At 37.2% G+C, this 265,279-nt stretch overlaps 36 protein-coding genes, 2 long non-coding RNA genes, 3 other non-coding genes and 2 pseudogenes across 66 annotated transcripts in view; 25 read left to right on the forward strand and 18 right to left on the reverse strand.

The window, feature by feature from the left end:
- Positions 1–1,874, reverse strand: part of LOC137736521 (dynamin-related protein 3A) — a 7,328-nt gene extending 5,454 nt beyond the window's left edge. The window contains exons 1-7 of the mRNA XM_068475783.2: positions 1,199–1,874; positions 834–1,116; positions 731–759; positions 550–651; positions 346–414; positions 206–265; positions 1–66 (exon numbers count right to left, since the gene is read on the reverse strand). The exon at positions 1–66 is cut by the window's left edge and continues 48 nt beyond it. Coding sequence (XP_068331884.2) covers positions 1–66; positions 206–265; positions 346–414; positions 550–651; positions 731–759; positions 834–1,116; positions 1,199–1,576 — 987 coding nt within the window. The 5' untranslated portion in view covers positions 1,577–1,874. The remainder of the gene's footprint in view (positions 67–205; positions 266–345; positions 415–549; positions 652–730; positions 760–833; positions 1,117–1,198) is intronic.
- Positions 1,875–3,195: 1,321 nt separating this feature from the next.
- On the forward strand, positions 3,196–4,934 carry LOC137744427 (uncharacterized). Its single transcript, XM_068484245.2, has 4 exons — positions 3,196–3,472; positions 3,551–3,676; positions 4,153–4,192; positions 4,789–4,934. The coding sequence occupies exons 1-4, from the start codon at positions 3,248–3,250 to the stop codon at positions 4,851–4,853; spliced, it is 456 nt and encodes a 151-aa protein (XP_068340346.2). The 5' UTR covers positions 3,196–3,247; the 3' UTR covers positions 4,854–4,934.
- A 49-nt stretch (positions 4,935–4,983) lies between these two features.
- On the reverse strand, positions 4,984–6,324 carry LOC137744433 (uncharacterized). Of its 2 annotated transcripts, XM_068484253.2 has the most exons (4): positions 6,021–6,324; positions 5,441–5,590; positions 5,236–5,326; positions 4,984–5,123 (listed from the first exon to the last, which is right to left on the reverse strand). In XM_068484253.2, exons 1-3 carry the CDS (start codon positions 6,246–6,248, stop codon positions 5,249–5,251), a joined length of 456 nt encoding a protein of 151 aa, XP_068340354.2. In that variant the 5' UTR covers positions 6,249–6,324; the 3' UTR covers positions 4,984–5,123; positions 5,236–5,248. The 2 variants fall into 2 exon arrangements, with proteins under 2 accessions (XP_068340354.2, XP_068340351.2); XM_068484250.2 differs by having other exon boundaries at positions 4,984–5,326; positions 6,021–6,323.
- Positions 6,325–10,231: 3,907 nt separating this feature from the next.
- LOC137728490 (VQ motif-containing protein 4-like) lies at positions 10,232–11,042 on the forward strand. The gene has a single exon (XM_068467267.2). It carries the CDS (start codon positions 10,356–10,358, stop codon positions 10,899–10,901), a length of 546 nt encoding a protein of 181 aa, XP_068323368.2. The 5' UTR covers positions 10,232–10,355; the 3' UTR covers positions 10,902–11,042.
- Positions 11,043–17,537: 6,495 nt separating this feature from the next.
- LOC137735928 (putative monogalactosyldiacylglycerol synthase, chloroplastic) lies at positions 17,538–21,225 on the forward strand. The gene is made up of 8 exons (XM_068475283.2): positions 17,538–18,531; positions 18,801–18,973; positions 19,507–19,668; positions 19,752–19,893; positions 20,183–20,407; positions 20,493–20,555; positions 20,634–20,708; positions 20,804–21,225. Exons 1-8 carry the CDS (start codon positions 17,980–17,982, stop codon positions 21,035–21,037), a joined length of 1,626 nt encoding a protein of 541 aa, XP_068331384.2. The 5' UTR covers positions 17,538–17,979; the 3' UTR covers positions 21,038–21,225.
- A 102-nt stretch (positions 21,226–21,327) lies between these two features.
- Positions 21,328–22,067, forward strand: LOC148691020 (B3 domain-containing protein At2g33720-like). The gene has a single exon (XM_088685948.1). It carries the CDS (start codon positions 21,328–21,330, stop codon positions 21,940–21,942), a length of 615 nt encoding a protein of 204 aa, XP_088542074.1. The 3' UTR covers positions 21,943–22,067.
- Positions 22,068–22,434: 367 nt separating this feature from the next.
- On the forward strand, positions 22,435–31,883 carry LOC137714840 (putative transporter C405.03c). Its single transcript, XR_015956800.1, has 8 exons — positions 22,435–22,888; positions 23,369–23,779; positions 29,315–29,540; positions 29,611–29,794; positions 30,170–30,287; positions 30,579–30,702; positions 30,854–30,954; positions 31,777–31,883. It is a non-coding gene; the product is annotated as a putative transporter C405.03c (transcript).
- Positions 31,884–32,667: 784 nt separating this feature from the next.
- Positions 32,668–35,534, forward strand: LOC137730410 (uncharacterized). Its single transcript, XM_068469422.2, has 6 exons — positions 32,668–33,008; positions 33,104–33,160; positions 33,442–33,595; positions 34,068–34,165; positions 34,258–34,323; positions 35,201–35,534. The coding sequence occupies exons 1-6, from the start codon at positions 32,880–32,882 to the stop codon at positions 35,237–35,239; spliced, it is 543 nt and encodes a 180-aa protein (XP_068325523.1). The 5' UTR covers positions 32,668–32,879; the 3' UTR covers positions 35,240–35,534.
- A 511-nt stretch (positions 35,535–36,045) lies between these two features.
- Positions 36,046–36,721, forward strand: LOC137730426 (putative steroid-binding protein 3). Its single transcript, XM_068469423.2, has one exon. The coding sequence runs from the start codon at positions 36,229–36,231 to the stop codon at positions 36,529–36,531; it is 303 nt and encodes a 100-aa protein (XP_068325524.1). The 5' UTR covers positions 36,046–36,228; the 3' UTR covers positions 36,532–36,721.
- Positions 36,722–38,874: 2,153 nt separating this feature from the next.
- Positions 38,875–41,995, forward strand: LOC137709667 (ubiquitin C-terminal hydrolase 22-like). Its single transcript, XM_068448657.2, has 3 exons — positions 38,875–40,227; positions 40,578–40,696; positions 40,804–41,995. Exons 1-3 carry the CDS (start codon positions 39,461–39,463, stop codon positions 41,499–41,501), a joined length of 1,584 nt encoding a protein of 527 aa, XP_068304758.2. The 5' UTR covers positions 38,875–39,460; the 3' UTR covers positions 41,502–41,995.
- Positions 41,996–42,474: 479 nt separating this feature from the next.
- Positions 42,475–44,432, reverse strand: LOC137731884 (L-type lectin-domain containing receptor kinase IX.1 pseudogene; annotated as a pseudogene).
- Positions 44,433–52,037: 7,605 nt separating this feature from the next.
- Positions 52,038–53,828, reverse strand: LOC137749377 (L-type lectin-domain containing receptor kinase IX.1 pseudogene; annotated as a pseudogene).
- A 1,626-nt stretch (positions 53,829–55,454) lies between these two features.
- On the forward strand, positions 55,455–60,213 carry LOC137730191 (Myb/SANT-like DNA-binding domain protein). Of its 3 annotated transcripts, none has more exons than XM_068469251.2 (9): positions 55,455–55,648; positions 56,289–56,648; positions 56,732–56,882; positions 57,283–57,623; positions 57,725–57,872; positions 58,386–58,726; positions 58,796–58,946; positions 59,146–59,486; positions 59,576–60,213. In XM_068469251.2, the coding sequence occupies exons 2-9, from the start codon at positions 56,313–56,315 to the stop codon at positions 60,098–60,100; spliced, it is 2,334 nt and encodes a 777-aa protein (XP_068325352.2). In that variant the 5' UTR covers positions 55,455–55,648; positions 56,289–56,312; the 3' UTR covers positions 60,101–60,213. The 3 variants fall into 3 exon arrangements, with proteins under 3 accessions (XP_068325352.2, XP_088541252.1, XP_088541253.1); XM_088685126.1 differs by lacking the exon at positions 55,455–55,648 and adding an exon at positions 55,653–55,897; XM_088685127.1 differs by lacking the exons at positions 55,455–55,648; positions 56,289–56,648; positions 56,732–56,882 and adding an exon at positions 57,095–57,212.
- Positions 60,214–60,357: 144 nt separating this feature from the next.
- LOC137730180 (protein RRC1) lies at positions 60,358–67,553 on the reverse strand. Of its 4 annotated transcripts, none has more exons than XM_068469242.2 (18): positions 67,283–67,533; positions 67,019–67,106; positions 66,772–66,907; positions 66,549–66,594; positions 65,428–65,485; positions 65,196–65,348; positions 64,694–64,813; positions 64,419–64,584; positions 64,051–64,163; positions 63,786–63,866; positions 63,476–63,697; positions 63,235–63,293; positions 63,024–63,108; positions 62,800–62,937; positions 62,417–62,641; positions 61,517–62,319; positions 61,263–61,429; positions 60,358–61,100 (listed from the first exon to the last, which is right to left on the reverse strand). In XM_068469242.2, exons 2-18 carry the CDS (start codon positions 67,091–67,093, stop codon positions 60,787–60,789), a joined length of 2,961 nt encoding a protein of 986 aa, XP_068325343.2. In that variant the 5' UTR covers positions 67,094–67,106; positions 67,283–67,533; the 3' UTR covers positions 60,358–60,786. The 4 variants fall into 4 exon arrangements, with proteins under 4 accessions (XP_068325343.2, XP_088541249.1, XP_088541251.1 ...); XM_088685123.1 differs by having other exon boundaries at positions 66,549–66,642; positions 67,283–67,501; XM_088685124.1 differs by having other exon boundaries at positions 60,961–61,100; positions 61,194–61,429; positions 66,549–66,642; positions 67,283–67,501.
- A 774-nt stretch (positions 67,554–68,327) lies between these two features.
- On the reverse strand, positions 68,328–70,873 carry LOC148691021 (enhancer of rudimentary homolog). Its single transcript, XM_088685092.1, has 4 exons — positions 70,554–70,873; positions 69,863–69,956; positions 68,848–68,968; positions 68,328–68,614 (listed from the first exon to the last, which is right to left on the reverse strand). Exons 1-4 carry the CDS (start codon positions 70,554–70,556, stop codon positions 68,524–68,526), a joined length of 309 nt encoding a protein of 102 aa, XP_088541218.1. The 5' UTR covers positions 70,557–70,873; the 3' UTR covers positions 68,328–68,523.
- Positions 70,874–71,346: 473 nt separating this feature from the next.
- On the reverse strand, positions 71,347–74,215 carry LOC137730167 (phospholipid hydroperoxide glutathione peroxidase, chloroplastic). The gene is made up of 6 exons (XM_068469235.2): positions 73,738–74,215; positions 73,421–73,497; positions 73,231–73,292; positions 72,736–72,854; positions 72,470–72,637; positions 71,347–71,785 (listed from the first exon to the last, which is right to left on the reverse strand). Exons 1-6 carry the CDS (start codon positions 74,005–74,007, stop codon positions 71,756–71,758), a joined length of 726 nt encoding a protein of 241 aa, XP_068325336.2. The 5' UTR covers positions 74,008–74,215; the 3' UTR covers positions 71,347–71,755.
- A 2,423-nt stretch (positions 74,216–76,638) lies between these two features.
- Positions 76,639–81,429, forward strand: LOC137730132 (eukaryotic translation initiation factor). 2 transcript variants are annotated; one of them, XM_068469198.2, is made up of 9 exons: positions 76,639–77,054; positions 77,804–77,875; positions 78,027–78,128; positions 78,325–78,483; positions 78,757–78,854; positions 79,018–79,105; positions 79,200–79,550; positions 79,657–79,896; positions 80,018–81,429. In XM_068469198.2, the coding sequence occupies exons 1-9, from the start codon at positions 76,908–76,910 to the stop codon at positions 81,050–81,052; spliced, it is 2,292 nt and encodes a 763-aa protein (XP_068325299.2). In that variant the 5' UTR covers positions 76,639–76,907; the 3' UTR covers positions 81,053–81,429. The 2 variants fall into 2 exon arrangements, with proteins under 2 accessions (XP_068325299.2, XP_068325307.2); XM_068469206.2 differs by having other exon boundaries at positions 76,684–77,054; positions 78,325–78,472; positions 78,761–78,854.
- Positions 77,452–77,558, forward strand: LOC137720432 (small nucleolar RNA snoR103). Its single transcript, XR_011066515.1, has one exon. It is a non-coding gene; the product is annotated as a small nucleolar RNA snoR103 (small nucleolar RNA).
- Positions 81,430–81,448: 19 nt separating the features above from the next.
- LOC137730148 (pentatricopeptide repeat-containing protein At3g29230-like) lies at positions 81,449–83,197 on the forward strand. Its single transcript, XM_068469216.2, has one exon. It carries the CDS (start codon positions 81,476–81,478, stop codon positions 83,006–83,008), a length of 1,533 nt encoding a protein of 510 aa, XP_068325317.2. The 5' UTR covers positions 81,449–81,475; the 3' UTR covers positions 83,009–83,197.
- A 2,474-nt stretch (positions 83,198–85,671) lies between these two features.
- LOC137730158 (putative protein phosphatase 2C 60) lies at positions 85,672–90,347 on the forward strand. The gene is made up of 11 exons (XM_068469224.2): positions 85,672–85,999; positions 86,672–86,794; positions 87,462–87,525; positions 87,734–87,842; positions 88,113–88,266; positions 88,589–88,714; positions 88,936–89,059; positions 89,254–89,330; positions 89,511–89,563; positions 89,729–89,783; positions 89,960–90,347. Exons 2-11 carry the CDS (start codon positions 86,678–86,680, stop codon positions 90,167–90,169), a joined length of 1,089 nt encoding a protein of 362 aa, XP_068325325.1. The 5' UTR covers positions 85,672–85,999; positions 86,672–86,677; the 3' UTR covers positions 90,170–90,347.
- Positions 90,348–90,895: 548 nt separating this feature from the next.
- On the forward strand, positions 90,896–93,032 carry LOC137715390 (uncharacterized). Its single transcript, XR_015956356.1, has 3 exons — positions 90,896–91,918; positions 92,470–92,540; positions 92,630–93,032. It is a non-coding gene; the product is annotated as an uncharacterized LOC137715390 (transcript).
- Positions 93,033–96,791: 3,759 nt separating this feature from the next.
- Positions 96,792–99,353, forward strand: LOC137715225 (uncharacterized). Of its 5 annotated transcripts, XM_088685136.1 has the most exons (7): positions 96,792–96,899; positions 97,064–97,405; positions 97,503–97,766; positions 97,843–98,134; positions 98,214–98,331; positions 98,417–98,471; positions 99,094–99,353. In XM_088685136.1, the coding sequence occupies exons 3-6, from the start codon at positions 97,612–97,614 to the stop codon at positions 98,419–98,421; spliced, it is 570 nt and encodes a 189-aa protein (XP_088541262.1). In that variant the 5' UTR covers positions 96,792–96,899; positions 97,064–97,405; positions 97,503–97,611; the 3' UTR covers positions 98,422–98,471; positions 99,094–99,353. The 5 variants fall into 5 exon arrangements, with proteins under 5 accessions (XP_088541262.1, XP_088541260.1, XP_068310575.1 ...); XM_088685134.1 differs by having other exon boundaries at positions 98,214–98,471; XM_068454474.2 differs by lacking the exon at positions 98,417–98,471 and having other exon boundaries at positions 98,214–98,291.
- Positions 99,354–100,835: 1,482 nt separating this feature from the next.
- On the forward strand, positions 100,836–102,147 carry LOC137730125 (uncharacterized). The gene is made up of 2 exons (XR_011068085.2): positions 100,836–101,005; positions 101,701–102,147. It is a non-coding gene; the product is annotated as an uncharacterized LOC137730125 (long non-coding RNA).
- A 504-nt stretch (positions 102,148–102,651) lies between these two features.
- Positions 102,652–125,633, reverse strand: LOC137712140 (uncharacterized). 4 transcript variants are annotated; one of them, XM_088685288.1, is made up of 5 exons: positions 121,284–125,633; positions 105,377–105,540; positions 103,553–104,432; positions 103,384–103,459; positions 102,652–103,129 (listed from the first exon to the last, which is right to left on the reverse strand). In XM_088685288.1, exons 3-5 carry the CDS (start codon positions 104,418–104,420, stop codon positions 103,060–103,062), a joined length of 1,014 nt encoding a protein of 337 aa, XP_088541414.1. In that variant the 5' UTR covers positions 104,421–104,432; positions 105,377–105,540; positions 121,284–125,633; the 3' UTR covers positions 102,652–103,059. The 4 variants fall into 4 exon arrangements, with proteins under 4 accessions (XP_088541414.1, XP_068307378.1, XP_088541412.1 ...); XM_068451277.2 differs by lacking the exon at positions 121,284–125,633 and having other exon boundaries at positions 103,384–104,432; XM_088685286.1 differs by lacking the exon at positions 121,284–125,633 and having other exon boundaries at positions 103,384–104,432; positions 105,381–105,508.
- LOC137728642 (mitochondrial Rho GTPase 2-like) lies at positions 105,952–116,803 on the forward strand. Of its 4 annotated transcripts, XM_088685292.1 has the most exons (19): positions 105,954–106,198; positions 106,308–106,373; positions 106,581–106,770; positions 106,900–106,985; positions 107,055–107,244; positions 107,359–107,440; positions 107,612–107,820; positions 108,158–108,227; positions 108,762–108,845; positions 108,972–109,028; positions 109,645–109,725; positions 109,865–109,935; positions 110,345–110,412; positions 110,675–110,830; positions 111,877–111,927; positions 114,376–115,201; positions 115,327–115,396; positions 115,490–115,564; positions 116,140–116,803. In XM_088685292.1, the coding sequence occupies exons 5-12, from the start codon at positions 107,195–107,197 to the stop codon at positions 109,904–109,906; spliced, it is 675 nt and encodes a 224-aa protein (XP_088541418.1). In that variant the 5' UTR covers positions 105,954–106,198; positions 106,308–106,373; positions 106,581–106,770; positions 106,900–106,985; positions 107,055–107,194; the 3' UTR covers positions 109,907–109,935; positions 110,345–110,412; positions 110,675–110,830; positions 111,877–111,927; positions 114,376–115,201; positions 115,327–115,396; positions 115,490–115,564; positions 116,140–116,803. The 4 variants fall into 4 exon arrangements, with proteins under 4 accessions (XP_088541415.1, XP_088541417.1, XP_088541416.1 ...); XM_088685289.1 differs by lacking the exons at positions 109,865–109,935; positions 110,345–110,412; positions 110,675–110,830; ... (3 more) ...; positions 115,490–115,564; positions 116,140–116,803 and having other exon boundaries at positions 105,952–106,198; positions 109,645–109,858; XM_088685291.1 differs by lacking the exons at positions 109,865–109,935; positions 110,345–110,412; positions 110,675–110,830; ... (3 more) ...; positions 115,490–115,564; positions 116,140–116,803 and having other exon boundaries at positions 105,952–106,198; positions 106,900–106,965; positions 109,645–109,858.
- Positions 125,634–128,462: 2,829 nt separating the features above from the next.
- On the reverse strand, positions 128,463–131,540 carry LOC148691022 (uncharacterized). Of its 2 annotated transcripts, XM_088685464.1 has the most exons (5): positions 131,446–131,540; positions 131,171–131,286; positions 129,455–129,890; positions 129,084–129,204; positions 128,463–128,709 (listed from the first exon to the last, which is right to left on the reverse strand). In XM_088685464.1, exons 3-5 carry the CDS (start codon positions 129,841–129,843, stop codon positions 128,701–128,703), a joined length of 519 nt encoding a protein of 172 aa, XP_088541590.1. In that variant the 5' UTR covers positions 129,844–129,890; positions 131,171–131,286; positions 131,446–131,540; the 3' UTR covers positions 128,463–128,700. The 2 variants fall into 2 exon arrangements, with proteins under 2 accessions (XP_088541590.1, XP_088541589.1); XM_088685463.1 differs by lacking the exons at positions 131,171–131,286; positions 131,446–131,540 and having other exon boundaries at positions 129,455–131,082.
- A 2,524-nt stretch (positions 131,541–134,064) lies between these two features.
- Positions 134,065–136,781, forward strand: LOC137738336 (nucleoid-associated protein At4g30620, chloroplastic). Its single transcript, XM_068477977.2, has 7 exons — positions 134,065–134,279; positions 134,747–134,883; positions 135,683–135,780; positions 135,889–135,928; positions 136,254–136,325; positions 136,431–136,487; positions 136,576–136,781. The coding sequence occupies exons 1-7, from the start codon at positions 134,201–134,203 to the stop codon at positions 136,645–136,647; spliced, it is 555 nt and encodes a 184-aa protein (XP_068334078.1). The 5' UTR covers positions 134,065–134,200; the 3' UTR covers positions 136,648–136,781.
- Positions 136,753–137,708, reverse strand: LOC137738347 (early nodulin-like protein 15). The gene is made up of 2 exons (XM_068477988.2): positions 137,423–137,708; positions 136,753–137,311 (listed from the first exon to the last, which is right to left on the reverse strand). Exons 1-2 carry the CDS (start codon positions 137,613–137,615, stop codon positions 136,962–136,964), a joined length of 543 nt encoding a protein of 180 aa, XP_068334089.1. The 5' UTR covers positions 137,616–137,708; the 3' UTR covers positions 136,753–136,961.
- A 2,161-nt stretch (positions 137,709–139,869) lies between these two features.
- LOC137733085 (uncharacterized) lies at positions 139,870–140,431 on the forward strand. Its single transcript, XM_068472273.2, has one exon. It carries the CDS (start codon positions 139,916–139,918, stop codon positions 140,216–140,218), a length of 303 nt encoding a protein of 100 aa, XP_068328374.1. The 5' UTR covers positions 139,870–139,915; the 3' UTR covers positions 140,219–140,431.
- A 536-nt stretch (positions 140,432–140,967) lies between these two features.
- On the reverse strand, positions 140,968–144,570 carry LOC137733246 (transmembrane 9 superfamily member 8). Its single transcript, XM_068472397.2, has 7 exons — positions 144,231–144,570; positions 143,440–143,604; positions 143,249–143,358; positions 143,041–143,149; positions 142,842–142,954; positions 142,584–142,737; positions 140,968–142,357 (listed from the first exon to the last, which is right to left on the reverse strand). The coding sequence occupies exons 1-7, from the start codon at positions 144,342–144,344 to the stop codon at positions 141,200–141,202; spliced, it is 1,923 nt and encodes a 640-aa protein (XP_068328498.1). The 5' UTR covers positions 144,345–144,570; the 3' UTR covers positions 140,968–141,199.
- A 13,808-nt stretch (positions 144,571–158,378) lies between these two features.
- Positions 158,379–163,483, forward strand: LOC137744001 (phototropic-responsive NPH3 family protein NPY1). Its single transcript, XM_068483872.2, has 4 exons — positions 158,379–159,472; positions 160,633–160,702; positions 160,958–162,133; positions 162,630–163,483. Exons 1-4 carry the CDS (start codon positions 159,411–159,413, stop codon positions 163,161–163,163), a joined length of 1,842 nt encoding a protein of 613 aa, XP_068339973.1. The 5' UTR covers positions 158,379–159,410; the 3' UTR covers positions 163,164–163,483.
- A 919-nt stretch (positions 163,484–164,402) lies between these two features.
- LOC137734922 (uncharacterized) lies at positions 164,403–167,919 on the forward strand. Its single transcript, XM_068474254.2, has 7 exons — positions 164,403–164,780; positions 165,062–165,266; positions 165,782–165,983; positions 166,080–166,273; positions 166,567–166,720; positions 166,815–166,979; positions 167,211–167,919. Exons 1-7 carry the CDS (start codon positions 164,600–164,602, stop codon positions 167,667–167,669), a joined length of 1,560 nt encoding a protein of 519 aa, XP_068330355.1. The 5' UTR covers positions 164,403–164,599; the 3' UTR covers positions 167,670–167,919.
- LOC137749034 (uncharacterized) lies at positions 167,864–170,071 on the forward strand. Its single transcript, XM_068489221.2, has 8 exons — positions 167,864–167,872; positions 168,061–168,234; positions 168,328–168,408; positions 168,527–168,595; positions 168,735–168,798; positions 169,196–169,275; positions 169,474–169,557; positions 169,706–170,071. Exons 1-8 carry the CDS (start codon positions 167,864–167,866, stop codon positions 169,943–169,945), a joined length of 801 nt encoding a protein of 266 aa, XP_068345322.2. The 3' UTR covers positions 169,946–170,071.
- A 197-nt stretch (positions 170,072–170,268) lies between these two features.
- On the reverse strand, positions 170,269–176,942 carry LOC137734910 (DNA-directed RNA polymerases IV and V subunit 2). 2 transcript variants are annotated; one of them, XM_068474233.2, is made up of 8 exons: positions 176,663–176,942; positions 175,905–176,406; positions 175,339–175,551; positions 174,211–175,106; positions 173,514–173,805; positions 171,869–172,819; positions 171,498–171,769; positions 170,269–171,024 (listed from the first exon to the last, which is right to left on the reverse strand). In XM_068474233.2, the coding sequence occupies exons 2-8, from the start codon at positions 176,388–176,390 to the stop codon at positions 170,523–170,525; spliced, it is 3,612 nt and encodes a 1,203-aa protein (XP_068330334.1). In that variant the 5' UTR covers positions 176,391–176,406; positions 176,663–176,942; the 3' UTR covers positions 170,269–170,522. The 2 variants fall into 2 exon arrangements, with proteins under 2 accessions (XP_068330334.1, XP_068330342.1); XM_068474241.2 differs by having other exon boundaries at positions 176,667–176,940.
- A 321-nt stretch (positions 176,943–177,263) lies between these two features.
- On the reverse strand, positions 177,264–179,500 carry LOC137743824 (chorismate mutase 2). The gene is made up of 5 exons (XM_068483761.2): positions 179,154–179,500; positions 178,758–178,844; positions 178,529–178,672; positions 177,829–177,921; positions 177,264–177,692 (listed from the first exon to the last, which is right to left on the reverse strand). The coding sequence occupies exons 1-5, from the start codon at positions 179,364–179,366 to the stop codon at positions 177,438–177,440; spliced, it is 792 nt and encodes a 263-aa protein (XP_068339862.1). The 5' UTR covers positions 179,367–179,500; the 3' UTR covers positions 177,264–177,437.
- A 2,012-nt stretch (positions 179,501–181,512) lies between these two features.
- Positions 181,513–183,877, reverse strand: LOC137719787 (protein POLAR-like 1). 2 transcript variants are annotated; one of them, XM_088685384.1, is made up of 4 exons: positions 183,208–183,877; positions 182,651–183,120; positions 182,207–182,562; positions 181,513–181,815 (listed from the first exon to the last, which is right to left on the reverse strand). In XM_088685384.1, exons 1-4 carry the CDS (start codon positions 183,641–183,643, stop codon positions 181,713–181,715), a joined length of 1,365 nt encoding a protein of 454 aa, XP_088541510.1. In that variant the 5' UTR covers positions 183,644–183,877; the 3' UTR covers positions 181,513–181,712. The 2 variants fall into 2 exon arrangements, with proteins under 2 accessions (XP_088541510.1, XP_068314910.1); XM_068458809.2 differs by lacking the exon at positions 181,513–181,815 and having other exon boundaries at positions 182,067–182,562; positions 183,208–183,873.
- A 4,381-nt stretch (positions 183,878–188,258) lies between these two features.
- Positions 188,259–197,149, forward strand: LOC137712178 (formin-like protein 18). Of its 2 annotated transcripts, XM_088686731.1 has the most exons (18): positions 188,259–188,468; positions 189,191–189,891; positions 190,189–190,410; positions 190,527–192,838; positions 192,924–193,053; positions 193,500–193,571; positions 193,853–193,951; positions 194,097–194,138; positions 194,490–194,570; positions 194,668–194,718; positions 194,808–194,889; positions 195,087–195,181; positions 195,380–195,451; positions 195,543–195,659; positions 195,923–195,991; positions 196,081–196,147; positions 196,412–196,811; positions 196,912–197,149. In XM_088686731.1, exons 1-17 carry the CDS (start codon positions 188,396–188,398, stop codon positions 196,603–196,605), a joined length of 4,479 nt encoding a protein of 1,492 aa, XP_088542857.1. In that variant the 5' UTR covers positions 188,259–188,395; the 3' UTR covers positions 196,606–196,811; positions 196,912–197,149. The 2 variants fall into 2 exon arrangements, with proteins under 2 accessions (XP_088542857.1, XP_088542858.1); XM_088686732.1 differs by lacking the exon at positions 188,259–188,468 and having other exon boundaries at positions 189,765–189,891; positions 190,193–190,410.
- Positions 197,150–197,942: 793 nt separating this feature from the next.
- On the forward strand, positions 197,943–199,507 carry LOC137729497 (formin-like protein 17). 2 transcript variants are annotated; one of them, XM_068468462.2, is made up of 5 exons: positions 197,943–198,577; positions 198,675–198,725; positions 198,815–198,896; positions 199,101–199,169; positions 199,270–199,507. In XM_068468462.2, the coding sequence occupies exons 1-5, from the start codon at positions 198,512–198,514 to the stop codon at positions 199,356–199,358; spliced, it is 357 nt and encodes a 118-aa protein (XP_068324563.1). In that variant the 5' UTR covers positions 197,943–198,511; the 3' UTR covers positions 199,359–199,507. The 2 variants fall into 2 exon arrangements, 1 of the variants encoding a protein (XP_068324563.1); XR_011068002.2 differs by having other exon boundaries at positions 197,944–198,577; positions 199,052–199,169.
- Positions 199,508–200,530: 1,023 nt separating this feature from the next.
- On the reverse strand, positions 200,531–202,376 carry LOC137718620 (WRKY transcription factor WRKY76). Its single transcript, XM_068458171.2, has 4 exons — positions 202,214–202,376; positions 201,578–201,862; positions 201,340–201,459; positions 200,531–201,159 (listed from the first exon to the last, which is right to left on the reverse strand). Exons 1-4 carry the CDS (start codon positions 202,241–202,243, stop codon positions 200,749–200,751), a joined length of 846 nt encoding a protein of 281 aa, XP_068314272.1. The 5' UTR covers positions 202,244–202,376; the 3' UTR covers positions 200,531–200,748.
- A 3,265-nt stretch (positions 202,377–205,641) lies between these two features.
- On the reverse strand, positions 205,642–207,928 carry LOC137747168 (putative WRKY transcription factor 40). Of its 2 annotated transcripts, none has more exons than XM_068487214.2 (5): positions 207,626–207,928; positions 207,375–207,440; positions 206,746–207,099; positions 206,502–206,618; positions 205,642–206,234 (listed from the first exon to the last, which is right to left on the reverse strand). In XM_068487214.2, the coding sequence occupies exons 1-5, from the start codon at positions 207,707–207,709 to the stop codon at positions 205,866–205,868; spliced, it is 990 nt and encodes a 329-aa protein (XP_068343315.1). In that variant the 5' UTR covers positions 207,710–207,928; the 3' UTR covers positions 205,642–205,865. The 2 variants fall into 2 exon arrangements, with proteins under 2 accessions (XP_068343315.1, XP_068343306.1); XM_068487205.2 differs by having other exon boundaries at positions 206,746–207,102; positions 207,626–207,838.
- A 13,118-nt stretch (positions 207,929–221,046) lies between these two features.
- Positions 221,047–223,024, reverse strand: LOC137733663 (CBL-interacting serine/threonine-protein kinase 25-like). The gene has a single exon (XM_068472814.2). The coding sequence runs from the start codon at positions 222,675–222,677 to the stop codon at positions 221,343–221,345; it is 1,335 nt and encodes a 444-aa protein (XP_068328915.1). The 5' UTR covers positions 222,678–223,024; the 3' UTR covers positions 221,047–221,342.
- A 10,751-nt stretch (positions 223,025–233,775) lies between these two features.
- LOC137719497 (transcription initiation factor TFIID subunit 5-like) lies at positions 233,776–239,497 on the forward strand. Of its 3 annotated transcripts, none has more exons than XM_088686684.1 (19): positions 233,776–234,055; positions 234,794–234,875; positions 234,955–235,032; positions 235,167–235,265; positions 235,360–235,416; positions 235,542–235,605; positions 235,689–235,797; positions 236,167–236,269; positions 236,394–236,542; positions 236,960–237,070; positions 237,159–237,228; positions 237,308–237,347; positions 237,441–237,605; positions 237,706–237,782; positions 237,943–238,059; positions 238,187–238,452; positions 238,530–238,625; positions 238,705–238,780; positions 238,868–239,497. In XM_088686684.1, the coding sequence occupies exons 1-19, from the start codon at positions 233,865–233,867 to the stop codon at positions 238,919–238,921; spliced, it is 2,004 nt and encodes a 667-aa protein (XP_088542810.1). In that variant the 5' UTR covers positions 233,776–233,864; the 3' UTR covers positions 238,922–239,497. The 3 variants fall into 3 exon arrangements, with proteins under 3 accessions (XP_088542810.1, XP_088542809.1, XP_088542811.1); XM_088686683.1 differs by having other exon boundaries at positions 233,777–234,055; positions 235,360–235,415; positions 235,517–235,605; XM_088686685.1 differs by lacking the exon at positions 233,776–234,055 and having other exon boundaries at positions 234,813–234,875; positions 234,955–235,033; positions 235,187–235,265; positions 235,360–235,415; positions 235,517–235,605.
- Positions 239,498–246,599: 7,102 nt separating this feature from the next.
- LOC148691023 (uncharacterized) lies at positions 246,600–251,981 on the reverse strand. The gene is made up of 2 exons (XR_015956296.1): positions 249,995–251,981; positions 246,600–249,899 (listed from the first exon to the last, which is right to left on the reverse strand). It is a non-coding gene; the product is annotated as an uncharacterized LOC148691023 (long non-coding RNA).
- Positions 251,982–265,279: the final 13,298 nt, after the last annotated feature.

Consider the following 265,279-nt stretch of genomic DNA (forward strand, 5'->3'; position numbering starts at 1 on the left):
AACCATTTGAGAATTCAACCGAGCCTTCAAATCGGGGAGAACCCTTCTGATATGCTGCTCCAGAATCTAACACAGAAATCGACCATGACAACAGTGCAAAAACAAATACAGTACGCAATAATATAAAATAAAAAATGATACATAACCACCTAAGAATTTCATTTCCCTTCAGTATAACTTTGTTATGCCTTTGGTTCATACCAACCTGATTCAACTTCCTTGCTAACTGGGGCATGCCGCAATGATCCAAGAGATTACTATATACCTTTAACATGTAATAAAGATGTTAAGTGCCAAGACAAACAATTATCATTTTTCTCTAAATACAAAGAAAGCAAACAGTACAGGGTGCCTATTGAAGAATTTCTCCTCGTAAGCAAGGGCAGCAGCAATCCCACGGTTTTTATTGATGTCCTGTGTCACAAGAATAACACTTCAGTAATAGAGCCTGAACCTTGCACCCACATTTTCTTTTGTAAGAGTAAAACTTAGCAATGTACTAAACAAAACAAATGGATGCTACAAAGAAGCTATTTGAACAATTCATACCTCCTGGCTACGATTCACAACACCAACATAACCGAGCTGCAGCGGAATAGTTTTCCCAAGCAAAAAGTCACAAGCATCGGTGCCCCTGTCCATTATATCAAGCTACAGATAGAACAACATTGTCATATTATACAACAACTGAGGCATCTAATAAACCGGAGTCTAAGAGGAGATCACAAACCTTGGTGATCACACCGATTGTTCGAAAACCTGTTAATACATTTGCGTCAGTACCCTATGTATTCGATGTAAAAGTCGAATTCATAAGTAAAATGTGCAGGTACCAGTCGGGTCGGCTTCTCTAGCCATCTGTAGCGCATCGGAGTTTGCCAAATCCGAATTCGCAGGACTAACCGCCAATATAATACAGTTTTGCTGGATAATATAGTGCGTAATCATCTTCCTAACCATTCCTTCTATGTCTCTTGGTTGATCTCCCACCGGAACTTTCGTGACTCCAGGCAAATCAACCAGAGTCATATTAAGCACATTCGGAGAGGTAATCTTCAGCCGGATTTGCTTATCCGAAACCCCTTTGTTCAATCCGGCCTCCCTATCCGTCTCCGCCTGCGCTGACAAAACAATGGTCAATTTATCACAAACCAGTAAACTAGAAGCAGCATTGATGAAGAAGAAGCTCAATCCGTACCTGAATTTCGCGGCGGATTGCGGAGAAGTCGTAGAAGTGTTTACCGGGCAAGTGGCGGAACTCGCCCCATTCTGTGTGTTCATCACCGGGCATCGCCGTGCGATTCTCGAGCATCAGCACGAGCGGCCGCCGAGTGCAGATGTCGCGGCCGCGGGGGAGGAAGTCGCGGCCAACGAGGGCTTCGAGGACGCTCGATTTCCCGCTGCTCTGGCTTCCCACGACCGCCACTTGAGGCAGCGAAATCTGCGGCATATCGCTGCCCACCGGCGCGAGAATGTCCTGGAGCTTGTTGATCATCGGAATTAGCGACGAGCCAATCGTCACTGAAGGTCTTGGAGCGGTCGCCGAGGAGTGGACTTCCATAGCTTTTTCTCCCATAGTGTGATTTTAGAGAGAGAAAACTTACACTGTGATTACTGAGAGTAAGGTAGAGAGAGTGAGAGAGAGAGAGAGAGGGAGAGAGGGTTTTGAAGGTGGAGGTTTAAAGCGTCTGCCACAGTTTAGCTGGTGTTTCTTGGAGAAGAAGGAAGCAGAAAGTGGAGGGGTGTCTGTTTCTGTTTCTTCAAGAAAAAAGGTGGGAATCTTTTTGGTTGTTTAGACTTAGATGAGCATGTGACCGTTGAATTTTGATCCGATCTTTAAAAATAACGGATCGTTACATCGAACAAATTCCACTGGTTATTCCCTTGCACAGTAAGATTTTCAAGCATCTAATACCACGCGTAGTGAAGTAAAGCTTTTCGATATATTTCATATATTTGTGTTGCTTTTGTTATGTTCATGGTATAATTTCATTTGTATCCTTAAAAAACTATTGTAGGCTTTGAATTTGAATGGAAGTGGTGAGCACTGGAGATGAAGAGAGGAAACCAACTTATTATTATTGCAGAAGTAGCTATGCCATACATAGAGATTGCAGAAAGGCAACTTATAGTTATCTTGGACATTCTTCACGCTGCATTACCAAAGGCTTGATTGAAAATTTTGCTTCTATTGTAAAGTACAAGAGGTTGTAGGCAAAGTTATTGAGTTAGATAGTTGTGGATCCTGTTAGTTTCTGCAAAACAAATTTTTTGTGTGTAATTTTGAATCTACATATTCTGTGCTTATTAATTTTGAATTTGCAGAAAAGTTGTGCTTGTAATGTAAGCATGTATTGGCATGAAATCTCATTTCCAACCAAGGCTCTCTTACTTTTGTCTTAACATCAAAACATGATATAAAACAGAGCAATGTAAAATGCTTATCAGAAACAAAGGCATCTTAAAAGCAGTTAGGAAGGGGCGGGAAAGGTAACAGAAAAAGTTTGGAAAATTGGGCTTTAAAGATGCTTTGGAGCTGTTGGTGAGGCGACAGAATCTAGAGCATTAAATTAACTTGTCATAAAATCAATAGCTGAAAAAATAGGAGGGGATGGAAGGAATGAAAAGTAGGAGACGAGACAATCTTGGTCCTTTTTACTCTTGTTTGAATGAAGTCCAAGCCCAACCGCATCAAGTTCAAGTGTCAAATGGCTTGAGGTAACTTGTTTGGTTTTTTACAAGTGATACCAAACACTTGTGGTTAAAAGTGTTTTCAGATAATAACAAGTTGTTTTTTTGACCGCATATGTAGAAATGTTAAAATCAGTTTTAGATGAAAAGCACTTTGATGTGAAAAATACTTTGGAAGTTCTTCTTGGAGAAGCATCTGCCTCTTCAAGAAACACATGTAAAGCTTTTTGAATGAACCGATAAAAGGTGGTCAAAGCACTTATAGTAATATTTGTCCTTAAAGGTTAACGGTCATTCTAGGAAAGCAAATAGCATCTACGTTTCCGAAAGTTCTACGCGGGTTTTGCTAAAATCAGACTTTAGATGATCAAGAGATTGCTTCAAGGTAACCCACCCGTGTCGGCCATCATCCTGGAAGCAATTGGGCCTCTAATGTACAGTTATTTATAAATGGGCCTGAAATTCGGCCCATTTCTGCAAAAGCAAAATTCAAAACCGCCCATTATTACAGAGCGAGCAGAAAACCCTGGGAGAGTGAAAGTGAAGCTCTGAGGAGATGGGACACGTAGGCGAACACCACGAAGCGACGGACGGCTTGGTGAAGCTGCTGACGAAAGCGAACCACGATCTGACGGTGGTTCATCACCGGCTCGAGAGGGAGTTCCAGCAAATCTACCCGGACAATGCCAACCCGATGAAGCTGGTTTCGAGGATAAAGAAGATTCAAGAAGAATTGTCGACCTTGGAAGATCACTGCCGCCAACTTCTCTCTGCCAAACAGGTCATTTTCAAAAAATTTCGGCTGAAATTGGGAAATTTTTATATTTCGATTTTGATTTTTGGGTTTTGGGTTTTGAAGGATTTGATTGATAAGGCGAGGACGACTCTGGTTGGGAACAGAAATCAGTTGCAGCGGATGGAGACGTCGATGGGAGTTTTCGCCGACGCTGATTCGGATGATTCTGCTTTTGCTAACTTCAATCAGGTTAGTTTCTTTTGTATACATTTCATTTTCATTACCATGTGTGTAAATGTTGGAGCCAGCCGATTGATAGACTGGTAGTCAGAGTGAATCCAAATTTTATGCATCGGTTGCGTTAATATGCCGAAATGCTGGTGAATGCTTGATTTGATTTCGACGAAATGAATGCTGGTAATCGAATTTTTTAGTATTTGTGTTGTTTGTTGTTGTTAGCGGTACCTATGTGAACGGTTGTCTAGTTTTCCAGATGGTGTTCGAGTATTTGCACCATTTTCCAGCAAGCAACCAAGATTAAACACTATTGCTAGGCAATGTTTCTAAAGAAATGCCCGTCCACAGATATCCCGTGGCGGGTAGCTCTGTTCTTCGGATAAAGCAGCAGAATTATGCCTTGCTACATTCTCAGCCACTTCACCTTTCTTAATTTTTTCGGTCTTATTTAGAACATAAGCTTATCACCACATTGATCTTTTATGCAGGTCATTGATGAGTGGACGGCTCAAGTCAGATCAAAAACAGGTAAACTCTTACCGTTAACACTGTAATTACCGTTGTCGTTCAATACTATGGTCTGGTGATATTCTTCTTCATTTGAAAATGAGAGATCTTAGGTTCGAATCTTATGGATGGCAAATTCGATACCAAATTAGGCTACTCATTGTGTGGCTTGGCCGAACTCCCTATTCCCTTAGTGTAAAAATATTGATGTACTAAAGAAAAATACTGCCGGGTGTAGATATTAGTACTTCGCCGGTAAATTAGGGAAGGGGTATCAAAATTGGTCCTATTTGTTTCTATAGAATAAGGAACAGAAGGAAATTCTCCACGTCCTGTGTTGCTGTTCAACTTTTTCGAACTATGGATTTGTCAATTATGTTGGTAGTTATTGGCCAGTTTTAGGCTTTGTTTCGATTTTATTTCCTTCTTTTGGTGCAAGAGCATGTCATGCTCGGGCTTGCTATTGCGATGAAACATTATTTCTTAGAGATGCAAAAACTCGAGATGGAATGCTCTTCGTTGATGGTGACTCCATGGTTTACGGTTTAGAATGTAAAGTCAGCAGTAGGTTTATATGGAGTTTTTTAAAGTATCTTGACAAAGCTTTGTTTGTGCAGGGGATGAGAATCGCGATTCGGATTCGGAGGATATCAATCAGTTGCTCTTTTCGGCTATAGTCTAAGGCAACTGGTCTTGTTCAGTGATGTTCATGTGTATATCTGAATACGTTCGGTTTGAATATGAATATGCATTGTATTGGATACCCGATACTGCAACAGTAAATCAGTATTATACACAGAATCAACGATGGCTTGCAAAACTTCGTATCAATATTTCTAACAATAAATCAATTTGATAACAGAACCAGCCGAGGCAACGATAGTTTTACATTCCAAAAACTAAGATGAATGAGGCGAACTGGTTAAGGGTGATGCTCTGTGGGTTGATTTAACTACACAATTTAAAGAATAAGCAACTATCAAAACTTGAGAAACGAAGAACTGTTACTACATGATTAAGATGTTACTACAATTTGTGTAGTAGCTCCGACGGTTGAAGCTTACCGACAGTAGGCGGCTACTTGGAAATAGGTGGCTGTCCTAACCACTTGGCACGAAAGCCCGTTCCTTTACAGTCGGAACAACGAATTGAACCCTGGAGAAACATGAGGCGGGTTTTTGTCATGTACTATTTATAGCAGAAAATCCAAATGCATATCGGAAATTGAAGACGGTAGTAAGAATCACTGACGGTGGCGAGATGACTTACCTTTCCAGTACAAATAACGCAAGTTGTACTTTTCGGAGAGACTTGGCAAAGCATGTTATCGCCGAGAATAAAGAAGCCTGTACCGGCACACCATTTGCACTCAGTATGTCCATTCGAGTTGCAAGAAGAACAAGCAATAGGCCTCGGTTGCTGCAAGTACCAAAAACATGGAGGATTTAGACAACAACCAATAGATTTGTGTGGGTGATTTTGAATGGTGTTCTCGTAGCACGTAAACTAAACCAAATTATATCCATGTTCTATCCTTCTATTACACCAAGCACAGCTAAATTTCATCTGAAATGATTTCCGCACTCGCCTTTTCTCCCCCTTTTTTCCTAGTCGTTGGATTGAATAAATCAAATGAGAATCGAACGACAAAACAAACGGAAAAATGCATAAGGTACGTTTCATCAAGATTCAATCTGAAATTTTCACTCCATTAGGGTTTTGGTCAGACCTAATTATCGAATTCAATCTCATTAAACATCATTTCTAAATAAAACCAGACCCAATTTACGGAAGACAGAGTCATTTAATACGAATTACCTCAGAGATTAACTCAGTTGATAAGAATTACCTTAGAGATTAACCAAGCTTTTTCCATGCGATTAGCGAAATTCGATGAACTTTCATACGAGTCCACAGCGGAAGCTCGCACGCCGCAAACCCTTCTGAAGGACCTCGTGCTTGTACCGTAAGGTACGACAACCCCAACGCGATTTAGAGCTCCCAACGACGTTGGAAAGCCGTCGTTTTGAATGGGTCTGGCCACAATCGACGGCCTGCAGCACACACAGCTCGCCATTTTCCTCCTCGTCTTTTTCAAGTCTGGAATCTAGAGAGAGAGAGAGAGAGAGAGAGAGAGAGAGAGTCTTTTGCTTCTTTTTTTTCTTGGTTTGCGTGGCGGTTTTTTTTAATGGTTTTCTTGTGGCCCAAACTGACCAAAACCTTCCGTCATTTTTGAGATGGAAAACAAGGATAGCCCACTTTTTTGAATTGGTCTGTGGACTTTGCAAACGGCTTTGGAATGGGTCGGAATCAAATTTACGTTTTCTAGCGCCAGACTTTGTATTTCCTTAATACAACATTTCAATTTTAAACACAACATTTAAATTTGTCATAAACTTAGCTTACTAAGAGCATTGCAAAGGAGATGTTAAATTTTAAATATAACATTTAAATTTGATGGTTTATGTGGACGTTATATTGAAAACTGATAGCCACTCATATTCTTACAGCAAAACCTAATTTTAATATTGAATGAGAGCTCATCTATTAAAACTCAAAAGCTCAATTTAACAGCAACGTCAAATTAGGCAGCAAGAGCCAAGAGGCTATTCCATGTGAGAAATGAAGCATTGGTTGGAGAAAGTTTTGTTGCTTTTTTTTACCGTTGAATGTCTACTTGGCACATTTGAAATCTTTTTCGGATACGCTCTAACTTGTTCTTTATTTTTTCAAATATTATGTCTATAGTTTCATTATTAATCCCAAACTTTTCCTTTCTAATGGTTATTATACTTAAATATTTGTTTTCTGGTTGACAACAGGGTATCAAGCCCAAAAAAAAAAAAAAAAAAAAAAAAAAAAGATTACATTAGAATATCACGAGGCACGAGATTCTAGCTATATCTACAACAAGAAGGAACTTGCTCAAAAAAGACAAGACCCAAATTGCATGATAAACTCAAATGAACCAAATCATTAATAGCAAAACTCTTTTATGCTAATTATATCGAATTTCACAAGCTCAACTTTTGTAGTATCCCACATCGCCCGTGAGGGCGTGGTCTTTGGGCCTTATATGTACATGCCTGGTGGTACCCTTTGAGGAGGCCTTTTGGGGTTGCGGCCTGCAAAAACAAAACCGTGCGGTAGCCTGGTGTCTGCGACCTAGTCCAGGCCAGGAATGCCAAAGCGGACAATATCCTCAAGGCGGGAGACCGGGATGTGACAATTTGGTATCAGAGCCAGACTCACGGCCGTAGTGTGCCGACGAGGACGTCGGGCTCCCTAAGGGGGGTGGATTGTAGTATCCCACATCGCCCGTGAGGGCGTGGTCTTTGGGCCTTATATGTACATGCCTGGTGGTACCCTTTGAGGAGGCCTTTTGGGGTTGCGGCCTGCAAAAACAAAACCGTGCAGTAGCCTGGTGTCTGCGACCTAGTCCAGGCCAGGAATGCCAAAGCGGACAATATCCTCAAGGCGGGAGACCGGGATGTGACAACTTTACTGCATAAGAGTACGAAAATTCAACACTAAAAATATAGTTTTTGTTGGAAAATTTAATAATATTATTATAATATTAAATTTATTAATTGAATGGAAATTAGAAGTTGAGCCTTTTGGTAGAAAGATATGTCTACTTAAATGAAATGTTGCAACTTTTGACTATTCATGAATAGTCACATACTTTCCAAAGAGATGTCTCACATTCTATAAATAGGGAAGCCCCTATAATCACTAAGAGAACTTTTCATTGTTTTACATAATCATACCTATAGTGCATGAAATATTAGAGAGTCTCATTAAGTCCATATGAAAGAGTTTTTAACACAATCGTGGTTCATGGAGCCCTGTGATTTGGAGTGCTACTATTACAAGGACGTGGTCGTTGTATCTTGGAAGACATGCGCCGATCAACCATAAGCACCGTAGTGGGGCATAAACTTGTCTTAATGACAAAGTGTCGAACACTTGCCTCGACCGTATTTTCTAGGTTTTTCTAATCCATTATGTCATGTTCATTTAAAATGGGTTATTCATGTGCATGCATTATTGTGATATACAATCGCATGAATTATTTCTTGATTTTATATGTGATTTAATATAGCAAGTAGACCCTAATTTTTCTAACAGTTTTTACTAAACCATTCATGCGTACGTTGAGACAGAATACGGTTCGTGTGCCTTTTTGTCTAATCAAATAAAATGCTCAATACAATTTAGAAATTAGAATCAGAGCTTACTAATTGTGTCTGCCGGCGGCTTAATTTAAAATTTAAAACGACACAAATTGCGTCTAATGGATTGAAGCATATCCATCACTGCGCACAAAAAAGAGACGTCACAAAAAGGGGAAGAACGAGTTGGGAGGGTGAGTGTCTAGGTACAATATTAATAAAAAAAACAATAATTTGTACCACATTTAATTAAACAAAGGAGGCAATTAGCTAGAAGAACATATATTTGGACTTTGGAGTGTCATTAAGTATATATGCATCTGTCACTCGTAAGATTATAGACATGGTTCCATGCACTCACTCACTTTTATGTAAAGAATGATAAACGAATAACAAAGCTTCGCTGTTTATTAACGAGAATAAGATATTTGTTATGAATAAGGCGATATTCTAATTTATTTTAACATGTAAAAAGAGTTGAATTCAAGTGGACACATCCTGTAAACTCGCCTAACCCCAATGTGAGTGTGGGATGAAATGCTTAATTTATAACTAGAGGTATTTGAATCTCTCTCTTATTGACAAATGAAAAATAAGATGGAGAAGTACCAAGAAATTGTTTATGTGCGGGGAGTGACATAGATGCTAAAGTCCTCAAATGTTATATATATCTTCCCACCAATTGAAATTGCAAAGACTCCGATCTCCATTAGAAGTACTTTTAAAATAATTGAAAACGTTCTTGATGAGATTGATTTTGAACCAATTTTTAGTAAAAATACAACTAAATATTGGAAAAAACACTTAAAGTTATTTCTTAACACATAATTGGTGCTTCTTGCAAAAAACACTTCAAGTATTTTTGGAACTCAAAACACTTTAAAAAGCGTTTTTGATTATTTTAAAAGTATTATCGAACGAGGCAATCATTGTAAAGCTATATGATATATTTTTAGGGTGCAAACGGTGGTGAATAATTCTCGAGACTTTGAAACAAAATCCTAGCAAGAGATAAGGTTTGATGTAAGTCTAAATCTACTGTGTCTATTTTCCTCCCCCCTTTTATAATTTATTTCCTTTATCTTTCCTGTGTGTGTTTGATTGAATATTCCAAACCAGCGGTCTGAACGTAAAGGAAATTCAGGCAAAGCCCATTATTTAGTTAATTAATTAGTAACCTAAATTTACACCACACCCAAGACGTACTCATCCAGTGAATCCTGTATCATTTTTGCAAGAAGCTCGAGTCTGTTTTTTTTTTTTACTTTCTAGAAAGCCTCTTGATTCTTTCTCACGCAACAAATTATGTTTCAGATAAGTAAGAATTAGATGACTAATTAAAAACACGTTGCATGCAAGTTCTTCTATAGATGATGACTTGATTTGTTATCTTTCTAACATAAGTAAAATACTGTTAATTAAGATGATATAAATAATAAAATTTATAGTTTTAACCATTTTTTTCATGAAATGAGTTATGTACACATTTTTTTCGTTTTGAACACTCATTTTTTATTTTTGATATTTAAACTGAATGTCAAAGAGGATTAATAACAAAAATAAAACAAAACGGCGTAAGAAAACAAGCGTGCAGAAATCATTTTTCATTTTTAAAATACGTATATATGTCCATAACAACAAGAGATTTTTCAATGTGATCGGAACACGGGATGATACACCATGTGTCATTATACAAATAGTGAGATATGTGTATAAAAAAATTTAACTTACAAAATAAAATTTTTCGCCACTGATATAAAAACACGTAATGTATCATCCGTGTTCAGGTTAGAATGAAAAATTTCTTCATAACAACATTCACCCAAAGTCACCATTATAAAAGATCACGCTCTTTTCAACACTAGTCTCTCATTCTGTCATTCATATCACACATACGTTCCCTCTCTCCCAAACTCCCAACAAAAGCATAAACCATGAATTACATAACTTTAGTTTAGTAAATCTCTCTCTCTCTCTCTCTCTCTGTGTCTATCTCTCTCACTCTAAAAATGGAAAGACATCATCACTCACTACAAGGCAACAGCAACCTCTGTTCACCAACATCGTCACCCACAACCTTCGTTCAGGCAGACACAAACAATTTCAGAGACCTCGTTCAGAAGCTCACCGGCTTATCCGGCAACTCGGAAAAGCTCCCGGTCACCCACCCAGCAAGGCACTACCCTAAAGCACCCACCACTCCCGGTGACCTAACAAGCCCCCGCCGGTCACCGTTCAAGCTCCAAGAGCGGAGACATACCATGAGAAAGCTGGAGATCAAGCTCAGCCTCGCCACCCTACACGGCTCTCAGCTGATTCCGAGTCCCATCACACCACTCGGGTTCGACTCGTTTTCATTCCCGAGTTCAGGGTCCGAGTCGCCGTCGTCTCCCGCGGCGGTGGCGGAGGAGGACAAGGCAATTGCGGAGAAGGGTTTTTATTTGCACCCTTCGCCGCTCAGTACGCCCAGAGGGGCCGAGCCGCCCGAGCTGCTGACTCTGTTTCCACTGAGTTCACCCAGTCATCCTAATCACGAGTCTCTGCGGTCCTCCTAAATATTAAATAATTTAAATTACATATCAAATTTCTGTCGACCAAAATATAATGTATTTTCTTTTTTCTGATAGATTTTTTAGATTTCTGTAATACCAGTATATAATTATATATGTGTTTGAGACTTTTCTGTTTGTATGGAATTGCTGGATTTAAAAGCTGTGACTGTCATGACTGAGTTGATCAACTGAAACTGCGAATTATATATCGACGTTTTTTGACTGAGTTATTAATTATTAATACATTATTGGGAAATAATTTATGTTTGTCATATTTTTTTTTTCACACACAAATTAATTTTTGTTCTTCTTTTTATTTTTTGAGAAAATATTAATTTTTGTCTTAAAATTCTATTTTTAGTGTAAATATTTGTTTTTGATAAGACGATAACATTAGTGATTAGTTGTTAGATTAAGAAATCAATAGGGTTCAAACCAACTTCGAAATGTAAAGAAACAACTCATTTCCACTACTGTGGTAAAATATCATTTGCATTTTTAGTGTAAATATTAAAAATAAACAAAAATGTACATAAGCCGGAAATAAAAATGAATATTATTTCCCTTAGCATTTCATTTACGGCAGGATATTTATTAGATCACATCTTTTATTACCATAAACAAATATTTTAGCAAATTAAGCCGCCATTGAATCGAGACTTTTAAAATATGTCAAGTATGGAATACGAATGTGCTGTGTAAGACCACTCTCTTGTCACTCATTGCTGCCACTGTTTATAGAAAACTTGTGTGGTAATTGCCAAGAGTGGTTGATGATTTATTTTCGTTCGTTGAAGTTTTGTATTCAATTTTCTCATCTTACAATATTTATAATTAAAAAAAAAGTATTCAATTTTCTCATCTTATAAATTCATACAAATCTGACAAATTTATAACACTAAATAATAAACTATCAGATTTTGCTTGCAACATGCAATTTATGTTTTATCGTTCTGTTTTGTTTCAATCGTTACCTACTACGAAACCGGTGCAATGAAAAATATTATAAACTGGTCGATCAAATAATCTGTAAGGAAATTCTAATGATGCAGACCCATTTTATTTTGTTAATAGTTTGGAAAAACGAAATCCAGCCCGAATCATTGCCACATATCTTAGCAAAACTTCGAGCTTTAGTAATCATGGCCGTCCGAAGCCTGGGAATGGGATACTCAACGGCGGCTATCTTTTCCCGCAGTAGGCTTTTCTGGTAGGTTTCCGGTACGAAAACGATCAATGCATGGTTTCTTCAGTTCACACGAACAAGTCTTTGGTGGACTTGTCGACAGATTAAGGCCACACCCGTCCAATCATTATTTCTGGTTGCTTTAATTTTGGTACAATTGGTCTTATTAAGGTAAAAGCAAATGAATTTTGAGTTGAAAAAAATGCTAAAAAGACAAAATAATTAACTCTGTATAGTTAAAAAGATTATTTATTTTCTTTTATATAAAACGATATTATATAAGTGGATGGAAGGCGAGTTTGCCCACACAATGTGCTAGCAATAATATGGTTTAAATTTTCTTTTGGCGAGAATCCAACCTAAAATCTTTCACTTACAAGTGAAGATAAATATCACTAGATCGTAGTACTAAATGACTATATAAAAACGATATTAAACACTCAATTTTTTAAGAGCTCGTTTGGAAAGTGTTTTTAAATGATTGAAAACGTTTTTTTTTTTTTTTTTTTTAACAAATTATATTATCTATGCTAAGTGGATGGGAGAGTAGGCTGAGCCTCACACTGGGTTAGCAATAATATGGTTCAAATTCGCATTTGACAAAAATCGAACCTAAGACCTCTCACTTACAAGTAAATAGTAATGCCACTATACCCTAATATTAAGCAGCTGATTGAAACCATTTTTAGAGAAAATATTTTTGGGTCCCAAAAGAAAAGTGTTTAATTCTTCAGAATTAACTTGTATTTTTACTAATGACTGATTTCAAAATCAAAATGTTTTTTCATTTATTTAAAAGTATTTCTCAAACGAACATTAAAAATATCTAAGGTATTCGAACTTACGCACAAAGGAAAGTTAGACGCGGCATTGGACAAGAGCATGCAGTGTGGTATAATTTGTATTCTTAATCGTTGAATTTTGTTTGAGTCTAAGTAGTAAGTACATCACTGAAATCAAGGTCTAAAATGATTGGGAATTTTCACATCCCTGTCTGTTCACTGCTTTCTGCCAATTTCTCCACTTCTCCCAGTCTTTAATTCTTGTACGTTTTTGCCATTGGATTGGTTTCGGACGCTTCTGCGTTCCTTTCACATGCATTTTTCCAAGAGATGAACTTTGTTGTTGACGATTTGATTCTCCCTCACAAGTCATAAACCAAGTGGTCAATGAATCATTATCCTCTCTTTTTGAAATTAGGTCGTTTCTTTTGCTCATTAGTCAATGAATCATCATAAGCCTGTCTAAAATGATTGGCACTACATTTTCTTCCGCACCCTATAACTAAGCTTCATGGAACTACTTAATAGAAGTCGTATACGTGACATGTTTACTTATTTAAAACGAGGAAAGCTATATGAATTCTTGAAGTCACGGACATAAAAGAACATCGATTACTAGATCTCCTAATCAATTTACTTCATGACTTACCAAGTATTAAATTACGAACTGTGTTTATTGTGTAATTGTCATTTAATGCAAGAGAAGTTAAAAATTAGAATACTTTTAAGTAAGAGATATTAGATTTAAATCTCGAGATTAGTGAGTTCACAACTAATTTATTGTCTCACTCGCTCAATGTAAATAATATAACTGTATAAAAAAAAGACATATATATATATTAACAAACGAACAAAAAACAATTGTAACAATTTAAAATGCATTTTATGTAAGTAAGCGTGTTATTAGTGTAAAAGAAACAAAAATATGCATGTTGGTTTGTCACATCCCGGTCTCCCGCCTTGAGGATATTGTCCGCTTTGGCATTCCTGGCCTGGACTAGGTCGCAAACACCAGGCTACCGCACGGTTTTGTTTTTGCAGGCCGCAGCCCCAAAAGGCCTCCTCAAAGGGTACCACCAGGCATGTACATATAAGGCCCAAAGACCACGCCCTCACGGGCGATGTGGGATACTACAATCCACCCCCCTTAGGGAGCCCGACGTCCTCGTCGGCACACCACGGGCGTGAGTCTGGCTCTGATACCAAATTGTCACATCCCGGTCTCCCGCCTTGAGGATATTGTCCGCTTTGGCATTCCTGGCCTGAACTAGGTCGCAGACACCAGGCTACCGCATGGTTTTGTTTTTGCAGGCCGCAGCCCCAAAAGGCCTCCTCAAAGGGTACCACCAGGCATGTACATATAAGGCCCAAAGACCACGCCCTCACGGGCGATGTGGGATACTACATGGTTAATAACGTAGTAAATAGGGCGTTAGATTTCTATCCATGCGTTCCGAATTCGAAACTTTCATCTTTCGTATTTAATATAATAATTTTGAACTCTTCCTTCTCATAATAATAGTAAAATTAAAATAAAATAAAAAAACAAAAAATGAGAAAAACTATAAGATTCATGATGGAATATGGGGTTGAAAATAGAACGACAGGAGGGTAGCGAGTCAAGCGTGTCGTATGGAGGAGATATGAGATTGTCAATATCACACTTATTTCTTCATGTCTAAAAGTTAAAGCTTCATGGTCCAGCAAAGAAGGAAAAGCAAGGATTAAGTTGGTACATTACTATTGGTTACTTATAAAAATATAAATTAAGTAACTGGTTGCGAAATGATAATATGGGGACAGTTGCCATGAACAAAGTTTTGAAACCTATGCAAAAAAGCACAGTAAAAATAAAGAAAAACTAATGAAAATAATTTGAAAATTTTGAGTTAACGATAAGGACAAAATAAGGGTAAAGTGAATAGTACCATAATTGATTTTTTAGTGTAAAAATGTGGTTTTTCGTTAAAATGAACAGTACCGAGAGCTTTTCGTTAAAGTTCTTTAAAAATTATGTCATTTCTTACCAAAATTGTTACCACTTTGAATTTTGGGGAAGCATAATATTGAGGAATTTGGATCATCCAGAGTGATTTGTCCTTAGTTAGTTATCCTTAATAAAGAAATTAATAATTTATTGTAATTTGGCTGAGTTGCATTGCATGTTGTTCTTAGTTAAAGTGCATAAGAGCATCTTCAACGAATATGCTAAATTTTAAACATAAAATTTAAATTTGACAGCCTATGTCACATTTTGACATCTTTAAAAATTCGCTCTCCACATGGTATGTTTTTATTACCTAAAACTATTATAATAAATGTTTAAAACAAAAAACAATAATAAAATGTATTTAATAATAAATTAAAAAAATATTTGAAGCTACTGTCAATCTATGTCATGCCACATCAGATTTGGCTTTTCGGTTAGAAAATATTGTTGCTGTCTTTTTTACTATTAGTGTTGATTTTGACATTTTTACATCTCTTTTTGAGATGCTCTAAAGTGCTAGGAGTATGGATCTAATTATCTCAAATTTTCAAATTATCATGAAGATAATTAGTCACAAATTAAACACTGGAAATAAAATAATTATCAACTATATAAAACCTTAATAAAAAATTCGTCGGATATGAAATATCCTCAAGATAATACCCAATTAACTAATCTCTCCATATAATAGAAAAGCTTTTACTTTAAGACACATAAAGTCAAGCAATTCTCAAACCAAGCCACATGAGGAAAAAATGCAGCCATGATTGAGAGAGTTGAATTCTCTGTGGTTGGGGTTTGCACATATTCTCTGATATAATAAAGCTTTTGAAATTTGTTAGTGGATTGGATCATGTGGGATGGATGAGAAGTAGTGTGATTAGATGAAAGCATTTTCTGCAAAAAGCAATAAGCACTTCTTGGCCTAGTAGCTGCTTCTACTTTTTTGTGATTGAAAAGTTCTAAATCCCTTGCAGAAAAAGGCATTGCCTTGCCCCCATAAAATCATTGCCAATGTGAGAGAAAAGAATTTGTTGCCTTTTGATATGTCAAAGTGCATTATGTGATGTCATGACCAATTTTGGGTGCATAGATCGTTTTATTTTCTTCTCAACATGAAAGATGTTTGATACTTTAATCAAATATACATTACAGGAATGAAGATTCAAACTCAAACGCAGAAAGAATAACATTTGCTCTAGTCAATATGGTTGTGCCTACATTTGCATTGTTTGGATTTTGTTAGAGAAATATTTCGTATTATCTGCACATATGGTTCAATAACAAAACTCGTGCCATGTGTGCGTAATCTCATATGCCCTAAGTTCAAATGAAATAGATGAACATATCTCAAGTTCAACCGGTGCCCTTGTAACTTGTTGGTTGTGTTACTTTTCAAGCTCAACGTGTCTTAAGTTCGATTACCCTCAGTCAACTGAAAAACACTAAAATTAAAGATACTATAATTTACTTAACGCGTGTAATTTGCAGACCAATATGAAGTCATTCTATTTCGGGGTGGTTTAGGGCTTATGGATTTGGGCTTTCTCTCACAAGAATGGGCCTACCTACCTTTGATAACTGTCTCCGACCCAAATCTTTTTATATAAATCCCGGCCCAAACTTTGGTCACCACGAGCCCAATTTCAGCAGCAAGGACACAAGTTGGTCGGTGAATCAGAAATCCAAAAGACCGGTGGTTCTGGACGGTCTGTCCATTCGAGTCAAATGGCATATAAATCACATGGGTTGCTTACAATTTACAAACACCAAAATTTAATAAGAACGAAAATCACATGGTGATTGTGCTTTTTCTACTTTTTGCTCTAACAAAAGTTGAAGGATGTGTGGATGACATTTTTATTGCAATGTTAGAAAATTATTATGTTTATGTATCATGATACGAGTTTGATGTTCATTAATCTTTCTTTTCTTAACAATTAACAAATTAAGTATTAACGCTATCGTTTATCAAGAAAAAAACGAAAATGTGCAAAATTCAATCAAAATACGCACATAATTTAATCTCCCGTACCTTTCATGTACGATTTCACACCATTAATGTAAAGTTTATATGGTGTAGGCAAATGTGTTCATTGATTTGTTCTGGCCTTCACACCTTAACTAATATTTACAAAATAACACAAACATAATTGACTAATTAGTGGAGGGACTATTGACTAATCTCGAGGCCAACACTTTTTTTTTTTTGGTCATTCATTATGTTCTAACCTTAACTAGATTCTCATTTATGATTAAATTTTTTGAAAGGTGACAACATGCATTTTTGGGTTGTTGACCTAACAAGAATAAAGTTGTGTTAAGATCAGTCGTCAAGTACGATCATTGATGCATTGTGGTCAAATTGCATGAGTATTTGCTAGAGTCAATTGGCTGTTTGGGGCGATTAATGCAGTGTGTATTTACAAAACTTCAATAGCAAAATAATTATTTACCAGGTGGGGATTGTTAGACGTAGAGAACACGAGACAATGGCAGAGATACAAGTGACTTGTTAAAGTTGTCAGAACAAAAAAAAATTATGTCATTAGAAATTTTGAGTGTTGACAGTTAATTATAGCACTCTTCAAGATTGAAAAGCGGTGCAGAAGGTTCAATACACCTTGTTAGGGTCTTTCGTAGAGATATGACTTAAACCAATTAGTCAAAACAATGAACTCGTCTCTTTACACCCAATTCGAATCTTTCTCCATGTAAGTTACAACAGTATATAGAGAGATTATAGACCAACTTGAGTTGGGATAAAGCTAACCAACCCAACCCAACCCAATATAGTTAAAGACAACCCACTCTCTTCTTACCAATTTTGTGCCTAATATACCAAGAATCTCCTCCGATCACTCGCGCGCGCACAAGCACTTGGTAGTCTTGTACGCACCAAAATCCTCTGTGTGTGGCCGCTAACCCCCTCGAAGATTTCCACTTCGCTAACTTCACTGTCTCTCCAAAACCCACCCACGTCCCCTTCCCTCTCTCTCTCTCTCCCTTCGAAGCTTTCACACCTTGTTCTCTTCTGGCGTTTCATTTTCCAGCCTTTTTACCCAAAACCCAATTCGCTGCTCGTCCGCCATGGTTTAATCTCCCCAACCCAGAAATCCCACCATGTATAACTCTTCTGTCGCAACCCAGGAACCCAGCCCGGTCTATGACCTCGTTTCCCGATTGGGTCGGTTCGCCTTCAGCTCTGGGCCTCACAGCAGCTCCGGTTCAGATGGGCACTCCTCGTTTTTGTCGAATTTCTTGTATTTCGACGCCTTTGGGGGTGCTTCAGGTGCCGGGACGAATCCCAAGGTCGGTGTTTCAGCTTCACTAAGTTTGAGCAGTCGCGGCGGTTCGGGCATTCGGAGGGTTGTGACGGAGTTTAATCGGGCTATTCGGTTCCACTGTGACAGATTCCCAATTGGGTTCGCTTCTGTTCGCGTCGGGTCTGGGGACGGAAATGGAAATGGGTCGGATAACGGCGTTGGGGACAATAACAATGTGTTGATAGAAGATGGCGGCGGCGTTAACGATAATGGGATTGCGTTGAATGGTGTGGAGGCGGAGAGCCCCAAGAAAGTGTTGATTTTGATGAGTGACACCGGCGGCGGCCACCGCGCTTCTGCGGAGGCGATTAAGGCAGCGTTTAATGAGGAGTTTGGGGACGAATATCAGGTCAGTTATTCTGAATTGTGCTAAAAATTTCAACTTTGTTATGAAACTTGTATTTGGTTGTTTGACTAAGGTAGAGAGAAATGGGAATTACATGAAAAAAGCAATGTAATAGCATAACACCATAGGGAATAAGATCGAAAAGTATAACTTTTATCTTCTTTCCCTCAAAATTTCATTAATTAACGAGAATACTTGGGGGAGAAACAAAAATGGATGTGTGAGTGTGCATATTTGTTGATCATGTTTTCAATTAAGAGTGCATATCGCAGGTGTTTGTTACTGACTTATGGTCGGATCATACGCCTTGGCCATTTAATCAACTTCCCAGGAGCTATAATTTCTTGGTGAAACACGGGCCGCTATGGAAAATGACATACTATGGAACCTCTCCGCGTCTGGTGCATCAGTCTAATTTTGCAGCAACTTCTACATTTATAGCTCGGTAAGACTTTGTTTTTGTTATAGGTTAATGCTTGTAAATTTTTAATCATTTCGACTGTTTTTGTTGTTGTTGTTGTAGTCTGTTTTCCAAGGTAGTTGTACATTCTTTTTCTTCATGTAATAGTTGACCACCATATATTAAATTAACATATAACACGCCTTTCAATTTTCGAATGGTTATATATTGCAGTAGCTGTTGACCATAAGTTTTAGTGATTAGAATAGCATGCAGGAATTTACAACTTTTTTAATCATGTATCTTATGCACTATAAGCTCATAAATTTCGATGGAAATGTCATTTTTGAGGACGAGATTGTATGCTGTTCTGGCAGATTTTTAAACCCTGTGAGGAAAACGTCAGATAGGATTACAGATACAGAAATGAGCAAATTTGTCCTACTATTCATGAGTTTATCATATTCCGTCAAACCTCTCTCTTTTTTCACAAATATGACCGTGTCAAATTATGGCTCAAAGATGGCATTTCGGCAGTATGCCTTGTTGATATCCTCTAATTCTGTTTTGTTTTGTAGGGAGGTTGCCAAAGGACTGATGAAATACCAGCCGGATATTATTATCAGTGTGCATCCGCTGATGCAGCATGTACCACTTCGTGTCTTGAGGGGAAAGGGTCTATTGAAGAAGATAGTTTTTACCACAGTTGTCACGGATTTAAGTACTTGCCATCCTACATGGTTAGTTTTGCACAGAGCTCCTATTAGGAAACATAGCCTCCTTTTCCAAGCATACCTTTGATATTTTATGTTTTCATTTCCAGGTTTCATAAGCTTGTAACGAGATGCTATTGCCCAACAACTGAGGTTGCGAAGAGGGCATTGAAAGCTGGACTCCAGACTTCCCAAATCAAGGTTTATGGCCTCCCTGTGCGGCCTAACTTTGTTAAGCCCGTGCGACCAAAGGTTGGTTACTGATCAACATACTCTTTAACCTTGATGTAATTGTTGTACGATTAAAAGAAATCAGCAAGTGGTGTGATAATAAAAGGGCTCATGAATGTTGATTGGAAATTTGAAATCGGTAATTGTAAGCTGTCAATTGGATTTTGATGATTTATAGATAATACTCTTCTATAAGTTACGGTAAAAGCATTTGTAGACAGTGGTTTTAGATTGCACATTCCATGATTGCAGACGGTGCTTTTAAATAAATGTTGACTACCTTTGTCATGTTTTGTTTATTTCAATGCAGGCTGAACTTCGGAGAGAACTAGGAATGGAGGAGGATCTTCCTGCTGTGTTGCTAATGGGAGGAGGAGAAGGAATGGGTCCTATCGAGGCTACAGCTCGGGCACTTGGGGATGCATTATATGACGAGAATCTTGGGGAGCCTGTAGGCCAGGTCCTTGTCATATGTGGTCGCAACAAAAAGCTTGCGAACAAGTTGCTTTCAATCAAATGGAAGATCCCTGTCCAGGTATTTTTATACCCTTTGAATGCATAGTCCGAAACACAGCATTAAATAAACAGAAGTTAGTAGCTAAAATTGATTGAAATTATAGGTGAAGGGGTTTGTGACTAAAATGGAGGAATGCATGGGAGCTTGCGACTGCATAATTACAAAGGTAAGTTTGTCAACAACCATAAAAGCCATTAGAGTCTTGTATATTTTGTTACCAACCAATTTGTCTACTTTTTAATAGGCCGGTCCAGGAACTATTGCAGAAGCCATGATAAGAGGCCTCCCAATTATTCTGAACGATTACATTGCCGGACAGGTAATGGTGATATAATCTATTTTCCCTTGTGCTGCTCTGTTTTGAGAATCCCCTCACTGGAAAATGTTGCAAATGACCGTTTCTTCACATTGTAGGAAGTTGGGAATGTACCATATGTCGTTGAAAATGGGTGCGGGAAATACTCTAAATCGCCGAAAAAGATAGCAAGGATCGTTGCTGATTGGTTTGGTCCGAAAGCCAATGAGCTAAAGGCCATGTCGGAAAATGCATTGAAGTTGGCAAAGCCTGATTCTGTGTTCAAGATTGTTCATGATCTTCACGAGCTCGTTAGACAACGAAGCCTTGTACCGCAGTTATGTACAACATAACCATATTTTTCCCCATCCATTTTTGTTTACAAGTCCTCTAATTGATCAAAACTAGGCCCTTCTTCCCTTCCCAGGCCATTACCTTGTTATAATTTCACATTTAATACAATCTATCAGGCTGTCAGCATGATTGTCTTAATTTCTTAAGAACTCGTGCATCGAGATTAAATATGATTAATTTGCAGTAATTGTGATTAGACCGTGAACTCTTATATATACTTCAGAAAATGGAGTTGCCTTGGACAACAAGTCTTCTGCTCACTCATCCCCCATAGCTTTTCATTGCTTCAATGGCGCAAGAAGATTATCACAGCAAGTGGAAGATCAAGAAGGAGCTGACGGCTGCCGAGGCCGGAGGATGTTGCCTCTATTTAGACATGAACGACGTCGAGATGCATATATTTAGGTATTGGGACCGGAACAAAATCATAAGAGTAAACATAGATTCAACACCCATCCGGGTAAAGGATGTCGACACCAATACCGTACACATACTACATTTTCGCATTTACAGGGAAAGGCGCCCGGTGTTTAGGGATGGGCAATGGGTTCACCCGCCCCCGTCGACGCCATCGCCATCACCACTATCGCCACCGTCAAAGGAAGTCATATTAGGCCCAACGGATACCCAATGTCCAACCTTATTGGCTGTGTTTGAAGGCCACTGGCGTCTTAATTTTATTGAGCGTAGGTCACTTGGTCCTGGTGATCAAGTCGGGATATATTACGACAAAACAGACTCATATGAATTATGTTTTAGTGTCTTGAGTCGGAGAGAGAGTTACAAAGAGCTTGTGACTCGGCTTGATAAAAACATCCCCCCATACACCCGAGGTCGCGATTTCGATTCCTCCACTCCATCAGAAGTATCAATAAACAAAAAAAGAAAAGGAGATATCAAGTAAAAGAAGGGAGAGCTAGATGAACTTTAAGATGTCGGATTATATGACTTGGTTTATCCATGCTCCAATTTGCTTACTCATGCTGTTTATTTAAGTAATACATACAATCTTAAATCTTTCTCACATTATTTTTTACCAATCAAGTGAAATGAACATTGTATAACTATCTATGAATCTTAAAAGGACGATATTATTTATCATGTCAAATTGTTACTATTAGCTTTAACAAAATAGCAAATACGATAAAATAATCAAAATTATCTGCGTACGAACAAAAATAGAATATCATTCAAATTATACTGAAAATGTAATTTAGTCTAAACAATTTTTTTTTGTCCTTTTGACTTAACCGATACGAGGAAGATAAGTTCAAACCGAGAATTTTAAATGTAAATTAAACGTTTTCAACCGTCGGAACTATAATACGTTTTCGGACAACCATTTGTCTTAAATAAAGTAAGCATTGCATTGAATGCATTCATGGATTACCACCTTGAAGGAAGCTTAGTTGAAACGGCACCACCTGTCACTCTCATGAACTGACTGCTGATCAGCGCTCGGCAAGAAAACTTGAATCTTTAATGCAAATCCACTTTCTTTAACGCCACAAAAATAAAAGTTAATAATCTTTCTTGTTTTCTACGATTTCAAACTTCCGTGGTCACGGTTTTACCTAAAGAACCAAAATTTGGTACCAAAACGAAACGAAAAATCCAAAACCCTCGAGCAAGTTTCACAATATCGGATTGTCCTGCTGCGTGTGGAGCATTTCTGAAGATGTTGATGTTTTAGCCGATTTTGAGATTAACCCGGTTCCTAATTTGGGTGGAATTTGCAAAATCTTGGGGTTTTGGTGGTGTTTTTGATCATGGGTTGGAAGTACAACGCCGGTTTGGGGTTGATTGGCACGGTTGTGTTCATCTGGGTCGCTTCTGCAGAGGTTACTCAGGTTTGTGTTCATCCATTCTTTTTCCAAGTTGATTCTTTGTTTGTTTATTTAAAGTTTGATTCTTTGGTTAGGGCAGTGTGTCTGCTGTCTTGCAACCGAGTTTGAATCTCCGCTCCATTGATTAGAGTAGTTTAGAATGTCGCCTTATTAGTCCTCACTATTCCGTTCTGTATTTCTTTGGGGACAAATGAGATGGACGGTATGGTATCTTGAGCCGATCACGCACGTGCGCGTTGACTCTCCCCAAGTGGCAGTGATTGAGTGATTGAATTGAGATACCGCTACAATGACATCCTCGTGTTCTTTCCCTTTTTTATTGGGGTGATGTTTCTTTGAGGATTTATTGTGGTTAGAGAAGATTGTGTTTTAGTTTCTCTCTTATTTTCGTCGAAACAAATGGAGGCGTAGTTACATTATCATGGTATTCTCTCATTAAACTAGATATTTGGAATGATGTGTTTTCTATTGCTGTGATTTGAGCTTATCTATGTTGTTAAACTTGTACTGTGCAAGTACACACAGCCATTTTCGCTCACTTATCTCGGTGTGTCTCTAATGGTGGTTTATCTGCCTATATCAGCTTTGAAAGATTGGCTCTGCAACTTATTGGAACGAAATTTAGTTAAGAACTTTTGCAATGGCAGTGTTCTGTGCACCTCAGTCGGGCTTGATATTCCTCTTAGAATAAATGAAATGCCCCACGTTCCAGAAACAGATGTTAGAAGCTGCCTAATAACCGACAAAGATCTTAGTAACACGGAAGAAGGGCGACCTCTAATGGATAAGAGTGAAGAAGATGAACCTCGCTTGCTTGAACATAGTCGTCAACTTCGTCCATGCGAAGTTGCAAAATTTGGCTTGCTTCTTACTCCATTGTGGTTTATCACAGAGGTAACATGAGTCATTTTGGCACCCCTGTTACTCATATCAACCTTTTGGAATTCTATTCACATTTTAAGTTACGTTGCGTTAAAAGAAACGGAAATCCGCATGGTGCTCTTGGTTCTTTTGATATGCATGGATTCCTTTTATGCTTTAAAAAAGTACTGCCAAAATAGAGTTAATTTCTTGATATTTTCATCTCCCAATCGGAGGATTTATATAGGAATACAAGCAATGATGATCAGGTATGAAACCAGTACAAGAAGTCATAAAAACACTGCTATGAAACTACTGCCTATACCTAACTTTACTGCTTACAACTACTTTATTAATTACAATGGAATTCATGTCTGATTTCCTAATTCTTTAGTCAACAATGGTTGCTTCAGTTAACAAGTCTACAATGGCTGCTTCAGTTAACACTCCCCCTCAAGTTGGTGCATAAATATCTCGAATGCCCAACTTGCTAAGTGAAAGATGGAAAATCCTACTTGACACTGCCTTTGTTAAAATATCTGCTAGCTGGTCATCACTCTTCACATAAGGCAAGTTAATGGTACCATCAACCAACCTTTCCTTAATAAAGTGCCTATCCACTAAATGAGCAATGCTAATGGCGGCTTTGTTATCACAATAAAGATTTGATGGCTTTGTAGAATTGAAACCCAATTCTCTCAACAAAATCTTGAGCCATAACAATTCTTGCACGCCGTGTGCCATACCTCTAAATTCAGCTTCAGTACTGGATCTAGCCACTACATGTTGCTTCTTACTGCGCCAAGTAACTAGATTTCCTCCAACAAATGTAAAGTATCCAGAAGTCGATCTGCGATCAGTTACTGACCCAGCCCAATCTGCATCAGTGTATCCTTCAACTTCTTGATGTCCATGATTGGAAAACATCAAGCCTTTTCCAGGAGCAGACTTCAAATACCTGAGAATGCGTTGTACATCATCCATGTGGGCTTCACTTGGCCTATGCATAAATTGACTCACCACACTTACAGCATAGGCTATGTCAGGTCGTGTATGAGACAAATAAATCAACCTCCCAACTAATCTTTGGTATCTTTCCTTGTTAGCCGAAACTTGATCAGGATAGTCTCCTAATCTATGGTTTTGCTCAATTGGTGTGTCTGCAGGTTTACAAGCTAACATCCCAGTCTCAGTTAATAAGTCTATAACATATTTCTTTTGAGAAAGAAAAATGCCATGCTTTGATCTTGCAACTTCAATACCCAAGAAATATTTCAAAGTACCCAAGTCCTTCATTTCAAATTCCTTGGCTAGATACATTTGAAGTTTTTGAATTCCCTCGACGTCATCACCTGTAACCACCATATCATCCACATAAACAATTAAGGCTGTAAGTTTACCTTTATCATGCTTAAGAAATAAGGTATGGTCAGCCTGAGTTTGCTTGAACCCATAATTTCTCATCGATTGAGTGAACCTGCCAAACCATGCCCTTGGTGATTGCTTCAATCCATACAAGGACTTTCTCAACCTGCATACTTTGCCAATATCACAAGTGGTAGTGAATCCAGGAGGAAGATCCATGTATACTTCTTCATCCAAGTTTCCATGTAAAAATGCGTTTTTCACATCAAACTGTTGTGGAGGCCACCCCAGATTTGCTGCCAATGACATAAGAACCCTAATAGTGTTGATCTTTGCTACCGGCGCAAAAGTCTCTTGATAATCAATGCCATAGGTTTGAGTATAACCTTTGGCTACCAATCTGGCCTTGTACCTCTCCACTGAACCATCAGCTTTATGCTTTACTGTGAACACCCATCTACACCCAACAGGTTTCTTGCCTTCAGGAAGTTTAACCAGTTCCCAAGTGGAGTTTTTTCGAAGAGCGTCCATCTCTTCAATCATAGCTTTTTTCCATTTTGGATTTTTAAGAGCATCCTGTAACTTATTAGGAATTGAGACTGATGACAATTGGTTTGCAAAAGCTATATAAGAGTCTGACAAGCGATGAGATGAAACAAAATTAGATATAGGATATTGAATACCCTTTGTAGAAGAATAACCATAACGAACAGGGGGTATCCCTCGATTTTCTCGAATAGGATAACGAGAACCAGACTCATGATGTGGTTCATTTGGATCAGCACTTAATGAAATCTCATGATTAGACTCATCAAATATAGTAGGCTGAAGAGAAGGAGAATGAGTGGTTACCTCAGGATAATTCGTATGAGTAGCAGCTGATTGGTCAGAGAGTTGGTCAATGAGGGGATCTATATGTGGGTGGTCTATCTCATCAGCCACTTTTTCTTTTTCTTTTCCTTTATCTCCCCTTTTTCTTGTCCTCTCATATACCTTCAATATTTTTCCACTCTTTGCCTCATCATTAGGCAAATTTGGACCATCACCGGCATCAGACAAGTGTTCATCCGAAAAATGCATACCACCAATGTCAAGTGGCCACTGCTCTTCCTCCTTACTCCCCATCTCCCCCTGAAGAGAAGTGACCGAATCTCCCTCTGAAAAATAAGCCTCTTGTTCCTGAAAGGTAACATCCATAGAGACAAAAATTTTCCCATTGGGAGGATAGTAACATCGATACCCTTTCTGAGTAGCAGAATAGCCAATAAATATACATTTGATGGCTCGAGGATCCAACTTATCACGATTTTGCATGTGGACATGAACATAGCAGACACAACCAAACACTTTTGGAGGAATATGAAGGAGTGAAGGAAGAGAATGATACTGGGAAAGGGTTTGGATATGTTCACTCAATCGATGAGAAATTATGGGTTCAAGCAAACTCAGGCGTTTGAAATTGGAGAACACGTGATGACATGCGATTGATAAGAAAAACAGCTGTGTGAATGGCATCACCCCAAAAACGTTTAGGAACATGCATAGCAAAACATAAAGATTGAGCCACATCCAAGAGGTGACGATTTTTACGTTCTGCTATACCGTTTTGTTGAGGAGTATGTGGACAAGATGTTTGATGAATGATACCTTCTTGTTGAAAAAATGTTCCAAGTCCATAATTCAAATACTCTTTCCCATTGTCAGATCGAACAACTTGAATTTTAGCATTAAATTGGGTTTGAATCATTTGATGAAATATTGGAAAAACAGACATAACCTCACTCTTACTTTTTAGTAAGTATACCCAAGAAACTCGAGTGCAGTCATCAATGAAAGAGACAAAGTATTTAGCACCAGTATAAGTAGGAATATGAAATGGTCCCCAAACATCAGAATGAATAAGAGAGAAAGGAACATCACTTTTATTGGAGCTTAAAGGAAATGAGACACGATGATTTTTAGAAAAGATGCAAGTTTCACAATGGAAATTAGAAACCTTGACTTTAGAAAATAAAAAAGGGAATAGATATTGCAGGTACTGAAAGGAAGGATGTCCCAATCTTTTGTGCCATAACCAAATTTTTTCAGAAGCTTCAAATTGTTTAGCTTCCACTTGACAACTGTAACTTGTCTTCTCACAATCTGGTGGTAAGTCCAAGTAGTATAGACCTCCCCTCTCTCTACCATGACCAATCAACGCTTTCGTTCGAATATCCTGAAACCAACAATGAGTAGGAGAAAAGATGGCAAGACAGTTTAGTTGATTTGTAAGTTTACCAATGGAAAGCAAATTGTGAGAAAGATTAGGAACATGTAAAACAGATGAGAGAGATAGGCATGGTGTTAATGAGATGGAGCCTGCTCCAAGCACTGGAGTGGAAATACCATTAGCAACTTTAACGGTATTTAAAGGTGGAGTAGTGTGAGAAGCAAACCATGAAGAGTTATTTGTCATATGGTCAGAAGCCCCCGAATCAATGATCCAAGGTTTATTTGGAGCACCAAATGTGGTGTTCAAGGCAAAACCAAAGTTACCTGCGTCGACTAAGGAAGTGGAAGCAGTGGTAGGAGAAACTGAGTGAGCAGATTGATCTACTCGAGGCACGGAAGGCGTTGGTGTAGACAGGTGTGCTTGTGATCCAACAATGCTTTTCTTTTGATTTTCCTTCTTTTGAACCCACCAATCAGGATATCCATGCAACTTAAAACAAGTGTCTCTAGTATGCTTATCCTTGTCACAATAAGTACACTTCCTTGTATCAGTAACTTTAGATCCACCTGATCGAGAATTCGAGACTCCACGGGGAAATCGAGACGGAGCAGCTACCATGGCTGATCCTTCCACTTGTGGGCCAACCAACATAATGGTTTGCCTACTTGCTTCAGCATTCACAATAGCATAAGCAGCACGAACAGATGGCAAAGGTGTTTGAGTCAAAACTTGACTGCGAACATGATCTAAATGAGGATCAAGGCCAGCCAGAAAATCATACAATCTTTCTTCTGAAATTTCTGTCTCTCGAGCAGCAACATCATCAACACATTTCAATTTTCCAGGACGTAAGAAATCTATTTCTTGCCATGTTTGCAGAAGTTTACCATAATATGCAGATAAAGACTCACCATTCTGGCGAGTCGCCAGTGCTTGACGGCGAAGTTCATATAATTTTGATGCATCTTTTTCAATTGAGTAAGTTTGGGTAACAGCATCCCAAACATCTTTTGCAGTAGAGAGTTAGAGAAAAATGGCCCGCAAATCTCTAGTCATGGAGTTGAGAAGCCAAGATTGAACCATGGCATTCTCTTCCTCCCATATAGCATACAATGCATCGGCTTCTGCTGGTGCCTTCTTTTTTTCACTGACATAAGACCATTTGCCTCTGCCAGTGATGTAGATGCGGACACTTTGGGACCACGAGGAATAGTTGGACCCATCCAACTTGTCTGGGGTGATATGCAGAGACATATCATTTTGTGTAACAGCAGCTGAAACAGTGGTCTTGGAGTCACCCATTACTACTGCAACGAATTCTCTTTATTGAAACAATAAAGAGTCAGTCTCACTGAGAGAGATGCAGGAACAAAATGCAAGGAGGAAGAGGCAATGGCACGGGTTTGTTGGGTGATTCCAACGGGTATGGTTTATAGGGTATGGGGTAGTATTTAAAATTTTTTTTTTTTGTTTTTTGGAAAGTTTTATGGGTTCGTGGAGATATTACAAATGGACAGAAGATGGGTAGAGATGCAGCGGAATGTATATGGTTAACAAGCTCAATATGGGTAGTGATGTTGGTAGATATGGCCAAAGAGAGATTGGATTCGTATGAAAGTAGAAGGCCTGCTATTCTGCAGGTCTTATGGGGTAGATGGCAGTAGTGCCAGTAGGTTAATCAGAATAGAAACTCCTTTTGGATCAGAATGGCTCTGATACCATGCCAAAATAGAGTTAATTTCTTGATATTTTCATCTCCCAATCGGAGGATTTATATAGGAATACAAGCAATGATGATCAGGTATGAAACCAGTACAAAAGTCATAAAAAGACTGCTATGAAACTACTGCCTATACCTAATTTTACTACTTACAACTACTTTATTAATTACAATGGAATTCATGTCTGATTTCCTAATTCTTTAGTCAACAATGGCTGCTTCAGTTAACAAGTACCAAGTGACATATTGATATATCTTTGTTCTAATGCAGTATCTGTCGAACTCTGCACTGGCAAATACCAGTGTTGCAAGTACAACTGTCCTAACTTCTTCGTCGGGGCTCTTTACACTTTTCTTTGGAGCTCTTCTTCATCAGGATTCCATAACTATTGCAAAGATGGTTGCTGTTTGTGTCACCATGGCTGGTGTTGCCATGACCACAGTTGGAAAAACTTGGGCACCTGATGAACTGCTGAGCATATCTGAGTAAGTTTCTAGCCAGTAGGAATTACTTTTTATTCATGTTTTACCATCGTTTCACTGTATCTTGTTCTTTGTTGCGTAAAGGATTAGAAAGCAAAATGGGAGATATTTTTGGTCTTCTCTCAGCTGCGTCATATGGATTGTTTACGGGTAAGACATTACATTTCAGGAATCCGGTGGTACTTGAACTCTTTCACAAATATATATCTGAGACAGAAGCTTTTTGGATACATTGGTCTCTTCACTCTGTTTGGTCTGTGGTGGCTCGGTGAGTAGAGTAATTATTCCATTATCTATTTATCGCCTCCGTCTTCCCTGAGGTTAAATTACATTATGTCCACATACGGTCATGAATTTTAGGCAAAAGTTGATAGCTAGATCATTTGTTGCCACAAAGAGAATATTAGTCGGACTATATCTCAACCATTGGTTATGATTTTCACTCTAGAATACGACTGACCTGATTGCACACAATGCTTTTTGTTGAAAGTTCGGAAAGAAAAGTGAATACATATTGAAGTCTCTTCGTGGTTTGAAATGGAGAGGCCTCACAATGAAAAGACAGCACTTGCTCTCGGGTATATCATTTGGTTCTCTTTGAGTTGCATCGCTCACAGGCTCACAGCAATGGTTTGTCATGCAGTGTGGCCGCTCAATGCCATCGGGATTGAACCTTCATTTGAGTTTCCACATTCAAAATGTATTGCCGAAGCTGTGCTGATAAATGGCTTTGTCGGGAGTGTTCTTTCGGATTATTTTTGGTATGTAAAACTGCTTTCACATACATTGGGGGTCATTTGGGCACTACAAGGACATGTAACGATTTCAGACTGATTTATTTTCATGTAAAAAATTTTCTTTTTCTAATCTCTACAAGAGGTGCACGACTACCTTTTCATAAATAAACTGTAAGAGGTTGGTTCGAGTATGTTGTTTGGCGGCCAAATCTACGCTTGAATTCTCTATACTTCCTGCTTCTGTTTTTTCATCTATCTATGAGGCTACAAAATGCTGATGCCCAATGCTTTTAACATGAAATGAAACTTTGACAGGGCTCTTTCCGTGGTTTGGACATCTCCATTAGTTGCAACGCTGGGCATGTCCTTGACAATTCCACTTGCAATGGTAGCCGACTATGTATACATTCAAGTTTTTAACATCATTGGTTCCATTCAGGTACGCCACACTATGTATACATTCAAGTTTTTAACATCTAATCTCATGTCAGTTGGGGAAGCCTATCAAGTAGCTTTGAGACGGAGCTCCTAACTGTATAGTCAGTTTTTGTGAAGGTAAGTATTACGCTAACTGCGTTTCTTGAACTCAGGTTTTTTCAGGATTTGTGATGGCAAACGTTTCGGACAAGTTCTCGAGCAAGCAAGAGTTGCAGTAGTGATGCATAACAATCTCGATGAAGTTGTAGTTTGTACTAGTAAATTTTACCCGCAACATGTTGTTGCGGAAGCGAAAATATAACTATAGACTATATTTTTAACATATAAATAACCAAAAACTAAGATAAACATTAAGTTGAAAATGGAGCAAATATTTTTACAAAGCTGTCTAAGTTTATGTAACTTATAGAAAAGACATTGTCAAATGCCTTGCCATTGATATACAAAAATGGCTAGTCTGGTATTCCCATTGATAGTCATCCTAGTGCTTCATTTGTATATTTACTTGAGCATAGAATATCCCATAAGAGCACATTTTCCTAGAAACAGTCACTGCAAATAAAACAATTTGGATCGTCAGGAAAAAAAAAGAAAGAAAAAAAAGTTACAACTGAAACAAAATTAAATGTACATTTAACCCCAAAAACCAAATTAAATGTACATTTAACCGACTTAACACGATGGAAGGCATAAATCAAATCTAGGAAATTATACTCAACCTGCATTGCAGAAACAAACACTGTAGCATATATATGCATTCTCAATGTCCTCAGCAAGTTCTCTCTCCAATGGCTTTGCAATCTATAAAAGGTTTTTAGAAGATTATAATTTAGGGGTGTGATATCCACACACCTCTTTTTACTTCTCCTATACCTTTTTAGTTTTTGACCATCAGATCGGATGAATTGAAGAAAATCAACAGACATAAATTAATAAATGATGTGTGAGAAGTAAAAAGAAATGTGTGGATAGCACACCCCACCAAAGCCCAAAAACCATAAATAAAATGAGGGGTAAAACCGGATGGGCACTGTTAATGAACAGTATCCATCCCCTGAGCTTTAGTATATATAGAATGTTTAATGAATACGTCTATCACATTTGTAAAGATATACGGGAAGATCAGCTGCCCCCTACATTGTATACAACATACAAACTTGTATGGATCTCTCTCTCTCTCTCTCTCCCCCCTTCCCTCCCCTAGTCATCACAGAAGCTTGATAAACAAATTTTAGCAGAGTTTGACAAAGTTTTGGTAATTCATTTCTTGTTGAAATTTAATAATTGCAAGTTTTGAATGAACTATCATCTAAACAAACTTGGGATGTTTTAAGTGCTGTTTAGATAATTAAAAGAAATTCTTCTGACAATTGTATGCTCGAAAAAATTACAAGTGTCTATAGTTAGAATTACGTTTTAGCATTTTATAGAAGGAATTAACTTGGTTCAGCAGCCATTCCTACTTACAATCAATCCTGTGTGGACACGTGTCCAAGTTTTGATTAAAAAAATCAAAATTTGGATACGTGTTTACACGGGATTGGGTGTAAGTAGGAATGGTTGCTGAAATTTCAGCAAACAAGTCTTGTTCTTTATAGAATTTGTTTCCCTGAAAAGAACTTTTATTTTGTGGAAAAGCACTTCTAGTTCCACTTGGCAAGTGCTTCAACAAAGTACTTATTTACGAGGGAGAAGTTTTTGTGTCGAACTTAATAAAAAATGTTTTTGTAAAAATGATTTAAATTGTCGGTGTTTATTTTGTTTGATTTAACAAATCTAAAAATAATTTTTTTTTATAGAATTACATCTTGAGCCTAATAATGATTAATATTGAACTCACAGTTCATAAGACTTGAATGTAAAATTTTCGGTTACACAATATGACAAAATTTCGACCTATTAAAAGGGCTAGCATAAATAAATAAAATCAAAGTTTATCTTTTAATTAACAAAATAAAAGTCGATCGAAGATTGAATCCGTCACCAACTTTACTTTTAATCCGAAAAAAAAAAAAAACAAGTAAAAAACAAAAAGAAGCAGCGGAGATTGGAGAGTGCCGGCCCGAGGCATTGAGAGTTGAGCGCGTATTCAAATTTATATAGTCGGATCAAATCGAAGAGTGGCGCTGCGACTCTACTGCTGTAACTGCGTCGGAGAAGAAGAAGAGGACGGCGACGATGGATAAGGGAAAAGGAGTGATGGGAGCAGGTCGGAGATGGGCCGTTGACTTGACTGACAACTCAACCTCCCCTTCTTCCCGCGACTTCCCCGACCCCCCTGGCTTCTCTCGCGCCTCCCTCGAACAGGTTCCCTCTCTCTCTATCTTGCCTCTTCGTTCGATTTGGATTTGGATTGGATTTGTTCCCAATTGATTGGATTTGGGGTTTTTGTTTTTCTGTAGGATGATTCGACTGTGAGTCGCCAGAAGAAGGATGCCGAATCTACTTGGAAAGCTCAGGTACTGATTCCCCTCCCTAAATTCGAATTTATTTTAGCAATTAGATTTAGGGTTTTTTAGACTTTGGATTTCAGGCCATTTTATGGGTGAAATTGAAACATTGTACCTTTACCTTTAACTTGATAATAATCACTTGATCGCAAATTGGGCATGATTTAAATTGCTGATGGATTACAATTGTACCTGTTTTTCAGCTGAATTTTCTTGATCCCTGTTAATATTCACGAGAATGCGGATGGTTTGAATTTATGTGATCTCATGGTTTCTTTGTGCTTCTGCAGAAAGCTTGGGAAGTTGCACAGGCCCCATTCAAGAATTTGATGATGATGGGTTTCATGATGTGGATGGCTGGGAATACAGTGCATTTGTTTAGCATTGGAATCACATTTTCCGCTCTTTGGCAACCCATAAGTGCCTTACAGGGTGTAGGGAAGGGTAAGATGATTCTTCTTCTGTTAGTCGGTCTGTATGTGTGGAATTTTCAGTTGTAGGGGAAGAATACGATTGAAAGCAATATAGAACTTGAAATCTTGTATTGTTCTTGCTTGTCTATATTGCTGTCTGATCATATGAATGGTTTCCGATAACCAGCAGTCATGGCCTTTGGGTGTTAATGTATTGTTCCATTTTCTTGTCTCGCACAATATTTACAAACCAAATTTTAAAAAACGACCTTGTTTGGTATGATTCATTGTTTGTGCCTAATGGTGCATATAAACCCTTCTTTCTTGTTTGGCATGATTCATGCTGTCTAGTGTATTTTTCGGTTTGCTATGACTTCTTACCATGTTCATATGTTTATGCAATTTTTTTTTTCATGACATATGCTGTACATCTTTGTCTGTTAATTCATGCTTATATCCATTTCCTTGTTTTGGTTCATGCTTATTTTAATGTGGTTATGCAGTTTTTGAGCCCTATAAGGACGGCAAAGTAGATCTTATTGCCCCAAAGTTGCTCTTCATTGCCCTTAATTTAGGGGGTTTAGCATTGGGTGTTTGGAAGGTGAACTACATTTGTTATCCTTTAAATTCTTCACCCCACTATGATTATCTTGACGAAATCCAGTTTATTAAATTTGTTATTTTCCTTGGCAGCTTAACACCTTGGGGTTGCTTCCTACACATGCATCAGATTGGGTTTCATCGTTACCCCCTGCTCAGGTAAAACTCTTCCTCCTTAGCTACTGAATTACATCTGGCATGTGGTATTTTCTCATTTTATTTTGAACCATCCCATTTGTTCTAGAAATTTCAGCACCACTACATTTTCCCTAAGCAGTTGAAATCACGGAACCATTGATTGACTTAAGCTGCTTCATCCAAAACTTTCTTTGATACTGAAGTTGATTTAGTAAATGGTTCCTTGCGAAAGAAAGTTTCTTGTAGTGGAGAACTTTCCCTTGCTTCCTCTTCTTGTAGGGAGGGAAAATATTATAGGCTGTCCATAAGATTAAGTTAGTCACCAAAAGTTTCTAAAGCAATTCTCCAGCGTATGATAAATAAAGAACCAGGCAGCCGTGTGAGCTTTTGAGTCGGTTAGCAACATAGCAGCTAGGTGAAGGTAGTTAGAGAGGATAATTTGAGATACATCAAGGAAGTAGATGAGGTAGATCTTGCAAGTTTTGTAAGCTGTATGAGTAACAAAGAACTGTATTGGAAATGTTTCGATGAAAGTTTACGAGGAAATTCAGTCCCCTGTTGGGAAGATTATGTTTCTTTTTCTCTCTACATGCACACCCGTGGCCCGTATACACCCAAACATATCATATCAAACACTTTTGTGCACTTGGTAGTCTGGAGCTTGTTGATAGCTACAAACTCCTCATATAAAACCGTGGAAAAACTTGTTTATTGCACAAATCATACATGTCCTTTTGGTAATTGTCATTTTCTTTTTAACGTGTAATTCGCAGTTGCACTCCATTTTGGCCCTAATTCCATTGGTGTCATGGTTATCTTTCTTGGCGGCTTCCGCATGCTGTTTTCTAGCTGTAACCTTAGGGCGCTTTTGAACATTTTCTGTTTCCCCGAATTTCAGGAGGTTGAGTATTCAGGTGGTGGCATTCCTCTATATTGACAAAAATGTTCGGTCGGGATGGCTGTCAATCTCGAGAAAAGGTGAACGGCAACTTGCAGAAGCAGGATGAGAATTTGTTGCTCTTTACTGGCCGATGGCGCATGGCCAAGCCTGGATAATGTGATTTTTCCGACTTCTGAATGATATTACTTAGTTTTGTTGGCAATAGAAACTCAGTTTGTAGTTCTTTTTTAAGCGACTCAATGAATTCTCATACCATCTATAATTTTAACGCTTCCATTTGGGCTAGCAGTTTACGAGGTAATCTTAATTAAATTATGCTTTTATTGGTAAATCAGTGATAATTATTACTTAATTTAAAGATTTTAAATTACAGAAAGAGAGAGAGATGCAAACTTGATCGTCTATCCATCAGTACCATTTTGATATAGACTGAAGCAGACCCTTTGTCCAAAGGCCCTTTATTTTTCCATAAAAATGAGGATTAATTGTAGAGTCTATCGAACTTCAATGGTCTGAACTATTTGTTTTTTTAGTCTCTATTCATAGATTATTTTTTATAAATAATTGATTCGAATTGATTGACTCATTTAATTTTTATGAAGAATTGTTTTTTAAAATGCAATGTTTGTCAATTTTTTTGATCCTGATTTGGTTAATATTTTGTAAGCGTGATCTATGAAGTATAACTTGAAAAATAAACGATTCTGATTGCTAAAGTTTGAGAATTATCCATGAAGAGCCTGTTGAATGAAGTAAAGTTGCATCCAAAATCATTGACTTATAAATAAATAAAAAGGAAAAATATAATCAGAAAAACAAATAAAATGTTCTAACTTTCAATATCCACCTTTCCTTTTTCCCTAATAAAAAAAATCTGGAAATAAATAATTTTAATTTTGGTTGGCGAAGAACTTAAAAGAACAGACGATCGACAAATCGAGCATTCATCTACTCCGATACCCAACAACCTCCAAATTCTCCACATTTACCATCGTCGCCCTCGCCAACAGTAATCCAACACAACGATGGAGTTCACGGCCCAGCAGCTGATTCAGTACAACGGCACCGACCCATCGAAGCCCATATACGTGGCGCTCAAAGGCCGCGTCTTCGACGTCACGGACGGCAAGTCGTTTTACGGTCCCGGAGGGCCGTACGAGATGTTCGCCGGCAAGGACGCCAGCAGAGCTCTGGCGAAGATGAGCAAGAACGACGAGGACATCACCGCCTCCCTCGACGGCCTCACGGAGAAGGAGATCGGCGTCCTCGCCGACTGGGAGAAGAAGTTCGAAGCTAAGTACCCAGTTGTCGGCCGCGTCGCTTCTTGAAAAAGTCTCTGCCTTTGGTCAAATTTAAGGGTTAATTGTATGTCGTTCGACGCAAAATAAGTGCTTTTGGGAAAATCTGCTTCTGGGTATGTGTGATTGTTATCGTTGTATGTGATCTTGGATGTTGTTGTTTATGTTTAGTTGCCATGGATGGATATGAATAAATAATTAAATATTATGATTGTGTGAATTTGGATTCATCGATAATAAGTTGTGTTCTTGGATGAATTTTGACTTAAAGGTTGAGTATTAGGCAGATTTGTGCAGTTTTATCCAGCTGAACTATTTGTATCCCTAGTGTTGTATGGATTATCTGTGTTTTTCCTGTATTGGTATTTGGTAGTGAGGGAGGTCGGACTTCCCCTCGGATTCCATTGAGGCGGTGTCCCAAGTCAATCATGTGCCGCCGTTGCCATATGAGCAAGTTAAACACATAACAAATTGGCTTGAGATACTACCACTGTTTCTCTCGTAATGAGTGTTGTACTACTGTGTATGGTGTTATTGTAAGTAGGCATGAAATATAAATAGTGTATGAACAAGATTGTAGTTTGTTGATCTCGGTTGATGTATGCTGGTTTCGATTTCTAGGGTAATGGTTTTGTTTCTAAATTTTACCAAGTCTGTTGCTGGAATTCAGCTGCAGAAGACTTATTTAGCTAACTCGTCGAAAAAGTGGACAATTAGAGCTTCAACATGTTGGCAATTACTGGTTTTGGTCCTTCAACTTGCCATATCAATCAATCTCTGCAGGTCCTTTTCTTTTGGTGTTCCTCACCTGCAGCAGTTGAAAGGTACTGCTGTTGATAGGCTTAGACATTGTAAAAGTGTAAACTGAATGTATAAACTTGTATTATATGCTTGGTTACTTCTTGTCACTGCCTTTTGTTTTCTTTCTATCAGATAAATAGATTTTAGATGGATCAAAAGTGGACTTCTGCCAGCTCGTTTAGCTGTTTATGGAGATTGATTAAGGCTAGATTTATTTTGCGCGTGGTCTTCTATGTTTTTGGGACGAAAATCTTACGCAACATCTGCCAACACACAAGTTCTTAGTGTGGAATTGGTTCATCTATGCAGATTGCAGTGCTTAGTGCATTCGAGGGTAGTTTTACAGAGTTTATGCTTGTGATTGCAGTCACTCTAAATGTGTTGTGAGGAATGTGCTCAAGATGCCCATTTTGCGGCAAAATCTTGGGCAACCGGGTGTATATTTTCTTGTGCCCATCTCTCTCGGCACATGACATCACTCGAGGAGAGAATTAAGCTTAACAGATATAATCTGAAAAGGAATTGGCTGAAATAATCATTTTCCAAATCTTTGTTGCTTGAGAGGATAAGATTTCGGTACGTTGTTAATATCTTGTTATGTCGCTGATATGTGATAATAAGGGATAATTGGTCATGATCAAATTCAATGTGTGGCTGGTCTGGGTTCGGTTGTTTCTAAGGTTGAGAGAAGCAACCACTTCTTTGCAGGAATTTTTTACCATGTGTAAGGTAGTTTACTCGCTTAGTGTTTCACGGGATGGATTTCATTAACACGGATAGACCAGAAATGGTCTTCGCAAGCATCCGCTTTCTGTTCAAGAATCGCCAACTCGACGTCGTCGTCACCTGCTACATAAGGCCAAAAACTTGTGTTGATATTTAATTTTGATTAGTTAATTGATTGAAATTTGATTTCTGAAAACTTAGGAAAAGGTTTAATCAAACTAAATCCAGGATAAAATCCACTTCAATAACTACAACATTATCATGAAATTCCCATTATCTTTTTTAGGTCAACACGAAATTCCGGTTCTAGTAAGGCCAAAAGGCCCGAAACCCTACCATAATGGTGGCATCAGCACCCGACCACTTTGATCAAGTTTTTAACCACTCTGATCTGTCTTCACTATTTGTACATTTGATTGAATAAATGCTCCCTGATTAGTGATTATAATAATTTTGTGATCTCATATTGTAGAGGTGATTTTCAAATGAAGATTAAGAAATTGAACGCTTCTTATTACAAAACTTTTTCGATCAAAATACTTTATTCGAAACAAAAAATAAGCACATTCCAAGAAGGAATGCAAGTATTATCCATGTTTGCCTTGAATGTGCAAGTGTCCATTCTTTTTGTTAAGGTTTCCAAGTATTTTCTTGTGAACATATACTTTGCGTGAATAGTCACTTAGTACTACCGTTTAGTGATATTCATTTTCATTTGTAAGTGAGAGGTTTTAAGTTTGATTATTGCCAAAGCGAAATTGAACCATATTATTACGAGTTCATAGTGAAGCTAAGTCCACTCCTTCCCTTATTCCTTATCGTTTGTTAATAATAAAAAAAATTGTAACAAGTTAACAGTTGAGTCATGTTTGCACGACTTGACAACTTTAAGAGTTTGAAATCAAATTGAAAAGTAAGGGGCGAAGTGAAAAGGTATTTTTCATTGTGCCCTGGTGAAGTAAAAAATCTCTCCAAAGTGAAACACTATCCAAAGTTTAAAGAGCATTCTTAAATTTAATCCTATATTTTATTTAACACAAATTGAACTTTTAAAATTTCTTATTTTCTAAATAATGTTCCTTTCCTTTTTTCTTTTCAATATTCTGAGTAGAATTCATAGTATACAGTATACTGCATGATGAGTCGGTCGACAAAATCATAATTTTATGCCCAAAAAGCACCTTCTTCATCCTCCCTCTTCCTTCAAGTCATCCCCAAACAGATTGCAGAAAAGTCCCTGCCTCTCTCTCTCTCAGCTGATCCAAATTTCTTCTCATCTCTTAACTGCAATATTGGATCTGCTTTCCCAAATCTTATTACTATTGGGTTTATTAATCTATTAATTTTACCAATTTTTTTTTTAGTAAAGTTTTAATCTTTCTGCGATTTCTAACAAATCCAACCTTCACTTTCCCAAAATCTCCATCAAAACATGTCGACGAGGAAGCTTTCATACACAAACCCAAAACCCTGCAACCACCTCTCAGCTTACAAGCTCAAACATGGCTGCAACGGCTACAAATCCCTCCAGAAATCCCTCAAATCCGCGCCGAACGGAAGAACAAGCGTTCGGATTCACGAAACAAAGATACCCAGATGCAGTTTCTGTAATGGGTTCGAAGGTAGACTCTATATTTGCTTGATTTGCTCTTCGGTTTCGTGTTCGAATCACGCAGTTATGCATACCCAGCTGGAAATCGGCCACGAGTTGGCCGTCGATGTCGAAAGGGCCGAGCTTTTTTGCTGTGCGTGCACCGATCAGGTCTACGATCCCGATTTCGATAAGTCTGTCATGGCTAAGCGCATGCTGGACTTGCCTTGCAGCACAAACAATGCGGATAGTATAGGGGAGAGACTGTGTGAGAGGAAGAGGCTGGGGGGTTCGGGTGTCGAATTATCAGAGTTTAAAAAGCCGGAAAAATCGTGTTTGGTGAGGGATCACAGAGCGAAATCGTGTTATCCGTTGGGTTTGAGGGGGTTGAATAATTTGGGGAATACTTGCTTTATGAACTCTGTGTTGCAAGCACTGCTACATGCGCCTCCTTTGAGGAATTACTTCTTGAGTGATCGGCATAGCAGGAGAACGTGCCGGAAAAGGATGGCAAACCTGCTTTGTTTGCCTTGTGAGCTTCACGGTGTTTATTCGGCTGTGTATTCGGGCGATCAGACTCCTTACAGCCCGGCTGGATTGCTTTACAGGTCTGCCATTGCTCTGTGTTTGTGATCTTTTGTTACAGAGTATCGTGCCGAGTTTATAATGCTTAATTTTTGGTTTGTGGATTGATATATATTCGAGTCTTTGTGTCTGCAATCTGTTGCAAAGTTCAAGAAGTATCATAGTGGTATTTAGCAGTGAAATCGCTTTCCTGCAAAATGCATAATTTTTATGTCTAATTAGAAATCACATGGATTCGCTGCAAATGATAGCACCATTTTTGCTTTGTGGGATCAATTCCCTATATATGTGATTTGTCGCTAGATTCGTTGTTAGTTCTTCTATGCTGAAGTATAATTGCTTTTGGACTGATTAAAATTTTCTCTACTTCAAGTTGGTGGCAGCATTCGGAGAATCTGGCAAGTTACGAGCAGCAGGATGCTCATGAGTTCTTCATTTCCGTGTTGGATGGGATCCATGAGAAAGAAACCAAAGCAAGAAACCATACAAAAGGTAATCATAGGCAATCAGATGAGTTTTAGATCGTACATGTGAAATCGTTTGTTTTTACGGTGGTCAAGAGTTCGCTTTTCCTTACGAAGTTATCCTTTGTTTCACAGATAGTGGAGACTGCCAGTGTATTGCGCATAGGGTATTCTCAGGACTGTTGAGGTCGGATGTCACTTGTATGACTTGTGGATTCACCTCGACAACTTATGACCCGTGTTTGGACATATCACTCAACTTAGACACAAGCCACTGTTCTTGGTCAGACGCATCTAACAAGCCTGCCAAAGCGAATGGCAGCAGCAGTTCATCCACTCTTTTGGGTTGTTTAGACTTGTTTACAAAACCAGAAAAGTTGGGGTCAGACCAGAAACTGTACTGTCAGAACTGTCAAGAACTCCGAGACTCTTCGAAGCAAATGTCCATCAGAAAGCTTCCAATGGTGTTGTGTTTGCATATAAAACGGTTTGAGCACTCCCTGGTCAGAAAGATGATGAGGAAAATCGACAGCTATTTGCATTTTCCATTCTCGCTAGACATGACTCCCTATCTGTCTTCTTCGATTGTGAGGAACAGATTTGGAAATAGAATCTTTGCTTTCGAGGGGGATGAGTCTGGGATGTCTGCTGAGTTTGAGATTTTTGCAGTAATTACTCATTCTGGGACACTAGATTCCGGCCATTATGTGACGTATTTACGCATACAAGACCAATGGTACAAATGTGACAATGCTTGGATTAATGAGGTCGACGAGGGGTTTGTAAGAGCTTCACAGTGTTATATGATGTTCTATGTGCACAAGACGCTTTAGTATAAAGCAAACATAGATTTGCGTCACTTGCTGGTTTCCACACAGAAGGAGGCATTTCAGAGGATGGCTGGTTGATGGTAATAGAAATGTTCCAATATACAATCGAGGCAGGGTATGCAGTTGTGAACCCAGTGAGAAGGAGACTCCGTCTGCCGAAGCAACCTCGTCATCAGATCCCTTCGGCCTAAGGAGAGCACACGATCACGTGTTGGACGGTCGCTGAAAGGCATCATCAAATTGCAGATTTCTAAAGATGACCATGGTTTGAAGCAGAGATACATAAATACAAACTCCATATCTACTGGTAGTGATATGTTACTGGGTATTTTGTGAGTGGATTTTGGGAAAACTGATGGGACCAATTTGAAAAATTTGTTCATGTTGGGTTTTTTTACAAGATTTTCTTGCTCAACATTCTTTTGACTGCAGGGTCAGTCATGTACATAACTGAACTGATATTTGGAACTAATATTTATTTTTTGGAGTCCCACTAATTAATGCTTGTTCACTTTGTAAATGTTAATATGATCTGTTAGTTGTTAGCATATAAGCACTCGTCATTTAACCACATTTTGTATTATGTGCAAAAGAGGGGGAGTTCTCTTGAAAAAATGCAAAAGAGGGATATAAGCACTGGTAGAAAGTTGCTGCATTACATACAGCGTAAAATTGAGCTGGGAAAGAACAATGATATGTATCCAAAAAGTCAGCCGACCATGACCAAGGATCTGCTGCATTGTGCTGCAGGATTGCGGATGTATTGACGTGCTTTCTCACGGATCCAATGTTGGAGCAAATGCATAAAGGATACCAAAAAATACTAGCATCCGAAAACGAAGATGGTAATAATTCTGACATTATTGGATTTGAAATCATACAACCATGAACCAAGTAGCTTGAAAATACAACATTTTGTGGTTGTACATTGAAAAAGTTAAAAGAAGAAGAAAAACTATTTTCAATCGTGCTGTAATCATACATGATCATGAGGCAGATGATGATCATACTCGTGCATGTCATGTGGAAGTTCCGGCAATGGCGCTTCGAGCTGAAGAACCTTCATCACTTGTCCGGCTTTTGGCCTACTCTTGCTGTTGGGATGAGTGCACCATAATCCGATGACCAACAAGCATTCCATTTCACTTGTATCAAATTTTTTATCCAATCTCTCATCGGCTGCAAAGAGAACATTTCCTGCAAGGTAGAGTTGCCAAACCCAACTGACAAGTGGCACGTGAAGTTCCCCGTCCTGGTAAGTCATCCTTCCACAAGCAATTTCCAACGCCACAACTCCGAAACTAAACATGTCAGATTCCCTACTGGCCTTCCCTCCATTTGCATATTCCGGGGCAATGTAGCCAAAAGTCCCTATAGCCCCTAGTGTCTGAGTCTGGGAACATGGATCGACAAGCTTAGCAATCCCAAAATCCCCAAGCTTAGTTCCGAAGTCTTTGTTCAACAATACATTGGCCGATTTGATATCCCTATGAAGAACGCATTGCTCTGCATCTTTGTGTAGATAATGAAGCGCCGAGGCCAAGCCTAAAGCTATCTTATACCGAGAATCCCACTGCAGGGTTGTTTTAGATCCAAACAGATGCGTGTGAGACTGCCGTTAGGCATGTATGCATAAACAAGTAAGCATTCGCCTTCTTCGTGACACCATTCAATGAACTGCACCAGGTTCCTGCGTATTAACCGGCTTATAATCTTGACTTCGTTGATGAATATCTTCTCATAGTAATCAGATTTTGCAAAGATTCTCTTGACGGCAATAGCGCAGCCTAGATCTTGCAACATACCTTTGTAAACATGTCCTGACCCTCCTTGGCCTAGCCTTCCTTCGCTGGCAAAGCCATTTGTGGCTGCAACCAATTCCTTATAAGCAAATCGCCTAGGGAAAGCACGTTTCTCGAGATCCTTATTTATGGAGGTGATCACATCCTTGGAACAACTCTCAAGCCCGTCAATCCTGCGCATTCGCTTCTTTACAACAAACCAATACAAACCCACACCAAGCATCAAAACTAACAAAGTAATACCAGCAGTTGCTGCAATTAACAATTTCTTCATCTTCATATCCTTGGTTTTCGCACTGATCTTATCAGAATCCAGATGCGAATTGAATTCCCATGAACTTATGACATGTTGCTCGGGGGCTCGTCCTGTAGCAGCTGAAAAACCAATTGTAACCCATTCAGGGAGAACCTCTCGTAAGTCAATAGGGTGTGAAAGAGAAAAAGTACTGTCGATAAAAGCAGGATTCGGGTTCTCCTTGTATGTCCAAAACACACTGAGGTTTTTTGTGGTAGCATTGTAAGTTATCCATGCATTAGCCACCTTCCTTCCGTTGCTGCTAAAATCCCAACTGGTACTCACAGTTGAGGAGATCTTATTCACATTGATCCCGACATGAAGCCCGGTGGGATCCCACTCGTTCGGGAAGGAATCAAACTCAACCGTTACAATTTGGTTTTTCGATGCCAACAAATTTGTGCTGCTGTTAAACAACCCTAGATTACCACCAGCAGAATTAGGTGGAATTTGAAAGCCAACAGGAGCAAGGAAAAAGGCAAATCCGTCACTCCACCTGCTGTTGTTGTGAGTGTCAATCATGAAAGTGAAATGAGTAGTGAAGTCTGCTACCGACCCGCTAGCAGACTCCCATAAGTGCAAAGGTTGTGAATAAGTACACCGCCCTACGCGGAACAGTTGAGAGATTGTGTTGTGTTCTACCATTCCTGATGAAGGTGTGGCATCACCTTCATAGAGTATGTTTTCAGCATTGAAGTTGAATTGAGGTATAGTGAACGAAAGAGGAGGTTTGAAATTAGTTCGACGAGCGAAAATTGGTAGAAAATTGACGAAAATGAAGAGACAGACAAAGCAAATGTTATAAAATGTCACCTGCCTGCAGCTTATAAGAAACATGGTGACCTTTTTATGCAGAAATGCACGTAAAATTCTGCAAAATGCGAAGAATCGAAGAAATTATTCTGAAAGCTGAAGTCAAAGGTTGTAGCAATGAATGTTCATGAGTTGAGAACCAAATGAGGACAAATGAAGGATCTCTGGTTTTTTTTTTCCTTAATATTTACTTGCATAAAAACGACATGCGGATTAGTACAGAGGGAAAGGAACCAATGACGTACATCAGAAAGGGTTGGCCGGCCTGTGGATTTAACGGCTTGTGAATTGGCAGTACTACCGGGGACGGCCGGCTTTGACATGGTCAAGCATTAATGTGTTTCGAAATAGATATCTACAATTATATTGTTAGTGAAGGAATATTATGCATATGTATATTGTACTCTTCACATATCAATAAATCATGAAGTTTAAACTTTCGACATGGTATCAATCATTTAGGTCTTTCCTCCCCTTTGTTCTTGGCTCTCCCTAACCCTAATTTTTCCTTGTCTGTTTTCGCCGTCCTCCATGGCTACAGATAGACCTGACAATTTCTTACACGACCCGTTAACACGACACGTAAACGACACGAAAATAATGGGTTTCGGATCAACACGATAACTAATCGGATCATTATTGGGTCACACGATAATAACCCGTTAATAACGGGTCCTTAACAGGTTTACACGAGAGTGACACGCGGGTAACCTGTTTCGACACGATAAGAAAAATGCTATTTTGATGATTTTAATTTTTTAAACTACTAAAAAAAACTTACTATAAAATGCAATAGATATAATGAATATATATATATATATTGTATATTAATTATTATTCTATTATTATCCTATATAAATTTTAAAATTTAAGTTTTATTTATTTATTTATTTTTATAGTATATTAAAAAGAAATTTGTCATAATTTTCTTTTTTCTAACTATTAAATACCGTTATAAGTACGTTTAACATGTATTTTTATATTAACGGCAATATTATTTATGAATATATGCTATGTCTCCCAATTATTTGACGGTTAATCTATTATAAGAATCATGCATGGTTGTAGATTAATTAATATTCTTGTATACATACATACATATATATATATATATATATAAGTACGCATTGGTCTGCTAAAAGGCTAATTTAATAAATATTTGGATTTTTATTTAGAAACATATGTTCATCGGTCCAAGCTATTTAATCGATTTCTAATTTTTGGGTCAAATATTTTTTGAAAACTCGAGGCCAATTAAATATATATATATATATATATATAGGTACGCATCATCTAATAATAACATGTTTCTAAACGCTCAAAGTAATCATTATCTTGAATTGGTCAAAGCTCCAAAAGATTCCAAAACAAAATTGTCGAACACTAATGTTTTAGCTCATTCAATCACATATATTAAATATTAGCCCGTTCTATCAACTATATTTTTCTCTCAAGTAAGGCATAAATAAATAAATATATATATATATATATATATATATATATTATGGCCCTTTATAACCAAATATATCTCAGGATACTAAACCTAGTTAGAAACTTTTTTTTTTTATTTTTATAGTTTTACATATATTAAAATAAACGGTTAAATGGGTATCCGTTTATAACAGCAGGTAATACCCATAACCGCTCATTTAAATTTCACGGGTAAACGGTTATACCCATAATCATTTATTTATCTAAATGGTTATTCATAACCATAACCGTCAAATTTAAATGGGTAGATAACCACGGTTACCCATAACCAATGGGTATTTGCCCATCCCTAGTGAGGATTCTCCTGACCAAACCTATCGAGCTGTTGAAATTTTATCCAACGGCTACAATTATTATAACTTTTAGAGGGGACCCTTTTTGTAGCCGTTGGATAAAATTTCAACGGCATGATGAGCTTGGTCAGGAGGATCCTCACCATTTGCTCAATAGAGGATCCTGATTCGCATGTTTTGATACGGGTCTAATGTATTGCACAGTCATAGGTAGGTCTAATAAGTAGAGCAACTAAAGTGTCCATAATTTGAAAACAAAATTGCACCGACTGTCATTGAATGTTTTATCATGACTCTTCCAAAATTAACATGAAACTTTAAGTTACACATCAAATCTCATCTTTTTTTTAGTGTAAAATATATCATTGTATTAAAAAAAAAAAAAAAAAAAAAGTTACTCATCAAATCTCGTCGTTTTATCAAAAATTATATCCGACTCCTGTTTTGAATTTTCCTCGCGATTCCTGCAATCCAAATTTGAATTCGCATGAAGCTATGAGAACTACAAATAGTTTTACATGTTTTCGTTGAGTCGTTTACAACAGTAAGCTTTATTTTTGCTGGTATTTGTTATATGATTCTAGTCTACATGATTCGGGAGCATTATACATTGATTGTCTTATGTAAGTAATTGCTCAAGAGGCTTTTGACATTGATTGTGTTAGCTTCGGGGCTTTTAACATTACCAAGATGGAGGACTACATCTTACTGTTAGAATGATGTAAAATTACTTATTCCACCATGATAGGTAGTTACAATACGATAGGTAGTTTAGCTTGTACAAGTACTTATATGGCATGTAGTTCAGACTGTAAAAGTACTTATATAATAGGTAGTTTAGATTATAAAAGATCAGTTGAAATCTAAGTTTATGCCGACTAATATTATAATGTGATAGGTAGTTTAGCTTTTACAAGTACTTATATGACATGTAGTTTAGACTGTAAAAGTACTTATATGATAGGTAATTTAGATTGTAAAAATATCAGTTGAAATCTGGATTTATGCCGACTAATAGGGTACCTGAGTTGAAAAAAAAAAATAGAAAAAAAATATAACTAATAGCGAGGCCCCCAAAAGATTTATAGGTGTCCAAAATTTTGAAAATGTCCAAAATTAATTTTAGGAAATATGTGGTGTGAATAGAATAACTTTAACTTTGGCTTATATTATAGCACACAGTTTTTTGTGAAAAAAAAAAAATTGAAATTTTTAGCTTTAAGAAATATTTTACGCTGGAGTTAAGGAAAATATTGCAAAACCTTTGGATGTGATCCTACCGATTATTAGGTCTTGAAACTATTTTTTATTGATTTTTAAAGTGAGAAAATAGAAAAATATCTTTGAATTTGGGTTTCAAATCATTGATTACAAGTGTTTAAAAATGAATTATAATATATTTTGTACGGAAAATATATATTTTGAAAAACACGAATATGATAGTTTGTTGTTATGGTAAGAGAAATAAAAGAAACATTAACAAAAAAAAAAAATAATAATAACAAACGAGGAAAAAAAATGAAAAGGGAAGGATCGGTATGAAGATAGCGACTCTTAATGGGACTAGTCGTTATTTTTGTAGCGATTATCCTCAAAGAGAGTAGCTACCAATATACCGATCGTATCATTTACTATTTTTTTTCTTTTTTTTCTTTTTTCCATTGAATAGCTATAGTAGAGTAAAATAGTAATCACAATGCAAAATATCAACCTAACAACAAAAAGTGCTGACACATGGAATCATATGCATGGACCTAAATAAAAAAATAACTAAAAATTGGACTAATCTAATTGTTAGGCCATAAAATTGGGAAATTGATCATTTCCGGATTTCTTCTACCAAATCTACCCAATCACCTAATTTGGACTCTTGAAATTTTGTAACATCCCACTTCGTCCTGGGGAGTAAATCTTATAAGCCTTACATGTATATTCTCATCTTTACCTAGCACGAGGCCTTTTGGGAACTCACTGACTTTGGGTTCCGTAGGAACTCCGAAGTTAAGCGAGTTTGCGTGAAATCAATTCCAGGATGGGTGACCCACTGGGAAGTTCTTATGTGAGTTCCCATAAACAAAACCGTGAGGGAGTGGACGGGGCCCAAAGAGGACAATATCGTGCTACGGTGGAGTCGAGCCCGGGATGTGACAAATTTAGTCCAACGGCTAAAGTTATTATAACTTTTAAAGGGTCCCCCTGTTTGTAACCGTTGGATCAAATTTCAAGGGCCTGGATTGATTGATTGATTTGGTGGATTTGGTGGAAGGGATTCGAAGATGATATTTTTCCATAAAATTGGACCTATTTCAAGTTAGTTTATATACACATAACAGATTTGTAAGGAAGAAGTTAATTTAAACCACATATTAATGAAATTCTTTTTGTCAACTATAAGAGGGTGAAAAAACATTTTTGTCTTCTATCACAAAATAAAATTATGGACAATAAAGTAATTTGCACAAACTAAATTTTACAGTTGTTTTTAAAAGCATCATCTACATGTAATCCTAACAAATCACCTATAAAAACTCTGGATTTTTACGGGTGTATTGTTTTATGAAACTTCAAATTTTCATGGCATTTATTTTCAAAACTTCAAGTTCGAGTTTACGTACGAACTCTATGTTCATGATACCTGCAAACAAACACAATATACTTGCTAAAATTTTGTTTATTTTTAAACGAATTCATGAATTTACTTGGAAATGTTATATGAATTTGGTATAAACTTTGTTTGTACCATACTCGATCAATCCCGAAACTACCAAGCACCAGACATTGTCATACCTTCAAGGACCCACTGAGGGGTTCATGCTGAGACACCCTTGTCGAAGCACAAGAATTTCCCTCCAACTAGGACACCAATCACAGCACAACACATGTCAACATCAGAATAAGGCTCATAGAGTCCCACATTGGTCGCGAACAAAAGCTGGAGACTTTCCTCAACTATAAAAGAAGACCATTCTCCTACAATGAGGGGCGAATGTCATTATTGTACTTAAACTAATCATTAGAACCCACTAATGATAATTATACTTAAACTTATGTATTTGTGTAAACCCTTTACTATTAATGAGAACTCCTCTACTCCATGGACATAGCCAGATTTAGGGCGAACCACGTACATTTTGTGTTTGCTTCCCTATCTCTACCTCTTTACACATCATCATCACTAGGAGACCGGAGCAACCAAGCGAAGGTCACAAACTTGACACTTTCTGTTGTACCAAAATCCTCGCTGATTTTGTGCATCAACAAACTTGAATAAAACTTATATCTGCAGGTTGAATGTGTCCCTTGCCAACTATTTTTTGGTATAAGAAAAAGATTACATTATACACACACAATGCAATATGTTACCTATCTGTTTATATACATGTTATATTAATACATATAATGTTACATGTTAAACAGAGCAATTGATGCCAAGCCAACAGTGAGAATGGGAACGAAGAATCCATGCCAAAATCTCGCATTTGTTCAGAGTGGTCTTGATGGAACATGGAATCCATATCACCAAGTGTACTAATTCAAGGTTCATTGTTCAAATTCTTAAATTAAAATTAATTTTGTCTTGACTCCAGTTTCTTCACGCCTTTCTTAACTTCACATGCATAGATATTGATAAAGAGCTTCAAGAGGGTCATTACTAAACATCTACAAATTTGTTAAGCCTCAGGCTTCCAGTTATCAAACTACTGGTAACTACGGATTAGTAGATGTTTAGTAATGACCCTTTTGAAATGATGGATATATTGTCGATATTATTGATCAATTGAGTATGCATGAGAACTTGAAGTAATCATTGCCATGAAAAGTAGAAGTGATGACTCACACCAGGAATCAGTTATCTAATCAGCAGCTTTATTTTTATCTAAGATTGAATTTGATATATGTAGGTGTATATAGGTTAAATCGATTGTTAAGATGGCAATTTAATCACTTTTCAACGTCCGATATCTCCATCTCCCTGTTCTGGATTTTTACTTACTTGAAATGAATAAATTCTAGGCGTTTCATTTAGCAATGAGCAGTGGATAGTGCTAACTCATTTTTCTTACATTCACAGCAATATAGGCACTTTTTTTTGGCAATATAGTGCTTAGCTTAAAATTAGAATGTGATTAAGTTGTATTGAATTTGTTCGATTAACCATTGGTCCATTTATAGTTCATTTAATCTTTTGAATTAGTAAGATACCGTGTTGTGTCCTTTACATTTCTTGGTATGCTATTGATATGGAAAACATCATCTATCTGTTCTATTTATCACATGTCATAAGAATCAAAGTAGACTTGGCATCCCTTTTGTGGCATTTTTTGTGTTGGCAAATGCCATCAGATATGCAAAATCATATCAGCTACAAAGTGTAATGAAGGCTACAGATTACTAAGTTTTGCCATATGCCTTCATTGTGGCATTGCCCTCTCTACAACAAGTAAGCATTCTAATTTCACTTTGTGGAATGATATTAAGTTGACTTACGGAATAATATAGAGTTGTGTCATGCATGAAAACTATGAATCCATTTCATCATGCATTTTTTAGTTAAACTACTATGTTTTTGTTCAATTGACTGCAACTCATGCCGCATTATGCTTCACAAACCTCTACGATTAGCTTCCATACAGTATGTTGCAAGTTTGAGGATATACATCTTAATTTCTGCTCTCTCTCTGGTTGCTTCAAGTTTGTAATTTTATGTGCTACACTGCCACTTGATTTGATTATAAAAATGTAAAACAAAATCCGTCCATGATTTACAAATTTGTATTTGATTTTTGATGTTTTTCCAGTGTAAGGCATATGTAGCACAAGTGAGGTATGTAGGTTGTAGGGCATATATTTTGTCATCTTAGCTGCAGGGGCAAAATATGTGTAAATTGCAGCTTGCTTATGTTTCTTCAGTTTCGTATGGAAACAAACCTTCTGCTCATTTTTGCCTTTGAACAATTGTGGTTACAAAATTAGCTACTTGAACAAGTCCTCAACACTTTCTATTTTTATTTACCTGTTGAAATGGCTGCCTAAACTGCAGGACACATTATATGTGTGAACTAAATGTTTCTTTTGTTTCTTAAGGAAACAGAACTTTTTGGGAAACCATCTCTTTCTAATCAAAGACGTTCAGTTTCTTCTCACTCATTGTACAATGTGTTTATATGCCAACTCACTTAAATGTATATAAAAATAAAATTGCTTATCTTATCGACCTTATTCACTCATGTATCCCTTTGTTTGTTCATAATTGTGTTGAATTTATTCAACTTAAATGTGTATTATTCATCTGATTACGTCTGAAATAGCTGGTTCCCGTAGCAATGCGCGAGCCTAATTTATAGTATATACTATAAAGAAGTGTGTAAAAATATTTTTGTAAGCAATATATGATCATCCATCATATATACTACAAAGAACATTAGTTCGATAAAATATGGTAATTCAAAATATTCTCAAAAGCATAATATCTCATAAAATGTTTCACAAAATGTATATATTAAATTATGTTATTCATGTATGCAATTCTATTATTAAAACATGCATTTTAGAAAGGATGCACTAAAATGAATGAAAATCGATATTTCTATTGTTGAATTGATCAAAATTAAATATCGACAACATTTGTAGTAAGTTTTGGTAACACCACATTGATACCACATTTTTGGTGTCCCAAATCTCATAATACTCAACTCCAAACACCCAATCTAAAACAATTTCTAACTAAAATTATCAAAAATCAAAATCAACAAAGAAATCTAAATTGGAAAAATAAAAACACGTACATGAGAAAATTCACCTATCTTAAGAAAATATAATCTTAATTTATATGGAAAATGTACAATCATACAAGTCTTTCCGAAAATTCAGGCAGTAGGCGTCGAGCTGAAGGACTTAAATCATTGCCTTGAGGCAATGGATCATCGCACCACCGCTGGTCATATGGAAGTTCCAGTAATGGCGCTTCGAAAAGAAGGACCTTCATCACTTGCCCTGCTTTTGGCCTTCCCTTATTGCTGGGGTTAGTGCACCATAATCCCACCATTAACAAGCATTCCATTTCTTTTTCATCAAACTTCTTATCCAACCTCTCATCTGCTGCATAGAGAAGATTTCCGGCTAGGTACAGCTGCCAAACCCACCTGACAAGCGGCACATGAAGTTCCCCATCCTGGTAAGTCCTCCGTCCACAAGCGATTTCCAAGGCCACAACTCCAAAGCTAAACATGTCTGATTCTTTACTAGCCCTCCCTCCGCTTGCGTACTCTGGTGCCATGTATCCATATGTCCCTACAACTCCTGTTGTCTGAGTCCTGAACCGCGGATCCACGAGCTTCGCAATCCCAAAGTCACCAAGCTTGCTGCTGAAATCGGTGTCCAACAACACGTTAGCTGATTTGATATCCCTGTGAAGGACACACTGCTCTACATCTTCGTGTAGATAATTAAGCGCCGACGCCAAGCCTAACGCTATCTTGTACCGAAAGTCCCATTGCAAGGTTGCTCTACAGCCAAATAAATGTTGGTCGAGGCTGCTGTTAGGCATGTATGCATAAACAAGTAAGCATTCGCCCTGCTCGTGACACCATCCAATGAATTGCACCAGGTTTCTATGTATTAACCGGCTTATTATCTTCACTTCGTTAATGAAGACTTTCTCGTAGTGCTCAGATTCCGCAAAGATTCTCTTCACAGCAACCGTGCAGCCTAGATCTTGTAACATCCCTTTATAAACTTGTCCTGACCCTCCATGGCCTAGCCTTCTATCGTTCCCGAAGCCATTGGTGACCGCAACTAGTTCTTTGTAAGTAAATCGCTTCGGGAAGGCTAGTCTCTCGAGATCCACATTTAAAGGGGGCGTGACATTGAAGGAACTGTTTCTGTTCTTCCTTATCAGTACCACCAACCAAGCACACATTGCCACGCCAAGCATCACAACGAAGGCGGAAACTGCTACAAAAATTATTAGCCTCTTCCTCCCTTGATTTTGTATCCTCCTACCATAGTGCATACTTGAAGTGAATTCCCATGAATTTATAACGTGCCGCTCTGGATATAATCCGGTTGCAGCTGAAAAACCAATTGTGACCTGTTCGGGTAGAACCTCACTCAAGTCGATAGGAAAAGAAAAGGAAGTGTTTGCAAAAGAGGCAGAACTTGGGTCCTCGTCGTATCTCCAGGACACACTAAGGTTCTTGGTGACAGCATTGTAAGTTATCAACACATGAGTGTTCTTCCTAGTTTTGTTGCCGAACTCCCAGACGCGAGTAATAGCTGAGGAGATTTTGTTAACATTGATCCCGACGTGCTGCCCCGGCGGGTCCCATTCCGTGTTAGAGTACGTGTCAAACTCAACCATTACAATTTGGTTTTGGGGTACTCCATATTGAGTGGTGGTGTTGAATAACCCTAGGCCACCGCCGGCTCCGTTAGGAGGGATTGGATAGCCAACAGGAGCAAGGAAAAAGGCAAGTCCGTCGCTCATGTATTGCGTAGTTTTTCGCGTGTCGATCATGAAAGTGAAGTGGGTGCTGAAGTCAACCATTGATCCAGTAGTATAGTCCCATAGATGCAAAGGCTGCGCATACGTACACCGTCCTGCGCGGAAATATTGAGTCATTGTGTTGAGCTCAACCATTCCAAGCGAAGGCGTTGCGTCGCCTTCGTAGATTATGTTTTTGTTGTCATTGTTGAATTGAGATATGGTGAATGAAAGTGGACTTGCCAATTTTGAATGAGCAAAAGGTGACACAAAATTGATGAAGAAGAAAACACAGAAGGTTACCTGACTGCTGCAGATTACAGGCATCGTAAGAAAATAGAGATGTAAAAAGCTATTAGAAAAAATAAAACAAAGACAACTCCTAAGAGAAACGAAAACTTGGAAGCCCCGCAAGAATATAATGAGCAAAAACTGCTGTTGACACAACGCACAAGATTCTCATCAATGAACCACCAAAAAATAGAGAATTAAACCAACAAAACTACACGCTTAGGCAAGTCATACGAAACGATCATTTTCCTCGCATAACGCGAGGTTGCAGATGTTGTAAGATGTTGCATGAGTTGAGAAATATATAAGGACTACTAGAGTTTAAAATTAATTTTTAAGATCTCATTGGCCAGCAATATCGAATATGGGCGATGATAATGATGCATAACTAAAGAAGTATGGCAATCCCTAAGTTAAGAGTGCCAGTTAATACACAAGCTGTTTTGTTAGAGTAGATATGCTGGCTATGAGTTTGGGTGAAGATTTTATGAATGCGAATGGAACTAACAAAGAAACTAGCACGGTTTATTAGGTGGAATCCCTCTTCTAGAAGAGATTTTTCAGCCATCATACGGGATGGTACATTATATGTCGCTATATAAATGGTGGGATATATGTGTTAAAAAGTTAATAATTTAAAAAATAAAATTTCTCATCACTTACATAAAAACATATGATGTACTACCCATATTTCCGTCACAACTAAAAATTTCTCCTCTCCTAGAAGCTTCTTTTAAAACTTAACTTGGATGGTTCAGTGGTGAATTGAAAGGCACCAGCTGGATTCATTATCATAAATGAGGATGGAAATCCAATTGTACTCGGGAATTAAAACTATGCATAATTGCTGAAATTATATTGGACTTCTCTGTTTATTGTCAATTCATTTTGAATTATCATAAATGAGGATGGAAATCCAATTGTACTCGGGAATTAAAACTATGCATAATTGCTGAAATTATATTGGACTTCTCTGTTTATTGTCAATTCATTTTGAATTATCATAAATGAGGATGGAAATCCAATTGTACTCGGGAATTAAAACTATGCATAATTGCTGAAATTATATTGGACTTCTCTGTTTATTGTCAATTCATTTTGAATTATACGCTTACATTTTAATATGGTATTAGGGTAGATTATTGCATGCTCGGCTAACTTCAGAACATCCACGTCTTTAATATACAATAATCAGTTTGTGCCTTATTATTTACGAACTGATTTTTACACACAATTTTTAGTCTATAACTCGGGAAATCTCCTATAACACATTTTCTTTTTCTTTTTATTTATCAAATTGAATAGATTAAACAAAAACGACGGACCAAATTAAAAAAGAAAAAGAAAAGAAAAGAGAGGTGTATGTACTTGTCATTACCGTTAATATAAGTATTAAGAACCAATTTCCCAATACTCTGTGGGCTTAACACGAAGTCCGCATAGATAGATCCGCTCCACTCTAATTCACCGCACCCGAAAAATAAAAGTAAATATAAAAACAAAAAAAATTGAAAGGGCTGCCTCCGCGACCAAACACCTCGGGTACTCCTTCCCTTATTCCGGATTAGGGTTAACTCTTTTGGCAATCACAGATCTTCCCAAGGCGCCAACCAACCCCCTCGGAAATCAGCCCCTCTCTCTCTCTCTCTCTCTCTCTCTTGCGCTCGGTAGAAACATCACAGGTATAAAGCACCGAACTTTTTCACCATCTGCTCAAACCTTTGAATATATATGCTTCTAGCCTTCGTCTCTGTATCAATATCGCACACTTTTTTCTCTGGGTTCTCGAAATTTTAGCTGCCCTATATTAGTATTGGTAGTTTTGGATAGCGGACATTGTCAGTGTAAAAATCCCAATTCGAATTGGGAATTTCACCTTCAACTACTGTGCTGCATTGTCATAAAATGGAAAGAAAAATGAAGCTTTTAAGGTTTGCAGAGATAAAGATTTCAGCTTTCAAGCTTTTGCTCATTTTTTCTTTGTTGGGTTCAATGGATTTTCCAAAAATGTGGCAAATTGATTGTAGATTTCATGAGATTTTTAGCGGTGTAGCCGAAATGCCTCTACGCGGTAGTATGATTCCAACAAAGTTATAACACTTATATTTGTTTTTCATTAATATAAGCGTATCAATCTTGTCGCCCATTCATATTATGACGCGTGGAGTGGTAGTAAGCGTTTCGGGTACACATAAGAATTTCTTGTTGCTTATCTGGTTGAAATTCTGCTGAATGTGCCAATGTTGCCAGTTTGGTTTTAATATATTTAACATTTTCATTAAAAGAAATGGTATCAACTCTGTGTTGTGCTATGTATGTCAGTGTTGATTGGAGGAGGAGGAGGAAATGGGTTGCCAAACTGCGGCAGCGAATAGTGATCGGTCAAGGACGTATTGGACTCCAACGATGGAACGATACTTTATTGATCTTATGTTGGAGCAATTGCATAGAGGAGCTCGTGTTGGCCATACTTTCAACAAGCAGGCCTGGACCGAAATGCTCAGCGTGTTTAATGCACAATTTGGCTCTCATTATGACAAGGATGTCTTGAAAAGCCGGTATACGACTTTGTGGATGCAGTTCAATGATGTGAAAAATATTCTTGGTCAGAATGGGTTTTCTTGGGACGAAAGTCGTCAGATGGTGGTAGCTGATGATTACATATGGGATGCTTACATCAAGGTGCAGTTCTTTCCCTACTCTTGGTTATTTGTAAAACTATCTGTTTTGTTCTGTAACTGTGAAATAACATTTAATGCATGTAGGTTCACCCGGATGCACGGCCTTACAAAACTAAACCGGTGTTGAATTTCAATGAATTATGCCTCATTTATGGCTATACAACTGCTGATGGAAGATACAGTCGATCAAGCCATGACGTAGATTTTGATGATGAAGTTCAAGGAGTAACCACGGGTTTGTATCCTTTCCTTGTCATAAACCTAAGACCAAGGAGTGTACAGTGTACGATTGATGTTTCAGTTTAAGAGACTAGTTTCAGGTGGTTAGTGTTTGGTAGTGTGCTGTTCTTGTGCTTGATGAGCCGATCAGCAAGCATATAGGAGTCATTTTTTGTATCTTGAGAGGAAGTTCTGGGTCAATCTTCAAAATGGTAGACATTGTTACAAGTAGGTGATCTGCTTATTGTTAGTCATAAGATAAGCAAAACAAGTATCGATGGCCTGATCATTGGAATTTTGTAACATGACTGGCTTAACGTGATGATAGTTGGCTTCCAAAAATTACGTATGTTACTACATAAGTTGACTTTTTGCTCTAATGTGACACATTGACTTAAACATTCCTTAATATGTAGGTGATGGAATGGGCAGCCTTGCTCCTTCAAGTAGCGAGCGCCCAAGGACAGAATGGTCACTAGAAATGGACCGGTATTTCGTTGACATTATGCTGGAACAAGTATCAATTGGCAATAAGCCTGATAATGCATTCAACAAACAAGCATGGACAGTTATGCTTGCCAAATTTAATGAAGAATTTGGACCTCAACATAGCTTACGAGTTTTAAGGCATCGATACAAGAAACTGTTGAAGTATTATAGTGATGCAACAATTTTGTTAAGACAGAAGGACTTTTCCTGGGATGAAACGCGACATATGATTGTAGCTGATGATGAGGTTTGGGATGCATATACAAAGGTACACTGATGACAGTTTCATCATTGAGTTATATATTCTTGGTAGGTTTTTCTTTTCTAATTCTTTTTGTTATCAACGACTGATTGATGTAGTTATGATAGGTACACCCTCATGCACGGACATATAAAACAAAAGCCTTGCCAAACTTATTTAGCATGTCCCTGTTATTTGGAACTGAATGCGATCTTGGCACCGACAATCATTTGCATCTACAGAAAAACCTTGATGATACATCACACATCAAAGCTGGTGAGTTACAACTTACGACACGATGGTCATAAAGATAAAGAAATCCCCAGAAAGAGAAATGGGAATCACATACTGTTATTTGTTTCTTTATAGATTATGATATGTTAACCAACGACATATGAAAGTTGCTGAGTTTCCTTATCACCAACAGACAGGCGTTTTTAGAGTTTATCGATCATGAAAAAATTCTTCATTCATTCATTCTTTTTTTTTTTAAGGGAAATGATAAACACGCACCCTTTTTAGGCTCTTACACACCCCTATTTAATAATGGCCTTTGATTCTGTTTGATTTATTCAATCCATGGTTAGAAATAAAAGGGGTGTGTGAGAAGCTAAAAAGGGTGTGTGAAACACATCCCATTTTTTTATAGCTTTTTATATTGTTAAATGACTGATTCGAAAACTTTCTGTCGCATGAAATGTCTGCTTCTTTTTCTTTTCATTTTCTTTCTGGTCTCTAAATCTTGTCAAGAATGAAGGGATTGCTTCAAGTAGATCTTTATTTCTGTAGGGGAAGGAAAGGGGAGCCAGACTCCAAATGTCAGTGAGCGTTCAAGGACATATTGGACACCAATAATGGATCGTTACCTCCTTGAGTTGTTACAAGACCAGGTGCAGAGAGGAAATAAACTAGGACAAACTTTCATAACTCAGGCTTGGAATGACATGGTTGTATCTTTCAATGCACGATTCAAATCTCACCATGATAAAGATGTTTTGAAGAATCGTTTCAAACATTGGCGAAAGCAGTACAATGACATCAAGATTCTTCTTAAGCACGGTGGATTTTCATGGGATGAATCACGAGAAATGGTAACAGCTGAGGATAGTGTTTGGGATGGTTATATTAAGGTAAGCTTCTCCTTCTTGATTAACACAAAAGTTTGTTGGTTTCTTGCTACTTACATATAATCCATGCAGAACCATCCTGATGCTCGATCATATAGAGTTAAAACTATACCAGGCTACAACAAATTGCGTGTTATTTTTGAAGAAGAAACTTATGATGGAAGATACAGTCGTTTGGCGTTCAATTCAGATCCATCTGGTGAATTAGCAGATTTGATGACTGGTATGCTATCATTACTCTCTCATAATAGTCTGATTTTTAAGTAGTGTGCAAGGCAATTTCGAAAAAAAAAAAACAAAAAAAAAACAAGAAGAAAAAGAAGAATAAGTTTTGTATTTGAATGCCACTTCTAGAAGTGTACTTATTGCACTGTGTTTCAAACTCAAAAGACAATTTAAATGATCTTTGCATCCTCGTGTAGGTGCGGAGAAGAATAACACGCCCTACATTCCCGTTGTTCCTTTGCCGATAGATTGGACACCAACAATGGACCGTTATTTTATTGATCTTATGATAGATCAGCTGCATAGTGGGAATAAGATTAATCACACATTCAATGAGCAAGCATGGGCTCAAATGCTTGAATCATTTAATATGAAATTTGGAATTCAGTGTGATATACACGCTCTAGAAGATCGATATGCATGCTTGGTGAAGCAGCATGACTGCATCAGCAGTATTCTCACTCATACTGGATTTATGTGGGATGAAACTCAGCAAATGATAACCGCTGAAGATGACATTTGGGAAGCTTACATTAAGGTACGTAATGCGTTCTGTTGTTTTTATCTTGACAACTTGTTTATGAGTAGAATGAACCGACCAAGGTGTGATGTATGATATGTTTGTAGGAACACCCAGATGCTATCTCCTATAGAAATGCATTCTTAGGTGGTTATAGCGATTTGAGCAAGATTTGTGTAAATAGAGAATTAGACGGAAAATTCAGTGGGCAGGGTGTAGGAATGGAAGCTGGCCCTATTGTGTTTGAAATAGAGATGAATGGAGCATCTGGAGATCTGCAAATGTTAGCCGAGGACGTTGGAATATCTGTTCAACAGAGAAAGCGACCAACTTTGACGCCACCAAACTCAGGACGCTCCAAGAAAGCACAGAAAACAGGCAAGGATACGCAAAAGGCTCCAGCTGAGATGGTAGGCGGGGTTACAAAACTCACAGACAATAAGGAGAAAAATAACCGCACATCAATAGAAAAAGCAATCGATGCACTTCAAGCTTTACCAGGTATGGATGATGAGCTTATGTTGGATGCTTGTGATCTATTAGAAGATGAGAGAAAGGCAAAGACATTCCTGGCCTTGGATGGGACGCTGCGCAAGAAGTGGTTACTGAGGAAGCTCCGTCCGCAGTCATAAGCTTTAGGGTTTTTCGGTGTAACCTTGTTTCACATTCTGGTTAGGGTTCCGGTCGTTTGCACTGTAAATTAACTTAATTATTTTCCCTCAAAGCTTTGAGCGCCAATAACAAATCCGAGTCCAATAACAGAATGACCAAAAGCATTGAGCAACAGCGTATCAGTTGGAAGCCAAGACGAAGCTTTGAACTCGAAACTAAAAGATCATATACATTTCAACAGTTGGGTAACAGAAAACTGTGATCGAACGCGGTAAAATTGAACTTCAAAAAACAAAGGGAAGATTCTGATGGCTTCATTTCCAGATACTAACCACTCTCTCCTGGTGGATTACCAAACCAGTACCAAAGTATGGCATTACAAAAAGCAATGAAGATGTGACACCTTCGAAGCGAAATCGTTATATAATTGCCAAGAAATATAGGTTAACAAGAACTAAATTTCCTGTTACAGGATGTAACCGTAGACATCTGTTTACAGTAACTATCACTAGAAAACACACAACACGTTCTCACCAAATAATTCTTCTTCCAAAGCAGTCTCCAGCTTGACTTCCATCTTGGCCCCAACATCATCTAGAAACACTGCATCACGGTTCCAAAAAAGCGACCCACGGGCCTCAATTTTGGAAACTATCGATTAGATTCCCAACTCTTTTCAAGGAGGAGTGCTTCAGGATAGATAGACTCATTTCATTCTTCTCCTCCGGTCCCTGTCTCTTTCTCTGCTTCTCTCTCTCTCATGGTCATCCCTGTCTCTACTTCCACTTTTCTCACGATCCCGATCCCGGCCTCTCCCCCTATCACCTTCAAAATCACGGGGTCTATCTCTGTCTCTGTCCCGCTGCCTTTCCCGGTCTCTGTCTAAATCATGTTCCCTTTCCCGATCTCTGTTTGATGATCTTTGTACTGGACTATCACCTTGGCTTCCACTGCGGTGCCGCTTTCTTGAAGCATCATGAGTATCGGCATCCCGTCTGTTCCTCTCTGAGGATGTTCTCTCTGAAGAATACATAGGGGGGAAATTATAAGATACAATTCAAGCGTTTAAAATTTAGAAAAGAAAAAAAAAAAAAAGGACAAGAGAAACAGTACTTCAAATGAATGTCACAAATCTCAGCCCAATGTCGTACGTATTAAGTTATTAACTACAGGAGAACTTACTACTCCCAGAAGCATCTTCGCTGGAATCTAATAACCCATATTCTGATTCCAGCCGTTTCCGATGAAATGCAACCTTCCTTTCAATTTCTTCAGGATTTTTTATTCCCCGCTCCTCAAGAGATTCACGATATTCTATCAAAGCAACTTCCAAACGTCTCAACTTTTGCCTGCAGTAAAACAGTCAAGCAAAATGTAAGTACAATTTTGTTAGGTTCCTTAAAGCATTGGCTCCAAACAAATGAAACTGCACATACCTCTGCTCCTCACTAATTCCACTGTCAGGTTGTGCTGGAATGCTTGCATCATTTGCAACCTCCATCTCATCAGCTTTACTGGGACCATCACCAGCATTTTCACTTCCAGAAGATGAGTAGCTTAACCCAAGACCCCGAGCACTCTGCTTTTGCTCATCATCGCTATCATCATCCTCTCGCGCCCATTTAGAAGCTGGTAGAATAGGATCACTCTTCTCTTTCTTGGTAAAAGCTTTTAGTTCAGGCTGCGGAATCGGAAAGGTCTGGGCCAAGGGTAGGGACCCCTTCGCTTGAGACTGTCTCTCATCCTCTGCATAACGATTCCATCCAGACATTTCTACTGGGTCTGGTTCAATATTTGTTTCTCTGCAGCTACTTGAATTTCTGGCTGAACTTGAATGCTTCTGAGCATATTTCAAGTCATCATCTAGTTCGTAGCCCCTTTGTTTTTCTGCTTCTTCAAGACTAAGCAATCGTGCAACCATTGTTTTGCGACCACCAACAAGAGACAATCCATTATGTCTGCAGCGTCTTTCCAACTCAGCTAGGGGAAGACTCAATAACTCCCTCATAGCTGCTCCTTTGCCCATTGCCAGAGCAGCATCTTGATTGGTTTTAATAGCATCACCTGTATCTTCGGAAGTGGTCTTTTTGTCTATTTCAGGTTCATCGCCAGATATGGAGTGAAAGGGGACCACACCAGCGTTCCCAGACCGAAGAAAAGTAGCCCGTAATCCATTCACGTAAGCATCTGAAAAAAGAAACCAGTCCGACCATACTTGCAATACTTTCAGAACTCTTTCCTGAAGATTTTCAAGTAAAGTTCAACAAATGTCAGAAAAAGAAAAAAAAAATATGATGGGCTGTCACTACAGCAGAATGAAACTACCATTATCATACCTTAAGGGCCTCAGCAGTAATCCTTCCTGTTATACTACGATACAAATCATTAAAGCTCTCCATTATGTCTGGTAATGAAGCTTCAAATTTGGTGCGGTATGCAGATGCATTCTTTACAGGAGCACTGCTATTGTGAAGCACATCAGAGACAAGCATAAGTCTTGCTACTTTGGTTGGGATAGGGGTCTCCTTAAGAGTCAAAGACTCTGTAAGAACTTCAACTATCTGCAACACAAAACAGTCTGAGAAATGTGTACACGCAGAACTGCTCTTTCTTTCTTCCTTTTCTTTTCTTTTGATACTCCCCACTGGTTAATAGATCTCTGGTAATATCTGTAAAGTTGAATAAGAAACTGACAAGTGACTCTATTATCTGCATTTACCTCCCCAGCTGCATCAGCATTGTCCAATGCAAACCCCATAGCATCCTTAATCTGACTCCTCTCTAACGTTAATGCACGTAACATATCTTCAAATTCATCCCTCTGTGAATCAGTAAGTGTTCTTTCTGGCTCTACACGCTGCAATATTAATGAAAAGAAAGTTACACCATGAGAAAACATATGAAATAAATTCATCCTGCTAGTGCATGTGACAAGACAGTTACCCTGCTTCTTCCTGCAGCATATGTTGTACCTGCCTCTTTTTCATGTTCTGGGCTTTTTACTATTGGCAGAGGTGGTGGAATCCATCTAGAAAAATATAAAGTAAATATACAGACGGATCAGTATTATGGTCCAATGCACCAACTTACTTCTCACACCTATGGTCTTAAAATAACTCAATCATAGAAAGAGGAAAAAGTAGGTTTGGTTTACCTTCCACTACCAGTAATCATAATGAAAGGTTCTGTTCGCCACCTTTGTAGAGTATCACCCTGCATTCACAACATTAATATAAATCTTCAGTCCCTTAGGCTACAGATATTTTATACTAAGAAGCTTCAAGAAGCAATAGCTAAGATCACTCAGCAACCAGTAACAGACAAGCATAAGTCTTTTTACTGAACTTCCTAGGAATATGATGCGTGTGTGCATACACATAAGACAAAGGATTTACCTGAGCAAACGAATAGAGCCTCCAAACATAGTAAGTATGCTCCTTTGAGCCAAGCTCAAACAAGAAGTTGAAAAGAGGATTCCCTCTACCTCTTTCCATAATAGCTTGTTCAAAGGCACATCCACCATCCAGAACATACAAAGCCATTGTATCAATCACGTGGCGGAGGTGATCATCCTCTGGTGGAACGACCGTTATATCAGGAACATTTGGAGTAAGAACCTATTCGTCAAAAAGATATCCAAAGATTGGCAAGATTGCAATATTGGATAAATAAAAGTAGTGACCACAAAAGAACTAGGTAGTGTACCAGTTCAGAATTCTGACTAGAAACAGAAGTGACAGGTGGGCCTGAGGGACCTGATGGACCAGACAAGATTACAGTGGCACCCTGTCAACAATAAAGAATGTTAGCTCCAACAATCCATCTGAAGCGTCAAGTGATGCTGAGAATGTCAAATCCTTGCTGCCCAAACAATTAGCTAGGATGCTTCAAACTTTAGGAGAAACAAACAGGCAAACAATTTACGGCTGCAAATTAATTTCAAAGCATTTAAGATGAAAATGAAACAAACCTCCTTGCTCCTGATGGCCATATGTCCTGGAGGGGGAGCAGGTAGAGCTTGTGATGGTAGAGCAACAGACTTGCCCCACCCAATCTTCAACTCATACTCATAAACCACCACTCCTGCACAACAATGTTTTTTGTTAATTGGTAATTACTTTACTATCCTTCATTCCCCAGTACACAAAAGTTTATAGGATGAGAAAATAACATCAACTAGCAATTTGTTCTTCAAAGTTAATTTAGTGTGATTAGTATAAACCGAGTAACATGAGATCCAAATAGGATAACTTTATCTTCGCAGAGAGAGCACAGATACATATTTAAAACATCTACCAAGAGGAAGCCTCAATTGTACGGTAACTGGAAGTAACCAACCTTGCATTTCATCCTTCGCCGCCTGACCATCAGCTCTGTTCATGAAAGCTACAAAGCCACAATTTCTTTGGCGCCTTCGCTCCTCTTCTGTCCTAGGCCACATTATTTTCACACTAGCAATAGGCCCAAATCTTCCAAAAGTTCGCAAAAGAAAATTTTCGTCAACCTAGCCATATGAGAAACATATGCTCAGATTGGCAAGTTCTTTGTATCATACGCAAGAGAGTACAAAGTCAAAACAAACCCTACAAAAAAATGGAGAAGAAGAAGCAAACCTTTGGTGACAGATTTCCAACGTATAGATTAGTAGTTTGTGGATCACCATCATCAAATGATCCAAGAAGCTTTCCACTTGGATCAAATTCGTCTGGAAGTTCATCAAAGCGACTGGATGGCTGAAAAGGTATGGCTTAATGAACATATGTTTTTCAAAAGGAACTAGAAAACATATGATGTGCAAGATAAAAGATCTGTATGACACAGCGATAAAGTAAAGACATAAAACAGAAATTTTAATAGGAACCGCTAAATATTAACACTAAACAAAACAAACAAAAAAGATGTAATTCAACAATGCCAAAGTGTATTTGCATGTTTTCATTAAATAAAAAACCTATTCTAATAACGAGGCTCAAATGCTAGAACAACAAAAAAATGCATTGAGAACTGGAAAGTCATTTACCCAACTTAAAACAACCCATGCTAAAGTGAAGATATATCATCCAAATCACCATTCCTACAAAATTCAAAACTAGAATTAATTAGGGAAATACGTACTGTAGAATTCTCCATCTGCCGCCCATCATGGCAATTTTCACGCTCTTGATTTCGCCTCTCCCTCATCTCCTGCTCACGCTTCAACTCTTCCATAAAATGATCGATGTTTCGAGACTTTCCTTTTTCTTTCTCCCTCGGCCTCTCCTCCTCCCTCTACAATGTGTATGAGCAATATTTAGAGTCAATACACAATTCACTCTGATACTATAAATAAAAGCTATTACCTACTGACCTTCTCAGGTTCTTTCCCTTTGGATGCCAAAGGTGGTGGTAAGAAAGACGGAACATACCTGTAGAAGGTAACATAATGGCAAATGTGCTTGTTATCGAAGCTCTTTTCCTGGAAAGTGATTATCAAAATACATAGAATGAAGCATATCAACTGCTCAACCATAGCTCATTCCTAACCAAGCCCCTTCAACCGCTACCTTAGAGGGCCTGTTTGATTCCGCCATTCTCAAACTTTTATGTAAACATGACAAGTAAATTACAGTGCAGAAACATGTTGCCAAATGAGTTCTGAGACGTTTCTTTAGAAAGCAAGCTTAAGACATAAACAAAAACAAAAAACCCGATGAATCTACATCAGCTTTAGTTCAGAAATTATAAATATAAGCCATTGACAACATCAACAGGCTACTGTTTCCCACTGCTTCTATAGAAAAGAAAAGTATTCAAAAGCTCATCCAAACCGGTCCAAAACTTAGTTGTTTCTACGAGATAATGTAGTAATTCCAGGTGACCACTAGATTTTCTCACTTAGAATGAAGTATAAACGGTTTTTAAACCTAACTTTTGGTATTGTTATTGATTTGGACAACATTACACTGCAACTCATGAGTCGGAATAAGCTATATGACTACTGACTATGTCACAAAAAGGTTCATAAAACATTTACGCACAGAACACGTTACAGAACTGACAATGTTTCATATCAACCTAGCATTTGTGCGAGTTTAAATCCAACTACAGAACTTCCACTATATGACACTACCCTCGAGTTCAGTACAATATGCATAAAAAATGCACATGTAGAAGTATACACTTACTTAAAACATTCAAGAAACCCAAAGATTTCCAACGCATTCAATAAACTAGGAATGAATAGCAAGCTCACAATACATTTTACCAAAAGAAATGGAATTAAAAGAGAAAATGAGTAAACATTAGGGTTGATTTATTTGAAATTGATTGTTGAATAATCGTCATTCTTCACTTTTCTATTTAGAACACTTACAACTTCACAACACAAAATCCATCCAAGGATATCAAATCATCACCATAAAAATTCTCCTAGTTATGATGCCTTATCGAAGAGTATTGCAGCATGGCTAATCAAAAGCATTTCTTTACCTACTCCCCTTCTTTGGAACAGATACCCCATCTTTGGACTTTTCACCTGCGATCCGCGAATGAATAAAAAGGTCCATACTTTTATTAATGTGTTCTGATAATAATGGAAAGCTATTTTACTTATCCATATTGTGCAATGGCATAATATGAAAACAAAGCACTAAGAACTGAAACTTTCAGAACTTAAACAGAAAGCAGTACATAGTTCTCCAGCTATACTAACCTTTGGAATCCGGCTTCACCTTCTCATTGGGATTGATTGTTCCTCCTCTAACAAAGGCCTTCGACCCAGGTGCGTTATCCCCTTGAAATGACTCCACAAACTCCGCATATAACCGAGCTGTTTCATCCTCCGCTCTCTGAAACGAAAATCGAAAAGAACAAAACAATAATTTGTCAGTAAACCTCTTTTCCACAAAAGCCAAGCCAACAAGCTCAATGAGGTTAATAATCAATGGCGGCAGCTGCACCTTTTTCTTTGCCTCTTCCTCCTCCCTGTGCTTCTGGAACGGAGTCTTCTTCCGGGTAATTGAGAACGAACTCATTTTGCATCAGCTTCTGCAAATCAGTTCGACAAAACGCATCAAAACTCAATAACTTCAACGTCAATTCACAAAGTATAAAAACTACGAACCCAAATTTGCATAAAAAACGAAATTCCAAACCATGAGAGATTACCAAGTTCAAAATTTCTAATTTATTTAGCTCAATCGTCGGAAATCAAATCTGCTTACCGGGAGAGTGTGTGAAGGTTGAAGCTTTAATTCCCGCAAGGCCCTAACCCGACTGGTCCGATTGCAAATCCGCCCTCTCTTTCTGCAAAGCCGAGAACCGCGGAGGACGACGACTGTGAAACGCAGTGGGCGATCAGAAATTCAGAAAGCGGCTCCGCGAAAGCCCTAATCGTAAATTTGGGCACTACTGATTTTTTTACTGTAAAAACCAAGTGGATTGCACTATTTAGTATTATTTGCCTTTTGGAGATATTCAATTAATTTGGGTCTCAAATACATTAAAATCCTTTAGTCTATCGTTATTAGAATTATGGAATATACTTTCAAATTAAAAAATTGAAATAGATTTTAATTTAAAAAATATTATTTGATGGCACAATTACAAAGTTATATTAAATCTAAAATTAAAATTTTTGTTTTTGTTTTTTTTGAGCAAAAGATATTATCTACGCTAATGGGGAGAAGGTGGGATTAGTCTCACAATGGGCTAGCAATACTGTGGTTTAAATTCTCTTTTGACTAAAATCGAACCTAAGACCTCTTACGTAAAGATGAATACCACTAGACCGTAGTACTAATTGGCAAAATTAAAATTTTTGTTAATCAAGGTCTTATTGCACTAAATCAAAACTCTTTTCGAATTTTAGACATCTTTCCCGTTATGGAATGAAATGTCACAAAAACAATCAAATGAAACACCTTCATATTTGGTTGTATTGGTACTAATTGCGAGAATAATTTCTCATATGGTTTTGCTTTTGGGAAAGAGAAACAAAATTTCTCTTCGAAGTGTTAGAAGAGATCTTGAGTTTGAATTTTTTATTGATAAAAACCAACATGTAATTTAGTAGTTTTGATTGAATCTCTAACCACACTAGTTTTCATTAAAACCGCAACACAACGTTCACGGTTCACCCCTTTAGACGTACTTTTGGGTATCTCCTCTGCTTTGAAGTTTAAATGGTACAAGATTCTGATATCACAGTCAAAGGTTTATGAAACAAAGAAGAATTGCTCCGGAATCGAAGCCGACAACAAACGTTGGTTTTCATTTGAAACTTGGGCAAAGCCACCTTATAATTTTGAAGATATGTGCACAGGTAGAAAGGTTACAACACCCGAATAAACACAGACCGGATGAAAGCCCGGATAGTCTGAAATTATACACTTAATAGCTAATTCCCTTAATATTTGATTCAAGTCTGAAGTCTGCTACAGATAAATCTGCAGCATCACTTTTGTCAATGCGCCAGTTTTTGCAGATGTCGAAGTGTCCGTTGTTTAATCCACTGTCGGTCATAGGGGAGATATGCCTGAATCGAATGATCATATCTGCAAACCAAAACCAGACCGAAAGGTATCAGTTTCCCACCCCAATAGACATCACAAACAAAAACTTGAAATGGGAAAGTTAAAAGAACTGCAGATGATCGGGAACCATTCTAACTCAAAATTTGAACATCGTTGACATAATTCTACAAAAAAAATAGTTCAGTGACAAGCTATACATAGTTTGGTGCCTATTTGTGTGTGAGTTTTGTTGAGAGAGAGAGAGAGAGAGATACACTAAAGCACTCATGTCAGCAAGGCCATCAATGAAATTGTAGAGATCTCCGATGTCATAAGAGATATCTCTAATTGCTGGATTTAACTCCCTCAGCTTCCTCTCATACAGTCCACATATACCTATACACACAACAGCATAACTTCTAGTCAATGCAATAAAAAACAATGCCGGTTATAACCACATTATTTCTTGGGAGCACTCCAACCCTTTTTCACCCTGAAGTATCCAACTGTGAACCAAGAGGGTTAAAAAACTCTCAAGAAACATATATGTACAGAAAAAAGAAGAGGGGCAGAGCGAAGAAACATGTTTTCTCTCAATGAAGTGGAAGTTTAATATGTCACCCAAACTATCATGTTTCACCAAACACAAGGTACATTAATCATAACACATGTCATATAGTAGCGTTCTCACAACTTATAAACTCCAAGCCTAACTAAAATAAGTATCCCCGACAACTGTACACTCCATCAAACTGGAGAGATGCCACTACAGGGAAATTTTCCTGCAGAAGGTTATGCATTTCACTATCCGTTCAGGTACCCCCATGTGAGTTTTACAAGCTCCAAATCAGTGGATCATCACTAGGATTCTGGATAAAGTTGGCATTTATATCTAATTAGGCATACTAATATTTCATTCAAGTACTCCATGCAGGTCAACAACTCTCACATTGACGAGCAAGGGAGCCAAATACTCAATATCGGTTACTTATCACATCCTTCATTTTCTAAGAAAAACGTACTTATTCACCTAATAGGTGAAAGTAAACTATTTTCTCCCTCTGGAATCAGCTATGCCTTTCAGTTTCTTTCAAGAATAAGCAGTTCACGGGCACTTTTTTTTTCTTATACACAAGAATTCCTTTTACGACATATGAAGTGGTCCATAGTACCAAAGACCAAATAAACTTTGGAGCCGAAAGAATGCTGAACGATAACAATGATAGTGTAACAACAACAATTTTTATAAATAAATAAAACGTAATCACAACAACCATAAATAAAACATACCATCCATTGCTTGACTTATTGAATCATAGTCCATAAAGGTTCTACTTGCTTTGTTGTGAGAAGTTTGCATTAGAATGATCGTGTGCTTGTTCGCCTACATGACGAAAAAAGTACAATTTAGTCAGCATTCCAACACGACAGGTTCATATTATGAAAGCACGAAAAGTACTTCAATCTCAAAACATCGAAATTATCATGGAAACAGAGCATTATAGACACAATAGCTGTATTATACTGTAAATCTTGACAACAAAGTTCAACAGCAAAACTCACATTCACGTAACCTTTTGAAAAACCCACAAACCAGAACCCTAGCCGTCTGTTTGGTTCCCCATAAAACAGAAAAAAGGAAAGAAAACCCAACAAATATAAATTAAAACAGAAAAAAGGAAAGAAAACCCAACAAATATAAATTAAAACAGAAAAAAAAATTAAATTTCTAAGCCTAATATGCTCTGGTACTCTATAATAATGTCAAGCCCAGCAGAAAAATCCCTTCCAAGTAAGCTTAAACAGAAGAAAAAAAAATCTAGATTCTCAGCTTCCATAATTCCAAGATCCAATTTTACAGAACAAAACCATAATTTTGCATAAATTAATAAATAGTACGAATTGCAGAGGGAAAAAGGAGAAAATACATAACTACAGACAAAAGCAAATAAATTCATGGGAGAAAAAGAAAGTAGATTACCATGTGAGAGCTGACAGTGACGACCCAAAAGTTTGCAGCAAAATTAGGGTTGCGTAGAGAAGACGAGACAGCCGGAGGAAGAGAGGGAGTGAGACAGTTGAAGACGAAGACTTTGAGCAGGGCCACTAGGTACGGGACATGCAGAGTTGAGGGTAAAGTAGACAATTATGATCTTTGGTTGTGGAGGTCTTTCGATGGAGAACCCAGACCGTTGGATTTGTATACTTTTTTCTTGGGTTGTTGTATGTAGTCGTGGAAAGTAGGGAATAAAGGAAAAACCGAAAGACTGGAATGCTTTTTTGGAAAAGAAGAAAAAGACTGGAATGTTTATCCAAAATGGTTGAAAATCACCGTTAAATTAAGAATATTTTTATCACGTCAATCGTTTATTTGAGTGGTAGTTTCTTCAATTTAATAACGATTTTTCACAAGAATCAAAATGATAAAAAAAATTTGTCACATCATCTCTCTTTTTGAGTGGTGATTTCTTCAATTTAACAGAAATTTTTCATAAAGACCAAAATAATTGACAATGATAATTCTTCTATTGATTTTAAATCTCAAAAATCAAAGTAAAAAATTATGACAATCTCATAAACTAATTTGACCAAAAAGACTTTTTGCCGTAACGCAAGGAAGACTTTGGGGCCAACGCAAGTCAATGGGAGAACGAGGATCGTGACTTGTGAACATAGAGCTGATCAGAGTAATTTCTCGTAATTAAGCTAATTCACTGACAGTCGTTGGACAGATTAAAAATTAGCAATTTATCGCACTTGAAAGTTTCAGACCATTTTAGCAAATTCGAACATACACATTTGTATAAATGCAAATATGATGATTATAATCACAATATATGAAAAAAGAACAACAGAAAGCAACATGGAGTTAGTCCAAATACAGAAGAAAACGAAAGAAAAACGCTTGGCTTGTTCGCTTGGAAGTCGCCATTCCTACTAATATGCTAATCACAGTTCGACACAGATGCAAAAATGTTTCCTTTTGTGTTTCTAAAGAGTTATTTCCGCATATGTGTTGCATGAAGGAGAAATGTCACATTCCATGAAAGGAGCCAAGAAGTATTCGAAGAGAAAACTACTGACAAGACAGATATTATCTAGGAAGCAATATACAGGGATTTCCATTTATACTCCATCTTCTCCTTACTGGGTGCCGCCGTGCATGTTCTGCAGCTCTTTTACTCAAGCTGCGACCAGTTTCTGGATATCCTTCTGAAACCAAAAATTATATAAAAAAAATCAGACCGGAAAAACAGGGGTGAGAGATCTGTTACTTTAAAGGGAAAAACTTCTTATATTTTTCTGTTCATATTATGATGCTCTAGTTGCCATGCTGTTTCACTTCAGAAACACACTAAGCAGAAAAAGTACACGTTATTTCGGCAACCATATTAAGTTTCATATCTTCAAGCTTCGGTTATTGCTTTGATAACGATGCTACTGAACTATCGACTTTTTCGGTATCAATGAAATTTATTCAAATCAAAGAAAGCTGCAAAAGCAGCAAGGATAGCACTACAAACAGACTCAACAAAGAAACCATGGGAGATTGTCTCAGAAGATTTACAGGAACGTTCCAATCAGCATCAGGGGTTAAACAAATGTATTGGCCTTGATCAATATTTGATTGAAAAAAATATGTAGTGGTTGCGAGGATAGGGGACTTTAAAACTATTTCACCTTATCAATGTAATAGCGTAAATTCTAGACTTGCTTGACCACCAAATCACCAACTACGCTTGAACGAGGAAACAGGTGGTTCAAAAATGATGTCAACATCTAGAAACATAATTGTAGAAAGCTAGGTTCCACCAAACCGTCAAGTTCCCTAACATTTACTTAAGGAATAATGAACTTACTAATTATACAACCAAATGAAAAAAGGAAAATGCATACCTCAATTTGAAAAGGGGATGTCGTTGGTGGGTATCTCTCAACAACTTTACCATTCTTGTCCACCAAAAACTTCTCAAAATTCCACTTGATAATGTCACCTAGAAAACCTCCTGCACTTGATTTCAGAAACTGGTAAACCGGAGCTGTGCTGGGACCGTTGACATCAACCTGTAATGTACCTTTAGTACTTGAAACACCCATCTCCATACAAAAAAAAATTACAATGAGAGAGTAATGGATGGAAGACATGCAGTTGAACTTTGCACCTTATCAAAAATTGGGAATTCGGCTTTAAACCTCGTACAAGCAAACTGCTTGATTTCCCCATTTGATCCGGGTTCTTGGCCCCCGAACTGATTGCAAGGGAAAGCTAGAATCTCAAATCCTACAATGAGATTGAGTTTAGATACGCAGCATCCATTACCACCTTAAAAAAACTATCAACAGAAACACTTCTGGTATACCATTTCATGTTAAACGTTTTTTTTTTTTTTTTTTTTTTTTTGTCAAAAGTTTCATGGTCAAAGATGAATCAATAAAACGCATTCAAAAACTAATCCTCCCCATGCACCCGCGATCCTGACCAACCAAAAAGAAAGTGACTTGTGTAACAAGAAAGATCACTCATCTTTAAGTTTTGTAGCTGGAAGAACTAATCCAAAACACTTCAGAAACATATAAATTAATCTAATGCAGCATTTTGTGGATACGAAATTGTTATTGAAACGGAAAAACGGGAATTTTGCGAAGTTGCAGCATACCTTGTGTTTTGTATTTCTCATACAAGTGTGACAGTTCTGAGTAATTTGAAGAAGTCAAGCCACTGAAATTCAAATAAACAAGTTTTGGTCAATTCACTAGCATCTCAAACTTCCAGTCTTCCACAGAGACCTTCCGTAAAATTTGATTCACATATAAAAAATAGTTCCAACTCAATAAAGAAAGCAATACCATCTTGAAGCAACATTGACAATCAAAAGGACCTTCCCCTTGAACTTGCTAAGAGGAACATCCTTAGCATCAATATCCTACATTAAACAAATTTCAGACATTAGTTTAAAACCCGACCACCTAGTTCAAATGTTCTAACTTCAAATTTGATTCTTCTGAACATTACAACATTACAAGTATAAAATCGACAAAAATCCTAGAAACAAAGAGGAAAAAAAAAAAACATAATTTCATCAAATAATTAGGGAAAATGAAAAAAATATGCATTCTTTCTAGGAAAATATATATTTTACATATTTACACACACACGTACATACCTTGACAGTGAAATCATAAAGACTTTTCTCTGTAGCTGCTCTTGCATAAACACTCAAAGACCGAGATTTGAACAAAACCCCATTAAAATTTTCCGATTGCAAAGACAACCCGTTTCGGAAAAGTGCTGATTGCGAAGACCCAAGTGAGGATTTGATCCAGCACGCCATGGGAGGGCATGAAGCTGAAGAATTCGAGTTTGCTTTTGCTTTTGTTTGAGAAAACCCTTGTAAAGGTGTTGAAAAAGTTCCAAAGAAGGACATGGAAGCCATTGTTTTGCTGGTGGGGACTTTGGAACTCGGTGGAAATATGAAATTTCGGGAGTTGCAGAGCTCTTCACGATAATTCGCTCGTCGAGCGAATGTGATTCTGTGAAACTCTGGACTCCCAAGTCTACAGAGCGTTTTCCTCCTGTGGAAGGTGTTGTTACACGTGGTTTTATTTATGGGATTTTTAGATCTAAGTCAAAAAACAAAGAATATTTTTAAGAACGAGTATATGTTTTTATTTATTTTATATTTATTTTATATTATCTAATAATATTAAAAATCAAATAAAATCTTCTAATATTATGCATTTTTCGACTCTAAAAAAATCTAATTAATATCTTATAACAAAAAAACTAATACACTAACATAAATCTATCTACAAAACATTATACTCTAACTCAAGTAACGAATATATGAATGTATATTAGACTTATACGTGAGATATGAAACCTAACTAAAAGGTAGAAAAAATACCTACAAACAAGACACATTAATCTGTGACAGGTTGATTATAAAAAATAATATGTCATATAGGTAGATAAATGCAATTAACCTGTGATATAAGTTGATTATAAAAATTAAAAATAAAATCTATAAATGGGATTTGAATTAGGAGGAAGGACAAGAAATAACAAAAAAAATAAAAAGAAATAATCAAGATGATAATTAGAAAGAAATTTTATTTTTATAATAAATCTTATCATTGAAGAGATAATTATTGATAATAAAATAAATAAATTTAAGGATTAGACTTATTTTACTAAATTGGACTATTCTTACTATTGGCTCAAAAAATTAAATTTATATCAAATTTGCCCTTTATTTATTTATTTTTGGGTAAGTGGTTGTGTTTCTTTTCGGATGGTTATTTTAATAGTTGATCCTCCTCGCGAATGCAATTTGCTCATAGTTGAGGGTCCAATACTTAATTTTATTTTTTACCTCTTAATCAAATAAAGATATACAATTTCATGTAATCATACTTATATTCAATTACTTTTATTCAAATTTAAACCATAACGATATTAAGGTTGAAAATTTAGAATATTATATGCTGTTGATAAAAAAAGAATATTTTATAATTTATAGGCTAAATAAGTTGATACTTATGATCATTTTTTTAAGGAATTTCATTTATAAGCTCAATTTTACAGTTGTTTAAATCTGACTTTCTTTAACATAATTTTTTATTTCGTCACTGTATTAATCACATGATGATAGCTTAAGGAAATATACAGTTGTAAATGAAATTTTTATGTGAATGTCAAGTTTGAAGGTAAAATATTTTGGAGATTGTAATGTGATTAAAGCTATTTGATTGTTATATCAACAATGTGAGATATTTAAACTTAAAATACATTGAGAATAGAAGTACTATATAATCATTATATAATATCGATTAAAAATAATATAAAAAAATAACAAAACACTACGATCACAAAATTCAAATCAATTTAGGAAACCTTTTGATTGGCGAATCCAATACCACAGTATAGGCATGTTTCCTTTCTTTTTCTGACTCAACTAGTACAAGATGAAGAGTCAATGCTAAATATAAATTAACTATCAAAATAAATAATCCAATTTGGAAAAATATTTAATTAATTTAAGTTAGTATTTTGAAGGAAACAAAAGGTTTAAAGTTTTGGAAACCTTTTGTTTCTACCATAGAAGGTTACCAAGAAAATATCATTGCAACCAAAAATTTAAAAATAAAATTGAACTTCAATTTTGCACGACACCATATAAACGTTTACTCTTTAGTGGAATTACCAATTTACTACCGAATAAAGAATTTTTATGATGAATCTTCAAGACTTTGCAACATGTAGTAACTCGTCACATAACATCAAACATTCCGTTAACTGATAATACCGACAACATACGAGTCAAATTTCTACCAACAAAAAAGTCACGTTGATATCACACGTACACGACAACTTCCCAATCAATCATTTAAGACTTTGTTGTCTGTCACGATGTATCACGTGATGATTTTCCTGGAAAAAAAAATTTGTTTTGGTGGGATTGGAATTGAATTATATCTCCTTTAGTTAATTTTTGTTGGAATATTTTATCTTAATTTCGTAAGAGTAAATTGTAGTAATGGTCTCTTAACTTTAACTCAATTGGAGTAATGGTATCTCAACTAAAAATCAATTATCATTGGTCCCTTAACTCTTCAAACATACATCTATGGTCCCTCAATTAAAAATCTATTATTATTTACCCCTCAACTATTCAAACGTGTAGTTATGGTCCATCAACTAAAAATCTATTACTATTGGTCCCTCAACTTTAATTCAACTGGATCCTCAATTTTAACCCAATTGTAGCAATAGTCCTTATAACATAACTCATTTTGACAAAGTTTTGACGAAGTTGACGAAAAATGATCATAGCTACACGTTTTGTTGATTTGAGGGACCCCAATTATATCAATTGTCTTTTCAATATAACTTATTTTGATAAAATTATGACGAAATTAACGAAAATGATCATAGTTATACATTTTGATGAGTTGAAGGATTAATAGTAATGAAATTTTAATTAAAAAACTATTACTCTAATTTAATTTAGCGTTTCCGAAAAATTAAAGCGTTAAAACGACAACCAGGAAGGGTTTCTCTCTTTAAATATTTTGTAGAATAAATAGGGTTTACGTTTCCGTCTCTCTTTCCTTTTGGAGCGCGCTGCTGCCAGACGCCTAAACTCCCTACGCCTATAGATATATATATAGAGAGAGAGAGAGAGAGAGAGAGAGAGAGAGAGTGCCTCCCCGTCTCTATCTTCAAACACAAAATCCTAACCCTATCCACTGTTCCAAACGCCCCCCTCTCTTAGTGCGGCTGCACTCTCTTCCACTTATCTAGTCGGAAAAGAAAGATCGACGGCGGCGAGTTATGATGGCGGATCCGACGTTGATAAGCTTGAGACCTGGCGGCGCCGGCGGCCTCCGTACCCCCAGATTCCTCACGGCTCGCTTCGATTCCAACTCTTCTGATGCTCAGGCTCTTCCCTCCCACACCGGCCTCGCTCCCGCCTTCAAGGTCCCTCCTTACTCTAGCTCCTCTCTCACATAGAAATATATACTTTTGTATAGATATTTGTATGTGTACATGAATGTGTATGTGGATCTGGTACTCTGGAGGTTTAATGAATCCGAAGACTTTTGTTTTTCTCGTTTCTGATGGATTTTCGATGTTGAGTTTTGAATTGTATGCGTTTTTGTTTTGAATTCCATTATTGGTTGGAGAAATTGAAATTGAACTCATTGTAAAAGTTGGATCTTTCAGTCACATTATTCTGTTAAATCCTCGGAGAGTATGCTCTTTTGTAATCCTAAACAAAAAATTCAACTTTGAGATAATTGGAAAAGGAGTTTGTTGTCGAAATCGGGTAAATTTGATATTTTAAGATTTAAACGTCCTAATTCTTGGCAGGGCTCTCAAGAATGTGTACCAGCTGTAAATATGGACGAAGAGTTTTATGTCGGGTTTTTAGGCGGGCTTGCAATGAGTCTGCAATACCCATAAAGGACCGACATTACATGTTAAGCTTCTTAAATATAATTTTGGCTGCTGTCTGTTGATTGTGATTTCTTACTCATACGTGTGGAATAATTTGACGTGTCTTTCACTTTAGGTTGCATATGTTCTTTTATGATCGATCCTCACTCTTCATTGATAACATATCTTCTTTGTATGTGCTTTCTTATTTCTGTTTTGAGGTGTATAGCTCATTTACTGAGGATTACCCTTCATATGTTTCAACTCTTTTACCTGTCTTCTTGTTACAGACTGGTGACTTGCGGTTTGAAGGTCGTGAGCAAGTTCGATATAGTAGGGATCAGCTATTGCAGCTTAGGGAGGTACTGTGTGATCACTTTTCTTTATAGCTACTATTGTTCTTTAACTACGTTATGGAGCACTATGAAGATAAGTAGAATGTTTCATAGTATCTATCCTGGAAGGTGGGGATGATAGTGTTTTTCTTGTATGACGATCTTACCTTTGGTATAGGCGGCCACTACTATCTGTGAAGAAATTTTGAAGGTTAAACGAGAAATAGATGCTGAGTTTGCTACAGAGGATCCTGCTTGGGGTCATGCAGATACTACCAATGTAAGTATAATTACTTCTCTCTTCTACCATGCAACTATGCTATTGTTCTGGACAGTAAACTAATTAATATGAGTTTTCACGGTTACAACTGTTGAGTCCATGTTATTGGGTTCATTCAATTAAACTTTTTGTCCTATAATTCGAAGTCTGATACACTTATCCTTTTTCTCAAAACTTTTCCTTCAATTTTCTTTAGCTGCAACCTCAAACCCAAGGTCGATATTCCGAGCCAGATAACCGCGATTGGCGTGGTCGATCTGCACCTGCTTCCGAAGAGGATAAAAAGGAATTCAATAACCAGCAGGACCAAATAAATTCTCAGTTTGGAAGGACGCAAATTTCTGGTAACCAAGTGGTAATAAGTTATTATCCAATTGTGTAATGGATATACATGGTCTCCTGTCTCTAAACATTTTATGTTTTTGCATGCTATACTGCAGATCAGATTTGTTTACTCTTCCTGATTTCTTGTCCAATGCAATGAATACTAGCAAATAAGTTTAGGTTGCTAGTAATAGTAGGCACCAAAATATTGGCATGTATTTTGTACTGGCTTATTTAGATCTTGGAATAATTTTCGTTCCAGTAGTGTTATTTTTTATTTTTTCTAACTTTCTGAAAACACCAGGTAGGCCCTGCTCCTGCCCTCATTAAGGCAGAAGTTCCATGGTCAGCTCGAAAAGGAACACTCTCTGAGAAGGATCGTGTCTTGAAGACAGTGAAAGGGTAATTAATTCTCTGATTCCTATCAGCTTGAAGATTTGCTCTTATGATCTGTTCTAAATTTTAAAAGGATGCAATTTAATATAAGCTAGATTTTTATTTTTATTTTTTGTGCAACTGCTTGTTATCTGATAATCTTATGAAAAATGTTCTAATTTTTGTGCAGTATACTGAACAAATTGACCCCGGAGAAGTTTGACATTCTCAAGGGCCAACTGATTGATTCTGGAATTACCACTCCAGATATTTTAAAGGTTTGTAATAACAAAATGTCTTTGGATACTTCTCACTCCATACTGAGTTATTACTTTCCTTCTGATGAGTTTGAGGGTTCAATTTGGATTGCAGGATGTTATCTTTCTGATATTTGATAAGGCTGTGCTGGAACCAACGTTTTGTCCTATGTATGCGCTTTTATGCTCAGATCTTAATGCAAAACTTCCTCCTTTCCCACCTGAGGAGGCTGGTGGGAAAGAAATCACATTTAAACGTGTTCTGTTGAATAATTGCCAAGAGGCTTTTGAAGGTGCTGACAACTTGAGGGCAGAAATTAGGCAGATGACTGCTCCTGAGCAAGAAATGGAATGCAGAGATAAAGAACGAATGCTTAAGTTGCGAACTTTAGGAAACATACGCCTTATTGGAGAACTATTAAAGCAAAAAATGGTGCCTGAGAAGATTGTCCACCATATTGTTCAGGTTCTTTCTAGTTTTCATTCACGATGTATGGTTTTTTTTTTTTTTTTTTGTATAGGAATTTGAGTGCTGTACTAACTCTGCAACTCTGCACTTTTGTCTAACACAGGAGCTTCTGGGTGATGGCAAAACATGCCCTGCTGAGGAGAATGTTGAGGCAATATGCCAATTTTTCAACACCATAGGTAAGCAGCTGGATGAGAGCCAAAAGGCTTGGCAAATCAATGATAGCTATTTTAATAGGTTGAAGGAGTTGACTACAAACACCCAACTTGCACCACGGTTGAGGTTCATGGTCCGTGATGTTCTTGATTTGCGGTCTAACAGTTGGGTCCCTAGGCGTGAAGAGGTGATTATACATACCGTTATCATTTTGTCTTTTGTTGTGAGGAGGTAACCATAGAATGCATTGTGGTACATCATAGCGGGATATGTGAATCTAACTTCTGTTTTTCCCTCTGTTTTGGAAGGTGAAAGCAAAGACCATTAGTGAAATCCATTCAGATGCAGAAAAGAATCTAGGGTTGCGTGCAGGTGCAACAGCAATGATGAGAAATGCTCGCAATGCTGCTTCCCGGGGGGATTTGAGCCCCGGAGGGTTTCCTCTTACCAGGCCTATGCCTGGAATGCCCGGGACCAGGAAAATGCCAGGAATGCCTGGTCTTGAAAATGACGATTGGGAGGTCTATCGATCCCGTTCAATGACCAAGCGTGATGGTTTGGGGTCCCAATCTGCCAGTCGTGCCCAGCCACCATTGATTAGCAAAACACCTTCTCTTAATTCAAAATTTTTACCTCAAGGCAGTGGTGGCATGATAGCTGGGAAAACAAGTGCTTTATTGGGAGCTGGTGGCCCTCCTTCCCAAGTAGAAGCTCTTACTCAAAATCCCAAACCTGTAGTTCCGGCTGCAACACCAATTCCAACGGAGAAACTTCTGGCTCCTGCAACTGTATCAAATTCTTCTAAGCCCTTGGCTCCTGCAGCTATATCAAATCTGGCTGTTCTACAAAGGAAAACTGTATCTCTGCTGGAGGAGTATTTCAGTGTTCGGATTCTTGATGAAGCACTTCAATGTGTGGAGGAGCTGAAAGCCCCAACTTACCATCCGGAGGTTGTTAAGGAAGCTATTAACCTTGCTTTGGAAAAGATCCCACCATGTGTAGAACCTGTTATAAAGCTCCTCGAGTTCTTGGTCAATAAAAATGTGTTGACATCTGTTGATATAGGAACTGGGTGCCTTCTTTACGGGTCAGTGTTGGATGACATTGGCATTGATTTGCCAAAAGCGCCAACTAATTTTGGTGAGATTCTTGGGAAGTTGGCTCTGGCGAAGGTGTTGGACTTCAAGGTTGTGACGCAAATTCTGAAGAAGGTGGAAGATGACATGTTCCGGACAGCCATCTTTGGTTCTGCTAAGAAGAGCGTTGCATCCAGCCCTTCCGGGCAGGAATATTTGGTCACCCAGGAAACTGAGGTCCAGGCTTGTGAGAGGTTGCTGTCTTGATTCATGCTAGTTTTAGTCAACACAGGAAAATTGTTTGGCATTTGGCTTCCGGTGGCGTAGAGCAGTAGTTTGCTTCTTCCTCCCACATATTTTTATTCAGTTGTATATTTCTTTTTGGGGGTTTTAGTTCAAGTTTTGTTCGTTAAGCTGAGGAACATGATGTCCTATATTCCTCTTGAGCTCGGGTTAATTTTTTCCGGGAACAATCGAAACGGAATAGGATCTTGCACCATCCTTTTGTTAAATTAGTTTTGCAGCCTGTGTACCATTTACTCTTGATTTTGTACCTGGCCAGTATGTGGCCTTAAATTTTCTCCATGGATATTGTTGTCAGTTTATCTTCTAGCTTCTATAAATTTCCACCTTATGGCTTGACATCTTGGATAGCCTTCGTCTTCCTCGTTTTGGATTCTGGATACTGATATGGCACTTGTGACCTGCAACTTCACTGCCCCCTCGCCGTCTTCTGGCGGTTCCGACCTGCGAAGGTGGAATCAAATCGTAAGGAATCAAGCGCTGAAGGGGAATGTGGAGCTTGCAATACATTCATACATTGATATGCAGAAACTTGGCTTCTCTGCTGATAACTACACATTTCCCCTTCTGCTCAAAGCAGCAGGCAATGCTTCGTGTTTGCGTATCGGGTTAACACTCCACGGCCAGACAGTTAAAACCGGTTTCTGTGTCCATCTTTTTGTCCAAACCGCTCTACTGAAAATGTACTCTTCTCTCGGACTCCTTGTTAATGCTCGTAAGGTGTTTGATAAAATGCCTGTAAGAGATGCGGTAGCATGGAACTCCATGTTAGATGTGTACGCTTCTTGTGGGCAGATGGATAATGCAATGGAAATTTTCGATACAATGCCTTCACGGGACCTTTCATCCTTCAACATCATGATCTCTGGGTTTGCAGGCGCACGAAGCGTAGCCTCTGCCAGAAGTATTTTTGATCGAATTCCTGAGAAAGACGTTGCCTCATGGAACTCGATGATATTGGCGTGTATGAACGCCGGAGAGACAGCTGAAGCGTGTACACTGTTCGAGGCAACGCCAGAGAGAAATGTCATTACTTGGAACACAATGGTAATGGGTTACTTAAACAACCAACTCTACACCAAAGCTATTGATTTGTTCTACAGAATGAAGGCTGGAGACGTCAAACCTGATTATCTGACTCTGACCGGCGCTTTATCTGCCTGCTCTCACTTGGGATCACTCGAAACAGGCGTAAATATACACATCTACGCCGAAAATCTTGAGCAGGCCTCGAGCCCCCATGTAGTAACTGCGCTGATAGATATGTACGCCAAATGTGGAAGTATACACAACTCCTTAGCAGTGTTCTACAAGTCGAAAACTAAGGATATCTACTGCTGGAATGCCCTAATTTCCGGCCTTGCGCTTCATGGTTTCGGGTACGCTGCTCTGAAGCTGTTCAACCAAATGAGAGTGAATTGCATAAAGCCAGATGACATAACCTTCATTGGTGTTCTGAGTGCTTGTAGCCATGCAGGGTTGGTGAAAGAGGGATGTGAAATGTTTGACTACATGAAAAGGGATTTTGGAATCACTCCAAAGGCGGAGCATTATGGATGCGTCGTTGATCTCTTAAGCAGAGCCGAGCACTTTGACTCGGCTTTTCAACTCATCGAGAGGATGCCGTTTGAGCCCGGGGAGTCGGTCTTAGGAGCTCTGCTTAGTGCTTGTGTGATTCACCAGGACCTTGAAGCTGGGGAGAAAGCAATGGAGCTTGTTGTGAAGAGGGATTGGTGCTTGAGCGATGGGGAATACATGATGTTTTCTAACTTGTATGCATCTTGTGGTCAGTGGGAAGAAGCAGAAAGATGGAGAAAAATGATGAATGATTCAGGCATTGTTAAGACTGCTGGCTGTAGTGAAATACAAGTTAATGGAAGGTTTCACACGTTTTTGGCTGGGGAGGTTGGTGTTGAGTGAGATACACAGACCCTAGCTGCAATCAAAAGCTCAATAGTAAACATGGATCAGGTCAATTAGCCAGGACAATGTACCCGTCCTGGGCCCGATGCATCCAAATTTAGTACCCTTCATGTATATTGAAGTATAAAAATTATCGTCTTATAAAAATAAAATAAAAACTAAGAATTTCGATATATTATAGAATAATTGTGTGTCATGACTTTTGGCATTTGGACTTACATCAATGCAAATACATCATCCTCCTCTAAACCGAACCAAAAAGACCCAACCTAATTCACAAGTCACGATTATAAACGTCAATACTTTATATCAGTTGATGAGAAATTTCAAGTCACGTGATGAGAGAGATAGATAAAAGAGGGTGATACAACCGGTTATAAGACAAACTTTTATTCTCATCATATAACACAATTTCTAGACTTCAAGTCACATTATCAGAAAGATAAATATAACAAAAATACACCCGATTACAAGACAAATTCTTGTCAATCATCAACCAATTCGAGTAACTCTAACTCGGCTACCATTGGAGACCCTTTTAACCCATTTACAATTTGGGGTACCCATAAAGTACCTGCAGTGTACCTGGCCCCAAAATTGGAGGACCACAAGATCCAATATAGATTGTTCCAGCGGCAAACAATGTTGGTGGAACAAAGAGATCATGTACAACCTGGCCCGTAGTGGGTTTGCACTAACACACCAATAGTAGGTGATGTTAGATTTGCCTTTGGTGACCACCATTTTTGTTAGGAGACAAGTCAATTTGTTGCACCAATCAACCAAAAGATATTTTTCATTTAATTATTCCTGCTGATAACTATGAGGATTTTGTTTAATCAGATTCAGATTCTCTGTATTAGGGATTTTTTTAATTTTCTGTGGACCATTCGTTATTTGTCCTTTCGTGGATGCGAAGGGGTCAAAGAAGGGAAATACGAAAAATGTGAAATGTACGAAATTTGTTTACATGTAATCTGAAATATCCGTGACGTTGTATTATGAATACAAAATATTAAAGTGACATTTTAAAACATAAGTGTACGTGTAAGTCTTTTTTTCAGTGTATATGTTGGGTTGCTAGGCAATTGGGATTTAATATTCTATCATATCATGTCCAAAGTAGATCTTATCGTCTACAAACCACACAGAGCTTAAAGAATGACTGTTATAAAATGATGGAAACTGTAGAACCACTTTAATATTGCGTCCGAATTACACTTCGATAAACTTTGTTTAGCATGTCCCTAGGAGGACTAGGATTTTACTAGTTCCATTCTCTCCCTTTGCTTAGAGATATTTTTCGGTGTGTCAAAAACACAGTTTGGTACATCAAATGTCTTAATACAAAAGATTGAAATTCTTTCTCAAGTAAATTTCGTATTTGGCATACCAGACATTATTCCTGACGCGCTTAAAAGTCTCTCATTTTCTTGTCTCTCAAACAAAAACTTGTCCAAAAAATTGATATGATAGTTTGGTTTTAGAGATACAATATAATGACAAATGGAATTATTATTATTTAATGTTAAATATTGAATCATGTATCATGAGTTCAAATACCACAAACGGCAGTTTTTTAATAAAAGAAAACATAAAGTTTTCTAACATATTATCAATTATATGCACTACAAATTTCTCTACGGTGCCACGCGATTTACGAATGTCTCTAAATGCAGAAAACTATATTCCTTTTTGGGAAAACAAAATTATGAGTCTATTTTTGGATTAATGGCTTTTGTTTCGTGTATTAGTGGGTGGTTTGTTATCTATGTGCTGCCGGCCACCTGATTTAAAAATGCCTACAAATGGACCAAAGTACGAGTCCCTTTCTCGTTTCTTTGGTTGTTTTTGTCATATTTTTTAAGTCGGTGATTAATATTTTAACAAGTTTTTGCTTTGTCTTTTTGCCGACGTAGCCAAAAACTTGACACACATTACAAAGTGTTTTTTATCTGCGTTTGGTTTTGCTTTTTTTTTGGTAGCTTTTGAGGGAATGAGATAGGTGAAAGGGGTAAAAATTAGAGTAATTTCACATGAACTATAGGATTTCTTGCAATTTTTTACATGATAAAAATATTGAATCGATGTACCGAAATTAAAATTTTGTTGCACTATATCATCCACGTTTATCAATTTTTAATTTAAAAAATTATATATCTTTGGACGTGATTTTCTACGTAAACCTAAAAACTCTGTGATATAAGATTAAATTTCCAAGAAAATATACGTGTCCGACAGGCCGAGAGTAAAACGTGGGCTTGAAAGAAAATTGTTCGGCTCCTTAACGTAGAATTCAGAAAATTTTCAATAAAGAAACTACAAATGCCCGAAAAAAAAAAAAGACAACTTGAAAATACTGTTTGACTTCACCCGTGGCCTTTTATTATAGTGGTAGAAAAGTATTAAGCCATTACATAATGATCTGAGTTCAAACTCTGTCGATAATTAATCTAATGTTTGAAAAAAAAAAAAAAAACATTGTTTGACTTCGTACTTAAAATTACAACAAAAGATATACAAAATTTCCTACAAAGAAAATATAAATACCCGATAAAAAACGACTTGAATAAAACACTGTTCAACTTCTTACGTGAAAACATAATCTACCTTCGTACACAAAAAAAAGTATTAAAATCCTAAAACCGTCCCAAGTATTTTCTGCTTACAAAATCCATGAATAGTGTGACCAGAAGAATTACCCAAAGAGATGATTCCAGTCTTCCAAAAGTCCTCTTTTTCCTTCTCTCTCTTTCTCTCTCCTCCGATGATTTGCTCTTTGACTCTTCTCTCCTCATTCTCTCTTCTTCCTCTGTCATTCCTGAAGAATTATTGACACACTCTCTCTCTACTCTCTCATCCCACCTCCTGCCGCTTCGTCTTCTCCCAGATTCCGGCAAAACTCCGCTCGCCGGCTGTTTTTTCACCGGACTTATCCACCGGGCATGTGAAGGACCCTCAAGCATCTCAATTGATACTGTTCTTTAAGTAAAATTTCTTTCTTGGTTTCATTTCATCAATATCTTGCAGTTTAGCATCTGGGGTTTTCTTACTTTTGATTAATCTTGTGATTGTTTCCCGTTTGATGTGAATTTCGTTTCATTGAAATCTGGGTTTTTATTTTTTTATTTTTATAATTTGCGCTTTAAGGCGGTCTTGATGTTTCCCAATTCAGAAGTTGATCTTTCTTTATTTCCAGTCCAATTCTTGCTTTAAGTTTGCGATTTTTATTCCTTAATCTGACTTTGTGTGTGTGTGTGTGTGTGTGTGCTGCTTTTGAATATGAAGATCATTTGATCGTTACTTAGTAAAGTTTAATTCTGGCGGTTTGGCTTTGATCGAATTGATCCAGTCTCGAATAGTGTGGCATGTGAGATGATAACAGACTAACAGAGGAAGAGGAATTGATACATCTGTATTTGATTTACAAAGTTCGGCAAATTCTTGCCATTTCTTTGGTTTCCTGGTGATTGATTTCCATCTTCATAACCTAATAGCAATAAGTTCCAGTATCTAGAAGTTCTAGTGCATCCACATCCTGCAGTTTCGTAACTTTCATACAATGTGTTATTAAGATCTTTTGGTTTCTAGCTACTAAAGTAGCTATTTAGCATTCAATTGCGGATTAAAGTTTTTGATTGAGTTCTTATTTAATTTCAGATTGGAATGGGGGTATATCTCAGCACTCCTAAAACTGAAAAGTTCTCCGAAGATGGCGAGAATGGCTGTGTCAGATATGGTTTGTCTTCCATGCAAGGATGGCGTGCCACAATGGAGGATGCTGTGAGTACATAAAACTTTGCTCTTCCTATTCTAAGTTGTTTTGAAAACATAAATCCTTTTATGTCCATTCTCAGAAGTTTATACTGTTGCATCTTTCTCCGTCTTTATTTAGCATGCTATAGTTAGGATTCAACTGAATATGATATTACTTGACATGTTCAATTGACTGCATAAATCTAATTCCACTTGGCTGATTATCATTTGTCCTTTTAATTAGGATAGAAGTCAATTATCTTGTGGCATGTGATGGTGCAGCTATAGGGTTGGGTTTGGCTGCTTCTAGCTTTGTAGTTTCCCTTGGTCTGTTTGTTTATGTGACTAGTCTTACTGGTGATTTCTATTTTTCTCAGTAGAGAAATAATCCGGACTGTGGGAAGTAGTACTGTACAGAATCTGGTACTTGCTTCCCCAACCAACCCCTCTTGGCTTCTCAAAATCTACTTCTCTCTCTTTCTCTCTCTCTCTCTCTGTCTCTCTCTCTCTCTCTCTCTGTACTAAGTCTTTTTACTTTATCTGATAAGTTGTTGGAAAAACTAAAAACTCTCCTGCATTCATCAAAAGTTTTGCATCCTGTATAAGAGGAAGTTCAAGTGATTATTTACTTTGTTTTCAGACACTTGTGTCATGTTATTAACATGCTGTTTGTTACTGTGATTTCTTTTGTTAGCATGCAGCATATCCTGATCTGGATGCATCCACCTCATTCTTTGGTGTTTATGATGGCCATGGAGGTAAGAATTTGAAATTTTGGGTATTGACATGTGCACTGGAGCTAATATGGTTCTGTTACTATATCATTATGGAGGCCCTCTCTTTCCCTCCCTCTCAAATGAATGAGTTCTGTTTGACCTGCATTTGCACTTTGTGAAGTATATTAGCAATATTTGCAGTTATTGTATAATTTGTATTATATGTAACTTAAATCCAATAATCTTTTAGGCAAGGTAGTTGCTAAGTTCTGTGCAAAATATCTGCACCAACAAGTGCTCAAGAATGAAGCATATGCGGCTGGAGACATAGGAACTTCGGTTCAAAAAGCTTTTTTCAGGTTACTACCTTTGATGTACTTAAATTCAGTTGCCTTCTAGTGTTTTCTAAGAGGAGGGGATGAATACAATTAGTCAAGCTCCATCATTTTGGCTGTGCTTCCGTAAGATCACTTGAGCTTATCATGCCATAATATTGGCCATATGGTTTAAGCCTATATTGTGCTGGATCCCTATGAGATCATAGATACTTGAGATGGTAATGCTTGTTCAAGTTGTAAATGCTTAAGAATTTCAAGAAAATAGACTTTTATTTCCTATCCTTAATGCAGAATGGATGAAATGATGCGCGGACAAAAGGGTTGGAGAGAGTTAGCTGTTTTGGGAGATAAGATAAACAAGTTTACTGGCATGATAGAAGGGTTGATTTGGTCTCCGAGGAGCAGTGATGGTAACGATCAAGCTGATGATTGGGCTTTTGAGGAGGTAGGTGCAAGAACCATAGAGTTGATTGACTTTATAGTCTCTTTGTGGAGCAGATTCTGATCTGCTTTATCTGGCTTTAGTGCATACTAAATTGATTACTTCGATTCTTGGGTAATATAGAACTTAATCATTTGGTAATGCCATACGTTCCATTTTACATTCCGATGATCCATCTTAAACCAAACAGTGAAGAGATTATCTATAGTACTTGGGGATATGCGTGCACACACTAAGAGATTTTATATAGTACACAAGTAATTTGTTTCATTTGATTTCATAATTTCAATCAATTCCATAAATTTAAACTTAACTACATTTTCAGGGGCCTCACTCTGATTTTACTGGTCCAACTTCTGGGTGCACAGCCTGTGTTGCAATTCTTAGAAACAAGCAACTTGTTGTGGCAAATGCTGGTGATTCGCGCTGTGTGATATCAAGGAAGGGTCAGGTAATTTATTATATTTCTGTCGTTTTGCATTCTTGTTAGTTGATTGCTTAAAATATAGAATCAAGACTTTTCTTTTCTATATCAAATGGTTAAAAGTGATGAGCGGTCTAAATTCCAAGGCTATTTATATGTGATCACATGTTTATAATTGAGAATATTTATATATTCTTGTTTCCTGCTGTAAATTGTCTATAGTTGTCTGATGCCACTTCTCTTTTCAGGCTTATAATCTGTCAAGGGACCACAAACCCGATCTTGAGCTTGAGAAGGAGAGGATTTTAAAAGCTGGTGGTTTTATCCATGCAGGACGAGTCAATGGAAGTTTGAATCTTGCAAGAGCTATAGGTAATTTTACTGCATGCATGTGAATTCTTAGTAAACTAGCTTTCCAAAATCTCCGTTAGATCTGTATCCAAAGGAATTAAATTATGTTTGAACTTATGGATGTCTGGAAATTAAGTGTTTGAGTGCATGCGCATATTTCTGGAGGAGGGAGCTAAGTGGAGAGCTTTTTGTCATTAATTTTGCATGTACTGCAGGTGACATGGAATTTAAGCAGAATAAATTTTTGCCAGCTGAAAAACAAATTGTAACTGCCAGTCCGGACATAAACACTGTATGTATATACTTGCAACACTGAAAATTTTCACAAGATATTTTCTGGGGCTATCTACATTTTGAAGTTTCCCAAAATTGTTTTGGTACCTGTTTTATTGTAAAGGCAAAAATATTCACCAACAGTTATTGGCTATAATTTCGTCTTCCATTTTAATTTATTTAATTATATTTTAATTAGGTTGAGCTGTGCGACGACGACGAATTTATTGTGCTAGCATGTGATGGCATCTGGTATGCGTCTTAAGCTTTTCTTTCTCTGTCTTCATTTTTTTTTTTTTTTTTTTGTGCAATATATGCTTGCTGATATGATTCTGTTCTTGGTAACTCAGTTTAATGTTTTTAAGTTATGGTATGATTGTCGGAAATTGAGTTGATATTTTTGTTAATTTCTTACAGGGACTGTATGTCTAGCCAGCAAGTGGTAGATTTTGTACATGAACAACTACTCTCGGTGAGTGCATATTTCTCTTTCTCATTGGTTTTTCTGGTTTGAAAACACCGACGACACTTTCGCAACGTAGTTGAAGTGGTTCGGTATTAAGTGATATGCTACTTAAGGGGGTAAGAGTGCTCTCAGTTATTACTTCTGTGAGTTCTCTCTGACGCTTACCATTGTATATCATGCAGGAAAGCAAGCTATCTGTGGTGTGCGAGAGAGCCCTTGATAGGTGCTTGGCGCCATCAACTGCTGATGGTGAGGGATGCGATAACATGACCATGATCGTGGTGCAGTTCAAGAAGCCTGAACAGTCGACTGAATCCGAGGGTGGGCAATCCTCACCAACTGAAGTAGCAGCCGGAAGTTATTCAAAGGGGAAGTCATTCAAAGGCATATGAATGTGAATCGAAGTAGTGGCCCTTTGTGTACCGTGGAATTGGAAGAGAGATTTGTATCACGTTTTTACTCTTTCATAAATGTGAATCTCCGATTGGAAATTGTAGATGGTTTTGAACATAATTTTACTGTATCTTTGAGCTTTAGAAGCAAAATGATGTATACTGCTTGATTGTTCCACTGTCGCCATACCCATCTGGATAAAACGTGTGTTCGCAGTGAGTGCTGCCATCTTAGAACCGCAAACAAAGCGGATTGAGAGACTTGAGACCAATTCGCCAAACGTGTTTGCAGCTTCGACGTTGTGATGGGGCATATGGTAATTTAGTCTAGAGAGACGATCTCTATCAAATATGTCAGAAAGAGGTTCGGAATTCAAATTTTACCGAATGCATTTGTGGTATTAGAACTTAGAAATGCTATCTTAATTGGTAGCATAATTACTTAGTTTGCAATAAAAGATCATTAATACACTTTGCAAATGTAAGAAAAGGTCTTACAGATTGGATTTTCAATCAACATCAAGTTTTTATGAAATCTTCACGTCTCATCGCAACTCTCAAAAATTCTAGCAAGGGAAGGACAAAAATAAAAAATAAAAAATAAAAGAAATAAATTTATAAGAATCTTGACTTAAATCTGAAAATTCAATGAGGATATTTTGGTAATTTTAACACTTCACCGTCTCAAAGCCCCAAAGTGGGGTAAAAAAAGCCTTTCTCAGCTAGAAGCCTACAAACTGCAAAAAGCCATGAACAAACAGCTGCCAGTTTGATACATAGAACTGCCCTTTTCTTCTCCATTCCTCTCTCTCTCTCTCTCTCTCTCCCCACCTTACTACTCTCTCTCTCTAAAATGTCCTCCAAGCTGGCCAAAACTTGCGTTTTTTTAGAGAAGGGGAAAAACAAACAAAAGAGAGAGATGGCAAATTGGAGAGAGAAGATAGGTATGTCTGCAAATGTCCCTCCAATCCAACTCCCACCACACCTCTTTCTCAAACCCAAAACTTTATTCACTTTCCACAATTGCCCTTCTGTAACATTCCATCTTCAATTCTTCATCACTCATTTACTCTGTATTCTTATCTCCCACCTCCATGGGCCTTTTCGGGTTCTCACAACCCAGAGAGTTTCTGCTCGCAGACCCGAGAAAGAACAGATAGATATCCATCTGTATACACACAAAAAAACCATCTCTCTCCATAATTGCCTTTATTATTTATTTGTTTTTATTTATTTATTTATTAATTATTATTTGTTATTATTCCTCCCCCTCCTCCTGTGTCTGTCTCTCTCTCTCTCTCTCCCTCTCTCTCTCCCTCTCTCCTCTGTCTCTCTGGAATCGAAAACCTTATCTCCTTTTTCGATTTGGGTTTTCGTTTCATTTGCTTAATCTCTAAGGTTTTGTCTATGGAGATTGATTTTTGACAAGAATGTGAGAGGGTACTTTTGGGTCTCTGAAAAATCGTATTTTTGTTTCCTGATTGGATGTGGATTTCTATGTTTTTTTTCACTATTTAATGGTCAAAGATTCGAGCTTTGTGCAAGAGATGAAAAGGGTTCAACTGGGTTTTGGATTTGATCACTTTTCTCTCTTTAATTTTGTTTATTTTTTGTGATTAATTCGGGATTTTGAAGAGGAAGATGAAAAGGGCTGCTGGCAATTCCAAGCAGTCTCAGCCTACTGATGAGGAAACTAGGATGAAGTTCAGACATGAAAGCCTTCTGCAAGATTACCTCGAACGACAAAAGGTTTGGTTTTTCGTTCCACTTTTGTTCTGGTCTTGTCTTTCTTATTGAACTTCTCTGTCTAATTCTGCTTTTTTTGTTTTTTGTTTTGTTTAAGTCTTGTCAAAATTTTGTTTAGTTATCATGCTTGTTTGATATTCTAGTTAGTTTGTTGTGATTGAGAAGAAGAATGAGAATAATTCTGAATCGACAGAATAAACTACCAACTCCAATGTTAGATTGACAGTTTTCTGACAAGACAATGTATAATTTAAATTCTAAACTACTCTAGCTTACGGGACAGAAATTCGAACTTTAGTACAAGAGTCGGGCACACTGCCCTGCCTACTGACCTAACCAGCGTATGCTAGACTAACAGTTATAGGAAAGCTTCAATTTTCTAGGATCTTAAATCTCCAATGAATTCAAAATCAAGTACTTGTCTTTATATTGCTAAAGTTTGGAAGCAATCCGTTGAACACTAGGTGGACGAAACGGAATTTAATCGGGTTAATTTCTGTGTTTTTTTATCGTATGAATGAGTATGAACATTGTTTCGTTTTATGTTTTGATAGGAATTTGTATCAAAGAAGAAGAAATTGCAAGCTGCAAAGCAGAAGAGAGACATTCTTTTGGCAGAAACTCGGTACGATTTTGTTCTTCTGGTTTGTGTATGTCAATGTTTTCTGTCCGCAAGTAGGATATACTAATTTGCTTTTCTCTTCGGAGCTTCAGATTTTTGAGACGAAGGCATAGCTATCTGCTGAAGATCAAATCAGCAGAAACCGAACGAGAAGCCCGACATCAGAATTCTGATGTACAACCTAAGAAGTTGGCAAAGAAGAGGAGAAAAGATGCCAATGAAGCTGTTCTAAATAGACCCTCTCATGTCTCGCCGGAAGAAGAAGGAACACATTGTTTTGGGGCCCGGAAGAGTAGAGAGGAAGCCTAAAAATTGTGTAGTTAATGACAAAAAGGTTGGAAAGAAAAAAATTGCAAGATCAGGTTGCTCTGAATGTTTAAATTACTTCATTTACAGGTAATGGAGAAAATTATCTGTTTCAGTGAAAGCCATACGGCCCTCAACAATCCCATTGTCATTGCTAAAGATAAATATAATTGGTCTTTTTCGGTTGTATTATCGTGTGGTGAATGTCCGAACGTTCCTAGGATACTATCCTCCATGCCGGATTTGTTTCTTCCTTGCCGGATTAAGGATCAGTAAACATGTCATTATATTATATCAGTTACTTCTGGGATGACATCGTTTAACATTTTAGCCATTCTTTGGGGGCAGTTCATGCAAAACCCTCCGATTAAATCTTCACGAAACAATCTCAGCAAGACGAAATATCAACATGTCGCAAGCAGCTTCCACATCACCTGTTTTTGCAAAACCATTTATAAGAACATTACAGATGGGGTTATTATACAAAATGGTCCTTGAGATTTGCATGATCAATAGAAGTGGTCACTGAGATTGAAAATCAATAAAATTGGTCCCTGAGATTGTCCATCATCCATGATTTTGGTCATTCTGTTAAAAACTCTTTGGGCAATTTTCAAAGCTTCGTAACTTAATTGATTCTTAACCAAATTCGACCCATAATATATTAAAATGAAGATAAGAAAGTGTAGAACAAGATTATACCTATTTGGAAGCCCAATGATTGCCGGAGATGGCCGGAAAATAGCCTGAAAGGTGACTGGTCCGCAAGAAAACTGAAAAACTCGCCGGCAACTAGGTAAACTTTAAACGTTCACAACTTCTTCAATACTCAACCAAATCGAGTGATTCAAAAATGAAAATCATACTTCTCGACGAGACGAAGAGAATGGTATCTTTCTTTACTGCTAAATCGCCATGGTTTGGCCGGAAAACTGCTCGAAAATGGTTAGCCACTTTTGAGCCGTTGTTCGACCAAACCACGGCGAGCTTATTTCTTCTTCTTGAGGTCCAACTGAAACCTGCCAAGTGGAAGACTTGGCAACCATATAAGCCAACACGAATGAGAATCCTCTCTATATCCTCTTTTTGAGGATTCCAAGGATCCTCAAATCATGTCAATTTATCGTACATTGTATAATTAGAAATATTTTATTTAAAAATAAACATAAATAATATCTAACAAAAACTGATCGCACAATGTACGATAAATGAACACAACTTAAAAAATTTCAAAATCCTCACAAAGAAGATCCAGAGAGCAACCACATTCAGCCAACACATCATTTTGCTGTTATCTCCAAGAGCCGTCATGTGGCTTGCCAGCCACAGCTTGTAAATTCAATTAAAAATTCGCCCAAGCTCTGAAAAGTCATCTGAAAGATGAACTCGTAGTCACCTCCACTATCTTTTCAAGAATAAATTCTCAATAAATAAGCTTAACAAGATTTTCCAAATATTTCTCTTTTTCAATAATGAATTATTGGGATCTCACACAAACATTCATTGTATGCCTTCAATTAGGGTAAGGATTTAACTTTTCCTACTACTATAAATAAAGGCACAATGGGGTGGAATATAAGACACCTCACAAGTACATAGCTCTCTGTTTTCTCTCTATGTGCCGCACCTCCCTCTCTCTGGCCTCCATAATTGTTCAGCAAATTATGCCTACAACACTTACTCCAATTTAAAAGTCATGTATTAAGATAACTATAAGGAAATTCAAGAGAAATTGTACATATCATAAACATGACATGTGCATCAGTTAGATTGTCCAGATTTTTCTAAACCCAATGTTGGGTTTCGTGGGCAATCATGACTGTGGCGTGCTTGCATGGTTAGGTTTTTTTAATTATTTCGTTTGGTTATTATGCCAGTATGTGGTAAGGATAAGTTTAGTATAGTAGTTGTGTAGGTACATTAATGACACACCTCCTTATTTATATTATTAATTAAACCTAGACCATTCGACTTGCCTAGAATTTGTTCAGTCCAATATCAAAAGCTCATGCACAAAATATGTACACAGTATGCACAACCCATTATCAAAAGCACACGCACTCGATAAGTACACAATATGCACAAATGAATCGAACAAACCATGAACAAAATGAACTTCAAAATACATGTAATTACACAACCCTAAAGCTTAATTCGTTAATTTCCCCCAAATTAACTGTACAAAACAATCAATCGCCCAAATTGGGAAAACCTCAGTTCAAATAATGAAAATTTAACTAAAAACGCCCCCCCAGGGTGCCCTGGTTTTTCATCTCAGCAAAAGATTACTATTGCACTTCAAATGCTGGCTTATGCCTCCCCAATTGATGCAATGGATGATACACATGGTATATCTGAATCTACATGCTTTGATAATCTTGTTGAATTCTGTCACGCAGTTGTTCAGATTTACAAAGAGGAGTAACTCCGTGAACCAAATCAAGTAGATATGGATCGGCTCCTTTGCAAAGCTGAAAAATGTGGCTTTCTTGGCATGATAGGGTCATTAGATTGCATGCATTGGCAGTGAAAGAACTGTCACACCGGATGGAATGAGGTTTTAACGAAAGATCGAGAAAGCCAACATTGTATTAGAGGTGATTGCCTCGTTTGACACATGAATCTGACATACTTTCTTTGAAGTCCTAGGATCCCAATATGACATTACAGTACTCGGGCATTCACCTCTCTTCAATAATCTGATGGAAGGTAAATCACCTCAACTTAACTACTACATCAACAGACGTCAGTACAATATGGGGTATTACTTGGCAGGTGACCCAAAGTGGGCGACACTTGTCCAAGCAATTGCAAACCATGTGGATGCGCCCAAAGGTGGTTTACTTTACACCAAGATGCATACCGAAAAGATGTTGAGAGCTTTCGGTATTCTACAAGCACGGTAGAATATCATTAAGGAATCGCCAAGAGGGTGGAGTCGAGATAAATTGAACTCCATCATGATGTCGTGCATCATATTACACAACATGATTGTGGAGGATGAGCGAGATGGCTATATTGATAGAAAGTCTGATGACGACCAAGATGATCCAAATTTGCCTTTGGATCCAAGAACTGGTAATATCTCTTTAAATGGGTACATGAGGCGCCATAGATGATACGTTTGCATGCCACAAACAACTACCTACAATAGGGTATTGTTGCACATCTTTGGGCCAAAAGAAGCATGGAGCAGGGTCTTAAGTTTTTTATTTTTTTATTTTTTTTAATAATGTCGTTTAAGTTTAATAAATTCAATTAAAATATTAAACTATGTTTGACCTATAATCCTTTGGCCCGCTTGGTTGGAAATGATTTTTTGTGAAAGGGTTATGTTTGGTGTATGGCCCTTTGGCCCCCTACGGTTAGAGATGGTATGAAATATGACCTAACATTGTTCATTAAAATATAATTTCTTAGAGGGTTATAGGGCTAAAGAGAGCATTCTGACCCTCATTCGGTTGGAGATGACCTTAGTTTTGTGTTATCTCTCTTATTAAATGAGCATATTTCTAACATTTTGAAATTTTCGCTCTTTTTGCCTTTTTACTTTATATATATATATATATATAGATAATTGTCTACTAAAAAATGAGTAGGAACTCCTACTCAAAACTTTTAGTGTTTTAATCACAGAGTTTTGTATTTATAATCAGAACTGTTTATACTATGAATCACACTGTAAATATCATCTCTGCAAAAAATAAATTAAAATTAAGATCGTATGAGCAATTTATTATAGCAAATACATAGACGGTTTATCCTCATTTTTAAGTGAAGTGGTCAATTATTATTTTCACTTTATATATATATATATATATATATATATAATTGTTATTAGCACTCTAAAAATTTTATTCTACATTCTAAACTTTCTAGTTTCTACATTAGGAAAGAGATTTTTGGAATGCTAATAATACTTTTCTATATATATATTATATATTTATTGAGAACCCTACCTACCTCTCTTCTTACCCTGAAACCAGCGCCGTCTCCTCCTCACTGGTTTCAACTTTCACGAGTTCGATGGCCGAAGGTACAGACGCACTGAACAAGGTAAGTACTCTCTTTGTGTCTGTATTTATGTATGTTTGCATTTGTATTAGTGTGATTTTTAATTTGGAATACGAGTTTTTGATTAGAAAGGCGAGATTAGATGTGGAATTCGAGTTCTGTTGCAAATTAATAACTTTTTACTGAATGTGTCGTTTCAAATTAAGTCCGGTGGGTCAATCCGGGTTTCGTTCTCGCCCGGACGTCGGACACATATGGAAAATATACTTGAAGGGGAACTAATGACGGACACCAGAGAGGCGAGCTATCACTTGATGAGTGAGAAAGAGGCATTGGGTTGGTATAACACGACTGTAAACCTAAGTGATGATGGATGTAGATACATACTCAAACCTGATTTAAAGGCCAAACTCGGACGCATAGATGCTTTTATCATCTTCACCAACAGAGTTGAACATACCTTGAAGACATGGGTGGAGCATAATCAAGATAATCTCTTGGATGTTGCTACTGGAGACCTCAGTAATGATTTAAAAAAGATCCAAATGGTAATTTACGCATTTATAAATGTGTTTAATTGTTAATATATAATGATTTTATGTTATAGTTGCCTTAACCATTGGTTGTTAATGATTTGTTTTATAGGGATGTGGTAAGAGGCTTGAAATACTTTAAACACAACCTAAACCGTGAGCATGGAAACCTTAATCCATCATCAATATTTGTGGTCGCGGGTAGAGGCCGTCTTGGCAAAATGAGCCTCAGTAGCATCCCTTCAAAAGATATTGATTCTTTTCATGATTTATTAGACTTTATATTTCCTCAAGGCATACCTCCTGAAGCTAGCAGTAGTTTGATACGTTTGCATCAATCCTTGGGACCGTCAGCTGCTTATGAAGATAGAATCGAGTATGTCTTTTAAATTTTTTAATTAAATTTTTTAGTTATTTTTTTAATTAATTTTTTTTATTCATTTAACATGTAGGCTCTTCTACAATTGTGATCTCCATGTTGCATTGTTATCATCAGCAGAAGAGAAGTCAACATTTCGACATCAAGCCCTACTGAATGTTAGAAATGAGGGACCTCGCACTTTCAGGCAAGTCGAAGGTATGTTGAATGGGCGTGTGCGGGGCGGTGAAAACTGGATTCAAAATGCTATCAATGCTGGGGTTGCATACGAGAATGTTTTGAGATATCGACAACGGCCATATAAAAATGACGCAATGTCGTTTTTGATTTTTTCCCGCAACGTGGTTGAGCGCGCTCGTCAACAAGTAACTCAATTTCTTTTGTTTGTAAATGCTTAAAAAAATCAGAATTACTGATTTTTTTTTTCCTTTTTGTTGAATGTAGGGATTAACCGATACGTTAGAGGAAATAGAAAGGAAACTGGAAGCGATTCTTCCAACGTGCCTGGCTATCTTCCTCGAGGTTGTGAGCATTTACCGAATTCCTGTTAACGTACATCTAGGTACCCGAAGCTAATATTTTTTATATATTTTAAGGTTCTACTCTTTTATCCCATGTTTGCTTAGTGTATTTGCGTATCCTTTTAGGTTGAAAATGATGCTGATCTGGTACTGACTTTTGTGGAGGACACACGCTGATATGGTACAGTTATGGAATTCCCAATTGTTACGTATAACTGAAGGTTCCGGTGTTGATGATTAAGTTGCTAATAATTGTAGTCTGTCATATTTGGAATAACTGTACCACATCAGCGTGTGTCCTCCACAAAAGTCAGTACCAGATCAGCATCATTTTTAACCTAAAAGGATACGCAAATACACTAAGCAAACATGGGATAAAAGAGTAGAACCTTAAAATATAAAAAATATTAGCTTCGGGTACCTAGATGTACGTTAACAGGAATTCGGTAAATGCTACCAATGCAAGTCATTTTGCGTTGTTTACCCCTTAAATAGTATTGCTATCCTTCGGTAAATGCTACCAATGCAAGTCATTTTGCGTTGTTTACCCCTTAAATAGTATTGCTATCCTTCCATACCTAAACGAATCAAGGCACATATTTTAATCCTACTTAAAACTCACTAAATGAGAATTGCTGATTTTGCCTTCACCTCACGTTTCCAGTTAGGGCATTGCTTATGAAACGTTGTGAACTGCTTTTAAAAGTAAATTATCATAATCCTTTTGTTCCTTTATGCCAATATTGAAGAGATTTAAGTTCCAACTTCTTTTGACCATCTTCTTTCCAATCATACTTTCACAGGGTTGCGTTGCTGAGACCAGATTTACTCGTTTTGGAATGTGATCCGTCATCCGTCCTCTCTGTAGTGCTTTATAATTTTTTTTTTTTTTGTTTCACAGTGTTGTAACCTGTTGATAAATACAAATTTAGTTATAATTTAACAGACGAATGTAATAGCGTCATATTACATGTATTATATGTCATGGCTGCAAGCTCGTACATTAAATTTTGATGTAATTATAATACCATTTGGACTGGAATGCTGAGGTTTTATGATGATATTTGTACAGCTTTTGAACTATCGATAAAAACCGTGAGATTTTATAGCCAACAGTTTTTGTGAAAAATGCAATTGCTGAGGCTTTCAATATTTTTTCTACATTAAGAACAATATTATGTCATTATGGTGTGCGAGTACAGGCTTCTTTATTCTCGGCGACAACATGCTTTGCCAAGTCTCGTCGAAAAGTACAAGTTGTGTTATTTGTACCGGAAAGGTAAGTCAAATCGTCATAGTCGGTGATTCTTACTGGATTTGTATTTGTCATAGAGAGAGAAAGAGAGTACTGTATTACATTAGCCAACTTCTCGGAGAGGACTTAGTAGTGAAAGCTATGAGGTGTTTCTATGACTGGTGATGAATCGTGTGATGGTAAAACAAACTCCTGCAATGGGGTTAAGGTTGCGGCAGAGCTGGAAGGAAATCCACCCAATCCAATTTGCACGAGTGAGAAATATTGATTTCTCTAAAAAAATTTCTTCTCACAGACTAAGTTAATACCTTATCATATGAACTTTACTGGACCTGAGAAACTATGCTTTGGTGGAAAATAACGATGATGTGAAATGGACTTAACCATGTGGCTCAACTGAAATTAACGTAAAAGGAAAGCCTTTCTCTAAAGCCTTCTAGTCTTCTTTAAATTTTGGTTTCTGGCTACTTTAGTTTTTCAGCATTGTATTGTAGTTTTTAATTTATCTTTGTTGGGTAGAGGGCATGTGCTGTGGGTTTTGGTGTTTAGCGAATATTCTGAGCTTCATTACTATTTTAATGTTTCCTGTCTGCCCTACAATGAAATGAACATTACAATAACCAATATAACAATAAAATCAGTCACAGATTCCAAGCATAATGCATCAAAAGTGCGCTGAAACATAATTCTAAATAAACGCAGTTAAGCAAAAACAGGGTAGATAAGCATATTGTGAGATGACCGATTCCAGAATGCATTTTAACAGCTTTATCCGGGTGGTAATTGAGAACATTATCAAGTATAAATGACTGGTCATCAGCTGGCAGTGCATCCCCATCATTGTACCTGGATAGAATAATTTAAAACCCCATAGTGGGTTAGAGCATTGCCAAGCACCATGCAAAGATGTCTCAATATGGTTCGTTAGTTAGTTTTCATGACACAACTTCAATTTCTTTGCTTTCTTTGGAAATTTGTGCGTTTATCTTTGTTTTTTTGGGTTTGCTGATTTTCATGTGCTTTGTATTCATGATTGTTTATTTTGTAAAGGAAATGCGGGATATGATAGAGATGCAAGCAAATTTCTAATCTTTGTCTATCCGGTTTTCACTTTGTTTAATTTGATCTGATTTAGCCTCCTTTTCGTTGCTTTTGAGGAAACCAAATTAAATCTGCCTTTCGATCTTTGTATGTCATGCTTATGTTCTCCTTTATTGGGAGACTGATTTACTGTTTAAAATTGGTTACATTCTCTTATGGTTGCCCTTTTTGTTGGTTATGAGAAAACAAAGTGGATTTCTGTCTTTCTATATCATGCTTACGTTGAAATGTTATACCTGCCAAAACCATATGTTGAAATGTTGGATAGGTAAACGTTTTTTGTTCTATTTTTAGGACTTCATTAACCGTTTGGAAGCGCAGCCAACGATTCAAGAGCAAAAGGGGAGCAAGCATGTGAGGTAATTTTTTATGTTGAATTAAGTGGTTCTGAATTCAGTCGAACATTTGTGTGCAAGTTTGGTTTCTATATCTATCGCGATTCATGTTTGCAGTGATAGTATTGTAACATCAAATCCTAAAATGTATTGTGTCAAGAACCAATAAAAGGAATGTAATGTGTAAGTGCGTTTGATTATTCAAATGCAAAATTTTTAATTTTTAGAATGAGAGTTGCAATTAAAATTAACGGAGTGCTGAGCAGAAGTTTAATTAATTCAGTGTTGATAAATGATTGAAGGTTGCTCTATGATTCTATTACTGTTTTGATAAGTATAAGTTTAGATAACGAAGGGGATAGAATGAAAATGAAAGCTTAGAATCTGGTGAATAATATGTTGGCATGTGTGTATGTTCTCTTCAGGACAATCGGTTGATGTTTTTAATTGTATAATTTATTTTCCTTGGTCACGATGTACGTCCGATTGCTTGCCTTCCCATAGATGGGTTAAGTTGGACATCCAGAAGAATTTGTTTGCATAAGAACTTTTTTTTCTTTTTCTTTTCGCTGTGATCTGTTTTGTTAAAGGTGATGATAAAGATTTATCAATATTGTTTGTTTGGAGTTAGGTGGAAATTGGGAGGGAGTAAATTGTGATTCTAAACAGGACCATCGTGAGATATTCTTTTAAACTATGATTTATTTTCTTTGCTATAGTGCGGAAGACTTGGCTGCTTGAACAAGAACGACTGCTGCAGGGCGTTCTACATGTTTTTGGCTTTCAACATTTTTGCTTCAAGACTTAGCTGCTTGAACAAGAACGAAACACCATCTTAACTGCAAGGCAAAATATGTGTGGACTGCATGTTACTTCTGTTCCTTACAGAAACAGGCCTGCATGTGTTTTTGCTTTGCACGTTTGTGCTTGAAAACTTAGATGCTAGAATAAGAACGAAACAGTTTTTATGTTGCATAACCTACAGGATATATATTTTGCCACATTGACTATAACGGCAAGATTTGTGTGAACTTTATGTTACTTCTGTTTATTAGGGAACCAAAACGTTCAGTTTCATCCTGTTCATTGTACAATGTCTTTTCATGTCAGCTCAGTTGAATGTATATAAAAACGAAGCTGCATATCTTACGGACCTCATTCACTCATCTATCCCTTTCTTCATTTATGATTGCGTTGAATTTATTTAGGTAAAATGTTTCTTATTCATGCAGTTCAAGGTGATGCATTCAAGTCCCGCAGCAACGCGCGGGCATATTTTCTAGTTTATACTAACAGAGCATGCTGTTCAAGTACTACCTTGTCCGTCGTTATTCTTCATTCTAGCTGTTTTCACTGATGCTGTTAATGACCTTTGATAATTGTACAAACTTGCTTTCATTCTTTTAGTAAGTTTTAACCTAAAAAGCCATGGACTACTACGTCGTCAGTTGCAGTCTTCTGCTTATTTGTTTGATGTCAGATTACCGTGAAATTTGTCTTGAAGAAAACTGTAGTATTATATATAACATTTTCAAGGCACCAAGTTGTAGAACTAATGTTCCAGTGTTAGACATGTACCATCAGATCGGCTACCAACTCTCAGGAACTGTAGGTGTGGACCCCTCGAAAGATCTAACTGATGATGATATTCAAATGGCTATTCTAAACGCTTCTGGTGCAAAAAAATGGTCTATTTGTGCCTGAGGTGAGTATAATGATGATTACATGCTGTAGTTTTGCATTTTCACATGTATAAACTATAAAGGTAGTTGCGGATGCCTTTGGTTCTACACAGCATTGCCTGATATGTTTTTGAACTATTTTTAGGTCCCATTTGAATTTTTAGTAAGAAGACAAATTGCTGGATTGCTAGACCCAATCTGTCAGTGTCTGCGCTTGTTTATGATCAACTAGTGAAGGTGATATATGACTTATGCACCTGTCCTAGCCAGAAAGGGAGGGAAGGAGGGAGAGAACGGAAATTCAGCGGGAGAGAGGGAGGGGTTTGAGAATACAAAATTCAACACGCAGCCACGCTCAGATGCAATCACCAATCTCACTCGCGAAACACACCTGTCCTAGCGAGAAAGAGTTAAGTTTGTGAAACTTGCATCAGCCATGGTATCGTCCTTGTTCAAATCATCATACCTACAAAATGAACAGCAGGGAATCAGGACTTTGCCCAGGCTAAAGTACTGGGAACGTACAAAAAGGATACGAAACATTTAGAATTACAAAGACAACATAATGCATGAAAGAAGGCAAACCTGCATTGAACAAAATGGCAAGTTACAGCCGTATACAATATACTAAGAAATACAACACCATTACGGTAATGGAAATGCAGATCAGTGTTGAAGCCAAAATTAAAGAGGGAGGAAGTCAGGAAAACGTTTGCGTACATGATGAACGTTGAGTAAATAGTGTAATCACGAAGCATTAAGTCCTCGATATCATAGTCTTCGACAGCCTCTAGAACTGCAGTGACAACTGGATTGTCAGTTGAGTTTGAGACGAACACTTGAAACACCGCTACACGGGCACACAACCTATTGGAATAGTTGGGCGTGCCTGAATAGAGGAGGCACATGCGGCCATGATCGTCAAGACGGGTGAGAAAGCACTCCATGGGCTCGTAAAAGGGAGCCTTGAATACGTCCTGTAGCTGAGCTAGAAGCTGATAAGAATTGCTGTGCCCAAATGAGTCCAAGTTATAGGCAACAAGACGTTCTTTGCCGTCGGGCATGGCAATTAGAAAGCCATTGTATTCTAGAGAGCACAGAAGATTGGGAACATTAAATGGGACGTCATCTGACGAGTCCCATTTTTCTTTGAGTGCATCAAAAATGAACGAAAATTGGTTGGTTTTAAGGTACAGCTTGTGGCCAATAGCATAGTAGGAAACGATAGGGCGCCTGCATTTGTGGAGGGGGGAAGGGAGAGCTTTCCAGATTCTTGAATCAAAATCAAAATACTCGAAAAGTGGTTCAGGTAAATTATCAGAAAAAAGGAAGGCTGGATCTGTCGAGAGGACATATACTCTGTTTTTATACCCAAGGGTGACCACGATGGGGCTGGACTTCGGACCCAAAAGGTTGGGAAAGTTATTGTCCCTATAGAGGGTCTTGGATGACGGGTCAAAGGTGAAGACCTCTGTGTTGGGGCAGCTAATTTCAGGGTCAGGTCGAAACGTCCTCCCGTCCATCTCAAAATGAGGAACATCCTCATTCAATACAATGTTATAACCCCCAACGCAATGCAATTTGAAATCCATGACAAAAAGTCCCATCCGGATGGGAAATTTAGCTTTTGCATTGACAAACACATCTTTAAATTCTGGCCTCTTAGAAGTAGACCCCAATAATAATAGTTGAGTGATGTTTAGGCTGCAAACTCGCCCCATAAGCTGCATGCAAAAATAGCAATTCTTGTTCGACATTTGTATCTTGTCCTGCGTAGCATCAATGGTAGGATTGTGTCAAATAATGAACAAGATAAAATCAATCATTCATTCAATAAATTACGAAACCAATAATTAATATCAAGAGAACAATCAAAGAGAATAATTTGTAGCAATGTACTAGCGTGAGGCGTGGGCAATGCGTTCGAGGGTTAGCCCAGCCTATAACATGAATATTATTGTTAGTCTTTGACGAGGCTTATAACTTACTAGAATAAATTGATATCTTGAGACTATTGGTGAATTACTTTCATCATATTGTTATCATACATATCGAATAGCTAGCTATGGCCGTAGGTAAATTTGTAATGGACATCTTGGACCCGGTGGGTTGGGTGGGGAAAATCGACTTTTTAATGGGTGGTGTCCTCTGCCGAATGGTGAAGGTTGTGAACGCAACAAATCCGGGGTGTGAGTCTTGAGATAGCGGAGGTGGAAGCCGTAGGGTTTACTCCAAACCACGTTAAATCTCTTGTATTATTATTTTTAAGATGGTTTGTTTCTTCGCTTTCACCTACAATACTTTGTTAGAATTCGCTTCTGTTTGCGCAAAAAAATTACAACAGTGTACTGGGAGATAATCCCTCTTCTCTCTCCGATTCTAATCTCTAAGCTATCCATAACAAGTTTTGATTTTGTACTTTGATTCTGTATTTTGTAAGAAATTTTAGCGCTGTTTTGTGCAGTGATCATGTGTTTTGTTGCATAACAGAGCAACATGTAGATTTTGATGCGATATTTGATTTCTTATAAAATTATTTATAAGATTCGAAGAAGAATAAGAAGATAGCTATTAGTACACGGAAACCATTCATAAAAAAATAGATCCAACAATTATATTAACACCATAAAATTCCTAGAAAAAAAATGGATAAACCGTCGCTTAGATGACCAGAGAAAAGATAATATCAAGGAAGGAGAGGGAAAAATCAGACCTGCCTGTTGGAGATAAGAACGAGGAGGAGGGGGGGCAGAAGGAGGCGCAGTTTGATATTCGCGCGAAGGAGGCGCGGTTTGAAAGGGAACAGGGAAGGAGAACTTTTTTTATAGCGAAACCTAAGGGAACACGGATCCTCTCCGGTGCTAAAGCCTCCGGAGCCTATGAATCAAAACATCTGAACCCTTATAATAAAAGTTTTAAAAAGCACAATTGATTCTGACCGTTGTATTAAATTAAAGTTTTAAAAAATATAATAGATTTTCACCGTTGAATCAAATTTTAAGAATTCAGATGTTTTGATCCCTAAACTCTGGAGGTTTAACTTCGCCGAGAGGATCCGTGTTCCTTCTGAAGTATTCTTAGCTGATGTGGCCCGTGTTGCGGTTTACAGACTTACTCTTCTTATAGAATAAAGGGGTGGGACATGATCACCTCCACAGGCCCAATAGTATTCTAACATGTGTCCCAGCAATTACTTTTGTATAAAGTAGGAGGGGAAATCGCACTATTCATATGAACAGTGTTTTGGACCACATTTCAATTTATTTACAAGATTGCCACTCGGTGCTTTTAGCCAACTTTCTGGCTTCGTTTCCACTTTCTCAAACCCGAGCAGCCACAAACACCATCTCTGGAATAGCATCGGCACCTGCTTCCTAAAACCAAAACCACACAAACTCAGCTTCATTTTTGTAACTCGAGAGCTTCGGTGGGATGAAGGAGAAGTGCAGGGAGATGGACTCGAGTCGGCAGGCGGAAGAGATCTTCAGGGATTACATTGGTCGGAGAACCGAAGCCGTCCACGCTTTAACTAACGGTACTCCTATCTCTCTCTCTCTCTCCCCCCTCCGTTTCTCTCTCTTAATTTCCTTTTGGTTTTGGAAATCTCTGACCTTTTGGGTGATGTGGTTTTCTCATGTGGACAGAGAGAGAGAGAGAGGTCGAGCAAGGTTTCGTCGATTTCAGTCAACTTGGGCTACCCCCAACGTCCGGTAAGGTATCAATCTCTTCCTATCCTCACACTTCTCTGGTTTTCGCTTTGATTTTTTTATGGAAGGTTTGAGATTTCTTTAATCATACAATCAGCTTGCCCTTAATTATTCTTTCACTATATTTGACTATTATAGTCCTCTTTTAGCTACTCAAATGACACAATAAAAATCTCAAGAAAAATTTTCTCACTTTGTAATTTCCCTCAGATCCCTCGCTGATCCCTTCTCTCGCCTATGTCGTCTTACTCCACCGTTCGCATTAGGAAGGCCCGTGCGTGGTTTTTTGGGTGGGGATTTCAGATTTCAAAGGGCAGAGAGGCTGTGCTTCGTTACGATCGGGCCGAGCTTCTATCTGCAAATCGAGGCCCCGGTGAAGCATAAGCATTATAGGCCTGCGGTGAGTTCTAGGTCACCTCCTCCTTCTCCGATAAGCTTTCCTATATACATCAGTATTAAAAGAACAATTTCCAATATTTAATTTCACCATTTTCTCACACTTCCCGTTGATTGTCCGTCAAATTTGCAGGGAAAGAAGAAGGAAGGAAATGCCGCTAGGTACGTCACCAGGTCACAAGTTGTCAAGCAGCTTCAAGTCAGTCTTCCCCTCTTCAGGTCTGTCTCTGGTATTCAAGTTGTAATTTCTGTATTTTCACATGATTTATGTAATTTATGTTAATCCAGGGTTTAGGGTTTGTGCATTATTCGGATTTGGTGTTAGTTGCTGTTATCCAGATTTTCTATTTTTATGTGGAAATGAGTCGTAGCTGGTAAATGAGAAGCAGAGTAAGCAAATTACGGAGATACCTCCAGAAGAGTACAAAATGCCCCTGGTATGGATTGACTTGGATCTGACTGGTGAGGGTAAAATAATGTATGTTCCTTTTACCCTTTTGTTATTTGTGGATAAAATAATGTATGTTCCCATCATGGTTTCTTTTTATTCTCCAAAAATAGATTTTTAATATGCTGTTTACCGAAATTTCAGTCCTTGGAGTGAAGCTCCTTATAAGGATGCTGTAGGGAGAACGACATCTGGGAATTTACCTCTTAATGCATTTTTGTCTGAGGTATCTTCGTTTTCATTGCTACCCTGTTTAAATTAGCTTACATATGCTCTTCATGAATTTTTTTTTCCATTTATTTTGGATGATATTTATGTTTCCCTTATTTCTTTGTTTAAAGAATCTCCTTAGCCAATTGTAAATTGTAATTATATCTTTGTTTTTCTGTGATTCCAGTGGGCCCTCGTGACACTGTTAAATCCAAACCGAAGTTTGGCGAATTTGATATATGTTGGATACAATGGCAGTCCTGCTTCAGCTATCCATGTTACTAGAAAAAGATCAGTAGATCGTAAAAGGAAAAAAACGAAAAGAAATGTTAGCTGCTTTGTTTTTGGTCCTAAAAATGCAAGAAAATCCCCTTTTTTAAATTCATTCATAGGAAGGTATGGCTTTCCCCCTTCACTATACTCCGTATATTATAAATGTGAAGAGAAAGGGTACCACCATACCTAATCCCATTTTCTGAATCTTTGGTATAACAAAATTTATTGGGTGATAACTTCCTAGCTCTCAGATGCTGTTATAGTTCTACACAAATGAAATATTTTGCTCCTGAAACTACCCAATTTTCTTTTCAAACTGAGACAAAGCTCACTGTGTCTGCTATCCTTTTCCTGTTTGACTCTGGTCTATCTTCCATTTTAGAAAATATTTGTGGTGACTGTAGATTTATTCTTTCATTTGGCTTTGTTAATTTGTTGTTGCCAATTTTGACCTCAGGCCTTTCTCAAAGAGCGAGACTATACTTACTGGTGAGCGTTATGCGGTGAATGTCATTAACCAGATTGGGGTGAGTACTATCATATATAACACTTTTTGCTTTGAGAAAGGTAACATGTAAGGGAGGTATGGGTATGGGTTTTTAGGGCCGGTTTCTAGGGAGGTGGTCTGGTGTCAGTGCCTTCACGGGGTGGGGGTGTGATATGGGGGAGAGATGAGAGGGGGTTGGCTGCAGAGAGTGGGGGTGTGATTTGGGGGAGATAGGGGAGGGGGTTGGTTGCAGAGAGAAGGTGACGGCGGGTGCACAATTAGGGGGACAGAAAGAGAGTTGATTGGGTACAAGATTTGAGGGTAGGGTTGAGGGAATGAGTGTGTCGGCTGCAGAGAGATAGTGGGGTTGAGTTAGTATCTCTCCCTTTTTGTCGCTTCTCTCTTCCTCCATCTATGACATCTTTGTTTTGGGGTCAAAATATGTTTGCTTTTACATAGAAATTTGAGTCTTTTATTTATTTATTTATTTGGGTTTTTGTAGCTGATGCATATTAGGTTGTGTTTCTGGGTTTTATCACTAATTGTCAATTGGATTTTCTGGTTTCAAAAATAGGTGGAGGCATCGACTAATCAGCAGATGCCAGTGTATAATCTTGCATCGAAGATTCTTTGTCGGGTTGTCAATGTATCATTGAAGGTAGTGTGGTGGATGCTCTTATAAAGAAAACTAAGAATTCTGGATTTAATTGTTTAGCTGGTTCTTTTGTACTCAAGTTATTGGGCTTTGCGACGGAATAATATGTTTCTTTCGGCTGAATTATAGGCTGAACCAGACACTAATGAAGTATATGCACAAGTCACTTTACCACCTGAATCAAATGTAAGTTGTTGGCTTGAGGATTCTGATTTATTGTGTGGCGGGTAAAACTGATTAAGGGTTGAGATTCTGATGGTTTGATGTTATAAATTTTAGCAAGATAAGAATGCAGTGGAGAACGAAATAACATAGGGCACGCGTCCTTAAATAGGAAAAGACTTTGGTTAGGCAAAACCAAATTAAGGAAGAGAATAGGTAGAGGCTAAAACATAATCAAGTGGAAATTTTAGGTACAAAATGTGCAGTGAGTCAAGAAATTATACAATGGTATCCAGTTACTTTTCACCACGACCACTTTAAAAGGCTTAGTTCTTTTTCCAAGTGAAGAAATAAAACGGCACTTGAATCGTAGAAATATTAACATCTAGACTCAAATGAAAAGAACTGCATATTTGAAAGGAAAAAAACAAACCAGCACACACTTGGAAATAGCTGAAAATATTGGCAAACCTCACAATGTATGTGCACGCTTTAGTGATATTTATAATGAGGATATTTATATTAGCAAACTTGACTTATGCCCTGTACACATTCTATTGTTTAATTAATGAAGAAAACGATTCTCAATGTCTAGCCATTCATTTATTATCTTCAATGATTTGGAAACCTGCTACTATAGTTTTCAGAATGGTTATGTCACACTCTGCTATTCTTCCTGTCAAAATGGGGAATGTTTGCATGGTTGTCACTCTTCGAACAGGTTAGTGGGTTTCTCTGGATTTTCATTTTTCTCTATTGGGTTTCGATTAGTTCTCAAGTTTTTGCGTTTCTTGATTTGCTTTTCGTATTTGAACATAAAGTTTTTATTTCCTCATGAATCTGATCTGCCTTTTTCAAAGATATCTCTGGTTATAGCCTCAATCTACAAGCTTTGTGGCTGATCAGAGGCTACCGTATTTGGATTTTGTTGGTAAGCATAAAATTATATATATATATATATATATATTCATTAAGTTTGTATAATTACATGGGTGTTCTTTGAGTGATATGTACATATATTTCCTAAAAGAAACTGATTTCTCACACTATTTTCTTATTCTGCACCTTTGTTGAATTTTTGTCTTTTTATTTTTTTATATTTTTTTTATTCAATTCAAATGACCCAAATAAACACGTGTATATGGAGAATAATGAGTATGCGGAAATCAGTATCATTTGCTAAAATGTTTATCTTTATACGTCATGGTATATATGAGTTTTGTTGTTGTTGCTGCTTTTCTTGCCTTTGCACGTTCTGCTCTGAAATTTATAAATACATAGAATATTGTAATTCAAAGAAAAATAACTTTAGACCAAATTCTACATACTCAATTTGACAGGAATAAGGTTTCGAATTGGACGATTGGAAGACAAAAAGGTTATAATTGTTATGACTGGATTGAGCATGGTATGTTTAATTATGCAGATGACCATCTGTTTTACTTTGATTAATTTCGTTGGTCAGTGCATATCATAGATAATGTATTTAATAAATGATGTAGACACAGTGTCTGGCTTCAATACTACAAGTGTATTATCCGTTAGATTCGACAATTATTAAATCTTTTAGTGTAAATCTTAACCATTTATTTCCCGTATCATTCAATATTATTGAAGTATTTTCTGTAGAAACTTGCTGGAAAAAAATTGATGTAGAAACCTGTGAAAAGCTCAATGCAGGCATCTCAACTCAATTACTACAAACCCTATTCAAGGTGAAAGCTGTTGTACACTATGGAATTGCAGGAAATGCAGATCCTCAACTCCAAATTGGAGATGTCACCATCCCTCAATTTTGGGCTTATACAAGCCTTTGGAATTGGCAGGTATAAAACAATAATTTTCTTTAGAAAATTGGCTTTTGTTTGGTAATCATTTTTTAATCCCAGTTAATTGAATATCCAATTAATGGAAAAATGTATTTGTGCCAAATGCCATTTCAATTGAATGGTTAGTGTATTTGTTCCAAACAACATTCGAATTGGATGATTGGTTTATTTGTTCCAAACCCCAATATAATAGTATTTGTATTTCTGCCCATTTATGGATGATTGCTGTAGCTGCTATGATTGTCAGATTGTGTATGTTGGCTATTGCTTAACTGAGCAAATAAAGTCAGCAAAAAAGTAGATGCTATGTTAGTGTATGTCAATGGGGAGTGTAGCTATGAAATATATGATTACATTGATCAAGGATGATAAGTATAACAGAGTCCTAACTGAGCAATGTATGTTAATGACTCAGTGTAGATGGTATGCTTTGAATTTAGTGAGTTCTTTTGGGCAAGGGTTATCAAGTTTTTTTGTTGAATTTCTCTTGCTTCATTTAATTTTTTTAGATGTACAAGAGTAGAAACCTTCCGTGCAGAAGCTTTACATCCTCCCTCAACAATTTGTGTGTCTTTCTGTCAAAATTATTCATGTCTTCCTGTATTACGGCTTCAAAAAGGATTTCCATATTGTCCCCAGTCAATCCGAGGGTTCTATTTGATCTCTAAGAATTGTGGGAAAGAACAGGCAAATGCATCTAGACGGGTGGTTTGGTGGTTAGGAGACTTTGAGGGCCAATGGAGGCAGTCTATTCTTCCCATATTTTCTTTTTTAGGTTAGTATATGAAGCTTTAAGGAAATGACGTTATATCATCGCAATCTCATTGCTTGATTTTATTCAGCGTTGGTTTTGATATGATAGTATCCTGTTAACTATCCTATGGTACAAATTCACAAATTCTCATATTTAGACTCAAATGCTAATTGATTCTGAGTGGTTTTTAATCTTTTGATGATCTGGCATCCGGTTTGTAGATTTCTCTTATGCTGGGTTTTATCTTTCTTATGTTTTTTTTTTAAATTAAATTTTTTGGAATTTTTAGAATTTTGGGTCGTTGGAGGTAGAAGTTGGTTGCTTTGCTTGGCATGATGAGGTATATAATTATACACCCAATTGACTTTGATCTTTATGTTTTTAATAATTGAGAAAGAGTAGTGTTAATAATTGAGAAATATGTGTTAGATATGTTTACATGACAACTTTATCTTTGAGATTTGTTTGGTTTTGAAATTCCATCAAAAGCTATGGTTTTTGTGCGATTGATTTTGTGAGGGAGATAAGGCACAACCTTCTCATTTGGTTTTTTCTCCCTCATTTTTCAAATTCCTTCAAAATCTTGCAATTTGCCTTTCTAAATTAGCTTAAGAAATATTTCGTTAATTTGATCATTGAGATTGGTTCTGAAATTCCAATTTGTTTGAGCAATGACAAATTGGGATTGGTTTTTAAATTCCCCATTGAAAAATACATAGCAATTTCAGCTACTGTTTGTTAAGCAAATACATAGCTAATAATTAATGTCTGTTTGATTGCTGCAATCATTGTCAGATATTCCTTGGGAATAAGCATTGTTCAATTTTAATTGCAAATAACAACTGAAATTATCTTATTTATTACCACTATTGATTTGGATCTGTAATGCACAATGTTTAGATCATTTGATCGGTATTTCCTTAAGTTTAATACTGGCAGTTTGGCTGTGATCGAATTGATCCAGTCTCAAATAATGAGGCGTGTGAGATGATAACAGACTAACAGAGGAAAAGGAGTTGATGCATATGTGTTTGATTTACAAATTTTGGCAAATCCTGGCCATTTTTGGGTTTCCTAGTGATATATATCTATCTTCATAACCAAATAGCGATAACTTCGAGTTTCTAGACGTTTTAGTGTGTTTTGAGTCCTGCATTTTTGTAATGTTCGTGCAAGTTGTCACTAAGATCTTTTGGTTTCTGGCTACTTTAGATTTTCAGCATTGTATTGTAGTTTTTAATTTATCTTTGTTGGGTAGAGGGCATGTGATGTGGGTTTTGGTGTTTAGCGAATATTCTGAGCTTCATTACTATTTTAATGTTTCCTGTCTGCCCTACAATGAAATGAACAGTACAATAACCAATATAACAATAAAATCAGTCACAAATTCCAAGCATAATGCATCAAAAGTGCGCTGAACATAATTCTAAATAAAACGCAGTTAAGCAAAAACAGGGTAGATAAGCATACTGTGAGATGACCGATTCCAGAACACATTTTAACAACTTTATCCGGAGGGTAATTGAGAACATTATCAAGTATAAATGACTGGTCATCAGCTGGCAGTGCATCCCCATCATTGTACCTGGATAGAATAATTTAAAACCCCATAGCGAGTTAGAGCATTGCCAAGCACCAAGCAAAGATGTCTCAATATGATTCGTTAGTTAATTTTCATGACACAATTTCAATTTCTTTGGAAATTTGTGCGTTTATCTTTGTTTTTTTTGGTTTGCTAATTTTCATGTGCTTTGTATTCATGATTGTTTATTTTGTAAAGGAAATGTGGGATATGATAGAGATGCAAGCAAATTTCTAATCTTTGTCTATCCGGTTTTCACTTTGTTTAATTTGATCTGATTCAGCCTCCCTTTCGTTGCTTTTGAGGAAACCAAATTAAGTCTGCCTTTCGATCTTTGTATGTCATGCTTATGTTCTCCTTTATTGGGAGACTGATTTACTGTTTAAAATTGGTTACATTCTCTTATAGTTGCCCTTTTTGTTGGTTCTGAAAAAACAAAGTGACATGTGGATTTCTATCTTTCTATATCATGCTTATGTTGAAATGTTATACCTGCCAAAACCATATGTTGAAATGTTGGATAGGTAAACGTTTTTTGTTGTTATGTGCAAGTTTGGTTTCTATATCTATTGCGATTCATGTTTCAGTGATATTATTGTAATATTGAATCCTAAAATGTATTGTGTCAAGAACCAATAAAAGGAATGTAATGTGTAAGTGCGTTTGATTATTCAAATGCAAAATTTTTAATTCTTAGAACGAGAGTTGCAATTAAAATTAACGGAGTGCTGAGCAGAAGTTTAATTAATTCAGTTTTGATAAATGATTGAAGGTTGCTCTATTATTCTATTGCTGTTTTGATAATTATAAGTTTAGATAATTTTGATAATTATAAGTTTAGATAACGAAAGGGATAGAACGAAAATGAAAGCTTAGAATCTGGTGAATAATATGTTGGCATGTGTGTGTGTTCTCTTCTAGAGAATCGGTTGATGTTTTTCGTTGTATAATTTATTTTCCTTGGTCTAAATGCACGTCCGATTGCTTGCCTTCTCATAGATGGGTTAAGTTGGACATCCAGAAGAATTTGTTTGCATAGGAACTTTTTTTTTCTTTTCGCTGTGATCTGTTTTGTTAAAGGTGTTGATAAAGATTTATCAATGTTGTTTGTTCGGAGTTAGGTGGAAATTGGGGAGTAAATTGTGATTCTAAATAGGACCATCGTGTGATATTCTTTTAAACTATGATTTATTTTCTTTGCTATAGTGCGGAAGACTTTGCTGCTTGAACAAGAACGACTGCTGCAGGGCGTTCTACATGTTTTTGGCTTTCAACATTTTTGCTTCAAGACTTAGCTGCTTGAACAAGAACGAAACTCGATCTTAATTGCAATGCAAAATATGTGTGGACTGCATGTTACTTCTGTTTCTTACGGTAACAGGCGTCCTGCATGTTTTTTGCTTTGCACGTTTGTGCTTGAAAACTTAGATGCTAGAATAAGAACGAAATAGTTTTTATGTTGCCTAATCTACATGATATATATTTTGCCACATTGACTACAAGGGCAAGATTTGTGTGAACTGTCTGTTACTTCTGTTTATCAGGGAACCAAAACGTTGAGTTTCGTCCTGTTCATGGTACAATGTCTCTTCATGTCAGCTCAGTTGAATGTATATAAAAACGAAGCTGCATATCTTACTAACCTCATTCACTCATCTATCCCTTTCTTCATTTATGATTGTGTTGAATTTGTTCAGGTAAAATGTATCTTATTCATGCAGTTCAAGGTGATACATTCAAGTCCCGCAGCAACGCGCGGACACATTTTCTAGTTTAACCAAAACTCAACGCCGTCCCAACTCCTCGTCTCCTCTGTCACACTCAACCTCTCTCTAACTTCATACTCAACCCTTCTCTAACCCTTTCTCTTTCACTTTCTTTCAGACTCTCCATCTCTCTCAACCCTCACCATCTTCACCTTCTGATAGAGAGGAGGAAGAAGAAGACGGAGCGAAATGACGGTGTTTCACTTCTTCAACTGCGCCATTCTGACGTTCGGCCCTCACGCCGTCTACTACTCCGCCACGCCGCTGTGCACCCCTCCTACTCTGTTTTTCTTCGTTCGGATCTTTTACGCTCTCACAATTCACACCCAATTCACTTCGTCTTCTTCCCCAAATCAAAACCCTAACTCGATCGTGCGATTTAATTGTGCAGATCGGAGTACGATACGCTTGGTACTTCCGTCAAGGCAGCTGTGGTTTATCTCGGAACAGCGTTGGTGAAGGTTCGTTAGTAAATTCGTAGTTAAATCCACTGACATGATTAGAAAAATCGCATTTTTATGTTAAATCATATTAATTTGATGTAATTTCAACAGAAATGGCCGCTGATGGTTTTTGTTTGTTAAATCTGTGCTCTGCAGCTGGTTTGTCGCGACGGCTTGGAGATTGGCGTAAGTCTCTCCGCTCGATCTCTTTGAATTTGGATAGAACATGATATTGCCAATTAGATTTTACAGATTCTTATTTATTACCCAAATCATGATTAGGAAAAAAAATTTGAAGTTGCTTTCGTCAAAGTTTCCTCTTTGCCTTTTCATGTGCCAGAATGGTTAAAGAATGAAAATTTGGCAAGATTTCATGGTATATATCTCAGTAATCACACGCTAATGTGAAAAATGTTGAAACGGTACGCTATTACGTACTTACAGGAGAAAAAGTATTTGACAAATGTGACTTACATTTCTGGAGAAAAAGAACTTGCATTGCTTCACATTTTCCCTTTATTAAACATGTGAATTCGCCCCAATTTTTTTCCGTTTTTATTTGGCGGTGGTTGATTAGTTTTTATACCAATTAGTGCGATTAAATTGAATGTTAATTATGAACTTAATTATGACCTCACAATTAGTAATTTTGGTTATTTAATCCATTTCTGTAGCAATTGGTGGAATGGCTTTCCTGACGTTTTTAGCTATCAAGGGCTTTTTTGTGTGATGGACTAACCATTTATTTTTTGTATGATCAGGTAGATTTAGTAGGAGGTTACTATGATGCCGGCGACAACATGAGCTCGGACCTGCAGCATACCCTCGACGCGATTCGATGGCAACCGACTACTTCCTAAAAGCCACTAGCATTCCTGGGGTTGTCTTTGTCCAAGTTGGCGACCCTTTTGGTGATCACAACTGCTGGGAGAGGCCGGAGGACATGGACAAGTTGGCGACCCTTATGGTGATCATTCCGTTTACGGTGTGCTTTTTTTAGTTAACTGAAAAAAAGGCTTTTTATTCTTTGGTTTTCAGGACTTCATTTACCGTTTACAAGTCAACCCCGCAATACCAAAGTACAAGAGAAACAAAGATTAGAGGTAATTTTTGCTCTAACTTCTTTGGAATAGTTTCTAAGATTTGTATTGTGCATTTGGCCAGTGTTAACTACCAAATCGATTAAAAAACATTCCGTAGGGGTTGGGCCACCATTCAATTACCTATGGAATTTATAACATGCAATCAATTTCTTTTTAGTTGAGTTCAAATAATGTTGATTGCGCTGTTGTAAAGCTTTTTTTTTATAGTTAGGTTGAAAATCATATCGATATATTCTTTATTTAGTCATTCCAATCTGTAACATATGAGATTGTTTAGTTTGATGTTTCAATTAAAATTTGATCCTTTTTTTTTGGTGTGAAATTATAATGGAATTGCAAGTCAAGTATATCTTAGATTCTTGGTTGCATACTCACCTTCCTACAACTATTATATTGTCTTTTGACTGATGGATTTTTATAATTTCATGGATCTATGGTTACAATGCTTTTTATAATTTCCTAGATCTATCTTTTTTGTTCGTTCATGATTATGTTGAAAGTTTTTCAGGTTAAATGTGTCTTATTCATATATTTAAGACTGGTGTATTCAAGTTCCGCAGCATCACGCGAGCATATTACTAGTTTAACCAAAACTCATCGACCTCAACACTGTTTTATTATTATTTGTTGGAAAGATAAAAAAAAAATAATAAAAAAAAACAGACGCGCTCCCATCCCCAGCACAACTCAGCGGCAACCGCTTTTCCCATCGTCGTTGCCGATGAGCCTTCTCTCTCACCCGTCTCTCCAAACTCGTCAACGGAAAAAGAATAGCTCTTATTCAAGCGGATTTCAGTCATCGACTATTTGAATCGGAGGCAAGACGATTCGATTTGTCGACTCCGATTCAGTTTGATTGGATTCCACTTTAAACTTGGTTTCCCTTATTTGCTCGGAAACCGAACAGAAAATTAGCAAACTACAATCGATGGATAGAGATATAGGAACGACCTCGCTGAGCGGTTTGAGGGGTGACCAATCGGATAAAACACCGCCTTCCACGAACAGACCTCCTCGAAATTTGTATTTTGACGACGACGACGATGCTCCCATTTAAGTTGCTGTTGGTCCTTCTCACCAGCCATGGTTGTTGCTGCCACAGAGAGACAGAAGGCCAAGGATCATATTGCCTCTTCCTATATTAATCAAATTCCAACTAATTTGATCAATTATTAATCAAATTCTTTCGTGGGTCTGCTGGAGGAGGCGGAAGACTTTAAGATAGAGAATCGGGGGCTTTGACGACGACGGTGAGGACGAGGAGTCGGAGGAAGAAGTTGAAGGGATTGAGAGTGTCAACTGGAGGAGGCGAAAATCAGTTTTTATTTTTATTTAATTCTTTAGGTTTTTTTTTATTAGTTATATATAATAGTTGCCAGTGTTAACACTGTCAACCATCTCTCACACCAAAAAAAGAAAAAAAAAAAAAAAAAAAAAAAAAAACCCATCTCTCATGGATCCAGAGCAGCCCATCCTCTCACGCGACCCCCCTCCAATCTCTCTCATCTCCGGCGATCCCACTCCTAATTGTTCTCTTCTCCTGTGACCCACCCTAATCCCACACTTCTCATCACAGAATCAAATGATAATAGTAAAAAATATCTCCAAAAGACATCATAGATAATGGATGCTAGTGCACCGAATTGGGTCATTAAAATATATGGAAGTATGCTAGCATCCATTATGTATGACGCCTTTCGGAGATATTTCTGACTATTATCATTTGATTTTGTGGTGAGAAGTGCGGGATTGGGGTGGGATCACCGGATAAGTGAAGAATAAGGGTGCGTCACCGGAGAAGTGAAGGAATAGAGATGGATTCTGCAAACAGGCAAGAAGGGGAGAAAGAATATGGGTTTGGTTATGGAGATGGCAAGTGACGGGTGTACTAATATTATTGGACCGCATAAGGGAGTATCCAAGTATTATTTGGGTGATAGAAATGGTATGTGACGGGATAAACAATTAACAACACGCATTGTCTATATGCCCACTAAGAGGAAAAAGATTATGCAAGTGAAAAAAAAACGTATTTATATAAAACAGACATGTCCCTCCACCTAAGGCTCGTGCACTATCTGGAAAAAAAAAAAAAAAAAAAAGGACCTTTTGTATCCATTCCAATTATACTCTTATGGAGCATCTCCCTCTACTGTTCTCCACCAGCAATCAACAACTGATGTCAATACGTTTAGCTGCTTTAGTAGAATTTAATTAATTTCATGAAGGAACTATATAGGAAGGAATTACATATTCTGTAAAGAATGCAACGTATAGAGTGTTGTAAAGCAAATGAGGAATCTATGAAGTGTAATTGAGAGTAACAGCAGATAAATGGATAACATATACAGTGTTGTCCTGGAGAAGGGTATACATAATGTAGAATATATAAAGTAAGCTGCAAATGGAATTTGTTATTCTAGAATCAATGGTTTTTGCAATTGTAGAATCGTTGTTAATTTGTAGATTTATTCATGCATGGTGTTTCCATTTTTCAGAGAGGTTTCGTAGATGTCTTTCTATTTATTTAGTTTATGAATCACAATGTGAGAATTAATGGTTGCTTCGGTTAATGGTTGCCTCAGTTTATTCTTGAAAATTATTGTTGTTTTGATTGATGGCAGCCACAGTTGACTTCACGATTAATGTATGCCTCAATCTATTGTGGGCATAGCATATTGTTTCCTTGGTTTATTGCTGCTTTAGTTTTTTCAGTGTGTTGTTACCTTTTGAGAAAAAAGACGATATTTCATTTCATTTCAAAAATTTGACAAACTAAGGAATACATGGTATGGAGAGGTCCTCCTCAAGTGTATCACAAATGATAATAGGAGGTTCATCAAAGTAAGTACTCACACCCCCCGAGTGAAGGGCGAACGTAGCAAGTCGATGGGCAACTGAATTTTGCTTGACGACGAACATGGGAAACAGAAACTTCAGCGATCATTCGCACTAGGAATTTCGCATCCTCAATGATTGGTCCAATGAAAGACAAATCCACAAAAGGTACAACTAATGCAAAAGTAATGTCACGCCCCGATCCCGACATACGTCCAGGATCAACACGTGACGTCACCATATAACCGTATATCTAACATACCTTGCCTTCGGGATATGGGCAAAATACAACTCAAGATTCGAATTGCATAGTAATTTTTTGTATACTTTATGTTGCATCTAACCTCTTACCCTAAACAAGAATTAAGCCATTCGTAGTTCACCATTTGTTAAACTCTGAACTTTTTGTAAAACACTTTCTAGCAGAAAACAAAGAGTACCATGCTTCATATCAACCATAAGTCAAACAAGAGTTGTCATCTTGCCATTCACACACATGTGAATGTGATTTCCAACACCATTCCACAATCACATCAATCAATAACACATACAACACACCAAAATGCAGGGCTAGAGTGACAAGTTTGGTCGAAGCCTACATCTCTGAAGTTTCTCAAATAAATCGAATCCAAAGAACCAACAAGTCAAATGATGTGATTTTGGACCATTCAACGAAATCCAACAATATCGGGTTTCATACCACTCAATGGAACCAAAATACCAAGCGAGATTCCAGACCACTCATCGAAATCTAAACCAGGATATGATTTTGGACCAGTCAACGGAATCGCAGAGTAGAAGGGATTCCAGACCTCTCAACAGAATCCGAGTGGATACGATTCTGGACCGCTTAATGGAATTACGGAGTACAATGGATATTGGACAACTCAACGAAATCCAAGCTGGATACAATTCCAGACCACTCAACGGAATTGCGGAGCATGAAGTATTCCAGACCACTTAACAGAACCCTAGCAAAACCCAGTTTCGGACCACTCAACGGAACCGAGTGGAAATCCAAAAATACAAAACAACGGCTCGAAGAAACAAAACATGAATCAAGTTACTCAATTTAGAACGGCTCAACGAAACGAGAAATGAAACAACAAAACGAGATATGAAACAAGCTTCAAAGCAACAAACCCCATGACAATGGGTTAACAGTCCACTACTAACCCCCACATTTCATCACATCATACCAATCATGCAAAACAAACCACATTTCAAATATGTACTTCAAATCACATTTCATAGATGTTTCCAATCCACAATCAAAATCACAATTAATAAACATAGATCGATGGCTAAATATAAAAATAACAATTCAATAAAAATCACATATATTAGTCACTCACTAACCAACGTAGACTCACTAGACTTCACTAGTCTCTAGTAATACGAATTTAGTATTTAAAAACGATTCGAAACATGTTGACCAAAAGATAACTCTCAATCAACGGTAGAGTCCACAATCCGCCGATCAGATTTCTAATCTGTAACTTCCCAAGAGTCTCATTAATCTTCTAGAACAATATCCTAAAATTTCAAAATGACCCAACGGTCGGATCTCCGCAAATCGCTAAAATTTATTGGTGGTCAACGTTTAGTTTTACAAATTAAAAATTCAATTTAGGAAGATCCATAGTCCGATTCCTAATCCGTAAGGTCCTAATGTCCTTAAATATTACATACTATAACGCCCTAAAGTTTGATGTCAATCCAACGATCATATTATCGATTGTCAGAATAACCAAGTGACGGACTTCAACGAAAATATACTTAAACAATATAATTTTGTCAATTAGATGTCAAATATAGAATTGGACCATTAAATTTAGCCTAGGAAGGCCAAGTGATGTCTCAGCCCACCCGCCGCCCCAACTTGCGGGAAAAAATGTCTAATTCCAAAAATTACCAAATTTCACCAGCAGGTAGGAGAAGACTAGGGGGGAGAATTTTCATACCTGATTCGACACCTGGAAATGGACAAATGTCTATGAAATCGCCGGAAATCTCTCATAATACTGTGAACGGCGCATCCACTGTGCGACGTCGTTCGACGTCTGATGGACGGTCTGAGATATGGTACTTGAAACTGGTGACGAGGGGAACCCAATCCAAGTGGTCATGGAAGCCGCCGTTCATTGGATTCGTCGGATAGTGGCTGGAAAGCCACGGCAACCCTAGGAAAATCGTGGCCTCAACTCACCGTCTAGGGGATTCAATCGGATTGAAATTTAGGTGGGTAATGAACCTGGGATTACAAGCTGTCGTTTGGGGGTGCTGGCGATGGTCGCCGTCATTAGAAAATCGAAGACTAGCACGATTTAGGAATCGGGTTACGCTCCGAGTCGGGCGACCTGATCGCCCCATTTCGGTATTTCCCTTTCCTTTTTTTTTCTTCTCTCTCCTTCTCTCATTGGGCACCTCTCCTCCTTTCTCTCATTTCTTTCTTCTCTCCTCCGTCCACTTCTCCCATTTCCCTCCTTTCTCCTCTCATCCCTCCATCTTGGCCACACACGTGGCACTATCTCACTGCTCCAGTAAATTTAGAGCCTTCTAAATTATAATCAAATAACCATTTTACTTGTTTATATCTCATTCGTTATAACTTCGTTTAACGAATGGTTTTCACCTACGCATTCCTAGAATCGAGTTCTATTTGAAAATATTAATTGTGACCTCAAAGGGTCTACAGATTTTAAATAATTATTTTCAAAACTTCAAACTTTACAACTAAGTAATTAAAATTCTAAATTAACTAATTTAAATTAAATTCACGCAAAAATAATATAATGTCCCGCGACTTCAAAATACGTAAATTATAATAATGAAATCCAAGAACGGGATTTCATAAGTAATCTGAAGTGTTTCACTCTCTAAGATAACATTTTGATATCCTCTTTCACTCACCAACTCAAGCCCAGTTCGAACAGCGAGGACCTTGATTTGTGCCGGGGAGAAGATGTCCTGGAAGGCGCAAGTAGCAGCACCCACGAACCCTCCCCACGAGTTCCTGAGTACAATACCCCCTTAGCCTCAACAGAGTTCCAAGCGCCATCAACATTTAGTTTGAGCCTGCCGGATGAGGGCCTAATCCAACGGATGATGGAAGGCCTGCATTCATTACTTGGGGGGCACCTAGTGATAATCCAGCCACTAATCCATAGTACGACAAGCAAACACGTGTGGAATGGGATTGGGTTAATTTCCCCATAACTTGGCATTTCTCGTCGTCTAGATAGTTGAAATAAGCATGAGAAAGCCAACAAGCATACTAGCATACTAAACTTTATACTGAATTTCAATCAAGAATAGTAAACAACAATTATCGAGCTTTTATCTCTTCCAACAGCTGAAGTCGATCCTAAACCCCACTCGAACATTTCTCCGATGCAATTAACATTATTCGGATAGCATCCCAAACTAGAGGTATAGAAAATTGAAAAAACTAAAATGTATTACTGTATGATAGACAGGCAAAACCTAATTGCAGACTTAACGACTAACAACTAGAATTAAGCACGGAAATGAAGCCGAACCTGATGAATACCACACTGTTCACAGTCAAAGCAAGTGCCATTACAATTGGATTATATCACTTACAGCATAATTCAGTTTTGCGAAACTAAAAAACAGCAGCCATAATTGCTGTAATTAGGGAAGGAATTATATTTAGGGACACTGTCATTAGTTGAATTAACAACAGAGTAAAATTTATATATTTCTCTCTATGGTAGAATTGAGAAAGAATTAAAAAGCCCAAATTCCAATTAAAAAATGCAAACTTTGTATGGATATTTAAGCTTTACCTGTAGATCCGCAGCAGCAAAAGCAAACTGAATCCAATGGGAGCCATGTGAGAGAACTTCGAAGGAAAGACGTCAGATGGAGAGGGATGACGCGTCTGGATGCCCGGCCTTTGACACACTATCGGGTGAGTTTATTGATCTGGTTCACATATTTTGTCTGCATGCAACGTGACAAAATACATGTCCTGCAAGCTAGGTTATCACCGTAGTGATTGCAAAAGATAAAAAATAAAAAAACTTTCTTAGACCGTCCACAGCACGTAAGTTTGGAAGTGGAATGCCAAAAAAATATACACATATCTCGTTATCAGCATGTAAATTTGTCATGTCAATTTACTAAAGGAGAGCGTCAATAACCAGCGCTCAAATTTGACGGCATAATGTTTTTCAATAGGTTTTCGAAACACTCCTAATTAACCATATTGTTGTCCAATAATAAAAACCCAATCAAAAACCTAATGAAAAACATTAGACCTTTAATTGTACAAACAATACAAAAACATTCTGTACAACAATACAAACAATTAATAAACAAACAGTTATTGTTGTGCAACAACAAAAATTTAGGGTAAGTCAATGTAACCTGCAATGTTAAATCCCAAGTCGGCAGCACACTCCTTCATGCCCATTTCATTTTGCATAAATTTATATCAGTACATCTGATTTCAATCTGATTAAATTATATCAATATATCGCAGGCAATAGGCATCGAAGCAACACAACTGTCTTTCCATGAATTTTACACATAATATAGCCTATCTCCGATTTCCTTAACAAAAATTCATGGACCACTCAATATTTAAAATTTATATGACCATGTAGATTCAGAACAATACTGTTAAGAGCATGAAAATTTTCTGCAGGCTTTTTTCTCCTCATGATTCAATATTATTTACAATTTAACTTCTCTGGTACAATTAGTGCAAATGATTTTAACTAATGTAAACATTTCAAGGTTTTCTAGTTGGTAATCATATTGGATCCCATCAGAACCAGGAGTGGGTGCACTTTGATCTCCTTGCCATAAGTCAACGGCAATTACTTACTGTTCTAACTGTTCTTGTTCATTTGAGTAAGCTATCAGTATGATGACCATGCTGATATTTTGAGCATGAGTTAATTATGAAAGTTCCATATGAATGCAATGAACTAATATCACAGCTCTTCTAAAAACAGAATGCAAGCAATGAAGCATTTAGATCAGGAAGCTATTCAGAAGCAGTGGAGCATTATACTGTTGCCTTATCTTCCAAATTTGTAAAAAGAATAAATTTTAAAAAAAAATTAAAAAAAATAAAAACCCATCCTGCTTAAAAAATTAGCAAGAATCCAACATATTTCAAAATTTTAAATTCAACTAAAAATGTAACAAACCCAATAAATAAAAAAAAAAAATGTTCTAAACCAACCATCCAACAAACCCCAAAAATGTTCAAAACCAGCAATTAAATGCATTGGCAGCAGAGAAGGCTTAAGCTACAACCACAGAATTTAACGAAGTGACATCCCGCTTTCCCTTATCTATCTATGGGGTATTACAACATCAATTCAATCTCGTTTGAAAAAATTAAGCTGCAAGCTCCATGAGCCATCTATTGCATAAAATTAGTTAAGAAAAGCCTTCAATAGATATGCGAAGAAACATCAAGCAAATAAGTAACTAAACAGATGATACTTACCACGAACCTGATCATTAACTCGAGAGGACACAAACAGGGGGGTTCTCTGCATAGCAAAACCAAAGTGCATCCAACTCCAAGGAAAGACTAAACAAACACACAAAATGCATAAAAACCCAAGAAAAGTAGAAACTGTTACGCATCTGTATTTATTCTCACAGATAACGAATATAACAATTTGATGATCTTGTTACTCAAGCTCCAAGGCATGAATCAAACCAATGGTTAAAAATAATCCTGGTGTAACCATTGATTATCGAGCTGTTTATTGAGATTCTTAAATGTCTGAATTGTATTTCGATTCTATACCTCACAACCCAAATTATCCAAATGAAATATGATTAATTCAAATAATTATTTGCTTCCTCTACACAACTCAAATTAATTCAAACGAAATATGCACACCCAAATTAAGAGATCAAACGAAATCTGCACAACCCAAATTGATAATGATCAAACCCTAATTTTCAGAATAATGATTAAAATCGACAAAAAAATGAATACAATTGACACGTTACCATTGATTCGAGTCCTGGTAAGGAGTGCGACGGTGAGACGCTGAATCGATTTTGTCGTTGAAGAGCTCTGGAGCAAAATCGGTTTGTTGTTGAAGAGATCTCTGGAACAAAATCGGGTTTGTCGTTCAAGACCTCCCACTCCTACTCACACTCCGTCTCTCTCTCTCTCTCTATGTCTCTCGGTGTCTCTCTCCCTCTCTCTATCCATCTCAGAGGCGGCATGGCCTCCCATCCCCGAAACCCTCACCGAATGACAACAAACCTAAACCCTCCCAATCCGTCCAAAACCCCACGGACAAAATTACCGTTCTAAATTTTAAAAACTACCCAACCAACCCAGACGGCTTTTTTGTAATTATGCTGAAATCGAAGGGCGTTTAAGTTACTGTAGCTTAGGGTTTTAGAACAGATAATGTCGCGACCCCCCCTCCTCCTTTTTTTACTTCTGCAGCATCACAGGTCTCTCTCTTCCAGCTCCTCTCAACGGCGAGGGCGAATTATCTTGTAAGTGTCTACATTTGCATTTTTTTTTACTGTTATTGTGTAAATTTACTAATTATTTTACGAACTGGCACTTACATTTTTATTATTACTGAATTTACTAATTATTTACTAACTAGCATTTACATTTTTATTATTATTGTTATTATGTAAATTTACTAATTATTTTTCTAAGTGGCACTTACATTTTTATTATTACTGAATTTACTAATTATTTACTAACTAGCATTTACATTTTTATTATTATTGTTATTATGTAAATTTACTAATTATTTTACTAAGTGGCACTTACATTTTTATTATTACTGCTATTGTGTAAATTTACTAATTATTTTACTAACTGGCACTTACATTTTTATTATTACTGCTATTGTGCGAATTTACTAATTATTTACTAACTAACTTTCAAATCAAGCACAAGGGTGGGTCATTCAAGTTTGGGTTCTTTTCCGCAACTGAAACAAAAATGGAAAATGTATATCGAGGCACGGTTCAGCGTTCAAGAAAGGCAACCTATCACCTGATGACCAAGGTAGAAGCACTTAACTGGTATTCTACCACCAAATTCCCGATTGATCAAAAGTCAATATACCTGCTAAAGGCTGACTCTGTTTGCGAACTCGAAAATGACATGTATATGGCCTTCACTGACCCAGTAGAAGACACTTTACACACATATGTTGCGAAGAATAAGGGGAAAAGGGGAATACTACAAATATTGAGTGCTCACCCAAAATCCCATGCTCCAGATTGTGCTCCTTTTTGAGGTACTTGAGCTCTTTCACAACATTCCTACAAAATTGTTAAATTAACAAAAATAACACATACATATAAACAATACTGGTTATATACTAACAATTATAATATTTCTATTAAATTACCACAAAATCTTCTTTATCTCCTTAGTGGCCTCTCTAGTGTCACGATCTACAAGATTCCCCTTATTCTTCACAACATATGTGTGTAAAGTGTCTTCTACTGGGTCGGTGAAGACCATATACATGTCCTTTTCGAATTCGTAAACGGAGTCAGCCTTGAGCAAGTATATTGACTTTTTATCAATCGGAAATTCGGTGGCAGAATACCAGTTAAGTGCTTCCGCCTTAGTCATCAGGTGACAGGTTGCCTTCCTTGAAGGCTGAACCGTGCCTTGATATACATTTTCCATTTTTGTTTCAGTTGGGGAGAGAACCCAAACTTGAATGCCTTGTGCTTGATTTGAAAGTTAGTAAATTTACACAATAAAAATATAAGTGCTAGTTAGTAAAATAATAAAAATGTCTGAGTGCAGATTGAGTGTGTCTATCTGTCCACCTGGTAAATAGCCTGGTCATTTACCAAAATGGGAGAGTAGATCATTTCAAAAATTTTGACTCATTGGCTTGTTTGAATCTTAAGATGGCAAAGAGTGTTTTACATACGTAGAGGGCATATGTTCATTGACGCAGAGAGTGTTATCATGATGGTGAACAATTGGATTATGAATGGGAAATAAGCTCCAACTTTGATTTTTTTTGCATCTGTATCGGCACTCTCTTGCTACCTTGTCAATGAAAAGGAAAGTTTTAACTCCCTTCACATATCCATTTCTTGTTATCAAGTCCTATAATTTATCCATTGATGCCGATTTTCCAAAATGATGATATTTGCTAAAGTTAACTGAATCTTCTTGGTAGATTGGGATACTGATTTCCTTAGTCGTCTATGATAATGAAGTCCAGAAGGGACATTATATGCAACACTTTGGCTGATTTTAGTTCTTGGCAATAGTTGTCAACCCATAGTCAATATGCACGGTTCGCGTGCCCAATGATCTATTTTTATTAACCATAAGCAATTTAAAAAGTCCACTTTACCACCCGCGGCAGGGGGAGGGCATGCGTTCTAGGATACATGCTAACCTGATAAAGATAATGAAATGATAAGAAGAGAGAAGGCAAGTGTTCCAGTTTACAACGCTTGGCCTAATTGACCAAAATGAGGCATGTGGTAGTCAAGTATTGGTCAGTAAATGACCATTTGGGACCAAAATTCAAACAAGAAACAACTTGATAGATTTTATTTGATTAGATACGCTGTCATGCAAGGGCTCGACTCCTTTCCACCACTATGGTAAGAGGCGACTTGCAAGTATTATCTTGGCCGACCAAACTCATTTCTTCACCGACCATAGACTCTTTCCTCGGAAATGCTGGTCTCTGTGGGTCAATAAAAGGCACGGGAAACTGCCCGAAGAAGCGTTCTCATCCCTGTCTTTTCTTATCACTCCTATCTTTTGCATATTCGAGGTACACCTTCATGTGCAAGTTAAAATTCAAAGGGCACTTGGAAATTTTCGATCATGAGGATTTGCACGACGATGAAGGACAAGGGAAGAAAGAATTCAAGTACCCGAGAATCTCCTACTTGGAACGTGCAGCATTCTCCACTCAAGCAGAATATATGCACTTCTAACTATTAACTACAGCCACGCTTGAAAGTTGTATGCTTATCGATTTCCCTTAACGTCATGTTGCAGATAAATTATAATATGAATTAGTCAGGCAAAATGATCAACAAATTACTGTTTACGCTACTGACCAAATCCAACACTAGAGTGCCTTGAATAAAGAAAGAATGTTTGCACAATTGAATCAGCAAACTGCGCTAAGCTTTATACGCAACCATTCATCACCAAGTGAGTTGAAATTGAGTTAATACAACAGTTCTAATGAAATTAAGTTACTACTACGTACATTTATAAGACTTGATCGATCGAGATTAAAGAGTAGAATACCCATTCCCAAGTAATACAGCTATTGTTCTCAACGTGTTCAGATATGATTTTTCAGTTCCATGCCATGCCAAGAAAGCCTATCCGGTGACACTGCATTACCAAAACTGCAACAAGAAAACCTATACGTTAGTCAATGCAGAGTCCAGGAGCCTCAATAACCCTTCGCGTGCTATAAACACATACTATTCCCCAATCAATCAGAGGCAAAAACACCGGGGTGATGTGAGAGAACCTGTCATCCACATATCTTAAAGATCAAATGGTTATCCCATGCGATTTTGGATTTAACAATACCTTTCGATACATATTATATAACCCTTAGTTGGGTACATTAATTTAAGCCTTATCAAGGGATCCATCATCTAGATCCAAGGGGAGAGCAGAGAAATTGAACAAGTCAGAGAGAAACTATCAAGTTATATAACTCACTGGAATCAGAACCTACAAACAGTACATGAAAGAAAACTCAGTTGCGTACCTGGCCTGTTTCAGAAACTGTAGTTTCCGGTTCTTCATACATAACAGCATCCAAGCCAGAAAGAGTTGAGTTCGTTAAACTTGCATCAGCCTCGGTATCATCCATGCTCAGATCATCATACCTACAAAATGACCAGCAGGGAATGACGACTTCGCCTAGGCTAAAGTACTGGGAATGTACAAAAAGGATACGAAACATTTAGAATTCAAAAGACACCATAATGCACGAAAGAAGGCATACATATACTGGACAAGTATATTGAACAAAAAATGGCAGGTCACAGCCGTATATAATATGCTAACAAATACATAAATGCAGATCAACGTTAAAGCCAAAATTAAAGAGGGAGGAAAGTCAGAACTTTTGCTCACATGATGAATGTTGAGTAAATACTGGTATCACAAACTACAAAGTCCTGCATGTTATAGTCTTCGACAGCCTCTAGAACTGCAGTGACAACTGGATTGTCCGTAGAGTTTGAGACAGATACTTGAAACACCGCTACACGTCCCCAAAACTCTTTGGAAGAGCTGGAATAGGAGAAACCTGAATAAAGGAGGCACATGCGGCCATGATCGTCAAGACTGGTGAGATAGCACTCTATGGGGTTGTAAAAGGGATCCTTGAATATTTCCTGTAGCTGATCTAGACGCTTTTCAGAATTGGTGAGCCCAAATGAGTCCAAGTTATAGGCAACAACTTCTGCTTCGCCGAATAAGGGCATAGCAATTAGAAAGCCATTGTACTCTACAGAGCACATAAGATAGGGAAACTTCAATGGGATGGCATAGTCCCATTCTTCTTTTTCTGCATCAAAAATGCATGAAAAATGGCTGGTATTAAGATACAGCTTGCGGCCAATAGCATAGCGGGACATGATAGGGGCGCGACAGGAGTAAAGGGGGGGAGGGAGAAGTTTCCAGGTTTTTAAATCAAAATCAAAAACCTCGAAAATTGGTTCAGTAAAACTATGACCAGCAAAGAGGAAGAGTGCATCTGTTGAAAGGACATAAACTTTGTTTTTATCCCCAAGGGTGACCACGATAGGGCAGGACTTGGGAGCAGAAAGATCGGGAAAGTTACTGTCCTTATAGAGGGTGTGGAATGTAGGGTCAAAGGTGAAGACATGTGAGTTGGGGTGGCGACATACAGAGCTATGTCTGAAAGACCTCGGGTCCAACTAAAAGTGAGGAACAATCCCAGGCCTGACAATCTTCTCACCCCCAACAAAATGCAATTTGGAATCCCTGATAACTAGTCCCATCCGGAAATTCAACATTTGCGTTGACAAACACATTTTTGAATTCGGGCCTCTTAGAAGTAGATCCCTTCTTAAATAAAAGCTGACTGATGTTGAGGCTGCAAACTCGCCCCATAAGCTGAATGCAATAATAGCAATCCTTGTTCGACATTTGTATCTTGTCCCGGGTGGGATCAACGATAGGAATGTGTGTCAAATAATGAATAAAATCAATCATTCATTCAATAGAATACCAAACCAATTATTAGTATCAACAAAACAGTCAAAGAGAATAATTTGTAGAATAGAGAAGAAAACTCAAGAAACTTCAAAATAAAGAGAGAGAAAAAAACAGACTCCCAAGGATTTTGATTTCAATCAACAACAGAAAATCGAAAACTGGTCCAAACACAACACCACCGAAAACCAAAAGGCATTCTACAATTATAAGATTCGAAGGAGAATAAGAAGATAACGGTTATTACAATTGACAACAGGGAGGAAACTGAGAGCCAGATCCAAATCTTACAACACCATTCATGAAAAAACCAGCAAATTAACATCTATACTAGCAGATGATAAATCCAACAATTATACTAACGCCATTCATGAAAATACCCCTACAACACAACCGTTAATTATACTACTAAATCTAAAGATTATCGTATCATCAACAAAATAATCCAATGGAAAAAAACAAAAATACCCCAAAAACAAGCACAAACTCTAAAGATAAAAAATATGCATAAAATTCCTAGAAAAAAAAAGATAAACGGTTTGCTTAGATGACAGAAGAAAAGATAACATCAAGGAAGGAGAGGGAAAAATCAGACGGTCTGATTCAGACCTGCCTGTTGAGATAGATCGCTCAGTTGGGTTCCCGGCCAAATCACTCTACCACACCTTAAGAAAAAGAAGGAGACGGCACGGTTGGCACGAACACTGCCCGATCGTCACGTCACCCTACATATATATGATTTTGGTTTATAAAGGTTTAGGAATCTCTGTGATAATTAATTGGGGACTTGAAAAAAGCACGAGCCAGAATTTATATTCATGGCCAGAGTGTGTGTACGTGAGGGAGGAAGAGGTTGAGATGTCTGAGTTTTGAGAGCATAAAACCTGGACAGAATCTTCTAATGTGTAACCCAAACACCACCAATCAAACCCAAAACGTGCAACTTGTATTCTTCAAAATACACCAAGGCATATATATATATATGGTCCCCCACATTGCCCTACTTGCCAAGCAAAAGCACATCAAACCCCTCCTCTATATATAAACCCTAAATATTATTGGCTTGGGACCTCTTATATTTCCTTTCTTCTTTTGTATCATATAAATCTTCAATAATATCATTCTTATCATCTATTTATACCACAATTTTATATCATCTTACATGGCACCTTAAGTGGACCATATTTTTAAAATAATTTGAATTTATTAATAAAAAAATTTGAAAAAAAAAAAACCTAAAACCTAGGAACCTGAAACTAAATCGTGTAGAAGCGTTGATTGGGAGCTTCGTGGGTACTGAGCTTTGTTACTTCAATAATTATACATACGAACGATTGCAACAAAAATTTTAGATCCTCAAGCAAAACTTAGTAGTCTGCAATAATGGAGAACAAATTAAAAGAAAAGGACATACACATCAATTAAACGAATCAATGCAAAATAGTGGTAGATGTTTGTTAATAATCAAACAAGGAAAGTGGAGCACCGATGAAAGGTGAAGGAGCATTGATTGAGAACTTCGTATAGGAAAGACGGTGACTGTGAAAGGGTGCGGGAACGAACGAGCATTGATTGAGAACATCTTGCTTTGCAAAGATGATGTTTCCACAACTCAAACTCATGACCTTTTGGTCCCAGTGAACAACATTTCCGTTGCTCCAAGGCTCTCTCTCATCGAATCAACCATTCATTCAATAAATTACGAATCCAATAATTAATATCAAGAAAACAATCAAATAGAACCATTTATAGTATAGTATAGTATAGTATAGTATAGTATAGTATAGTATTGAGATGCAAACTCAAGCAACTTCAAAATAAAGAAAAAAAAAATACTCTCAAAGATTTGATTTCAATCAACAACAGAAAACCCAAAGCCGGTCCAAAATACAGCTAAAATGCATTACACACAATAATAACAATTTACGCAACGCATTTGCCGAGTGTCATAATAAAATTTGAGAAAGAACCATTCGGCAAAAAGAATGAATTGGGTACCTCTTCTTCTTCAAATCAAAATCCCCTGATGCGATATTTCTTATACAATCATAAGACTCGAGGAAGAACAAGAAGATAAAGATTATTACCATTTACAATGGGTGAGGAAACTGAGAGCCTCAGCCAACTCATACAGCACCATTCAAGAAAAATCCAGCAAATTGACATCATTCACAAAACTGAACGAACACATGCAATGACCATTACACTTACAGTCTCAGTCGCGGAACACACCTGTCCAAAGCCAGAAGGAGTTGAGTTCGTGAAGCTTGCATCAGCCTCGGTGTCGTTCTTGTTCAGATCATCATAACTACAAAATTAAAAGGGTATGTTTGCTTACATGATCAACCTTGAGTAAATAGTGGAATGATTAACTGTACAAGTTAGAACTCCCCCTTGACCCGACTAACTAGGGTGGAAAAAAAATACCGAAAATCCGAAACCATACCGAAACCAAACCAAAAAAAACCCAAACCGAAAATCCCGAAAATTTTTATACCGAAACCAAACCGATCCCGAATTGTTTGGTATGGGATCGATCTCACACTTTAAAATAGTTCGGATTACCAGAGGAAACGGGCCAACCACAAAGTATCTAGAAAGGAATGCCTCAAAGAATCAGTTAGGGTATCGCATATGAATCGTTGTGAACTGCTTTTAAAAGTAAATTATCTTAATCCTTTTGTTCCTTAATACCAATTTTGAAGAGATTTAAGTGCCAACTTCTTTTGACCATCTTCTTTCCTATCCTACTCGTTCACAGGGTTGCATTGCGGAGACCAGATTTGCTCGTTATGGAATGATCCGTCGTCCATCCTCTCTGTAGTGCTTTTTCATTCTTTTTTTCACAGTGCAAGTTTTTGTGTTGTTACCTTTTGATAAGTAGAAATGTAGTTGTACGAATGTATGAGCGTATGACAGTTATTGTGAAAAATGCAATTGCTGAGGCTTTTTGGCAAGATCTTGTGTCTGCATGAAGAAAAATGTTTAAGCCACTTGGAAGCGGTCTTATTATTTATTAACACAAGTAACTGATTAAAATTTTAAGCTCAAAAATAGAAGAATCAGTTATAAATATTGAACTGACCTAAAACGTAGCCGGAATTGAGTTTGCATGAAAATTTTACCAAAAAGAGGTTCCAACTTTATGATGAATTTTGTAGAACTGGGCAAAACCGATTTTACAAATCCGGAGTTAATAGCAAACTGTTTTTGTGAAACCTGAAATTGTTGTGATTTCACAAGACATTTTGGGAGTTACTAGCTTCTTATTTTTGTTGTAAATTGCCATCTGTAGATATAAATTAGTGTTTTTTTGCCTCGTGATAATTATATGTAATATTCTTTTTCTTTCGGGATTATGTCCCTTGGTCAAGCAAAAAAGATAAAAAAAATAAAAAATAAATCCTATAAGTCATGTGGAACTGGTCATCCGATAATCGCGCAAACCCTTTCAAAAAAATATATATATTATATATTATATATAAGATAAAAATTAAATAAAATTACCAAAGTTTTGTTTGGTGCATCGAGGTAGGTATCGAAGAGATCCACCGTATCGAAAAACTAGAGACAGCGAGAGAGAGTGGCATTGAATTGCACCACTATTTCGCCTCTCCTTCCTCCCTCTCTGTGTCCGTCATGTCGTCGACCAGTGCTTTAAGCTCCCGGCTTTCCAACTTCCACCGCCTCACTGACTCCCAGGACCACCACTCTTTCCGTAAGCCCTCTCGAAACGTATTGGCTCAATACCAGTAGTATTCCGCACAATTTTGTATGCAAACATTTCTCGAATTGCATAGAAATTATGGCGTTTTCGAAACAAGATAGAACAGAAATTGGGTTTCTTTTTGTTCCAATTTTAACCCCTTTTTATCATACACTTGAGGAAAAAGCATTGCTTTGGCAGTGTGAGAAATTACTGTTGGAAATGTTGGACCATTGTATTTGAATTCTGGGCATTGAAAATTGATGCCACTTAGCTGAACGAGATTGTTTAGGATGTCAAACTAAATTGTGGGCATTGAAAATTTGTGTGCGTAAATGTTTGCGCTTTTTCGAAATTTATGTTCAATCTGTTAATCATTGTTTTGTTATGCAAAAATTTTTTGCCTATTCCGCTGTGAGACGGGGTTATTGCGTAATTTGTGATGACAAATCAAACTTACTGCTTTATTCTGATTACAGGTGAAGTAGTAAACTCACGTCCAGCACGTCCTTCAATTGTTTCTTGGCCTGGTATTAAGACTGGGAGGACACCCCGTTCGTCCCGTGTGTATGGCTTATTTGGAGGAGGGAAAAAGGGTGACGATGCAGCTTCAAAGGTTTAGCATTTTCCCTCTTGAAGTTTGTATTCCCATTTTTCTGGAACTTGTCTTGGGTAGACCAACTTTGTATTGACCATTGGAATTGCTATCTGCTGCATTGCTGTACCCGTTAATCCTTCTCAGAAATTTTATTTCTTGCCCCTTGTATTCCTCTGCTGAGTGTGTCAAGTCAATACAAACTCTGTTAAAATGAAAAGGGATGGCTGATTTTAACTTTTATATGCTTCATGTGGGGACACCAGATCAAATTTATATGCTTGATGCAGTATTAGGTTGCGGGGTTTCGTAGCCCTTCCAATTGTAAGCTAAGTAGCTTTATGCAGCCCTAGGCCCACAGATTTTGACATTAGGCTGTCAACTGTACTTTAGTCGAAGATGGTCCAGCAACGTTTTATTACGGATCATTATATCTTGCATCACGCAATTGATAGCAGGATTCGTTTAGGATGAAGGGCAGTGGTATGGACGTCAAATGGGGTTGCCTAGCTATAATTATAGTCGAACTATAAGGTTGCTATAGTGATAGTGTTATCATCGTTTATTTGTCTTGTGTAATGGCGACATTGCAAGCTTGAGGTCTATCATAACTGTGGCCACTTTTGGTTTACTAGAACATATGCTGATAATGACTTTATGTTGTTTCTAGCATAATTGTGACTACGATCCTATGTTGTTTTCTGTTACAGTATCCCGAGTCTGTCTTAGTCAACGTGGAGCTAGTCCAGCAGTCCTAAGAATAGAAACCTTGATTTAAGTATCAATTTGATATACTGTTATGTCTGCACTTTTGATGCAGGCAGGAGTTTTCAGCATGCAAAATCTGTATGAAACAGTTAAGCAAGCTCAAAATGTAGTACAAGTTGAAGCAGTGCGTGTGCAGAAAGAGCTTGCTGCGTATGTTCTTAAAGCTTTATCCAATTTCGTCTGATACCGATAATCCTTTCAGTGGTATAATTATTTATCTCGTCATTCTTTCTTTTCTTTTTTTTTTCCCTTTTTCAGGGCAGTGTTTGATGGTTACTGTGAAGGTGAGATTATAAAGGTACGAATGATTCACTCTTGCGACAAGGTCAACTTTGGATATTTGTTCAGTTTGGGAATATAAGCTGGTTCTCTTGTGTCTGAATGGTATTTTAACTTTCACTTTCATAGTATCAAGATAATGTGAAGACCACGGTCATAGTGTCAAAACTTTTGCTGACCTACACAGATAACTTTGAGTTTTTCCAATCAGTGCATTTTAGTTTTATGAGCTCAGCTGTTAGTTACATGGAACCTTCGTCTTCGTCTTCTCTTCACTTTCATATATACTCTTGTCTCTGTTGCTCTCAGATTTGACAATCCTCTGATCTCTGATTTTCCCCTAGGTAACGCTTTCTGGTAACCAGCAACCTGTACGCACTGAGATAACTGAGGCTGCTATGGAACTAGGAGCAGAAGTAAGTCGTGAAAACTATTTTTCCCTTTCCCGTTTGCCAGAATGAGTTTCTCTCCTTAGGATAGATGTGATTTCTTTTCCTTTTTTTTTTTTTTTCACAATGCAGAAAGTCTCTGAATTGGTGACGGAAGCATACAAAGATGCGCATCAGAAAAGTGTCATGGTGAGAACTCTTGTGTTTCTATGTTTTTACGGACTGATTGATAATAGTCGGCTACTTTAACTGATGGTATTTGTGTTTCAATCTTCAGGCCATGAAGGATAGAGTGAGCAACCTTGCCCAGAGTATAGGAATGCCAAAAGCTCTCGGTGAATTGAAATGATTTGCCGGTGCATCTCTATGACATTTTTAACTGTCCTGTTTCGTCGTAATGTTGAACTTTTTTCTTCGTACCTCTTAGTTTCAAGGAAAAATCGTTGATTCAAAATTTTCAATGAGGTCAAGTTTCAGTTTCAAGTTTTTGTTTCCGTCGCTTGAACTCCTGGGGGGTTTTGATAAAAATTGTTGAGGCTTATATGTATAAAATGATATCTTTGATATTACGATATTCGAAATAGAATTACATAATATCTCAGACCCCTCTCTGAAAAAAAAATAAAGAATTAAACAAATAATTATACCCCCACCCTCTTTCCTCTAAAACCATACAGCAAAAACTCCCAATGCCACCAGAGTCAGAACACCACCCTGCAAGGTTGTAGCACCGCTGGTAGGAGCAACAGCTGGACCGTCAACCTCCCCAGCCGGAGAAGGAGCGGGAGAGATACCGAGGTGCTTCCTTGGAGTCATAACAACCACGACCAGCTTCTGCCCTTTCTCGCAGTGTCCCTTGGTTCCGCTGATGAAGTAGTAAGGCCCCGGCTGGTCGAGGTGGAGCTTGGTCTCGTTGTCCTTGTACTGCTCAATAGGGTTCGATGCATTGCAGTTTGTGTATTCTTCTTTCGTCACTCGCAACACTGAGTCTTTGGCGCTGTCATACTTCCACACTGAAAACAAATTTACAGAAAACAAAAAAATAAAAAAAAAAAATTAGCAATGTGCAAAGGAAAACTTAAAAAAAGGAAAATTCCAGATGGGAATTGGACTGGGGATTTTACCGAGAGTGTCGCCGACGCGAAAGCGGGTGCTTTCAGCCCATTTGTTGAGGGATTGGGATTCGGAGGAGGGGACTGCCCATGAGCCATTCTTGCCGCCGATGTTGAACTCTCTGGCTTCGGAGAAGCTGAAGAGGAGAAAGACCACGAGAAGAGAGGAGTATGACAGAGCTTTCGAGGATGAAAAGCCAGCCATTAGAGAGTGTGTCTGCAAGTGTGTTGTCGGATTTTGAAGAATTTGAGTGTGTGAGAGGGAGAGAGAGAATTGGAGTCGTGGCTATGGGGTCTCAGCTGTGATGTATATATAGTCTGGGGAGAAAAAGTAGCCGTTGTGGGGTTAGGGAAAACGTTAAAGCAACGGTAAAGAAAACGTTTAGGGCGGAGCAGAAAACGTTTCTTGCAACGGTCACAAAAGCATGGAAAGACTACAACACCTTGTTGCAGGGCTTGGGCCCTGTCAGTGCACACTGGCTGGATTCGAAACGCTTCAAAACGTCGTCGTTTTAGGAGGTGGGGTACGGTACTACTTTCCGGAGCTAATCTAATTCAATTACTTGCTTCGTGCAAAAAAATATTCAATTACTTGCAGACTTGTACTTGTACTTCGGTGAATGCAATATTTGCTCGATTTTATTAATTTTCTTAAGGAAAGTTATTATTTTTTGCATGTCGGGACGCTTGTGAGTTAATCATAAATTTCTATATATGAAATTTGAAAACTACGATGATAAATAGTCATCTGAAAATACTATTTAATGATATTTTCGTCATAATTGTATTTTAATTTGGTTCACATGCAAGCAATATAGAGTGAGTCATATTCAAGCCATATCAAGTGATTTGATGAATTTGTAGAAAAATCAATGAATATGGATTAAATGTTATCGGCACATAAAATTAGGGTTTAGGTTCGCAATAGAGATTTCATCAAGGTTTAGAGTCATACCAAAGTTTGGAGACAAGGGGGATTTTTTTTTTTTTTTTTTTTTTTTTTCACATGAACTAGTTTCATGATTAGTTAGGTTTTAATTTTTATATTTTTTTTACATTGCAACCTGTAGTTTTGAAATCGTATATACCTAAAACCTTACACAAACCGTATACGTGTCAAGTGACGGAGGCGTGCATTTGGATAAATTTTTCAATGTGACGGGAACACGAAGTGATACACCACGTATCATTATATAAATTGTGGGATATGTGTGTTAAAAAGTTAATAACTTAAAAAATACAATTTCCCACCACTTGTATAAAAATACATGGTGTATCATTCGTGTTTCGATCACTAGGAAAAAAAATCCTGCACTTGGTGCCATGCAACTTAAAACGTGTCGACAAAGCCTCTCCTATGCAATATTGCATGCAGAAACAAAGGATAGGTTTCACCGTCTCAGACCCCAAACAGAAATATAAGATATACAGAGAGAGAGGGAGACTGGAACAAGAATTGGAGATTGGAGAGAAAAGAAATGGCAGACGCACCAAAGAGGTCACCTCCTCCCGAGGCTGCGAGGAGGGGCTTTTTCCTTGGCATGAGCACCACCACCATGGCCGTCACTGCCGCTGTTATCGCCGGTGTCCTTGGCTACTATGCCCTTTATGTGAAGACAAAGCCCGAGGTCTATCCTCGAAGGGTTGCAGACCTCTTTATATATTGAGTTTGTCTAAATTATATGTTATAGATTACATAATAAGGCGATTTATTAGTTAAAATTGCTCATTAAAAACCGCGTGGTAACTTGAGTGCATTTTGGAAAGATATATGAGAATGTTAATTGTATTCTATTTTCTTTAAGATGCGGAAATTCGAACATGAAACTTCTTTCTGTCGAATCTAATTTAACAAATTAGTCGATGAAATTTGACTTTAAGACCTCTTTAGCCTAATTCAATTTGACAATTGATGAAATTCGAATGTGAGAACTCTTTCAGCTTACCTCTAACAATTTCTATGGAGAACTCTTGAAAAATAAACAAATAGGAATAATCTCTTGGAAAGAATTCTGGTTCAAAATTGACCCAACAGGTTTCTGAAAATTTTGAAAACACTTCAAAACCTAATTTTATTTTCACTCAAGAAATAGCATTAAAGCTGAAATATAATACTAATAAATAAATAAAATAATGATTTTAGTTGTGTACAAGCAACGAGAGTGTAACCGGCATACGAGTTAGTACACCACGTATCATTATACAAATGCTGTTATGTGTGTTAAAAATTTAATAACTTAAAAAATAAAATTTTCACCATTTACATCACGTGATGTAGCACTTGTGTTTCCGTTACAATAAAAAATTTCACCCAAGCAACATGCACTAGTTGAGTTGTCGTAATAGCTAGGGTTACACGAACGCACTACGTGTCTACGTGTCAAGTGACGGAGCATGCGCTCTAAACGTGTCAAGAAGTCCAGTTCCTCTTCTTCAAATGTTTGGAGTCACGGTTTCAACTGATTTATACAAAATAGCATTAACACAACCAAGGCAGAGAGAGAGATGGCGGGGGATGAAGATTGGAGGAAAACGGCAGAGACGACGAAAATGAGTTCGGAGGAAGTGAAGAGAGCTGGACTGGAGGGAGCACAGAGGCCTCCCGGTCATAACCCCGGCGGTGTTCTTCACCAGCGACGCGGTCTCCCCTTTGGCCCTATCACCATGGCAGTTACCGGCTTCCTCATCGTCGGCGCCATCGGCTACTTCACCCTGTACACCCTCAAAAAGCCCGAAGCCACCGCCGGAGATGTTGCCAAGGTCTCCGCCAATGTTGCCACCCCGGAGGACACTAGCCCAAGGAAGTAGCGCCTCAGGTCCTCCTCAGAACTGTGTATTTTGTATTTTTACCTTCATGCTTTTTGACATTCGAAGATGCGGCGCGCGGTTCTTAATTGTAGCAGTAATTTTAACAAAATGAAATCGCATTTTTGTTTTGAATAATAGTTGTGTTCATCCGCGCCCGGTCGGTTCTTAATTGTACCAGTTTAATTAGGATTTTCTACCCTTCAAATTTCCTCCCGTTACTTCTCTTCTCACACTTTTCTGAGCCTCTCTATAAAGAAGTCGCACTTTTCTGTCTTTTAATATAAAGAAGTTAACACAAAATGTTGACGTAATTTTACCGTAACAGATAACTGAAGAAAATGGAGGAATTTCTATTTATGACAATTTAAGAAAGAAGTCCGATCTAGTTCGAATGTTGTATGCGACTTGATCTCTGCTCAAATGTGACACCAACAACGTGAGAACTGCAGCGTTGTTATCGCATATCTGTCGGGGACAGCCATGATATCCCCATCCAACGACAAAATTTTTGGGTCCATCTTATAAAAGTTAGCTCTCCGTCATAGGACCGTCCGTTTAACAGTGGCAGAGACAGTGAATTGCCTTTTACCGCCTTCCACACATACACTGTTAATTATTGTCCTCTTCAATTCATTCAAACAGACGGCGGCGTGCAGAAGGTCAAAAAGGATTTGTGTGGAGTGCACTCCCATCCAACAGACGATTGCAAATGTAAGTAAAACCATGAAAATGGCAGTGTAGAAGTAGTCTTGAAAAATAAACAAATAGAAATATAAGAAAATATGACCTTGTCGGCTTTTTGTCATGGTTCAAAATTGAGCACAAATAGGATACATTTTCGAAAGCACAATAATCCAAAGTTAATTGCAAAATCTTACACTACTTGAAGAGATATTACCATCTGTTTGCATCTTCTGGGGAGGAGGGGAGAGGAAGAGGGGATATCACACCTTGCCGAGCCCCGGTTTTGAGTTTATTTGTCTAGTCGATCTTCACCGATGAGTAGATGAGCCTCGTGAACCAAAAGCAGGCGTAGAAGCCAATGGTTCCGGTGACAACAAAGAATGCATAAGATGCAATAAGCATGTATCCAAAGTATAAGAGGGCCGACACCAGCTTTGAGATTTCGAGCTTTGTGAAGAAGTAGAATGTGGCGTAGAGGAAGAGGTACAGAGCCGATGAGCCCGATGTGAGGTATGATCTCCACCACCACAAGTAATCTTCGCTGCACAACTGGAAGTAGCAGAGGACGATGGTGATCTCAGCGCATGTGATGATGAGGATGATGAAGACCAAGAAGAGGAAACCGAAGATGTAGTAGAACTGGTTCAGCCAGATCGAAGTCAGGATGAAGAATAGTTCGATGAAAACTGCTCCGAATGGGAGGATCCCTCCAATTAGAATCGAGAAAATTGGTTTCATGTACCAGGCTTGTTCTGGGATCTGTCTTGGGATTTTATTTGTCTTCACTGGATCCTCAAGTGCTGGCTTCCTGAATCCAACATAGCCTCCCACAAATACGAGTGGGACTGAGATTCCGAACCATAAAAAGACCAGGGCAAACATTGTGCCGAATGGCACAGCTCCAGATGATTTCTGGCCCCAAATTAGAGTGTTCAAGACAATGAAAATGGCAGAGACAGTTGCTGGGAACATGACCGCAGTCCTGAAAGCAATTTTCTTCCATTCTGTACCTTTAAACATCTTGTATAAGCGAGCAGAGGCATAACCGGCGAAAATTCCCATGAATACAAAAAGCAAGAGCATTGCCGTCATAAGACCACCCCGGTTCGATGGGGAGAGGAAACCAAGGACAGCAAAGATCATTGTCACCAGTATCATTCCAAAGAACTGAACACCAGTTCCAACATATACACACAGCAATTCAGAGTTATTTGGAGCCCTGAAAACATCCCCGTGGACAAGTTTCCATCCTGTCTCTTCTTGTGCTTCTTCCTGGGTCTCAAGTTCATTATACTTGGAGATATCACGGTAGAGTGTTCTTAGCATAATCATCGCTACCATACCCGAAAGGAAGAGGACAATCATCAATGAGTTGACAATTGAAAACCAATGGATTTGGTCGTCACTCATCAGTAGATAAGCATCCCATCTAGAAGCCCACTTCACATCACTCTCCTAAACAAGTAAACATGAAAAGAAGTATCCCATGAGATGACTAGTTCCTCAGAAATGACAATGTATGTTCAACACCATTTACATCAGAAACATTAGTTCAATGAACTTCCGATATTAGTTCATGACACAAATATGATGTTATAATAAGTAGACAGTAGACAGTAAATTATGAGTTATAAGTCTCCAATGTAGAAATACTAAGTAAATTTTAAATTACAGAGCTCACCTGGAATTCAACATCATAGGTAAAAATGATTTCTTGCTTCTCGGCAACCTCTTGAGGAGAGTTAGAATTAACAACAGTGTGTTTCGAATGGGGGTCACAGGTAGTTAAACGAGTCTGTGCACCATTCCATTTCCCTTCGTATTCATGTTTAACACTGGACATTCAACAGTCAAACAAACCATATTACCAACTGACACCTTAGAAAGAAGATTCAGCAAGGACTCATTCAGGAGAAAAGGAACGCCTGAAAAAACTGACCTGAACGGTTTAACCTCAAATCCCACTATTCTTGCTGTTTCAGTTTGCGAATCTCTATGGTATTTCACAGTAAATGCCAGATGGTTGTGGATGAAGTACTTCTCTTCTTTGCTCTGCGCACAATCACATAGTGTAAGAAAGAGAAAAACATAATCCCCCGAACAAGAAAGTTATTTGGTGCCACCAACCATGGACGTACCCCAGCATAATGGCCTTTGAGCCCAACATGGAATCCAAGCTGATAAACAGTAGGAGCTTCTTGATCTGGCCTTTGAATGGGAACGACTAGTGGTAGATTATCAAGGATCCTGTCATAAAGAAAACAGTTTTAATAAGAGATGCGACTTCATTGCAGTCCCTCTTATCTAATCTAATAGAATAAATCATTTAAAGGGTCAGAAAAATACATGTTCACTCGATACTCGTCATCTATCTTCTCCTTAAACCGCTTCACAATTTTGGCATCAGGTGTCAACCGGCAAAGAATGTTGCACATCTGAGCCTCCCGCATTTTAAACTGCAAAAATTCCCATTGTAAGTTAATGAACATAGGAGAAACAAGTAAGCCTTGGATTTATACGAGTGCAATAACACTAACCACATAGGGGGAGTTCTCAATTCGGTCACCACGAAGCACTTCCCCAAGATTCTCTGCACTGTCCACAATCTTCTCAGGTTTACAGTAAGGGAGAGAGTAAAATGAGTAAGGAAGCTGAGTCTTTGTGGATGTCAATTTATTCACTTTAACTTTCAAAACATCTCCCTGCATTCAAAGATCCAAGAGAACGAAATTAACACAAACATTCCCCGAGGCAAAGTAATTTGCTTGTCAGCCAAGTGATGTAAAACAAACTCGAAATTTCGAATCTAAATTTCGAAATATTCAAACCATAAACAGCATTTGTAATCCAGTGAGACCTATACGACGGTCTTCTTAGAGTACTTGCTTAGGGCACATACAGATCGATATCGGACCAACCGAGATCTGATGGGCCGCGAATTACTATATTACATTACTCTAAGCATTAAAAGTATTAATAAAACACAGCCTAAGCAAATCGAAGAAATATGCAGAGCAAAAGAACACATACCAAAACCTACAAATCTCAGGATTTGAACTATGCTAAAGGTCAACTAAACTTAATTCGACCATCATTTCAATAGAAAACCAATCGAATTCACGATAACCTATTCTCCAATCCTTCAATTTTCCTCCATTTTCTGAGCAACCAAACAGACGAAACCTAACACTAGGCCGCAGATCTGAATGGTGAACACACAGATCACTCATTTCATACACAAAGACATCCAATTTGTACAACAACAAAAAAAAATCGAATTAAATTAAATTAAATTAAGGGTTGGGTTTGTCGGCGATTGAGAGCTGACCTTGATGAAGTCCTCCGGAGCGACGCCGGGGAGGTAGAAGGAGTGGGCGCCATGGACGAGAAGTAGGAAGATCGCAGAGATCGCCAGGACTGCCGGGGATCTACGAGACGCCATGGCCTCCGACTGAGGGAGAGAGAGAGAGCAGAGGAGGGGGTGTGCAGATCTGGAGGACGAGGAGTCCGTCTCTTGGTTGCTGTTTAATAGTTGGATTCGTATTTGTCTGTTGCGTAGAAATAATTATAACTAAAAAAATAACAAAATTAGAGTCGAAGGAAAATAAAATATTATAAAGGGGACAGAGAAGGAAACTGGAAGGAGGGGTGGACTCACTGTTTTATCTCCGGTGAGATCTGGTGCGGTGTGATGCTTCTGAGTCGTGTGTCTTGATTGCGCCACGTCAGTCCCTTGTACATAAAGGAAAGATCAAGTCATGAATCATGAAATTCTCTTCTTTAACTCAGTATGTACTTGTTTAAAGTAGCAAAATATCCTTCTTCTTTTTGGGCAAACAAGTAGTAAAATATCGTTTGTAATAAAATTTATATATTTTTATTATTAATTAATAAAAAAAATTTTGTCAACTAAAAGATGGTGGAAAGATAGTTAGCCTTCTATCACATAAAAAAAAAAAAAAATTGATTGGCAATAATGTAATGTCACATGTCCAAATTTTACTGTTTTTTATTAAAGCATTATCTCACAGTAATGTTAAAATACATTCAATATTTAAAAAAAAAACAAAAAAAAAAAAAACCAAAAACAAAAACCTCTCACTCCCCCAACGTTCTCTCTCTCCCTTTATCCTTCTCATTTTCTAAAAAATATGTTCATACACATAAAATGTGTAGGCAAATGCTAATGTACATATAAAAAATTAACAATTTTAATAACTGATAATATCATTGTGACAAATTATTTATTATTTTATACATATAAATGGCTAAACAACCTTTATATATTACGATTAATAAAATAAATATACCAATATGTGCACATTTGGCCCTTGAATATTATTAAATTTCATCTTGACTAGATCCTTTACCTTTATGAATTTGCCAATTTGCTATGGATCCCTTTCACCAGCTTTCCCTTCCTTTCCTTTTACGTCAACACAACGACATGTCGTTTTGCAATTTTTATGTCAACTTATGTATGATGTGACGTGAAGCCATTGCGTTATACCACTTTAGCAGTTTAGTGCCTGAAATTATGGGTTGAATCTGGAAATAGCAAAAAGATGAGTAGGACAGATCAATGAATCCAAGATTTAGCATCATCTGCAGATTCTGCACTAATTGTTTATTCTTCTTTTAAATTTTCTTTAATTTATTTAATTCAATGGTTAAAAAAAAATTTATTATCTCTACTAATTAATAAAACATTTATTATCAATCAAAACCCTATAAAATTACCGGTTTAATCCTCTAATTAAAACAGAACATGAATAAGAAATATGGGGCAGAAATTTAATTTCACAAACCAAATTTTGCTTTTTTTTTTCAAAGTCTTACAAACATGTAATCCTAACATATCTCTAATTAAAATAAAATAAAAATAAAAAACTTTTCACTTCCACATTCTCTATCACTCTCATCCTCTCTTCTTCTATTTCAAAAGCAAAAACAAAAATTTCTCATACTTTATGTGTCCCCATATGCTAGTGTTATATAATATCGTGTTACGCAATGTCAAACCATTAGAGACCTAACTCGAGGAGGCTTGACAAAAACCCTTAAGTACTTCCTGCAAAATCTTATCATGTTATGGTTCTCGTTTGGTGGCTTGGCATGGACCGAAGAAACTTCAAATTATTTTAGAGAAAAACTAATGAAAGGGGCTTGAAAACTTTGAGTTTTAACGATAAAAACAAAATAAAGGGTAAAGTGAATAGTATCAAGTTTGACTTTTTAATATAAAAATGTAATTTTTCGTTAAAATGAATCGTACTGTGGACTTTTTGTTAAAACTTCCTTATTTTAGTCTATAGCATACCAAGGCCGATGTCTATTGCACTTTTATATGTTGGGGCCAATATTTTTCAGTGTATTGTGTTTTGCAAGTCTAGTCTATAGTTTCACGACTCAATAGGATTGTTTTGGACTCAACTTTATCCCCTTTTTTTACACCAAACGAGCCGATTTTTCCATGACTTGAGAAACTAGTATACATAAATTATAAGCGTTATCTGGAGTGATTGGATGCGAAATATATATATAGGTGAATTATTAAGTCCGCGGATAAAAAATCAATCTCAACCGTGGATAGGCGGTGGAAACTGCCAGCTCGGTGCAATTCGATGGAAGGATGAGTTGTGTAATAGAGATCGAAAAGAAGCCAATAGTGCCAACACTGTTTAATTCGTGAGGACAGATTTGTGTCGGTGATGTGTCGGAAGTTTGGTTTTGCTGCCAACCTATGAACTAGAGATGGGCCTTTAATTGGTGCATAAGTTTTCATGGCCTTTTGGTATAGAGGCGGGCTAACAGCCCAAAACACAAGAAAACCCAACAAATGGAAAGATTTAAAGTCAAAGATCACAGGTGCCCAATGTACATCGATCCGGTTCTTCAACATGAGAATACAGTCTGATACATCAAGTTAAAAAAAAAAAAAATTGGATAGAAATTTATTTTTTTAAGTTTCCAACATATTCTATTATTACACTTAGTGTGTTGACCAGTACTCCCAGCACATTGAAAAATCTCTCCTTAAACCGTAGTTAGGCAGAGGGTATTCAAAATTTGCCAGCATATTATTGCATACTTATTAGCATTGGACTTGATTAAGTTTTTCATTATCTTAATGTTAAGCTCATGCAGCTGCCGCATGCATTTTCTTCCGTCCCGTACATCCACTTCTGCTCTCTTAATTTTGCTCTCTCCAACATTATTGATATGATCATAATTGGTTTTCAAAGGTTTTCCTTTTTAATTATCTCTGTATGATCGTTTTTTTGGGCGCGGTTTTGGGCAAAGAAAATGCTCAAACAATAGAGATAAGGCATCGTTGCTTTGTTTTAGGGCGGGGATTGTGTCGGAACCCCGTCATGCTTTAGAGGACTGGAATTCTCCTCTGGTGTTCGTGTTTGTATTGGTCAGGTCAGGTGCAACAAGGCTAGAGACCAATCTTCCAATCTTCTTGACGGAAACATTGCTCCCAACTTGGTTTACTTCTACTGTGGTCCAACATTAGGCCAGGGCCGTTCCTAAGATTATGGGGCCAAGGAAAATATTTAGAGGGCTCTAATTTCCAACAATCATCCGAACATTGTATATTGATACGTGAAAATGATTAATTACTCTGAAAAATCCATTTCTATATCGAGTTAACGATTCTTGAGAATTGTAGAAGAAATAATATATTATGAAGAAATCAAACTAAAACAAAATGTAATCATAATACATTCTTGAGAATTGTATTCATATATATCATTCAAAAAATTACTCTTCTCGCGTTTGTAACTTGTTTAGTTAATAATGACTAACCTTCAAGAACTTGAATTAGCTGGAAATAATTGGCAATCTTTCTACCAATCTTGTACAAATTCATTCAGAAGTTAATCTTATTTATGGTGGAATTCCTTCTCAAATCTTGTCAACCTCAAACTTGTCTAGTAAACTTTTAAATGGAACAATCCCAAAATCGAGTTCAAGGAAGCGTAAAAAATAAATAAATACTGTCTTAGTATTGTCTGTTTATATAATGATCTTGTTTTATAGAATGTGGTAAGAGGCTTGAGATATCTAAATGTAACATCTCACATCGACCAACGGATGGGGAGTGATGTACTTTATATGTACATACCCACCTCCATATAGCACAAAACCTTTTGGAGACTTACTGACTTCAGATTCCATCAGAACTCCGAAGTTTAAGCAAGTTCGGACGAGAGCAATCCCAAGATGGGTAACCCACTAGGAAAATCGTGAGGACGTGATCGAAATCCAAAGCAGACAATATCATGTTACAGCAAAATCGAAACTGGGATGTGACATTAAACTTGACCTCAATCGCGTGCATGAAAATCTAAATTCAAATTCAATATTTGTTGTCGGGGGTAGAGGTCGTCTTGGACGGATGAACACGGACACGGCCACTTCTCAAACATAAAATCCTAAGTCAAATATTTGTTTCTTTTTTAATATATTGTTATATATATTTCCACAAAGCATACCTAATACGAGCGGTAGTTTTAGACATCTCTACATATATATGACCCCTGCCATCACAATCGCCACTAACCGTTGAAGATAAAATCAGGTCAGTCTTAAATTTTTGAGTTATTTTTTAATCATTTTTAAATTACTTATAACGTGCAGGCTCTCCTATCACTGCGATCAACATGTTGCATTGCGATCAACAGACGAGAAATAAAGATTTTGCCATTTTGTTATTTTGGAAATTAGAAGAGCGGGACCCTACATCTGGAAGCAAGTGGATGCGAATGTGTCGAGCTATACAAATTGGACATAAAACATTACTAGGGCTAGGTATGTGGATGTTTCGACACTTAAGAGTAGTTCCACGGGGAGGTGGTTAGGCCGGCACTCAGCCAAAAACCAAGGTTGGCATTCAGCCAATCCACTCCAGTCTATTCCATTGTCTGGCACCTAGTCCAAAATTGATAGACCTTGGGATTGGTCCATCTGATGTCAGAGTGGCGTCGGAGGGCATATGACGTCAGCCTTTTTTTTTTTTTTTTTTTTTTTGTGCTAGAGAGGGAGTTGTTATGGAGGTTGAGGAGCGGAGCTGGTCGAGGCGGGAGAGGGTATCAGGAGGGAAGGAGCCACTGAGGGAGAAGGACTGGAGGACGAAGCGACAACGTCGGAGCTGTGGAGATGCAGTAGAACAAAGCGACGACGTTGAAGAACAGGAGGCGTAGAGGAGCTTGTTGTTGAGGTCGGCTTGGGATTTGAAGGACAGGAGGGCAACGGCATCGGAGGATGGGAGGAAGAGGTTTGGAGGCGGCGTTGGGAATGGATTATTTGTGTTGGGGTGGATGGCGTGCAGGAATGGAAGGGAAGGGAATTGTGGAAGATGAGAAAATAAAAATATTTTAATAAAAATATTATTATTTTATTTTTTTATAAAGTCAGAAATTAAAATGTAATTTTTTTATAATAAAAAAAATATTTTAATAAATTGACTAGGCTATTTTTTTTTAAAGATAGAAATGATTTGGCCTATTACTGTTCACTTGAGTCTATTACTATTCATTTGAGTGGCTAAATGCATTAGGTACTAGCGCAAAATCTTTAAAGGTGGAATTGCTCTTAAAAACAATTCAAAACCAATGCCAGTTGAATATAAAAAATGATGAAATATCATTTTTGGTTGACCGGAACTTGATCGAACATAAACATCAGCGTGTAAGTCAATTTGGTTTGTCCCTAAATGATTTTATTTTTTTTTCAAAAATCAGAATGACTGGTTTTTTTTTGTTTTCATTTTGGTAGAGAAGTGCCGATTTGTTTGAGGAAATAGAAAGAAAATTGGAAACATTTCTTCCAAACAAAAAAAAAAATACGCCCCAAGTTAATATATATGCTAAAATAAAAACTTGGAAACACTGCTCGTCTTCCCCAATAAGATGGATTATTATTTGAAGATGTAGATGGATTATAACCTTTAGAATCATAAGACATAGAGCTCAGTGATCCTTTAGAAAATATTTAATGATGAGTGATGCTTTTATAAAATATTATTGGACGAGTGATGCTTTTATATGTGTTCCAATCTTATTATACACAGTGGAATCAACTACTGGTTGCTAATATTAAATAATTTTGTTTTATAAGGATGTGGTAAAAGGGTTGAGGTATATTAAGCGAACATGAAAATCTAAACCCAACATTGATCTTTGTGATCGTTGGTAGAGGCCTTCTTGGCCAAATGGAGAAGCATTTGGCCCTATCCAACTCATAAAACACCAAACAACAATAAAGTTTGATCCCATTATATTGGGTTAGCTGTATTAATCTTACAACATCACTGCGCTCAATTTTGCACCAACTTACCGTTAAAATAATCCAACACAAATTTAAAAAATCCCCCGAAAACAAGCACAAACCCTTAAAAAAATGCATAAAATTGCTAGATAAATGGTCACTTAGATGACTAGAGAAAAGATAAAATCAAGGAAAGAGAGGGAAAAAACAGACTTGCCTGTTGAGAAATCTCGATCAGTTGGTTCTCGAGAGGGTGAACACCGTGCTATGGAAGGGCGGTAGGGTTTATATTTTTCTTGTCGAAGGATGTAGGGTTTATATGGATAATAAATAAAGGATGAAGTTGTAGATAATAGCACGTGGCACGGCATGGTTGGTTCAAAATTTTATCGAAATATATTTTCAAGTATTTTAAATGAATAGTGACACGTGGTGCTATGAGATTAGATAAAAATCATATCGAAATCTATCCACAAAATGTACATTTTCGAATAATAACACGTGGTATGACAATATTAATTAAAAATCATTTATGAAATTAAAAATAAAATTATATTCTATATTTTCCTTAAAAAAATATCAATTCGCAGATACTATTCACAAAAAGGCAACAATTAACTTGCTATAGCACTGGGAGTAATAGCATAGCTGATATTTTAGGAGTGAAGTGCTTAGGATTCTTGTTAGGGTAAAGAATGAGGAGGAGAGGCGGGCGCTGGATTTACTAGCGTAACAAATGACAAGGCTATTTTGGACATTTGACCAACGGGTTGGACTCAACTGAAAAGTGTTGAAGTTGTTTTGGGTGCTTCTGTAATTTTGCATAAGTTTTGGACGAAATTGCAATTTTTGAAAGTTGGAGTGGTTGGAAAAGAGTAATACTAAAAAGATTAAATTTGTAGATAAAATTTTGAAAAAATAAAGGACATAGAAGTGATTAGTCTATTATTTAAGCGTTGATAAACGTGTTTATTCCTATTGATGATACATTATTTAGTTTGTAAATTTTGCCTACAAATTTAGTCTCTCTAACATTACCTGTTGGAAAATATAAGGGAAATTAAAGGACTTGTTAATTTGGGAATTTACAACAGTTAAAGCTGAGTTGTTACTTCAACCCCGTACGAATACATAACGTAACGAAACATGATTAACACAACTCAACGCAAACATTATTCTTCGCATAAGATTGTATTAAATAAACAATAACTTTTTACTTTTTCGATGAGTTGTATAAATTATTGTATTGTTTGATTCTAGATTTTATATCGACATCCATATTGATCAAGACGTAGTAGAACTAGCATAACAAAAACATGAAAAGTAACACAAACACAACTTGATCGTCAAGTCACCCTACATATGATTGAGGACAGAGAAAAAACGCTAGCCAAATTTCATATTCATGGCTATAGTGTGTGTACGTGAGGGAGGAAGGGGAAGCAGAGTTTGATATGTGGGTAAGTAAATGTCGAGCTTTAAGAGCATAAAACCTGGACAGAATCTTCTCATGTGTAACCCAAACAGCACCAATCAAACCCAAAACGTGCAACTTATATTCTTCAAAACACACCAAGGCATGCATATGGTCCCCAGCATTGCCCTATTTGCTCGGCAAAAGCACATCAAACTCCTCCTCTATATATAAAGCTATGAATATCATTGGCTTGGGACCCTCTCATATTTTCTTTCTTCCTTTCTATCATATAAATCATCACTTTATGATGGTAGGCTCACGCCTACTACTAATAATTCTACTTTAGAGTAGACCCACGAGTTGACATCATGAAAAAATATGTATGCCTCAAACATGTGAATCAACATTCGAAATACTATATCGACAATTTGAGTTGTACTACAATCAGTCGTTCTAAGTATGTGAGCATTTACAATCTACATCTCATTCATCATCTAAAATTATTTAAGTTACCATTTGTGAACAATAGACATACCTTATTCAACTCGTGTTAATTTTACCACACTAAAATGCGCAAAAGGATTCGTTGCAGTACGAATACATATCCAATTCGAACACGTAACTGTATCATCGCGGTCAACTATCAAGTGCCACATTTGGTCTACTAAGTGGTGTATCAATAGTTCAAGAATCTACTAATATGGTATCCACACCGAGTGCGTGTTGATTATACCGTAAAAATTGCAAATGTTAATCGATTCAATATATAGGTAAAAATCGTTCAAAAAAAAAGAAAAACTAAAGGTAAATGAGTTTATTCTTCTTCATTCTTTTATTAAGATTTTTATTTTTCGGAACTAACGTAGAAATAAGCTCACCAGCTAGTAACCTAATTATTTTTTTAGTATAAAAATATATTTTACGCTAAGGAGGAGGAAAAGTTCGACTAAGTTACACAATGAGTAATTTAATTTGATATCGAATTTTTCATTCATGAGATTCAAACCGAAGACGTCTCATTTATAAATAAAGAAAAATATCACTAGATCATAATACTGAATGTCAAGAATCCAATCAATTCTTAAGAATAAATGTTTTTAGTCTGAAGATATTAAGTGATAAAGTTGCAGAAGTGGTTGAGGAAAGGGACAATGATGAATCGCAGCTGTAAAGATGTGAAGGAAATGAGGGGACTTGTATTCTGAAAGGTTCTGTTGCCCAAGAAAATAAGCAAACATTTAAGCGGATTGATTACACTTGTACAAAACACTGAAACCCTATGGCCGAAAGGACCATATATAGTAGCTTAGCTAGATATTAAAAATATTGGACCAATTAATATTAGGTTGAGGGGGAACATTGTTCAACTTCACCATCAACAGACCAATATCTGACTTTGCATAGGTGCTTGCCAGTTGCCTTTGTAAGGAGGGACCTGAATTGTCTGCTCTCTCTATCTTTCATCTTTCTCATTCTTTTCTATTTTTGTGGTCACGGTTAACTCACGTTAATATTTTATATTCTCATTGTTTTTTGTCTTATTATTTCTATAAAAAAATCAATATAAAATGTTAACGCGGCTTAACCGTGACCACAAAAATAATAAAGGATGAGAAGGGTATGAGATGGGGGAGGACAGGCAATCCTAGTCCTTGTATGAAGAAACACGACTTGATTAGAGCGTATTTATGTTGTGTATACAGATTATATATTATATCCCTTGATAGAATTTATGTTTTAAGGAGGAATGCTAAGGAGACTTTAATCGCGAAAGTGAGATTTTGTATGAACTCTCTATTATAACAATATTTTATGTTCTAATATTATAAAAATATTGTGCAAAAAAACATGAGATTTCACAACTGACGAATCCCACTTTTGATAGAATCTTATTAACATTTCTCTATTTTTGGGAGAGTCTTATTGCTACTAAGGCTTCACCACTCACATTGTATATTTTCATCTTTGTAAAGTCATTAATTGATGCATTATGTTGCTGAGGATAATTTGTTGGTTTTATTACATTTGAGATTAATCTTGATCATTATTATTATTAAAGCATGACAAATAGTGGTAAGTCACGGTTATCCACCCCTTCTATGGGCTTAGAAGACTCACAGAGACATTTCAGCTTTCTCATGGCCACAGTCAAGCAGACTCACTAGCTTGGAGCCTCGAACCCGAGACCTCCTTGTTTTTTTATTTTAAGAGCCGAAATCCGCGCTTTTACCACTTGGCCACTTGATGTGGTTGATTAATTTTGATTATTCAATGAACCAAATTCAATAAAAAATAGTGCTATGAAACCAAATTAGTCTAATATTTTTTTTTTGAACTTTTACCTTGGAACCCCCTGATCTTAAAATCCTAGATCCGCCATTGACCGTCAACATAGCCCCTAATCCGAACCTTAATCACTTTTGAAATAGTAGATTTTAGGTTGGTTTTGTCAAACTTTAAACCTTCATTTTCCAAGTTTATGCCTGTACAAACTGATTAATACTGTAAATATAACTAGGTTTACGTGAATAGTAGCGCCCGACAACCATCGAACTATCACGTATGTTTCATGCATGTAACACGTTTAGTCTAATTGACAAATATAGTGGAAGTTAGGTAATTCAACTAACAGTCTTTTGACCCGTTAAGTTAATTAGTAATCATTGCCCACTAAATTAATGGCTTTTCACAAAGTATATAAGTGCGTTTTAATCTTTAACATGCACCGGTGTACAATATATAAGAATTTAAGAGTGAGTAAGATAATCTTGATCACTCTCATAGGGTGAGAACAAGCTTGACCACTCTTAAGCTAGCCCAAACTTGATCCAGCAGCCCCTATGCTAGACATCAGTTCTTTAGTTTTGCTCGCGAATCCATTGCGATAATCGGGAAAACATGTTACTTGTAAAAATATAGTAAAATCCTCGATTAAAAGTCAAAGAGTGGATGGACAAATTTCTACGTACAACCATGTGCAAGAAGCATAGGACGCTTAAAATCAAAGCTTTAAGACCATTTCTAAAATAAATGTTAAATTATAAGAGTTAAATTACAATCGATGATGGCTGATGTGGCATTATGAAGTCTTATGTTAAATTTTGTAATTCTCCAACCAAATTATCAAAATGTTATTGTATTATTTAAATAGAACTTTAAATGATTGTAATTATTAAATAAAAATTGAAATAAAATTTTGATTGGTTGAAATGTTAGTGGAATAAGGGATTCATTATTAAAATGAATTAAAAATAAATTTGACATTGATGTCGAATTTGACATTAAATCATTAAGCTTTCAAATCCAATTAACAAATAATACTTCGGTTAAAGATATTTTTAATATCAAATATGCACAATAGTATTTCACCTAAGATTTTGACTTTTTCTTTTGAAGATGCTCGCCATCTTTTTAAAAGAACAGAATCAATCAAAGGAAAAATTAGGTGTCTAGATTGGTTTGTTTGACCAATTGACTCGTGGCTGCATGTCCTTTTGGAATTTACTGCTTAAGATAGATAGATCTGGTCCATGCATATGCCATGCAGAATAATAAATTTGAACGGGTGATGGTTGGTGGGTTAAATTTCCGACAACTGTTATACTGTGGGAAGATTATAAAATAGTTATTTGAACAAATTGAAAAATCAATTATAAATATGTAATCACATGTTTTACTTAATAAATGTGGTTGATTATTTACTTAATGAGTGATGTTTTAGTGTGGTAGTTACAAATTCACTTAAGTCGTAACATGCGGGTTTCTTTGTTGATCTTACATTTTAGGTTCATGACATGATCTCAGTTATCACTAATTATATAGTTCAAGAAAATGAATTAATGAGTTAGAATTATGATAAGACATGTTTTGATTTTCTCCATTGTAATGAAATTACAGTTTTCTTTATCTCATAAAATAAAAAGAAAAAGTTTTTACTAGCAAATCAAGATTACTATCGAAGAATAACCTCATGGCCAAGATAAATTTTGTCATTCAATGATGGAAAATATATATTTTCGTTACTTTCTTTATCACATGACAACTAACTTAAAATTTACCTTAAACCAATAAAAATGTGACACAAGCACATTGCTAATAATAGCATTGTATTATTAACACGAACATACGGCGTCAGTATATCGTTGTCATATAATAGTTTGTTTGGAAGTGATTTTTAAATGACAAAAACACTTTAGATCAATGTTTTGTGAAACTATTTCTTAATAAAAATACAAGTGAATTATGCGGAAATACTTAAATAGCTTTTGTAAAATACTTTAAAATAAAAAAATAATTTTACTAAAAACACTTTTAATCATTTTAAAACTACGCTCAAATGAGTCCTAATTGCTCTCCTAAACTAGGCATTCCCCTTCTTAAGTTTTTTTTTTTTTGTTTAATTAAATTTTTTTTATGTCGAATTCCCAATCTTAAGTTAAATATAGACTTAGAGCATCTTCAAATGAGATATCAAAATGTACACATCATCAATAACAGTAAAAAACAACAACATTATAATTTTCCAACCGAAATGCCAAATCTTATATGGCATTACATGGAAAAGTAGCAGGAGGGGTTGTTGTCAAATAAATTTTAATTAATTACTAAATATTTTTTATTAAATTTTTTGCCTTCTCTCACTTTACTCATCTCTGTCACATTCCCACCCGGGGCGGATCACTTCCCGAGCCTACTCCACCACCGTAGCACGATATTGTTCACTTTGGGCTTACCATTCCCTCACGGTTTTGTTTTTAGGAACTCACAAGCAACTTCCCAGTGGGTCACCCATCATGGGATTGCTCTAGCTCCCTTTTCGCTTAACTTCGAAGTTCCGATGGGACCCGAAACCAGTTAGCTCCCAAAATGCCTCGTGCTAGGTAGGGATGAGAATATACATTTAAAGATCACTCCCTTAGGTGATGTGGGATATCACAATCCACCCCCCTTAGGGGCTCGACGTCCTCGTCAACACACCACGACCAAGGTTAGGCTCTGATACCAAACTGTCACATCCAGGCCCGGGGCGAATCACTTTCTGGGCTCGTTCCACCACCGTAGCACGATATTGTTCGCTTTGGGCTTACCATTCCCTTATAGTTTTGTTTTTGGGAACTCACGAGCAACTTCCCAGTGGGTCACCCATCATGGGATTGCTCTAGCCCTAATTTGTCACATCTCGGCACGGGACGAATCACTTCCCTGCCCTGTTCCACCACTGTAGCACGATATTGTCCGCTTTGAGCTTACCATTCCCTCACGGTTTTATATTTAGGAACTCACGAGCAACTTCCTAGTGGGTCACCCATCCTAGGAGTGCTCTAGCCCCCCTTTCGCTTAACTTCAGAGTTCCTACGGAACCCGAAACCAGTGAGCTCCTAAAAGGCCTCGTGCTAGGTAAAGATGAGAATATACATTTAAGAATCACTCCCCTCGACGATGTGGGATGTCACAATCCACCCCTCTTAAGGGCCTGACGTCCTCATCGACACACTACGGCCAGGGTTAGGCTCTAATACCAAACTGTCACATCCCGCCCTGAGGCGGATCACTTCCCGGGCCCGCTCCACCATCGTAGCAAGATATTGTCCGCTTTGGGCTTACCATTTCCTCACGATTTTGTTTTTGGGAACTCACGAGCAACTTCCCAGTGGGTCACCTATTATGGGATTGCTCTAGCCCCCTTCTCGCTTAACTTCGGAGTTCCGATGGAACCCGAAGCCAACGAGCTCCCAAAAGGCCTCGTGCTAGGTAGGGATGAGAATATACATTTAAGGATCACTCCCCTGGACGATGTATGATGTCACAATCTTCCTGTTGAACCAAGACCAATCTCACAAATTGCAATCGCAAAGAAAATCATTGATTTTCCATCTATCACAAACTATGTGGACCAATTTTGACTAAAAAATCATTGCTTTCAAAAACCCCCAAATTGAAAAATCCTAGTCTCCACCAAATGTGAATCTAGCACCTTCACAATGCGCTAATGCCCAATCCCATTCACAGAAGATGACTTACGCCAGAGATGAAGCGGGTGGAAGCAATAACGGCGATGGTGGAGACGGATTTCATAGAATGCAAGCAAAGCGTGTAGAATCTAATTAGGAATTCAATCTCGCACAAAAACTCGAAGAGTATCCATTGGAAGCAACGACAACAGTAGAGGTGGATTTCATAGAGTGCAAACTAGAGCATGACCTAGAATCCAATTGGAAGGTTGATTTCGCACAAAAACTTGAAGAGTTTTTGCTCAAGATTTGCTCTGGTGAAATGTCCATTGAAGCAGAAGGCCATGTCGCTGTTACTTTTGCTTCAAACTACTATTCTTCTATTAATTTAATGTTTCTTTAAACATATAATAAAAATAAAGAAAATAAAATAAAATGCCCACTGAAGCAGAAGGTCACGTCGTTGTTACTTTTACTTCAAACTACTATTTTTCTATTAATTTAATGTTTCTTTAAATATATAATAAAAATAAAAAAAATAAAATAATGTAATAAAATAATAATTTAATTTAACATGTGGAAATGTAATTTAAAAAAAAAATATCAAAATACTACATAATCTATTAAATTTAAATTTAAAATTTAAAATTTGATATTTGAAGATGGTTTTAGACGTCAAAAGTAAAAAAGTTGCTCATCTTAACTAGACGTCAAATGGCAGGAACATCCACCCGGCACAAGGGCCCCACCAACACCGTCCACTCTCCTTACCCGGCGCGTAATCAACATCTCCCGCGTAATTCAATATCGTGACCATCGTCCACCCTCCTTCCTCGGGCATAAACCGCAAATTACAAAGGGCAAAATCGACCATAAAAGGGTGGCGTGCTTTAGCGGCACAAAAGCTACGTCCTCTGAGCCACTCTGTCTACACAGTCCCCTGCTCTATATACACACCCACACACTCTCTCACTAGACCCAAAATTCACACCACCACCACTCTCTCTCTTTCCTCTTTTTCTCTTTCGCTGCAAGTTTCGGAGGGAGGAGGAGACAGCCGCGTCAGATTACATATCATCATCGTTTCGTCGTCGAGATTCGCGCCTTGGAAAAAAAATCATAAAGAAACGAGCCAGAGGGGAAGATCTTCAGCGTATCAGGAAGTGATTTAAAGCAAAGGCGGCGAGAATTTATTATTCCCCTCTGCTTGCAGACAGTTAGAGAGAGAAAGTAGAGAGAGAGAGGGGTTTGGTTTGTTCATAAAAATCCTCTGCGAAAAATCAATTCTTTCTGCATTTTTTTATTTTTTATTTTTTGGGTTGTGGGATTGTGATTAGCATTTCTCTTAGGGGGAAATAGTTGTGGGTTAGAGAGAGAAAAGGAGATAGAGGGTGGAGTTTATTCATAAATATCCTCTTAAATTTCATCACTTTCTCCATTTTTTTGTATTTTTGGGCTTGTGGGGTTTTCCTGTTGGGGGGAAATAGTCGTGGGTTTTGTGTAAGAAGCGTCATCAATGTCATCATAAAGGCTTGCGAAGCGATTGGGGAGGGCGTAAAGGTCGAGGATCTTGCTATAACGTTTATGGTCTCCTGGTTGCGTGCTTTAGAGAGAGAAACAGAGAGGGTAAGAGTTTGGTTTGGTCCTCAAGGGCGGAGAGGGCTTTCGTCTCTGTGTTCGGCCGAGTGTTCCTCAGGACCGGCCATTTTAGAGAGGGAGAGGGAGGAGAGAGAAAGTTGGCATTGGCCGCAGATTGAGAAGAAACGGAAACGGAGTCCATAATCTCTGTGGAGGAGTAGGACTTCGTCTGTAGGAGTTTGGTGCTGTAATTTCTGGTTGCTTCGAAGGGTATTTTGGTACAAAAATGAAGTTTATGAAACTGGGGTCTAAGCCTGATGCATTTCAGGCTGATGGCAAGTCTATCAGGTAAAACGGGTTTTCACTTTTTCTCTGTGCTCATGATTTTTTGCATCACAAACTCCAATTTTTCTTTCTAAAATCCCTTTTCGAATTTTTCATGTTTTGTTTATTTATTTATTTATTTATTTATTTTTGCCTCTCCTGTCAATGCTATGAACTTGATGAACTTCTATTAGATTCTGAATTATGGGTCTTTTTTTTCTCTCTCTAGAATTGTGAAATTTCAAACGAATGAGGTCCTTCATCTCTCTCTAGAACCGTGAAATTGTTCATTTTTGCTTGACAAAACATGTGCGTTTGAGTTTCTTTCTGCAAGTATGCTCTGTTTTTGTACAGAGCATGTGAATTGCTGCCACCGAATGGTGAGAGAAAGGGGGTGAAATTACAACTTTGCCATTAGATGGTGATTTATATACCTATATACTGGAAAGGTGAAAGATTAGCTGCCACCTTCCAAGAAAAGAACCCTTTATTTTTGTGATAGGATAATTACAAGAAACTTTTGAGGAGATAATAAACAAGAGACGAAAGCACATGGGCGTTTTTGTGCTGTTCTTATCATTGTTTTTCTTTCTGCACTTAAAAAGTATTGCTATTTTAATTTTGGAGAGTGTAGGGTTAAAGGGAGTTATGGGGGTGTGGAAGCTGTCTTTCAGGATGTGGTCCTGCATTTGGAATGTCACTATTTTATTGAGTTTTGTGGTCCAAATGTGGAAATGTCATATGGAGTACCCCCAAGATCTGTAACCATCACGCAGGCGAAATTCTTCCGGTGAATGAGGAATTTAAACGAATTACCGGAGGTGTTTTTCTTCCGGTGGATTGTTTCGGCGTCATCTGAATAAATATGCAAATGATTGAAACTTGCTTAATTCTTGTATGTCTAGTTTCCTTGTGACATTTTAGTTTCAGTTATAACTTGAATCTGAAGTCTATAATCTGACATCGGTGTTGGAGTTTACCAAAAACCACCTCCTCATAGTAAAATCTTAGCTAAGAAGAACGAAAATCTTGACGCGCTTAAGCCCGAAAGTTTATATTTGAATTTTTTGTAACTCCGTGCATCATAAGGATCCAGTTATAGAAATATTTTGTAAATGCATGTCTTATTGTAGTTTCTATCATCCTTGTGTCTGTGATTAACTGGTTTTCATATGTTCATGCAGATATGTGTCGTCTGAACTGCAGACGGATGTTGTTATTAATGTTGGGGAAGTGAAGTTTTACCTTCACAAGGTATTTTTTCCTTGCCACCCTTATTCATCAATTTACATGAATTTTTTACTATAATAGCATTATTAGATTTGTTTGGAGTCATATATGCATATGAATGTTTTTTTACGATTTGTGTTCGTATGAACATAATAGTGGTGGTCAAATCTAAAATGTACGTGATCATTATTGAATGGTACATTTGTTACTCGAATTACTGCTGCTTTCTCTGCTGAAGCGTGCTCTGTTTCTTATTGTTGATTGTAACTGTTTTTCCAGTTCCCTCTCTTGTCCAAGAGCAATCGCCTGCAAAAACTAGTATCAAAAGCCAATGAGGATTCTGAAGAAATTGACATGGTTGATTTTCCTGGTGGGCCAAAATCCTTTGAAATTTGTGCAAAGTTTTGCTATGGAATGACTGTTACTCTCAACGCTTACAATGTTGTGGCTGCTCGATGTGCTGCTGAGTATCTGGAAATGACCGAGGGTGTTGATCACAGTAACCTAATATACAAAATTGAGGTGTTCCTTAACTCAAGCATCTTCCGTAGCTGGAAAGATTCCATCATTGTGCTACAAACCACTAAACCTCTTCTGTCGTGGTCTGAAGATCTGAAGATTGTTGGAAGATGCATAGACTCAATTGCTTCTAAAACATCTGTAGACCCTGCCAACATCACTTGGTCCTACACATATAACAGAAAATTAGCAGAGCGTGATAAAATTATTGAAGCAGGGATGAATTATCGAGAAAAATTTGAAAAAGTTCCAAGGGATTGGTGGGTTGAAGACATATGTGAGCTGGATATTGATCTCTACAAACGAGTTATTATTGCTGTAAAATCAAAGGGAAGAATGGATGGCACTGTTATTGGGGAGGCTCTGAAGACTTACGCAGTTAGATGGTTGCCAGATTCTGTTGATGCACTGGTTTTGGACGAACACGCCTTGAGGAAAAAATCTCTGGTAGAAACAATTATTTGCTTATTGCCGTCAGACAAAGGTATGGGTTGTTCATCCAGTTTCTTGCTGAAACTTTTGAAAGTTTCTATTTTGGTTGGAGCAGACGAGTTGTTGAGGGAAGAGTTGGTGAAGAGGATCAGTTTGAAGTTGCATGAAGCTCGTGTAGTTGACTTATTGATCCCCGCACGATCTCCTCAAATTACTATATATGACGTTGAGTTGGTTCTGTCTGTTGTGAGTCAGTATGTGATGCGTGAAAAGTACAAGTGGGATTTGGATGTTGTCGAGAAGAATGAAAAGGGGACTGATACTTTTATATTAGGGCATGGATCGTTGTTGGGTGTTGGCAGACTGGTCGATGGGTATCTTGCAGAAATTGCACATGACCCAAATCTTAACCTCAGTAGTTTTGTAGAGTTATCACAATCAGTTCCCGAGTCAGCAAGGCCAATTCACGATGGGTTGTACAAAGCCATTGACATCTACCTGAAGGTATGCGTTTAAGCCATATCCACATGTTTATTTATTCTCCATCATGCTTTTTGTTTTCGCACTAGAGTTGCCTTGTCATGTTTCTGAGATTTAAGTAAAGAAGTTGCAGGAAGCTCTGATCTATTAGGATGTACCTTTTTTCTTTCAAACCTGAACTGACCATTAGATCTGAAAGTGAAACTATTTGATGCCAAAAAACTTTCATGTCGCTACAAGCATTTTAAGCACTTTTGGATCTTACTTTGTTCTGTTTCGTCATGATGTGAATAAGATATTATTCAAATTATGTATGTTTAAAACTTTGCCATGTTCTATGCCTAATAAGTACTATAAACGAGGAATGCGATCATGTGAGTCACTGCTATTTATTTTGTCTTTGTATTAAATTGTAATGAGAGACTTAGAATGCGACCAGATTGGTCGATTTCTGGGAAATATATACAGCCCTTCAGATTTGTGAATTATTTGCATGAATACTGATTAGCCACGTCTCCAGGAGCACCCTAATTTGACAAAGGCTGAAAGGAAAAGAATTTGTGCATTGATGGATGTCAAGAAACTTACACTGGAGGCATCGATGGATGCTGCACAGAACGAGCAGCTCCCACTTCGAGTCGTTGTTCAAGTTCTCTTCTTTGAGCAGATAAGATCTGCAGCTAGCGTTCAAGCCCTTAACAACCATCCCAGTGACACTTCACTTTCCACAACAAATTTGGACGAGGAATGTGACAAGATAGCAGAAGAAAACTGCAAGCCGTTGGGAAAACAGATGAGCCAAATGAAGGTAACTGAAGAGTTCCAGAAGAACGCAAAACTGGGAAAAAACAACAGTAAAAACAGCCGAAGTGGTGCGCAATTGCTTCCATCTAGGTCGAGGAGAATCTTCGATAAATTGTGGTCTGTGGGGAAGGGGCATGTAGAGAACAAGAGCTCCGAGACATCCGGGAGTTCTCATAGTCCAACTTCAAATGTTCCTGGCGATTCAAAGTCGGTATCATCTTCGAGACAGAGGAGGTATTCCATCTCGTAAATGGGGATTTCAGGGCTGACCCGAATTGAACGAGTTCAGAAAATTCCACTGCAAGTGTACAAAGGAGTAGGATTTGTTGTAGCTGATGATCATATTGTCCTTCAATCTATTAAGCATGTATTATCTCAAATGGAGTTTACTATAGTTAAAATGTAATCAGTTTATTGGAGTGCCTTGTCTAACATCTTTTGGTTCCACTTGAAAATTGATCTGTGTTTCTGGTTAAGTGCTTGTTCTTTTGGAGTTGGAAGATCTCAGATCAGTTATTTCTTTCATTGTCTTCAAATTGAATTTCAAGTATATGAAAAGTTCATCGATTACTTACTGGTCTACCCATATTTTTCTTTCTTACCTCAAAATGAGGTATCAATTTGAATCCCTGTATTAGATTGACTATTTCAAAAAAGGAAGACGAGAATTGAACCACATTATTACTAGATGGTTGAGCCTGTCTTTTCATTTTAGTGTAGATAATATCATTTGTTCAATGAAGGATAGATGTCTTGCTAGATTGTTGTTGAGCAAAATGAATTCCATGGAGTTTGATAGGGTGTAATTGATGATTTTAAGTAAAATTTTGATCCAATTTTCTCGAAATCTCATATAGAGATGTGACATTTGTGAATGCTTAAAATATATTATAATCTAGATTTTCTTGAATTTATCAACTTTTAAAGTACTTTAAACTTTTTAAAATCTTAATTGAATACACCTGATTTCTAAGTTAAATTCCTGATGGAATACACTTTGAATTTCACATAATCATATAAAATAATGATTGAATACCCTAAATTTATTAATAGAATTAAAATTCTTTAAAATTCCAACTGAATACTTTCGCTAAATTAGTTAATTTCAAACACATGACATCCAAACTCCAAATTATCGAATTTGAAGCCACAAAATCACTTAAAATAGAAATCTTTTACGTTGGATTGGTTACACAATTTTAACCAATGAAGCTACAATTCACTTGAGATGCCAAATGCAAATACCCTTGGTCAGGTTGGTTAGCAAAGTTCGAATACAAGATACTATTTAAACAAACACTTTTAACCGCTAAAGCACAAATCCACTTTAGACCTACAAGTCCATTTTGCCTGCAAATCCTGTGACAATTAGCAACAAATCCACTTAATTTCATCAAACAGTTAAAATTATAATAATTTTTAAAGAAAATTTTATTTTTAGCTGTTGGATTAAATTTTATAGGTTTAGATAACTTGATCCGGTAACGTTGATAGAAAAGATGCAGAGAGAATGAATGATCTTGTAATTTCGAACTTTGCTAGTATAGAAACTAACGTAAACGTTCGATAATCTTTCAAGTTCGAGTCTTTGACTTTCTTTTCTCTTCCCCATTGGATCACCTCGTGAACTCAATGATTACCCAATAATCCGTGAAACGATAGCCACAGATTAAACCGAATCAAAAGATGAAAGTCGATCGCAGTCACAGAAGAATCACCGCCGCCGCCGTGATTGCACTCGTCGTGTTACTCAGTCTCTCTCTGCTACCCGCCACTGAATCTTCATCCCAATGCAAAGCGTGGCTCGTCCAATCCATCCCCACCGACATGCCGACTCTCCGCCGCGTCCCCGGCGTCCTCTCCACCGGTAAACATTCATTTACCGCTCAAAATTCAAAACCCAGGAACATGGACGGACCCAGAAACATTTTTTAGTGGGGCAACTTCGAACGATGAAATTAAATTAAAATTTGGATACAATTCTATTAACTTACTTTCCAACAACATGATATGATTTTGGCTGAAGATTTTTCATGGGAAAAAGAGTTTAGTGGGGCATATGCTGCTTCCGTCCATGCCCGGGAAGCAAAATCTTCACTTTTTCATTTATTCATATTTTAAAACGTTTTGTGATTGTAATTTGTGCAGCGGATGTGTTGGAATGGCTGGCGAAGAACTCGACGGAGAGACTGGACGTAATTGCTCAGTACTGGCAGCTAATTGCGCAGCCTGAAGATCCTCGTTCCGGGGATTTCGGGTACTCGAAAGAGGATTTGCAGAGGTTTGGAGCTCAGGAAGGTGCTTCTGTTTATGGCGCCATAGACGATGCTGCTAATCGCAATGTTTCCATCAGGTATGTACACCTTTGCACTTGGCAAAATAAGCAGCTTATTTGAAAATGCTTCTATGGAAAGCACGTATGTTCATAAAAGCTTTTATTAGAAGCTGCTTGTAATTTTTAATAAAATCTAAGTGCTGGCCCTGCTGGAGAATCACTTCTAACTTTTTTCTGACAAACATGTTAGAAGAACTTTTGGAAAAGCACTGTTGACGTTGCATCTGAAACCGCTTAGTTGAAAGAACTGTGGCCCATAAACGTTTTTATTGGAAGTTTGATGAAGTTTTTAGTGTTTCTTGAAAAAGTACTTGTGACTGCTTTCTAGAGAAGTACATAGCACTTCCAAGGGCGTGCTTTATAGCCCAGACTCACTTTTTATACCAAGAATTTTCAGATGTGCTTTTGGTTGGCTAAAAACGTTTTTAGGCATTCTAGAGATTTTCGTACCACAGTTTTAAAGATAGAATGTGTTTTACTTATTTAAAAGTGATTATATTGTTTGTGTTAATGATGAAGTTTTAGCCTTATAGGCTACTATCCCACTCAGGTGTGTATCCCGACTATACCACAGAGCCATCCAGCCTTGCTTCAGGAAGGCCAAATGTAAAGAATGTGACTTTGTTGTTTAGTAAATGGTGGGGGTCCGGCGTAGTCCATGCCAAAGTCTGGATATCAGATCGCCGAGACGTGTATATTGGATCCGCCAACAATGACTGGAAATCTCTCACACAAGTAATTGTGAAACTTTGCTGCTTCTGCAGATTTGTCCTGTTACTTTGTATAGGGTACTGTTTTGGCTTATAACGTCTTACTAATGAATGTTTGCAGGTGAAGGAACTTGGAATTTATCTCGTTGGTTGTCCGAAAATAGCAAGAAAGGTTGAGAACTACTTTGAAAACCTATGGACACTTGCATCTCTTGATCATACAACTCATACGACAACTGTATCAGATAAGCAGTGGCAGGTCGACAGACAGGTTCCTTGCTGGTCACACTTCTTGGATTCTAAATTGCGGTGTAGGTATGAAACGAACCTCATTTCTAGTTTACGTTGCTGGGTATACATATCGAGATCTTTGCATCAAGTGTCTGGATATTCATACCATGACCTGGTTCTGATTATTTATGCATCTAGGGCACTGTATGCTTTGCGCTTCAAGTATGATAATCTGGAAGTTGATCAATTTAAGAGCAATTATCAATTCCTGGTTAGCTCGTATAACAACAGTGTGCTAACAAATTATATGGTTACGCAGTTCCTACGGTCCCTTTCAGTTAACTTTAGTTAACACTTGTATAGTTATGTCACTGCAGTTCACCTCTTCCTCGAACGGTGGAGACTCACCATGTAGCAGGATACCCTATACTGAACGATCCCCACATGTTCAAATTGCCACTGCAGACTCCTGGGTATAATGATTCAAGCTTGCAGCCTCAGTCCAGCTATCTCTCTTTTGCTCCTCCAGAGGTAACCAGACAATATCTACCATTTTCGTTTCTCAAATTTTCTATTTCGTCATCGTGTTTTCATTTTTTATCTTGACGAAAATTGTCATCTGCAGTTGACATTTGGTAGGTACCAGGCTGATGAACAGGCTTGGATAGAGGCTATTCATTCTGTAGGAAATGGCGGAACGGTTCGGATTAGTACCATGGACTGGCTTGGTCAGTCCCAGTATACGAACCCAACGGTTTACTGGTCATCCCTCTCCTCTGCAATATCTGAGGTACCTTCCACTGTCATTACTTCTGCTCTTGGACTAATGCTTCTCCGACTTCTTAAAACAAGGATAGCGATTTTCACTCTCATTTTCTCTTCTGCACTCTTCTCTTCCTTCTCGTTTTATTATTCAATCTTAAGACTAGAAAGAACGAGGGAGAAGTGCTGGAGAGAAAAGCGGAGCGTGACAATCACTTCTCAGAGAACACTTACAAAATGCTTAAATTGTAATTGATAGGTTGTCTTCTCAAAGAAAGCAACAGTGAAAATATTGGTAGCATACTGGGCACATTTTGTCGACGGCACAGACCAGTACCTAAAATCTCTTCTCTACTCCAACGTCCTTTGCTCTTCGTCTACGTATAACCATTGCACTGGGAAAGTTGAGATCAAGTACTATGTAGTCCCGGGTTTCAACTTGACCGGACCTGCCACTGCCAATGGTACCGACACCGGAAACATATACCCCGGTTACACCAGGGTCAACCATGGAAAGTATGCGGTCAGTGATGTTCGAGCTCACATAGGCACGAGCAATCTCATTTGGGATTACTTTTATACAACAGCTGGTGTCAGCTTTGGTACATACAACCCTGCCATTGTTTCTCAGCTTCAAGATGTTTTCGACGCCGACTGGGATTCCCCCTATGTCGTGCCAGTTGAAGAGCTGGGAGAAGGTAGGGCTTGTCCAAGTTGATGAGCACTTCAATTTGTTACCATGCCATGAAGATAGAATGTACATGAACGAGCTGAAATGTACATTGCTTTCGACTTCTTTTTTATTCGATAAGACGAGATTCTAAACTACTAAAATTTACTTTGCTTTTGGATTTGGATACAATTGGAAATTGTAATTCAGTTGCTTAGCAAGCTCGTGGTGAAATAAACTGGATGTTCTTTGTAATTTTATCTGAATAAATTCATTCTTTAAGTCTTATTTACCGAAATGATAATTTTTTTATTATGTTGTCGATATCTTATCGATTTTCTTCTCAGCATGTCATTGATATTTAATTTTGATCCATTAATCAATTGATGTTTGGTTTATGATCATTTTACTCAAATTTTCTATTTTACGGTTTTGAGAGAAATTATTAGTCTCTGAGGAAGTGCGTGAGTCAGAGGAAGAAGCTCTCTCTCTCTCCTCACATAGCCTTTTCTGCTCAGCCAAGCTATGCCCAATACGACGACGTCCAAGACCTGCTCTCTCTCTCTCTCTCTCTCTCTCTCTCTCTCTCTCTCATCATTTCATTTCCACAGAAGTACAAATCTTTCTTCTTTTTATTAATTCAATTTGGGTTTTTGGGTTTTGTTGCAATGCATCCGTTAATTTTTTTACGAATGTAAAAACTCAGGTTACGGTGGAGGGAAGAGCTAAATCGAGAGCAGCAATTCTCAACGGACCATCTGCACTCAACGCTCTCCACAATTCCATGGTTAGTGTCGTTTCTGTTTCTTAAATCTTGTTGCTTCCTAAGAGTTTTTGTTATGATGGTGTTGCTTGTTTCGGATAAATTTTGAATCTTTTGATGTTTTTGCTCTTGGGTTTTATAGGCAGCTCGACTGAAGAGACCGTATGAATCATGGGAGGATAACCCGGATATTGGATTTGTCTTGATGAAGGTAGTATGTTGTTCCCTTGCGGGACACGGTTTTCTGGTTTAAGGCATCATGCTTTTTTCATCTATCGGATTATTTAACTTCTTGCAATGTGCTGAGAATACTAATTTTGAAAGAATACTTGATGTTTTGCCTTTTGAAGGGTAGTGGGAGGGCCTTCTGCTCTGGCGCAGATGCTGTTAGCCTCTATCAACTAGTTAATGAAGGTAACTCAATCTTTTGTTTTGTTTACGTCTCTACACCTCGTGTAGTTCAGGGTGTCAACTCAAGATTGATTGTTTTCTAGTTTCATTGACATAATGAGAACAAATTATTCGATACTGTATTTTTAGTATACATAATGTCGTATTTTAAAATTCGATCATAAACGTTCAACTGATTTGGGAATGCCATTTCTACTTTCTAGTACTGAACCTTTTCTTCACAGCTTATTTCTTACTTGTTTTTTGGGCTGATTTGAGTTGCATCACTTTGATTAGACCCTTTTTTTGTGGTACTTTTCATGCACATTTTCACGCTGTTTGGAGCGTAGTCTTTCTGGTCTTAAGTGTTTGATACTTACATGGCATTGTTGGTTTTATCAAATGCATTAACTATGTGCAGGGGATGTTGATGAATATAAGAAGTTTTTTGAGACATTGTATAAGTTTGTATATATTCAAGGAACGTACCTGAAGCCGCATGTGAGTGTTGAGCTTTTCTAAACCAGTGTGCTTTGTACTATACTAGCAGTGAATCAGTGTCGTGTAATCGTATTACAGAATTTACAACCTGAGTTGCACGCCAAAGTTAAACATATGTTATGCATAGAAATATCCTTTTCAGGTTCCTGTCAATACTTACATGTTACTTTTGATAATCACTTGATCATATTTGTGCAGGTAGCTATCATGGATGGTATCACCATGGGAGCTGGGGCTGGAATTGCAATCCCAGGAATGTTTCGGGTGGTGACTGATAAAACTGTATGTGCTGCTTCTTACTTTGCAAATCAGTTGTACTAGATGCTGGTGTTGTGGTTTTTGTTGAAGGCTGAATTATTTCATATATTCATGAAAACTGTATGTGTCTTTTAATCTGCTATTACATTGCCCCGTTTATATCTATCTGTAGGGCGTTCGAGCAAGATTGGTAGGCAAGGACTTCGCACCCAAGGTACCTAGTTTACTTCCAGTCGGAGAAAATTACAACCTTTTTGAAATTCTGCAGTGGAACCCTCCTAGTTTCAAGGATGTGTCCAAAGACATGGTTGATTACTATTTCTTGCCACTTCCTGAAGTGGAGCCGGAGCTGAAGCTGCCGACAGCTATGCGAGAGCCATTTATGCAAGAGACGGATTCACCCAAAAAATGATACGGAACTTATGCAAACGCTTGTTTCGTCGAGAGTAGTCGGATAAATTAAAGTCCCCTTCCATTGAGTGATTCTTCAAATAATCTTATTTGAAGAACATTTGAGGATTACTCCCGAATTCAAACCGATCATACTTGCAAAAAATTAAACAAATCTAAAACCATTAAGGCATCTAATTGTAATGATAAAAACAGACGAATACAGTCATTCAAGGAAACTAAAATGACCACCATTTGATTTAACGGTCATATAATTTTCGATTTTCGTGATTTTTTCGTAAAAATGATTTTTGGGACCTAAAGAATAAGAATACAAATGTAAAGTGATCCAAACAAACAAGTGATCCATCAAATTTATGGGGGCGAAAGATTTGAACCTAAATGCAAGAGGGCGAGCACATTGTCCTTGTCAAGTAGACTAGCCCACATTTTCAGATTCTCTGAAGAGACCATTAGAATTTCAGATGTCCTAATAACAATTTGTAGCAACAAATTATACAAAAGCTGCAGATTGGTACTAATCAAAATATTCATCAGTCAGATTTAGGGTTCCCCCATTCCACAACTACTCCTTCACTCTAAGAAAACCGAGTCTCGAACTTCAAACTGATCCCCATGCTGAACAGCTCCTGGCACAGTAACTTCGCCCCATACGGGACGTTTGCCTTCACAAGATCATCTGCAGAATTGCAATTCCGGCAGTACGGACCCCTGATCTTACGTCCTCCTTCAACCGACCGTTGGATCACATTAGCTACGTGTTCGCATTTCTGGCAGATATACACCTGGGAGGAGTCACTGAGAGTGAATAGGCGCTCATGTAAGTTTGCCGAAGCTCCGTGTGCTATTAGGCAGTCACGTTCCATTTCTCCAAACTTGATCCCTCCAAATCGCTTCCGATCTGCCACCGGCTGACGGGTGAGAGGGTGGACTGGCCCAGTGTTCCGGAACTTTACTTTGTCTTCAGACATGTGAATCAGGCGCTGATAAAAGGTGGGGCCCATGAATATGAGGGAACGAACCATTTGACCGGTTCCACCACTGTATACTCTCTCTTTTCCGCATCTTGAAAATCCAGCCCTGACATAGATATTAAACGACACATGAACAACTCTAATCCATTCTACGGGGAAAAGAGGAAAGACCATCTGCTTGTATGCGAGAACAATTCATAGACATGTGACCCACCAAGTACCAACTAATAACATCGAAAGTTAAAATCGAACCGATAACTGAAAAACCAAGGGTCAAAATGATTGTACTCAGAAACATCAAGGGAAAGCATGGCAGTGAAGTTATGCAGGGTACCCTGGCACATACTTAGAACAACCCAATGAAGAAAGATTTTAACATTCTTTTACATAGCAACAAACATTCAGTAAAAATTCAAACTAATTTAGCAAGCCAAATGCCCAGAGAGAGAAATTTCAAAAGAAAATGCCAGGGCTGAGTCTGAGAAGTAAAATGATGTCAGGGTGGAATGTGAAATTAAAATGTACTGTTTTACAGTGCAGTGGAAGTATACAAGTCATGAAATAGAACGACACAGTTACCTATGCAGTTGTTTTGCGATGTCATCGACAGAGAGAGTAGAGAATGGGGTGGCATATCTCTTCTGACCACCAGAGGCGATTCCCTTCCCTAAAGCAGCTTCTAAGAGTTGACCAGGAGTTTGTCTTGACGGAAATGCATGGGGATTTATAACAATATCTGGAACTATCCCTTGTACTGTGAAAGGGAAGTTCTCTTGGGACTCCAGAAAACCTAGAACCCCCTTTTGCCCATGCATGCTCGAGAACTTGTCTCCAAGACACGGTGAGCGAACCTATTCAAAAAGTTACAATATAATTAGTGAATGGAAATTCTTAAACTGGAATAAAAACAATAGGCATGCCTTAAAAAATTATTTCACTGTAAGATTTACCTGTCTCATAGAAACAACAGCAAAGTTTTTTCCATCATCATTAGAAGAAAGCACAACCTTCTGAACCATTCCCCTTTCGGTGTGCTTCAGTTTGATGCTATGATCAGCTCCTGATTCACTGCACCTCCCGATGATGATATCACCACTCTGCAAGTTTGCACCGACGTATGGAAAGCCGTCCTCATCGAGATTGTCAACCCGGCCAAACTTGCTCTGCATCTTGCCAAAATTGACACAATCATCAGGCTTCCGCCTTTTTTCCAGGGAGTCCTTGTTGTCAACCTCAGCCTTGTAACTTCTGATATGCTCAGATCGGAACATACCACGTTCCAATGATGCCCGGTTCATTACTATGCTGTCTTCTTGGTTGAATCCCAAGTGAACATTGACTGCCACAATCGCATTCTGACCATTGTGCAATTCGGGCTTTGGCAAAACTCTGTTTTGACCCAGTTGGTGTCCTCGTTTGCCAAGGCAGTCGGACGTCATTGTCTGAAAAAGTGGCCTCTGGGGGTAGTGCAGTTGGTGAGACAGCGTATCCACTCGAAGGTTAGGATTTGTGGTAGAAAACCCAATAGCCTGCGCCGAGTGCTTCTGGGCCTGGTAGAGGACCCTCCTTGCATGGTCATGATTCGCAAATGGGATAATGCTACAGCTTAAACCCAACAGGAATGACATGTCCAGCTCACAGTGTGTGTACTTTACAGCTGATTTTCCCTTTTCTTCCATGAACAGATATCTAATGCCCCATGCAGTACTACAGTCTTCCTCTTCTTCAGCTCCAATAAGCTCGATTATTCCTTTGTCAAGAAAATACTGGAATGGATACTTTCCCCCTTTAAATGCTTTTATCTTGTTCAAATTCTCAACTACCAAGAGAGGGCGTAGGATCCTTCCAGCATCAGAATATACTCGTACTTCTCCTTGCTTTTCATCTCTTTTGATTTCCACCTAAGACAAAATTGACCAGTGTTAGATATCCATCATAAAAATGCACGCTAATTGCTTATTAGCAAAGGAAAATAACTGTATAAATAACAGGTGATGTGAACTGATTCTAATAACTGAGATATGCATCAAAAGTACATGTTGCTTCCTAGTGAAAAAAAAAATGTATGAAGAGCAGTTAAACTAAATTTTTTCCAATAATGCAGACATACATCATCTATCTGCTTACTACTAATTAAAACTATCATAGAATTAGCAGGTAACTAAAACTTTGAGAATCACATAAAGGTTGATTACTTATCAGCAAAGAGTGAGCAAATTGAAATCCCTAATTAAAAGACAGAAGTATCAAACTGGAAGGAAATAACAACCAACTTAATAAAGCAAATGCAAATAGATCAGGAAAGCATTCAACAATGGCTAGCTTCTTGGGTATCAAATAAAATACAATTATGATGTATAAACATGTAATCAAGAGACCAACCAAAAATAAGAAAAAGGTTATACTAAAACACGAAATAGTGTGATCAACATTGCTCCTAAAGCTGTAGTACAAGATTATTGTCTGAAGGTCATCTTTACACATTGTAATTCAAATGTCTGCCTAAACTGAAGCAAAAATAAATTATGGCCATCATAACAAGACCAAAGCAATTTGAAATTTGAAACTCATCAATGGGATTGAACAAGAGAAAACCTGAGGTGGCAACTTTTTCCTACGTCGCATCCTCCTGAGTTCCGAGACAAATGAGAGGGAATCTTCACAAACTCCAACCCAGTCCCCATTCAGAAAAACTTTGAGCTTCCCTTGCAGTGAGGTAGAAGTATCATCCACCAATTTCTCCATTCCACAGAGAGACAATTCAGGTAGTAGAGATTCCAATATATTCGTACTTACTAATCCAGTGGTAGCCAAATTTTTTACAAGCCCACAATTCTCACCATCTGGGGTTGAGAGAAAGCAAACTTTACCCCAGTGAGAAGGATGCCTGCATCCACAAGGTTCTGTAAGCCACAATTTCAATTTGTCCAAATATCTTGCAAACAAAAAAACCGTAAAGCCCCCAAGGATTTAATGCAGCAGATATTTTATAGAGCATGTAGTTAGTAAGAGAATGGCAAACAGCTTAAGGTAAATAATTTCATCCCAATGAAATCTAAACTCATTTACAACAAAAAAGAACTTAATGTGTTTTTGGTGTTGATGTATGGAATGGAATAACAAAGGTTCTAATAGTGTAAGGAAGAACTTTCAGCTGAAAAAAAAAAGAAGAAGAAATATCTATGAGCAGAGCATTTTTAAGCTAAAGCTATATTCTTTGGACCGCCTACTAGGATAAAGCTATTGCACGACAGCAGGAGACAAAAGTTGAGATAAGTTAAAAGTTACTCACGGGTATCTTGCATCTCCAACCTTCCCTGTATATTGAACCTGCTGCCTTGTCTTCCGCATATCAATCATTGTCTGCAGCGGATTTGCTCGCCCAACATTAGCCACTACACCAGACATCCTCTCCATTCTCTTGAAGGGATGACACCATGCTCCAGTTGAGAATGCTCTCGAGATGCCATTAGTAACTATGGAGGCATCTAGGTAGTGTTCAATTGGCCGCACAACCCGATCACCGTAAAGGTCTCTCTGCAAGGCCTTTGCCATGCGCCGCCTCGCATGTCCGATATGCGCCTTTAGCTCTCGTTCGAGAAGCTCACCTGCCAAGTCCAACCTCTTGTTCCTAAAGTCATCCCTATTGTCGCATTTCCTGCGACCAGCGGAGGCTTGTAACAGAGACTTCACCATATACCCAAGAAAGCGAGCCTTTTGCTTTAGGCCTCTGAGATTGGGAAAAAGATACAAGTTAATGCAGTCTTCGATGCTTTCCCCAGGTGGAAATGCAGTTTTCTTTATCACATCATCCACATATTTGAGGGCATTCTTCCCCCTACGGAAGCCCCCATCCACTTTTTCAGTAGCTTTATCGGCATCGCGAATTGAGGCAAAAAGTATGTTCAAAATGCTGGCATCTTCACTACCATAATCAATCAGATCAATAACTTCTCTATCCGATGAAACGCCAAGCGCAAAAAACCATACCCACACAGGGATTTCTGTCGACATGAAGTAAACGGTAAGGACTTTCTCTACTCCTTCAATGTTTTCAAGTTTAGAAATTCCAACTAGTCTAATTATTAACCTATGCCTCTTCACCTCTGACCTATATGCTACTGTCAGACCCTGATTATTTGTGATGAGAAGTTTCTTCAGACAGCTCTGTTCTTGTGCAATAAATGTCTGCATTATACATTATACAAATGTCACTAAAACTGCGTATGAAAAGAAACATTACATTGCATAGCAGAGTCCCATTAAACAATTTTAAAGGCACCAAGTAGCTTTGAACAAACAAAAATCCAGAAAAGTGAAAAACTGTCATTTCTACACTTAGATCATCTGCAAACTTCATTTGCAACCAGAAATAATGAGTCATCTCCATGTCTGAAATTAAAGTAAGTTTTGGGCTCACCTTCTCTGCACCCTTGATTATAAAATAGCCTCCGTGATCAAAATCACAGTCACCTTTCTCAACGTCCTTCATCCAGCATAAGTCAGACTTCACCATCACAGGGACACTACCAATTGTAATGTCTCTGGTATCTGTACTTAAAATTTCCTTGTCAAGAAACCGTTCTTTTCCAGTCTTAAACTTATCGCTGCTGACAAGTCGTTGATTATATACCTGACAGATTACAAATATTCCATACATTATGAGACATATGAAATGGGGAGATAAAAAGAAATATTTTAAGATTATTATCCTCCAAATTGGTTGTCAACATAGAAACTACACAAAAAGGACACCCACCATATTCTATGATACAGCTGCATGATAAATCAAACTATGGTATCATGATTTGTAAGTGTAGTATGTCAAGTAAAATTCATGTTAAACACTTTAGCGAATTAGAGCTCGAAATCATAACTAGATAAGTTGGACTATCTACAGCATGAAAAAAATGTCAAATGAGACAGCAGAACTGCACTAAAATTAATTTCATGCATCTACTTAACTTAATTATCAAATTCATTTACCTCGACGGTGATATTCACTTTCATCTTAGAGCAGTATGTCATGTTCTGAAGTCGAGCATGCCTAGGCAACATATTATACTCCTTATCATTGTCAGAACCACCCCAAAAACTTGGCCTGCCAAGGGTAACAGTCCCAAACTTCACTAAAGCATAGCGCCATTCGTTATCTCCCTTCTTCGACGGGTCATAGCCAGGCTCAACCACAATCTCACCAAAAGAACTGAAGACCCTTTGTATGCCATTTTTTATAAAGTCATTGTATGAGTTGATTTGATGACTAATGAGGCCATACTCGACGAAGAATGACGTTGCTGCCTCCTTACAGAAATTCATCAGAAGTCCTTCCCCCAGGTCGTTAAGGCTAGTCGAGTAATCGTGTTCATCATCATAGTCACTATCGTCGATGTCCATGTCAACACCATTTGTAAAACTTTCTCCCTTGCTGCTCATACCGATATCTCCCTTGGCATTCGAGGACGCCCCCATTGGATTCAAAATCTGTCTGTTAAGTAAAGCATAAGATGATGAACAAGATAAATAATATCAAATTAGCAAAGCTTAAACCTACCTGACCAAACACATAAAAAAAAAAACACGTGAATTCCTCCAGAAATGCTCAAAAATTAAAAAATAAAACAGATAAATTCACAAATTTATCATCAAACAGCTCTGCTCCTAGAAGAAACTCATGGCCGGAAAAATAACAGAGAGAAAAATAATTATATTATATAATTATAAACAGAGAAATGAATACGTACTTACAGTGAGCTCGATCGGAGTGAAAAATGAACCCTAAACCCGCTGACAGTAGAAATGCTGGCTTCGAACTCTCCAAAATTAGGGTTTACAAGCAATGCATGTCAGATTTTTGGGGATTTTTTTTCAATCTCTCACTCGCTGCCTTGAGAAGAAAGAGAGAGGAGAGTTTGGATTGTTGTAACGTACCAGTCAGCAGTAGTGACTACTGAGCTCTCAGCTCCTCCATTTTCGTGGTGTTAATTATTATTTTTCCGCTTACGAGTCACGACGACGACGTATTCTTTCTGGGTAAATGGTTTGGGCTTTCTTATAACGGACCGTGGAAAATGAGCAAGTTTGGAAAAAGTAGCAACCCTATTAATTAGGCTTATTTTTGGGTAATGTCTTTTTCTGAAACAAAAATATTTTCGTTCTGCACCTTAAAACTCATGATTCGCTTCACTTAATTTAGATCATATCAATTACGAAAAGATACGGTTAAATTTTCCACATCATGTGGTTGGGCTCATTTTTTAAATTATATAAAATGAAATTCAATCATTAACCGCTACATCATGTGGTCTATAAAAGATAATCCTAAAATTTAGTCTCCTTAGAACGTTTTAGTGGTAAAATACGGGTTTGATTCCTTCTATTGTAAAAAATTCCCGCTAGCTAAAATGGTAAATACACATCTCCAAACACACAAGGATACATTACGAACTTAGTCTTATTATATAATCATGTCATCAAAGTCCTGATGATGTAAGACACAAAATTCATCACACTTTGAATCTAGTCTAGCCGGCGAAGGAGATACTCGACTTGAACAAGCTTCGTGAGCGGCATTATCCATTCTTCGTAGAGGCGAGAAACTACCGACGGATCAACCTTGTATTTTTCACTTGAGTTGTGTTTGTCGGTTTTAGCGTTGGCATTGTCAACTAGACTTACTTCTTGCCCCAACACCTTTGCCTTCTTCTCAACTCGTTTCTTCACCATCTCTTCCACATCCACAAATGTCAACAATTTCATCAGACCGTCCCTATCCTGAAAAATTCAAACCCCAATTTCATTTAATTTTCTGCTCTACAAAACACTTCCCGAAAGGTAATCCACAAGCGGTCAATGTATAAAATACGCCAAGCTCAACTTCCACTTGTTAAATTACAATCAACCAACCAACCTGATCGCGAATCGCTGGTTCGTAGTCTTGAGGGGAACCCTTGAATTTAACCTCGGCTACATAGTATCCGTAATGAATCCGGCTAGAGATGGCCTTCAGGTGAAACAACATTCAGTTCAATGAAAATACATCTGTGATCAGTTCATCTGAATTGAGAATTTGAAGCAGTAACTGCTTCTTTCCAGATCATTCTTAAACAAATCTTACAATATGTAACATGTGAGTTTGAAAAGTGCTTTTACAAAGCACTCATGACTTCGGCAAAAAAAGTACGATTGTTTTTTTAGATAACAACGGAGAAGTACTTGTACAAAAGTACAAGTGCTTTTACAAAAGGGAAAAATGATCTTCTTCGGATTTACTTTGTGAGAATCTTAGAGATTTATATATCCTAATCGTTCATCGTACAACGTACAATCAGTTTTCGTCAATACCATATTTAATTTTAAATAATAAAAAATCAGATGATTTATGACCGGACGATACAATCATACACGATAAATAATTAAGATATGAGGATTCTTAGAATACCTATAAAATGGATCCGGATGGGATCCAATTCGAGCTTATAAACATAAACATAAGTGCTTCTGTACATGAGAATCACTTTACAAACAAAACATTAGTGGCACAAACACTTCACCAACCGCAATAGCATTATATTATTCCCACACAGAAAATAATTAAAAATCAGCTTTACCTGTAAGCAATCAAGATCACTAGAAGCAGTTGATGCATAGCTTCCATCGTCGCCGGGGGCAGCAAACAGAGGAAGCAATTCGTCGAAATAGAACTCCCAAATCTTTTCGTTTATGTTAATCGAACCTGCAGCAGGATGCAATACCTATACAAAATTTAACCAAATTATCTTCCCAAAAATTATAACATTCAAACGAAAGAATTAAAACATTCTGGGTAAATCCAATCACCGGTGGATTTGCCGGAAGGGGCAGCAACGAAGGGGGTAAACTTTCCGGGAAAAACGGATGTTCTTCTGGACTTTCATACCGACCAACCTATTAATCAAGAGATAACGTTTGTGACAGACATAAATAATCATTGTCACCTCGGATTTTCCCAAAATGTACAGAACAAGAAACGGAGAAAACAAAACAATTCACGTGATTACGAAGAATCCGAGAGAGAAACTTGCGGGATGTCACGTCACAAAGTGATATTCAAGCCAATTACATACCATCATTATTTTAATCGCACGACAATGCACGATTGAAATTGAATTAAAAATACCGTCACCGTGATATTCCAGTTTCTCGGAAATTAATCTCGAGACGGAGATTCTCGAAATGCAAAATGAGTATAATTACCTTGGATTGGAGGGCTTCTGTCTCCTTGACAACAAATTGAAGGAGAGAACCAGGAAAAGATGGAAACTTTCCCTCGTCGTACGCCGGAGAATTCAAAGGGAAGTTTGCTCTCTGAATCAGCCGGGAAATTATGGTGTCTTCTTGTTTAATCAACGCCTCTCTCACTTTCTCAAGCGTCAAAATATCACTCTTGGAGTTCGATTCAGCGGCCATTTCAATGTGTATAAAATGTAGGGAAACTGTGGACAGCGCACTTTTTTTTTCTCGGGAAACAAACAGAAAGTTAGAAAGAGCGGAAAGTAAGGAAAATTTGGAATCTTTGCTTAGTGGGAATGAGAGGGAGGAGGTGGTCGTGGTGGGTTTTTTAAGCGGACGGAAAAACAGAGCGGGAGGGGGTGGGGGTGGGGGACCACTTGCGTACACGCGGTGACGTGATTGCTCAGCGTGGGAATCTAGCCATAACGTGTCGCGACGTGATTGCACAGCGGCTTTCACGGTTAGTGGGGGCCAGCTGCAAGGGTCACACGCGGGTTCACCGAATTTTAACCGTCGACGTCAAGGCACGGTCCCTCTCTCTCAACCGTTGGATATGTAGAGTCAACAAGAAGTCGGATATTCAATTATAACAAAATAAAAAAGAATTCTTATCTCTATTAATTAATAAAACACTCATTGTCAATCAAAATTTTATGAAATTATCAGTTTAATCCTCTAATTAAAACAGAACATGAATAAAAAATATGGGGCAAAAATGTAATTTCACACAACCAAAATTTTTTTTTTTTTCAAGCTTCACCTACATGAAATCATAACATATCTCTAATTAAAAAATAAAAACTTCCTAGTCTCACATTCTCTATCACTCTCTTCCTCTCTCCTTCTACTTCAAAAACAAAAATAATAAATTTTCTCACACACTTTGTGTGTGCCCATATACTAGTCATAATCCAAATTGACCCATACTATCATGATGATGATTTTTTAAAATGAAAACCAATTAAAGTAATATTTGAATATGACTATCGCAAATCAATATAGTATTTTCGTTAAAATTCTGTCAAAATATTTGTTAATATGCTGATGTGGCATATATGTGTACCTACTAGTCTATTAAATGTTGCACACATGTGGCAACATTTAATAGACATGTAAGTCCACATATGTGCCATATCAGCATATTAACAGATGGTTTAACGGAATTTGAAAAGAGCACATTGATTTGAGAGACTCGTATTTAGATACCACATTGATTGATTTTCATTTTCAAGAACCATCATGATGGTATGGTTCAACTTCAGAGATTACTTGTGATAAAAACTAAAAAAATAAAATAAAAACGTAGAACACAATGATCGGAACAGTGGACGAGAGATTTTTCAGTGTAATCGAAAATGCAGAAGAGATTTTAATAAAGTGTTTCAGAGACTATTTGTGATAAAAACTAAAAAAATAAAATAAAAACGTATAACACAATGATCGGAACAGTGACAAGAGATTTTTCAGTGTAATCGAATACGGAGAAGAGATTTTAATAAAGTGTTTCAAAATAAAAATTGGACACCACAAAATAAAACAAAGTTAGGATATTGTAAAGTGAACGATAAAACTTGAAGAATTAGTTGAATAGCGGGTTGGAGTTAGAAAATTTTAAAGCAACAAAAAAAGTACCAAATGAGTTAGCAAAGGACAGTTTTAAAAGAAAATTTTTGCTAACTCCCTTAGAAATACTCTAACGTATGTATCACTGTGTAATTGACATAATATCACCACGTGACGTAAAGAAAATTTCATGTACATAATTTTATCATTGCATGACACATTAAAATAACGATATGACGGTGTCATAGAAATTATATATTGGGGGAAGCTTCTAAACGAAATCATCCAATTATTGTACCACCATAAACCTTAAATTATAGACCCAAATTATATTACATGTGTTGTTTGTATGCTAAGTCACATTTTAAATCCATTTACTTCCCAACTGCTAAAGATGCTGTAGTGTGAAACTGAAATCTCAGATTTGAAACTAAGACTATGTCTATGTCACAGCATATGTGACATCAACTGGTCTCTAATTTTTTTTAAATTTTATTTTCAAACGACCTTTCAGTGCTTCTTATAAGATGTGAGCGGTCTGTTACCCGACGGTACAATCCACCGACTACTCAGAACAAATAGTATTCCCAATTAGATCATTCAAATATTATATTATGTTCTTAAAGAATTTATAACTCAAACAGTTCAAAGCGTATATACCTGAACCGAGGTTCTGTGCTTGATACCACTGTCCCCTAACACCTTCTGACAAAAAAAAAAAAAAAAAAAAAAAAAAACCAATGGCCCAAACAACATTATGCGGCCTCGCTCACATCCAAATGCATTACTTGCAGCAGCAGCGTTTAGAGAAGAGGTGTGAACTGAAATTTTAAATCATTGGCCCAATGTCCTCTGCAAACCCATCTCATATCAGAATCACGCAAGAAGCACAAAATTGATTGCCTGTGTTCGAAGAAAACGCCTGGAGAAAACACATCAATTGCTTGTGTTTGAAGAAAACTACTCTAAACAACCTCTTGGTTTCACCTGGCTGAGCAAATTATCATCCGTGGGAAGCCTCAAATCGTCCTTTGGTGTTACTGCTGTCGGTATGAAGACTCCCCTGTAATAGTAATCACAAACCAGTTCATTCAAACTCACCCTTTGCTACTGGTGGTTCTGGTATTCTTACTCTTTTTGAATCACAACTTTTTTCGGGTGACATAAGAGGAAAAAGTTCAACGTAACTACGCAATAATCAAACGAGGGACCACCCAGAGCTGCTCACTCTATCGTCATGAATAATCCAACACATGTCAAAATAGCAACTTAAACCAAAAAATAATCACTTCCCAATGATTTCTCAATATACAATTTTGCAAGCTCAGGAGTTTTGATTGAGAGAACAAGGATGCACGGAACATGTAAAAGCGGAACCAAAACATATACAACACTTCTAACAATGCCAATTGGTAACAGAATTCAAAAGCCACTGTACAGTTTGGTTTTCTCACCTAAACAAGTGAAATGTACTCTCCGAACTGTGCTGGGAAGCACCCGACAATGAAGGATCTAGATGTTGGTGCGATGTTAGTGCTGCAGACGCATTTTGTCTCCACCACGAAACCTCCATTTCCTTCTCGTGAAGCTTGTCCTTCATGTACTCTAATGCAACTTCGAGTTCCTTTATCCGTTCTTCCTGACTTGCTTCCAGCAGTTCGTGCAGCCTTCTCTCGAGTTCGAGTGCAGGTACTCTGAAGTCACAGGGCATTTCGTTATAATCTGCTGGTGCTGCTTCATGAGTGTCGATTTCTTCTCCAAAATCTGAGATACCGTCATCGCCTGTTCCATGAGCTGTGTCTTGAACAGCCTGTCATTTTCACATTCAAGCATTCGTTTCATAAGATTAATCAATCAAAACAACAGTTGAATTCAATCAATGATAAATCACTCCGCACCTTTAATCTTTGCTGCTGCGTGTAGTTAGAATTGGATGAATGATTTTCCGAATCCAATTCTAAGCGGAGCTGCAATCGTTCCAACTCCGCTTCAACCTCTGCCTCGAGTTGATCCATTCCCTCCACGCATTTATCCCTTTCTACTTCTCCTTCTCCATTTCTAACATATTCCGAGCACACTTCCCGACCCATGCCAGATTGAAGCGAAAACCGGTTCTCAGAGCTCGAACTCGAAGCCTGTTGGAGATCGGTTGTGGAAGAAGCAAAATTCATCTCATTCGGCTCCACCGGCCTGGAATCGAAACGCGAATTCTTGCTCTGCAATTCCTCTTTTGCATTTTGAAGCAGCTGCTCCATCTCCGCCCGCAACTCCGCCGTCTTTGCAAGCTCATTTTTACTGGCGACAATCAGATACACCAAACCGCACGCAACTCCCAAATTGACTGAGCTCGTATCTTTCACAATCTGTCCTGGATTTTACAAAATTCAATAATTAGTACTAAAATCTTCAAAAACTCGACAATTATATCAAGAAATTCAAATTCTGATTTGCTTACTTGGTTCTGTTTCCTCGCCACCGCCGTTCAATCCATTCGTCGAACAGGTGGCGTGCGTTGACTCGTCTCCAGTCTCCCTCTCCGTCGTTGCAACCTCTTTCGGTCTCTTCTGGCTCCGTACGGCGTCGCATCGCCTCCGTTTGCCTCGCTTCAGAGTCGACAACCATCGGGAAATGATACGGCGCGGGGAGGACCACTGTAAGGCCATGAATCCGTCGTCGTCGTCGTCGTCGTCGTCGTCCTCGGGGAGGTGGAGTGGGTGTCCAACCATATTGAAGTCTCCGGAGCAATCGTAGCCGTCGGTTTCGGATCCCAATTCTTCATCAACGAGAATGTCGCCGATGCGGATGTGGCGGGTCTTGGAGTAACGGAAAGGGGGGAGAATGTTTAGGGTTTTAAAGAAGGGATAGTGGTCGTCCTTCCTCTTCTTCCTCATCTGAATTAAATGCGACGAACCAGTGACAGTGTGTAGAGAGAGAAAGTGAGGGGAGAAAGAGAGAGAGAGAGAGAGAGAGAGAGAGAGAGAGAGAGAGAGAGATAGATTCAAATAGTGTTGAAAAATGGAGGGAAGCTCATCAATGGGGTCAGGAGGCTGCACACGTCCCTAGGGTTTATAAGATTTCTAATTCTGATGTGTGCATTTTTTTAAATTATTTGGAATTATTTTGATTAAAGAATATGAAATGATGCTTGCCGCGTTTGACAACAATTCCACAAGTATAAAATTCACGTCATGATAATTCAATTCCTGGTCATTAGCTAATTAATTTATTATAAATCCAACAAACAAACAAAAACTATTTCTAAATGAATAAAATTAATAGAAAACTAAATAGTAAATTACATAAAACTACTTCAATTATTAGGTCAACCACAGTTTCATATCTTGTCTTAAAAAAATTTCAATGTTATAGCTTATATACGAATTTTTTACAATATCATATATTCCGTTAGTTTGTTTGTCAAATCCAAATCCTGTCACATGCTGACGTGGTTTAAAAAAATTAATTAAATATTAAAACCTAAAAAAATAAATTCATTTAAATTTTTTTTTTTTTCATGGGGGACCACCCTAATAAAAACCAACCTTACCCACCTTCCTCCCCCACTTCTCTCCCTTGCCGTGCCTATAACCATCCCTCCCCTCGCTCTCCCCTTTCCCGACCTTCACCTTGGATCCCTTCCACCTAATCTCCACCGTCCACTTCTCCTCTTTTTCTTTGTCTTGTGGATCGGCCCCGCCTGCACCCTCCTTCACCAGATCCCAGCCCTCCGGCCTCACCTCGTCGTCAGAGGTGGTCGCCACCTCATCATCTTCACCACCATTCTTTTGAATCAGTCCCTACCCACCGATGGGTTATTGGGTTTGGGTTGGGGGAAGATGAGAACGGGGAGGAAAGGTAAGGGGATAAGGGATGGGTCCCATGCAAAAAAAAAAAAAAGATTTTATTTTTTTAGTTTTAAATATTTAATTAATTTTTTTAAGCCACATCAGCATTTAACAGAAGAATTAACAGACAAACTGATGAGAGGTATGACATTGCAACAAATTCGTAGATAAGGTATGACATTGAAATTTTTTAAAGACGGGATATGAAACTATGTTTGACCTAATAGTTGAGGTTGTTTTGTGTAATTTACCCAAAACTAAACCATATGAATTGATACAACCTTCACAAATCACAACCATTCCATCCACATAGTTGGTTGGAGAAAAAAGTTAAACACTACTCCAATTTAATCGATACATACATATATATATTGGATGGTACTTCCACACAGTTTTTGTTAATTTCTATCATTTGATTTTTTTTAATTTATTTGATCTTACGACCATAAATGAAGAAGCAATACCCTATATATATCACCATGGACTCACGTTACATGCTTGATTTAGAAGCAATTTTCTTCAGTAAAGCGTTTTTTCTTATAAGCAACTTATTAGAAGTACGTCAAAATTTTTATTAAAAATTCAAGTACCATTTTAAAATTTATTATTATTATTATTGAGAAAAAGCAAAAGTTTCAAATTTGAAACGTATGGGTAGAAACTCAACACCATATATTCTAAGATATTCAAGTACCATGAACCCACATTCATAAAGCATTGCACGAATAATTTTGAACACCGCAACTTTATCGTCACCGTTCCATATTAAAGTCTTGAAAAATACAAATAATTGGTTCGCTTGTTAGGTTTTGAGCTATTGCTTTGTCGCCCCAAGTTTTGTGCAACATGTTCGTCGTGATAACGACATACGGCCAACCAAATAATCAATATGAACATTAAGCTAATGTAAATACTTTGTTTTCAAATTGTATGAATATTTATATTTTATACTTTAGTTTTTGTTAACTGCAGATTTGGAATGTATGATCTCTATCGTTAGGCATTCATATTGGGGGAATGCTAGCAACTTTCTAACTTAAACCTTATCGGCTCTATTAATTATCTTGCAATGTTGCTTGATGACTAGAATTGTCCATTTTTTATATACCCTTTCCCCTCTGCAAAAAATCAACCAAAGCAAAAATCATTTAATTGTTCAATTGACATTGTCAAAACTTCAGTGTTTAAGTGAGAAACATGGTTCGTCTATTTATTAGATAACAATTAGATGACCAAACGATTTAGAATTTAGTTCATTTAGATGAAAAGTAATCTATAAAGTAGACGGTTTTGATTATCAAACAACATTACAGAATGAGAATGAGAGTCCATAAGATAGAACCAAATATCTCAAATAATAAGATTGCTACATTACTTTACATTTGTGCGACTTGAACTAAAAAAGTAAACCAATCCAAATTGATAGTACTCATCTATAGTGCCATACATATTATATCTACATTATAAGTACTTTGTTTACCAACGAGTATAGGATACTCATCCATTAGCAAAACAAAATAAAGGCATAATATATTGGTTTGTTAAGCTTAATGACGTCATTCGAAAGTTTGAGGCATAGCGCATTCTTACGTTGAAAATAATAAATTAATAATATACGAAGTCTAACTATTATATTGATCAGAATCAAATACTTACGACATATCGATTAAATATTAAAAAATTTAAGTAACTGATTTATAATTTCCTCATTTCAAGAAATTTTCCTTGTATATTTAACGATTTAAGTTAGAAACATTGCAATTTAGATAGTGGGGTTTGCATTACAATGTATTGCATCACGAAGCATAGTATTATGGACAAACCAACCCAAGAACACGAATTCGACCTCTAGCACCACCATCGTTGTAAGCCGTCGTGATTTTGAACGTTGTTGTAATCTCAATTTCACGTGGCTTTTTTTTTTTTTTTTTTTTTGGTTGACAAGAAATAATAGTGTGGTATTTTATTAATCAATACAAACAAATACAAGAGTGTCATTGGGTATAATGCTTTAGTGACTAATAATTTGATTTGGAGTGAATTTGCGCAAACAAACAAATAAGAGTAAACCCCTAGTAGACTACCACAAGCACGAACACACAATCGCCAAGCGCACAAGTGTCAGTAGTACATATATGTCACAACAAACGATAGCCGCAACAACCACAATGGTCATCGCTGAATAACGAGGCCACATAAAGTCATCGCAGCAGAATAAGACCACATCAAGTCACCGTTGACAAATGAGACTACATAACGCATCGCACAAAGGTGAAGACCAATCTAGCCAAAACAATAGCGCCACCACGGTGCACATAAGGCGAGTGAAAACAACTACACTACTCCGAGAAGGGATCCGCTGGTCCACTCATCACAGGGGGACGAGGCACACATGCTAAGACTACCAACAAATTTGCCGGAGTGAGGTACTGGCGTCCACACATCGAGCACCAAAAGGGCTAGTTGCAACAGGCAGCAGAGCCACCAGGTCCAAGCCGCACAAGCCTAGCCACCAGATCAAGTCGAGTCGGCAGAACAAGCCAAGCCGCCAAATCTAAGTGCACACTTTAGTGCAGCCACCAGAACCAGACGAGGAAGGTGATACCACCCCGTAAAAGAGTTGACGAAGGTAAATCCAACCCACCTGCAGCCCGAATCCACCCCACATCAAGAAAAGCCAACGCCGAACCAAAATAAAAAAAAATAAAAAAAAAATCTTGAAAGGGGCATGGCCTAGATCCAAGGCATAAATTCGAGGAATGCTGCACACGAAATGGTGGGAGAGAAGCAAGGGAAGGGAGATGAGGTTGGTGAAGGCCAAAAAGGAGAAGTCGTGTGGTGTTAGAGGAAAGGAAGTTGTGTATGGCAAGGGGGGAAGGCTGGGATGGGAAAAAGGAGAAAAAATGGGGGAAGAGGAAGGGAGAAAAGACTAGGAGGGAAGCTACCACCATCGGCCCCCAGCCATAGCCAGAGGCTGGCAGCGATAGAGGTAGCCGGCTAGGGTTTTGTTGAGGGAGAGAGCTAATTTCACGTGTTGTGTAGGAGTTCACAAATTAGGCAGTGTTGGATGTACGACTTTATTTAATATATAAATTTAAAAGAAGTATGTTATAACTGCATTCTGAAAGAAAATTTTAAGGCATGAAGGACCGTTGTTTGTTACAAAGCTGCGACCAGCAATATGACTTGCGTCGTCATTTCATAGTTTTATTAGTTCATGACAACACACGTGCGATGATGTGCCACCAAAGCAAGCAAAATAATTATTTAAAAAGTCAGAAGAAAAAAAAACAGAAAAGAAATAAAATTCAAAGACAGACACATCATAATCATCATTCTTTTCTAATTCCATCCTTTCTCTCTCCTAAACCCGTTAGACGCAAACAGAGACAGAGACAAACCCCAGATCCCCCTCTCTCTCTCTCTCTCTCTCATCTTTCTCTCTCTACATTTTTTCTGATACAACGTAGGAAGAAGATACCCCATTGTTGATTGAAAGCTAAGTCTCTCTCTCTCTCTCTCTCTCTCTCTGATACACACAACAAATAAGTGTGTGAATGTGAAAGCTAAGTCTCTCAGAAGCACTTTCCGTAGAAACCCAGCAAAATCCATTCCTTCTGGTTCCTCAACATTCTCTCTCTCTCTCTCTCATGGGGCCTGGTTATTTAATTCCTCTGGGGATTTCGTGAGTTGGGTATTCGAGCTGAGATGGGTTTTACGTTTCGGAGCAATGCGGGTTGAATTGGAGGGGTTTTGGGAGTTGGTTTTTCGTGGGGTGTTTTCGGATCTTGAGGAACAATGGCGTTGTTTAGGAAGTTCTTCTACCGGAAGCCGCCGGACGGGCTTTTGGAGATATCTGAGAGCGTTTATGGTATGCTTTTCTGGGCTTTAATTTCTTTCAAATTTGGTTTATTGAAGATGATGTTTGTTAAATTTGCGTAATCCTTGAATGTGGTTGGTGTTACTGGGACTTTTCGTTCTTTATGTTCGTTTTCTCGTGTTTTGTTATTAGAATCTCAACTAAGAGCTGCTTGTTTGCAATTTGAAGATGTCTATATTTGGAGATGCATATTTACTGTGTCTTTTGGGATTCCTAAGAATGAAGTTGACTGCATTAGTTGGACAGAATATGCATGAATGGAACGGCACTAGTTTGACCGATACAAACTTTGGGGCGGCTCCGTTACTATGTCCTGGGAATTGGGTTCAGGGTTGATTTGTGGGCACATGCCGGACACTTTTTTACTGGCATTTAACTCTAAAGTTGATAGAAGAAATGAATCTAAAGTCAGTACTTCATTTCCACTCAGTCACAAATTATGAAATTTTTGATTTTGGTGTGGTGATATACAAATTTTGCTCAATACAATGTGTGCACTAATGTGGAATTTATCCATTTTTTATGCTCTGTATATACATGCTAATATGCATATCCTTCAACAGTTGAACGCTGATGAATGTTTCCGAAGGAACCAATTTGTTTTGTATTTGCTGGTTTGTTCACGAGTTCTGTGTGTAGTTATGCACTTACGCTGCAGAAGAATTTAAACTACATGCATTTACATGTTGGTAATTGTTTCTCTGCACATGTAGTTTTTGATTGCTGTTTTACCACCAACATTATGGAAGAAGATGAATATAAAGTCTACATAGGAGGCATAGCAGGTCAACTGTGTGACCAGTTTCCTGATGCTTCATTCATGGTCTTTAACTTTCGAGATGGAGAACACCAAAGCTTGCTTTCCAACATATTGTCTGAGCATGACATGACAGTAATGGACTATCCTCGCCACTATGAAGGTTGCCCACTTCTTACAATGGAAGCGATCCACCACTGCCTGAGATCAAGTGAAAGCTGGCTTTCACTTGGGCAACAGAATGTGCTCTTGATGCATTGTGAACGAGGTGGGTGGTTGGTATTGGCATTCATGCTGGCTGCACTCTTGATTTACAGGAAGCAGTACACTGAGGAGCACAAGACGTTGGACATGATTTACAAGCAAGCACCTAGGGAACTTTTGCAGTTAATGTCACCATTGAATCCAATGCCTTCACAACTGAGGTATTTGCAGTATATAACAAGAAGAAATGTGGGATCAGAATGGCCTCCACTGGATAGGGCGCTTACGTTGGACTGCATCATCATTAGATTCATTCCTAATATGGACAGAGAAGGAGGTTGCCGTCCAATATTTAGAATATATGGACAGGACCCTTTTATGGCTGCTGATCAAACTCCTAAAGTTTTGTTCTCAACACCAAAAAGGAGCAAACTAGTACGACATTACAAGCAGGTGATTTAAGTCATTTTACTCTCATTTATATGTTTTTTCCCTTGGTAATTGTAGATTGTAGTTTTTTTTTCCTGAACAAGAAAGAGTTTTTGTTGGTGATTTGTTCTCATGTGCTTGGATCATTTATTCTTCCCACAATTGTACTCTTAAGTTCTTAATTGTACTATTGGAAGTTGCTGGAAGTCTGTTCTCGTGTCCTATTAGCTTAAGTAGGATATTTGCATATCATGGTTTCATTTATCTATATGTTGATGCTTTGCCTTGAACTTCATTTTAATTCTTAACTTCTTGGTGCAGGCAGATTGTGAACTAGTTAAAATTGATATACATTGCCATATCCAAGGTGATGTGGTTCTAGAGTGTATTAGTCTGGATAGCGATCTGGAACGTGAAGAGATGCTGTTTCGGATCATGTTCAATACGGCCTTTATAAGGTCCAATATTTTGATGCTTAATCGTGAGGACATAGACATCTTATGGAATGTTAAGGATCAATTTCCCAAGGATTTCAGAGCAGAGGTACTCATCTACCCTTTGCGTTCTCCTTTATCTTTTTGTTTAGTGAAATTTCAACTTCATGTTCAGGAGCAAATTAAATCATTATCACAACTGTTAATAATTTTATCTGGATGAAGGTTCTTTTCTCGGAGATGGATGCTGCTTCTTCTCTTATAGATATTGATTTGCCTGGTATGGAGGAGAAAGATGGCCTTCCTGTGGAAGCTTTTGCAAAGGTTCAGGAAATGTTTAGCAGCGTGGATTGGCTAGATCCAAAGTCAGATGTAACACATGTACTCCAGAAGATTGCCTCGTCAGGTGCTCCTCGTAAACTGGATAGTACTTCTTTGCATAACATTCAAACAGGCAGCTTGTTGCTGCAATCAACTCCTGAAATACTTAAATCAGAAGTGAAGTCATCAGAAAATGATATCAAGAGTCTCACATTCGTGCCTCAGGGGAAACATGATAGTGCTTCTGGTTATACTACAGAGACAGGGAGCTTTTTGCTGGAATCAATTCCTGAAACACTTAGTTCAGAAGTTAAATCAATAGAAAATGATGTCCAGAGTCTCACATCTGTGGCTCAGGGGAAGCATGATGGTGCTTCCGCTCATACCACAGAGGCAGGCAACTTATTGGTAGAATCACTTCCTGGAAGAGTTAAATCAGAACCAAAGGCAACAGAAAATATTATTAAATCAGAAATGAACTCATCAGCAACTGCTATCAAGAGTACCGTATCTGTGGCTCAGGGGAAACATGGTACTGCTTTTGCTCATGCTACAGAGACAGCGAACTTGCTGGTAGAATCACTTCCCGAATGCCGTAAAACAGAACCAAAGGCATCAGAAAATAGTATCCAGAGTCCACCATATATGGCTCTTGGGAAACTATGTATCTCCAACATTCAACCGTCTCTAGACAGTGGTATAATCAGAAAAAAGATTGAACCCCAAGACCTACAAGCTGCTCTCCTACGCCCTACCCATTCTAAAATCATATCTCAGCATGCACGTCAAGGTTCCCTATCTGCACCAGTTTCATATTGTAATTCCTTGCAAGGATCGCCTGTGCCAATATCAAGATATCAAAGTGCCTTAGCCCTCGGCATTACAGCCCTGTTGCAGGATCATAAGGAAGAAGAAATCCGACAGCCTGAAACTGTATCTCCTGTATCGCATGCCCCATCAGCTCCTGATTTAACTCTAAGGTCTCTACCTAAACCTCTGCAGCCTGGTAAGTTGTCTTTTCCCGTACCACCACCTTCCTCGTTACAATTTTCTGGGCATGCAACTGTAGAAAAGATTTATGTTGCTAATCCACCTTCTCCTCTGCCACCAGAACTTCCACAACAGACTTCAAATTCCCCAGAGTATTTGCTTACCGAACACACTAAAACTACATTACAGGGTAGAGGTCAGTCAGCATCTTTTCCTCTCCACCGTCCACCTCCACCTCCACCTCCACCTCCACCTCCACCTCCACCTCGTAATCAGTTAGTGACATCTTCATCCTCTGATAGCAAGGGCACAGTTTCAATTCCTCCTCCCCCTGCACCTCCTCATTTTTCAGGGCCATCTCCATCTTCCCCGGTCAAGAACTTAATTTCAGCTCCCCCTCCCCCTCCTCCACCCCCATCTTTTTCAGGGTCATCTCCATCTCTCTCTGTCAAAATTCTAATTTCATCTCCCCCTCCTCTTCCTCTGCTCCATTCTTTCTTGGAGGAATCTCCATCATCCTCTCTCAAGAACTCAAGTTCAGCTCCCCTTGCTCCTCCTACTCCTTCATCCTTTCCAGGACCATCATCCTCTCTCAAGGACTCATTCTCACCCCCCACTCCCCCTCCACCTCCCCCTTCCTTCCAGGGAATGTCATCCTCTGTCAAGAACTCAGTTACAACCCCATCTCCCCCTCCTCCACCTCCTTTTTCAGGAAGACCACCATCATCCACAGTCAAGGCCCCCACTATTGCAGCTTCCCCTCCACCTCCACCTCCATCCCCTGGTACTGCTTCTTCAGCAGTCACGTATGGCCCCCCTCCACCTCCTCCACCTCCTCTACGTCCAGGCCCTGCCTCAACTTCGAATGTAACACCTTCTGCACCACCACTGCCCCCTCCTCCAGCTTTGGCACCAAAGGAATCCTTATCCCAGAATGCTGCACCTGTGCCACCTGTTCCACCTCCTCCTCTTCCTAATGGTGTATCAAAGTCTGGTGGTTCCCTCACATCCAACTCCAGCGATAGTAACGGTAATATTCCTTCAATTCCTGGACCACCTTCTGGAGTTCCGTTTAGTCTGAAGGGACGGGGCCTAATGAGTCCATGTTCCAGAAATCAGCCTCAACCCAAAAAGGCCAATCTGAAGCCATATCATTGGCTAAAATTAACAAGAGCGATGCACGGAAGCTTATGGGCTGAAGCACAAAAAGCTGATGAAGCAACCAAGTATGCCACTTCTTTAAATAATTTATTAGTTTTTACAAATTCATACAGTTTGCACCCTATTCTGAATCCGTTTTCTCTGCTCCAGGCCTCCAGAGTTTGACATGAAAGAACTTGAGAGTCTTTTTTCTGCGGCTACTACAAATTCAGACCATGGGAATACAGGAAGAAAATCTGGTGGTCGTACCAAAGGACCTAAATCTGAAAAAGTTCAGCTGGTAATTTGCATTGCATACTGGTTTTACTTCATTTGTGGGTAACTAGAGTTGTGTCGATCTGTTAATACAGGGTGGGCTTCCCTGACCTAGCTTACATCAGTAATGTTCCTCACCTGGTCCCTCAAGGAGACTTTTGATGTAACTTGTATATAATGGAGCAAATTATTAATTCAGCAGTATGTGCAAAGTGGAACTTCATAGTATGTACAGAACCAATAGCAATCGTGCTTGGTCATAAAGTCTATAGCTCGCAGGAGCTCTCCTTTTTGTCATTTTTTTGCATATTGGAAAAAATCTGGTAAATATGTTATTGCTAGTTAACTGGCTTGAAGTGAGGATCTATCTAGCGTGTTGGCTATTGTACCTTATTTTGTTTTATTGAATTAATTGAATATAGTCTTCCTTTGCCACCTCAGTTCTAATGAGAAATTTACTGGTTCTTGCAGATTGAGCTAAGGCGGGCATATAATTGCGAAATAATGCTTACTAAAGTTAAAATTCCTTTGCCTGATTTGACGGTAAGCTAAACCTAAATGCATACGTTTTCTTGTATATTCTCAACAGTTTGAGTTGAGTCTGTGGTTCTGTAAACAAATAGATGAGAGTTAAATGCTGATTAATGTTACAATTCAAAACTTCACATACTAGCAACTAAGTAGTGGCTGTTTCTTTGCTGAAAAGATGCATGATATTAACTTTTGTTCTGATTTTTGGATGTTGGGTGCAATGATCTTAGTACAAAAGTTCCTACTTTAATGTAGCTTTTCTAATTTGTTCCTTTTCAACTGACATCTTTCAGAGTTCAGTGCTTGCCTTGGACGATTCTGCATTAGATATTGATCAGGTTGAGAACCTCATAAAATTTTGTCCAACAAAAGAAGAGATGGAATTACTCAAGGTACTTATATCTAGTTGTAAGCTTCTGCTCCATGCCACTCTGGGAGGTTCTATAAATATGCCCTTGTTAATTTTTACTTGAAATTGCTTACAATAGTAAATAAGGCTTCTGTTTTCTGAGTAACAAATCATGCTTTGATGCTCAGGGTTACAATGGAGACAAGGAAAACTTGGGAAAATGTGAACAGGTGAGTGGATTTCACGTTTTCCCTCTTTCCCTTACATCTACTTTCTTTTCAATTGAGAATTCATTTTGTAGACAGCAAGGCAAGTGCTGACTTAATAATTTATAATTCTGTGCATTTTAATTATATGCATAGCTTGCTGTTGCTTATCGTTCAGCTGAAATAAAATATATTTTGGTGCCAACTGCATAACTCTTAAGCTGCTCTTTCTATTTAGAGTCTTAGTTTTGTATTAGTATTGAACTGTTTGGGAGAAATCACTTTGATAAGCATCCTAACTCTTCTTCACCCATCCCCCACTGTCTCTCTCTACATTTTATGCTTTAATTAATTGCTTTGTGCACTTTATGACAGTTTTTCCTTGAATTAATGAAAGTGCCACGGGTAGAGCCCAAGCTCAGAGTTTTCTCATTTAAAATACAATTCCACACCCAGGTGAGGGGACTGTATTTCTAATCGTTTTATTCCCAATGCTCTCTGTTTCTGTTGTGCTTCGTGTTATTCACTTGTCTATGGTGTTGCAATTTGTCAGGTTTCTGACCTCAGAAAGAATTTGAACACCATCAATTCAGTGGCTGATGAGGCAAGCATTTTTCAATTTTTAGTACGTATGTTTTCATTTGTGGTTGCAATATTCACCTCTTAATCAATTTCGACTAATGTGCTTATCAGATCAGAAGTTCAGAAAAGCTGAAAAGGATCATGCAAACCATTCTTTCTTTGGGCAATGCCCTGAATCATGGGACCGCAAGAGGTGAGTGGATTTTTGTTGGTTACCATTTTGTGTTAATACATCATCATGATGTATATTGTTTGAACATGTGGTGAATCACTGCATTCCTTGTTTTGTGCTGATTATTTTGTTCTGAATCTTTTTACTAGAAGCTCCAGTATCTTGTATTCTTTCTTTGTGCTTGCAGTTAGTTTTTTTTTACTTAATTATACCTGTAGGTTCTGCTATTGGATTTCGATTGGATAGTCTACTTAAGCTCACTGATACACGAGCCCGGAATAGCAAGATGACTCTCATGCATTACCTCTGTAAGGTGATTTCTTTAAGCCCCTTAGTCCATTGTTTTAATCTTTTGTGGAACTTCTTCTCCTTCCCTTTGTGCATTTTGAGCTGGAGAAGTTTAAGCATATAGAAATCATTTATTTGATTAAGTCCCAAACTCTTATAGAGTTGTTCTGTAAGTGTAGAATTTTGAACTTTGACAATTCTATTCATCTCCAACAAACTGCAGGTGCTTGCGGAGAAGCTCCCAGAACTTCTTGATTTTCCGAAAGACCTTGTAAGTTTGGAGGCTTCAACAAAGGTATAATCTCTCTTTTTTCTCGTTATTCTTGTAGGTACAGTGAACACTTATACATTTGGTGTGACTGGCCTAAATTTTAATTATGATGTAGGTACAATTGAAATATTTGGCAGAGGAAATGCAAGCCATTAGTAAAGGGCTAGAGAAGGTTGTGCAAGAGTTGACTGCCTCAGAAAATGATGGTCCTGTGTCAGAAACGTTTTGCAAGGTGACATGCATAAAGTTTTGGGCATATTTGGCTTGAAGAAACTAAATTAGATGACATAATTGGCTCACATGTAAAATTTATAGACCATCATAAATGAATATCCTAAAGGTTTTGATAATAAACACTTAACCACTGATAGCAAAGTTCATCAACTGCCTCTCATTCAAGTTGTTTTACTAAGATCATTTGTTGCTTGTGATTTCATCCTGTTTCTTGTAAATCTATTTTGATGCTAACTTATTTTATCTACTGAGAAATTTCAGACGCTAAAGGAGTTCCTTGGTCATGCTGAAGCTGAAGTGAGGTCGTTGGCGTCACTTTATTCTAGTGTGGTATGTATCAACTTTTGTTAAACTGTTGGGTTTGCTTGTGACCTCTAAGAAACCATTGTTAAACTTACTTTCAATGCGGTTGTCTTCAGGGGAGAAACGCAGATGCGTTGGCTCTTTATTTTGGGGAAGATCCTGCTCGTTGCCCATTTGAGCAAGGTACATTTTTTCCAACTTTGTTGTGCTTCTGGTTCTCTATGAATCATAAGTAATTCTATCATCCATAAATACTCTCTGATGATTCAGAAGTAGTCCTGGTCTATACCCTCTGCGTTGAGTGTCGGGCATTCTTTGGAACATGCAAACTGTTTATTGATCCTCTTACTAGATGCTAAGAATGAAGTAATGTGATTTCTCTGACAATATTTACTCTTCAACTGCATTATCGCATTTTCTATTTGAGTTTTGAAATTTGTCATGCAGTTGTATCTACGCTGCTCAACTTTGTGAGGTTGTTTGTCCGAGCACACGGGGAAAACTGTAAGCAGCTTGAATTCGAAAAGAAGAAAGCACTCAAGGAGGCAGAAAACGAGAAGATGAAAGCGGGAAATCTTTCCAAAAAGGGGTCCGAGCACTTGTTACGGACTCAGTTTAAGAGTGCCAACATTAAGTCATAGTGATATATATCACCGTATTCCCTTCAGCAACCAAAGCTGTTCTCCAGTGGACATATTTCTTCACTCCACGGATGAAATCGGTTCAAAGGACCAAGAACACTAATACAACTGGGACATCCGATTCTGGTGACGTGCAGAAGAATGTTTTCCTCATCGTTTTAAAGTAAAGCTGGTGGTATACAGAAGGCAGAGATCCACCTTAAGTAGTAAGCCCATTTCGTGCTCTAATTTTGTTTTAGGAACTTCTGATCAGTCTCTTGTGATTTCATTGTTGTTGTTAACACGGTTTAATGTTTTCTGGAGCAGAGATGCTGGAGGGCTTACGGAGTCCGGTTCGACAAGCCACTAGTACGATACGACTGAAGAATTTTTGCTGTATAAATATACCGCAGTAGCTAGCCTTTTAGGTTTCCTTTTCGGATTTTCCCGTCACTAATTTTAGCTGTGTTATTTCTTATGTATATTTTGTTTTAGTTGTAGGGATGTAAATCCTTTATACAAGAGAATAGAAAAAGGCCATATAATAAATAAAAAATTGAGAAAAGGGCTATGTGAATGACAAAAATTGTAGTATGCTTTAACATAACTGACGTGTTGAGGTTTCTTTTCATTAGATGTTACGGTAGAAAATTCGATGAATAAGATACACCTGAGCATTATCGAAAACTGCCCTTTGCTCTCCCAACGGCTCTTGGTATGGAGGAAAGGACAACAACCAGAGCCATGCCTTTTGGGGTAGGTGTTGGTCTTTGTCTTGATGCTCTAGTCAACTGCGTTTGTGGTCCACAACTTTAGGTTGGTACCCGTACCATTATTGAACTAAATGGGAAATGACATGGTAACCATGGTTAATAGTGTGGTATAATCAACACCCTAATCCAATTTTGCATGACGTACCCACTCTGATGTCACTCTGTGCACTCGTGTTCAAGTTTGAGGTTCTCAAGAACTGTAAATTTGAAGATAGGACTTCGAGTGAATGAGTATGTTCAACAACTTGAGGTACAAGTCTTTTAATATTAATGCTTCGTTTAATGATTATGACTGAATTGGAATGCGCAACTCATAAAATACCGTGTATGTCGAAAAGCAAGAGTGAGCGATTTTTCATTTTAAATGGATCAAAACAAATTAGAAAACTTCTCTTTTACAATCCTCTCTATCACGTTGTCATTTGCTTGTGAAACCTTAAAAGATGTAAACCTTAAAACCTGCTGATTGTGGAAGGACGGCCAATCAAATTCAACGCAGAAAAATGTGGCGGCTAATTGATTATAATTTTGTGTAGTGGTGGTGGAAAAGTCTTTAAAAACAGTAATTTGTTTATGGAATTTTTGCCCCAAAAGCCTGAATTAAAGATTTGAGTAGCTGAGTTAGGCAGAGTTCCTTTATGTCTCGGGAGTTTGACAGTTTTTTATTTACAATTTTATTTATCAGATTTTTGTGTTGAAAATGAGTAATTCATCGTCTACCTTTAAGTTCGATAAAAAACTTTCATATCACTCCTCAATATTGAATATAAAGAGTTATTTGAATCAGTTTAATTATGTCATAATGACTTATTATGTGCTCCTCACGTCATGAGATGATTAGAAGAGACCAACTTTAATTATGCCTTAGTTCATCAAAAACTTGCTGTTGCTTATTCTGTGCATTTTAATTATATGCATAGCTTGCTGTTGCTTATCGTTCAGCTGAAATAAAATATATTTTGGTGTCAACTGCATAACTCTTAAGCTGCTCTTTCTATTTAGAGTCTTAGTTTTGTATTAGTATTGAACTGTCTGGGAGAAATCACTTTGATCAGCATCCTAACTCTTCTTCACCCATCCCCCACTGTCTCTCTCTACATTTTATGCTTTAATTAATTGCTTTGTGCACTTTATGACAGTTTTTCCTTGAATTAATGAAAGTGCCACGGGTAGAGCCCAAGCTCAGAGTTTTCTCATTTAAAATACAATTCCACACCCAGGTGAGGGGACTGTATTTCTAATCGTTTTATTCCCAATGCTCTCTGTTTCTGCTGTGCTTCGTGTTATTCACTTGTCTATGGTGTTGCAATTTGTCAGGTTTCCGACCTCAGAAAGAATTTGAACACCATCAATTCAGTGGCTGATGAGGCGAGCATTTTTCAATTTTTAGTACGTATGTTTTCATTTGTGGTTGCAATATTCACCTCTTAATCAGTTTCCACTAGTGTGCTTATCAGATCAGAAGTTCGGAAAAGCTGAAAAGGATCATGCAAACCATTCTTTCTTTGGATAATGCCCTGAATCATGGGACCGCAAGAGGTGAGTGGATTTTGTTGGTTACCATTTTGTGTTAATACATCATCATGATGTATATTGTTTGAACATGTGGTGAATCACTGCATTCCTTGTTTTGTGCTCATTATTTTGTTCTTAATCTTTTTACTTCTTAATCCACGGATGAAATCGGTTCAAAGGACCAAGAACACTAATACAACTGGGACATCCGATTCTGGTGACGTGCAGAAGAATGTTTTCCTCATCGTTTTAAAGTAAAGCTGGTGGTATACAGAAGGCAGAGATCCACCTTAAGTAGTAAGCCCATTTCGTGCTCTAATTTTGTTTTAGGAACTTCTGATCAGTCTCTTTTGATTTCATTGTTGTTGTTAACACGGTTTAATGTTTTCTGGAGCAGAGATGCTGGAGGGCTTACGGAGTCCGGTTCGACAAGCCACTAGTACGATACGACTGAAGAATTTTTGCTGTATAAATATACCGCAGTAGCTAGCCTTTTAGGTTTCCTTTTCGGATTTTCCCGTCACTAATTTTAGCTGTGTTATTTCTTATGTATATTTTGTTTTAGTTGTAGGGATGTAAATCTTTGATACAAGAGAATAGAAAAAGGCAATATAATAAATAAAAATTTGAGAAAAGGGCTATGTGCATGACAAAAATTATAGTGTGCTTTAACATAACTTACGTGTTGGAGTTTCTTTTCATTAGATGTTACGGTAGAAAATTCGATGAATAAGATACACCTGAGCATAATCGAAAACTGTCATTTGCTCTCCCAACGGCTCCTGGTATGGAGGAAAGGACAACAACCAGAGCTATGCTTTTTTGGGTAGGTGTTGGTCTTTGTCTTGATGCTCTAGTCAACTGCGTTTGTGGTCCACAACTTCAGGTTGGCACCCGTACCATTATTGAACTAAATGGGAAATGACATGGTAACCATGGTTAATAGTGTGATATAATCAACACCCTAATCCAATTTTGCATGACGTACCCACTCTGATGTCACTCTGTGCACACGTGTTCAAGTTTGAGGTTCTCAAGAACTGTGAATTTGAAGATAGGACTTCGAGTGAATGAGTATTTTCAACAACTTGAGCTACAAGTCTTTTAATAATAATGCTTCGTATAATGATTATTACTGAATTGAAGTGCGTAACTCATAAAATACTGTGTATGTCGAAAAGCAAAAGTGAGCGATTTTTCATTTTAAATGGATAAAAACAAATTAGAAAACTTCTCTTTTACAATCCTCTCTATCACGTTGTCATTTGCTTGTAAACCTTAAAACCTGCTGATTGCGGAAGGACGGCCAGTCAAATTCAACGCAGAAAAATGTGGCGGCTAATTGATTATAATTTTGTGCACTGGAGGTGGAAAAGTCTTTAAAAACAGTAATTTGTTTATGGCATTTTTGCCCCAAAAGCCTGAATTAAAGATTTGAGTAGCTGAGTTAGCCAGAGTTCCTTTATGTCTCGGGAGTTTGACAGTTTTTTATTCACAATCTTATTTATCAGATTTTTGTGTTGAAAATGAGTAATTCATCGTCTACCTTTAAGTTCGATAAAAAACTTTCATATCATTCCTATTGAATATAAAGAGTTTTCTGAATCAATTTAATCATATCATAATAACTTATTATGTACTCCTCACGTCATGAGATACTTAGGAGATACAAACTTTAATTATGCCTTAGTTCATCAAAAACTTTAATCCTCCTCATGTACTTGACACTTGACAGTACTAGGTTTTCGTTAATGGACATGACAGTGTTAAGTAAAACTTAAATCATCATTAATCCATGGATTAAGTTCCTAATCATCATTACGACTATAATTACATAAATCATCATTAATCCATGGATTAAGTTCCTAATCGGCTATTAATTTGGTCTGTCTGCAGGTCCTGTAATCGAGCGTGCAACTGCCGCAGCTAAAGCCTGTGTGAAATTGGGATCCTTGGTTAACGAAGCAATGAAATCCTCAATTCTTCTGTCGCAATTCATGCTTTGAGGGCTTCCTAATGCTCCATTTTCTTGATTAGTCGAGCCCGAGAGATTAAGATCAAGGGTTACAGGCTCCGGTGGAGAGGAACTTACATTAATCACGTCATTATTAGGCTCGATACTACTTGAAGGAACACTAATGGGCATAATAATGTTCTGAAGATCAGCACCTGCAGCTACTGAACATGCAAATTGTCCAAATAGTAGTGAATCATTAATGGTGTCGTGGTTGTGCTCTCCTTCGTATGTCACCATGAGGAAGGAGTTATCCTCCATGGATCTCTGTACCTAAAATTGACGCAGCGGAAAACACAGGATAAACAAGTTTAGGTTAAAGAACAAAATATTAGTGGATTCATTTGTAATTGCCTCTTGTTTACCGAAGTGTGTGTTTGTGTGTGTGTGTGATTAGTAAATAAATCAATAAAAATCTTAAATTCTTTGGACAAATGATTCATTTATTGGTACCTTCTTTTTGACAGGGCATCGAGGAGCGAAGGAACACCTGAAATAAGCTCGAGGGGATGAAGGGTTGTCTTTGGTGACCTTCTGTCCATATTTCCTCCATTGATATCCATCTTTCACAATCTATAATTTAGTCCAATTGAATTCACAAAATCACAATTAATATTAATAAATGAACCCTAATGCTTTTAGGTTTATATATAATTTTCAATATTATATATAAAGGGAGGACTTGACTTACAAGGCTGTTGTCTTTAGAGTCGGTTTTTACTAGGAACTGTGATGTCTTATGGTGGGATGCCGGAAACTGATCGCAATGATCATCAGTTCTCGGTCTCTTGCTCGTAATCGCACTGTTGAGCATTTGCTGATGATCACACGGTTGTTGTTGGATATGCACTTGGTGGTGGTGGTGGTGCTTCTGCTCAAGTATAGAGCATCTGGTGGTCATAGCTTGAAGCAGGAATCTTAGGGTTGCATTCTCATTCCTCAAACGTTGTAAGTCTTCTTGAACACTATCCACAACCTGATCATGATCATCAACAATAATACAAAGGCAAAATCAGTCAAATTATCATAATTATTCAACCCAAGTCGTGCGAAGCATGGAAGAAAGTCCGTGGGTAAATGAGTTAAGATTATGCTTGTTAGGCTTACAAAATAAAAAACTCCTATATACAGATACATGATTTTCACACTCTTTTAATTCTGGTTGTTGATTTTGCTTGATTTATTCAATTCGATGACTATAAACAAAGAGGAGTGTGAAAGAAGCTAAAAAAATGTGTGGAAAATCACTATGTCTGGGGTTCAAGGTTTTATTCGCTCGGTTATTACCCAGAAATGAAAAACACTAATATAGAATCAAATTCAGCACCTTTTGTTTGTTAGGCGTACGAGCATCCATGTTTATAGATACAGATAAGTTGATGTAAAGATTCAAAAGCCTGCAGGTTGCTCATATAATTAGCTAGATTGTTCTGCTAGCTGGGAAGGAAAACAATATGCTATCTGCAGACGGGTGTATATAACCAAAGGTCCTTAACCTACACACACACACACACACACACATATATATATATATATATAGATTTAGGGTAGGGGTTGAGGTCTTGAATCTTATCCGTTAAATTAAAGGAAATTTCACAATTGATTCAACGCAGGTGTTAATGGCTTTAATTGCCGTCACGGCTGAACATATGAGGAGAATTTAAATTGAATAATATTGAAATCAAATCCGTGTGTTGGAAAAATATGTATGAAATGATCACGAGTGACGTTCTGATAAAACACGTAACCTGCAACGTCAGCACATTGGAGACGTCGTACGTAAGTAGTGCTGCAAATGTTTCTTTTTGGCCTGGCGATGGGGTCCAATATGTTTGTTCGAGGATCTTGACGCTCTGCTTATAAAACAAGGAAAGAAAAAGAAACGTGGCTTGTTTAGATTTGCTTTCAGGGTGTAAACGTATTGTTGTTGTAAGCACCTAATTACCATAAAAATGATTCTACTATTTAAATGTGCATTTTGTATATATATTCATCTTCTAATAACTTTTTTCGAAGACTTTTAAAAACGCATCTTTTTATCAATAGAAATGAAGATTCAAACTTTAGAAAGAAAAATACAACCAAACTAAAAGCTAGTTGGCAGCAACGGTTACAAACCCAAATTTTGGTGAATTGATGATGTTATATTTGGAATTTAATTTCCTTAAGAGTTTTGGTTGTATTTTACCAATTAAAAGAGAAAAAAATATACATATAACATGTAGGCATCAAAGTTTTCTTCCTCGCAATAGGCTTGAAACAAGAACCTATCATCTATGGTTTCTTTTTTTGATGTTAATGGCAAAAGGCAAAGAGCTTTTCCATCTCAGGGAGATCTCATATGTGTAGATTGTAAGGGCCATGTCAAGCTCATGAACGTCTTTGACTGTATATATTTCAACTTAACACTACATAAAACATCTTGGAAAATAGTTTTCATTAATTTTAAACGAGTCTTCTCTAATCCCCTAATTATTTACCCTGATTAATTAAAAGGCTAGCTAATCATTGTGGTAATTAAAAATGGAATTGGAAGAAAAGTAATATTTGCTAAGTGGCAATGGGAACATGGTAAGGTTGCAGCATGCCACCTCAGAGAAACCCAAAAGTCGTTTCTTTTTTCACATATTCATAGGTCAATGGTCGTCGAAGTCTAAACGTACACAGACGAAAGGGAAAAATTAACCTACAAAGGAGAAGCTAGCCAGGGACCAGTCCATGTACGAAACTTCCCCACCACGGTACCACACACTTTACCGCGCGACTCTCTTCCCTCTTCCTTTACCATATATCTCGAGATACTTTATTAAAAGTATCAAATATTAACGGTATTTTATATGTTAAAATATAAGTCTAAAAAATTATATTTTTTTTCATATTCTTTTATTTATTTTATAACAAGTGATTATACAAGCGAAAAAATATATAATTTCTCATATATATCTACTTATAATTCGTTCTTGTAATATATTAACCCGGTCACTAATTAACTTTATTACTAATTTAGTGCTCCATTTAAAAAAATGATTTTCATACGTTACTTTTTTTTATAAATATTATTTGTTTATTTTAATTTTTTAACTGAAGAAATAAACAAAACAAAAATATTAAAAATATACATATATAGTAAATCAACACATTACTCATAATTGGGCAAGAGTATGCAGTAACAAAATCATCCTCTTTCCATTAAGCTCGAATACTCATTATATTTGTTTAATTATATACATAAATAAGAGTAATGGTATGACGATCACATGATTCACATCTTTGTGCTATAAAACAAATATTTTTTCTTTATCCTTTAAGAAAAATATCATATCACATGCTAGTGGGGTACGTGCTACCTAGTGCCAAACGACCACTTGGGAGAGTTGGGACAGGTGCTCGTCCCCAGTTACTACGGAAAAGCTCCACTGCAAACTACAAATCGTTTTCACGTGTGAAGACTTTCTCTGGTCATAAATAAATAAGACCTAGACGCCAATACGAGACACATATCATTAATTACACTCCACAGGCTTTCCTACCTTGCTAATTGATTGATTGCAACAGGGCTAGTAGCAATCGGTTAATTAAGCGCATTGACTTTTGTATTCTAAGTTCGAAAGAAAAAAAACCAAAACAATTAGTGGTATTAATTACATGTTGAATTTTAGAGAAATGTTAAAGTGACTATCTCAAAAGTGAGGTTTTCCATGAACGCTCTATTACCTCATGTTTTTTGCATAACTTTTTATAATGTTGACACTGAAATTAACGTTAAATTGTGAGGTGATAGAAAATTCATAAAATGTCTAACTTTTAGAGAGTCTCCTTAGCATTTCTATTTTATTTTGTTATATAAAAAATAAAAATTGAAGAGTACGCAGTAGTAGTTCTTTAATTAGTCAATTTATACGGCTGCATCACGCACGACTATATATTCCACTAGTTAAACTTTTCAAGAAATTTTTTACGGAAAACTAATGAAAGGAGTTTGAAAACTTTGAGTTTTAACAATAAAGACAAAATAAAGGGTAAAGTGAATAGTACCAGAATTGACTTTTTAGCTTAAAAATGTGATTTTTCGTTAAAATGAACAGTACCACAAGTTTTTTTTTTGAAACTCCCAATTTTTTAAGCCCATTATTTTCTTGTCCATTTTTTATCCTATCCTGTCCGCGACGTTGATCATGTACTGTTTTCATATTCCTATAAGCTACTCCAAGTGATATGGTTGCTTTGAATTCGTTTTGTCCAATATTCCGGCCTTAATATTATTAAACTTTTTTTTTTCCTGATACAACCAGCACCTTCAAGTCGTTCCATATAAAATCTTATAATTTGGATTTCTGTATTTTTCTTTGCAATTTCTGTTTGATTTCTGTTGATCTTTGTAAGCGGAAACAGTGGTGTTTGTGACATTAATTATTCCCACAAGCGAACCCCCTACATGTTGAATCATCGTTGATATATATTCTTTCTTTAAATGTTTGCAATTCCAACCCAATATGTGTAAAGAATCCATACACTACTTAGTACAAGGGTGCTTCAATAGAAGTCTTGATCAACTTATCTGGAAGTTAACTATATCCATATGTGACGAACAATACATATTTAGAGCACTTAAGGAAGTTCAGGTTTTCGAAAACCAATTTGTCATATGTGAGGAGTTGGCCCTACTAGGTGCATTAACTTTAAGAACAACTCTTCAAATCCTCACGCGCCTAACCAATTGGAACTGGATTATAAGTCTATGCAAGATTCGTTAACTTCTTGATATGCGACGACTCTTCAGATTCTCATACTAATTGCATACATGTGAGTGAATAATTGGTAACTATTTACATCCTTACACATTGATTAAAACTCTCAAATAATATGTGATGTAAATAAAAAATAAAAGGGGGAAACCACATGACTCTCTCTCTCTCTCTCTCCCCAAGTGATAGTAAGGTAACTCTAATTAGGGTTTTTCACTTTTCACCATTTTCGGATCATGAGGGGTCTGAAATTCTTCCTGAAATGGCAGCAGCAAGAGCAGATGTGAAATTGGGATCTTTGGTCAAGGAAGAAGCCATTTGTTGTATCAAAAACTGTTGGAACGCCGCTGCTTCAGTTTCTTGGGGGCACATAGTAGTATTGGGACTTATCCGGTTAATGTCACATGAAAAAGTTGGAGGTGCAGATCTCTTTGCCATGGATGGTGAAACGGAAAGTGGAGTACTAGTAATAAGCTGCTGGTTCTGATTTGGAGATACTGGGGCTATTAGTGTAACTTCAGCTCGGCTTTCAGGGTGCATGTGGTTGTGTTCTCCTTCATATGTAGCTACCAGTACGCATGGATTTTCAGCACTTTTTTGCACCTGAGATTTTAGTAAGAATATCAGTATATAATCTCATGTTTTGAACTAATACTATGATCTCTAGTAGTTCTTTTTACTTTGTAAGTGAAAAGTTTGAGGTTTAACTCCCATATATATATAGCTACCTTGTCGTGTCGCCAAATCCCACACCCCAAATACAATATAGTTGTATCCAAAGAAGAAATCTCACTTTCTTTTTTCTCTCTGGAAGTTCATATATATTGGTAAGAAGGAAGATTGGGGTTCAAGTAATGAATTAATATGTACCTTCTTTTTAACAGGGCAACTTGGGGCAAAGGAACACTTGTAGTAAGCCCTAGGTGACGGGTTATCTCTTGTGACCTTCTGACCATATTTTCTCCATTGGTATCCATCCTTCACAATCTGCATTAAATCAAAATCAAATAAATTTTTAATGGAAGTCCATAGTATATGAAGAAAAACAACCCTAGAAATCTCAAGTGATGCAGTGGAGTAGTGGGATAGGGTTAATTTGATGAATAGGACTTACCAGGCGTGTATCGGATGCATCGGTGCGAACATATACCCTAGAAATCTTTAAGTTGGTGTGCTCCTTTGGCCTCTTGCATGAGTACTCTTGATCATCACTGATGGAGCAGGTGTCAGTATTAGTCCCGGGACTAATTAATCCAATCACGTTGTTGTAGTCTTCACTGCCTGCCTTTCGCTTCCTATAAATATCAGATGAGTTGTTTTGCTGCTGCTTGGTGATCATCAATTCTCTCACATGGGATTGCAAAGAGTCGTAATTCTCGCAGAGGGCAGTTAGCATCTCAGTCAGCTTCTTGTTCTCCACACTTATCCTATTCAACTCTTCAGCCAACACATCATGATGACTAGCTACCTGCTACAACATGATCAAATTTAGAAGACCAATTTAATTAGTTTCGTCATTAATTAATGGTGACAAATAGTGTTAGGAAAATGATTTCTACACACGTTTTCTCACCTCCCTCAATCTCTCTTTTTCTAATTATTGGATTGAACAAATTAATTAAAGAGAAATTAATGGTCAAAATTAATAGGGTTATGGATAAGGTAAAAGGATGTGCAAAATCTGTCCCCATAGTTTCATTTAGTTTCATTCTATATATAACACGTAGAACAAATTTAACTCACCTCTTCTTTCACCAATGCGTTATTCCCTTGGAATTGAGCATAATCCCGTTCAAGCTCGTGTTGCATCTGATTTCAAAGCAGATTAATTTGGAGATTAAGTAGACGTTCCAATATGTACACGTATAACTTATTTACCAAGAAAATTAGGTCAAACCCAGAAACAAGGGATCAAAGAATGATATTAACAACAGCAACAACAACAACAACAACAATAACAACAACAAAAAGCTTGAATTCATAATACTACTTACAGTGGCAGGAGCTTGATGATCATCGGCACTGCATAACGGAACAAGATTAAGGCCGAGAGAAGTGTTCACCCACGTTGAGTCCATTGTTGATGAAGATAAAAAGGCTTGGAAGTAGTAGAGCAAATAATCTTTCTGAATTTTCAGGACTCAGGCGCTGTGCAATGCATATATATAGCTAACAGCTATGAGGAGGGCAAAGACAATACTATCAATTAGAATATGCTGCAGGAAAGGAAAGAGGGAGGAAATAGCAAGAAGAGAGAGCGAAGACATTCAAGGTATTTTCTTAAGATTTGTCACTTCATGATTTATCTGTCTAGAAATTGATATTTTATGTAGAGAGATGGCGATGAAGGAGTAAACAGGAAAAGGCTATAAAAGCCATGTTGCCATGTCGGTCTTGAAATTCTTATGGTCAAGGTCAAGGCTCCGACTTTTCTAGATAAGATATATATATATATATATATATATATATATATATATAAGTCGGCATGTTTAGCACTCCTTCCTCGTAACTAGTTGTAAATATAGAGAAATTTTTATGGCTACATCAAATATAAGTTACGTGATTTATTATTTTACGTGTTATAATAAAATTACATAATATAAAAAAGTTTTATTGCTAAAGTGTATTAATAAAAAATAAAAAAATAAGTGAACTAATGTCACATAACTATATTATAAATATACCAAAGAATTGCTATAGAGGATAGAGTAGCTAGTTTTAAATTTTTATATAAAGCTGCTTAATTAGGTTTGGTTTGGTCTTGTTTGTCAATCTGTTGACTGATCAAGATTTCAAGAAAGCCACAGCTTACACGCGCATGATATGATCAGAAAGGCACAACACGGTTTTGAAATTGTCGGGCACTTGTGTGCTAGCTTAGAGTACCTTCCAACTTTCAACCAACCTTAGACTTTTTATCTGTTCATATCTCCATAGCTTTTTCAATTAATTTTCACGTGGTCCTTTTAAGATCAGTTAACCGTTTGTAGCAGTCGACATAACCCAAGTGTGTTGCATGCAGTTATGGAACTATGAGTTCTTGCTAGATGATTATTTTCTTCCCATTTGGTATTGAATGGATCATATCATCGTTATTTATCCGGCATATTTTTCAGAAAGTAAATATAGTTGATGATGGCTTAGCTTTCTCAGGACATTTATATGATGTATCTTGTATTTGGTTCAATAATTCTCTTCTTCAATATTTGGTTTCACCCTATTGGCGAGGTTTTCTGGTTTTTCGTGCCATTGTGATTTTTGTTGTTTCAGATCTCAAATGTAAAAATTGGCTATGAAACCAAAAAGCTCCTACCACGTCTGAACCTAATGTATTCTTCAAATCAATTGATAAAATAAAATGTATAAGACACACAAGATGAGTACATACATAATTTGAGACATAATAAAGTATTAAGGGATTAAGTGTGAGTATATGGGAATAGTTAAAATTAAACCATATACATATTTTCCGTCGTGTTTTTATATTGCAACTTGAATGTTTGACTGCTAGGTGCTACTTAACATTTGATTTTGGTTGGGGGAAAGAAAAACTTGTGTGGAGCTTGGTTTGCCACTAAACGATGCTGAGTGACATTACAATTCATTCAAAACTTGCCACGTGGTAAGCTTTAAATATAATTTTTACCATATTTTATATAATTTTCCTTTCCTTCACAGCTTGCCCCACTCCTTTCCTTGCATTTCTTCAGAAATATATGCATCAATAGGAGGAAAAAAAAAAAAAAAGATTTCACTTTAGAACCAAAGAAACCATCAACCGTGTTGTGATTGAGAAAATCAACCACCCTATAAAATCATCTCCTACATACATTTTGAATGAACCAATAGAATCATGGAAGCATCTTTATCTCTTCTTATGAGGTTTGAATTTCTATACAGCAAATTATGAGGAAATTACCGTTTGAAAATGGTAGATTCAATTTGTATCATCTTTGTTGGATATTAGATATTTGTGTGTTAATCAAGCCAAGTTCATATGATAAAATCCCCCTTCCCTACAATTTAGTAGTTTGTTGAGGAGCTTCTCCCTTTTCGTAGGATCAAAAGAAGGACATCAGTCGCATAAATACCCCATGTTTTTTGCTATAATTATCGATAGCTCATTTATTAGGAAAAAAAAAAAAAAAAAATTTGTGTATTAGGATTAGGGGTGGTTCGGTATGGGATACCATACCGAAACTAGTATCCCAAATCCCAAACTGAAATTTTTTGGGACGGGAATTTGAAGACCAATCCCAAACCAAATTTCGGGAATCTCGAAATATTTTCAGGATTTTGGGACAAATCGGGAATCCCAAATTGAAATTTGAAATTATGAATTGTTCTTCAAATATATAATTTAAGAACACATTCATGAACTAGGAATTTCATTTCATTCACACTACCATTTAATTGAACACTGGCATGCCTAACTGTTTTTATCATAGTCAAAATTCAAATTAATTAAACCCTTTTTGTAATTTGTTGAGGGACAAAAGAATCAAACCTTCTGAAATCATCAGCCATGGCAGCAGCAATAATAAAATCCACATGAATATCAAACAGAACATGAAAAATATACAAGGTGTAGGGCATTCCAGGTTGCAGAGCATGAATTAGAAACTACTAGCATCAATTATAAAAGAATAATATATATATGTATAAATATATATATAATAATTAATATTATATATTTTCGGTTCGGTATGGGATTCCCGAAATATCGAGAAGCCAATCTCGAATCCCATATCGAAATTTTGAGATCGGGATTTTTTCGGTTCGGTTCGGGATTTTCGAGATTTTCGAGATTTTTTTCCACCCCTAATTAGGATAGCCTTCAGAAATGAAAGAAAGTGCCCCTTTTATAAGAGCTACTTCCGAACCGATTTCCAAAGCAAAGGTAGACGACTAACCAAGCAAAGCACAGACAAGGATTGTCTGCCCTCCCGTGCTCTTTTATTTGTGTGGTCACGGTTAAGCTACGTTAATATTTTATTTTACTATTTATTTTTGTCTTATTATCTCTATAAAAAATAATATAAAATATTAACGTGGCTTAACTGTGATCACATAAAACAAAAAAGAAAAGTGGAATAGGAGACGATCTTTATCCGCAAAGCATTAGGTACAGTCAGCCTTAGACAAGACAATCAACCACACCTTACTTTATATGAACTTTTTCTATACTTAATTGAAAAAAAGGACAAAATCGGTTGCTTCTAGATTCCATGATATGAAAAGTGAGAGAAGGTGGGTTCTTATTTTCTTCAGATTTTTCAAAGAAAAGAGGCGAAACGCGGCTTGGAAGAAAATTTGACGAGAAAAAGGAAAGGAGGAATTGAGGAAAAAAATGGGAGGTGTAATTATTTAGTAGAAAAATTTATTAAGAAAAAATTAAATATTAAACTACAATAAATATTGTAGATAATACTTACTAAGTGACACGTTTTGAATGAATGATAGTGCTATTCATCATTGTCCAGTGACTCCCACACAAATTTTTCTTTGAAATATTTAGTGTATATACACACCACTCTATTATCATAGAGTCGGAGACTCATGCATGTTGACCGGTTAAACAAATCTTGTGATAATTACTTGCTAATTTACAATGATTTGAACTCGTAACGAAGTTGATTATCTCCGTTTCTGGATTAATTACTAGAGCACAATGATCAATTTAATGTGTTTATGGTCTCTTAAACAACTGGAAGCAACAGCCGAAAAGCAACAGAAGCAAAAGTCGAAAAGCAACTTAACCATGAAACCCCGAGACAGAGTGTGAATGCAGGAAATCCATTTGATAAATGCAAGTGTGAAAAGTACCATAAAATTTAATTCAAGAGAGTGGTAGTACTGTAATTATCAATTAATAATTTGGAAATGTCAATTTTTATCAAATATGGTTTTTGATTATCCTAAAAGTCAAATAACTAGTAAAGGTTGCCTTGAAAATTTTGGATGTGGTGAAACAACTACATGTGTACGTTTCTGAAAGGATCGATCAATATTTGACCCAACTCGACCTCAACTGACTTGAAATCAGGTGCATTGCATGTGAAGTGTGAACTCGTTAGCAAAATTAGGTTGCCAGAAACTGAAGATGTTGACAGCTACTCCCCTCGTTTATGACTCATTTTTAAAACCAGAAAGTGATATGTTTGTTACTATTTGTGCCTCAAGTTGGTAAAAAAATAGAATAATGCTAGTTAATTCAAAATTTTAAATTAAATTGGCAAATCATATGATGTGTCATTAATAAAGATTAAGTACGTTAATTAATACTTAAGTAATAAATTAATCATCAACAACTGTCATATTGTTTACAAAGTTTGGTTTAAAATTTTGATATCCCTAACTAGCATTACCCTGAAAAAATAAGGTGACTTATTGAGGTTCACGTCTGGCAATTCCTCCAAATCAATTGGGCATGACCGGGCATGCATGTTATTCTCTAGAGTTCTAAAAAAAAATGAGGAGCTATCGGGAGCACACCTGTATAGTGTAATTCAAAGGCCTTTAAATGTGTAATTCAGTCGAGTATTTTAGAGCAAAGTTATTTAGTCAAGTATTTTAGAGCAAAGTTCTAATCCTAGAATTGCATACCATAAAGGAGGGTCGTGAGTCCCCATATAATGGTCTTAGATGACCTAGTTAACTTAGGAGCTGAATCCGAAGATGATATGTGGAATTCAGTGATGATTTCATTTGATTCTCAACTAATACGAATTACGAAATATCCTTACTCATTAGTACTAGGATTCTTTTTTTAAAGCTTGTTACTTACGTGATATGGAGATAAGAATGAATAAGTATAAGAATAGATGAGTATGAGATAAATAGTACCTGTACATACATTTATTTTTTTAGTAAATTATACGTAAAACCTACAGAATCCACACGTTTTTTTCATTTTTTAGTCGTTTGTAAATAAATGAATAGAAATGATACCGATTTTTCCTTACTCTATTCCTTGTAAGTTAATATGCCTGTATATCGTGATGTCCCTATGACTTGGAGTTTAATCCTCAACTCCTCGCCTGTCAGGTTATACATTTTGGTAACCAAGCCAACAGTATTTACCCAGCAACAGTTACTCGTGCACGCCCTAATAAATGACCGACCACTTAAAATTAATTTCACCGTGCACAAACGCAGAACAAAAGAAATTATGTCCTCTAAAGGACACAAATAAGTGTACATGAACACAAGTAGCGTAGTAGTTTGTTTGTCGGCCACCTAATGTCATTGCTTTTCCCTTTTTTTTTTCTTTTTTTGTCTTTCCCTGCTAGTGTGTGTTAGTCTTTCAATATTTTTCAAGTTGATATGATTTCATACATTATAAAAAGAATAGAGTAAATATTAGTTTATTACTTTTATGTTTCCTAATTTTCAATATTTAGTACATTAACTTTTTTTCGTTCTAGAATCATACTTAAAATGTAAATTTTGGAACAGTCTCATACATCTGTTAGTCAAATTGTTAAGTCTTCCATTAACTGATGACGTGACATCCATGGACAATGACCGGACGTCATGTGCTATTAAAAATATTAAAAAAATTAATTTTACATAAAAAAAAAAAAGAAACCCAGAACCCCTTCATCTTCCCCACCTCTCCACCCCTCAATCCCCTCCACCCTCTCCACCCCTCACCCAACGACACCCTTCCTCTTCCCTGATACCCACCCCTACCACCAAGCCTTTTCTCCTTCCCCAAAAACCCAGCCCCTTCCCTTCCTCCAAAATTCCCTCCCTCCCTTCTGGAATTATTAAAATTGCAGGATTTTGATTTGCTTTTGTGTTTGTATCAAAATCCAGAACCCAGATCCGAAAGGGTTATCTGGGTTTGATTCGTTTGTGTTGTCCGATGCATCCTTTGTTTGGAAGCCTGATTGTATTTGGATCGGAATTCATTAGGATTGTACAAAAATGGAGGGTGAGAAGAAGTACATTACTGTCGAGCAGGGAAGAGGGAGGGAGGGAGGGAATTTTGGGGGAAGGGAAGGGGCTGGGTTTTTGGGGAAGGAGAAAAGGCTTGGTGGTAGGGGTGGGTATCAGGGAAGAGGAAGGATGTCGGTGGGTGAGGGGTGGAGAGGTGGGGAAGACGAAGGAGTTCTCGGGTTTTTTTTTTTTTTTTTTTTTAATTAATTTTTTTAATAACATGTGTCGTCTAGTTATTGTTTACATAAGCTCTACGTCATTAGTTATTGGAAGACTTAACAGTTTGACTAACAAATATATAAGATTGTCATAAAATTTATACTTTAAATATAACTTTGGAATAAAAAAAACTTGATGTATTAAATGTTAAAAATCACAAAACATAAGGGTAAGGATAGTAAACTGATATTTACAAAAGAATAATATCCTTGTGACGATTCTCATAGTGATCTTATGCCATTTGGCACGAAGAGGAAGAGAAGAAAAGTCCATCACAACGTGGAAGAAAACCACGGACCAAATACAAGTCTTTCTTTTGCTTTAACCATGTCAGAGTCTTAAGACCATGATTATTGTACGATCCAATTCAGGAGTGAATGCGAGATGGTGTTGTACACAAAGATTCCAACCATTTGTATAGATTGGTTATGTCGGTTGTGTGCACGATACGACACGTATGACAAATTCCAAATTTAAATTAGTTATACATAGAAGGTTGGTAGACATTATTTTTTTAAGACCAAGATACATATATATAAACAAAATTTTGGTGAAGCTTTCAAAATTTTCAAAGTGGAATTCAATATAATAAAGGTAAATTATTAAAATTTAAATAATTAAACAAAAACGACCTCAATTTACATAAGAAACTACATGTAATAAGTCAATTGACATATGTGAAAACGTATTTAAAGGGGTCGACTAGCCTTGATTTATTGATGGGTCTCCATCCCTCTATCTTTCCCTCTACTAAGTATGGTAAGGACAACCTTGAATCGGAGTTTTCATGCTCATACCAACCAAATTTCACCATGGATAGCTAGGGTGAAACTTTCAAAATTTTCAAAGCAGAATTCAATATAATAAAAGGTCAATTTAATAAAATTTAATAATCAAATAAAAAATTAATATATGAAAGAGTGAATTATTAAAATTTAAATAATTTAACAAAAATAATCACAATTTATATAAAAGACTACATGATAAAGTCAACTGACATATGTAAGAACGCATTTAAAAGAGCTAGTATTTAATATAATAAAACGTCATAATGCATGAAGTCAATATAATATTCAAGATAGAAAATTAATTGTAGTTTCTTGCTATTTTATAAGGTGAAAAGGCTTCAAGCAAGCAACCGTGTATCGATCGTGTTCATAATCTCAAGTCGGTAGAGGTAAAAAGTTTTCCTCGTATCCATGTCATATGTTTATCCAAAGTCATATGTTGCATAACGTAAGCCTGTGTACGTCATCATTTTTTTGGTTTTATATGATGTTATATATATTCTCTGTCACTCGTCAACTTCATTGAAATTTCCAGGAAATTAACCGAACGAACACCTTTGCCTGGGAGAAATGTTAATGAATCGAAACTGAGTTCATCTGTTGTTTGATTAAATTAGGATTGTCATGCACTAAACAAAGACAGAAAGACATGAAAAATGGTTTTCCATCTATATACACATGGCATCGTGTACGTCTATTGTTTGGACATTTTCGACGTGTACAAATCATATACTAGTGCAGAATGTTGACGAATATTAGCATCCTCAATTATATACGCATGCATATAAATTAATAACCAGTAACTTTCTGACCGATATAATCATGATTTATGAGTCAAACAAATCAATTATGGTTCACAACTATCCACACGTGTTTTATGAGAAATTTTGTTTCTATTAGTTAGAAATCTTAAATTGTCCACAGCTTAACCAATCTCAATTTGTCTTTGCTAGGAAGCTACTCATATTATTGGGAGGGTTCTACAGAAAAATATTACAACACCATGCATGTCATTATCTATACAAAGTGACCACAATGTTATTAAGAATTTCAAAATACCAAATTGTACATAACTTTGTCTATTATTTATGCAATCATTACATGTTAATTAGTCATCTAAGATATATAAATCAAGTACAATTAAAACATGTAACAAGAAGACTAGAAGTTGGTAAGTCAAGCCGAATCTTGCCTAATTTGCATATGAAAAAAGGCCACGTCATCTGAGCTGCCACCTAAATATTCTTTTTCTTTTCTTTTCATGTGAGGCACTGAATTTACATCAGCATATTCACGTCATCGGACCTATTTCTTTTGTACATGTTATTTGTGAGGTTGCTTTTCACCCGTTTTGTTGTCGATGAGGATCGAGAGGGCCATTGGGTTTTTGTTTGGATGCTAAAGATGGCAAGGACTAAGTAAAATATCTTTGTCGCCAACTACACTCGGCATTTCACAAGTGTGGTTCGTTTCCCATTTGAAAAGTTGTTTTGGAGTGGCTGTCACCCACACCCACCACGAGATATTGATGTTATAATATCTAAACTATGCATATAAATATGAATTTTTTTTATCCGTTTTTATTATAATACATAAGTTGGGTAACGATAAGAATTTTTCCGTTCTCATTTAAGTTGCAACATTAAACAAAGTAGTGTACATGTACAAGAATTATACGAAATTATAAGGAAATTAATGATTAAAAATAGGTGCATATTACAAATAAAATGTGTCTGAATTATATCTTATGCACATTACATATAGATTGGGATATGACTGAATTTTCTTAACTTAAATCTCCATTCTGTCCTCGCTTCTAACCTCTTTTATATGATGTCTTCAAACCAATTTTCCAAAGAGAAATGCTAAGGAGAATACCTCAAAGTAGGACTCTCCATGAACTCTCTGTCATCTCATGTTTTTGGCACAATGTTTTATAATGTTGGCACATGAATTGTGCTATAAACATGAGGTGGCAAAAAATCCATGGAGAGTCCCATTTTTTAGAGAATCTCCATAACATTTCTCTTCTAAAAGGATAACGCTTGGGAGACCATCTATTTAAATTATATTTTTTAAATCGTATGACGTGATTGTTGATGATTGAATTATTACTTATGTGTTGCTTAATATGCTTATTTCTTATTGATGATACATCGTATGAATTACAAATGTGATTTAAAAAGTTGTTATATCTAGAAAAGAAAAACCACTTATTGGTTTTCCTTCCGTTCTCCAGCCCAATGGATCGGGTGGACACACCGATGCCGCTTCTTCTGCTGGAGATGGATTGAAATGTTCAGGCCAATCAGTCATTGCGGACTCTGATTCCATTTGTAATTAAAAACCCAAATGGACGCCTTCTCGCCGTGAAAAGGGCCTGTTAGTTGATTGTTTTGGGCCCTTCTGGGCCACTTTTATCCAATTTAGTGTTTGTTTCCTAACCACTAGTCAAACCTATATTCCTCTATCTGAAAGAGGAGTGCTAATTGTAACGATTATCATTTTGTGTGTCATTTGTTAAGAATGTTTCAGATAAGTTGCATATGCACATACCAGCGTGTGCGACTGATCCTAATATTTTTGAAAAAGAGTTCATCTAAGATTTATATAAATATGGTTTCAAAAATGAATTCCAAATTATAGACATCTACAAAGCATAGACCATCGCTATAGAGATCATATTTTTGGACCCCAACCTCATCACAAGTTTACATTGCCTAACATACAAAATTCACTTATTACATCAATTATTGTAATCATTTGTTGACAATTAACATAGAGTGTATGGATGCTAACAAGACAGTCATTAAGAAACTTGAAAGATGATAATTTATGTAGTTTGACAAAAATAAACGGTAGTTTGAAAATCCACCCTAAAGTGAAAACCTTATCTTATCTTGTGTTGACGTATGTGGTGCCTCCTCCTTGGTCGACCTGCATGCATCTCCAATGTTCTAGCTAGAACACACACAGTAAGGAACGCGACAGATAAGTTTTTGTTTTGTAATGGAGTTGGCCACGTCATCTTTATTTTCTTCATCCTCCAAACATGATTAAGCATTCACTAAACCTAAGTTTGTTAAACTTCATGTGTTTAAGCATTGATCTAATTTTCTGTTGCCCCGTACGCGACAAAAACGACCGTTGAAACTTTCACGTAGCCAATGCTTATTGCTTATGTCATGCATGCACGCACTCTCAGAAGATTTTTTCTGCACTTGATCTCTCTCTCTCTCTCTGATCAATTTTTTGAGGTGCACACTCTTTAACTGTCGATGTAAATCCACACACACACACACACACACACACATATATATATATATATATATATATATGCAAATCTGAAATTGCGATTTGTTTTTGTGTTTGATTCAATGAAGAATAATCAAGGGCAAAGACAAGAGTTGGACTCTAGCCTTAATGTGGAGTATGTATATATACATCACTCTGCCCCTACAGCCTACGTTTTGGATATCTCGAGGTTTCCACAAAAATTGTTCTATAAGCTTGCGTCATAAACATATATCATTGTCACGAGTCGTGTTATTGACAAACGTTCATTTGCATGAGTGATTTTTAATTAATATCATTTAGGTAATGCTAAGAGACTAAATTTTATAAACTAACTGACATGAAAATTGATGATTAGATTATTGATTAAGTGTTAATTAACATATTTATTTTTTATTAATTACACATTGTATAATTTTTAAATTTAATTTATAAATTTACTCTACCTAACAGAACTTTTATTACTCTATCACTATTGCCTAAGTTTGGAAATCTCGAGGTGCATGTTCATAAATAATGTTTTATTTTACCCATTTGTCATTCTCACAAGTCATGTTACCAACAATCGTTGAGTAGTTTTCAGCTATTAAAGCAAATATTATATCGCTAACAACAATTAACAACCATTGATACGCATGTACTAAGTACATAAATATTTCTCTATATTATTATTAGATCAATAACTGAGAGCCACAACCACACCTAAGCAATTGTTTAATTAGCAATACTATAAATTCATGTTATTGGGTGATGCACTTACTTGTCTAGCAATTGTTTAATTAGCAATACCATAAATTCAAATTATTGGGTGATGCACTTACGTGCAAGGCAATATCTCTTAAATTAGGGTCGTATACGCATTATGGTGGAGATGAAAAATACACATACCTTGCATTCTTCACCACCCAATTAAAGGCTAGTTTGGTATTGCAATGCTTTAAAAAAAAACTGATTATACTATGCTGTGAGAATAAGCAGTTGTGAAATAAAGCAGCAAAGTGTTTGGTAACCTTTTTTGTAAAAGTGCTTTAAAAAAAAAAAAAAAACAGTACTATAGTATTTGGTAAACTTTTATGTAAAACATATGTGAAAAAAAACCGGTTTTTCAAAGCTGGGTTTTGCAGCTTCTTGTTTTTGGTTTTTTTTCACCCAAAACTGTGAAAAAAAGTTGAAGCTGAATGTTTACCAAACACAAAAATAGCTCCCAACTTTTTTTGATACCAGCTTTTTTCAGAATCACCTCAGTACCAAACCAGGCCTAAGCAAGCAGGTCTTCATGCAATATCATTCAATCACAAAAAAAACTTTTAGTAAGACCATCTGATTGAGGCAATTCTCACCGATTATGATCAGCACAGAGTTTGTGAGACTAACATTGAATCTCATACCTTATGAGAATGACTTTTGTATTTATCGTGGTCGGACAATTCTGCTCATGTTCTTTTCTCCCAACATATTATTCGGTAAAAATAGTTACTTGCAAGGCAATCTCTCTTATATATGGACCAATTAATATATGCCAAAGCAGTCAATTTTCCAAAATTGCTCTCACAATTAATCAAAAGTGAGGTATTAGGGCATATCTCAATTACCAAAAGTGATTTTATATATATATAGAGCTAGTGCTATCCATCAATAACCAAACTGGCCATAAGTGCTTTCTCTTCCAAGAAGCAGCTTTTGTAAATCCTATCAGCTTGTTGGACGAAAACACACATAACTGAGAAACAACTGCCTCCACCTTAATATTCTATTCTTTTCTTTTCTTTTCATTTTCCAACTACTAGTCCCAAAAGCTGATAGGCTATTAGCTATTTTAATTAGGTACAACTATATTGTCAACGTGTATAAATTAACCATTTTTAAGATGACAAATGAGCTTAATTTTCTTTCATATGGTGCCAGATTTTACCTTATTAAGAAAACTACAAGTCTTTGAGCATTATTTTCTTGGTCTTCCCCATGTATTATTAGAAATTTAACAAAATAAAACATATAATAGAGTGACTTAGAAAGTGATATGCTTCCAAAGTACTTTTGGCTTATGCGATTGGGTTATAAAGTGATATGGATGGTTAATTGTCAATTGGATAATACTTGTAAACGTGGGATGAGTTCACAAATATTCTCACTGTACAAATTTCATAGTCAGAACAACTCAATCTTTAATCTCCGTCTGAAGACATGTCTATAAAAAATCATAGTTATTCATATATATCATAACAAATTAATGGTATAGGTATCAAATAGCATATTCATGATGAACTGTTTAATTTGTTTGATACATTTAGATGATTAAACGATTTCTGATTTGAATGATTTTTTGTTAAAATAATCTTCAAATGAAAGATTAAGAGATTTAGTGGTTTCGATTATAACGCTTTAATAATAAATATATGTTATCTTTGTGTGTTAAGAAATGAGCACGTTTCCCAAAAAAATGCAAGCATTATCCTCGTCAATTTGTCAATTTAGGGGTGTGATTTTACTGTCTTGAGGAAGAGAAAAATGGTTAAAGTCTACATTGTCAGCATATGAGCGGCCAAACTAATTAATTATACTGTGATATTCACTAAAACACGCTATTTCGTCACTATTTCACTTAGGATGAGTCACAACTAAAATCCATGTTCAAATGTGAGGATCCAATAAAAACAATTAATTTTAGAAAACTTTAACGAAAAACATCCGGTGTTGTTCATTTTAACGAAAAATCATATTTTTACACTAAAAAGTCAATTCTGGTACCATTCAATTTACAATTTATTTTTTCTTTATCGTTAAAACTCAAAGCTTTCAAACTATTTTCATTAATTTTCCTTTTAATTTTACTCACAATTATACATGAAAGTAAAGATGAGTCACGCAAGAATACTATGTAATTACTGTTATGATATTGAAAAAACCAAAAAACAAAAAGAAGATATTCATTTATCTGTCGGTAGAAAGTTGAAAAAAAGTTCAAGAAAGTTTTATCCTAAATCAATTGATAATAAAGAACTTGGCAAACTCCAAATCTCTACTTGGTTTTTCAACTTTTCAACGTTGATGGTCCCAAAAGTCACATCTCTCCATGACTTTCGTTTGGCACGTCTTTCTTTATCGATCAAAACAACCAAATTTGACATAAATCTGGAAACAATTAGAAGGCAGCACCTAACAGAAACAGATGCGTCAAATGAAAAACAGCCAACAAAACCAGCTGGTTCATTGCTTGCTTGTATAAACTTGCTCATCCTATTCCTATCTGTGTTTTCAAAGTTTCAAACCCATAATACTAATTAGCATTCTAATCACAAATTAATCCTCCTATTCTTTACTAAAAACCAAAAGCAATCCAAAACAAAAGAAACAAAAAAACAAAAAACCAACTACAAAAGTGAAAACCAAAAACCCCAAAATTAGGGTCAGAATTTCCAAGATTGTTACTATTAATTCACTTTTAACATCATTAATCTTTGTTTCATCACTGTTGAAGTTGATCGCAGTCGACTTTCCCGTCACCGTCACCTTGCCATGTCCATACAATGTCTTTCAATGCTGGCCTAACATCTTCCTCACAAAACTTGGCATACTCCAAGGTATCCCCGGACGACTTTACAAACTCCACCACCGCCACCTCCGGTGCCACCGTGAACACCTCCGCGGTTACCGAAAGCCGCCCTTTTCGCCCTTCATTTGGCCCTTGCATCCTTACTTTGAAGTCCTTCACTTTCCTCACTCTAAAGCTCAGCCCCTTCGCCACCCCCTCAATCTTCGTCATGATTGCCGCGGCCGAGCACTTGGACGTGAACATCGACCCCGCCTTCCGCTTCGTCTCGAACAAATTCGACAAGTCGAACCCGGACGACATCGACGAAATAAACTCAAACGCATTGAAGAACTTCGGCGAGGACGACTTATTGCTTTCGTTTTGTACAACGCTTTGAGCATCGGTCTCTTCGGACTTTTCGCAAACACCTTCCGGGTGTCCCAAAAACTCCTCCGGTTTCTTCATCCCCTTGCGAAACCACGGCACGCGCATGATCGCCGGAATGGTGATTCGCTTCTCCGGGTCGGAAACCAACAGCTTCGAGATCAACCGCTTCGCCTCCGTCGAAAACCACGGCGGACATTCGAACTCCGCCTTGAAAATCTTCCTGTACATCCTCATCAGATTCTCGTCCTGAAACGGCAGAAATCCAGCGAGCAAAACGAACAGCACAACTCCGCACGACCAGAGATCCGCCTTAGATCCGTCGTACCCCTTTTTCCTCAGTACCTCCGGCGCCACGTAAGCAGGGGTCCCACACTGGGTGTGCAGTAGCCCGTCGTTCCGGAGCTGCTCCGGCAGGGAGGAGAGTCCGAAGTCTGAAATCTTCAAATCCTCGTTTTCGTCGATCAACAGATTCTCCGGCTTCAAATCGCGGTGGGAAACGCCCCTGCTGTGGCAGAAATCGACGGCGGAGATTAGCTGCTGGAAGTACTTCCGTGCCTGATCCTCCTTCAGCTTCCCCTTCGCCACCTTGGCGAAGAGCTCGCCACCCTTGACGTACTCCATGACGACGAAGATCTTGGTCTTGGTCGCCATGACTTCTTTCAGCTCCACAATGTTCGGGTGGCGGACTAAACGCATCACTTCGATTTCCCGCTTGATCTGCTCCATCATCCCTTCCTTCTTCACCTGGTCCTTGCTGATCACCTTAATCGCCACGCTCTCGTTCGTCGCGATTTGTCTGCCATGGTAGACCTTCGCGAAGGTACCCTTGCCCAGCAGCTTCCCCACCTCGTATTTCCCGAAAAGCACCGTCCTTTCCTCCATTGATGCAAAATAGTAACTTGGGAGTGCGATTAAATAAGGGATTTTGAGTTGGGTAGTTGGGATTTGGCAAATTAAACACCAAATCTATGAGAAATTATAGAAATTAAAGAGGGGATTTGAAATGGGTTTTGGTTGATTTGGGGAGTTAGGCTCATCGTGTGGTGGAATCCAAGAGAGAATGGCTGAGAAGCTGATTATAATGAATTCCATTCAAGGGGTTTAAGGCTAGAGGAAGGTTTGGATTTGGAAAAAGAAAGAGCAGAGAGAGAGGGATGATTGCCTTGACACCATTGGAGAACCTGGAATGCTCTCTTTCATACTTAGGACGCACACAGAATGAAGAAAATATCGTGGGTTTTTATACCGGGAGAGTGACGTGAGCAAGATTACAAGTAACAAGTGGACGAGTTTTATTGGTCTCAGAAAATAACAAGCCCTAATACTTTGGGAACAATTTTTGCTCATCATTGTTTAGTTGGATGTATGCTAATCATCCTATTTATTATCGTTATATAAGTTTGAATTTTGAGATTCGTGTAGTAGATAGGCACAAATCTCAAAATTTAAACTCATCTAGCGATGTTAAATAAGATGGTAAACATACATCACACTAAATAATGGTGAGTAAAAATGCACTCAATATTTTTTATTTCAATGGATTTATGTAATTCACAATAACTCGCACTTTAAAATTGAGGAGAAGTTATTGCCTTATTGGTGGTATTTCTTTTTGTTTAAAAGTGATCTGTTTTAGGATTGAATCTTATTGATGGCAAATTCGATACTAAATTAGGCTGTATATTGTGTGGCTTAACCGAACTCCCCCTACTTCTAGTGTAAAAATCGATCAATATAGTCCCTGAAATTGAGTGTTGCAAATCAATGTAGTCCTTTCGTCTTGCAAATCAATGTAGTCATTCCGTCACAAATCTGTCAAAAATTATATTATATGCTGATATAACACATATATGGTCTCATAAATTTAATTAAATATTATTATGTAAATTAAAAATATTTAAATAATAAAAAACAATTTTTATTTTTTATAGTTAAAAAATATATATAATTAAATTTGTGGAATCCATTTATATGTCATATCATCACTTAACAAAAATTTTAATAGGATTGTGACGGAATGATCACATTGATTTGCGACAGTCATTTTTAAGAACTATATTGATCGATTTTCAATTTCAGAGAACATCTTAGGTGGGTCAATTTCAGAAAGTATTTATGATAAAAACTAAGTTCATATTTATAATCATCCTAATATGAAATGATTTGATGAATACGAAATTTTGTAAATAAGCAAAGAATTTTGGGGACAAGTTTCTTTCCAATCTTTCAGGAGTCAAGTCTTTATTTTTATAATTAACGTTTCACATTTGGTTTTTTTTCCCTCAAATTTTTTCCTTTGTTTGTTTCAGTTAGAATTTTTATTGTATTTATTTGTTGCTCTGTTTGTGGCTAGGGTTTATGCTTTGAAAGAGGATTGGCCGGTTGGGTCCATTTAATTTTCTTTCCTCAAAGTTTCCACCGATTTCTACAAGAAACAAACAAAGGAAATCGTCGAATAATTAAATTACAAATCGCAATTGTTGTGAGGATCATTTTTCTCCATTTTGTCAACATTTGGTGGATAATGTCATCAATATTTGATCAGTATACTGCACTTAATTAATTTTAATTTGTTTGAATTTCAATGGGTCACAACTTAATATTAAACTCACTACAATATAGATTGTAATTGTCACATCCCGGTCCGGCCCGGGATGTGACAATTTGGTATTATAGCCTAACCCTGGCCGCGAGTGTGCTGACGAGGACGTCGGGCCCCTAAGGGGGGTGGATTGTGACATCTCACATCGCTCAGGGGAGTGATCCTTAAATCTATATTCTCATCCCTACCTAGCATGAGGCATTTTGGAAGCTCATTGGCTTTGGGTTCCATAGGAACTCCGAAGTTAAGTGAGAAGAGGGTTAGAGCAATCCCATGATGGGTGATCCACTAGGAAGTTGCTCGTGAGTTCCCAAAAACAAAACCGTGAGGGAATGGTAAGCCCAAAGCAGACAATATCGTGCTACGGTAGTGGAGTCGGGCCCGGGAAGTAGTCCCGCCCGGACCGGGATGTGACAGTAATCGTATTAAGTACTAAATATTTCTAATTTATAGCAACTTAGTACTATGGTCTAGTAGTATTCATCTTCAAGAGGTCTTAGGTTTGAATTTGCCAAAAAACAAATTTAAACTACATTATTACTAATTCATTGTGAGGTCAAATCCACTCTTTTCTTTAATATAAATAATATTATTTGTATATATAAAAAAAGTATTGTTAATTTATTATATGTTGCGTTGAAATCAATATATTATGACCCACAACAATAGTATACATTCTAGTTTCTGTCAAAACAGCTTCCTTTTAAATTTCTCTTTATTTTTATATTTATAACCTTAATAACGTCTTTATATATTAAGTAGCAAATAATAAATACAAGAGATATATAAATTGAAGGGTAAAAAGACGTGGGAGATTCTAATTTCCTCAAAGTAACATGCAAGTAATCGAAGTCTTTCCGCGTTCATTTTCCCACCACCGCTTTAATTCTTGTACATCACTTTAGCTTTTGCATATGGGAAATATCTTTCCCAAGATTTTTATTTCTAGAAAATAACAATCATAAAAGGGATAAGGGAGGGAGACGAATTTTTTTAAATTAAATTTGTAAATTAAATAATATGATTGTAGATGATTAAATTATTATTTAAGCATTAATTAACATCCTTATTTTCTATTAATGACAAATTATTTGATTTAAAATTTTAACCTCTTTAGCATTACTTTCATAAAATTATCAATGAAAAAAAAGCGGATTAGTGACATCATTTTTTCATAATTTTTACACAAGTATTTGTTGATTTCTTTCCTTTATGAAATTTAACGATCCAAACCGTTTATCTTTTAAAATATTATTCATAAATCATTTTTGTAAAAACTTAGACAAATCCAAAACCATTAGACATTCATTTGTACAGAATAAAATATATGAATACAGTTCTAACAAAGTAATCCTAAACCCTTAATCCATATGATTTCAAATTTGAATGACTTTTTTATAAACATGATCTTTGAGGAAGACCTAAAAAATAGACCGTTCAGATCATTGAAATGCATTACGAAGCAGATACCATAAAAACAAATGCCATAAATTATGTAAAATAGTAATGACACAGATCCGTCTTGTATTAAAAAAAATGATAAAATTCAAACATGTTGCTGTCGACCTAGAAAAAAACTCCCTTTGCAAGTTGTGAACGAACTGAGTTGCTCCCAAAACAGTATTTGATTAGTATCAATATTAATTAGCCATGTAAATTCTTCAATTCGGTCGAAGTGTTTGAATAACACGACCAGTAACAAGTGGAAGAGTTGACTTTTGAATAGAAATTCAAAGTTGAATTACACTATGTTTAGATGAGGGAAATAAACATGGAATTTTGGTAAAAGTCATAATTTATAAATTGACAGACATCAATTCTCTTGTTTGGATTCATAAATATAGAAATTTAGAATTTCCGCATGGAAAAAAAACTTGGAATTTGGGACCTCCAATCCCAAGTTCAAATTCCTTGTAAATAGGTGTCATTTCTCAATTTTTATGATGGGGAGTTTAAAAATAACAAATTCTGTATTTAATTCCATTGTTCTTTTAGGTTAACCAAACAAGAAAATTTACAAATTTTATAAAATGAAATCTCGTCATTTCAATTTTCATCATTTTTAAATTCTTTGGTAATCTTAAATTTCTTCACCCAAATATAATGTTAGGGTTTTCCAAATTCGAATTGTCGTATTTGGTTTTTTTCTTCAGATTGAAAAGTCTCCCACAAGTGGTAGACAGGATCGCACAGATTTTATGCCTAACCAAAAGTTAAATCCTCTTGCCTTGGGATTAAAGTAAGTGAAAAGTAGGGTTTGATACTCTCTAACGCAAATATAAGAAACCTTGCATGAGAAAACGCTCCCTAATTCAAGTAACAAAAAACACTTTAGGAACGAGATCTCGATTTACGGATGTGAAAGAGTCCACAATCAGTTAGGTATTTTGGATGAAAGGTTGAGATGTCGAATTTCTTCATTGATACGTCAATATAATTAGCGTATAAGAAAGCATAATTCATCTAAAATCCTCAGGCTTCAACCTAATCAAGAAAAAAGAGTTTCACGTAAAAATTGCAACAAAATTTTCAAAGTACAACAATTTTTTAGGATTACATCAAAAATCTTATCCGATGGTTCCTCAAACGAAGTGCTATTTACCTACTTCATGTTTTCTTGTCAAGAAAATTAGCTCCCGTACATTTTTCGAGTTCAAAGTTTTTGTACTCATTTTGTTCGTGATCTCTTTGTGGTCTCTATCATCAACTGACACGTGTTAATAAATTTAATCATTCTTAACTTTGTTGTTATAAGGGTAATGCTAGGAGACCAAATTTTTTAAACTAGATTTTCAAACCAAATAATGTAGTTGTAGATGATTGAATTATTAACTATGTGCCATTTAACGTGCTTATTTTTTTATTGGTGACACATAATTTGGTTTAAAAATTTGATCTTCCTAGCATTATCTTTGTTACAAACTTAACAAGGGTCAATTAATGATAAAAGTCATAGAGAAATTACACAAAATAAAAAAAAATGAAAAAACGATTGCAAAATATTTAAACTCAAATGTTTCTTCTTTTGCTTAATAAAATAGGACACAGAGACGAGAATATTGGAGAAAAAGATTCTATAGACAAGCTTGAGTGGAAATTTAATATATTTCATCATTCTTGCGACCGCCCAATGGGTTTGCTATTTCTTGATCATGTTTGTGTAGCTGCATAGCATCATCTTCCATTTATAAACATATTTAAATCACAATTATTATGCATCTTAATTAATCCAACGGCTACAAAATTCTGCCAAGAAAGTAAGAGCTTCTGGAGACCACACGATCATCTTGAATTATTAACCTATGGCCCCTTGAAGCAATATAATGACCTTCTGGTCCCATAAACCAGACAAGTACCATGCTTAATCACATGTCGATTGAAAGAAACAATATTTGCAACAGAACCTCTTCTTAAGTGATGCATAACCTTATTTAATTAAAGCAGCTATATAAAAAATTAATTAATTATCTCTTCTTTTCGTACACAAAATAAACATTTTAATTGCATATTTTGCAAGTATTGCCTATAAAAATTTCATAATAATATTTGTATATTTTTCTTATATTATGTACTTTTTTTTAGTATATTATGTACTTTTGCAAAAGAATTATATCATGCATGTGGACGGACTAATAATTAAACCTTAATTTGGGCTTATAAAAATTAATAATACAACAAAGACGCATGCAAGAGCCAAAATATCGTTGGGGTTGGTCCAGTGGAATATTGCATATATACGTAATTAAATTTAATTTATTTGATAAACCTAACATTAAACTATTTAGTGACGTTGATTTAGGTACAACCTTTTTATTATTGGTTGGTTATTGTTCGGAGGTTCTATTAATTTTAGGACATGGTAAGTTTAGGGTTTAGCATGTTAAGTATTATGTGACTTGAAGGAACCACTTACGCGCATGAGTTTTGGAATCATATGTGTGCATGGACGGAGCCAATGAAGATGCTCTCACTCAAGTAATTCAATGTTAAGTTGTAGATTGCAGTTATATACATACACTTGTTATTATCAAGCATTCCTCCATATCAAATATAATACGAGCAAAAGTGTTATTGTTCCATTATTCAAACAAAAAAATCCATCTCCTGTCTCTCATGTATTAATAATTTTCTCTTTACTTTGCCACTTTTCATTACGACACTGAACTTTTTGTACCAATGAACATTGAAACTGTGGTATATCATCATTTAAATTATTCCCATTATCATATAGGGTAAGGGCCATACGAAAAGTTTTGTTAGCTGTTTTCGGTGCCCCATTAAAAAAAGTTTATAGCTCCGTCCCTGTATATGTGTTCGTTATAAATGTCTAATCCTTTTGCAGTGTACTTATGTTAACCAAGTCGAATCAAGAGAAACATGTCGGTTTTGAAGTTGGCTCAAGCGGAGAGAGAGAGATTAATGAGATAATATGTTCCTATGTCTAATCCTTTTGCAGTGTACTTATGTTAACCGAGTCGAATCAAGAGAAACATGTCGGTTTTGAAGTTGGCTCAAGCGGAGAGAGAGAGATTAATGAGATAATATGTTCCTATGTCTAATCCTTTTGCAGTGTACTTATGTTAACCGAGTCGAATCAAGAGAAACATGTCGGTTTTGAAGTTGGCTCAAGCGGAGAGAGAGAGAGATTAATGAGATAATATGTTTCAAATTAGGATTAATCTTCAAATAATTGGACTTAAGAAATTGAACATGACTTTTGAAACCATTAATTGCGCATGCGCAACAATTTATTCTCGTGAAGGAATGTTTAATGTTTAATGCATATTGCATATAAATAATAAGAAAACTATTATTGGCACTTCAAAAATTTTATTTGACACTTCTCACAAGTGTATTTTTCTTTCTAAAAATAAAAAATTTAAAATGTTAAATAAGAATTTTGAAATGCTAATAAAAATTCTCAATAATAATGTAATCAGATTATTAAACTTCACCGATGCATGTATGTAGACTGTGTTGGCCCTTTCCAGCTTGAGAAAATTCAACTGTGTTGAGTGTCCAATTATTGATTACGTCCTCACTCACGAGAAATTATGTACACATACACAAACTTAACCCAATGACAACCCTAACACTAACACACACTGCACAGCTTGTGGGCGAAGGCGACTTTAGGGCACATTTGGTGAAGAGGATATGATTGAATTTTTGTATTTATGGATCGACTAGATTAGATTTGTACTCGAAGTAGACCCATCCATGATGATCACCACGTGGACATTATGGGCAGTTAGGTAATTTAATTGTACTAGGGTGGAAATGACAGCACATGGAGGGAAAATTAAGTGCATTTGGGTCTTTTCACTGTTGGTGAAACAATTGTTTGCTGGGTTTTAGTATAATAAATTATTATTAGTACTTCAAAAATCTCATTTTATTTTCCTTACAAATGTTTTTTTTTCTAATTATAGAAAATTTGGAGTGCCAAATGAGATTTTTGAAATGCTAATAAGAATTCTTTTTAGTATAGATAATATGTTGGGTTTTGTGTTCACTATTTGATGTAGACTTGCTCAATAAGATTATATTAGATTCAAAATGAAATTGCCGTAACGGAAAAAGAAAGGTGCGATCCACCCACTCACCACCATTCACAACGCCCTTTCACTTGCCCACGATGGTGCACATGACGGACTTGACAACGTCGCTACTTGCGACAAAGCCAGATCCAACGATGGTGCTCTCGAAAACCCGACAATGGCGCTCGTGACCCATTCCTATAGTTGTAATACCCACATAGAAAGAGATGACGACGACAACATATAGATGAGAGGAAAATGGTAAATGGAAAATGAGGAAGCATTAGGGATTCGTAACCCATGTCCGCTGAGGCCATCTCCAACCGATGGCTGGCCAGAGGGCTCGTTTTAGCCCTGTGTTCCTCCAAGATTTTCCAAGATATTAATATTTTAATGAACAGTACATGGCCATATTTGCCTCCGTCTCCAACTGAGAGCCAGAGGGCTCGTTTTAGCCCTGCCATAAAAGATCGTCTCTAACTGAGGGCCAAACATAATTTATTATTTAATAACTCCAACTTAAATTCAAATCCAACAGCTAAGTGACGTCAGCTAGCCGTTGGATTTGAATTTTTCTTTTGCTATAAATAGGGTGGATTTTGGGCTATAATTCACACAACTTTGAATTCAATCTATTTCAATTCAAGTTTGCAATGAATTCCAACTTTGGATCCTCTTCGGATTCCAACTGGGGGTCCTCATCCAATTCCAAATTGGAAGTAAATTGGGCGCAAATGAGACGAGAAGATGAGGAGTGTGATGAAGAAGTTCAAGTAAGGCACAACAAACAAAACATGGCAGCAGCCATAGCTGCGGCCATAATGTGTCAGCCAACTGAGGAACAACCTCAATAGGGTGGCTCTATTGCTGGTGGTTCTTACAAACCACGAAACAGAGCGATATCGCATGCTAATCTGATGAACAATTACTTCAACCCCAACTCGGTGTACACAGAAGAGGATTTCAAACATCGCTTCCGGATGAGGCGTCATGTCTTCGAGTGTTTACTTCGTGATGTCCCGCAAGTCAATCCATACTTTCGACAGAAGCTGGACAGAACAGGCCGCCTTGGTTTCTCACCTTATCAGAAGGTTACTATTGCACTTCGAATGATGGCCTATGGCTCTCCAGCTAATTCAATGGATGAAACCCATAGTATGTATGAGTCTACATGCCTTAATACTCTTCAACAATTTTGTGACACAATTGTTCAGGTTCATAAAGACGAGTACCTCCGTGAACCAAATCAAGAAGATCTGAATCGGTTCCTTCGCAAAGCTGAAGACCGTGGGTTTCCGGGCATGATAGGGTCATTAGACTGCATGCATTAGGATTGGAAGAACTGTCCCACCGGATGGCAATGAGGCTTTAGCGGAAGGTCGAGAAAGCCAACTGTTGTGTTAGAGGCAGTTGCCTCATATGACACATGGATTTGATATGCTTTCTTTGGAGTCCCTGGATCCCAAAATGACATTACAGTTCTTGGGCGTTCACCCATCTTCAATAACTTGACAGAAGGTAAAGCACCTCAACTTCACTACTACATCAACAACCGTCAATACAATATGGGGTATTACTTGGCAGATGACATCTACCCAAAGTGGGGCAACACTTGTCCAAGCAATTCCAAACCCTAGGAATGACGCAAAAAAGTTGTTAACTTTACACCAAAAGGCATACCGGAAAGATGTTAAGAGAGCTTTCGGTATTCTACAAGCACGGTGGAAGATTATTAACGAACCGGTAAGATGGTGGAGTTGAGAAAATTTGGACTCCATCATGATGTCTTGCATCATATTACACAATATGATAGTGGAGGATGAGCGAGATGAGTATATTGATTGAGAGTCCGATGACGACCAAGAAGATCTAAATAGGTCAAGAAGGGCTCGTGCAAAAATATATGATGGGTCTAATTTGCCTTTTAATCCAAGAACTGGTAGTATCTCTATAAATGAGTACATGAGGCGCTATAAAATGATACGTTCTCGTGCCACAAACAAGTACCTACAACATGATCTTGTTGCACATCTTTGGGCCAAAAGAAGTATGGAGTAGGCATTTAAGTTTTATGTTATTAAATGTTTTTTAAAATGTTGTTTAAGTTTCATGTTGTTAAATTTTTTTTTTTTTTTATGTTGTATAATTTGTATGTTGGTTAATGTTATTTAATGTTATTTCATATTGTTTAATATTGTTTCATGTTACTTAATTTAATTTAATGTTGTATAATGGCTTAGGAAGTTATAGGAAAAAAATATAATTTAAAAAAAAATATGAAACAAATTTTGTGAAATAGAAGTTATAGGATAAAAATAGAATTTAAAATAAAATAAAGCAACTATGTGAAATAGAAGTTATAGGAAAAAATGGAATTTAAAAAAAAAAAAAAACAAATTTTGTAAAATAAAAGTTATAGGAAAAAATAGAATTTAAAAAAAAATATTAAAAATAGAAGTTATAGGAAAATTTTTATAAATAATAAATAATAATAAAACTATAAAAAAAAAAAAATTCAAATGCAACGGCTAGCTGAAGTCAGCTCTCTGATTCCAAAGCCATTTTGCCTAGCCCTCGGTTGGATACGGTTTTCGGGCTATTTTCGGCCATCTGGACCCTTCGGTTGGAGATGGCCTAACTGGTTAAGAATCCTATGTTATTCTAGATTTGGATCCAAAATAGAAATCTAAATTGTGATGCTCTTTAAACGTATCAAAGAATGATCTTGGACTCAAGTCCATTTAAAGATCCATAACATATATCATCCAACCTACCAAAAGAGCCTATGTTTTTCATCTTCTTACCAAAGGGTGGCAAACAAAGCTACAGTGAGATATTGTGCGTCTCTTTGCTCTCATGGCAGAGTGAGCGGCAAGTGGTGGAATTTTGATAGAAACGAAATTGTCTAGCGATGTTCAAATCTAACCGTTGCTTCTCTAGATAAGGGGAACTTGGTGTCTAAATGTTTAGGAGGAAATGATACTGTCTTGTACATGAAATGACGACTCACTTTACTTTTTGACAAACCATAGTATGATCTATTCTAATTATATAAAGAAGGAGGGTTTAAACCCAAAACGCAATTTACGACACAATTAGTTGAATACAAAAATTTACCTTGACACTCCACCACTTGCAAAGGTACTAAAAACTCTAGTTCTCATTCGTCAATGTGTCACAATCCTAATTCACAAAAACAAGGCCCAAACCAATTTAGTATAAAAAACAGTTCCAAGTTTGGGCCAACTAATTGAAAATAGAGTAAATTGTAGCTATGGTCCATTAACTTTAACTCAATTGGAGTAATTATCTATCAACCAAAATCCCATTATCATTGGTCCCTTAACTCATCAAAACGTGCAGCTATGGTTCCTCAACTAAAAATCCATTACTATTGGTCCCTTAACTTTAATTCAACGGGATAAATGGTTCATTAACTTTAACCCAATCGTAGCAATGACCCTTCCAACATAACTCGTTTTGACAAATTTTTTGATGTAGTTGACGAAAATGACCATAATTACACACTTTGATGAGTTGAGAGACCCTACTTGTATAAATGATCATTCTAACATAACTTATTTTGACAAAATTTTGACGAAATTGATGAAAAAACCTATAGCTACACATTTTGATAAGGTGAAGGATCAATAGTAATGAATTTTTAACTGAGAGACTATTACGCCAATTTGATTAAAATTGAAGGAACATTACTATAATTTACACTTAAAAATAACAAGTACGTTTGGAGCCCAAAATTCCGAACGACTTCGGATGGTTGATTCCAAGTTTGTGGGTCCCGTGACCCACGATTAGAAAGACCGGGAATTTGAAGGCCAGGACGACACAAGAGGGACTGAATGGCTGAGGGGTTTTCCGTTCACAGTTTCGAACAGAGAGAAACAGCGACAAAAAGCGGTGGCGGAGATGGCCGAGGCGGTGGACGAGGAGAGCGTGCGGAAGTTCGTGGCGGCTTACTTGAAGAAGAAAGGCTTCAAGCAGACGGAGAACGCTTTTCAAGACGAACTAAACAAGAATAACAACAGCTCTTCGTCCCCGATCTCTTTCAATTCCAAATTGGACCCCGACGTCTCCAAGCACATCCTATCATTCTCTCAGTACTATCTCTCTTTCGTTCTTCTCGCACTTCCATTTGATATTTGTTGTTGATTTTTGGGTTATAATGGTTATACGTGATACATGCGGGGTTTAGCTGTAGTTTTTATTTGAACTTAGAAGCTGAGGTTTTAGTATTACTCAGTGGAATTTTGATTGGTGTTTTAGTGGGGCAAATTTCGGACTTTGGCATTAATAGAATTGGGAATTTCAGAGAGCTAAGTACTAGTTTCCAGTAGGTTTAAAGCATTGCCGAAATGAGTTCAGCACAGGTCTCCGGATTTTGTGAAATTTTGGGTGTCTTAAGTCCACTAATTTCTGTATGGAAACCGTACAGTGGAATTTCGATTGGTGTTGTAGTGGGGTGAAGTTCGGACTTTAGGCATGACTAGAATTGAGATTGTTGTAGAGCTCAGAACTAATCCCATTGGGATAAAGGCATGACCGAGAAGAGTTCACTACTAAGGTTTCCGGCTATTATGAAAAATTAGGTATATTGGGTTCAATGATTAACTGTAGGAACTATACAAAAAAGAAAATTAGAGTTTGGAAGTCGGATCATTATATGATTGATTAAGCACACAGCTTCAATGTCAGTGTTTCTAAGACGATGGGAAAAGCTGAAATAGGAGCATTCGTTTTACGTGTACATGTAAATGCTTATGTTTCTGTTTGTTCATTCTAGTGTTTTTGGTTTGAGGTTTCTTTTAGTTATTTAGTTGGCATTATTTGTTTTACAGATATGAGGAAGGTCCAGCACAGTACCAAGATGCATATGCCAAGTTGAGGTCGTGGATTTACAGTTCACTAGATTTGAACAGGGTAACTTACCTTTTTGTGTTAATTTGTCTATGGATTTTACTTCTTATATTTTAATGTTTTATATTTTCCGCATATGCAGCATGAGTCGCTTCGTGTTCTCTATCCAGTATTTATTCATTGTTTCATGGATCTGGTTGCTAAAGGTCATATTCAAGAAGGTATATCTCTTACTTCTTGTCATGTCTTGTTAGATTTATGTGATTGTCGTTGATTTCTTACTCTCTTGAGGCTTAAACTTCTGGTGTAATTACTGGTCAATGAGTGAACACCTGTCCTTTGTTCATATTACCGGCTCGGACATTTTTCAACAGCTTCCGTGAAAACCACGAAATGATGCACCAACGAGATCTACAGAAGTTGGAAGGCGTTCTTTCTCCTTCTCATTTGGAGGTGTTAACTTCTGGAACATTCTCAGTATTGCATTTTAGATTTATGATTACATCAGCACCTTAAGAAAGTTTCTCATGTTTCTGTTGTTACTCAGGAGATGGAATTCGCTCATTCTCTTAGGCAGAGCAAAGTCAACATAAAGATATGCCAGGTAATATTCTGGTTCTTCTTTTAGTTGTTTTTGTAGGCTGTGTATATAACCATATATATAAATAGTTGAACAACATATTTTTGGGTCAATTATCTTTCCCGTACTCGTATGAGCTTCTGCTGCAGTTTCTACACAAGTCACAGTCCGCCACAGTGCTTGGGATTATCAATGAGCATATTAACTTCCAAGGTATATTGGTTTGATGTCTGGTTGAAGGTGTGATATGCTACATAACAATATGTTCATATCTAATGTTTTAATTGGTTTTGTAGTTTCTCCTGGACAACCCAGCTCAATTTCTGATGATGCTGAGGCTGTAACACTTACCGGAAGTAGCCTGGATTCAGCTAATCAGATAAACCATAAGGAAATACATTGGGGGGGGGGGGGTGAGTCAAGAATGCTGACTATATAGTGTGTATGTCAAACTGGTTCTTGTGCGTATTTGAATTTCTCTAATGAAAATGAATAAACTTCTTTTTAGAAGCTGCATGAAGATTTTTGAAGAATTTTTAATAGTACTCATTTTGTTGCATATTGAAAGTATCTGCCTCCTATTAGAAAGGTAAAGTTTCTTTTGCTTTTGCATTTTCGATTAACATGTTACCCAAAGCTGCTGCTTTATATTTTAATAATCACTTAAAATATGTTTATTGAAATAACCAGTAAGTTTTTTGACCAAACGTGCATAAAACATGCAGACTCATTTGCAGTTTCCTGACTTTCTGTGCAATCATATATTTTGTTGCAGTTGCTCGAAGATTCCTTGGACGAATGCTTGGACAAGGCTGAGGCCTTAGACTCTGAAAAGGCAGAAGGAGAAAGCAAAGAAGGGGACAGGAATGAGAATAAGGTGCAAATATACTTTGAAATCCTGTAACAACTTCACAGCTTCAGAGTACAATTTTTTGAAGTAATGTGCTTGTAACTATTGGCTGGTATATCATTGACTTTTGTCAATCTGTTTTTGGTTCAGAAAAAAATTAAGTGAAGGAGCTAAACAGGGGGCTTCGAACAAAAAGTTGAAAAAGGACAAGGCTGCTGGTGCAGCGAAAAGCGCACGCCCTGAGGCAACCCCTGTAACTGCAGTACCAAGAGTCAAACCAGAGCTTACTTTGCCAGTAATGTAGTTTCTGGAATCCACCCCCCTCCCTTCTCCTCCTTTTCTTTTGACTTTGGATGTAGGTAATGGTAGAACTGTACGTTTAGATGAAATATAATATTGGTTCCAATTTGTTTAAATGAGTCTTGTTAAACTAGAAGTCAGTAAAGTTGGGATCAATGGACATAGCTTGAGTTTTATGAAGTATTTTCAGTTCCATGCAAAGCTACTACATAGATCAAAAGGAAGTTGATTTGTCAGCTACCAGTATGTGAAGTGTTGATTGACAGAGAGTAATTTTCAGCGTGGGCTCATTAGATAATATTTTGTTAAGTGAAGCCTTTCGCTGCATGTTTGTTCAGCGTCTTGGTATAGGAAATTGTTAGTCCATGCTTAAGATCAAATGCAGGTTACTTACTAATCTTTTGTTGATTCCTTCAGTCCCACAGAGCTTGAACATTCTATTCTTGAAGACTTGAGAAACCGTGTGCAATTGAGTAGTGCTGCGCTGCCATCTGTCAGCTTTTATACATTCATCAACACGCACAATGGGTAATTCCCTTAACTCTCTTTGTCTCTGACCAACACTGGGTTCCATTTTCTACTCCATTACTCATCTTTTTGTTCAACAATTTTCCAGGATAAACTGTTCGTCTATATCCCATGATGGATCCATGGTTGCTGGTGGATTTTCAGACTCGTCGCCGAAGGTTTCATCTTATCTTATTACTTTCTTCTTGTGCATATTGCTCTTCAAGTGTGAGCTAATGTTGAAGCATTCTTCGACAGGTATGGGATATGGCAAAGATTGGGCAACAAAGCCTTGATTGTAAGTTTCAAATTTCAGTTTTTGTATGACGATTTTTTTTACCTGTTCTTGAAATGTGCAAATGTGCAAGTATATTGAACTATGCTTGTGCAGCAGCTTTGCAGGTTGAGAATGGTACCACCACTTCAAGTGAACAAGTTCTGTCAATGGTGGGAAAAAACCATATACTTTGTTTCAGGGTCATTCAGGGCCAGTTTATTCAGCTACTTTCAATCCCCTTGGGGATTTTTATACTTTCCTCTTCAGCAGACTCAACTGGTATGTTGTCCTTAGCTGTTCTATATCTCTCTCCCCCCCATCCTTCCCCTCTCTTGTACCAATAAACTAGTTGGTAAGAAACTCCATTGCTATGGTGCAGTTCGGTTGTGGAGCACAAAACTAAATGCAAATCTTGTTTGCTACAAGGGTCATAATTACCCAGTATGGGATGTTCAGGTATATCTGGTTGAACTTGACATAACCACAGTCCGCTCACATTTTCTAGCAACAGATTTTAAATCTTGATTTCTGGTCACATGGGATTTATTTTCTTCTGTCTCCACTTCAATACCTCTTTTAATTCTACGCTAATGGTATAGGTTTTCGTCTTATGCAGTTTAGCCCTGTAGGTCATTATTTTGCCAGTACTTCCCATGATCGAACAGCAAGGATATGGTCTATGGACAGAATTCAGCCTTTGAGGTTAATGGCCGGACACTTATCTGATGTTGATGTCAGTAACTCTCACTTTATGTCCGCATCTGTATTTTGTAAATTTGAAGCGTTCAGTTTTTTATTGAATTACTGCCTTGTGCCATAATCCATCCAACAAAAATTCTGATGTGTTGCATTTTTTTTAGTGTGTGCAATGGCATGTCAACTGCAACTACATTGCCACTGGTTCGAGTGACAAAACAGTTCGATTGTGGGATGTACAGACTGGAGAGTGTGTTCGAATATTTATTGGTCACAGGAGTATGGTTTTGTCTCTGGCAATGTCACCTGACGGCCGTTACATTTCTTCTGGTGATGAAGATGGAGCAATCATGATGTGGGACCTTTCAAGTGGCCGCTGCGTTACACTTTTGACGGGTCACACCTCATGTGTATGGACACTTGATTTCAGGTGGATCATCTTTTCTTTCTCATACCATAATATTCCGTGTGTAGAAAACTGTCTTAGTATGATTTATGATATGTCAGTGGTGACGGTTCGCTTCTTGCTTCTGGATCTGCCGATTGCACTGTAAAACTATGGGACGTAACTCCAAGTACAAAGTTGCCAAGAACTGAAGAAGAGTGAGTTCCTCAGTTCCTTTCTCTTTCTTATGCGTTTCTGTAAACAAAGTGATTTCACTAACATTATGGTTTCAATCAGCAAAAGCGGAAATACCAGCAGATTGAGATCAGTGAAGACTTTGCCGACGAAGTCTACTCCTGTCTATTCGTTACGGGTAAATGTACAAATTGTCAATAACAGTAACTTATCTCTGCTTAATAATTATGAAGAGTTGATCATTCATTTAATGTTTATGATGCAGTTTTCTCGAAGAAACCTTCTATTTGCTTCCGGGGTTCTCTCAAAAACTGTATAAATCACTCCCTTTAGACTTGATCTAACTCGAGGAAAGGTATTGTAACTTGCTGTACAAGACCTCGGCCTTTCTCCTCCCTCTTCGGTCTTGTGACCTGCCCGTCCAACGCTCCTCTGTGCCACATTCGGTAAGGCACCTTGCTTGTCATGACACAATGACAGATTTTGTAACAGTTAAATGGTGTACTTCTTTATTGTCCCTGGATACATTTTGCATAAAGTTCAGTTTTGTTCAATCCCTTCCGGACAATGGCTCCGAGTATATGGAGCTTTTCTCTGCTGCGAACAACACACGTGCTCAAGTGTGCATGGTATCTTGGAAATCAAGTCCTGGCCTTCCACTTCGAAGGCCCTAAGATGAACAGATGTGATGAGCGTTAAACCCGCATGCGCAACCCATGCGCAGCGCGCCACGCTGAGGGGAGAAATTCTGGAGTAAATGATGACAGAAAACCCTTGACGTCGCACTCTTATCAGGTCTCTTAAGAAGGGTTTTCATGGCTTCAACGGTTCTTTGTTGTACAAGAAACAATTTCTATTTGTGTTTTTAACCCAGCAGTCAGAATGTTTATGGTAATTCAGAATCTCCCAACCTCAAGCCAAACAAGATATTTTGAAATTTGAATGGGATTGTGAGATTACGATCAAATTCTTTTTTCCGCAAGAGAGAGAATAAGAGAAGGATACGTTTATTTAACAAAAATGGAAGTGCAACGTATGAGTATCACCCACATTTTTTGCGTTTAGTAACACACAAGGAAAGAAAAATTGAGTCCGATATATGGTATGATTTTCCATTCATCATTTTGCCGAATAATTAAACATGAAGACTCGTTATCGTAAAAATAAAGGAAAATATGAGAAAAAGGGAAAAAAAATGTGAAAAGAAATGTCAGAAGTGGGATTTGAACCCACACCCTCGTTAGAGCAACTCCAACGTTGGAGCCCTTCCCCCGGGCTATTCACTATTCAATCCACCTAATAAACAGTAACTGCCCTTAATGAATAGTAATAGCCTTGGCAATAGCATTTGCATCTCCACCATTACACTTCAATAGCCTTGGCAATAGGCAATAAAATATTAGTATTTTATTTATTTATAAAATAATACAAAATAATTTTAATTGTAATATCTGATAAGATTTTTAATCGTTCTCGTTGCGCCACGTGTCATTATCCGAAGTATTATTAAATAATACAAAATAATTTTATTTGTAATTTCGGATAAGATTTTTAATCGTTGTCGTTGCGCCACTTGTCATAAAATCCGAAAAGACAATTATTGGGGATGGATTTTCAATAAATTTTTTAATCGTACTCGTTATGCCACGTGTCATTATCTGAAAATACAATTATTGGTGATGGATTTCTGATAAGATTATTAACCAATCATGTCGCGCCACGTGTCATAATCTGTTCACAATCTTTGAGGATAGATTTCCATCAGATTTGTAACGAATGACGGCATGCCAAGTGACATTATGTACAACCTAATCCTTTCTGAATCCTCCATATAATCCACCATCCATCCTCACAAATCTCACACCAATTTTCTCAAGATCTCTATCATTATTCATAGTTTCTGCTTCCTTCTTCACAAAAATCTGTATCATTATTCATAGTTTCTGTTTCTTTCTTACAATGTCTTCTTCTTCCTCAAGGATGATGTGGGAACTCGATCAGGAAAAGGAAAAATTGTTTAACGAATCAGAAACAATGTTCAATCACCAGAGGGCAAGAAATGAGAGGGAAGAGGATAAGGAGCGTAAAAGGAGAGATGACAAAGTAAGAATAGGCAGAGCCTCACATTTCCGTCGAGTCGTCCAAGCTATGGCTCAGATCTGCAGGCCTAGCCGTTCTGGAAACCTTGATAGAAGCAGGCAACGACGAGGTATGGAACTCTTGGATGATTATTTTGTTCCTAATAGTGCATTCCCTGATACGTACTTTAGACGTCGTTTTAGAATGGAACGACATTTGTTCAACAAAATCATGATTGCTGTTTGCAACCATGATTCTTACTTCGTGCAAAAGAAAGATGCTTTTGGTGCTATGGGTCTACTGCCTGAGCAAAAAATTACTGCTGCCTTGCGGATGCTTGCATATGGAGCATCTGTAGACCAAGTGGATGAGATAACGAGGATGGAGAAATCAACCATTCTTGAGTCCCTGATGAGGTTTTGTGGAGCAATCGAATCTATCTACACCGCTGAGTACCTCCGCAAACCTACAAACATGGACTTAGAATGGCTGTTGAAGAAGGCCGAGATGCGTGGTTTTCCTGGGATGATTGGAAGCATTGATTGTATGCACTGGACGTGGAAAAACTGTCCAAGTGCATGGCAAGGCGCTTATGGGGACAGAAAATGAGCAAAAAATATCATTCTGGAGGCGGTGGCATCTTTTGATACATGGATTTGGCACGCCTTTTTCGGGGTCCCGGGAGCTCAAAATGACATCAACGTCCTTGCCCAATCCCCTGTGTTCAACGATGTCCTGCAAGGAAAAGCAACAAAAGTCACGTATGAGGTCAACGGACGTATGTACGACGGGCCATAGTACTTAGTTGACGGCATTTACCCGTGATGGTCAACATTTGTCAAAACAGTGCCACGTCCGCGAAGTGCAAAGGAAAAACACTTTGCAAGCTGTCAAGAAGGGTGCAGGAAGGATGTGGAGCGTTGTTTCGGTATCCTTCAATCTCGTTGGGCGATCGTCAGGGGTGCTGCCAGATTGTTTGATGTAGAGTCGCTTCGATCCATCATGATGACGTGCATCATTCTTCACAACATGATTGTGGAAGATGAGTACGATTATGAAGCCGTTGATGAATATGAGCCAGACACGATGAACAATTCAAGAACACGTATATATTGTGCTCATGACACCACCAATGAGCCCGTGCAACATGAGCCATTACAAAGGGATAGACGTTACAATGAAAGGCTCATTCAACAATATAATGCATTTCAAATGACAGACATGCACAATGCCCGACAAATTGACTTGATAGAGCACCAGTGGGCATTGAAACAAGCTGAAGATAATTAAGTTCATTTTGTGTGTTTTTTTGAATTTGGTATGTTTATGTTATTTTATTTGGTGTGTTTTATTATTTGGTATGTTTATGTAATTTTTTTAGTGAGTTTTTAATTATTTCGTATGCTTATGTAATTTTATTTGGTGTGTTTTTGTCATTTCAATAAATATTCTCTTAGTATAAATAACTTACCAAATTAATTTGAATAAATATTCAATAAATTGGAAACAACATAAATAATACAAACAATAAATAATAAATTACAACCCCAAAGTGATTGAAAAATTATGGGCTCCGATTACAAAAAGTACTCTATTCATCATCACTTAACCAATTTGTGGTGCTAGGATGATCTTTTCTTGTGGTGCTAGGACCACCTTGGCTTGCTATCGCTTCTCTTACACGCCTCTTTCGCACCACGTTCGCTTTCTCTGACTTCCAAAAAAATTTGGAATTTGGAGACTTCCCTTCTAAAGGCGTGTTCATAATCTCACGATCTCGTTGAGCCTGTCTTTCTTCTCTAACATGTTCCCTTTCTTGCCTAAGTAGCTATCTTTCTCTCTTATTAGCTTGAAATTCTCTCTCAATAGCTGCAGTTTTTGCGTCCTCTTTAGCCTTAGCCTCATATTTCGCCAGTTCCCTCGCCAAAGTCAATTCACCTTGGCGAGTAAGTTCTTCCATGAACTTTGCATAATCATTCTTGGAAGCACTCCCTTTTCTCTTTGAAGCCTTCTTACCTTGAGGCCTAATTGGATAACGGGTCGAACCCGACGCTTGTTCAGGGAGGGGCGTTTCGGGCACTTCTTCTGCATCATCTTCATGAACATGCGAGACATGATCGGGTGTAGAGTGTAGAGGGGTGTTGTTCATGTGCACTTCTGGACCGACTGTCACAACTCTAAATTTAGGACAATCTTTGACAATATTCCAACATTCCCACCGGTTGAATGATTTATTTTTGCTTTTGGTTTTGGCAGTGTACCAAGCTTGTGCTTGAAGTTCCTACACAATGAAAATAAGTAACAAATAAATAATTATAATGAAAATAAGTAACAAATAAATAATACAAACAATAAATAATAAATTATGTAGGTAACAAATAAATAATACAAACAATAAATAATAAATTATGTAGGTAACAAATAAATAATACAAACAAATAATTATAATGTAAAATTGGGTATCAAATAAATAATATATTGTTACCTGATCCGAGTAATTTTCCCCACTTCGAATATTACTACTAGTTTGTGCCACGGCGTCTCTCTACGTACTAAACGATTGGCTAAGTAATTTCCAACGACTGGACATCGATTCTTTGGTTCTTTTCCCACCAATTTTCTCAAGATAATTGGTATGAATAAGACTCCACATTTCTAGCAACTGCATCTCATTACCCGCAAGCGAACTATGAGTAACTTCAACCCAACTAGTACACAACGCAACATCTTCAATAAGCGACCAATTCGTACCTGCACCAGTGGTCATTTTGTTGAAAAAAAAAATGGATTCAAACTTTGAGACAAAGAAATGAATGTGATTGAAAGTAGTTGAGAAAATATGAAATTGTTGTGTAAGGTAGATGATAATGAGAAGGTATTTATAGAAAAGTAAAAACAATTTTTTTTACATTTTTTTCAGATTTTTCAGATTTTTTCAGACTTTTCAGATTTTTTTTTGAATTTTTTTGAATTTTTTACAATTTTTTTTAAATTTTTATTCAATTAATTAATCACTGCCGTTGGATATAAAAAAAATTTAAATTCCAACACTCCAGATTGTGCCACGTGTCACAACGGTAACTTTTCTTAATTTTAAAACTATTTTTTCTTTTATTTTTTTATTTATAAAGCATATTAATATCCACCGTTGATCTCAGATCGAATCGGTGGATATTAAATAAGACTTTTTTATTTTTTTTGACCGTTGAGATCGAATGGTCCAAGTTAAATAACCGTTGAGATCTAATGGACCGTGGGAAGCCACGTGGCTTCCCAAAGGTAACTGACAAAGTTTTTTTTTTTCTTCTGATTTTGTGTCGGCGACGCGCCCCCACGCGTGAGTGGGGTGCACGCGCCTGACACAAAAAAAATTAAATATTGTCTGAGGCCAGGCTGACGTCACATGGCCTCAGGCTCTCGGGCTGGCAATTCCCCATGGGCCCGGAGCTCGGGCCTCCACCTTCACTCGGGCTTGCCCACGCTGGGCTTACTCTTAGAGGACCAGAACTTGAGTCTGGCGCCTTAGAACACTCGGCCATCCTGACCACACCATATCAATTGTTATCATACGTTATTTTTAATATATTGTTGTATTAACGTGAACGACTAGCACTAATCCATCACATTAAAGTTTGGTGGGTTGGATGACATTGAGCCTTATGGATATGATTGAATTGACCGTTGAGATCGAATGGTCCAAATTAAATAACCGTTGAGATCTAATGAACCGTGGGAAGCCACGTGGCTTCCCAAAGGTAACTGACAAAGTTTTTTTTTTTTCTTCTGATTTTGTGTCGGCGACGCGCCCCCACGCGTGAGTGGGGTGCATGCGCCTGACACAAAAAAAATTAAATATTGTCTGAGGCCAGGCTGACGTCACATGGCCTCAGGCTCTCGGGCTGGCAATTCCCCACGGGCCCGGAGCTCGGGCCTCCACCTTCACTCGGGCTTGCCCACGCTGAAGCTGATCCACCGGGCCTCGGGCCCTTGTTCTGTCCCCTATCCCCCGAGCATGTGCCCACGCTGGGCTTACTCTTAGAGGACCAGAACTTGAGTCTGGCGCCTTAGAACACTCGGCCATCCTGACCACACCATATCAATTGTTATCATACGTTATTTTTAATATATTGTTGTATTAACGTGAACGACTAGCACTAATCCATCACATTAAAGTTTGGTGGGTTGGATGACATTGAGCCTTATGGATATGATTGAATTGACCGTTGAGATCGAATGGTCCAAATTAAATAACCGTTGAGATCTAATGGACCGTGGGAAGCCACGTGGCTTCCCAAAGGTAACTGACAAAGTTTTTTTTTTTTCTTCTGATTTTGTGTCGGCGACGCGCCCCCACGCGTGAATGGGGTGCACGCGCCTGACACAAAAAAAATTAAATATTGTCTGAGGCCAGGCTGACGTCACATGGCCTCAGGCTCTCGGGCTGGCAATTCCCCACGGGCCCGGAGCTCGGGCCTCCACCTTCACTCGGGCTTGCCCACGCTGGAGCTGATCCACCGGGCCTCGGGCCCTTGTTCTGTCCCCTATCCCCCGAGCATTCGCCCACGCTGGGCTTACTCTTAGAGGACCAGAACTTGAGTCTGGCGCCTTAGAACACTCGGCCATCCTGACCACACCATATCAATTGTTATCATACGTTATTTTTAATATATTGTTGTATTAACGTGAACGACTAGCACTAATCCATCACATTAAAGTTTGGTGGGTTGGATGACATTGAGCCTTATGGATATGATTGAATTGGCAGAAACTTGTAACCCATTTATAAGGATAAGTTGGATAACTCACTCTATTTCGAATTCATAATCCATCATGTCCAGTCCATCTCACATTTTGACACAGCAAACAATGAATTAGACTCAACTCAATTTTAATTAATCACAACCTATCCCATTCAACCCACCAAACAAGGCCTAAAGCTATAGCCATTGTGTTGATAATTGTACTATATGTAGCTAATTTTTGACGTTCGTTGAACTTTTCACATGTAGCTATTTTGACACTCATCAAACTTTTCACATGTACGTCCTTAATAATATTAAATTGTAAAGTAAAATACTTCAAACTCAATAGTGTAAAGAAGAAACCCCAATTGACTTGCTAATGGGTGAAAGATTACTGCCAATTGAGAGAGGAGGAGGAGAGTTTGAAACTATTGCTATAATTTCGAGGAGGGGGAGTTTCAATCATGGGTTACACATATGTGTGGAAAACTCAATGTTTGTTCACTGAAATATTAGACCACATGCAAACGTTTTACATATAATTTTTAGTAAAATACTTTAATTCTCCGTGAGAAGTAGATGAATAATTGATCTAATACTAATACCTTCCCAGGGTAAAACTTGAACTCGAATTTCTAACTGTGAATAACAGTAAAAGGACGGTACTTGGGCATAGTAAAATATGCACTCAAGGAACAGTTCTTTTGGGACCATGAAATGTCACTTTTTCTGACCAAAAATAAAACCCAACAACAGCGATAGATGCAGTACTTGTGCATAAAGCCGATCAATTGATCAGTACATGCAGAAGGACATAACACATAATTAAGCTCATAATTTTGGAGAAAGGACAGAAATTTTGATATTTTCCCACCCCAATATAATCAATAACGTCCATTGAATAGCATACGTAAACCAGCTGGTCGGAGCGAAACAATCTCAAACGGAGTTCCTGAATTAATCTTAATTCTCCGGCAGTTTGAATACTGATATTCGGACGAAGGAAGAAGTGAAGAGAACCGTTTTCGAAGAGGAGAAAATAAGTAGTAGCCATATACTCAGCAAAGGCAAATTTCTACGTACTATACTTTTCCTTGCTTCTAATAATTTGAAAGACCATCTCCATAATTTATTTCTTCAGAAATATAAAAGAACATATGATACAGTACTTTTCCATTAAATCTTGTAAAAAAGGCATTTATCAATAAATAATAATGAATATTGCAGAGAGGATGAGCGACATATGAAGAAGGTGGGTTCCAAAAATCTGGGAAAGCATTTCTGGTCGAACTCCACGCTCTCAAAACCTACGGAAAGTGGCAAATACAGATCCCCCGCTCGAATAAAAAAAAGGGGGATTCCATTATCGCGGAAATATCCCACCATTCATTGTGGAGGAGAATAGCTTAAGCTCTGAAGCGCCATGTGCGGATGATGAACTCAAAAAGCAATGTCCAACTGCCAGATGTGATATATTATATATTGTGGTGATGAATCAATAGTATCCTGCAATATTTTCACAACAATTTGGATTATATATGTGTATATATCAGCTCCTGATCAAAACCTCAGCAAAAACCCCGACACAAAATAACAAGCAATCATCAAAGAAACAGTCTTAGCTACCAGGGGGAATTATATACGACTATATATATACCAGAAGCAGGCCTTAATCTCATAAGTGATTCCAAAGCTTCCCTTCCATATATATAGCTATAAGCATATTTCACGCCAACTCCCCGGATGTATAGTTGACCTAAGAAAACAACCAAACTTACTGATTGACGTTTATGATCTTGAAACGAATTCATATCATCTGGACTGAGATTCGCCAATTGATTCAGAAATAAGCAAAGAAATTCTTGGGCTTATAACAAAGCTTCTTCTCATTAAAACTAAATCAGTATTTACAACTGAAGGCAGACTATATGTGTGTGTGTGTGTGTGTGTACACTTTCCTGAATGACATAATTAAGCCTTTAGTATTTACACTTTAACAGTCTAAACTAACACAGCTATAGTTAAACAGACACCACATCAGTATATATTATACTGATATGGCATAAGGCTATCTAATGCCCTCCCTCAATCTCATACTAGGACTCTCTATCATGAGACTGTTTCGAAGATATAAGTACCGAGGAGAATGCAGTATTTTTGTCATGATGTATGCAAGTTGTTCAGAGCAAGAATTATGATGAGCTTGAAGATCTTGACACCGAACTCTTTCATGAACAAAATGCACATCAATCTCCACGTGTTTAGTGTGACTATGGAACAATGGATTATGAGCCAGCGAGATAGAAGATAGATGGGTTCAAATCTTGACCATTGTGACTTAAAAAAATATGAACAATATTTAAGATTGTCTCCATTGTACCAATTAATCAATCAATCAATAATTCATCAACTCCCGAGTAAGGAATTATAAAAAAAAAGATTTTAGCATTGACATACAATAAGGACTAGGTTTAAATTTTTATCAAGGGTTTAAAATTTTATCAAGCTATAATTTTAAAATCCTTTAACCACAATCATTTAGTAACATTAGCACAATATGCACTTCCGGAAAAATCATATATAGAAGTTATATACTTTTGTATAAAATGAATATGATAACGACCAACTTAGACTTATTTCAAGGACAAAATGAAGTACACATTCTTTCATATAGTTCACCTAAATGAAACAATGACCTCAGCACAAGAAAAATCAATCAAAATATCATCAACTGAGTAGTCAAATTAGAGATATCCATACTATATTTTCAATAGTGTGCAAATCAATTATTTAACAGATATATTACTCATTCCAAATCCACCAATTTGCACTGGTTGAATTGCTCCCTATGAAGAGTGAAGCACTAGTCACGAAATACTTTAATGTTTCTAACAATAATTAATGAATTTTAAAAGGATATAGATAATCATCAACACCTCATACCCACACAACAAACAACCAAATAGAACAAAATAGGTCAGAAATGAACACAATCTCTTAATCTTTTCTAGGTATGTGGAGCTTTCCGTTTTGTTTACTTGGTGAGGTTGCTGAAAAACGACCCCCAAGCTTTCACTGCCGCTTTTCACGATCAGTAAGTGCTGATGGAACGCTTCAACAGAATAGTCCATACCCAGAAGATGAAGTGGTCACCACAGACAATGTACATGGAGGTTGTAAATCCCAGCGCATGCAGTACTACAAAGTTCCAACCCCCAAGCTTGGACCTTGATGATAGTATCATGTGATTGGTGTAGTAAGACAATTAGTGCACAAAGAACACAACAAACCAGCCCAATATGAAGCGAAGCCAAACAACTTTTTCTATTTTGTTTGTACTTTGGAAATATAAGGCTGAAGCCATCTTTAACTGGCATACCAATCACAAGATAAAAAGAGGGAAATGATTTCCACACTCCCTTATAATTCTCTCCCCTCCACTCCTCTCTTTGTTCCTAGCCGTTTGAAAAAATCAGAGAAGATGGGAGTACATAAATCATTTCCCATGAAGAGATTATCTGATCTCCTCCGCTTCCTAAAATTGGAAATATCCATACTCGGTAAGTTTCTGAATTTTACTGATCAACAATTTGTAATTGACAACCTAAGTATACATTGTAAAAACCCTCTTACCTTCAAAAGGGTATTATTCCAGCCAGAAATGTCAAAAAAATGCTTATGTTGCTCGGTTTAGTGAATCTGGACCACAAAACGTAATAAAAAAAACAATATGCAGATCTATACGTACATTCTCCTAACATGAGAATCTTATAAATTCCATCAAAAGCCTAAAATGCAGCATCTCGCATGCACATGCAAGTTAGTTATATCCACACCATTTTGACATATAATTTCCATGCGTATTTGCTGGAATCAATCTGTTGACTCAGGCCTTCATAACATTGACGAAGTGGACTGAAGAACGGGATGTGGCTGGTGTTTGGTAATAACTGTGGAAATTCTGTCAAATAATATTTTGTTCATATGGCCACACAAAGTCAACATACTAGATACTTGGCAAACCAAATGCAATATATATCAACTTACTGGAACGTTGACAGAAAAATAAAAAAGAATGACCACAAAGTCTACATTCTATAAATACATGAAAAAGTAATCACAAAACAATTTGCTAAACAAACGTCATGACAAATATACAACAAACATTAACATAAAATTAACTAAGTACCGGTTACCATTTTATATTCGTGTCACCGGTACAATTATCTAGTCACTAAATACAAGAACTAATACAATTTTGGGCATCATTCATAGTTAAGCCACTAAAACAGGCTTAAATTCTGTAGCAACTTCAAACTCAAAGTGAACTTCATGCAATAAGGAATACATGACATGTAATTCTAAAATTAAAATGAGATTAATCCATGCTCAAAATAACTTACCAGTGTATCCCAGTCATTATTGTTTGGGAACAGCCTCTTCCAGTTTGTGGACATAGATATGGAACAAATTTTACTGCGAGATATAAACACAGATCGAAATTATTCATGTTACTGTGGTATGCATACAGATTAATAAGGCCATCGGGTATTTGGGTTAGAAATACTTACCAGCAGCCTCTAATTAGAGAAACAACTCTGAAAATAAAATCCAAATAAATATATGTCATAGATCACACATATAGAGATATATACATAAATTTGGTGCAAGAAATGAACCACCAAATTGATTTTGATCATTGGGAAAGCAAATTCAAACCTGTTTAACAAGCTGTCATCTGATGAAACTTGAAAGATAGCTGTATACACATGCCCAAAAGAAAAAAAAAAGAAGAAAAAACTTACAACTTGACAATGGACTGTTATATCAATCCATAAGGCTAACCTGCATAATTAAAACTAGAGATAAACAGATAACAAAACCATACTCATTTTATCTTAGATCATCACATTAAATCACAAAAGAATTATAAGAAATATGTGCATTCACAATAGAATTTTAAAAGCAAAATCTAGACCAAAAACTAGTTATTAGGAAAAACATTTGTAACCAGTAGTACGAACACGAAGCAAAGCAACCATATTCAGGCTACTAAATAGGGTTCTGCAGAAACCCATTTATTAAACAAAATACAAGAAAGGTCCAAAAAGAACCAGTTTTCAAGTTAGCATCGCATGCGTAAGAATTAAAAAAGGATCAAAATTACCAATTCTCGGACTAGATCAGGGTTTCAAGATGATGAGTGAGGAAGGGAGGGAAGGAAAGGGAGGACCATACTATAGAGATAGAGCGAGAATAATGGTCCCATGATATGCTATATGCTTGATAACCTGGTTTTTGCCGCTAATTTCGCACAGTAAACAGGTATATGTACCTTCTCATATATAAAACAATATCAAAAGTAACGCTCTCAAGGTAATAGTTTCAGCTGCTTAGATAACATAAAAGCAATTGATACAATATGCATATAATCACTTACCGATTTCAAAGGAGTAACAGGAGCATGCTCTCTTAGCTAGGCCAGGCTTAGGGGTTCAGTTTCTTTGAAGTTTGAAGCCCCTTGAGCAGTTAATTAAGCACCATAAATAAAACATTTTGAGAGAGAGAAGAGAATTGGTGAAACAAATTAAAGAGAGAGACGAGAACAAGGGAGGGGGTGTGAAGGAAGAAATGAAAAAATTAATATTAATCCGGCAGTGGAAATGGGGAAGCTGACAGAAAGAGACATGAGCACGCAAAAGCAATGGCATACGCTTTATGGCAAGTGCCTCTGTGTGCTCACTCTCTTCTGTCAATTTCTACCCTAAGTCCCAACCAGATTAAATTTCTAAACACAAGAATATATAACTACCCAATACTGAATTTTTGATAATTAATAAGAAAAAAAAGATTGGAAGAAAGTAGAACTTGAAAGAGAGAGATAAATAAAAAGATCGGTACAAATGAGTCAGATCTGAGAACCCAGAAGGAGAGAAGAAAAGCCCAAATAAGGAAAGATACCAAAATGCCGGAATAATCAACGAATATAATCTTTTGGTGTGAAGGAAATTTAGGGTTTTGTTCAATGACAAAAAGTAAATAAAAGAGAAGAAAAAATGAAAACAACCACCACAAACCCCAATACGAAAAGAAGCTGTACTGCTACTACTACTGCTGCTATCTGCTACCCTTTCTTTCTCTCTCTGTGTGTCTCTGTGTTTCTCTCTTCATTGACTCTCATATTTATGATCTTATCTCCTCCTTGCCTTTCTCTTTTTCTCTCTCTCTATCATGCAGAACGGGACGTACAGTTGTCGGTAACACGTAGCCAGAGAAGGGGCCTGAGTGAATCCACAGTGCGGGAGGCGAACCCCGGAACGGCCAAATAAGGAAAGTCCTCATGACTTGATGTTTGAGAGAGAGACAGAGAGAGTACTCTTTTGAAGCTTTGAGGTGGGAGGAGAGAAGAGACAGGGATATGTGTTGATTGGTTTTTTGGGAAGACAAATAAAGCTTTTTCGGGAAAAAGAAAAACGAAGTCTGAGACTAAACCTAAAGATTAACCAAGAGACTGAGACGACCCCTGATTAGTATTCTCTATGTGTGTGGTGTGTTGAGATATACAACTGGTTGGCTGAGATTGTTTGAGGGTAACGTGTAGTGTTCTTTAGTCTTTACAACACATGGGTGGGGCGAGAGTTTTATGACTGCGTCAATTACACCGTTACATAATATCATCATTTTGTTGTTGATTTTTTATATTATGAACTTAATTTGGATTCATTGATCATAAGAATTTATAACTCAAATAATTAAACATATTTATCTTTAACAACGAGGTTTTAAGCTTAATTCTCATTCTCCTACTTGCATAAAAAAGAGAAAAAAGTCTAAATGCATGATATGAATTGGTAGCACCTATGATAATTATCAGCTATGTAGAAAAACATTCTAGTGGATTGTGAAGAGATTAATGTCACTGTATAAGTCTCTCTCTTTTTTCTTTTTAAGAAACGACAATAGTAAGGGTGATGAAAGAAGAGGAGCAGGAAATAAAATGAGATAGCAAACACCAAAACACAAAAGCCGAAAGCAAGGAAGACATGAAACCAGACCTAGCTTAGTAGCTAAAAGAATACAAGAAAGACCTGAAATGACTATAAAAAACGGTAAATGAGCATATAGCCAACCAATCACGATATTAAATTGGGAGCTGAATCCCACCAAGAAAATCCTGACCCCATAGCACTATGGTTTGACAATGCATCCGTTGAAATTAAGTAGGGTAATATGTGTTTAAACGTTAGCACTTCTTAATAAAAAACTACGATAAGGCAGTTTATGATCACATATAACTGGTTAGTCACGCTCACAAAAACATAATATTCTTGTAAATAGGTGTTAATTAATTTCACCCTGGTTTCACCTCAGAGCTATCCCAGTGAAGCATTTTTACTGAAGTTGATTTCCACTAGTTGGATCACTGAACTTGTGATGGGTTTATAGCCATTGATTGATATCGGTAAGGGTTTGAGTATGAAACCTGCCGTATCCCTGCCTTCAGATTGCAATGATAGTAGGGTCAGCTACTCTGGACGGATGTCTACTTGGAAATTGGGGTGAGTGGCTGAAAGGGACTGCGCCATCGAGGGAGACAAGCTCCCTACCTCTGGTGCTTTTCCCTTCTTTGCCATGCCAACCGCCCACGTCCACCATTCACTGTTTCCCTTCCCGAGGGCAATATTGTCACACCGGCACAAAATCCTACCCCTCCTCCTCATTTGCTTTCTGATGTTTCCCGACACGTGCCTGGATGATTCTTAATCCTCAAAGCATGCGAGATTCACATTTATCAATAACTAAAAGATCAAGCAAACACTAACGACTCTTTGTTGTTTTTGAACAGCGATTATACTTCTAGATCCAGATATATTTGGCTCCACATTATTGTGGAAGAATTCCTATACAAATACAGTTTATCACCTATTTATTGAACTTTCTGCTTATAATGGGGTATAATTTATAATTGTAATTTGGTATTACGGTCTAATAGTATTCATTTTCACTTGTAAGTCAGAGGTTTTAAGTTCGATTCTCGTCAAAGACAAATTTGAACCACATTCTTATGGCTACCCAGTGCAAACCTTAGCTCATTCCCCCACCCCCTTGGTATAGATACTATCATTTGTTAAAAAAAAAAATTAATAAAGGTATTCGAATCATGTTGAGAATGATTATCTTTAAAGAGTGTTTTATAAAATGAATGATTTCAACCATAAGTAAAAAAAAAATGTGTGAATTGGCGACGAATTATTTTGAGGCTTTTAACGTTTAGATTCATAGAGATTCATAGTTAATTAATTAAATATACATTAACCAAGAGATAACAGTTAAATTTTCAAAAATACAGAATACTTGAAGCATCGTAAAATTTTCGTGTTTAATGATCATGTACAAGGAGTTTATTTTCACTAATGCAAAACTCATATTCTTGTATTTGGTTTACAAATAATGGTATGTATGAATTTTTTTTTTCCCAAGCAATAAAGGATATGTATGATGGAGTAAGGGCCACAGTAAAAACACATAAAGGACAAACCAAAAGCTTCCCAAAACCTTAGGGTTACACCAAAGCTCAGCTTTAAACTTGTACATTTTTACATTGGTAATGCATGAGCTCATGGGACATATCCGAGATGACATCCTTTGGTGCATGCTTTTCACAGATAATATAGTGTTGATAGATGAAACTTAAGAGGGGGTAAATGCGAAGCTTAATCTTTGGTGGGAAGCATTGGAGCCTAAATAGGTCAAAAACAGAGTATATGAAGTGCAAGTTCAGTGAAGCAGGGGTTCAAATGAATTAGGAGTGAGCATTGGAGATCAGACCTAAGAGTGAATGTTTTCACTATCTTTGATCTATCTTGCAAGAAAACGGAGAATTAGATGGAGATCTTAACCATAGAATACAAACTGGATGGATGAAGTGGAAGAGTACTTCAGGTGTGTTGTGCGACTGTTGTATGCCACTAAAACCCAAGGGGAAATTTTCTAGGACAACAATAAGGCCAACACTACTTTGTGGCACGGAATGTTGGGCGGTCATACATCAACACGAGCACAAAATGAGTGTAGCGGAGATGAGAATGCTTCGGTGGATGTATGCGCACACAAGAAAGGACACGATTAGGAACAAGAATCTCTGAGGTAAAATAGGCGTAGCCCCAATTGAAGATAAGATGAGAGAAAATCGGTTAAGGCAGTTTAGACATGTGAATAGAAGACCTACAGATCCTTCGATTAGAAGATGTGAGGATGAGACAGAGGTTCAGGGCATAAGGGTAGAGGGAGACCTATGAAGACTTGGAAAATGACTCTAAGAAGAGACATGGAGTACTTGGAGCCAACGGAAAACATAGCACAAAACCAAGCGTAGTGGCATTCCATAATTCATACAAACGACCATACATAGTGAAAAAAAATTTTGTTGTTGTTGTTATTCTTAAATCTTAAAACTCAAATCCTTGCTCTCAATTTTCACTTGGTAAAAGAAGTTCGAGTTCGATTTCATAACCCATAATTGTAGAAAAAGAAAAATTGTTTAAAGTATATATATAAAATCCAAATTCATCATCTCCTAATTAACGTGTTACCTGTGAGAATCACCTACCTAGAGAATTAGGGATGGAAGAATAAGTTGTGTATCAATATGCAAATGACTTGTATTTCAGTAGTAAGAAATAATTATACTCTTATGTTTAATTATTTTTTCGCCCGATATCACTTGTACAAATAAACAAAATAATTAAGCTCTTCCACACAAAAAAACAAAAAACAAAAAACAAAATGGATCCTAGAATTGTTGCATCCTGCATCCTGAAGGAAGCAATGCACATAATACTGCAGAAGATATGACCAAGAACTCAAAGTAAATTGTTTTCAGGTGTATGGTTAATTAGTGCCAACGGCGTGTGGTTAACGGCCAGGGACTGATTAGTCTCATTCCCATTTACTCTTGATTATTGTTCCTTTTGTCTTTCTTCAGCATTTGCCCCGAATATTAAGTTGTAATTTTCAGACTTATTTTGGTTAACTTCATCAGAAAAGAAAAGATGTAAGACCAAAAATAAAGAACAAAACAGAAGTATTGTTAAATCTTTTACTTTTCTTTTCTTTTTTGACAAACAATAGCTAGATAATTACATTAACGATGGGTAGATAATTCAAGTAATGTTAGGAAACTAAATTTGTAGATAAAGTTTTGTAAATTAAATGACATAAAAGTTTATGAATGAATTATTACTTAAGTGTTGATAAACATGCTCATTCCTATTGGTAATACATTATTTAGTTGCAAACTTCGTCCACAAATTTAGTCTCCCTAGCACTACCCTTCATCTAAAGTAAGAACAGGGGAACTTGAAGTTGAATGCAAAGAACGGAGCACACGGCTCTAACCAACTTATGTATCCATTAAATATAGGGAAGTGTTATTGGTACTCCAAAAATCTCATTCTACACTCCTCACAAGTGTATTTTTCTTTCCCAATATGGAAAATTTGGAGTGTAGAATGAGATTTTTGGCGTGCTAATAACAATTCCCTAAATATATTACCTAAGAAAAATGATATTAAGTAATGATCTAGCTAGTTTTGCAATTACTATGAATGTTGAAAAACTAAAGGTAGTCACAGCATGCAGGAAATAATTGGTGTATAGATTTATGGGAAGGAGAGACCACGCCCTTAAAGCCCCTCTAATGGCTAATGACTAATGTCCTCCCAAGTTCCCAACCATGAACCATCTAACTTCCTTTTCTTTCCGTTTAAATACTAGTATTAGCTTAACCACATATTTAGGGGGTCATCACTCATCATTCTTGGACCACTCATAACTTCAAGGTGTCCCCATCCAAAATTTCAAAGATCATTTTCATTCAATCTTGTCCTTATATAAAACTAAGCTCTTAGCTACCTCAAAAAAAGATTAAGCTCACAGCAATTCAGGTAAGTTAATACGGTCTAGATCTTTTACTTGAGTGATCAATTATTGCAGTGCTAGGTTAGTATTTGCAATGGAGTTCAAATTGTATTCCTCAAGTAGTAAAAAGTCGGATTGCTAAAAAATATATCAATTATCAAATATGAAATCTAGAAAAAAAATTCAAGCCTGTCCTAACTTTTTTTTTTTTTGGGTAAATCATTATATTTTTTAACTAGCCTCCAGAGAAAAGTCGTCGTAGGAAGAGGAGAACAGAGAAGCACTTCTGCTTTTCCTCCTCCCCTCTGCTTCCTCTTTTTATTTTTCTACTCTATTACGTCAATAATAGTCTTCTTTGTGGTGATTAAGTCTGTGTCTACTCTATTGTGTCAATCATATTAACACTCGTATAAAATTAAACAAGAAAATAATAAGGAATTAATAAGGTTATTATAAACGCAAAATCAAAGAAGAATCAAAGAATTGGACATTTTAAAATAAAAATGCGTTGAAGAGAAAAAAAAAAAAAAAAAAAAGCGTGGAGATCATTTTCCTAAAAAATGTGAGATGTCGATAACTTCAGTCCTAAAGATAACCATTATTGAACATGGAAAAACAATAACCATTATTGATGTGTTGTGACTTGTAACATGTGAGAGGACGTATAGCATAACCTATCACTACCCACCCCACCTTCAAATATCATTCAAGTCAACTCTGAACACTTAAAACTTATATACGAGATAAGATCCGGAGACACAAACTTTTTACACATATTTTGATACATATTATGTGAGGATCATCTTGTAATGTATTTTAATAATTCAACCGCTCATCTTTTATGTCCTTTTTCAGATATTTTCTCTAAAAAAATAACTCAGATCCAAAGTCATACAATCATTAGGTTAAGTTTAGTATTTCTTTGTGTAGCCATATTCATTAATTTCCTTCATTGCAATTAAATATCTTAATAGTTTTGAATTATCTAATTATTTGCAAAAATGATCTATGAATGATGAATTAAAATATAAATAATTCAGATCCTTGAAAGAAGTTACAGAATGAAAGCCACAAAAATAGTAATTTCCTAATCTCATGTATACACAAGACAGTTAAAATATAATTAAGGAATCTTTTGTTTCCCAATTCCCATCCCCACAATTGAAGGCTAATGGGGATATTATTTTGTCTAGGAATCTTTACGAAGTGCGAAATGCACCCAACGCCATGTGTCAACTGTCAGAAATGCAATGTGCATATGCAAGTGGAACCCTTGATAACCCTTGATCTTCATTTTCAGTTACAAATGGAATCCTTAATCTTTGTTTAGTTCTAATGCTTCCTCCAATTCGTACGTACGCGAAATTATTAAAATTTGACCATGACCCCGATTACTTAGGGTTTAATCTTTGTTTAATTTTGCACCTTTATTTCTTTCTCCACACACCTCTCCTTATTTTTGGATTTTTTTTTTTTTTTAAACAAAAGAGGGTCGGGAGAGAATAGGAAAAGTGTGCAAAAGAAAAAGAATAATGTGTTTGTTTCATTTCCCTAAGAACATATCCATCATCTTCTGATGTTTCTTTTATATATACTAGTATTTGCCTACACACTTTATGTATATGAATATATTTTTTTTAGAAAATGAGAAGGAGATAAAGGGAGAGAAAGAGAGAACGTGGGGGGAGTGGGGGGAGTGGGAGGTTTTTTATTTTTTTTATATTTTAATATTGGAGGTATTTTAACATCACATCTAGGTGAGGCTTCAATAAAAAACAGTAAAATTTGGACCTGTGAAATTACATTATTGCCCATCATTTTTTTTGTGTAATAGAAGACTAAGTAGTTTTTTCACCCTCTTTTTGGTTCACAAAGAGAGTGTAACATTCCACATCACCCAGGGGTGTGATCCTTAAATGTATATTCCCATCCCTACCTAGCACGAGGCCTTTTGGGAGCTCACTGGCTTCGTGTTTCGTAGGAACTCCGAAGTTAAGCGAGAAGGAGGCTAGAGCAATCTCATGATGGGTGACCCACTGGAAAGTTGCTCGTGAGTTCCCAAAAACAAAACCGTGAGGGAATGGTAAGCCCAAAGCGGACAATATCGTGCTACGGTGGTGGAGTGGGCCCGGGAAGTGATCCGGCCCGGGCCGGGATGTGACAAATTGGTATCAGAGCCTAACCCTGGTCGCGTGTGTGCCGACGACGACGTCAGGTCCCTAAGGGGGGTAGATTGTAACATCCCACATCGCCCAAGGGTGTGATCCTTAAATGTATATTCCCATCCCTACCTAGCACGAGGCCTTTTGGGAGCTCACTGGCTTCGGGTTTCGTAGGAACTCCGAAGTTAAGCGAGAATGAGGCTAGAGCAATCCCATGATGGGTGACCCACTGAGAAGTTGCTCGTGAGTTCCCAAAAACAAAACCGTGAGGGAATGATAAGCCCAAAGCGGACAATATCGTGCTACGGTGGTGGAGTGGGCCCGGGAAGTGATCTGTCCCGGGCCGGGATGTGACAAATTGGTATCAGAGCCTAACCCTGGTCGCGTGTGTGTCGACGAGGACGTCAAGTCCCTAAGGGGGGTGGATTGTAACATCCCACATCGCCCAGGGGTGTGATCCTTAAATGTATATTCTCATCCCTACCTAGCACGAGGCCTTTTGGGAGCTCACTGGCTTCGGGTTTCGTAGGAACTCCGAAGTTAAGCGAGAAGGGGGCTAGAGCAATCCCATGATGGGTGACCCACTGAGAAGTTGCTCGTGAGTTCCCAAAAACAAAATCGTGAGGGAATGGTAAGCCCAAAGCGGACAATATCGTGCTACGGTGGTGGAGCGGGCCCGAGAAGTGGTCCCACCCGAGCCGGGATGTGACAGAGAGCGTCATTAATTAATAGAGATAATAGCTATGCATTTTCACGTGTGTGGTAATTGACTTTTTTACGTTATTTTATAATAAACAACATATTGATCAAATGTGAAGTAGTTTAGACACATGCAAGCAGTGTGAAAGGCTTTTTTTACGTACTTATTTTGATAGGGAAATTTTATTCAAATCCATTTATTCTCTTTTTACACCCAACTAAAACCAAAAATAAAATTTCGCAGCAAGAAACTCCAGCCACCCTATCTTTCCAAAACCCTAACCACCCTAATTTCTACACTTCCTAACCCAGTAGCGAAGCCAAGATGGGGGCAATGGGATTCCTTGACCCCAATAACCTTATGCCGACAACCCCAAACAAGAAGAAGAAAAATGAGATGTTGCTCTATTTGTTAGCCATCACTCCATCAACATCTCTTCTCCCCCTGCTAAATCTTCCCATCACAGTGAATCTACCACCTGGCAGCCTCCAAATCGTTAAACCAACATTTTTGGCATGCCCGGTCTAGGGCGTCAAATCGACTGGCACTTGGTTGTTGTCGCGCGGGGATTTGGATTCTTTGGACTCATCGATGGGTCTCATACACTTTGTGCGACCCTTTTATACAGACCTCGTTTATGAGCTTCTATGTTGAGCTTGCTAAGTTGTGCAAGACGCATAAGGTGTTTGAAGAATTTGAACCATGTGTGGTTGCGTGGAATGCGATGATTGATGAGTTTGTGAAGAATAGGGATATGGGTTCTGCTGTTTTGCTATTTGAAAGCATGCCAAAAAGGGACGTGGTTTCATGGACAAGCATAATAAACGGGTTTGAGAGAAATTGGTGTTTTAGCGAGGGAATTCGGTTTTTTCAAATGATGATGAATCATGAGAATGTGATGGGTTGTTTTATGAAGTCAAATGAAGCTACTTATGTTAGTGTGCTTTCTTCCTGTGCTAATTTGGGTGGGTGCAAATCTATTTACTGGGGGAAGCAAATACATGGGCATGAGTCCAAATCCGGTGTCATCGAAGCTCTTACTCTTAGGCCAGACGCCGGTGTCCAGTACCCCGATGATGACGTCACTGACCGAGGGTAAATTTCTGACCCCATCGTTGTAAATTTTTGGCTCCACCACTGCCACCTCCCCTACCACCCACAATGAAAACTCCAAGATCTCAGCCATCATTATCTATGTCTCAACCTTTCCCCTGCGGCACAACAACTCTCTCTCCCATGCAATCCTTCTAACATATCTGAATTCAGCCGAAAACTGTCGACCAGTCGAATCTAACTGTGTTACCATTTAGTGTACGATAAATGTGTAGAATCACAATTTTAATATTATCATGAATTTTTCCAAAAAATAAAATAAAATATTTTCATGAATTTCTTTTGGGTTTTTTAATGGTGGGTTGTTAGAGGTACACTGCTCTAAAAATCTCCGCCTAGCGCCGCCTAGGCGCTAAGCGGTGGCCAGCCGCCTCGATTAATGCTTAGGCATTTGAAAATTAAGAAATAGCGTCTAGACCTGTTGAGGCACCCGCCTAGACCTGCTGAGGCACCCGCCTAGACCGCCTAGGCACCCGTCTAGCCTGCCAGACCTGCCTAAGCACCCACCTAGGCTACGACTCACTTAGACAGGAAATAGATAACTTTTATTTTGCATTTTATTTTTTTCAATCAATTGTAAGATCTTGTTGAACCCTAAAATGAACACACATTATATGCTTGTTCCCTATGTTTTCATTATGTTCCAATACTTCATAATATATATGTCATTCTATTTTGTAGTTTATGATGAAATTATATACATATATATATATATATATTATGTATAAACTGACACTTATTTACACGTAATATAATATATTTGCTTAAATCCGCCTAGTCCGCTTAGGCGACCGTCTAGGCCTTGTCTAGCCGCCTAGGCACTAGGCCCCAACCTGCCGCCCGACTAGCACCTAGCGTCTTTTAGAACCTTGGAGAGGGATAAGGTTCTCCTAATTTTCAAATTGTGGATGGTAGGGGAGGTGACGGTAGGGGTTAGGGAGGGTAGAAATTGGAGTGATTGGGGTTTTAGAGAGATGGGGTGGCTAGAGTTACCTATTGCTGGATAATTATTTATTTAGTTTATTTTATTTTATTTTTAAAACAATTTTATTTTTGTTGAGTGTAGAAAGAGAATTGTTGAGCAGATAAAATTTATCTTTTTGTTTGTGACATGCTTCTAATGATCTCTATTGATCACCCCTAATACATTTCTAAGCTTAATTATTAAATAATGACACAGGTAAGCCCAACAAAGTTCGCTTGATCTCTTTCTATACACACGATACTGCTATTTTTTCAAACAACTATGTATCACAAAGTTGTAGAAGGGATTCAGATTTAAATGAGTAAAATACATTTCATTTTTTGGGTACTGATTATCTTTATACATAGAAATTTGATATGTATAATACATGCGGATAACTATACCTAACAGTAATCATATTATGGAAAGGAAACTAGTTGGGAAAACATATAAGCCAATAAGTCGAGTGTATCAATCTATCGGAAAAATAGGGACCTTACATATACTTTATTAGTAATTGAGCTACTTTTTTTTTGCCGATTGATTTTATGGACTTTCAATTTTTTTCATGGTATCAGAGCAAGTTATCCTCCCTGTGAAGTCTAATGCCCACACGTGCTCCACGTCACCCAATTTGTATTGTTTACGTTTTAGGCTTGAAGATTCCTTACAAGGGGGCGTGGTGAGGGTATCAATCCCACATCGGAGAAAGTAAGGACTTTGCATGTTCTTATAAGAAAATGGGTTACTTCCTATATTGTTAATTGGTTTTATGGTGGAAACTCAACTTTCTTCGTTTGGAACTAGAGAGAAATGTATGTACAGTATTGTAAAGAGTTTAACAATTTCATGTCACCAAAAGTTATAGAAACAATGTATCCGTGCTATATATACAAATGCTTTTGAATTAAAACATAATAAGTATTTTTGCTAGATGACAAGGAAAGCCACTTTCGCTACATGAACCATATCTTCAAGTGTTTTGTGGTTCTTTCTTTAAAGATTACAAAACACGACATGAAATTGCACCTTTGCAGTAACATTTGACCAAAATTGTAAGGTGCAGGGAAAAGAGCCAGAAATATATAAACAATAAAGGCAGGCAGCATTTGGCGAAAGGGAATTGAGAGTTTAAGTTTCAACCACCACCAACAATTTGCAAGCCACTAATTTCCCAAAAACTACTACCTAAAGTGGGGGACAAATAGATGACCAGTAGATGTCGTGCGCGTGTGCGGATAGGTATGTACTCTTGATTGAATAGCATATTTTTTTTTTCATATGAAATATGAACAAACCAATGACATAAACGGAATATGAACAAACCAATGACATAAACGGAAGGGTATGTACTCTTGATTGAATAGCATATATATATTTTTTCATATGTAGGTTTAAATATGAAGAAACCAAAGAGTAAATACAAGAGGATATACTCTGATTGAAGAGCAGATTCTCTCTCAATACGTAAGTTAACACAACATGCAAACTTTATGGAGAAATCATGTGATGTAAAAACAAGGACAAGGGGATACACGATCAAAGAGCTGGTTTTATCTCAATACTAAACACAAGGGGATATACTCTCGATTGAAGAGTTGATTCTCTCCCTATAGGTAAGTTAACATATGAAGAAATCAAGTGTCACAAACACATGAGAATATATTCTCAATCTTAAGAGCAAATTCACTCTCACTACGTAAACTAGTACATAAAGATGGAGCAAATATTCTCAATATTTGACCTATATAGATGGAGAAAGTTTTCTTGAAGGTGCTAGTGGCATAAACTTTGATAAAGTGGGCAAATAGTATGGCAACTTGACATGCGGCTTTGACAAGAAGATGCAATCGTGAACATGCTATGATGCCACAAAAGTCAATTTCTCTTCTTTCTTTCTTTTCTTTATTTGGTTTTGTAGGGTGGAGCATGAAAGGTCAAAATCCTTAATTATTTTACAAAATTGGATGGACCGATGGAGACCAAAAGAGGGTTGGATTTTTGTTTCCTTCAAAAAATGTAATGTTGATTTTATTTACAGCATGGAAAGTCCAATCCTGCAATATATAAATTAGACGCGACCACCGTTGGAGGCCCAAACTTGTTCATCTTTCCGCTTTGATATTGCAACTGTAATATGTTTTATTATGCAATGAAATTCAGATGCAGTCCAACCTTAAAAAGACTCAGAAATTATTAGGGGTTACTAGCAGCAGAACCACGAGTCATCCAATCGCACATGTAAGTCTTGTAAGTGCGTTTGTTACACTGAATTATCTCAAATTTGACTAGTTTTATGAGTAAAGTTTAACTGGTTTAAAATAGATTAAGATGGACTGACTTAGTGAGGTGTTTGTGCAGTGTTAGACTAAAAAAACAAGACAATGAAAATAGTATTGTCCTCAATTCGATGTTTGCTCAAACATAGACTAAATCATTGTTCTATTTTAATTTCTTTTCTATTAAAGATATTATCAATAATAAAAAAGAAATTAAAATAGAATCCTAATTTCTTCCAACAAAAGAAATATCATGTTTCAAGAGTAAACAGATAACATAATAGATAGCTACAACATTATTATTATCATTCAAAAGTAAATCCTCATAATTCACAAAAATAAGTTAACATTAGCCAAAGTATTTCGCATTGCAAGACTAAGTTGGAAGCATCGACCTAGTGTTGTACAATTAACAAAATGCAATCTATATCAAAGGACACCATATAATATGGGGTGTGATATCCACATACCCCTTTTTACTTCTCCCACACCTTTTTAGTTTTCGGCCGTTGGATCGGATGAATTGAAGAAGATCAACGGATATAAGTTAATAAGAAGTGTGTGAGAAGTAATAAGGCACACCCCTATAATATAATCATATGCTTGCTTTATTGCTTTGAAGCTTTTGGATGAACGCATTTTTGAATTCGTCATCTAATGGCTTGAAACCCCCACATTTTGTGGCTTTCCAAAATACGACTCAATCCTTTAATTTAATCCATAGGAGAAAGACTCATTGCTTTAAGTTCTTTAGATACATTATGATCTGCAGTACCTCGAACTATAACTTTTGTTACCATTTGCATCATTTTCCCACCTTCAACATAAAATCTTTTCCTCTTTCTTTGACTACTTGTAGATTGGTTGCTTTATTGACTTTGCTGGTTCGTTGGAGAAACATCATTTTCAACTCCAACAGCATTTGCATTAACCTTATTATGGCTTTGCTCCTCCATCATTTCAGCATGGATTTCAGCTACATTACTCGTAACACAATCCTTTTCAAATATATGCAAATCTATCATAAAGTGGAAAATGTTTGCTTCTCCATCCCTCCGCATCTTTATATTCCTAAGATTAAATCAACAAAGCAATACAAAAATTTAGCATGTGTCAATATTGAGAATAATACAACTAATTAGTAAATAAAATAGGATTTGAACTTACACATAAGCTTGTCATGTTTCATCACTGCCAACTTCAATGCACTTTTTGAAATCACTCGATACAAATTCACTTGTGTTCATCATGTCAAGAACTAAACTATCTGTTTTTTTTTCTTCTTCTCATTTCTTCAACTTTGACTCAATATGTGGACTTGCCTTTATATTCACATTAGCACATAAAACATTGACATTGTTCGAAACTTCAATCAAACATTTATATTCGCTCGAAGAAGAGCACAGCCAATCGATCCACGCTACCAAGTTTTGGTGAAGCGAAGCAGACGAGACTACTAACGATGGTCTTTGTGGTCCTCTACTTTTCGGGAGAGGGGGGGGGGAGGTCTTGTTAAGACCGTCTAGCGAGCCATTTAATCAAGGCAAGTGACGCAATCCTATTAAAACTAGAGAACTGTAACGAAAATATCTTAGTACTATTCACTTTAACGAAAAACCATATTTTTACAATAAAAAATCAATCATAATACCATTCACTTTACCCTTTGTTTTGTCATTATCGTTAACACTCAAAAATTTTAAATCCTTTTCATTAGT

The sequence above is a fragment of the Pyrus communis genome, chromosome 15, assembly GCF_041283825.1.
Source record: "Pyrus communis isolate YQ-2024b chromosome 15, ASM4128382v1, whole genome shotgun sequence".
Lineage (NCBI taxonomy): Eukaryota > Viridiplantae > Streptophyta > Magnoliopsida > Rosales > Rosaceae > Pyrus > Pyrus communis.

Coding starts and splice junctions, on each gene's coding strand:
- LOC137744427 (XM_068484245.2), top strand. CDS start 3,248: ATGGGACACGTAGGCGAACACCACGAAGCGACGGACGGCTTGGTGAAG. Junction 3,677..4,152: donor CTTTTGCTAACTTCAATCAG/GTTAGTTTCTTT, acceptor TCTTTTATGCAG/GTCATTGATGAGTGGACGGC. Junction 4,193..4,788: donor TCAAGTCAGATCAAAAACAG/GTAAACTCTTAC, acceptor TTGTTTGTGCAG/GGGATGAGAATCGCGATTCG.
- LOC137744433 (XM_068484253.2), bottom strand. CDS start 6,248: ATGGCGAGCTGTGTGTGCTGCAGGCCGTCGATTGTGGCCAGACCCATT. Junction 5,591..6,020: donor AAGCTTGGTTAATCTCTAAG/GTAATTCTTATC, acceptor TGGTACTTGCAG/CAACCGAGGCCTATTGCTTG. Junction 5,327..5,440: donor GCGTTATTTGTACTGGAAAG/GTAAGTCATCTC, acceptor ATGTTTCTCCAG/GGTTCAATTCGTTGTTCCGA.
- LOC137728490 (XM_068467267.2), top strand. CDS start 10,356: ATGGAAAGACATCATCACTCACTACAAGGCAACAGCAACCTCTGTTCA.
- LOC137735928 (XM_068475283.2), top strand. CDS start 17,980: ATGTATAACTCTTCTGTCGCAACCCAGGAACCCAGCCCGGTCTATGAC. Junction 19,894..20,182: donor TTAAGCCCGTGCGACCAAAG/GTTGGTTACTGA, acceptor ATTTCAATGCAG/GCTGAACTTCGGAGAGAACT. Junction 20,408..20,492: donor AATGGAAGATCCCTGTCCAG/GTATTTTTATAC, acceptor TTGAAATTATAG/GTGAAGGGGTTTGTGACTAA.
- LOC148691020 (XM_088685948.1), top strand. CDS start 21,328: ATGGCGCAAGAAGATTATCACAGCAAGTGGAAGATCAAGAAGGAGCTG.
- LOC137730410 (XM_068469422.2), top strand. CDS start 32,880: ATGGATAAGGGAAAAGGAGTGATGGGAGCAGGTCGGAGATGGGCCGTT. Junction 33,009..33,103: donor CTCGCGCCTCCCTCGAACAG/GTTCCCTCTCTC, acceptor GTTTTTCTGTAG/GATGATTCGACTGTGAGTCG. Junction 34,324..35,200: donor CATCGTTACCCCCTGCTCAG/GTAAAACTCTTC, acceptor CCCGAATTTCAG/GAGGTTGAGTATTCAGGTGG.
- LOC137730426 (XM_068469423.2), top strand. CDS start 36,229: ATGGAGTTCACGGCCCAGCAGCTGATTCAGTACAACGGCACCGACCCA.
- LOC137709667 (XM_068448657.2), top strand. CDS start 39,461: ATGTCGACGAGGAAGCTTTCATACACAAACCCAAAACCCTGCAACCAC. Junction 40,228..40,577: donor CCGGCTGGATTGCTTTACAG/GTCTGCCATTGC, acceptor CTCTACTTCAAG/TTGGTGGCAGCATTCGGAGA. Junction 40,697..40,803: donor AGCAAGAAACCATACAAAAG/GTAATCATAGGC, acceptor TTTGTTTCACAG/ATAGTGGAGACTGCCAGTGT.
- LOC137730191 (XM_068469251.2), top strand. CDS start 56,313: ATGGGTTGCCAAACTGCGGCAGCGAATAGTGATCGGTCAAGGACGTAT. Junction 56,649..56,731: donor TATGGGATGCTTACATCAAG/GTGCAGTTCTTT, acceptor TAATGCATGTAG/GTTCACCCGGATGCACGGCC. Junction 56,883..57,282: donor AGTTCAAGGAGTAACCACGG/GTTTGTATCCTT, acceptor CTTAATATGTAG/GTGATGGAATGGGCAGCCTT.
- LOC137730180 (XM_088685123.1), bottom strand. CDS start 67,093: ATGAGTTCGTTCTCAATTACCCGGAAGAAGACTCCGTTCCAGAAGCAC. Junction 64,585..64,693: donor TTGGAAATCTGTCACCAAAG/GTTTGCTTCTTC, acceptor TCATATGGCTAG/GTTGACGAAAATTTTCTTTT. Junction 62,320..62,416: donor TTACTGCTGAGGCCCTTAAG/GTATGATAATGG, acceptor GAAAATCTTCAG/GAAAGAGTTCTGAAAGTATT.
- LOC148691021 (XM_088685092.1), bottom strand. Junction 68,969..69,862: donor AATAAGTCAAGCAATGGATG/GTATGTTTTATT, acceptor TTGTGTGTATAG/GTATATGTGGACTGTATGAG. Junction 68,615..68,847: donor GCTGACATGAGTGCTTTAGT/GTATCTCTCTCT, acceptor TTTGGTTTGCAG/ATATGATCATTCGATTCAGG.
- LOC137730167 (XM_068469235.2), bottom strand. CDS start 74,007: ATGGCTTCCATGTCCTTCTTTGGAACTTTTTCAACACCTTTACAAGGG. Junction 72,638..72,735: donor AATTCCCAATTTTTGATAAG/GTGCAAAGTTCA, acceptor GGTACATTACAG/GTTGATGTCAACGGTCCCAG. Junction 71,786..72,469: donor CATCCCCTTTTCAAATTGAG/GTATGCATTTTC, acceptor TTTTGGTTTCAG/AAGGATATCCAGAAACTGGT.
- LOC137730132 (XM_068469198.2), top strand. CDS start 76,908: ATGATGGCGGATCCGACGTTGATAAGCTTGAGACCTGGCGGCGCCGGC. Junction 77,876..78,026: donor AGCTATTGCAGCTTAGGGAG/GTACTGTGTGAT, acceptor CCTTTGGTATAG/GCGGCCACTACTATCTGTGA. Junction 78,129..78,324: donor GTCATGCAGATACTACCAAT/GTAAGTATAATT, acceptor AATTTTCTTTAG/CTGCAACCTCAAACCCAAGG.
- LOC137730148 (XM_068469216.2), top strand. CDS start 81,476: ATGGCACTTGTGACCTGCAACTTCACTGCCCCCTCGCCGTCTTCTGGC.
- LOC137730158 (XM_068469224.2), top strand. CDS start 86,678: ATGGGGGTATATCTCAGCACTCCTAAAACTGAAAAGTTCTCCGAAGAT. Junction 88,715..88,935: donor TGATATCAAGGAAGGGTCAG/GTAATTTATTAT, acceptor TTCTCTTTTCAG/GCTTATAATCTGTCAAGGGA. Junction 89,784..89,959: donor TACATGAACAACTACTCTCG/GTGAGTGCATAT, acceptor TATATCATGCAG/GAAAGCAAGCTATCTGTGGT.
- LOC137715225 (XM_088685134.1), top strand. CDS start 97,612: ATGAGCCTCAGTAGCATCCCTTCAAAAGATATTGATTCTTTTCATGAT. Junction 97,767..97,842: donor GCTTATGAAGATAGAATCGA/GTATGTCTTTTA, acceptor TTTAACATGTAG/GCTCTTCTACAATTGTGATC. Junction 98,135..98,213: donor TTGAGCGCGCTCGTCAACAA/GTAACTCAATTT, acceptor TGTTGAATGTAG/GGATTAACCGATACGTTAGA.
- LOC137712140 (XM_068451277.2), bottom strand. CDS start 104,420: ATGTCGAACAAGAATTGCTATTTTTGCATGCAGCTTATGGGGCGAGTT. Junction 103,130..103,383: donor ATTTACTCAACGTTCATCAT/GTACGCAAACGT, acceptor TTCATTTTGTAG/GTATGATGATTTGAACAAGG.
- LOC137728642 (XM_088685289.1), top strand. CDS start 107,195: ATGCCCCTGGTATGGATTGACTTGGATCTGACTGGTGAGGGTAAAATA. Junction 107,245..107,358: donor ACTGGTGAGGGTAAAATAAT/GTATGTTCCTTT, acceptor CCGAAATTTCAG/TCCTTGGAGTGAAGCTCCTT. Junction 107,441..107,611: donor TTAATGCATTTTTGTCTGAG/GTATCTTCGTTT, acceptor CTGTGATTCCAG/TGGGCCCTCGTGACACTGTT.
- LOC148691022 (XM_088685463.1), bottom strand. CDS start 129,960: ATGTCCCGCTATGCTATTGGCCGCAAGCTGTATCTTAATACCAGCCAT. Junction 129,205..129,454: donor ATTTACTCAACATTCATCAT/GTGAGCAAAAGT, acceptor GTCATTTTGTAG/GTATGATGATCTGAGCATGG.
- LOC137738336 (XM_068477977.2), top strand. CDS start 134,201: ATGTCGTCGACCAGTGCTTTAAGCTCCCGGCTTTCCAACTTCCACCGC. Junction 135,929..136,253: donor GTGAAGGTGAGATTATAAAG/GTACGAATGATT, acceptor ATTTTCCCCTAG/GTAACGCTTTCTGGTAACCA. Junction 136,488..136,575: donor CGCATCAGAAAAGTGTCATG/GTGAGAACTCTT, acceptor TTCAATCTTCAG/GCCATGAAGGATAGAGTGAG.
- LOC137738347 (XM_068477988.2), bottom strand. CDS start 137,615: ATGGCTGGCTTTTCATCCTCGAAAGCTCTGTCATACTCCTCTCTTCTC. Junction 137,312..137,422: donor TCGCGTCGGCGACACTCTCG/GTAAAATCCCCA, acceptor ATTTGTTTTCAG/TGTGGAAGTATGACAGCGCC.
- LOC137733085 (XM_068472273.2), top strand. CDS start 139,916: ATGGCGGGGGATGAAGATTGGAGGAAAACGGCAGAGACGACGAAAATG.
- LOC137733246 (XM_068472397.2), bottom strand. CDS start 144,344: ATGGCGTCTCGTAGATCCCCGGCAGTCCTGGCGATCTCTGCGATCTTC. Junction 142,955..143,040: donor TCAAAGGCCATTATGCTGGG/GTACGTCCATGG, acceptor GATTGTGCGCAG/AGCAAAGAAGAGAAGTACTT. Junction 142,358..142,583: donor CCTATGATGTTGAATTCCAG/GTGAGCTCTGTA, acceptor TTACTTGTTTAG/GAGAGTGATGTGAAGTGGGC.
- LOC137744001 (XM_068483872.2), top strand. CDS start 159,411: ATGAAGTTTATGAAACTGGGGTCTAAGCCTGATGCATTTCAGGCTGAT. Junction 159,473..160,632: donor GCTGATGGCAAGTCTATCAG/GTAAAACGGGTT, acceptor ATGTTCATGCAG/ATATGTGTCGTCTGAACTGC. Junction 160,703..160,957: donor TGAAGTTTTACCTTCACAAG/GTATTTTTTCCT, acceptor CTGTTTTTCCAG/TTCCCTCTCTTGTCCAAGAG.
- LOC137734922 (XM_068474254.2), top strand. CDS start 164,600: ATGAAAGTCGATCGCAGTCACAGAAGAATCACCGCCGCCGCCGTGATT. Junction 164,781..165,061: donor CCCCGGCGTCCTCTCCACCG/GTAAACATTCAT, acceptor TAATTTGTGCAG/CGGATGTGTTGGAATGGCTG. Junction 165,267..165,781: donor AATCGCAATGTTTCCATCAG/GTATGTACACCT, acceptor TTAGCCTTATAG/GCTACTATCCCACTCAGGTG.
- LOC137749034 (XM_068489221.2), top strand. Junction 168,799..169,195: donor CTATCAACTAGTTAATGAAG/GTAACTCAATCT, acceptor AACTATGTGCAG/GGGATGTTGATGAATATAAG. Junction 169,276..169,473: donor GAACGTACCTGAAGCCGCAT/GTGAGTGTTGAG, acceptor ATATTTGTGCAG/GTAGCTATCATGGATGGTAT.
- LOC137734910 (XM_068474233.2), bottom strand. CDS start 176,390: ATGGGGGCGTCCTCGAATGCCAAGGGAGATATCGGTATGAGCAGCAAG. Junction 175,107..175,338: donor TAATCAAGGGTGCAGAGAAG/GTGAGCCCAAAA, acceptor TGTATAATGCAG/ACATTTATTGCACAAGAACA. Junction 171,025..171,497: donor ATCGCAAAACAACTGCATAG/GTAACTGTGTCG, acceptor TATCTATGTCAG/GGCTGGATTTTCAAGATGCG.
- LOC137743824 (XM_068483761.2), bottom strand. CDS start 179,366: ATGGCCGCTGAATCGAACTCCAAGAGTGATATTTTGACGCTTGAGAAA. Junction 178,845..179,153: donor CAGAAGCCCTCCAATCCAAG/GTAATTATACTC, acceptor CTTGATTAATAG/GTTGGTCGGTATGAAAGTCC. Junction 177,922..178,528: donor GTGATCTTGATTGCTTACAG/GTAAAGCTGATT, acceptor TTTCACCTGAAG/GCCATCTCTAGCCGGATTCA.
- LOC137719787 (XM_088685384.1), bottom strand. CDS start 183,643: ATGAGGAAGAAGAGGAAGGACGACCACTATCCCTTCTTTAAAACCCTA. Junction 183,121..183,207: donor TGGCGAGGAAACAGAACCAA/GTAAGCAAATCA, acceptor TGTAAAATCCAG/GACAGATTGTGAAAGATACG. Junction 182,563..182,650: donor CGCAGCAGCAAAGATTAAAG/GTGCGGAGTGAT, acceptor TGAAAATGACAG/GCTGTTCAAGACACAGCTCA.
- LOC137712178 (XM_088686731.1), top strand. CDS start 188,396: ATGGCGTTGTTTAGGAAGTTCTTCTACCGGAAGCCGCCGGACGGGCTT. Junction 189,892..190,188: donor TAGTACGACATTACAAGCAG/GTGATTTAAGTC, acceptor TTCTTGGTGCAG/GCAGATTGTGAACTAGTTAA. Junction 192,839..192,923: donor AAAGCTGATGAAGCAACCAA/GTATGCCACTTC, acceptor TCTCTGCTCCAG/GCCTCCAGAGTTTGACATGA.
- LOC137729497 (XM_068468462.2), top strand. CDS start 198,512: ATGAAAGTGCCACGGGTAGAGCCCAAGCTCAGAGTTTTCTCATTTAAA. Junction 198,578..198,674: donor AAATACAATTCCACACCCAG/GTGAGGGGACTG, acceptor GCAATTTGTCAG/GTTTCCGACCTCAGAAAGAA. Junction 199,170..199,269: donor GCAGAGATCCACCTTAAGTA/GTAAGCCCATTT, acceptor TTTCTGGAGCAG/AGATGCTGGAGGGCTTACGG.
- LOC137718620 (XM_068458171.2), bottom strand. CDS start 202,243: ATGGATGCTCGTACGCCTAACAAACAAAAG. Junction 201,460..201,577: donor ACTCTAAAGACAACAGCCTT/GTAAGTCAAGTC, acceptor ACTAAATTATAG/ATTGTGAAAGATGGATATCA. Junction 201,160..201,339: donor GATGCCCTGTCAAAAAGAAG/GTACCAATAAAT, acceptor CGTCAATTTTAG/GTACAGAGATCCATGGAGGA.
- LOC137747168 (XM_068487205.2), bottom strand. CDS start 207,709: ATGGACTCAACGTGGGTGAACACTTCTCTCGGCCTTAATCTTGTTCCG. Junction 207,103..207,374: donor ACGCATTGGTGAAAGAAGAG/GTGAGTTAAATT, acceptor ATCATGTTGTAG/CAGGTAGCTAGTCATCATGA. Junction 206,235..206,501: donor GTTGCCCTGTTAAAAAGAAG/GTACATATTAAT, acceptor CTAAAATCTCAG/GTGCAAAAAAGTGCTGAAAA.
- LOC137733663 (XM_068472814.2), bottom strand. CDS start 222,677: ATGGAGGAAAGGACGGTGCTTTTCGGGAAATACGAGGTGGGGAAGCTG.
- LOC137719497 (XM_088686683.1), top strand. CDS start 233,865: ATGGCCGAGGCGGTGGACGAGGAGAGCGTGCGGAAGTTCGTGGCGGCT. Junction 237,348..237,440: donor TGGGCAACAAAGCCTTGATT/GTAAGTTTCAAA, acceptor ATGCTTGTGCAG/CAGCTTTGCAGGTTGAGAAT. Junction 238,453..238,529: donor GTATGGACACTTGATTTCAG/GTGGATCATCTT, acceptor ATGATATGTCAG/TGGTGACGGTTCGCTTCTTG.